The sequence below is a fragment of the Oreochromis niloticus genome, linkage group LG3 (assembly GCF_001858045.2).
Source record: "Oreochromis niloticus isolate F11D_XX linkage group LG3, O_niloticus_UMD_NMBU, whole genome shotgun sequence".
In the NCBI taxonomy this organism is placed as follows: domain Eukaryota; kingdom Metazoa; phylum Chordata; class Actinopteri; order Cichliformes; family Cichlidae; genus Oreochromis; species Oreochromis niloticus.
Genome location: NC_031967.2, coordinates 6044542 through 6331897, shown reverse-complemented (window position 1 = coordinate 6331897; position 287356 = coordinate 6044542). Strand labels below are relative to the sequence as shown.

Sequence of the window (287356 nt, the reverse complement as noted above, 5' to 3'; positions counted from 1 at the left end):
TTTATTTGTCTGATTTGTTGAAGCCCCATGTCCCCATTTGTTCGCTTTGGTCAGCTGAGTAACTGTTGCTTTCTGTCCCTAAGTCACAGCTGAAACTTAGAGGAGACCGAGCGTTCTCTGTTGCGGCTCCGATGCTTTGGAATAGCCTTCCTCTCCATATTAGACAAGCTACATCAGTGCCAGTTTTTAAGTCCAGATTAAAAACCTATTTTTATTCCCTGGCTTTTAACTCTGTGGGTAACTGACATTTTTATTAATGCTATTGCTATGTCTGGTTTTTGCTATTTTATTACTATATTTATATTTGTATTGTACAGCACTTTGGTCTACCAGGTGTGTTTTTAAAGTGCTATATAAATAAACGATGATGATGATGATGATGATGATTGGCACCCAGGTTAGTCTGTCCTCTGGTTATCATTCTTAGACTAATGGCCAGATGGAGTGGCTTAACTAAGAGCTGGAAACCACCCTGCCTGGCGTCCATGAAACAAAACACCTGGAGTACACACCTTTCCTGGGTCAAGTACGCTCAGAATAGTCACATTTGGTCAGCCACTGGGATGTCGCGATTCGAGGCTTGTCTGGGCCGCCAGCCCCCTCTGTTTCCGGCAACTGTCTTCCATCCAGTCTTCCGGATGGAAGAGGAGTAAACAGTTGGTTGGAGGGGTCATGCAGGTCAGCCATGATGCTAGTGGCTTTACGAATGCAGTGTGAGGTGTAAATATCCTGTAGACTGGGTAGAGAGCTGCCAATACTAGCAGCAGCCAGTAAGTTAAACTTTAACAGTATCCGTATTGATTGATTGATAATACTTTATTTATCCCAAGGGAAATTGTTTTAATTGTTTATTAATGAATTATGGGTTTTCAGCCAAAGAGTTTGCTCTTTAATTACAACTTACATAATTCCTATTCATATTAACAGCACCTTCTAGTGGCCATAGTTATTGTATAACACAGGAAGAAGTCAGTCATCATGATAGAAGTTCAAAGAGATAATAAGTTAGTTTGACACAGCAAACCATGTTTTGACAACCTATTCAGCCATGCTGGCCTCTACACACATTTCTTGTCTATTTTACACTATTTTTTTTCATTATCTGAGTTTATTTAGCAAGTCTTTTGAGCATGGAAATGAACTGGATCTTTTTTAACAAGATGTTTTTATGTGGCTGCTTTTTTAACCTTGAGAAACTGAAGAAAATTTCATTTCTATGTCATGTGGGTAAAAGTGTAGTATCGGTGGCTTTTCCTGGTAGCATTTTTGTTGTCGGTTGAGAAAAACACCCTCCTCTTTATATTGAAAGACCCCCCTTCCTGGGTCACTGTCAGGGTCCTGGGTCTGAGCGACCCAGGATCCGTGAGCAGTTATGGACTTATGTGGGCACAGAACAGCAGCACAGTATCGCATATAACATTTCTATATAGGCATGTGTGTGTGTGTGTGTGTGTGTGTATATATGTGTTTGGCTGTAGGATGGATGTCAAGCACCTGCAGGCCTGATGGGTGTGGTCCTGCTGGAGGACCGGCCACACCCGAAGCTCCTACCACACACCTGCTGCTGATCAGGGCTCGTCGGGGGAGCTACTTAGGAGAGTCTTGGAGCTCCCACCGACGCGGGATCATTGCATGAGACTCCACGTTAGTCTTCAGCTTAGTAAAGTTAGTGTGTGTATGCCCGCAGTTGTAAAGTGTCCTGACAGCTGCTTCTGTTGTTTCCCCAGGAGAAGTGTGGAGCGCCAGACAGCAGCCAGCACGAGGAGTGCTGAGACACGGGAGCGGAAAGCACAAAGACACGGACTTTTCAGGGAAAGACACGACACGGGAGTCAGGGGAGAGCACGGGGATTTAATGTGGTTTGTTTCCATACACTGTAAATAAATGCACTGTTTACACACAGAGCTCCGCGCCTGGGTCCTCCTTCCCTACATCCCCTATCAGTGCAGTGCTCCAGCATCCAGTTCCATAACATTCTGGTTCACTGGTGCAGCTGGATCAGAGTCATGTTTACACCTGGTAAAAGTGTTGAATGCTGCGAAGGATTTCAATAAGGGAATCACCTGAAATGACTTTCAGTATCTCAACCATCTTCTGCCTAATCAAACATGTGGATGTATTTGACTCTGGAATGTATTTCTATGGATTTTGTGCAGATGTCCAGGTTTTGTTTTGTTTTGAGTGATACACTTAAATATTAAAGGTACGGCATCAATGCGTTATTGAGCTAGCCGCGCTAACGCGTTAGCGCCATCCAGCCCCACAGACGGGGCAATCCGTGCTAACTCGCTAACGGAGATTTGCCGCGTTAATGCGGTTATGGCGTCAACTTCATTTTACCGAGATTAATGCTGACAGCACTAATGAAAAGGACTAATAAATAATGAAGCCACAACAATAATGTTTCTAATAAGGTTATGTGGTCTGGTTGTAATTTAAAACAAGTGTTTTCATCAGAATATATATCTCTTAATTTCACCAGATACTGTGAGATTTAATTTTTAAAACTGTCTCTATTGTATCCTGACACATTTGTTGTTTATATGAAAAATACAAAAGATGCAGCTTTCTTCTCTGTCCATGTTCTTATACATATTTCAGCCAGCACCTGGGGAGGGATTTTACTTCAATTTGATTCAATTCAATTTTAATTATACAGCACCAAATCACAAAAAATGTCGCCTCAAGGCACTTTATATTGTAAGATAGACCCTGTAATAATACATACAAAGAAAAAACCAACAATCATATGACCCCCAATGAGCAAGCACTTTGGCTGCAGTGGGAAGGAAAAACTCCCTTTTTACAGGAAGAAACCTCCAGCAGAACCAGACTCAGGGCGGAGCAGCAATCTGAACCATCTGGATGCAGGAATTACAGTCGAGGATGCGTTGACTAACAGGTGCCTCATCACAAGAAGTGTGGCTGATCGGTAGGCCAGATCTCTGCTAACACATTGTGTGAATACTGAAAGTGATTATCATAATCCTTGATCACTGTTAGCAGTCAGCGTAATAACTGCTTTGTAACACCCCCCTTCCGCTTTTTTGGTAAAAAATTGTGTTTCATTTTCTTTTAAATTGACTTACAGTTGTTTTAAACCTGACACAAATGATTGAACGCACACGCACCCTTAAAACAGAAAGTATCAGTATAGATTTTGCTCATTTGTTGTCAATCTGTTTCTTGCCTATAAGCTGTGATGTGGTCATGATGTTGTGGTAAAAGCTGCATATTTTTCTTAATGAGGCTTTTTTTCCCCCTTTTTCCCCTTTTCTTTATGAATCATTTGACAGTTTGTGTGTCGAGCAAAGCTAATGTAAAAACTGCGCATGACTAAAGTCAGAAATGTGCATAGCTAAAATGAAAGAGAATGTAGTTCATAAAATGTATCTGTGCAAATGATCTGGGGAAGAAAAAGAAGTGCACAAACTAAGAAAACAACAAATAGCAATGGAATAGTCTAAACCACAGGAAGACTGGTGTGTACCTGTAACCACACACATCAAGGGCCTGGCAGATGATGCTTAAAGAGTTACATTACTGTTAACACTCTCTGTAACAGCCAACCACTGTGTTTAACTTCATTTATACCACCTGACTGGTCTTCACATTGAAATCTGCTCTGCTGAAACAAGAGGTCTATTACCAAACACTTGCACACGTACTTAGTATGAGGCTCACATATCATAGGTGAGTGTGAAGAATAGCCATTAATCATTATTATGTCTGTCTGACAAATTACTGGTGTGCTTTGCAGTACTTGCTCGATGTCTATACAAATGATCCCATCCACACATTTAGGAAACACTAAAAACCCCAAGACCACACAAGAGAAAGACTTGAGGTCTGTTTCATGCATCAAATAGAATAATCCATTTCATATTTTGTGATATGTTTCAGAGTTTGAATGTACTGGTTTCCAGGTTGTATAATTATGCCACCTCAGTTGTATAATGTGTGGGCTTTTGTTGGCAAAAACTGGACTTCAAAGGTGGAGGCCTGTAGGTGGAACAAAAGTTAAGACTTTTTTTGAACACCAGCAGCTGATCCAACTCATCTGCTGTTGTGCTTTTTCTTAATGATGTTCTGTTCTTATTTTTACATTTTACATGATGTGCAAGGAAGTCGTAAAAGGAAGTTGTAAGTCAAAAGTAAGAGTTTGGTGTGAGTTTGCAGCAGTGGTGAAGTGAATGTCTAACAGGAAGAGGCAACCCTGTGTGGTTTGAACACAAATGGAGAGAAGAGAATGAGGCCTGTAAGAGCAAAATCCAAACCTACAAGAAACCATTAAAAACCAGCTGAAAAAAACATGTTCTCAAGAATAGCAACAAACAGCTTTATCTGACTTAATCCACTGCCACCCCTCAGAACTCCAATTTGGACTGTGCTGCTGTTTAAAAGAGGACTGATATGATTTCTCTGTGTCCTATAGCTAGTCATGGCTACCCAGTTAATGGAATAATCCAAAGTAAATCTGAGGCAGTGTTTGATAAAAGTGAGAGCATATAATTATTAATCAGACCCTCCCTCTCTAAAGCCTAAGATAAGTCAGATAGAATTCAAAACAGTCAACTCTGAATTGTATTTTTTTAATTACATTTTGCTGTTGATTCCTAAAACTAAGTGAAAATGCTCCATAATTGTGTTACTAAGAATGAATACTTGCAGCTCCATGTTGTAACATCAGTCACAATCAATGCCAATGTAATTTTTCACATGCTGCTGTTGCAGCAGTTGTAATATTTATCATTTTTGGAATTGGAGAACTTAAATTGAACAAAAAATACAGACTGCCATGAGGGCCCAACATCCTGTAGTGGACCCTCTGATCACTGCCTTTCACTGTGGAGTCCTATTGGCATTTGCCATAACATACCACTGGCCCCCTGTGCTTTTTACAGATGACAGCAGGTTCTCCCTGAGCACATGTGTCAGACATGAAAGATAATGAGAGATCATTATACTGCCTATGACATCATTCTTGCATGACTGGTTAGGTTGCGGGTCAGTGACAGTCTGGAGAGACACAGATGTCTACAGGCTGGGCAGCAGCACCATTAGGAATCAGGACTACTCTGGTGCAGTGGGTCCTGGGTTCCTCCTGGTGCACAACAATGCTCAGCCTCATGTGGTGAGAGTATGCAGGAGGATATCAAGTCATTTATCCTGGAGGATAAAAGACTTGATACAATTGACTGCCCCCTCCCTCTTCCCCTGACCCAAATCCATTAGAACACCTCTGGGACATTATGTTTCAGTCCATCCAACGGCATCAGGTCGAACGTCCGACTGTCCAGGAGCTCAGTGATGCCTCAGTGATGGATACAATTGTGTGGGGGTCATGCAAACTATCGAGTACCCTTTTGAGTTCCTGCAATGAAAATTCGGCAAAATGAAGTGGGAGAAAAAATGCCCCACCATTTTTTCTATTTGATTTTTTGGGGTGTCTTCCATCACACAATGTGGCAGCCTTTCACTCCTAACATATTACCCAGTCCATATCAGTATAGATATCCAACATCATTTTTTTCCTGCACTTTCTCTCTCAAACTATACTGTCTAAAAATAATTTACAAAATTTACACTTTCATGACATGAACTATGCCACAGTGACTTTTGGACTAAAACTCTGGAGACCCTGAGCCAAATGTTGTGTTCGCTGCCACCAGTTCAGGAAGCAGCTGAACCTCAGCTCAGAGTGGAACTGTGCCTTTACTCTGCTCTTTTTCAGAAAGCTGTTGTTGTAGTTATTACCCTGGCTTTTTTTTTATTTTGAGGCCTAATACTATTTGAAAAGTAAAACTTTTATTTGAAGAAAGAGGAATATGGGGCTGAAGTCTCCTTAGGGTGAAATGTGCAAAGACAATTGTCACAGCTGCATAATCTGCAGCTGTGAATATGCACAGAATTTTAAAAAGATCAAATGAATGACACAAGCTTGCTGTTGCATTTTGACAGTTGTAACACTCGGCACTGTCTGCATTAGTCAGATGTATACGTGTTAAAGTCTAACAGGTTTACAGTAACTTGATTCAACATGTATAAGCGTCCATAAAACTTGTGAACTTGTGAAGTGCTTAAAGCAGCGTGAAACATTTACAGCCTCATCTGAAACCACTCACTCTGGTCCACACTGTGAATGTTCCAGCAGTAACAGATCAAAGGAGAGCTACAGCGGGTGCAGCTGCAGTCCATCTCCCCTGTGACATGCACTCCCCTCACAGTACATTCAGTTATTCCAACAATATATATTAGATTATAGTTATATGAATTTCTTTGGTTTGGTCTAATTACATCCAGGAGGTTTTCCAACAGCTCTAAACTCACGCATGAAATCCATTTTTATGTGCTCATTCTTAGAAGATTAAATACCTTGTTTACACAACAACTTGCGCTTGAGATGTTTTGTTACTTCAGGTATTTTTCTAGTATTACTGACCACTGTTGTCAATTATTACTAACCTCATGACATCCACCAGGCATTCACTGTGAAATAAATAGGTGTAAGGTTGACCGTACCTCTTTTTATGTGTTTTTATGTATGGAATTTTCATGTGTTTGACACTCAGATATACAGTAAACACATCCAAAACATAACCAAACCTTAAATGCATGCCTGAAGATCTGGCTGATGTTAAGAAGTTGAAACTTTATTTATTTATTGACACCTGCATCCAGTTTAGAATGTGTAGTTAACTGTGCCTGTGTTAGGGCTGTGAGAGAGACTGGTCCTTATACAGTCTCTACTTTTCTATTCTCTGTGAACACTCAAAGAACTTTGCTCAACTTCATTCACCCACTAATACAAGCACTTTTTTCTATGCGTAAGTGCTTTCTGTTTAAAGATTCTCACACATTCATAATCTAATGGTTGCATTAGAGGTCAATCTGGGGTTAGTATCTTGCCCAAGGATATTTAGAGCAGCCAGGGATTGAACCACCAACCTTCCGGTTGGTAGATGACCTTCTATAGCTGCTGAGCTCCAGGAAGTAGAGATAGAAGAGGCTAAAGTACTTGGAGAAAACTCAGTAAGCACAGGAGGTAGAAAAGTCCCACAAAGCTTTGAATATAGAACCTTCCTGTCAGTCACAATGGGGTGGCTGTAGCTCATTTGGTAGAGCAGGTCAGCTAATATTTACAAGGCTGGCGTTTCAATCCCTGTCTGCTCCAGTCTGCATGACAAATATCCTTGGCAGTTGCTCTCCAATCCATCCATTGGAGTGTGAAAGCATGTTAATGCTAGAAAGCACTGAAAAGGGGCATAGAAATAACATAATAGCACGTTTAGTGGTCAGATATAGTAGAAAAACTAATATCTGAACCACCTTGCCGCTGAGATACATAACATTTAACTGGAGACATTAAATAAGGAGGCTGTAGTCACAACCAGAGTGTGCTTAAAAGAAAAATTGACTTTTACTATTCAATCTTGAACACATGTAATGAACTAAATTATAAAAAAAACTTAGATCTGTTACATGGAGTACCAGCAGTGTTAGAAAATGTATGAACGTGATGGCATGATGAACGTGTTCTGAATGCAAAACAAAACCAAAAGCACAAACAAATGCACAATTTGACATATGGGCAACGTCTTCCACCATGACGTCACTGGAAAAAACTCATTCAACAGAAATATGTAATAACCTGCAATATAACAATTCTGAATGATTTTGACATACTTCAATAAAAGGACAGGATTTTTAGAATGTGGACACAGATACAAGTAGTACTATTTGAAAAATCTGTTTTAATCTGAAAGGACCTGTTTAAACAAAAAAAACAAATAAAACTTTGTTACTTGCTCAACTGCCGTCCTTCTGATTGACTTTAGCTCACTGAAAAGAGAATTGTTATCTTTAAGTGTCAGATATTACGATAGTTGGTGCATTAAGGCATCAGTCACAAAGGTCACCTTGTGCCCATCTACAGGATGTCAGCAGATGACTGACAAAGCTGCGGCTTATTTTATGTTTTTTGTTGGTCACGACATCCTGAGTTAACTTTTGTGACAGCTTTGCGGAAGTTTACAATGATCACCAGTTTCATAACTGGAAAGTGGTTGTGTTAATGAAAAACAGGAAGGTCTACATTTGTTTCTAATAAGTATTGTGGGTGTGCTGTCAGTACAAGTTGACCAGACAGTGAAGCCTGTATTTTGTACGGAGCTCCACTGGTAAAAGCGTCTTTTTTGCGTCTTTTTTGCTTCTGTGTGCTAGACGGACATATCCAGTCATATTCTTGTTTTAAATCAAGCTTATGCTTTTGGTTACACTTTACTGTCTTACTATCACTAACTCACATCACTGCTCACCACAGCAGCAAGGTGACAAACAGCCAAAAGCACATATTTCTTAAAAGGCAGCACATTTCAAGCTAATACACCACCACACCAGCTGAAGTTTCCATGCTAACACGCATTTGAATCTACTAAGCCTTGTGGACATTATTCTCGTAGCTATCATTGACCAGGTTAGACTTCTGCTGGTTTTCGTGAACATGTCATCAAATTGAATGGCACGCGCATTCATAGCAGTGTTCATTCCATGAAGCTAATAACTTCTATAATTAACATAGGCATCACTGCACAAGTAGCTGTTCTAAATTATGAAGGAAAATGCAGACTCGCAGGCTGTCTGGTGCAAAAGACAAATTGCAACCCGATCAAGCATATATAATATAGTAAGATTATGAGATCAGTATTTTGATTCATGCCATGTTAATAGTTACAAAATCAAGACATATAGTGTTTATATCAGGTGAAGACAAAATGTATAACATGTATAAAAATATATAGAGTGACATATCATTTGTAGACATGTAAGCTTCAGCAAAAATATTATCTACATTATATAAAAACTGTCATACAGTAATGATAATGATATTCTGCTTTTTGTTTTCAGCTGTCAGTTTTCACCATTTGCTAAAAAAGCATTGCCACTGAGCAGCCGCCCATATGAAAGAGCAGCCCGCCTCTACATAGAGATAACTTTTACTGGAGCACAGTTCACTTACAATCATTGTAGTGGTGGTACACACAATGATGAACTTTACCTTGATGCTACTTTTGCTCTGCACCTTCAGTAAGTACACTTTTCACTTTTTTCTCAGTACAGTTTCAACCCTTCATTCTGTACATTCTGTACAGTAATCGAGCCAAAAAGAATCGTGCAGACACTTCATGGATGGTGTAATTCGATGTTTGGTTCCTGTTGAATTTCAAGTTTAGGATTCCTTGTTTGTTTTAGGTTGGATCTCGTCCTCAGTTGCACAGTTTTACACTGTGGAGGTTCAGCCTGGTGAAGAGGTCACAGTGAAGTGCTCCAATTTCAGCAGATTTCACTCCCGCATATTTTGGTTTAAAATGACCAGCAGTCCCAACATCAGTTGCATCTCGTCTATGTTAACCTCTGAAAATGTTTTTTCCTGTGATGGAAAAAAAATTTGCTTGTCATCCAACACCTCTGTGCTATTTCTCAAGATCAAACAAGTAAATTCATCTAACTCTGGGCTGTATTTCTGTGGAGAGAAACTCAATGACAAACTAGTAATTGTAACTGGAACATATTTAAAGGTTCAAGGTAAATAATACTGTTTCTGTCTTTTTATACATGCGTTTAGTTAAATTAGGTAATATACTATAATTTTCTATTTTCTGTTTTTTAGAATTATCTGATGGATTAACAGATCCGTTAAGTATTATCCTGAGTGGGCTAACTGTTTTCCTTCTGCTGGTCATCATTGTTCTGCTTGTCAAAATCAGGAAATCTCATACAGGTACACATATGATTTAATTTAAATAGCAGATACAAAGGTATTCACTTCATAACTTAAGGATGTACTGTTTCTCTCTTTTAGCTCAAGATGATGAAAAAAATCCACAACACAGTGAGGTAATTTATTTTCATATCAAATTATAACTTTGAATTAAGATTTGTAAACAGATAATACAGTTATCCAGGCTTAGGATAATATTACCTTTCAAAATAAGTCACATACTGTATATTTATTTAGAAATGACAGTTTTTCCATCACCATTTTGTTTTCCATTTGTGTGCCGACAAACAGGTGAAAACCCTTCAATTCAAATTGCAAGCAGTGGACATTTATCTAAATAAAAACCCTGCCTCTAACCTTAGATGGCTTTGTCCTGTCGTGGTAAATGTTAACACGTTAACATGTAATGATTTGTTATTAGTGACTTTAATCATTTTCTTTAACAGAATGAGAACTCTGATGCCATGAATTATGCAGCTCTGAGTTTCCATCGAAAAGCAAACTACAGAAGGCCTGTACGACCGAGAGAGCTGGAGATGAATGTGGTGTATGCTGCTACGCGATAGATTGACCAAGCAGGAGAAACAGTAGCTCTGAAATTGATGTGCTTATTGAGTTTGTGGGGTATCTGCATTTGGTGTGTTTGTTAGGTTTTGTGGTTTGTCGGGGGGGTTATAAATACTAGTGCAAAATGTGCGCTGTTATTATTTTTTATATATCAGCTATTGATATTATCAAATTGTCTCTTACACTTACAGTTTGTATTACAGTTTTATCTGAGTAGATGTACATAAATCGTAATTGAAAATAAGCTTTTTCTCTTTGTTGAATCTTGGAGCAGCCTGCTTAAAATGTTGGCCATGTTCAGTATAACATCCACCATTGCAACATAACTACATTATAAATTAAAAACAAATTATTAATCCATTCATTCTGGTTTATCCAAACAAGTTCAAAAAGTGGAATGACAGAGTAAAAACAAAAGAAAAACAGAAGCTCAAGTCTCAAGAATGAAAAACTTTTTCTGGTACTCAGTAATTGCAGAGGCACAGTTCCACAAACCATGATGATCTTCATTGACATTCACATAGCACTGATTGTATTAATTACTCTTTGTGAAGGTAAATATTTTGATGTGATGTGAGAGCTTGCAGAATAAAAAGTGAAAATGTGTAGAAATAATTTTAACTTGTATTTTGTATTTTTCACGTGTAAACTTTTTTATACACTTGTGTTTTATATTTACAGTTACAGAAAAAATATGCTGGGCCTTCTTTACCAGGGCGTTGGTGTTGTGGGTCCAGGTGAGATAAGCATAGATCTGGGTGAGAGGGGAGTGGACCTGTCTGTGTCTCCTCCAGTCCATGATAGGTTCTTTCGTTTTAAGGATGTTCAGATTCAGGTTGTTTTCTGAGCACCAGTGGGACAAATTCTCTACCTCGGCCCTGTACGCTGTCTCATCTCCATTGGACTTCAGCCCAACCATGGTGGTGTCATCAGCATTCTTAAAGATGATGTTGGTTGGATGGATTTGTGTACAGTCATGTTGTACAGTAGGGGGTCGAGAACGCAGCCCTGTGGAAATCCGTTGCTGAGTGACAATGGGAGGGGAAGGTTCAGGCTGAGTCTGACTGACTGCGGCCAGTTGGTTGAGAAATCTTTGATCCAGGTGCAGGTGGAATCTTAAGGTGGTCCAGTTTGGTGGTGAGGATGTCTGGGATTATGGTGTTGAACATTGAAATATAGTCCACGAAGTGCATCCTCACGTAGCTCTTCCTGTTCTCCAGATGGCTCAGTGCTCTGCGAAGCATGAAGGTGATAACACCCTCCATGGACCGATTTTCTTTGTAAGAAACCTGGTAGGTGTCGAGAGAGAACGGTAGGCAGTCTCTGATTTGCTAGGACACCATCAGCCCAAAAACATCATGACTACAAACGTGAGGGCTATAGCTCTTACGATTCACAGTTTGTATTACAGTTTTATCTGAGTAGATGTACTCTATTCCAGGCTTTTTAGCACTGTGATTAATGAGGGAATTAACACAGACACAGAAATCCCTCATTCCTCATTAGGACCAGCAGTAAAAACCAGAGAGAACAATCATTCTAGCTAATGGTAATGGTGCTAGCTAACTACCTATCCAACATAAATATACTGATCAGGGTGCTGCGCTGACATTAGCGTTAGCTCGGATATTTGACAGACATTCTGTCCACATCCCAGCAGTGTCTTCTCACTCAGTTTGTCCTATGGTTGGCGGTAAAATGGAACTGTTAGTTCACTCTGAACCACAGGACTGTCACTCAGGAACATCGGTACATCACACTGTAAATCTAAACCAGTCTTCCTTGGTACTTTCATGGTAATTTAACCATGTTTATTATGCTAAAAGGAAACTGTACTAAGTCCATATGAAAACATGCGTAATAAATCCCTGAAACCAACAAATAAAGGCTTTAAGAACATAACTAATAGACATTAACTTGTAATTAAAAAACTGAAGAGCATGTTGACTTCTAAAGCAAACTTTGATTACCACCAGTGGTTTACTGTTTTTGTTATATTGTTTATTGATTATCCAAAAACCAGAAGAGTGCTTCTGATAGGTCCACCTCCAGTGTCGGAGCCTGAGGACTTGAAATACACAGTTAAAGAATATGGTAACACATTTAACCCTTAAAAGCCGAGTGGAGCAGCTGCGATCCCATTTGCGTAACTATTTTTAAATCTCGGTAAAATTGGCATCCAAACAAGCTAGAGCACTAATTTTTTGCATATAAAAACAGAGAAGTTTTATTTGCATTACATGCATTTAACTTGTCCAAGGCAGCGGTTTCCTTCCACTAATGGGTTTGCAAAAATTGCATAAAATCATTGTAATCCTTACACATGCTTTGCCAATCTGATCAACTGTTCATAGCACTTCCTACATTGGAATAAATGTCAGCACATTGTCAGCACAAACTACGCCCACCATTACTTGAGAAAACCGGAGGAGACGTCATTTTCACAGGAAATGTAGTGGTTGTTGTTTCTCCAGGGCCTTTCAAAGTTCAAGGTTCAAGGTTCTTTATTCGTCACATGCATAGTTATACAAGTATAACACACAGTGAAATGTAACCTGACACGCTCCTCGACTTGTGCAAAAAGTGGGGGGGAGAGAAGAAGAACATTATATATAATATATACATTAGGTGAATGTGCAGTAGTAGCATGTATGCAGCAAGCAGGTGAATTCTGTACATTAAGTGAATTAAATAAGAATAGACAATCTGACTATTTTACAGAATAGACAAAATTAACATATTTAAAATTAAAGGAATTTGAAATGTACATTGTGCCGGTGGGTTTAGAGTGTCTGGAAGAGAGTCCTGTCTCAGTCACTTATGGATGATGTGAGAGGGCGGGTGTGTGTGTGTGTGTGTGTGTGTGTGTGTGTGTGTGTGTGTGGCGGGGGGGTGGGGTTGGTTTAGGGCCCGGATGGCTTGGGTATAGAAGCTCCTCTTGAGTCTCTCTGTCCTTGCCCGGATGATGCGGAACCTTCTACCGGATTGCAGAAGTTGTTAGCAGGATGGGACAGGTCCTTCAGTATCTGCGCTGCTCTAGTCCGGCATTTCCTGGTGTAGGTGTCCTGAAGCGGGGGGAGAGCAATCCTGCAGCAGCGTTCGGCTGTACGGATCACTCTCTGAAGAGCTTTTTGCTCCTTAACACAGCTGTTCCCAAACCAGGATGTGATGTTCTGTGTGAGGATGCTCTCCACAGCCCCTGTATAGAAAATCCTGAGGATCTCCCTGAACTTCCTCAGTTGTCATAGGTGGTACAGGCGCTGCCTAGCCTTTTTGGTCTGGACCTGAATGTGGGCAGACCATGTCAGGTCTGAGGAGATGTGGACACCGAGATACTTGAAGGACTGCACCCTCTCCACTGGAGCTCCATTGATGATAATGGGCCTGTAGTCTCTGTGCTGACTCCTTCTGAAGTCCACCACCAGCTCCTTGGTCTTGCCAACGTTCAGCTGGAGATGGTTGTCTTGGCACCATGATGCCAGATTCTTCACTTCATCCATGTAGGCCGCCTCATCATTGTTGGAGATGGCGCCCAACACCACTGTGTCATCAGCAAACTTCACAATGGTGTTGGAGCTGTGGGTGGCCACACAATCTGAAGTGTAGAGGGAGTAGAGCAGTGGCGAGAGGACATATCCCTGTGGTGCTCCTGTGTTGATGGTGATGCTGTTAGAGACGCATCTACCCACCCTCACCACCTGAGTTCTCCCAGTGAGGAAGTCCAACACCCATGCACACAGACGGCTGTTGAGTCCCAGATCCCTCAGCTTTGTGAACAGTCTGCTGGGCACTATTGTGTTAAACGCTGAACTGTAATCAACAAACAGCATTCTCACATAGTTACCCTGTTTCTTGTCCATGTGGCTGAGGGTGGTGTGCAGGACGTGGGCGATGGCGTCCTCTGTGGATCTGTTGGGTCGGTAGGCGAACTGGAGCGGATCTGTGGTGTCTGGGATGGAGGAGGAGATGATGTTCTTCAGCAGCTTCTCGAACACCTTCATTACTACCGAGGTCAGGGCAACTAGCCGGTAATCGTTCAGGGATGAGGGTTTGCTATTCTTGGGCACAGGGATGCTGGTGGATCTTTTGAAGCATGTGGGGACCACAGACGTCGCCAGGGACTTGTTGAAGATGGAAGCGAACACACCTGCTAGCTGGTCAGCACAGCAGCGCAGCAGACGATGCCGTCTGGCCCCGCCGCTTTCCTTGTGTTCACTCTCCTCAATGCCGCTCGGACGTCGTGCTCCGCGATGCTGATCACCGGTCTCTCGCTGATGACGTCACTGTCCTCGGTAGTCAGGCGGTAGTTAGCATTAGCCACCTGGCTAACCTCGAAACGGGCGTAGAACTGGTTCAGCTCATTGGTGAATGCAGAGTCGGTGTTGATCGGCGCAGTGTCCCTGGCTTTTTAGTCCGTAAAGGTGCGTAGTCCGTGCCACATACTCTGTGTGTCTGTGTGGCACGGTGGGGGTCAGCCATGTCTCCGTGAAGCACAGAATGTTGCAGTCCCTCATGTCACATTGGAAGGTGACTCTTGCTCTTAGGTCATCGAACTTGTTCTCCAGCGATTGTACGTTGGCCAGTAGGATGCTGGGCAGTGGTGCGTGATGCGCCTGCTGTCTCAGTCTGTTCCGAACGCCAGCGCGTTTCTCCCGGCGCTTCTTTGTTCTACGCCTCGGATGAGCGGCCCGTCCTTTGTTGTTCTCCGCGCCGCGTAGTAGCTCTGGCGGCCAGGATGGGTCGGGTTTAAAAGTGTCCACTGTTTTTTTCTGCAAATTGTGCACATGTATATCTATGTTTAATAACATCTTTTTTTCATTTACAATTTTGAGGGATATACCTTTGACATTTCTGTAAGTAGAAAAATGTGTTAAACAATTTTCAATTTCTTTGTAGTTTATTGCCCTTTGTAGCAATTTATGTAGTTACTATGGGCTTAATTATTAAATATTATTAAAATGTGGGATGTAACAGTTGTATTGATGCACAGCAACTTGAAATGCTCCAAAAAATGGCCCTACAGTATGTAAAAATGTAAAGATGAGCTCTGGTGGACTTTTTCGATGTTCTATGTTAAAGACAAACCCTCTGTACCAAGAGTGTTACTTTGTAAAAAAGAAAAATAGCCTTCGCTCAGATTTCAGATGTTAAATTTGAGATTGAAGGCGAGGAATCTCTAAATTGCTCATACGGCATATGTTGTTACACTATGGCAGCAAGTGGACCTAAATAAAGCAAAGGCACAGGTCTACATTTATATATATTTTTAAAGTAAGCTTGGAGTAAATTGAGAGCTTTGCTTCTACGCTCAACTCTCTCTTCACCGGTGCAGCGTCCGCATCAGCATAGCTGCAGCACCAATCTGTCTGTCCATCTCCGGCTCCCTTCTCCCATCACTCGTGAACAAGACCTTGAGATACTTGAACTCTTCCACTTGGGGCAGGAACTCGTCCCCGACCCGGAGTGGGCACTCCACCCTTTTCCGGCTGAGAACCATGGCCTCAGATTTGGAGGTGCTGATCCTCATTCTCGCTGCTTCACACTCGGCTGCGAACCGTTCCAGTGCGAGCTGGAGGCCATCACCCGATGAAGCCAACAGAACCACATCATCCGCGAAAAGCAGACCCACATAGCAGACAGGTCTGGCCCAGATCTGGTGTTAAGGCGGCACTGCTGGCTGACTTCTGGCATGGTAAGTGGTATGTCATTCAGATATGGGCCAGGCCTGGCAATGATGGCACTGTTTATATGATGGCATGCCACATCTGGCCCGATTGTGGTTTGGTTTATCTGGCCAAAGCTCATAGAAAACAGGTCTGGCCCGGATCCGGCAATAAGCTGGCACTTCTGACTGACTGGTGTCATGGCAGGGTGTATGTCAACCAGATGTGGGCCAGGTCTGGCAATGATGGTGCTATTTATTTTCCTATTTCAGTTAGAAGACCCAAATGCCATGTTACAATACTATACTGCTATGGTAGCCAACGTTTCAAATGCAGGTTTGCCAGTTTTGCGAGTGTACACTTTATCCAAAACCTAGTTAGGGTTTACACATGTTTGCCATCAAGTGGCTGTAGCTCAGGAGGTTAAGCGGGTCATCTAGTGATTGGAAGGTTAGTGGTTCGATCCCTGGCTCTTCCAGGCTGCATGTCGAGAGTGTAAATGTGTATGAATGTAGTTAGGAAGCACTCAGTTTAGAGAAAGTGTGTGAATGGATGAATGCGGCATGTTGTATAGAGCACTATGAGTAATCCGGGAGAGTAGAAAAACGCTATATTAGAATCAGTCCGTTCACTGTCTGAATAGAGTTTCGTCATGTTTCTTTTGCACTATCATGTTCCAGCACATGTTGTTATTACATGGCTTGATTAAGGTACACAGTAGGCTGACATCTGGGGGCAGAGCTGAAACTTTTCTGGGCCAGCACAGGGCCAGCAGTGTGTCTGCAACTGGCCTTGTGCTGGCCCATTTGTGGGCCACCTCTGGCAAACCAGATCCGGGCCACCAAAGGGCCGTCATTCTTTGCCGTATGTGGGCCATGTGTAAGCACATTGTGTGGGCCAGATCTGGGCCATACCAATTTTGCTATGTGGGGAGATGGGATTCTGAGGCCACCTAAGTGAAAGCCCTCCGCCACTTGGCTGCGCCTAGAAATCCTGTCCATGAAAGTTATGAACAGAATCGGTGACAAAGGGCAGCCCTAGTGGAGCCCATCACCCACCAGGAACGAGTCCGACTTATTGCCGGCTATGCGAACCAAGCTCTTGCAATGGTTGTATAGGGATCGAATGGCCCATAGCAATGGGCCAGACACCCCATACTTCCACAGCACCTCTCACAGGGCACCCCGAGGGACATGGTCGAATGCCTTCTCCAAGTCCACAAAACACATGTAGACTGGTTGGGCAAACTCCCATGTGCCCTCAAGTATCCTTGAGACGATAAAGAGCTGGTCCAGTGTTCCGCGACCAGGACAAAAACGGCATTTTTCCTCCTGTATCCAAGGTTCAACCAACGGACGGACTCTCCTTTCCAGCACCCTGGCATAGACTTTCCCAGGGAGGCTGAGGAGTGTGATCCCCCTGTAGTTGGAACACACCTTCCGGTCCCTCTTTCACTTTGTGAAACAGTAAAGGTAAAAATCCACAGTATTAATCCACATTATTATAAATAGTTTTACAGGTTACATCAGCCTTCTAAAAGTAACAGACCCTCGGGGCTTAGTTTTGTATAGATGGAAATATGGAGGTGAATAAATAAAGGAGCTTAATAAAGGTTAGAGCAGATGAAATAATTTTTCTTATTCATATTTATGAATATAATAAACTGAAAACAAGCTCAGGATGGAGATTGCATTGCTCTGTTGTTTATGATTTCATTTGTTTAGAGAGGGAGAGATTATGTTGTCAGTTCTGCTTGTTTGCTTGTTTGTTTGTTTGTCTATATGTTCAACATTAACTTAACTGTCTGTCTGTCTGCATCCACAATAACAGCTTGAGCTGATTTATTTTATTCAAACTCAGGTAATGGAAAAGTCCAAAATGTGAAAATCAGTGAAAAGTTCATATTACCCACAATATTTTATAGAAGTTCTCAACAAAATACTAAGCTTTGGGGGACAAGAGTACCTAGGTTGACCTTGATTTTCACTGTTAGGGCAGAAGGTCAAAGTTAACCTTGGAAAAAAATGTCATGAAACTTTATCAAGTAATATATCATGAAAGCCATGGAGAGTGCTGTACTACACGCTTTGGTTTTTTGTTAGGTCTCCTTCACTGCAGTCCTCATGATGATTTAAAATTCACCGACAGAGCATGTGTAAGTTCAGGTTTTTCTGTGAATTATTCAATTTTCAAGGTGCAGAAGAAGAATATGAATCTATTTTTATAGCAAAACTATCTGTGAGTGTGCATATTGTAATTAGTGTGTGTGTATCCAGATGTGTATGTGTGTACTGAGTTCTATTTGTGCATATCATGCATCACATGCGTGTTTGTAGATTTGTAAATGTATAAATACATCTCTAAACCTGTAAAAGATTTGTGAACATCTGCTACAATCTACAATATGTATTCAGAATGTGTATGTTATCAGAAGTGTGCAGTGTAAATATACCTGAAAACTTGTAATACTGGATAAAAAGTCTTATCCGATCGTGATAAGATTGGGGGCGATCGTGGCTCAAGAGCTGACAGTTCGTCTTGTAATGGAAAGGTTGCCAGTTCGAGCCCCGGCTCCAACAGTCTCGGTCGTTGTGTCCTTCGGCAAGACACTTCACCCATTGCCTACTGGTGGTGGTCAGAGGGCCTGGTGGTGCCAGTGTCCGGCAGCCTCGCCTCTGTCAGTGCGCCCCAGGGTGGCTGTGGCTACAATGTAGCTTGCCATCACCTGTGTGTGAATGGGTGGGTGGATGAATGAATGTGTAAAGCGCTTTGGGGTCCTTAGGGACTAGTAAAGCGCTATACAAATACAGGCCATTTACCATAGTCATCAGTTACATGTCATCCAGCGGATGACTGGCAGTAACGCCACCTTAAAAAATTAAAGTTATCTCATTGCTGTTCTGCTTATATGTGAGCAATAAAGAAAAACAGTCTTCCTAAAAGAATAATGAAATTATAGAATCTACACCAAAAAGGATGTTTTAGTAAAGTAAGTAAAGTTTTAGAATATACACACACAGATGATTTTACTTAGGATGGATGATTGGTGTGTACCGCCCTTTTCATTTTTTTATTGTAACCTGAAACAGTGAATATATATACGAAAGAAAATGGGGGCAGCTTTGTGGGCAAGCAACATTTTTTTTGCCCCCTCCTACTGTCATTTTCCATCGCCGTGACAACACTGTGTGTCACCCAACTTGAAACCCACAGAAAGACAAGCATTAACTTTGCAATAAAACCCCATGCAACAAATGCTGCAGTGCTTTCCGTGCAGCATTTGCTTCAAAAACAGCAGTTTTGAGCACTTGTGCAATGGCCTGAATAAAGCAAGAGGTGAAACCTCTTGCTTTATTCAGAAGCAGACCCCACAACTTTTGTTAATTATTAGCAATTAAAAAGGGTTTAAAATCCATTTTTACAAATGTCTATTTTCCTTTCACTTTGTATTTTTCACTCTGTCATCCACACTGCGCCCCTATCAGAAGTCTGAAAACCACTGCACCATGCAGCAATGCAACATGTCACAAAGCTTATATCATTTCAGAATGCTCTCGTCAGCATATCTTTTTGTAGTCAAATAGTTAGTAAGGTGACTATATCTCAACCTATCACATTTTTTGGGGACGTGATGGAACTGACGATTAGCTTTATGAAGGTCCTGTCATCAGTTCTACAGCATGACAGTCTCTGAGGAATGTTTTCAGCCCCCTGCTGTGTCTAAACTAAAGCATCTGGTCCAGCTCGATACCATCAAGGTATACCTAATCAAACGGCCTTGAATGAGTAGTAAACTCATTTTCTTCTCATACGATTTCCTCCTTTACCAAACTAATGTACAGTTTTTATCTTTTTTATTTTTTTGTTTTTTGCTCCGGAGAAAAAACAACAACAACAAAAAAGAAAGTTGTGAAGTGGTGAAAACACTGGTTACTCATAATACCAGACGGGAAAAGGGCACCTCACGACCCCTGGCTCATTTTGGTACTTGTGGCGCGTAACGTGGGAGTGATTTTAGAGCTGTTGTGTGGGCAACTTACCTTGTCTGAGCAGCAGGGTAAAAATAGGAACCTTCCTCTATGCTGAACCTTCCTTAGTGAAGCTCCCTGATTTCATATCAACAGTGATGAGCTTTACCATAAGAACTGCTTTGCTGCTCTGCAGCCTCGGTAAGTGACAGATCTCATTTTCTCTCAAAATGTTTGTGGTAAAGGTGTGTTTAACTTAATAACCAGCAGCAAACCTGAATTTAAAAGCTACCAAAACCTTTGAGGGTATTACTTTCTGTTTTGGTTTTACTGGATCAAAAATACATTTCTTTGCCATTTGTTTCAGGCTGGATCTCCCACTCAGAGTCCTCGACTGTGGAAGTCCAGCCTGGAGAAAATGCCACACTGCTGTGCTCCAAACTTTCAAGTTTTCCTACTCACACAGTCTGGTTCAGACTAGTCAACAGAACCCAGCCTTGTTGCATTAGCATTTACAATTCTATTGAGCCACCATCATTCTGCAACGGAGTTGATCTGGAAAAATTTGAAGTGACATCCAACATTTCGACGATCTTCCTCAAAATCAAACAAGTGGATTTGTCTGACGCTGGGTTTTATTTTTGTGGATATTACACGAACGGACTCCCAGTGATTGTTAATTCTACGGCTCTACAGGTTCAAGGTAAGAATGGTGAGATAAGAGCGAACAAAGAGAAAGAGATACATAACTTATTTCACCACAGTCAGATTGTAATGTGGTAATGTAAAGAGTTTGGATCACATTTGAAGAATTTTGTCAATCTTTGCAACAAAACATCATTCATGACATCAAGTCTAGGCACGTTTCTTGTAGAAGAAGCTGGTGAAACAACAAACCTGACAACCCTGATCCTGAGTGCTGTGACTGTCGTTCTCACTAAGGTCATCATTTTCCTTGTTGTTAAAATGAGGCTTCAGACAGGTACTGCTCAAGGAATTGTTAATATTTTTTCCATTTTCTTTCTTCTTTAAAAATTTCTGTATCAACAGCACATCAAAAGCCCGCATAAATTCAATTTAAAGACAAATAACTAATTTCTCTGTTTCTAAATAACTGATCAACCAGATAATCTGTTTGTAATATTCAATACTGAATGTAATATTCAGTGGAAGATAAAGTGAACTGTTTTAGGGGATTGTTATGAAAAAAATCTGGCTCTTCCTTGCAGAATCCGGATTGAGCCCCGAGTATTGATTGTCATCAAGCAAAACAGAAGAGGAAACTCGGCCTTAATCAAACTGAAATGATTAAGACCATTTTGAAGCTCCAGATGTTTTTTGCCTCACAATTTCCAACTTTAACTGTGTTCACAGATGTTAGATGTTACATAAACATTTTATTTATAGTGTACAATCTCTGGAATTCCTTGGATTCATCGCTCCATCAGAGCTCCGTCCTCATGGAATACATTACGGAAGTTGAAGTTCTCTGAACTGCTTTCACTTCCAGACTTTAAAAGATGTACAAATGACCTTGTGAAATAATTACTGGGAACTTCTTTCTGTTTCTGATATGACTGTGTAAACATTAGATAATTTTAGCTATTTCATTGTTTCTTTTTATTGTTGTAATTTTAATATGTTCGTCTGAAACAGTTCTCTCTTGTAAATGAGACACAAAGTCTCAACTGGACTACCTGTATAAATAAAGGTTAAATATATAAATAATTAAATAATGATTTCTCAAAGTGTTTCTGAGCCACTGCAGTGGTTTCCATGACAGAATCATGCCCCGAGGACCTGAGGATGATAGATGAGGGATGAAGTTTCCATATTCCCTTAATGTTATCATAATATTATTTACTGTAGATAATGAGATACTCAAAAATGATTCTTAAAGTATTCAACAATTTATAGAAATGGCTCTAGTTTTGGGGGGTAGATGGAGAGTGACTTGTGACTTGAAACTCTGCCTCTCTAAGATGCTCGTTTTGTATCCAGTCATGTTACTGATCTGTTGCCAGTTAACCTAATTAGTTGTGAAATATTTCTCCATCTGTTTTTTTTTTTTTTTTTTGGTGCTACTTACTTTTCCAACCTTCTTTTGTCTTCTCTCAACTTTTTTGACACGTGCTGCTGTCATCAGTTTAAAATGAGCTAACAGTTTTCACGGAACAATAAAATGTCTCAGTTTAAAAATTTAGATGTTTTATATGTTCTGTTGTTAATAAAATATGGGTTTATGAAATTGCAAATCAATGTAAGCAGTTTTATTTACATTTTATATAGAATCACAGCTTTTATGGAACTGAGATTTTGTATTTTATACACTTTCCAAAGATACATTAAAATCTTCTCTCTTATTTGCAGAAAATTGCTTAGATACTGAAAACTAGAGACAAGTAACTTTGTTACAGTACATTGCTTGTAGCTGTTAATATTTTCATCTACAGCTACAGTTAACTAGAGCTGTTGAAATGAGACATATATTTCCAAACATTTGCTTAATATGAGGCTGAGATGAAAAATATCATTGGTGAGCTATTTATTTATAAAGAAAGACATTTTTCATGTCTTTCTTTATAAATATGTGGACAGTCGCACCAACAGTACATTGATGAGTATCAGTATCAGTCAGCAATACAACATCATGATCAACTTGCCGGGTGTCAGTTTGCATCTTTATAAAAGTCGTGATGTTATTTTGCTGGTTTTCCCAACCACAGAATTTGCCTTCCACACAAGGGAAATACAACATCATGTTTCATGCATTGTAAAGATTAATCTATTGCATATGTTTTAACATAATATTCTATAGCCTAATTATGTCAGCTCAGTTATTTAGTGCATGTACTTTATTTATAAAGCCTAGGCTCCAATGACCTGAAAGCACTGAGCATGCCCAAATCCATAATAAGAAGCAGGAGATCTGAGAGCAGGAGGAGAAGTAGAGATGCTCTTTATACCAGCAGCAGCTGTTGATCTTACCTGTCTGCTTTTGTGTTTATTCTAATTAATTTTGTCTGTTTTTGTGTTTCAATGCGTGACATGCAAGTCATATGAGTAAGCAGTGAGTCGGAAGTCAGAATTAGAGGGGAGTTTGCAGTAGGGCTGAAATGAGTGTTTGACAGGAAGAGGCAACATGGTGTGGTCTGAACACAACTGAGGTGAAGAGAATGAGGACTGTAAGAGCAAAAGTCAAACCTGAAAAGGAAGCAGTAAACACCAGCTGTAAATATTCATGTTATTCACTGCACATTCAAGACTGAATATTTTAACTGTTATTATAAAATCTGAAATGTTTCTGCTAATAAAAGTAAATTTATAGAATTATATATCATCTATCAGCATATATGTACTTCTTTTGTGTTCTATCTGATTCAGTCTGTTTTAGATCATCTTTTCTAAGGTCCCTTGTAGACAAATGATTTGAGCTTTGTGGCCAATATTTAACATCCACCATTATACCAGAATCTATGAGAGAGACTATATATGTATATATGCCCCACTTTAATCTTAGAAATCTGACTTAATCTGACTTGATTAATGGATAAATAGAAAAAATAATAGTTGATTAAAAAATGTACATGGTGAGTGTGCTCTGAGCACCAGACGACGTGACAACAGAGCTCTTTATAATCAACAAGGAGCTTCACTGTTAAAAGCTGCTAATTTGTTGAGAGTGAGGACTGATTCAGTCAGTTGGAAGAAATCAAGAGCATTTGTGTTCCTGATTGCTAACAAAACCTAAATTAGGACACATCTTCACTGTAAGTCAACCTCACTCTGTTATTCATACAAACTCCCATCACTACCCTCTGCTTCAGCAGGGTGACACCTACACACCCTCAAATCAATGTGGTTACTCGTCCATGTGCTGCACACCAAAGCCACACTAGGTGAAGGGTCCACACTAGCATGCACTTGATCCTACTAAGCCTTGCTAACATGATATAATCAAACATGGTGAAAAAACATGTTTAATTTGTTTTTTAGTGTGGGGCCAATAGTCAGCTTCATGCAGTGTTAGCAGTAAGCAGAACCTCAACGAGTGCTTCATATCAGATTTAGTTATCATGTATTATTTCTGGCATAAAGTAGAGCTGAACCTCTGCAAAGACTTGTGTAACAACTAGTGTAAGTTTTTATTTTAAAAACTGTTTGGCATCTAATGGTGAAGACAACAAATGCTGTGTAAAATTATGCAAACTGACATCTTTTTCATGTATGTAAACTTCTAAAAAGATATGATCTAGATTATCTGAAATGCTATCAAAAAAATTATTATATTCTTTTGTTCCTAAAGATGTTTTCTAATGTTTGTACCATTCTCCTAAAACTGGTGGCACTGTGAGTATGAGGAACTGTACATATAAAAGAGCAGCCCGCCTCTTTACATAGAGATCACTTTTACTGGAGCACAGTTCAGTTAGCAACATTGCAGTGGTCATACACACGATGCTGGAATTTAAGTGGATTGCAGTTTTACTCTACACCTTAAGTAAGTAGACCTATCACCTTTTTCTTCATGAAAGAATTACTTTTTGTTGAGTAATCCAAGAGAACTGAATCGTTAGATACTTTTTGGACAACAATTCATAGGCATTGTTTGGTTCCTGTGGAATTTGAAGTGTATGAAAACTTGTTGTTTGGTTCAGGTTGGATCTCTGCCATAGTCACACAGTTTCATGCTGCTGAGGTTCAGGCTGGAGAAGAAGTCACACTGGAGTGCTCCAACTCTTGGTTGCATATTCTGGTTCAAAATGATCAACAGACCCAACACAAGCTGCATCTTGTTTATATACAGTGCTGATAGCAACGCTTCAAAAATGGCAAATATAACATGATGCCCACTGTGCTGTGCTGGACTTATTTGACGTGTTTTATTTCTTTGGAGAATTTAACACTAATACTCAGTGCAACATGTTTAACAATTCATGGTATGGCTTTTTTGAAGACATCCCAATAAAATACACATTCATATTTTACTCATTTTTAGAATAATTACTTGCCTCAAACCACAGCAGACCAAACGTTATGAGAATATTCTTATTTCAGTTATAAGTAAAATTATAGTGCTACATGTATGTCATTTGTCTCTTTCCTGAAAGAAACCACTGAATCATAACTGTAGTTCTGGAGTGCAGATGCAACTCAAGAAACTTCGCAAGTTTATTTACAGCACAGGAATAAATCACAAATTATTTTCTCTGTAAAACCTTCTTTCATCAATCTCTCTCTGTCTCAGCCAAAACTCTAGGATTTCTGTGCAGAAGAGGGGAAAAAAGGGTTAATAATTCACAGGGCAAATACTGAGCAAACATTCAAGCAACAAGAGCCAGCTTCACTAATGCAGTTAGTTCAACAATCCAGTACTGACTGAAGGAATTCCTCAATCTCAAGTAATAGCTGGAAATAAGATTATCAATAGGTGAACTTGTTACCTCAAAGTGTGTGGATGTAGAGGGTGGGAACCCAGGAAAGGTCCCGCCCCTGAAACACGAAGGTGAGGTTAACACGCACCACACTCACAGTATTCATACACACCAATGAGACAGAAGTAGCACAGGTAGAATAATTTAGAGCAGTTTCCTGTGGTGAGTGAGACTCACTTTTTTCCTCTTGCTCACCATCAGTCAAAAATTCCTGTTAACTCTGCAAAAGCATTAATGACTATTCAACACACTGCTAGCCCATGCTGGGCTCTCAGAAGACTGGTCATTATCAGCCTGCTTCCACAAACACTATTCCGCCCTCTGAGACTCTAATTACAGACATGTTACATGTTTCTGAAACTAATCATTTCTATCCTCCTGTGCTTATCTCAGAACCTGTCTCTCAGCCTCTCAGCGGTTTCAATGGGAAACACGTTTGAAGAGCTAACTCATCATCCCAGGACTCTGCAGTCTATTTACACCTGCAGGCCAGTGGACACTCTTTCAATGATGAGGATGTACACATCCTGGACAGGGAGGAACGCTGGTTTGAGCAGGGAGTCAAGGAGGCCATTTACGTGAAAAGGGAAAAACCATCTCTGAATCGAGGAGGAGGCCTAAGGGTACATTATTCCCCATCTTAAAATGCTGTGATTGCAGCCATTTCCCAACTCTCTGTGAATGGTGCTCATGGCTATTGATCAGTGGTCATGACAATGTGCATATTAATGATCAAGGAACTGACCTCACAGCCCATTGTTCATTCAGTGGTGCTAGTTTCAGTCATTGTGCAAATGTACTGTTTATAAGTTTGGGGAAACCTGCAGTCAGTTGAGACTGAAGAAGTCACTTGGATCAGTGATGAAACGTTTCTCCCACTGAAAACAATATGTCCAGATGAACAGAATCAACTTTTATGGATTTACTTACCTGGATGATTGAGCGTGCATCAAGACATGTCTCTCAGCCTGTTCCTGCTCGCAGTGTGACTTGGACCCTGCCTTCCCCTGCACTCATTCCGGGTGCACCCGGGTGAGTGTGGCTAGGGCCCAGCCGGTGCCTGCTCCTGTTCCTGTTTGCATTCCTGCTTGCAGAGCGGCTTGGACCATGTCTTGCCTTGTTTCCATTCCAGGTCTTCAGGTGATGGTGGCTAGGGCCGAGCCAGTATCTGTCCTGGTTCCTAGAGCAGCTAGGGCCCAGTGTGTCCCCGCATCCATACCAGTTCCTCAGGTGGGGGCAGCTACTGTCCTTCGTCACCTGCTCCTAGGGTGAGGCCAGCCGAGGCCACCTCTGGGCCTGTACCAGTTGTGAGGGTGAGGGTGGCCGGTGTCCAGCAGGCTCCTGTACCCACAGCGGTTCATAGGGCCAGGGCAGCTGAGACTCAGTCCACTCCTGCACTTGTACCTGTTCCTTGGCTGGGGGTGGCTGGTGTCCAGCTAGCTCCCGCACCTGCCCCTGCCCCTGCTCCTAGGGTGAGCGTGGCCAGGACCTGAACCTTTCCCTGCACCCGTACCTGTTTCTCGGGTGGTAATGGATGGGGTTTGGCCAGTTCCTCCACCTGTTCCGGTTCCCAGGAATAGATGGCCAAGCCCTCAACATGAGCTCCAGCCACAGCATCCAGAGCCTGCTGTGAGCTCTGCACAGCCCCGACCAGAGGTTTCTGCACCAAACTTCTGTTTTGGACTCTGGGGCGGGGAGGAAGGAACGCACATGGAAACAAGACAGACTGGGGAGACAAAGGGAGGAGACACAAACAGGGCGACACAGAAACAGTTAAGGGAAACGAGACACTATGGGAGAGGGACACATGAATGCACATGATGGAAGAGGAGAGATGGAATGAAACACAAGGAGGGAAATGTGAACAAGAAAGGGAGAAGAAACACAACGACCCGTCTAAGACATACAGAAGTGCGAGGAGCGATACAGACACATAAACACAGACAACAAGAGAGGTTCTCCAAGGAGACACAAAGACAAAGGCACAAAATGGACCTAACAAACAAGAGAAGATAAACCAGAAATTACATTACAACACAAATAAATCACAAAAACACGCTCTCAAAATGGTGGGTCAAATGACCCAGAACCATGACACATAGTTCTGAATAGCCATCAGCTGACATTCATGTTTTGTTTGCCATGGTTAAAAAAATAGTTCAAAAATGAAAGATGAACTGACTTTGCAGATGTTACCACAACTTTGGTTTGAGCTATGTCTCCAGGGTTGGAAGAATCAGAAGACAAAGTTGCATTATGAATGTGACCCACAAACTCTTGCTGACTGGCAGACTGGGAGGGGGATGATTGTAAGTCTGATGTGCTAAATTCAGTATGCCAAATGAAACTGAAACTGGTTGTTGTGACTGTTGTTCTCATCCCTGTTATCACAGCTATGGCTGTAAAACTCTGGAGATTTCAGATAGGTATTTCATGAAGACTACGGTTAGATCTATTTAAGTTGTACCAAAATGATGAACTAATCCAATAGCACATTTACAGATGGTGACCAGTTATTTCTTCTCTTTTGCAGTTCCTACTGCAAAAGAGATGTCATCCAGATATGGGCCAGGCCTGGTGTAGATGGCACTGTTTATGTGATGGCATGCCACATCTGGCCCGATTGTGGTTTGGTGTATGTGGCCCAGGCTCATAGAAAACAGGTCTGGCCCAGATCCGGCATCAAGTTGGCACTTCTGACTGACTGGTGTCATGGCAGGGTGTATGTCAACCAGATGTGGGCCAGGTCTGGCAATGATGGCAATATTTATGTTCTATTTTCCTATTTTAGTTAGAAGACCCAAATGCCATGTTGCAATACTATACTGCTATGGTAGCCAACATTTCAAATGCAAGTTTTACAGGTTTGTGAGTGTACACTTTATCCAAAACCTAGTGAGGGTTTACTCATGTTTACCACTGGGTGACTGTAGCTCAGGTGGTAGAGGAGGTCACCTACTGATCGGAAGGTTAGTGGTTTGGCTCCTCCAGTCTGCATGTCAAGAGTGTGCATGCATGTAGTTAGGAAGCACTCAGTTTAGAGAAAGTGTGTGATTGGGTTAATGTGGTATGTTGTATAGAGTGCTTTGAGTAATCCGGGAGAGTAGAAAAGCGCTGTATCAGTCCATATATCTAATTCAGATAACATTTATGTAACATTGTGTCATTTATGTTAAACAATGAGAATATTCCAATGTGTCTTATTCATAATGAAACAATGGGGTAATAGTGGTACCAACACTTCCAACTTATAAAGGCCGCTTATGTAGGGGAGGGTGGTCTGTCCTCACTGATGAGATGAATAATAATCAGTTTGCCAAATTCAATTCAATTCAATTCAATTCAATTTTATTTATATAGCGCCAAATCACAACCAAAAGTCGCCTCAAGGCGCTTTATATTGTACAGTAGATAGCACAATAATAAATACAGAGAAAAACCCAACAATCATATGACCCCCTATGAGCAAGCACTTTGGCGACAGTGGGAAGGAAAAACTCCCTTTTAACAGGAAGAAACCTCCGGCAGAACCAGGCTCAGGGAGGGGCGGCCATCTGCTGCGACCGGTTGGGGTGAAAGAAGGAAAACAGGATGAAAGACATGCTGTGGAAGAGAGACAGAGATTAATAACAGATATGATTCGATGCAGAGAGGTCTATTAGCACATAGTGAGTGAGAAAGGTGACGGAAGGGAAAAACTCAATGCATCATGGGAATCCCCGGCAGCCTACGTCTATTGCAGCATAACTAAGGGAGGATTCAGGGTCACCTGGTCCAGCCCTAACTATATGCTTTAGCAAAAAGGAAAGTTTTAAGCCTAATCTTGAAAGTAGAGATAGTGTCTGTCTCCCGAATCCAAACTGGAAGTTGGTTCCACAGAAGAGGGGCCTGAAAACTAAAGGCTCTGCCTCCCATTCTACTTTTAAATACTCTAGGAACAACAAGTAGGCCTGCAGTGCAAGAGCGAAGTGCTCTAATAGGGTGATATGGTACTACAAGGTCATTAAGATAAGATGGGGCCTGATTATTTAAGACCTTGTATGTGAGGAGCAGGATTTTGAATTCAATTCTGGATTTAACAGGAAGCCAATGAAGGGAAGCCAAAACAGGAGAAATATGCTCTCTCTTTCTAGTCCCTGTCAGTACTCTTGCTGCAGCATTTTGGATTAGCTGAAGGCTTTTCAGCGAGTTTTTAGGACATCCTGATAATAATGAATTACAGTAGTCCAGCCTGGAAGTAATAAATGCATGAACTAGTTTTTCAGCATCACTCTGAGACAGGATATTTCTAATTTTAGAGATGTTGCGCAAATGGAAGAAAGCAGTCTTACATATTTGTTTAATATGTGCGTTGAAGGACATGTCCTGGTCAAAAATGACTCCAAGGTTTCTCACAGTGTTACTGGAGGCCAAGGTAATGCCATCCAGAGTAAGAATCTGCTTAGATACCATATTTCTAAGATTTTCAGGGCCGAGTACAATAACCTCAGTTTTATCTGAATTAAGAAGCAGAAAGTTAGCGGCCATCCAGGTCTTTATGTCTTTAAGACATTCCTGCAGTTTAACTAATTGGTCTGTGATACCTGGCTTCATGGATAGATAGAGCTGCGTGTCATCTGCATAGCAGTGAAAATTTATGCTATGTCTTCTAATGATGCTGCCTAAGGGAAGCATGTATAATGTAAATAGAATTGGTCCTAGCACTGAACCCTGTGGAACACCATAATTGACCTTAGTGTCTGAAGAGGACTCTCCATTTACATGTACAAATTGGAGTCTATTAGATAGATATGATACAAACCACTGCAGTGCAGTACCTGTAATACCTACAGCATGTTCTAATCGCTCTAATAGGATATTATGGTCAACAGTATCGAACGCTGCACTGAGGTCTAGCAGGACAAGCACAGAGATGAGTCCACTGTCAGAGGCCATAAGAAGATCATTTGTAACCTTCACTAAAGCTGTTTCTGTGCTGTGCTGAGCTCTGAAACCTGACTGAAACGCTTCAAATAAGCCATTCCTCTGCAGATGATCTGTTAGCTGTTTGACAACTACTCTTTCAAGGATTTTTGATATGAAAGGAAGGTTGGAGATTGGCCTATAATTAGCTAAGACAGCTGGGTCTAGAGATGGCTTTTTAAGTAAAGGTTTAACTACAGCCACCTTGATGAAATCTGAACACATTTGAATGACAACTGAACCTCTGTGACTTTTACTTTCTAGAGTTAAGACAACAAAACACGCCTTTCAGTTTCATTGTGAAAATGCCTGTTTGGAGACCTGTGATGCAAATCTGTGTTTAAAGCACTTTGGGTCAGCTTCTGTTGTTATATGAAATAGACTTGACAGTCAGCACAAAAAGGTTAATAACATGTTATTTTATTATGTTGAGACATTTTTCATACTGCATGTTTGAAGTGTATTTTTTTTTCATTTCCAATAAAATTATTTATTTAACACAATGGAGTGGGCTGAATACATCATCTGAATGTCTGAACATAGTTTATAGGTAATCTGTGTGCTAAAGAAACTGCTATGATGTATCATAACACTTGAACATTAACTAATACTGAAGAACCGACATGTGTTTTAACTGAAACATCACTTCCATCACTAAATGAGCTGCCTGGTTGTTCTTTGCGTCTCTGAAAGGACTTTGAAAGTGACCTCTGCGTTTGATTGAAATAAGCAGCCAAAAAAAACATGAAGAGGAGGAAATAAATCCCTCAGACAGACCCAGACCCCAAATGTTTTATATTGGTCACATCACTCTGAGTGAATAATCACCGATATGCAAAAATTAACAATGATCAGCAGTTTTATAATTTTTAGATGAGTGGGTTTAGTACCAACAATCATTCCAAGTTAAAGCTGATTAAATACATTTTTACCCATATTTTGTCAGACTCGACAAACAGGACTTGTTGATTCGAAAAAGTAAATGAGTGCACCAGCTGACCTGACAATTGAGCTCTTTGTAATCAACAAGGAGAAGGAGGAGAAGTTGCTAATTTATTCAGGACTGATTCAGTCAGTTCACTTGAAGAGCATTTGTGTTGCTGCATGTTAAACAAATCTAGATCAGGACACATCTTCGTGGTAAATCAATCTCACGCTGTTTTTCGCACAAACTCACATCACTACCCTCTGCTGTAGCAGGGTGACACTTGCACAGCCTCATATCAAAGGGTTTACTCCTCCACAGGCTGCACGTTTCAAACCCACACTAGCTAAAGGCTCCACACTAAGGTGCACTTGAACCTACTAAGCCTTGCTAACATAATATAATCACACATGATGAAAAAAGATACTTGATTATAGTATTAATACTTTATTTAGTGTGGGGCCAATAGTCTGCTTCATGCAATGTTAGCAGTTACAGAATCAACAGAGAACCTCAGCGAGTGCTTGATATCAGAATTATTTGTCACATATTATTACTGACACATCTGATACTGAGCATAAAAATGTAGAGTTAAACCTTTTTCAAGAGCTGCGTAACCACTAGCGCTAAGTCTTATTTAAAACATCTCATGGTAAAGACAACAAATATCTAATATATCAAAATTATACAGACTGACAGCTTTTGTAGATGTATTTTAAACTTTTCAAAATACATTATCTATTAAATATAAATATATCCTATTGAACAGCATTATCTGAAATGCTGTCAAAAAATAAAATACTGATATTCTGTTCTTCCTAAAGCTGTCAGTTTGCACCATTTTCCTAAATCTGGTGGCACCGTCAGGCTGAGGAACGGTACATATAAAAGAGCAGCCCGCCTCTTTATGTAGAGATCACTTTTACTGGAGCACAGTTCAGTTAGCAACATTGCAGTGGTCATACACACAATGCTGAAATTTAAGTGGATTGCAGTTTTACTCTACACTTTCAGTAAGTAGACCTGTCACTTTTTTCCTCATACGAGAATTACTTTTTGTTGAGTAATCCAAGAGAACTGAATCTTGAGACACTGAATGGACAGTGTAGTTCATAGGCATTGTTTGGTTGTTTGGTTTTGGTGGAGTTTGAAGTTTATTTTGTTGTTTGGTTCAGGTTGGATCTCTTCCATAGTCACACAGTTTTATGCTGTGGAGGTTCAGCCTGGTGAAGAAGTCACACTGGAGTGCTCCAACTTTAGCAGACATCCTGGTCACATATTCTGGTTCAAAATGACCAACAGACCCAACGTGAGCAGAATCTCATCTATGGTCACTGCTGAAAGAAATGCTTCTCTCCAAGATGGTCTTCAAGCTGGCAAATTTAACATGACGTCCAACACCTCTGTGCTGTTTCTCAATATCAAACACCTGGATTCATCTGACTCTGGCTTGTATTTCTGTGGAGAGTACAAAGATGATAAGACGGTAATTTCAAGTGGAACATATTTAAAGGTGCAAGGTAAGAGTGTAATTATGTTTTCTGTCATTTAAATCTTGTCATTTTGCATGACTTTTTACAGTCATAGGCAGTATATTACACAAAGTTTTATTTAAATTGTCCATTTTGTAGATGTGTTTGATGGATTAACAAATGTGATGACTGTGATCCTGGGCAGTTTAATTGTTCTTCTTCTACTGGTCATCATTGGTCTGGCTGCCCAAATCAGGAAATTTCATCCAGGTATTTATATGATTTGATTTCATTTAAATTGCAAATGCAAAAGCAGAAGCGAATTACTGACAGTTGGATTGTTCCTGTCATTTAGCTCAAGATGATGGACAGAATCCACAACAGAGTGAGGTAATCTATTTTGATGTTAGATTTTGGCTTTAGATGAAGATTTATTCTCACCAAGCAAGATATTAAACTTCAAACCCATTTAGGGTAACCTTTGGAGGCCATGCCTGACCGTACCATGCCTGAATATGCCCATCCAAATTAAGTCTCACATATTCATTTTGGCATTGCAGTTTTTCTGTCAAAAGCTCTTTCATTTTGATGATGAAAGTTCAGTAGCTGGACCCCAACAGTAGATGGGGTTCCCTGTGACCTTCTGGATGTTAAGAGGTTAACAAGTAATGTGCAGGATTAGTGACTTTGAACATTTTCGTTTACAGAATGTGGATACTGATGACATGAACTATGCAGCACTGAATTTCCATCCCAAAGCTAAAATCAGAAGGCCTGTACCACAGAGTGAGCTGGACACAAATGTGGTGTATGCTTCTACAAAACACTTGAAAAACAACAGGAACATCAACACAGAGTGAAAGCTGTCACACTGATCTCTTGTGAGGGATTTGCACCTTTAGTGTATGGAAAGAAGAAGATGAGTGGGATATATTAGGAAGCAAATGAACATTTTGTCTTCAAAGTTAAAATGTGTTAGAAGAAGGAAAAATTGGCTAGATTTGTATGAGTTTGAGAAGGGGCATTCAGTCTCAAATTATACACACACACACACACACACACACACACACGCATATATTCAGGCCTGTTTTTTAAGTATTAAAATCTGATGAACTGAACGGATAAACATGAATATCTCAAGGATTATAATTATAACATATGATTATATTATACTATATTATCATTATAACTGTATAACACAATAATAATAATATTATTTACATTTTTCAAGCTTTATCTATAAAAAAGAAAGAACGAGCCAGAGAATTTCGGGCCATTGGGCCATTTTCACAACTTTCTAGTTGTAACTGTAACTGAGAAAATAGCTTTTGAGCACTATCTGAAAATTCAGTTTCTATTTGCATGTATATAATTATAATAATATAAATATTTTTATTCTAAAGTATTATTCTAAGGTAATAAGGTAAAAGGTAAAATTAAATATATATATATTTAAACTAAAATTATATTTCTGCTAATTAGGCAAATAGCAAACTGAATTTTTTATATCCTAATTTCACACACACGACTTCTCTGAGAAATCAAGCATAACAAGCAACCACTGTTCACACACTGTGGCGATTTTCAAACTTATGTAAGAGCTTTACTTCTCTGCAGCTTCCCTAAGTCCTGGAACTGAAATACCTTCAAATCACTGATTTTATTAATTATTCTTCACTTCTTTTGCTTATTTTTTTTCTTTATCATCCAAAGAATTTATGTCTGTTTGTTTCAGCCCAGGCAGTTCAGTATGGTGAAGAAATCAAACTGCTCTACTCCAAACTTCTTCTTCTCAGATATTCTGCCTTAAATACATAAACAGAAGCAGTCCTATTTGTCCTATGCTCAGATTTTTTGAGCCAAATTTATATATACATCCAAAGTATTAATGTGATAATGGCTGTAGTAAATAATAAATTGGGTGCATAATTTTTATCATTTAGGTGTAAATGAGGATGTTAACAAACAATGCAGAGATGTGAATAAACACTTGACACAGCATAACAAACACATACATCTGAAATAAATTAATGCATATCTTTAAAGAGGACCTTTCATAAATCTCCTTACCATTTGTCACACATATACTGGTACATTTGTGTATGTTCAGATGGCCAAAGTTTCAGATAATGAGGTTGTCTTATGTACGAATAACCCCCGTGAGTCATAATGACAGACGGCTGACTGTTCAGAGATAAATTTAGCCGTTAAACCCTTGCATCAGTTTGATGTAACAGATATAACTAATCTCACCTACACAGGTCTGGTTGCGAGGACAAAAGTCGTCAAAACCTACTGTTTATGAAGGGCAGCCAATCAATAGAAAGTTAGCGTAAAAGGACAGTGAGGGCACCAAGAGGATTAGTTTAAAAGGAAATCATGAAAAACTGCTTCATAACTTTATGATGATGAGCTTAAATTCTCTCTTTTGAGAGCTATTAAGCTCTATTGTTTAGTTGCATCTCATAAAGGGAAATCGTGTTTGACTCTTATGACTCAGCTCTTGACATGATCATCAGGACGCAACACTTCATCTGCATGGAACAACTAAAACCAGGAGGCATGCAACAGGGAAAAAATAAGAAACTCGTGTTATCCATGCTGTGACCAGACAGCCCGAACACAACTAACTTTTTCAAGCTAGCGTTGAAATATTGTGTCTGTCCCAAAAAATAAGATCGCTTCTGTATTGTGATTAAAAAGTTAAGCTTGTAATAAATATGATGAACATGATATTGTTGTCTTTAATAATTTTTATGTTGAAGGACATAAGTCAGGACATTAAAGACTGTCAAGTGTTTCTTACACTGAGAGTTAGATGGAGGTTTGCAGCAGTCGAGGAGAGACTGAGATATACATCATGAGCAACAGGAAACAATAACACGGTGTGGTCTGAGCAAAACTGACTTTGAGATCATGAGGTCTGTCACATCAAATATCTGTCTCGTTTTGCTCTGTTGTTGTCTTGTTTGGGTTTTTTTCTGAATAAAAAACATTTTCATGTGCACCATGGTTTACAGAATTCTTATTTAACCTATTTCTTTCTTTAAGTAAATGAAAATGTATGTAAGTAAAAAATTTAGTGAGACAACCAAAACATAGCAAACAGTTAAGAAACGTATATGAAATTCCAGTATGTTCTCAGCACAAAAATTGCACTTATCAGTTTAATATCATTATAGGCACTCGTTGATGACTCAAAGCAAAAGATAAAGTTGCAATGTAAACAAATACACTTTCTTTGTTTCTCAACAGAACCACCTGTCTTCAGTATGCCATGACAGAGCATGTGTAACACTGGTGTAATGAAAAAAACAAAAAAGGTTTTTTGGGTTTGGACAACTATTCTGATGCTGCAACACAGTGATTCTTAGGTCAAATATTAACAATAATAATAATAATATAATGATAATAATAATAAAAGTATAACAACAATCCAGGAAATGAAGTATGCAATGTTTATTGGAGATTCATACACTGTTCTAGATTGGACCCTTTGGTGGGTGGTTTGTATGTTTGATGCATGCCTTACATTGTTAGGAAAGTTATTACAGCTATAGATAAGTCTGTAAAAAAAAGTTGCCATCCCATTGGTTTCTGTATTTTAACGCCTGAGCGTTTGCATTCTGTGGGTCACCACGTTGGGGTTTTAGCATCTGAGGTGAGAAAGCACTATGTGCTATTTCTCACATAATGCTAGCTGGCTCTGTTAACTAGCTGCATTCATATACTGTGAGTGTGCATTGCACTGACACAAACTTCGTGGATATGCTGTACCTCATTCGCAGCTATATTATTTATTGGATAATTATATTGAAAATGTTCCAACAAATGAACATCATGGACAAGTCGGGTTTAGTACTGTTACATGAGGCCTAGCTGCCTACACTGACATACCTGTCAATCAAAGTGGCCAAGTCCATCATTTTAAGCCTTACGAATGTCTAAATGGATGAGGTAGTCTTGGGGAAATTACTCCTTTTAGAGCCATATTTAAGAGGACATTAGAACTGCAGTTTTTAGCCCTTTACTAGTTTGTTTCATTTTCCAGCCCCATAAACTGCTCTTTAATTACAACTTATATAGTTACTAGTTGTACAGATATCACCCTCTAGTGGTCACAGCAATTAAAACATAACTAAGATAGTGGTAAAAGACACACAAAGTCTGTTTGGGGACCAGAATAGATTAATTGTTTCTTTTTTTCCCTACAGTCATTATTGTTCAACCATGATGACGACTATCTGTATTTTAACCAAATGTTCTTCTTTCTATCATCTTAATTTCTGTAACATTTTTCATCTTCATAACTAGTATACACAAAGGTGCAGGGTCTTAGATGTTTTCATCTATCCATTTTTTTTTCTGTGCACAAGCCTGACAGTCTAAAGAGATTTTTTTGTCCATCGTATGGGTAAAAGTGTAGTATCTCCCTTTTAGCATTTATCTGCCCAGTTAACAAACAAAGCAAAGCTTCAGTCGTGCAGGGATGAATTTCTTTTGTTACCCTAGTTCTAATTGAAACTTAATTACTAATTAAATCCTTAAAGACCTACTGAACTTTTGTGTAACACTTCCACATATTTTTCAGAAACTTTTTGATCAGAGAGAGAAGCAGAGTCATCTTATTTATTCTTCACCATAAATGTAACTGCAGCTCAGGAATAAACCATTAATGTTTCAGATTAAACTCATTTTAAGATTTCTGTGTATAAATGAGCATTTATTGACCTTTTATCCAGTGTTTAATATTTGTGTTTTTGTAAGACATTATCTATTTTTTGCATATGACCTCACCTGTCCATTATTGCATTTACTCTGTGGTGACATTCACACCAGTGCGGTATTTCTATCTATATCTTGAATGAGGTCTTCAGCTGTCTGAATCACAGCCACATACAGCAAGCCGCTGTATCTTTTGGTGGACTTCCTGTTGTTATTTAACCTGTCTATAAGTGTGAGATGTGGCGTGGCAGTTGCACAGCCTCAGATTATATTCTCCGGTCTGCACCAGGGTGATAGCCACAGCAAAGGTGCGGGTGCACAAGTACACAGTCTGCCTATAAGCTGCTGCTTCAAATAAGCTATCTATATGTGGCTTCAGACTGCACAACCATTTACTGGCACACAATCTTTCAATGTATTTGATAAGTGGGTTGCTCCAGGCATGTTTTTTTGGTTTTTAGCAGTTTCAAATTCTATCACATTTTGTGTGGGTCAAATACAACAGGTCTAACAGATGTAGGTGAAGTTGCCCTGCCCCCACTTTTTTTCAAATCAAGCAAAATTGATGTTAAACATTACTAATTTAAAATTAAAGCAGTAAATAATGATAAGAGGTTTTGAGCATTCTTGTAGGAATGGAGTGTAACAGACATGTTAGTGGCATAGAGGAAGTAATTAATAAAGTTAACTTGAAAAGACTTGTTGGAGACAAACGGTCTAAGTGAATACAGGCAATTATTAAAATTGATGTATGTAATGGCATGCAGCTGGGACAGTTAATAATTATTTTTTCTCTAAGGGTTAAGTTTAATTTGTGAAGAAATTCATGAAGTCACATGTTTGCCATTTATGGGACGCAGGGCTCAAATGAGTTCTGACTTTGTGTCACCGTGGCTACAGTGCTATTATCAGTGATGAACAGTAAGATGTCATAGATTTATGGCAGGCTTAGAGTTATCTGCTTTAAAGCATTTGTTTGGGAATTATATACCTCTTTAGTTCTATGATAATATACAGGGTGGGCCATTTATATGGATACACTGTAATAAAATGGGAATGGTTGATGATATTAAAGTCCTGTTTGTGGCGCATTAGTATATGTGAGGGGGCAAACTCCTCAAGATGGGTGGTGACCATGGTGGCCATTTAGAAGTCAGCCATCTTGGATACAACTTTTGTTTTTTCAATAGGAAGAGGGCCATGTGACACATCAAACTTATTGGTAATGTCACAAGAAAAACAATGGTGTGCTTGGTTTCAACATAACTTTATTCTTTCATGAGTTATTTACAAGTTTCTGACCACTTATAAAATGTGTTCAATGTGCTGCCCATTGTGTTGGATTGTCAATGCAACCCTCTTCTCCCACTCTTCACACACTGATAGCAACACCGCAGGAGAAATGCCAGCACAGGCATCCAGTATCCGTAGTTTCAGGTGCTGCACATCTCGTATCTTCACACCATAGACAATTGCCTTCAGATGACCCCAAAGATAAAAGTCAAAGGGGGTCAGATCGGGAGACCTTGGGGGCCATTCAACTGGCCCACGACGACCAATCCACTTTCCAGGAAACTGTTCATCTAGGAATGCTCGGACCTGGCACCCATAATGTGGTGGTGCACCATCTTGCTGGAAAAACTCAGGGAACATGCCAGCTTCAGTGCATAACGAGGGAAACACATCATCATGTAGCAATTTCAAATATCCAGTGGCCTTGAGGTTTCCATTGATGAAGAATGGACTCAGTATCGTTGTAACCCATATACCACACCAAACCATCACTTTTGTTGTTCCGACAGTCTTGGAGGGATCCATCCAATGTGGGTTAGTGTCAGACCAATAGCGGTGGTTTTGTTTGTTAACTTCACCATTCACATAAAAGTTTGCCTCATCACTGAACAAAATCTTCTGCATGAACTGAGGGTCCTGTTCCAATTTTTGTTTTGCCCATTCTGCAAATTCTGTGCGCCGATCTGGCTCATCCTCATTGAGATGCTGCAGTAGTTGGAGTTTGTAAGGGTGCCATTTGTGAGTAGCTAATATCTGCCGAAGGGATGTTCGACTAATGCCACTCTCCAGTGACATGCGGCGAGTGCTACGCTGTGGGCTCTTGCTGAATGAAGCTAGGACAGCCACTGATGTTTCTTCATTAGTGACAGTTTTCTTACATCCACATTTTGGCAAATCCAACACTGAACCAGTTTCACGAAACTTAGCAAGCAGTTTGCTAACTGTAGCATGGGAGATGGGTGGTCTCGTAGGGTGTCTTGCATTGAAATCTGCTGCAATGACCCGGTTACTGCGTTCACCAGATATCAACACAATTTCGATCCGCACCTCACGTGTTAACCTCTTTGACATGTCAATGACTATGAACAAAGAGAAACTTGTAAATAACTCATGAAAGAATAAAGTTATGTTGAAACCAAGCACACCATTGTTTTTCTTGTGACATTACTAATAAGTTTGATGTGTCACATGGCCCTCTTCCTATTGAAAAAACAAAGGTTGTATCCAAGATGGCCGACTTCTAAATGGCCACCATGGTCACCACCCATCTTGAGGAGTTTGCCCCCTCACATATACTAATGTGCCACAAACAGGACTTTAATATCACCAACCATTCCCATTTTATTACCCTGTACATTACAGTGGTCTTTATGTTATTTTACCAAATGGGGATTGTGGTAGCCTAGATTCAGGAGATGGTGTGAGTTTGTAACATAAGTTTAAATAAATGTGTCTATTCACCCAACCTCTGACTGAGGTTGTTGTCCATGGTGCTGATCAAACCTGGAATAAGGCCATTGATTATGGACTGTTGCTGTATATTATTATTTTTGCACTTTCAGTGTTTGTCTCTCTCTCTTTCCCAATCTCTCTCTCTCTCTTTCTACATATAATGGGCAGGATGGATGTTGAAGATGGAGCTGCCCGGCAGGAGGAGAAGAGAAAGACCTCAGAGGATGTTCATGGATGTAATGAACAAGGACATGCAGAGGGTTGATGTGAAAGGGGAGGATGCTAGGAATAGGGTCAGATTCATGCAAATGATCTGCTGTGGTGGCACTTAAGCAGCAGACAGAAGAAGACAACTCCATAAGACCTACTGCCACTGATTTTCTGTCCAGTTCTTCTGTACTGGCTTCTTGACAGTCACCCTTTAAATTGGTTCTTGGCTGAATTATCTATGGCATGTATGTTATATGTTACATGACAAACACTGGTTCATCCCTCAAGTTAGGTGCCTTTTTGTATTTGAATAATTCATAGCTTAGTATTAAGTGGCTTGACAAACAAAGCACTCCTCTGAAAATTGTTAGCTACAATTATTGACTGAAAATAAGAGAAAAACAGCCAACGTCCAAAGAAAGTTTGAAAGACCTTCAGAAAGCTTGGCTCTTTGGAAGCAAAATATAAAGAAATAAAGAATGGATCAAAAGATTTGCCCAACATTACGAATATCAGAACATTTGCACAGGATTTTATACACAAGACATTCAGGAGCATTGTGTTTTATCAATGCATGTGAATTTGAAGCAGTGATTTGTGGAACAATACTGACATTTGGCCCTGTCATTTGGGGTTTCTTCATATTGGACAAGCAGATTTTTTTTCTGCAGTGTATAGACTGTCAGAATTAATAATTTAAGATTGTCATTTATGCTTAGAAATATATAATCATTTGTATGCTGATAAAATATCTTATCCTTATTAGGTCTGATAAGATTCTGTGTGCACTTGTGTACCATGAGATGAGAGGAAGCAGCCTCGACGTTATAATTTCCATTATAACTTTAGAAACCAGACTGTTCTATTAAAGTGCAAGACTTCACATCTTTAGATGTTCATTTGAGATATGACCTATTGCAAGTCCATGTTTTTATAGTTTAACAAGACGCTTATTTCTGTTTTTGAGCATACCTCATACACACAAGTTAAGTTCATTGAAAGGTTATATGTCTATGTATGGTATGGCTGAAAACACAGACACACATGCACCTACACACACCCACACAGAATACAGACACTGATGTTGCTCACACACACGCCTGCTTAAGACTGTCACTTGTATTGGTAATTGCATATTCATGTATGACTGCTTGTTGAGAATAAAAATGGCAGTTCAGGTGAAGAGATCTTTTCCTTGACCTTGGCTGACTTCAAAAACACAGAGAGCGCCACAGAGTTTGCCGTGCATTTGATGGTTTTGTGTTCCAGTGGGGTTTGTGCCTAAATAAACCCAACATAGACAGAAGCTACATGCTGAAAGCCCGCCTCTTCAAAACCACTTATAAGCACTGACTGTTGTAGAGCGCCATTTATAGGTGTCATTTGTGTGCAGAATGGGGAACGTCACTTTTGTTACAGGTTTACTTCTCTTCAGCCTTGGTAAGTGAAATTCATTAACACAGAACTGACTACATTTTTAAAAAGTTGTTGTTTAGGATTCTGTTTATTAATTTGCCCACCAAAAAACCCATCTTCTGTTTGTTTTTAGGCTGGTTCTCTGTTTCTGATTCTCAGACTTTAGAGGTAAAGTCTGGAGAAGAAGTCACACTGCTGTGCTCCAACTTTTCCAGTTCTCCCACACTGATATCCTGGTTCAGAGTGACCAAGAGAGCCAAACTCACCTGCATCGCCTCGATGTTCAAGCCTCATGAACCTGCTTCATTCTGCACTGGATTTCAAAGTGAAAAATTTCAAATGAGCACCAACATATCGACTGTGTTTCTCAAAATCAAACAAGTGGATTTATTGGACTCTGGACTCTATTTCTGTGGATTCCGAATGAGCTACCAACCAGTTATTGTTGAAGCAACAAATGTAGAGGTCCAAGGTAAGAATTTACTCTTTATGTCATTTTGATGAATGTCATGAAAACATGCAAAACATTCAGATCATCAGCAGAAAAATCTGTAAAACTTATTAAAATACATTTAAAAGTCCAAAACTTTCAGTTGTTTTTCATATTTTTTAAAGCCATCTTGTAGGCCAGACTGAAATCTTTGCCAGGTCAAATCTGGCCCCCGCCCTTATGTTTGACACCTCTGATCTAAGTTTAAAATTGCTGATTAATCAGATCATCTACCCTTAAAGTTCTGCCTACCACATAAATTACTGCTGCACAATTTGTCACTCTGACTTTAATTCAGTTATCTTCCTCATAGGTGTGTTGGATGGATTACCAAAGGTGATGAGTATGATCCTGGGTGCTCTGACTGTTATCCTCTTTGTAGCTATCATTTGTTTGGCTCTTCAAATCAAAAGGCTTAAGAAAGGTATTTTTGTTTTGTTATAATGAATTTCTCCTTTACTTTTCTCCTCTTTAAAAACCACATTTACCTGCTTCTCTTAAACAAGCTCTTTAAATGATAATATTACAGTATTAAACAGTTTCACTGCGCTAACCACACACACACACACACACACATTCTTTCTAAACCTGCCATCAAAGAACATAATCTGTAAAAGGAAGACCTATTTACACTTTATCTTACACTTAGTCTATAGTCTGTGAATCCTATTTTCCCTTTGCACACTCAGATATCTGATATGACTGACTGAGAGCTGCTTTATTAATAGAGGACAAGCTATTGTCACTGTTGGACATTTGTGACTGTGTGTTTTATGTTTACAGAATCTGGACACTGATGAGAGAAATAGAAGGACGGGCTCACAGAGAGAAGTGCAGAGTCGTACAGAGACAAGAACAGAAAGAACAGTGTGAGTGTAGCTGATGGTAAACTGAGAATGATATAAAGTACATTGAGACTACCTTGTTTCTCAATTAAATATTAAAGTGAAATAAGTATTAAAAGCTGATATGAGTATCTAATGTTGACTGAGGAAACTCAATTACAGCAATTCTCATAAAGAGTGATTAATATGAAGGTTTAAGGATGATGATAGTATTGTTACTGTAGAAATGTATTAACTGGCTTTTGTTTTCTGCAAAGTCTCAAAGTTTACCACTTCCTTTATCGTAGGACTCACACAGCTGCTTTATCTTTGCATCAGCATCTGTGTGCAGCAGTCTAACACCAACAACTCTTATGCAGCAACACTTCTATTCTAATTTTTTAATAATAAAAAGCTTCTTTGATGTTTCATTTATTAAAATCTTTCAAACTCCAGTTGTCTCTGTGTTGTTTCCCACTGGAAAAATTTAGAGTCATGCACAACTGCAGCACCATTGACTCTTTATTGAAGGTAGATAAATGCATTGTGATGTCACCAATTAGTTTTGAACTTTACATTTTATCTTCAAGGCTCAACATTGTCATGTTGTGGTTTTAGAGCCAGAAGTGATTTGCATGAGTGGATAAACTTAATGTCAGTGTTCCTTTATTTACAGTCTGTGGACCTATAATCTAAGAGTGTTTTTTGTACTACAGGGATGGGCAACTACACAAAATGTCTTCCATAACACTTTGTACATTTCTTATTTTACTCACTGTTTTTTCAGTCTGCTGGTGTCGCCTGGTCTGATACATGAACATATGTAAAACCATATTTACCATAGGTTAAACTTTTTTTTAACACTGCAAAACTCACTTCTTTGGTTTTCTCCTGCCAAATATATTCATTATGTGCCACACGTGTCAATGTCCACTAAGTGTCTGCGAAAAGACAAAACACTCACTGTACTCTACACAGGAAGTCCTGCATTTGGGTCTTGCATTCACTACTCTGACACCAGACCAACCCTGATCCACTGAGGACCCACGCCTCACCACCAACATCAGCTTCCAAAGGATCCACTCTCAACATCCTAGAGCCCAGGGCTCCAGTGTCCACACCCCAGCAGGACTTGTACACATTTTTGAGGTTTAAATGTTGGGGCTGATGTGAGCATTTCAGCCTCTTCACTTTCACGCTCATAGATCAACTCATTCATGTCAGGGAACACATCTCTCAGCTTGGACCGTGGTGTCCCAAGTGCAGGGTCTCTCGTCGTCGTCATCAACTACAACCAACACATACAAGAACACCACAGTGATAACGAATACGATGGTTACTAAGTAGAAGAAGAACAAGATCACGATAGGTCTGAATGACACCCTAGGACACAGAGTGCAACCGACAGGTGCAGATCTAGAGGAGTGGCATGTACCAACCTAAAACTATCTCTTGCCACCCTTAGTGCCAAGTCCTTAATGTACCATGTTGACCAATAAAAAAAATAGCAACATGTAGGATTTGGTTGTTTAGGTAGAGGGGAAAGTTTTGGGAGTGACAGCAGCGAGAGCCAGAGAGAGAAAGAGTTTTGAGATGTTAGAGATTTGTGGTTTTTAGCATGTTGGGAGTGTATAGTTAGTGTGTTGTGTTGTGTAGTCAGTGTGTACTGTATTTGTTCTTTTGTGTGTCAGTGAGGGTACTAATGAATGTCATAAAGGCAGATTGCAGTGTAAACACTAGCTGTGTCCCATTTCAGGGTCTGCATCTTTCAGATGTCTTCGCGGTCTACGTGGACCACATCCTCTGAAGACCGAGAAGGCTGGAAGTGCGAGGCTTGTGAAATTGGACAGTCTAGCCTTCAGATTTGCGTCACCAGCTTTTCCCGCCATTACCATTTCTCCCGATCGGTGAAATGGATTCGGACAACCTTCTCGTTTGTCTCATCTTTGTTGTAATAGAAGGGCTACAACAAATCACTCATCACAGACGAGTAATTTTGTTGCGACTAAGAGATAACCACTTTCAGGTACATTGAAAAATACATGTCGTCATTTTTTTTATTAATATATTTGACGTGTGTATTTGTTTACTAGCTTAAAACTCCGATATTACCACTGTAGACTTGATTTTACTATAGAACTATTTGCTCTTTTATACCTTACAGTGAACCAGCAAATTTTAGTACATTTTACTCAAGTGCAATAATGTTTTCACATGTAAAATCATTTCTGTAAAGAACAACAACAGCAACATTCATAATAATGACAAAAATAAAAGTATGTTTATTATTTTCCATATTTTCCTTCACCAGACCAGACTACACTACTGCAGGATTAACCTGAGTGTTCAAGTCCTGGACGAGTTTTTTAATATTGAAAACACTATGTCTGATTTTTGCCTGAGCAGGGTGTCTCTGAAAGTGCTGCTGAATCTACTTAACCAGGATCGGAGACATGATTGGGGTGCCACAATTGAGGTCCTTGTGTTTCCTTTCTGGCTGGCCAGCAGAACATCCTTCAGAGTTGTTTTTGCAATACCTCGTTCCACTGTTCACCGCATTGTCCACAGGGTCACAGAGGAGGTGGTGGCCATTCGCCATCAGGTCATCCACCTCCCTCGGACCCCTGAAGATCTAGATGCCATGTCTCATAGGTTGCACGGGTGGCAAGACACATAGCCTTTTTGAAAGTTGCTGGTGCAATTGACTGCTGCCATATCCGCATCAAGCCTCCCAGAGGCCCTGATTGGTCAGTGCTACAGGAACAGGAAATTGTTCCCGTCCATGCTCCAGCAGGCGATTTGTGACCATCAGGGCCGCTTCATCAATACATATGTCAATGCATGACTCCAGGGTGCTCCACAACAGCCCACTGTACTGGCAGGCCATTTACCCTCCTCCAGTGCATTTCATCCTCGCAGATGGAGGGTACCCATGTCTCCAACATCCACTCCCTCTCATCACTCCCTACAAGAGGCCAGTCCAAGGTGTGGGTGCCCAGCGCTTCAACTCTCATTATTCCAGGACACGGTCTATTATAGAGCATGCTTTTGGAATGATGAAGACGAGGTTCCATGCCATCTTCCTCCAAGGGAAGAAGAGTGGCCCCAGGGGATGAGCCCAAGGATGATGTGCAAGATGAGGGGGAGACTGGTTTGGAGGCAATCAGTGGTGCTCTCTGGCGGGACCAGCTATCTGCTGAGGTGTCTGCCCTGGAGGAGGTACCCCTGGACCACAATTGTTGTGAACAGGCAGGTATTTTTTATATATTCTTTGTAGTGCTTTTTTGAAGTGCTAGAATGTTACGTGTCATATCTTTATTAACAGGCTTGTTTGCACCACTTTGGTCTTGCATCGTTCTGAATACATTTTAGTGACATGGCAGCCATTAGTTACATCAGCCCTGCAAACCCAAGAGATACATGATGCAGTGGACAATGGAAATGAGCATCCCTGAACACCTTGTGGAGACCACCCTGTATGATGCTCCACTCAGTAGCTGGAAACGCAAGCCAAGTTGTGGCACCTCCTTCATCCTTTTGGTCCTGATTCAGCAGATTCAGCAGCACTTCATACTCAGCCAAATATCAGGCCTGATTAAAAGTGCCTGTGCATACTGGGACACTCAGGTCAATCCTGGACTTTAATGATAAGTTAATTACCAATAATCTAGTGCCTCTTATCAATTTAAAAAAAATGCATCAACCCTGTCCTTCTTTCTGCTCTTGGCTCCAGCTGGCCCTCATCTTCCTGCTCTTCGTGAGCTTGGACTTGGTTGCCCACTGCTGAACTAGGCCCTGAAGTGTCTTCCTGGATGTAGGTCATTAGGACTGGAGTCCTGGTAGAAGGCCTCTGTCCTAACACCTCAAGCATGAGGGCAAACCAAAACTCATGATGGACCAGAAAGACCTCTTAGGACAGAGCTTGCATGCAAAAAAGATAGTGAATCGAAAGATACAAAACCGACAGAAAAAAACCCCACACGCTTGAAGCTGGGACCCCTACAGCTATGTGAAACCAGCAGTGAGTAACCTTGGTGTCAACTTGGAGTGTAATTTTTTGTAATTATATTTGCTTATAATTTTAAAAAGTTACGCACAAGTTTTTCAAACAACAAAGTCATATGCAACAGAGAAAACGAGACCCAAACAGGACTGGATAGGTGAGAGTTAATTATTTATTTATTTTTTTTATAGTGAACAAACAAGCAAAGATGTGCAAAAACAGTTTGAATAACATGGTTTCCTCCGTGACAATCTCCCAACTTCCGAACAGTGAATTCTCCTCTTGGTCCGTGGTACAAGAAACAACTCCCTCAGCAATATTTATAAAAGTGTTCAGCTCCCTCCACCGTCTCCCTTCTGGTTTGTACGGAGCACCGCAGGGGACATGGGAGAAAAAAAAATTAAGACGGACTTTTGCGAGATCTCGCAAAAGATCCCGCTCCTTTTTGATAGCAGTTCAGTTGAAGGGTGCGGACATGGAGGAGGATTTAGAACATTTTTTGCGGTCAAGAGAGGTCCCACACGACGACATCATGCACATGCAACAAGACAAAGTACGTATAAACAACAAAGCATTAAACACCGTGGTTCAAAAGGCGAGTGACCTGTTGAAAAACCGAGGTCGTATATGCATGCCTTTAATGTTAACTCTTGTAAATATGTTCAGGTTCATTAAACATAACTCGTTAAGTCCACATATGTTTTGAAATTTCAAATCGTGTCCAAATTCATTGGCTGCATCCTCCTGAGGACCCGGGCTTCGTGGTCTACGTGGGCCGGGTCCTCAGAAGGTCGGGTAGGCCGGAAGTTGGACGGTCTAGCCTTTTAATTAGCGTCACCGCTGTCTCGGTGGAGTTTAAGAAACTCGGCCGTCTGCTCCTTGCTATCTAAAATATAACAGGACACTGGAGTAAATTCCCGACCATCTCACACTTCTGTTTAATCAGTTTTCTGTTTGACGTTTATTCAGCGGTGTAAAAACCAAGGAGGAACCCACCCGGGGGATTAATAAAGCTTTATTTGATCTAATTTAATCTAATAACTTTAATCTCAGCCAAACCGTTTACTCACGAACAAATAAAACGCTGAAAAATGCCAAACAATAAAATTTTTAGGTTGTCTAAATGTTTTATATATTACGTTTAACCTGAGTAGCAAAAGTCCGCGGTGATCTGAAAATGATGTGCCGGGAGGTTTTTTTTGTTTTGTTTTGTTTTTTTAAACTTTATTTATCACATTTTACACATACAGTCAAGTAAAACAGGAATTACATAAAGTATAACAATGTGGTATTATAATGATGTGCCGGGAGTTGTGCCGTTCTCGGCGGCTTCAGTGACCCTCGAGCTCTCGGCAAGCTATCGAGCTGGTGGGTAACAGACGTCAACAAAAACGTCGAAGCACTTGCAAATATGCGATACCTTGATAAACCAAGCAGATATTTCAAGTGTACACGCCCACGTTCTCGCCTGAAAATATGTTAAAAGTTTATTTTGTGACCCAGAAAGATTAATAACAGTAATTTCAAAACTTATTAGCGGCTGCCATTACCGGAAACTGGAGTTTGGCTGGGCCGCGCTATGAATTCTGGGATATGGTGGGCCACGAAGCACACACCCGACCCATCCTTCAAATTCGGTGAAAAGGAGGACGCATTTGTCCGCTGCATTCGGAGGAGTCTACGAATTTGGACTGCCTTCGGCGCATCGCTGTGACGTAATCGGTCTACAAAAGCGTCCTCAGGAGGATGCAGCCCATGAATTTGGACACAGCTTGTATGTCTAAAATGTGATAAATAAATTTTTTTTTAAAAAGAGGTTGCAGCCCATGAATTTGGATGTTGTTTGGATTAAGAACTCTATTTCTAATACAGTTAGCATTCCATGTGTGCTAGTGTGGCATTAATAGCATTTCTCTAATGTTTTATGTCTGCAGGTGGATAAGGCAGTGCTGTCCGTCATGACTGATGGACAAATGGCAAAATACATAAGGACATATGGTGACAGAGTAGCTGTCAAGTCCTTCTGTCAACAAACTAAGTACAGCACAGATAAAGAGACTCTTCTGCAGAACCTAAGAGATAAAATTGCGGCACGGAAAGTAAGATCAAAAACCAAAGGAGTGCTGTGTGGTTCATCAGGTGTGTTCCACAAGCAAGGTGAAGGGATGGCAAGACAGAGAAATACTGCAGGAGAGAAGACCTGCAGAAAAATAGAAATCGGATGGCTTCATTTTAGCAGTAATGAATACTGTCAAGTGAGAACCAGAAATGGTGGAGGAACAAGACATGCAACTGTGGAAAAAACTACAACTGTAGCTAAGATTTTGGAAATGGGAAAGGACCTGTTTTTTCCAGATGGGAACTCGCCAAAAGGGAGAGTTGAAGACTTTGACATTGATGTCTGTGATTTTAAAAGAAATTCGATTCCTTTAGATGACACTGTTGGCAAACTTTATGAACAAACCAAATTGAAGATCCTGAGATTTTACATTTGGACGAAAGATGAAACACCGTCAACAGTTCAGTCCTCATCTGTAGAGGATTTTTCTGTCAGCATAACTGAAGAAGATTCACCGGTGACATTACTTGGATCTGACAGTGAGACAGATGATTTTGTCCCAGATCTACTTGACCATGGGGATTCAACTGACAGTGACACTGGCAAACAGGTTTGTTAAAATAAGAAAGTTATTATTAAAAATAATGATCACTTTAAAGTTACTGTATTTTGTTGTGTTTAGTAGTGCTTGGTGGTAACGTGCGACATTTTCTAATTTCGTTGTACTATTGTACTAGGTATGACTGTGCAACGGCAATACAGAGTTGTCTAATTCAAGTGCTTTATGTACATCTACGACTACTTTCACTTCTGTAGGATGAAATTATTCCAGGAATTTTTTGTTGACTTGTGTGGTAAGGTACATTTAATACATCTGTGAAAGAATTACAGCTTTGTATTCATTAACATGTAGTAAATGATTGGCTGCTGAAAAAATAATTGAATTATGTTCGTTTGTTTCTTGTGTTTGTTTTCTGGTTCACAGATTCACAATTTCCAGAGGGAACCCAATCCAAAAAAACTGAAATCACTCTGTGAGGCAGTGACAACACTAAGTCCAGGAAAATCACATCATATGCATTCAACCCCAACAGACATTAAAAACACTGTCGTGGGACAGCGGCAGCAGAATGACTCAAATGATCATGATTTCCCTGACCACTGCTCTGAAATTATTGATCTGACCAGTATAGTTCCTAATAAATCCTTCAAACTAGAGTCCCGGGACAAACTTCCAGAAGATTTGGAATTTCGTTTTCCAGACATAGACGAAGCGGATACGGTTCTATGGAATCCTGAAGAGGATCTTGTCAGAGCAGATGGTGATGACACAGTTGTGATAACCCTGAATTATGTCAACAGTGAGGATCTCACACAGGTAAGACCATGGACAGTTGTGGTTGATGTGGTTTATGTAAGTGTTACAAAATATGGAAATTTATTTATACTCAAATTCAATGACTTGCATAGTTCTGATTTTAAAAAAGCTGATCATGCATTCCTGCTTGGACAAAATTTAAGCATGTATGTTACTTTCTGTAATATTATTCTTTTGGATCTTAAAAGAAATAACCTACAGTACTGTGAAACACTTGCTCGATTTCTATTAATCAGAATTCATCTCTTGTTTGTTTAAAACTTGATTTTGTTGCAGCAATAATACAACATTTTAAGTAGTAAGAAGTACATCAAGATCTGATAAAAACCTGTGGAATTCCACTGTAATATGTCTTTTTACTCTTGTAAGTGAGACATATAGGCTGAAAATAAAGAGGTGTATCTTTTTCTTAAGACCTATTGACATATTTTGCAGACTTTTTAAGAACATTCATGATTTAGAATAGGCCAAGGTAGAAGATTTAAGAAGAGTCTTATAATCTTGAAGGGTTAAGGTGTCTGTTGTCAGTTAATGCAATACTTCCTTCTCAGAATGCCGACACAAATGGATTACCTATGGATGGTTTCCTGCTCCCATTGTCTTCAGCTAATGGCTTGCCCACACCCCATATGCAGTCAATACAGAAGGAAGCAACCCAGATTGCACAGGTAAGATGGATCAATTCAGGCAACCATAAACACCTATCTTTACATACTGTAGAGATGGCAAAATTGCATGCTATTTTCTGAGGATATGGCAGTTTGTGGGTCCATTTGAATTAAAAGGATATTGTCAGTTGAGAGACAATTCCAGTGTTGTAAAAGTTTTACGAGATCCCGAGTTTGTTTTGCGAGATTCCAAGTTTGTTTTGCGAGATCTCGCAAAAGTTTTGCGAGATCCCGAGTTAGTTTTGCGAGATCTCGCAAAAGTAAAATTAAGTCCGTCTTAATTTTTTTTCTCCCATGTCCCCTGCGGGGCTCCGTAGGTTTGTTTGCAAAACAAGACACAATTTAGTTCACTTCTCACTGATAAAGCTGAAAGACAGGTTCACCTGAGCGAGCTGGAGTTTACTGACTGAGAAAATTGTGGGGGGGCTTTTCTGCGTTCCATCCAGAGTGAATTGGATACACTTACATGTGCTGTAATATTTGTATGTATTTGATGAAGGCTCATAAGCATTAAATTAATTTTCAGACCAACATTTTGTAAAGATAATTTGTGTTTTCACAGAAATATTGAAATGATTTCTGGTATGTAAATATCAAGCAGGAACCTCAGAAACACACTTAGGGTTGAGGAAGTTAATGATGTGTTTGTTTCATATCAAAATGTGAAGAGACGACATAAAAGCAACAGGTGTTACTATATTCTATCAGAACTGGGGCCCGTTCTTCGTACCTCGCTAAGTAAGTTAGCCGGATTTGAATGTTGACGATTTCGCGTGATCTTGGATCGTTCGGTTCTCCGAAGCTCATCTGGGACTTGCTGTCATAGCAACAGATCCGTAAGCGTAAACCTGCTCGGGAGCAGGTTTACTTTATGTAAACAGGATTAGATCGCGGCCACTCAGGTATGTCCACTGCAGTTATATGAAAGCAAGAGCGATATTTCGCCACTGTTTTACCATAAATAAATATTATCAATGTAACTAAAGATAATGCAGCATTTGATTCTTTTATTGATTTCATACAGATACATACAGGTCATTTCCGAAAAAAAGGGAAATGTACTATTAATCATTCTATTACATGTAGTAGATCATGTCAGATGTAATTCATATTTTAGAGTAGTAATAGTAAATTACTTCGTGTAATCAAGATGAGAGACCACGACTATAAAAGCGAAGGTGGATTTGGGAAGTCTGTCGCAGCCATGTCCTGTCCGTTTGTACGCGAGCAAGGAAGGTGCAAGATTGATAAGGAGAGTTTACAGAATTTAGCGTATATTGCGGGATCGATTCTCCCGTGAGGGTATTATTTACTTTCTTCCTCTCTCTCTCTCTCTCTCTCTATATATATATATACTTACTGTACTGTATATACTTACTCCCGACTTACTGTGCATGCTTCAGTCACCCCTTGCATGGGAACAGGTAAAAGTGATGGAGTGTTATGTCAAACTACACACAAAAAAACCCACAATGTCAATAAATGTCACAGTACAAAAAGGGGTGTGACGAGGGGGTGCAGGACCACCACCTGTCTTTATTTGCTCTGCCCTTTTCTTGGTTGCTGTTATAAACAAACAAACAGATTATTCCAGGGTCTCTTGTCATAGACTAAAAGCAATATAAGTGATAAATATTACCATTCTGTGGAATATTCTTATATTTCACTTTTACTTTTTCCCATGTTCTAGTGGGTCCTGTTGTGGCTCTAATGTGAAAGAGGATATGATGTAATATAATATAATGTGGTATAATATAATATCACATGATATAATGTAATATCATGGATCACTTACGAGTTTGATTTGTCAGCAACTTTCTGCCAGCCCTCTCTCCTTGCTTTTGCAGCCTTTGCAGTGTTCCCCTGCGTTTTAATTAAACTCTGAAACTCCTGATATCCCTCAATCAAGAGTTCTTGGTCTGCTGCCGTGAAATACTGTGCGCGCTCCTTCGACATCTTCGCCGACCAATCACAGGGTTGCCGATCAATGTTTCTACTATCGATGCGTAGCCCCTTTTAAGCCACCCAGTGATCTCAGATTACTTCATCCAGCTATACTAATCGTCAACAACAGGTGTGTTCGGAGAACCGGATTAGTGAGCTCAAAGTTAGCGCGATGATTTGATCTTGGATGTGTCATTTGATCTTGGATGTAGTAAGCGAGGTACGAAGAACGGGCCCCTGGATCCAGCAGAAATGTATGAACCTGTTAATGTGTTTGTTTTGCTTTTTTCTTTCTTTTCTTTTTTCCAGAATGGCCTTAATGAAGTTGACCGCTAACCGGCCTGAGACGCCGTACTTCCGGCCCCCACCCATTCACATCCGGGTGTTAAAATCTTGCGACCAGCTCAGGGTGATTCAATTCAATTCAATTCAATTTTATTTATATGGCATCAAATCACAACAACAGTCGCCTCAAGGCACTTTATATTGTACAGTAGATCGTACAATAATAAATACAGAGAAAAACCCAACAATCATATGATGTAGACTTTCACATGTATGAACGTGGCTATGGAGTAAGATCATAGAAATACATTTCTTTATTTATGTTTTTATCAGATAATCAGCTGGGATATCCAAGATGGAGTGGTCAAACCACAGTTAGCCAAAAAAAATATGGTGGCAGCAATCACCGATGGAGAGACAGTGGCAAAAATTACTTTGTTTGAGGAATTCTCGTCCAAAGTCAAAGAGGGCATGTCTTATATGATGAGGGGACATGAGCTGAGGGGCCAAGCTCCCCCTTATCTAATCAATATTACGGCAAGGACACAGTTTTTTAAAGCTCCTGCCCTTGTAGTAACAGAGGCCCTCATCACAAAGGCGGAGGAGCTTCTTGATCCACCTTCCCCAGCAACACCACTGAAGATGAGCCCAACGTTTGGAGGGCTTATGACAGTGGAAGGGGAGGTTGTGGAGGTAAATATTTGTGGTTCCATCAGAATTGATATTGCTTTAGGTTTTCAAAGAAACCATTACTTTTTTGTCTTTAAAAGTAAAAATAATCATTTGTTGTTGTTGTCAAACAAACACAAAATTGTTAGAACAAGATCAACCGCTATTATTTTGTAAATGGTTGTAGATTTATCATTAACAACAATAATAAAATAATAGATGTAGTAAGTCAAGAAAGAAGCACCTAGATGTACACACACAGATATATGCAATCACTATAACTGACATTGTATTTTAATTGAATTTTCAGTGTTCGGCGGTGAGGAAAGTTGTCGCAGGCAAACAACAAGTGCCTATACGAACGCTCCAGCTAAAGCAAGTAATGGTGCAACTAAAGTGTAGTATTGAAAATGGTGAAAATAGGCATATTTGAGATTTGTATTAGTTAATGAATAAATCTTTCATTCTGTCATGTTTGTGATTTCAGGATGGGCATACCATGACTGTCTCCTTGTGGAGGGAGGCATCAATTCACGATGTTCATGTGGGAGATCAGATAAAGGTCTCCCACATCAAAGTAAACCACTCTGCCTATGGTGTACAGCTCCAGACGACCTCCTATACAAAGATTGAGGTATGAAGAAGCCATATGTTTGTACCAACATGTAATAGCAATGTCATTTGCCAAAATGTTTAGAATTATAGGTGGTGCAAAAGATTGACTCTGTTCATCTGGACGTAGCATTTTCAGGTGAGAGAAACGTTTCGTCACTCATCCAAGTGACTTCTTCAGTCTCAGCGCACTGCAGGTTTCTGTGGTCTTTGATCAGTGCCCATGACAATTTGTATATTATTGATCAAGGAACTGACCTCCCAGCCTGTTGTTCCTTCAGTGGGCTAGTTTCACTCATTATGCAATGTACTATTTAAAAGATTGGGTAAATGAGACTGAAGAAGTCACCTGGATGAGTGACGAAACGTTTCTCCCACTTGAAAATGCTACGTCCAGATGAACAGAATCAACCTTTTGGGATTTACTTACATGGATCATTGAGCATGCATCAAGACGTCAATACAATATTTGTGTCGTTTTTATATGAAAAAATGTCAAGCTTACAAGGTTAAATATATGCTTATTGTGTATCGACAGACAAAGGAAGATGAAAGGACAGAAGTAACTATAGTTGGTGTGGCCACTGCAGAGCAGTGCAGTGCACTGCAGTCCACCCAACTACAGGTTCTCCTTCAAACTGGAGAAACCCTCTTCATCGAAGGGGAAATTGTGGAAGCCCTACGAGGAGGAGTTTGAGAAGGCCACGATCACCGTTAGTGTAAAAATCAAAGGAAAACTAATAGTAGAAATAAAAAAAAAAACAGAATAAATATGTATATATATGTATATATATATAGTTCCTTTGTTTTGTTTGTACTGTTTAAAATGTTCAAATTTGAAAAATGATATATTACAAAGAACGAATTAAATTGTTTTTATTCATATTTTATTTATATATATTTATAATTGTTATTACATGTTGCTATGTTCATTCATTTAAACAATATTTAAAAGTTATAGTTTCAATTGCATTCCTATGCTAAGTGTTTTTTTAATCTGATAAAATCTAATAAATAGCTGAAAATGCATATAACAGTCTCATGTTTATAAAAAGAAACAGAAGAAACAGAAAGCATGGTTTATAAAACACTCTTTAATGTACAGTTACATTGCATGCTCTGTACGAAGCTTAACAGACTTTTTAAAGCACTTAAAACATTCCATAAAGAACATTCCTCCAGTAGGCCAACAACTGCCTATCTGTATGGTCAACATCATATTTGTTTGTTTGTTTGTTGTTTTTATGTGGTTTTTTAGAAGGCTGAAAGATTATATATGTTTTTCTTAAAAAGTTTGAAAACATTAATAACACACCTAGTACGGAAGCGTAGAGCTGCCACCCAGGCAAAAGAAAAATAGAAGTATATCACGTTATAACGTGAAAACTTTATTGTTCTAACAAGATACTTTTCATGTTTGTACAATATACTATCATGTTTGTACAATATACTTTTCACGTTTGAACAACATAATATCACGTTATTACAATATACATAATTATCACGTTCGTACAATATAATATTTATATTGTACCAACGTGATGATTATATTGTACGACAATATAATATTTATATTGTACCAACGTGATGATTATATTGTACGACAATATATATCTGCACCACAGATTGTCCACGAGTTGGCGGATGCTTTAGTACAGGTCTGTGAGGAGATCCCTCAGGATCCCCCAGGTATTGTAGGGAGATCATAAAGGCACGTGGAGACCCCACACACTACTGAGTCTCATTTTGATGTGTTTTAAGGACACGACATCAAAGTTGGATCAACCTGTAGTGTGTTTTTCCACTTCAATTTTGAGTGTGACACCAAATCCAGACCTACATGGGTTGCTAAATTTGATTTCCATTGATAATTTTTGTGCGATTTTGTTGTCAGCACATTCAACTATGTAAAGAATAAAGTGTTTAATAAGAATAGTTCATCCATTCAGATATGGCATGTCTTATCTTTGTTCTTTTTATTTTTTTGAGCAGTGTATATTGCATAACTTCCTCCTAATGTGCTCTGCGCAGTGTATGTACTCTCCATCTATGAAGAGTGTTGTTATGTGTTTTAGGTCTGGTGAACTCGATCATCAGCTCATTGAAACTTCCAATTACTCCAGTCATTTTCAATTTCCCTAAGTGTTGTGCTGTATTAGCTTTTGTGCTAGCTGAAGCCTGTCAGGGCAAGTCCATTTAGCTCAGAATTCATATGATTACTACCAATGTTTATTAGAATAAAAGAAATAAATGTGAGAAGAAAATGTGAGTAGTTGCTGTTAAAAAGCCTCATGGCAGTGGGGATAAAGACCCTCCTGAACCTCTGAGTCCTGCAGTGCAGTGAGATGAGCCTCTCACTGCAGCTCCTGCTGTCCTGTGAGGATGCTTCATATATCCCATATGATCGTTAACTTACAACAAATATGTTTTCCTGTCAATGTGGAGCAGTACCTTACCTCATCATGACTGTAGCTGTCAGGTATCAGTGTAGACCTACGTCCCAAACCAGCTTGCAGATGGACAAATTCTTCACTGCCTTTTGGAGTAGACTGAACAAGCTTGGGTAACAGATAAAAATTAAGTTGTATCTCTTTAACTGGTGTAAACGACGCGAGCCGGCTCCTTATTGCGAGCTGTGGGGTTTTTTTTTTTCTTTCTTTCACCCTCTCTCTTGCACTTTTTTCCGCTTCACTCCGCATGCCAGCCTCGTGCTTTGCACTGGGATGAGGGGGGAGGGGTTACACGCAGTAGCACAGGAACAGAGCGGGAGGGAGAGAGAGAGAGAGAGAGAGCCAGGGACAACAACATCACATTAGAAAGGTATAGTAATCATCCACAACTATTTTCAGTTGCAGATGATAGAGGATTCAGAAAGTTTATTCATGCAGGCCCATATGACAGAGAATGTGCATCTTCTTTTTGTTTTCATATTTTATTTTATATTTAATTGTGTTGTGGTTTGCAGTGTTTTGTGTTGTTTCACTTTAAATTTGTTTAAAAGGAAAAAGCTGAAAATTTAAATAGTTAAAAGCTGAAATGTGAATAGTTGGTTTTTGTATTATATGATTTATTAATTACATTTTATCTGGAGTGAATACATAAAAGTATATTTACGGTGGCCCCTACAGACAAAGCACGTACAAACTGTAAAACACGTAGAAACTCCAAAACACGTAAAAACTCAGAAGCACATAAAAACTCAAAACACGTACAAAACACAACAGAAGTGCTCCAGGATGCTAGGCGCAGTGTTGAGCTTTTGGTTACCTAGTGGCTACACAAGCCAGCAAGTACCAACGACCGGATTTGGTGTGTGGTAATAACAGGTAAATTAACATTTTTTTAAAATTATTTGAATATATATGAGTGCTTGTGTATAAATACCCAAACAATACACATATGCTTTCAATTGTGTAATTTAAGTGATCTAGGTAGCTCTGTTTTGGAAGTACAGTTAATGCTAGAAATGTGTTTTGGAGTTTGTACGTGTTTTGTCTCTAGGGGCCACCGCATATATTTATATATAAATATATATTAAAAACCCCACTTTTTTTACATTAGTAATTCCTTTTGTACATGATTTTATATTATTGTTAATAATAAATTAACGAAAGCAACAAAACAACCTGAAGACCCGGTTCGGAGCCGAAAGAGTTGGCTCTTTTTAGTGAGTCGAACCGAAAGAGCCGGTTCTCTAAAAAGAGCCGGAAATCCCATCACTAGCTGTAAGTTGATATAAAATAATACAATTGTACATCTTAACAAGTTATGGGTATTGAGAACTTAAATAAGTAAGTATAAGGAACAAGTCTGACAAAGGAACAAATACAGCAAGGAACCTAGTCATTTCTGTGTGGATACTTGGTCGGCCATCTCTCCCTCTCTCCTGACTCGTTTCCTCTCTGCTAGAATGACACAATATTCAGAAGATGCATCACATCATTTTATGCTAACTAATTAATATAGTACAGTAAAACACGTGTCAAATGATTCAAAAGTTATTTGGTAATCTGTGCATGTGTTGTGTCTAGCTTCACAAAACCTGGGAGGCTCTTGGTGAGTTTGAACACTGGGCCGAACAGTGGTAGATGTAGAAGTTAGTAAATTTAGCAGGTGTCTTGCTGACCTGACAATTTCTGAACTGTCTGCCTGTCAAACACAACAATTGAGGAGTATATTAATAGTACTGTGTAATTAATCATACACTATGTAACAGAAGAGTTATATATCATATCACACCAAAGTGATCAGTAATGACCCAGACACTGATGAGTGTTAGACTAAATATTCACTGTAGCTAAGGTTTTTAAGTAAGCTAAAGAGTTGGGATGCTGTGTAAGACGTAAGTAAACCCAAACAGCAATGGTTTTGACATTCTTTTGCACGTTTTCCTACCTGTAGGGGCGTCTGCAAGTGTAGAGGACTCTGGAAAGTTACAAGATGACAACTTTGGAATTCTATTGAAAGGAGTCTTTCATATTTGTTTGTCAACGCTGAACCCAGGGCAATCTACGCTAAATTAGCGTTTTTAGCTAACAGCTACAACACGCATGAACGTTACTGTACGGGTATTATTTGTTAACATGACGCTTGTTCTTATACATGTAATACATTTATTCCCAACCTGAGAGTTTCTCAACTGGTCATTTGACATCACGAATGCCTTCATAAGAATTACTCCAGCTCCAGATGTCGTAGATTGCCACTTGCGGTCCGCTAGTAAAACGAAGTTCGATTACTCTGCGCTCGATTACGCTTGAACTTGATGTAAGTTCCAAAAAACTGAATTTTGGAACTGAAATTGAATGGTGAGAAGTGAAACTGAAATTATTCGAGAGCTGAATTTTTAAAAGATAAAATGCAGTTTCAAAGCAAATGAATTCACTTTCAATATAAAATTCAATTTCAATTTAGTGATGATCATTTTCAAACCATAAATTCAATTTCAAATTAGACTAATTCAAATTCAGTTTTCAAAAGCATTTATTCAAGATACAATTCAGATTCAATCTGAGCAATTCAAATTCAAATTTAGCTTATTCAAATTCAGTTTCTGATGGCACAGATTTCTGCCCATAGAAACCACTTCAGCTGAGGATGGATGTGAGGGACTCTGAGGAGGACAGAGAACCGGCACTTCTCTCATTCTATAAACAGCAACAAGAATGGGCATGTCCACTTCATTGTACCCTTGATGGTTAGTAATAGAAATCTATTGTGTTAAACAAATTTAATTAGTTAAATGTCTTTTAATGGAGTTGTCTTAGTGGCTTACTGATTTCATGTGGCTGAAATGCATCATACGATGAGCTCCGTTGGCCAATCATGCTAACTACAATGACAGTCATAGTGTTTACGCTATCACACAGAAGTAGCCCTGTTACAGTGAAAAACTGAATTGAACTTAAATAAATTTGATTTGTTACAGGTTAATAAGTTTGTTGTGAATGGGCCCAGTGGTCAAAATAATATACGTGATCACTACTAATAAAAATGTGTGTTGTACAATACTCCTCTTTTTTGTTTTCTGGCAGGGTCAGGATTCTAGGATTACAACCAAAATAATATTGCTTTCCCTTTTAACAAAAACAATGAGCTTTTTTTGTACAGTGTAATCATCTGTATTTTATTTCAGGTGATGCTGCTGTTGGACAAGGGGTGATGCGGTACTTTGTGACAACAATAATATCCAAACTCCAGTTTGGATTCAGAGTAGATCTTGGTAAGTGTACTACTATTTTCATATGTGGTATTTCACCATTTTAAGTGTATTTTACTCTTATGTGGTGTTTGGGTCTGGATCAATTTTTTAGAAATTAACAAAAGGATAATATTGGTATATATTAAATAAAAAAAATAAAGAAATAAAAAAAAAAAACACCCTGCTCTCTTGGTACTTCTAGGAGGAATTAGTCGAACACTGCTATTTGAAGGGTGAACCGGACCATCTGGTCCCAGCAACATCAGAGGTACTTATCGAGAGCAGCCTCTTCCGGGTTGCAGGAAGGATGTTGGCCCACACCTTTTTGCATGATGGTCCCCGTGTCACAGGATTAAGTCCTGCAATAATTCACGTGCTGTTTAATGGTGACCCGGAATTGGCAACTATTGTTATAGAAGACTGTCCTGATCTGCACATCAGGAGCATCATACAAATGGTATGTAACATGAAAAAATGAATTGAATTAAAATCACTGTGTGGACTACCATAATAACTTGTTTAATCTTAATTTTAGCTTGAACTCGAAGAACTTACTCAGGAACAGCAAGACACTGTCTCTGATCGTTCCCTGTCTTGGGATTTCCCAGCAGTAAATAAAACAAATCGGAGATGGCTGCATAACAAACTTCTAGTGCATGCGGTAGGTTCTTGCTGGTTAAGTATCAAAGACATTGTTGCAGGTGTTGAAATTAATATACAGACGGATTTGAATAGAGTAGCTTTTTCTTCAACACTGGCAGGCAATGGTCATGTTTCCTTTTTTTTTCTTTTTATTAGTGCTGAAATTAGTGTTGTAAATATTTGGTTTTTAAGCACTAACATTTACCATTCTCCCAGTCATGTTAAAATTATTATTCTTTTTTTTTTTCTTAAATCATGCACATAGTTTTTCATAACCAAAATCAGACCTTTTCCTTCATACCTGCAAGTGTTGGCACTCACACCCTAATTCCACAAATGCGCACACAAGAGGAAACTTCACAAACACAGAAATCCCTTTACAAAATATCTTCAGACTATAGTATACTGACAGCAGTTTAAAAAAATGTACTGTATGTTTGTGTTTTTAAAATTTCCTTCTTAAACTAAACACATTCCAAATCACTACTTGATTTAGAAAGGGAATCTGCCCACTCACCCATGAGTTATGCCTTCAGCAGAACAGTTATCTCAAGTCTGCATTACCACGTTTTGCACTTAAATAGGCATTAAAGACACATTGTAGTTAATGAAAAAGGCTAACCTTAGCAATTTTTTAATTTATTTTTTTACTGCAGAATGTGGTTTGATGTCAGGAAAATAACAAAGCCCCCATAAAAGATGTGTGTGTGAATTAAAGAATATATTACTGTAAAATGTGCAAATTTATTATAATTTGTCTTTGGTGTATACACAGTCTACTACAGTGTAAATAGATATGGCAAAGCACGTCAGTGTGTCTTCATGAAAATTTCCTCTACCGTGCCAACTTGTGTAGAATTCAGGAGGATATTTGTTCTTATACTATGGCTTGGGTCTGTCTGCCTGGAAGGTTATTGGGAGAACCATGCGCCAACTCAAACAGCTGAGAAAGGGAATCAAAGATGTCATGGTATGGCCCCTGCTGACAAGTAGGCCAGATGTTGTCCCGCTTCTTTTCCCACGAATGGCAGAAATGCAGTTCACACCACAGGTAAGCCAGTTCTTCCCTCTCATTGATAAGAGCGGTCCCCAACCTTTTTTGCACCATGGAATGGTTTATGTCCGACAGTATTTTCAGAGTCCAGCCTTAAAGCTGTAGTGGATTAATACAACAAAATAAAACCAGTACCAGTACCAAAAAAAGATTTATTCATAACACACGGGTAAAGACCCAGGGAAACAGAGTTATCGATAAAAACCCTGAAAACCATAAATTTCAGACCTGAGCATCAACTCTCACAGCCCTGTACCAAATGACTCACCGACCGGTCCGTGGCCCAGGGGTTGGGGACCACTGATTTATGAGACCTTATTTATAAATGTATTTGGAGAACTTTCCATGAAATAATAATATACTGAACTTCTTTTCCTATTAATAAAATTGGTAAACTATATATTCTTTTCACCAGTACTGAAGACTAAGTTGTCCTCTTCCATGTTCTATCAGATGGTAATAGACAAAATCACATGGCCAGCTCAGGATAGTGATGAAGATGAGGAATTTGATGTTGAGTCTATGTGCCGCATCACTGGATTTCTACGGATCTTCATTGAAACGGGTATAGGCACCTTTTTTTTCTTTTTTAAATAAAGCTATTGCTCATATTGCAAATGCTTGATAATAAGCTTTGAAAGTTATATAATGTATGAAATTCATAATTTAACTGTATATTCTCTGCAGCATTATGAACAATTAACTAAATGTTTCCTTAACTCCATTTCTGACTTTCTAGCTTCATCAAGTAGACTGGCCCAACTGATGAAATTCTGGGTTGGCTGGGAGATGCTTCCTCCTGAACTCAATGTGGAGATCTCTGGGGGCACCTTTCCAACAGCCTCTACGTGTTTTGAAATGCTAAAGCTGCCAGCTCGTTTCCAGACATACCAAGACTTCGAGGAAGCACTTATTTCTGCAATAAATAGTGCACATACAGGTTTTGGACTGGTTTAAGAATTTTCAGGCTGAAAATTCGCCATGGTTCAAACAGAAAGCAAGCAAAGAGGAATGAAACATGTTTAATATTTCACATGTTTATAAAAAGCAATTTTACATTTTGATATAAAATGGGAGAGACAGTTAGCAGTTCTGCATCCCAAGCTTTCATGTCTTACTTTTTTTTCCCAATTACAACAAAACAAAAATTATAATTTTATGTTAACTAAAAAGTTATGTGACAAATGTCATGATGGGAAAAACTTGAAAGAAAGGAACTTGAAAAATTATGTGAGGGAAGCAAATTGTTTTACATTGCATATCTGTTTGTTTTAGCATGCTAAATAAAAAGCTTGGGTTGTATATCAGTCTCCTATGGTTCTTGACAGAATTCGGACTGTCTCCAAGTATGATCCAATTGCATCTGTTAAAGAAACTCCTGAAACTGGCAAAGTAGCAAGCTCTTCATCTGATAGCTCACGGCCCAGCTGAATGTCAGGTACTGATGTAGTGCCTCCATGGTGAGTGTGAGGCCCGTTCCAGTCGATCCCGTAGTCTTCAGAAACCTGAACATGGAATAATCCTGATTAGTGTTGTAGTTACAGCTACTTTAATAATGCTTTAGGTCATTGCACAACCTATTTGGGACTTTTTTGTGGTGATGTGATGTAATTTTCATAAAGCATTAAACTGGTAGAGTCACAGCAACAAAACATGTTATTTACCGCTGATTGTGGATACTTGATGTGAGAGTTCCTGTTGGTACCTCAGCTCCTGATCATGAATTCACCTACATCTGCATTCTCCCCACCTTTATCAGACCGAACCCTTGATGGCAGTCTGTACTGCTCAACAGCAGCAACAAAGCTCTCCAAGACTGTTCTAGCTCTGTTGTTGCCAACCACTGTCAAGTAGACAATTAGTCGACTGAATCCATCCGTGCCACCATGGACAACAAATCTCCATCTGTGAGACAATATGTAAAACACAAAAAATCACAACCTTTTTGTAGAACAATTATTAAAATATCTATAATATGGTTAAGTATTCATATGCCAATACCACTGATACCTTATTAGCTTATGGTTGCCGTCAATGTGCCATAAGGAATTTGGACCTGGAACAGAATACTGCCGTCGTCTTAATACATGCAGCCGTAGACGTCTGATGTTCACTCCTTCTGTATCGACTCTGCGTAAAGACTCCCGCAGTCTTGAGACTGAGAGGTGGGCAAAAATAACCACAAACTAACTGGTCACTTCATTAGAAATACCTATATTAACCACCTGACCAATATTGTAAAATATCTACCAGTAGAATTTCAAATATTCATCAGTTAGTGATACTGTCATGGTCACTTTTGAGGAAATAGTGTCAGTCTAATAGCCTGCATAACAAATCATGGTGCTTAGGAAAGGATACATACACAAACATGAGCTTAACTTTGTGCTTGGCTCACTAACAGATCACTTTATAGTTATTCATAAATTTCAATAACAGGCTTATTATACTCACCAGGGACACGCACACCTCTTGCATTCAGAAATCCATGCATTAGCTTGTAGCCAGTATTTGGATGGCTTCTGTGGACTTCACTTACAATACGATCCAACTCCTCATCAGCAAAAGATGAATAGAGGTCTTTCTACACAGATGAAAAACACTGAGTACTGTTGGAGTTTACGAAAGATTATTTCAGACTGGTCGACAAGTGATGACGTGATGAATCCTGCTTCCACGCTCAAACTACTTTGTTTTTTAAGGCTGTTGTGCTTTTAACACGTTTTAATGCTTTGCATCTTGGTCTATCTAATCTCAACAAGCCCCTAAAAACAGTCAGTGATCACTGTCGGTCTCTCTAGGGTTTTATTACCACTGTTGATTTTAAAACTCAGTTTTTAAAACCTGACGGTGTAACTACAGCCCAGCCCATGCAGCAGTATATTAATGACTAACCCAGACCTTCCCAAAGTGTGGGGCCCGCCCCCTAGGGGGGCACAGAGCCATTGCAGGGGGGGGGGGGGGGCGCGGTATGAAAAGCGAAAAAAACAAAATAAACAACGCTTGGACACTGCTATCACGGGGTGCCCACACAAACGCAAAGCAGGAGATGAAGCATAGCTGAATGTGTTTCCAAACTAACTTCATTCTAAGCCAAAGACTAGAAAATATGGTGAAGCATATATGCTTCACCATATTTTCTAGTCTTTGGCTTCCCTTTGGTTTCACCTGCACAAGTGCCAAGGTAGATCTCCCCTGAAGAATTGCTTTCCTTGTGTCGGGAGCACTCGCTGGGCTCTCCAAATCACGGACAAACAGTATCCCACATTCTTGATTTTTAGTTCACAAACACTTCTTGTAATGAGTAATTACTCCTGACATTTTGGAGATGTTAGCTCTTTATACAGTAAAGTTACAGCGGGATGTGTATGTAAGCGTGTAAAACTGCAGATAGTCAGATTAACAGTATTTTGTCTCTATCTCCCATTCTGCAATTCATCTCATATAAACAATAACGTGGCACACAGCGTGACATGAAAAAAGACATACCCTTGACGTTGCGTGACAAACTCTGTATTCCTCGTCCACACATAAACGCAAAAAAGGAGTTTTAAAAAATCTCTGTTTTCAGTGATTTGAAACGCCGTTTACGTGTGGGCGAAACAGCTGCGTTTTCAAAAATACCCGTGTAGGTGCGGACGTAGCGTAAAAGAGTTAGTGTATTTTATTACTGCCTGTAATTTATTTCAGATTACTCGTATTTGCTTAATTGTTTACTAAATATTTGAGGTGTGAAATAAACCGCAATGGAGCAAAATATGGGTGTGTGTGGTTGGAGGATGTGTGCATGCGCGAGAAAGTGTGTGTTGAATATTTGCGAATATTTTTCTTGTAAAACAAAGGGGGCCCCAGCAAAAAACGTTTGGGAACCACTGGACTAATATTAATGAATGGATTATCTCGATTGTTCTCCTGACTGAAGTTTTGTCCATTTACAGCAGCCTGCCATGCGATTGCATTTGGCCCTAACCATCGGGAACTGTCACGTTAATTTTTAAGTGGCCATAAATGTATTTGGAATTATTGTAGAAATACGGCTGGAAATAAGCTGTGGGGAAAAAAAGAGTGTTTTGTGAAAGAAATGATGGAGGGATGACTATTATGGTAAATAAATGGTAAATGGCCTGTATTTGTATAGCGCTTTTCTAGTCCCTAAGGACCCCAAAGCGCTTTACACAACCTGTCATCCACCCATTCACACACACATTCACACTCTGGAGATGGCAAGCTACATTGTAGCCACAGCCACCCTGGGGCGCACTGACATAGGCGAGGCTGCTGGACACTGGCGCCACCGGACCCTCTGACCACCACCAGTAGGCAACGGGTGAAGTGTCTTGCCCAAGGACACAACGACCAAGACTGTCCAAGCCGGAGCTCGAACTGGCAACCTTCTGATCACAAGGCAAATTCCCAACTCTTGAGCCACGATCGCCCTGAATTATGCCTAGTGGAAGGGGGCAATGGGATATAAAGGGAGGCCATCGGGGCACACCGGGGGCAGTCTGTGAAATGTTACAGTGAGGGTAACATGTAGGCTGGCTCAGCCGATTGCGTTCTGTACATAGATTTTTTGTTTTGTTTTGAATTAAGTTAGTTGTTTTTTTTTCTTTGTAAATAATCTTTCGTGCACTTGGGAGGCTGGTAGATAAAAGTGACTCAACACTTCTTGACTATGCCTGCATTTGTTTGGGAGAGGTCTAGGACAGGACCCCGCGACATTGTTTTAATGACTTTAGTGGTCTCACCCCCACTACCTCTGTGAGGGTACTGCACCTGGACACGGTCTGCGTCGCGTAGATCAGCTGACCAGTTTTTGCTGGCTGTGCTAAAGAAGCATTGGATGTAGTGATGTGTTGGTCGCGAACGAAACGGCTCTTAGAGCCGGATCTTTGAAGTGAACGACGCGAGCCGGCTCCTTATCGCAAGCCATGGGGTTTTGGGGTTTTTTTTGTTGTTGTTCTCTCACCCTCTCTCGCACTTTTTTTCCGCTTCACTCTGCACGCCAGCCTTGTGCTTTGCGCTGGGAAGAGAGCTATTAAAGATATTTAATTGCGTTGTGGTTTGCAGTGTTTTGTGTTGTTTCTCTCATTTGTTTAAAAGCAAAAAGCTGAAAATTTAAATAGTTAAAAGTTGAAATGTGAATAGTTGTTTTTTGTATTGTATGATTTATTTATTACATTTTATGTGGAGTGAATAAATAGAAGTATATTTATGGTGGCCCCTTCTTCAAAACACGTACGAACTCTGAAGCACGTACAAACTCCGAAACTGTACAAACCCCGAAGCACGTAAAGACTCCAAAATACGTAAAATTTCCATAGCACGTAAAAACTCCAAAACACGTAAAAATTCCATAGCATGTACAAACTCCAAAACACGTAAAAACTCCAAAGCACGTACAAACCCTGAAGCACGTATAAACTCCAAAACACGTACAAACTCCGAAGCTGTATAAACCCCTGAAGCACGTAAAGACTCCAAAACATGTAAAAACTCCAAAGCACATACAAACTCCGAAGCACGTAAAAACTACAAAACGCGTAAAAACACAACAGAATTGCTCCAGGATGCTAGGGGCAGTGTTGAGCTTTTGTTACCTAGTGGCTACACAAGCCAGGAAGTACCAACAACCGCATTTGGTGTGTGGTAGTAACAGGTAAATTAATATAATAATACGATCGCCCCTTTGTCTCTAGGGGCCACCGTATATATTTATAAATAAACATATATAAACACACGGCCATCAACAACCAGAGGAGTCTGTTCAGCGACAGGTTGCTTCTCCCAAAGACAAGAACCAACAGACTTAGAAACTCCTTTGTCCCACACGCCATCAGACTGTTTAACTCCTCTCTGGAGGGGAGAGGGAGGGGAGACAGGAGGACAAAGGAGGGGGGAACAACTAAGCTGTAGTGCCTCTTCACTTCACTGTGCAATACCTTTTGTGCAATACTTTTGTTAATAGTCAACGGTGCAATAGACTTCAATACTGGAAATGTGCAATTCACTTGTATTTTTATTTTTTATTCCTATTTATTCTATTTATCCCCTTCGTATGTTTTATTTATATATGTCTCTGTATATGTATATATATGTATCTCATATATGTATATATGTTTATATATATAATATTCTGCTCATGCTCTGTAACTTCTGTCGGTGCTGTGCTTTTGGAAACCGAATTTCCCAGAGGAACCCACCCGAGGGATTAATAAAGTTTTATCTTATCTTATATATAAATAAAACCACGGGTTTTTTTACATTAGTAATTCCTTTTGTGCAGAATTTTATATTGTTGTTTATAATAAATCAATGAAAGTAATAAAACAACCTGAAAAGCCGGTTGGGAGCCGAAAGAGCCGGCTCTTTTTAGTGATCCGAGCCGGAAGAGCCGGATCTCTAAAAAGAGCCGGAAATCCCATCACTAGTTTCTGAGAGACAAATAACACCACGATCCTTTTCTACGTAGCTGACGGCTATGTGTGCGGGGGGGGTCTAGCAAAGTGTTGCCAGGGGCCAGGTAGGGCCTTAACAGGGAAAGGGGGGCACAAAGAAATACTTTTTTTTCTTATTCTCATTTAAAATGTCTAGCTTTAAGATAATCAAATCAAAGATTTTATCTAATGTCAAATGTATAGATATCATACACATACCAACAGACAGTGTACATCACTTTCACAACAGCGTTTGTTTTCATTCAAAGGCTTTATAGCGTTAATACCTGGTGGGCTGGTCTCTAGTCAAAATGCCAGGGCCGATTTTTTTTTTGTCCCAGTCCAGCCTTGAGCACGACACGCAGTGAATTAATCTGAGAAGGTGCATTAAAAAAATAAATGGCCGGGCCAGTGGTGCACATCGCAAATTAGCTCGCATAGACACATTAGTTGTGCCGCTTCTTAATGACGGTATCTTAGCTAACAACCTCAACTACCAGGTTCAACTTGTAATTGGCTAAAAATAAGAGGGACGTTGCTAGCTGGCAGTTTTTTCAAGCAATGTTGAAATTTCCACATTCTGACACTTCAAATGCTTCAGGAGCTTTTAGCTCAGCGCAGCATCAGCACCACGGAAATACACGGATACATCTGTAGACTCGAGACAATTCAAAATGTGTTTTCGGGACTTTCAGGTGTATGGACCAATGTTTTCTTCTCTAATGACATCAGAAAGCTTTAATGAGCAGCTGGATTTGTCTCGCATTAACTGGCTGGCATTAATGCGGCTGACTGAACTGAAGAGCTCGACTCTGTGGGGGTCAAAGTTTGCAGAACTACGAACGCAGCTGGAATCCATAGCTGTGTGTGTTCATGGAGTTTGCATTTTCACCTGCTGGACATCACTACCTGACAAGCTTAACTGTCTTTAGAATATTGCAGAGGCCTTATTGACAGTATTTGGCTCTACATATCTATGTGAGCAGATTTTCTCTCACATGAGTGTCCTTAGGCAGCCGTCTCAATGCTGGACACTCGGAGACCTGTGTCTCTGAGTGGGAGACCAGAGATCACATTAACATGTGTCATATTGGCCCAGTTTATTTTTCTTATCATTATTGTGAGGAGACCATATATAGCATTTGCATTTTCTGCTGTATAGTTCATTTGCTGTTATAGATTTCTTGTTATGGATAAAAAGTGTCTTTTTTTGTTTCAAAATAGCTGATAACTATTCGCTGATAGCTGCCAACATCTACGAACAAATATAATTCTATAAAGTTGTTTTATATAGTGTGTGAATGTTAATATAAAGCATTATTAAATTTATTGCTAATACATCATATGGCACATTGACTTCTGAGGAAATTTTAGATGGCACCCATCATCAGAAAGGTTGCCGACCCCTGATCTAGCCAAAACCAATCAATAAACAGCATCACTGTGCCTATCCTCAGCTATCGATATTATGACAAACCAATTCAAGGAACTCATCTAAGCTTTGCAATGCCATCTGTTAACACACACCCACTAGACATATAATACACCATTCATCCTTCTACTTGCCCATTCATCTAAGCATCCACCGATCTGCTCCAGCTCGGTAATCATATGAATAATAGCCCCTGTGCTGTTTCCATGGCAGTTATGAGATTGATGTTGTAATATTCAGAGAGTATGCTTTCATGTACGAGCACAATCTTCAATCATATTTAGGCATCCATGTTTGTGGTTTGGGACGTTCGTGGCTTACAGTAAATGTCTGAACAGAAACAGCTGTAAGGATATCTGGCACCTGTAACACACTAATTCCACTGGTGCATTTTTAATACCTTTGCACTTCTTGAGGCCATCCTTCAGCAGAAAATTAGATGTTACTAGAATAAACAGGGATGGTTTCACCTGAGGAATGCAAATCTTTTCTCCCAGGCTGAGGTGTGCCGAGAGATCTGCAACACCAAACTTCAGAGCTTGAAAAGCCAGTTATCAGGCTGTTAGTGTTGACTCGAGTCAGGTTTAATGAAAAAAAAAAAGGATTAGAGCATCATCATTTGGAGCAGAGCAGAGACAGTGTAGAGGGAAAATGTAAACAGTTGGTTCAGTTAGTTGTCTGGTAATTAATTTGTCAGCACCTCATCCAGAATTGCAGCAGAAAATCCTCTCATCAAACAAAATCCTCGCAATTCTGCCAAGTTGCAGAGTGTCAGGTTTTGTGTGTGGAGGCGTGGAAGAGATGACCCAAACGTAGGACTCACGGTGCAGAAATGATGAGGGTTTATTGGAGTGGGTGAATGAACAAAGCAGGAACGGTAGGACTGACTAGCTGACTGAAAGACTGAGTGGCTGGCTGAATAACTGAGCACTAACGGGAACGACAACATAACATCAATGACACGACAAAGACCAGGAGAGAGCTGAGGACTTAAGAATACTGGCTAAATAATGACTGATAGGTGACAGGTGAGTGAACAGCTGAACATAATGAACTAATGATAAATGGGAAGAGGACTGAACATAATGCACACAGACCAAGGCTAACACAATAAAACAGGAAGTGGAACAGGCAGTAGATAAACAGTGAACGTGAACTGAAAATACTGGGTCAACGACCCAGAAACCCTGACACAGAGAGTGAAGCTTTGATCAGTGCATCTGAAAACTCTATCAAAAGAAGCAATAACTAAGACACATGAGACATGCACTTAGAAAAGAAAGAAAATATCTCCCTGTCATTGGCTTTCATTTGAAAATTAAATTAGAATGACAACATTTTAATATGCTTGCAAATTATTTTAATGGGTTGATAAACATTTGTGGAAGTGCCGATGTAGGACAGGATGCCTCCTACACCTGTGGCATGCACTTGTGTTTCTGTAAATTAATTGCTTGGACGAAGCGTTTTCCACAGTTATTACAGGGGAAGGGTTTTTCTCCCGTGTGAATACGCTGGTGCATTTTCAAGTTCCCTGAGTGAGAGAACCTTTTTCCACACTCATCACAGGGGAATGGTTTTTCTCCTGTGTGGGTGTATTGGTGTCTTTTCAAAGGACTTCGGTGAGTGAAGGTCTTTCCACACTCTTCACAGAGGAATGGTTTTTTTCCACTGTGCCCAAACTGATGCACCTGAAGCTGAACTAACTGGACAAAGCTCTGGCCACACTGATCACAAGAATAAGGTTTTTGTCCAGTGTGCAGACGCTGATGGACCTTCAAACTTAATAGTGTTTTGAACATTTTCCCACACTGCTCACAGAGGTATCGTTTGGTGTGAACTTTTGTGCATAGATCCAGCTGTTCTTCAATTGAATCTACCCCCTTCTTATGGTGAGGTCTTCTTTGCATTTTCCTGGTCTGTATATAAAGAGAAAGAAGAGATGGACAGAATAACAACAATCTACAACCATTTGATCTGATAGACTTCCTCCTTACAAAGACTGAGGTGTTGGGAAGAAAGTGGAAATGGGAAATTACTGAAGAGTTGTTGTGTCCTTCTTTCATAAACTCCTCCTGCCAGGTGAGGGAGGAAAAACGTGTGTGTAGTCAGAAGATGTTTTGATGCAGTCAGCATGCTCATTAACCCAACAATATTTTGCATATTAATTATACATGTTTTTTTCCCATTTATATGTAACTAAAACAGACTATTTACAAGTAAGCAAAGTAATCCTGTTCACATGTCACCAAATGCATACACAAACCCACTATTCAACAACTGAAACTCTGTGCTTCCCCATCTGATTCCATAATTGGAGTCAGCAGGGAAACTGCAATTTTAGTGAAAGGTAAGTAAAAATATATCCTGGCTGTACCAGTCTGAATATATTCAATGTCATTCCTACAATGACATGCTGCCAAAAAAGGGTCTCTCTCTCCCTGTCACACACACACACACACACACACACAGCAGGAAGTGAACAGGGGCTGTTAATAGTGCTGCCTGTATGTTTCTAGGTTAGTCAAACAGCTGTGAGCTGCTAGATTTGAATCCACCAATCAGAGAGGCTGTGTACTTTTTCCCGCCAAAATAGGTGCACCCTTACACACGCAGGAACAGAGAGAGAGAGACCGGTTTTTGCAGTCTATTTCTCATATTGAGGATTCCCTTCAAACAAATGGTCATAATTTCCTAACCGCAGGGGCTAGAGCGGTCATTCTTATACCGTTTTGTTCAGAAGAGATGGGGGAATCGTCAAGTGTTGTCTATTTGAAATAAAAATATAAATTTTTAGAGATATATGACATGGATGATTGGTTGGCTTAGAAGCCATGAAGGCCCAGATATGCAAATTTGAATGTCTCAGCCCTCACAGAGGATTGGCTGCCTGGGGACCTGGCAGAAATATATAGAAATACTATGATTAAGCAGAAATACTACATTTAGTAGAAATACTATGTTTTAGCACAAATACTATAAAATAGCAGAAATACTATATTTAGCACAAACTTAAAAGTGGCAGAAATATTATAACTTAACAGAAAAACTATGATTTAGCAGAATAGTAATAACTTACATAGAAATATTGGAAAAACAAAATGAAAAGCTGAAAAAAACCTGAACATGGTTAGGTTACAAAACTACTTGTTGTTCAACTGTCAAAAATTGGCAGAAGTAAAAAAAACAACAAGATGGACACATATGTAAACACACACACACACACTCTTTCTAAACCTGCCATCAAAGAACATAATCTGTAAAAGGAAGACCTGTTTACATTTCATCTTACACTTAGTCTATAGTCTGTGAATCCTATTTTCCCTTTGCACACTCAGATATCTAATATGACTGCTTTATTAATAGAGGACAGGCTGTTGTCACTGTTGGACATTTGTGACTGTGTGTTTTATGTTTACAGAATCTGGAGAGAAATAGAAGGATGGGCTCACAGAGAAGTGCAGAGTTGTACAGAGACAAGAACAGAAAGAACAGTGTGAGTGTAGCTGATGGTAAACTGAGAATGATATAAAGTACCTTGAGACTACCTTGTTTCTCAATTAAATATTAAAGTGAAATAAGTATTTAAAGCTAATATGAGTATCTAATGTTGATTGAGGAAACTCAATTACAGCAATTCTCATAAAGAGTGATTATTCATTAAGGTTTAAGGATGATGATAGTATTGTTACTGTAGAAATGTATTACCTGGCTTTTGTTTTCTGCAAAGTCTCAAAGTTTACCACTTCCTTTATCGTAAGACTCACACAGCTGCTTTATCTTTACATCAACATCTGTGTGCAGCAGTCTAACACCAACAACTCTTATGCAGCAACACTTCTATTCTATTTTTTAAATAATATAAAGCTTCTTTGATGGTTCATTTATTAAAATCTTTCAAACTCCAGTTGTCTCTGTGTTGTTTCCCTCTGGAAAAATTTAGAGTCATGCACAACTGCAGCACCATTGACTCTTTATTGAAGGTAGATGAATGCATTGTGATGTCACCAATTAGTTTTGAACTTTACATTTTATCTTCAAGGCTCAACATTGTCATGTTGTGGTTTTAGAGCCAGAAGTGATTTGCATGAGTGGATAAACTTAATGTCAGTGTTCCTTTATTTACAGTCTGTGGACCTATAATCTAAGAGTGTTTTTTGTACTACAGGGATGGGCAACTACACAAAATGTCTTCCATAACACTTTGTACATTTCTTACTTTACTCACTGGTTTTTCAGTCTGCTGGTGTCGCCTGGTCTGATACATGAACATATGTAAAACCATATTTACCATAGGTTAAACTTTTTTTTATTACTGCAAAACTCACTTGCTTCTTTGGTTTTCTCCTGCCAAACATATTCATCACACAGGAAGTCCTGCATTTGGGTCTTGCATTCACTACTCTGACACCAGACCAACCCTGATCCACTGAGGACCCACGCCTCACCACCAACATCAGCTTCCAAAGGATCCACTCTCAACATCCTAGAGCCCAGGGCTCCAGTGTCCACACCCCAGCAGGACTTGTACACATCGTTGGGGTTTAAATATTGTGGCTGGTGTGAGCATTTCAGCCTCTTGACTTTCACATAAGGCCATTAGGTTGTATACCTGGCTGCTGTGGAAATGCAGATGTACTGAATGCTGTTGTTAAGAATAGGTGAGATGGGTGCTTTTTATATCCTGCTACTGTGCCACAGGAGACATTTGAAGTGTTTTGCTATCGTCAAAGCCAACACCACCACCTCTATCACCACCGACACCATCATTACTATCACAACTATCCTCACCACCAGGTCGCTTTCCTTTTCCTTAGTAAATGTCCAGCAAACAGGCCAGAGCAAGACGCTCGTAGATCAACTCATTCATGTCAGGGAACACATCTCTCAGCTTGGACCGTGGTGTCCCAAGTGCAGGGTCTCTCGTCGTCGTTGTCATCAACTACGACCAATACATACATGAACACAACAGCGATAATGAATATGATGGTTACTAAGTAGAAGAAGAACAAGAAGCTCACAATAGGTGTGAATGACACCCTATGACACAGAGTGCAACCAACAGGGCAGATCTAGAGGGGTGGCATGTACCACCCTAAAACGATCTCTTGCCACCCTTAGTGCCAAGTCCTTAATGTACCATGTTGACCAATAAAAAAAATAGCAACATGTAGGATCTGGTTGTTTAGGTAGAGGGGAAAGTTTTGGACAGCAATGAGAGCCAGAGAGAGAAAGAGTTTTTAGATGTTAGAGATTTGTGGTTTTTAGCATGTTGGGAGTGTATAGACAGTGTGTTGTGTTGTCCTGTGTAGTCAGTGTGTACTGTATTCATTCTTTTGTTTTGTGTGTCAGTGAGGGTACTAATGAATGTCACAAAGGCAGATTGCAGTGTAAACACTAGCTGTGTCCCAATTCAGGGTCTGCATCTTTCAGAGGACCCAGCCTTCGCGGTCTACGTGGACCACATCCTCCGAAGACTGAGAAGGCCGGAAGTGCAAGGCTTGTGAAATTGGACAGTCTAGCCTTCAGATTTGCGTCACCAGCTGTTCCCGCCATTACCACTTCTCCCGATCAGTGAAATGGATTCGGACAACCTTCTCGCTTGTCTTATCTTTGTCGTAATTGAAGGGCTACAACAAATCACTCATCACAGACAAGTAATTTTGTTGCGACTAAGAGATAACCACTTTCAGGTACGTTGAAAAATACATGTCATTTTTTTTTTCATTCATATATTTGACATGTGTATTTGTTTACTAGCTTAAAACTCCAATATTTACCACTGTAGACTTGATTTTACTATAGGAGTATTTGCTCTTTTATACCTTACAGTGAACCAGCACATTTTAGTACATTCTACTCAAGTGCAATAATGTTTTCACATGTAAAATCATTTCTCTAAAGAACAACAACAGCAAGATTCATAATAGTGACAAAAATATTTTCCTTCACCAGACCAGACTACACTACTGCAGGATTAACCTGAGTGTTCAAGTCCTGGACAAGCTTTTTAATATTGAAAACACTATGCCTGATTTTTGCCTGAGCAGGGTGTCTCTGAAAGTGCTGCTGAATCTACTTAACCAGGATCGGAGACATGATTGGGGTGCCACAATTGAGGTCCTTGTGTTTCCTTTCTGGCTGGCCAGCAGAGCATCCTTCAGAGTTGTTTTTGCAATACCTCATTGCACTGTTCAACACATTGTCCACAGGGTCACAGAGGAGGTGGTGGCCATTCGCCATCAGGTCATCCACCTCCCTCGGACCCGTGAAGATCTAGATGCCATGGCTCATAGGTTGCAGGGGTGGCAAGACACATAGCCTTTTTGAAAGCTGCTGGTGCAATTGACTGCTGCTATGTCCGGATCAAGCCTCCCAGCGGCCCTGATTGGTCAGTGCTACAGGAATAGGAAATTGTTCCCGTCCATACTCCAGCAGGCGATTTGTGACCATCAGGGCCGCTTCATCAATACATATGTCAATGCATGACTCCAGGGTGCTCCACAACAGCCCACAGTACCGGCAGGCCATTTACCCACCTCCAGTGCATTTCATCCTCACAGATGGAGGGTACCCATGTCTCCAACATCCACTCCCTCTCATCACTCCCTACAAGAGGCCAGTCCAAGATGTGGGTGCCCAGCGCTTCAACTCTCATCATTCCAGGGCACGGTCTATTATAGAGCATGCTTTTGGAATGATGAAGACGAGGTTCCATGCCATCTTCCTCCAAGCGCTGGAGGTGCACCACACCTTTGTACCATATGTAAGTCATTAGAATAAATTGTCATTGTTTTTAGTGTATGTGCATGTATAAACACTTTATTTACAGAACGAAATATCTGTTTCAGGTCATAGCAGCATGTGCTGTTCTGCATAACATCTGCCTCGGTGTTGGTGACATTGTGGCCCCGGGGATGAGCCCAAGATTGATGTGCAAGATGAGGGGGAGACTGGTTTGGAGGCAGTCAGTGGTGCTCTCTGGCAGGACCAGCTATCTGCTGAGGTGTCTGCCCTGGAGGAGGTACCCCTCGACCGCAATTGTTGTGAACATGCAGGTATTCTTTAATAGTGCTTTTCTGAAGTGCTAGAATGTTACGTGTCATATCTTTATTAACAGGCTTGTTTGCACCACTTTGGTCTTGCATCGTTCTGAATACATTTTAGTGACATGGCAGCCATTAGTTACATCAGCCCTGCAAACCCAAGAGATACATGATGCAGTGGACAATGGAAAAGAGCATCCCTGAACACCTTGTGGAGACCACCCTGTATGATGCTCCACTCAGTAGCTGGAAACGCAAACCAAGGGTCTCAGTTGTGGCACCTCCTTCATCTTTTTGGTCCTGGTCCAGCAGATTCAGCAGCACTGCTCGAGACTTCATACTGAGCCAAGTATCAGGCCTGATTAAAAGTGCCTGTGCATACTGGACCTTAATTACCAATAATCTAGTGCCTCTCTTATCAATTAAAAAAAAATGCATCAACCCTGTCCTTCTTTCTGCTCTTGGCTCCAGCTGGCCCTCATCTTCCTGCTCTTCGTGAGCTTGGACTTGGTTGCCCACTGCTGAACTAGGCCCTGAAGTGTCTTCTTGGATGTAGGTCATTAGGACTGGAGTCCTGGTAGAAAGCCTCTGTCCTAACACCTTATCCATGAGGGCAAACCAAAACTCATGATGGACCAGAAAGACCTCTTAGGACAGAGCTTGCATGCAAAAAAGAAAAATAGTGAATTGAAAGATACAAAACCGACTGAAAAAAACCCCACACGCTTGAAGCTGGGACCCCTACAGCTATGTGAAACCAACAGTGAGTAACCTTGGTGTCAATTTGGAGTGTAATTTTTTGTAATTATATTTGCTTATAATTTTAAAAAGTTATGCACAAGTTTTGCAAACAACAAAGTCATATGCAATAGAGAAAACGAGACCCAAACAGGACTGGATAGGTGAGAGTTAATAATTTATTTATTTATTTATTGTTATAGTGAACAAACAAGCAAAGATATGCAAAAACAGTTCGAATAACATGGTTTCCTCCGTGACAATCTCCCAACTTCCGAACAGTGAATTCTCCTCTTGGTCCGTGGTACAAGAAACAACTCCCTCAGCAATATTTATAAAAGTGCTCGGCTCCCTCCACACTCTCCCTTCTGGTTTGTTTGCAAAACAAGACACAATTTAGTTCACTTCTCACTGACAAAGCTGAAAGACAGGTTCACCTGAGTGAGCCGGAGTTTACTGTGTGACTCAGTGATCCCAAACCTAAGCCACTCTGTTTAATGGTGAGCCTATGACGAGGATCATCAGCAGCAGGTGAGTATGATTGTTGACAGGTGTGACTGACTTCAGGGCAGGAAACTCTCCAGCCCTGGTGTTGCACATAAACAGGAACCTAGAGACACACATACACACAAACAATGCAAAATCTTTCAAAATGACTGGTGTTCAAGTTCCTCCTCTCGTGGTTTCATGCTACGACTTGTCAGCCACGAAGGAGCTTTTGTTCAGATCCCCTGATGGTTTGTGTTACTGTGGCATCTGACACAGTAATAAACAGCAGTTTCTTCAGGCAGCATATTCTGTCCATTTAGGGTCACTCTCTTGCTTGATGTGTCTAATTCAATGCCAAACTTGTTCTTTGGGGAATCTTTCTAGTAGGTGCTCCATACATCTTTCATCCCAATTCACCCAAGTCCTTCCCTGCAGGCTGTCTGATCCAAACATAATGATCATCACTCCTGAATAATGGCTCAGTACTGAACCATCACTGAACTTCTTTTGAAAGTACTTACATAGATAGTATTAAGGTTAAATATTGGTTGATACAGTGGATCACTGAAATTATACACTTAACTCTTTCAACTCCACAATTATTGTTTCTACATAAATATTTCCGTGAATCCTGTAGTTGTTTTACTGTCCTTCAAATTGAACAAAAAGTGTAGAAAGTTCTGTTTGAATTATTGAAATGTTGTGTGACCGAGCAGTGAAAAATTAATTGACATCATACGAAAACACAAGAATTTCATTAACATTTAAAGAAAAAATTATTTAAAATGTATCTGCAGTATTTGTATATATCTGTAAACATCAACTTCCTTCACACAGTAAACTGTTGGGAGAGATTAATCAAAATTGTAGATGTTTAATTCTCCAAAAATGAATATTGTATTAGTTTATCACAAGAAAGGCTTTAAAATTCGAATTTGCAGAGTAACCTTTTACTTTTAAATGTATATTATAAATATAAATGTATACATGTATATTTTGCAGCATGATTTAGCTTAATCAGTTAAGTCACCACCACTCTGCACAAGGTTTAAGTGCTGACAAGAACAGCACTTAAACTTTCTGCTGTCATTAAAATGGACAACAGAGAAAATTTAGACGATATTGTGGAAACATGGAGTCAGAAGGTACTCCTTTTTCTGGGGCCATCACCCAGCCCTCCCCGTCCTCCACCTTTCCCCACTGGACCCTAACTCTAAAATCAGTCTGCGGTCACCTTCCTTGTATTTTACCTTTGTGTAACTGTGCTTTGAAGCTTTGCTAATCAGTAAATCACTGCCAGCGAATCATAATTTAAAAAGAATAACTCGGCAGCGCAAAGTGAAGCTATGTATGAATGTAGTTTTATGCACAGCCCACTGATCTCACTTCTAGTGGATAAATCATAGTGTTGCATTTCTCTCATCGTCTGTTGTACGTTTTGTGCGTTTCACATGTGATGTCCTCGTGATTTCTAATGACATGGTCCAGTACCTGCATCCTGAACTGTATGTAAAACACACAAACACACAAGCGGACACAGCTGATGAACATCTGTAAATTTGTATTAACTGTCTGTTATCTCATATCTGTCTCTCTGTATATCTGTAGGCACGGTGTGAAGGTTTGTGATTTTGTATCTCCTCCACTCGACAGCTCCACTCCAAAGTAAGCTGCTCTGCTGTTTTTTCTGGAAACTGACTACGATGATTCACACAGATTGTAGTCAGGTTTCATTATTGTTGCGTCCTTTGATCCAGTTTTACAGCTTTACTCCTGTTTTTAAACTACTTTTCTCACAGTTGTGCACAGTGACAACACATGCTCTTACTCTGTGTCCCAACAACATGAAGACAGGCCATACATCAAGAAGCCACCAAACACCTTCATGCTTTACCCTAAGGAGCAAAGGTCAAAGCTGAACTAAACATCACTGAGAGAGCAGGTCTAAATGCAGTCGTGGGAGAGAGAGTAAGTTTGTAACTCTCCATATATTTATGCATCTCCTAATGTTTCATGCTTGTGTTTGAGTATGCATGCTGTAGATATGTAAATTAGCAGTGTACCTGTGTATTTCTATGTGCTGAGTGTTTTTTTGTGTTCTTCTGTCCACAGTGGAAGTCACTTTCAAAGGATGAGCAGAGGAAATAGAAAGATGTCGTCATGCCAAAGAAAATCCAGCGTGGTCTACCAAAGACAACTACATACGTTCAAAGGGCCAATATGCAGTTCATACATGGGCCCATCACTGCTCTAAATGATGAAACAGTCACAGCAAAGCGTTTGAATCACTTTTTGAAAATTCGAATGTGTTTGTATTTAGGGCAAAAAGAGGAAAAGACATCTCACACATCTAGCATAAGTGAAAAAAACGATTTCAGTTATTTTTATTGCAAAATGCGATGAAAACAAGACAAGAATTTGGTGTTTTTGTTTGTTTTGCAGCATCAGGTCCCCACTTCCTGTCACTGGCTGCCTCTGCTGCACCCATTCAGCTCCGCCACCTTTAACGGAGACAATCTTTGAATTAAAATTTGAATTTGTCAGTGCTGGACCAACTTGATCCTTTCACCTTCTCAAAATCTCAGCAGCCCTCCTGTCCATGTGCAGACCCCGGCACTGATCTTCAATTAAAAAAGACCAGCCCTGCTTCTCCTGTTGGTTCTACTTCATTTACATAATTTTCCTCTGCAGTTACATTCTTTGAACACAGAAAAGAGCCCATCTGTTTTGCCGATGTTCAAGAAGACATGTGGTCACTGTTTGACTCCCTCCCCATCACGCCAAAGCCTGATCTACTCTCCTCTCAACATTCAGACATCTACACCAGCGGTCCCCAACCCCCGGGCCTCGGACCAGTACCGGTTCGTGAGTCGTTTGGTACCGGGCCGCGAGAGTTGAGGCTCGGGTGTGAAATTTATTGTTTTCAGGGTTTTTATCGGTTTTCAGCGTTATTTTGTTATCGTTTTTATCGTTAACTCGGTTTTCCTGGGTCTTTTCACGTGTGTTATGAATAAATCTTTTTTTCGGTACCGGTTTTATTTTGTTGTATTTATCCGTGACACCTTAAAGGCCGGTCCGTGAAAATATTGTCGGGCATAAACCGGTCCGTGGCGCAAAAAAGGTTGGGGACCGCTGATCTACACCACACCTAAACTAAATCTGATCAGCCCTGCTTCTCCGAAGGATTCCCCTTCATCCAACTTGCTGTCCTCTCCTATTTCACCCACTGAATCCCAGCCAACGCCCCCCTTCAACAGTGAAATTTGAAAAAAACGTGCTGTCACTGCTTGATAACCTTGAACCCCTTTGCTTCACAGCCCTCCTCTCCTCAGGCAGACACTGTTACTGTATTATATCTGAACTGGATCCAGCAGAAAGGTATTAAACTGTTAATGTATTTGTGTTGCTTTTCTTTTTTGAGAATGGCTTTGATGAAGCTACAGGGAGTGCAGAATTATTAGGCAAATGAGTATTTTGTCCACATCATCCTCTTCATGCATGTTATCTTACTCCAAGCTGTATAGGCTCGAAAGCCTACTACCAATTAAGCATATTAGGTGATGTGCATCTCTGTAATGAGAAGGGGTGTGGTCTAATGACATCAACACCCTATATCAGGTGTGCATAATTATTAGGCAACTTCCTTTCCTTTGGCAAAATGGGTCAAAAGAAGGACTTGACAGGCTCAAAAAAGTCAAAAATAGTGAGATATCTTGCAGAGGGATGCAGCAGTCTTAAAATTGCAAAGCTTCTGAAGCGTGATCATCGAACAATCAAGCGTTTCATTCAAAATAGTCAACAGGGTCGCAAGAAGCGTGTGGAAAAACCAAGGCGCAAAATAACTGCCCATGAACTGAGAAAAGTCAAGCGTGCAGCTGCCAAGATGCCACTTGCCACCAGTTTGGCCATATTTCAGAGCTGCAACATCACTGGAGTGCCCAAAAGCACAAGGTGTGCAATACTCAGAGACATGGCCAAGGTAAGAAAGGCTGAAAGACGACCACCACTGAACAAGACACACAAGCTGAAATGTCAAGACTGGGCCAAGAAATATCTCAAGACTGATTTTTCTAAGGTTTTATGGACTGATGAAATGAGAGTGAGTCTTGATGGGCCAGATGGATGGGCCCGTGGCTGGATTGGTAAAGGGCAGAGAGCTCCAGTCCCACTCAGACGCCAGCAAGGTGGAGGTGGAGTACTGGTTTGGGCTGGTATCATCAAAGATGAGCTTGTGGGGCCTTTTCGGGTTGAGGATGGAGTCAAGCTCAACTCCCAGTCCTACTGCCAGTTTCTGGAAGACACCTTCTTCAAGCAGTGGTACAGGAAGAAGTCTGCATCCTTCAAGAAAAACATGATTTTCATGCAGGACAATGCTCCATCACACGCGTCCAAGTACTCCACAGCGTGGCTGGCAAGAAAGGGTATAAAAGAAGAAAAACTAATGACATGGCCTCCTTGTTCACCTGATCTGAACCCCATTGAGAACCTGTGGTCCATCATCAAATGTGAGATTTACAAGGAGGGAAAACAGTACACCTCTCTGAACAGTGTCTGGGAGGCTGTGGTTGCTGCTGCACGCAATGTTGATGGTGAACAGATCAAAACACTGACAGAATCCATGGATGGCAGGCTTTTGAGTGTCCTTGCAAAGAAAGGTGGCTATATTGGTCGCTGATTTGTTTTTGTTTTGTTTTTGAATGTCAGAAATGTATATTTGTGAATGTGGAGATGTTATATTGGTTTCACTGGTAAAAATAAATAATTGAAATGGGTATATATTTGTTTTTTTGTTAAGTTGCCTAATAATTATGCACAGTAATAGTCACCTGCACACACAGATATCCCCCTAAAATAGCTAAAACTAAAAACAAACTAAAAACTACTTCCAAAAACATTCAGCTTTGATATTAATGAGTTTTTTGGGTTCATTGATAACATGGTTGTTGTTCAATAATAAAATTATTCCTCAAAAATACAACTTGCCTAATAATTCTGCACTCCCTGTAATTTCCAACCTCCTGGAGACACCCTACTTCTAGCCCCCACCCATCCACATCTGGGTTTTAAAAATACGGGACAGGGTCATCACCTGGGACCCACAGGATGGAGTGGCTAAACCACTCATCACCAAAAAAAAAAAAAAACAAGGTGGCAGCCATCACCAATGGGGAGATGGTCATAAAAATACCATTGTTTGAGGAGTTCTCCTCAAAAGTCCTGGAGGGGGTCTCATATATGATGAGGGGACATGAGCTCAGAGGCACAAATCCCCCTTACCTGATAAATATAACTGCCAGGACTCAGTTTTTCAGGGCAGCTGTGTTTCCAGTCCCTGAAGAGCTTATGGCAAAAGCGGAGGACCTTTTGCATCCCCCTGCCCCTGTAATGCCACTGAGAATGAGCTCAACTGTGGGGGGGCTTATGTCAGTGGACGGGGAGGTCATGGAGGTAAGTCTTTGAGATTAGTCAAGAAAGAAACAACCATCACAGATCTATTCAATCACTATCAATGACATTGTATTTTAATTGAATTTTCAGTGTTCGGCAGTGAGGAAGGTTGTCTCACGGAAACAACCAGCAGGTAATGGTGCAGCTGAAGTGTAATACTGAAAGTGGTGAAAATCATTTGGCATATTTGAGATTGGTGGTAGATAAGCAGATTGTATTAGCTTGTAGGCTTGGTTTTGGTGTTAGTGGCTTTTCGTATTAATTAATGAATACATCTTTTATTCTGTCATGTTTGTGATTTCAGGATTGTTATGCCATGACAGTGTCCCTGTGGAGAGAGGCAGCAATGAAGCACTTTCACATGGGAGATCACATAAAGGTCTCCCATGTCAAACTAAACCAGTCTGCTTATGGTCCGCAGCTGCACACTACCTCATTTACAAACACTGAGGTATGAAGAAGACATATGTTTGTACCAACATGTAAAAGCAATGTAACAAAATGTTTAGAATTATAGGTTTTGAAATGTAAATAGATCCTCTGTTAGTGTTGGTCAAAATATGATATGTATATCTTAGGGGTGTCAAATTATCGCGTTAATTGCGATTAATTAATTACAATGCTATTTAGCGCGTTATGTTTTTTAATCTCGTTAATCTAATTTTTAATCTCTTGACGTCATTGATTTTGTATGAGAGTTGCTATGTTATAAAATCCGTTTTTATGTGCTGGGCTCCTTGTGCTTGACTTGTTGGGGGTGGAGTCACGTCGTGAGGTCAAGGTGAGAAGTGGTGATTAGCTTACAGTGTGGATATGGAGGCGCATCTGAGAGTTGTTGGCCCAATGAACGGGAAATTTGTATTTCATAAACGCCCCGACGGCACCATTGACAAAGGTAAAGTGGTCTGCCTAGAGTGTAAGAAGGAGTTTGCTTACCACCGAAGCAGCTCAAGTTTGGCCTATCACCTCAACGCAAAGCACCCAGCCGCGAGTGCAGCAACAGCTAGCAGTGAAGACGTTAGCAATATAGCAAGCCAGAGCAAAGCTTTTCGCCAAACAAAACTAGAGAATACCCCTCGTATGAGCAAGTCTGCAACCGACAGGCTGACTAATGTTATTGCCAAGTGGATAGCGATGAACTGTAGGCCGATAAATATAGTAGAGGACGAAGGATTGACAGAGGTGTTGCAAATTGCGTCCAATGACCCGTCATACAAGCCGCCGTGCAGGACTACAGTAACGACCAAAATCAGCAAAATGTACGACGGCGAAAAGAAAAACAAACTTGAGATTTTGGCGGAGGATTCTCCCAACTGTGTTGCTATAACCGGAGATCACTGGACCTCAGCTGGCAACCACAGCTATTTTGGGGTGACTGGACACTTTATTGATAGTGAGTGGAACCTCAACTCATTTGCACTGACCGTCATGAGAACAGAAACCAGGCACTTTGCTGATAAATGCGCCGAACAGTTCCTCAAGGTAGCAAATGACTGGGGTATTGAAAACAAGATATCCACCATTGGCACAGACAGCGCAGCAAACATGCTGGCTGCTATGAGAGCACTTCCATATGAGCACATCGCCTGCAATGCTCACATTCTCCAGAGGACCATCACGGTATGTCTCGATAGCAGTGGTTTTGTCGGTGTACTGGCAAAGTGCCGCAAGATTGTTGGTCATTTTAAACAAAGCCCTGCGAGTACCACAGAACTTAACCAACAACAAGTAGCACTCGGAAAGAAGAGCGATCAACTTATACAGGATGTACCCACCAGGTGGAACTCGACTCTCGCAATGGTCTCACGCCTCCTATGTAACCGAGAGGCTGTCCAGGCTACGTTGGACCAACAGAACCACAGGTTGGTCTTGCCAACCGAAGCTGAGTGGGCGAAACTGCAGAGGCTGGAGCTCCTGCTTGAACCATGCAAGTAAGTTCAAATAAACACCTTCCCATTTTAATTATATAAACTACTGTTACATGTGTAAAATCAAAATTAATGAACATAACAAGGAACTTTTAAGGACAATTAAATTGGGAATCAGTTACACTTTGATTTAAATGAATCCAGCTAGGTTTATTTAGCAAACCTCTCCACCTCTGCAGGTATGTGACAGAGCTGCTGGGTGGTGAGGCCTACGTCTCTTGCTCTGTAGTGCTGCCTGCTTTTCGCCATCTGTACCGTGTCATGGACATTACTGATGATGATCCTGCCTATGTGGTGAAGTTCAAGAATGCCTTCCAGAAGGATCTGGCAGCACGACGAGCTAATGGCAACGAGATATGGTTCGAGGTGGCCACAGCATTGGATCCACGGTTTAAGGATTTGAAATGTCTTCCAAGAGAAAAGAGGGAACAGGTAGGACAATAAGGTTAAGCTGGACTAATGAGTCCAATTCATTATCAAATCAAACTTTTATTTATTATATGGAACACAAAGTTCTTTACAAGATTAAATAAAATTAAAAAAAAAGCACTTAGTTTTAATCACAATCATTCATTCATTCATTCATTCATTCATTCATTCATTCAGGTGTGGACCATTCTGGAGAATATGCTCCAGGCAGCAGAGCCCAGAAGAGCAGATAGTCTCCAGCCCTCCACAGAGGATGATGGACCAGCTCAGAAGAAGAGGAGGAGCGAACTCCTTCTGGGGTCTGACTCTGACTCAGAAGATGGAATTGAGTCTGGAGAGCTGCAGCGCTACAGAGCAGAACCCAGCATCAGTATTGATGACTGTCCCCTGCAGTGGTGGTATGCTCACTCAGGAGTCTATGAAAAGCTGTCAGTCCTAGCACAAAAGTACCTGGCCTCCCCAGCTACCTCTGTACCCTGTGAGAGACTCTTTAGCCTTGCAGGCTACATAGTGCAAAAGAAAAGGGCAGCCTTGCTTCCAGAAAATGTTACCAGGCTGGTGTGTCTTAGCGACTGGCTGAGGAAGAAGAAATGAGACACATGTGGTCAGCATAGCTGCTGTGTCATTTGTAGCCTACTAGAATAGATTGCTTGATGTTCAGCACTTTTTTTTGTGATGGAAGAATACTTTGATGTGCTAACTTGCAGCACTGCAATGTCAGTTTTATTTTTCATTATCTGAAGCAGAGGAATTTCAGTGCTGTATTGCTCAGAAAAGAGCAACTCTGATGTGCTAACTTGCAGCACTTAATTTATTTGATTTTATTTGTATTTATTTTTCCACTTATTTTACAAAAGAATACAACAGTATGTAAATGGTTGCATCTGTTTAACGTTTGTTAAACAATAAATGACTTTATAAAGTCACTTTCTTTGTTATATATCAGTCTTTTGGTCTGCCACAATAAGTTGAGGGCTTTCCTCAGCTATTTTTAGGTGAGATTAAAAAAGAGATTAATTAGATCAATTAATTAAAAATCATGATTAATTAATCTCTATTTTTTTTTAATCTCTTGACAGCACTAGTATATCTATGTATATATGTCTAATTATCTCTCTCTCTATCCCTATCTATCTATCTATCTATAGATAGATAGATTGATAGATAATGCAAATGTAACCAACCCAAAAGATTGATTCTGTTTATCTGGACGTAGCATTTTTAGTAGGAGAAACATTTCCTCACTCATCCAAGTGACTTCTTCAGTCTCAGCTGACCTTAGATATCAGTGGTTGTTGATCAATGGTCATGAGAATTTGCATATTGATCACGGAACTGACTTCACAGCCCATTGTTCATTCAGTGGTGCTAGTTTCAGTCATTGTGCAAATGTACTGTTTATAAGATTGGGGGAACCTGCAGTCAGCTGAGACTGAAGAACTTACTTGGATGAGTGATGAAACGTTTCTCCCACTGAAAACACTTCATCCAGATGAACAGAATCAACCTTTTGGTATCTACTTACCTGGATTATTGAGCATGCATCAAGACATGCGATTACCATATTTTTGTTGTTTTTATATGAAAAAAGGTCAAGTTGCAAGGTTACATATTTGCTTATTGTGTATCCACAGACAGAGGACAGAGCAGAGGTTCATATAATTGGTGTGGCCACTGCAGAGAAGTCCAACCAGCTTGAGGTGCTCATAGAAACTGGCGAAACCCTGTACATTGACAGCGAAATGTGGAAGCCCTATGATGAAGACCTAGAGAAGGCAACTGCCATCGTCAGTGTGAAAATCAAAGGGAAACACACTACTGACATCAAAAAAAGAGAATATTTAATATATAGTTACTTTGTTTTGTTCAAAATGTTTCTAATGTTCAAATATCCAAAATGATATTTTATAAAGGATAAATTAAATTGTTTTTCTGGGTATTTATAATAGTTTGTTAGATGTTATGTCGTTCATTTAAACTATATTTAAATGTTATACTTTCAAGTGTATTCCTATGCCAAGTTTTTATATTTAAAAAAAAAATCTAATAAATAGCTGGAAATGCATAAAACAGTCTCATGTTTATTAATGAAACAAAGCATGGTTAATAAAACACTCCTTAATGTACAGTTATATTGCAACCTTCAAAGTTTCAGAAGTAGTTAGTCATTATTAGAAGTGTTTGTGAACTGAAAATCAAGAATGTGGGATACTGTTTGTCTGTGATTTGGAGAGCCCAGCATGTGCTCCCGACGCAAAAGCTCAACCCTAGCATCCTGGAGCACTTCTGTTGTGTTTTGTACGTGTTTTGGAGTTTTTACGTGTTTTGGAGTTTGTACGTGCTTCGGGGTTTGTATGTGCTTCGGAGTTTGTACGTGCTATGGAGTTTTTACGTGTTTTGGAGTTTGTACATGCTTCTGGGTTTGTACGTGCTTCAGGGTTTGTAGGTGCTTCGGAGTTTGTACGTGTTTTGGAGTTTGTATGTGCTTTGTCTCTGGGGACCACCATAAAAATACTTTTATTTATTCACTCCACATAAAATGCAATAAATAAATCATATAATACAAAAAAACCAACTATTTACATTTCAACTTTTAACTATTTAAATTTTCAGCTTTTTCCTTTTAAACAAATTTAAAGTGAAACAACAAAAAACGCTGCAAACCACAACACAATTAAATATAAATATGAAAAAATATGAAAACAAAAAGAAGATGCACATTCTCAGTCATATGGGCCTGCATGAGTAAACTTTCTGAATCCTTTATCATCCGCAACTGAAAATAGTTGTGGATGATTACTATACCTTTCTAATGTGATGCTGTTGTCCCTGCCTCTCTTTCTCTCTCTCTCCCTCCACAAAGTAAACTGATCGCTGGGTCACTGTGCATAAAACTACTTTTATAGATAGCTTCACTTTGCTCTCCTCAGTTATTTTTGGAATTATGATTACAGGCAGTGATTAAGTTTACTGATCAGCAAAGCTTCACACCACACTTATACAAAGGTGACAAACCAGGAAGGTGACAGCAGAAAAATAGTTTTTCTTTCATCTGACCTGAAGTATCTGACAGTTTTAAGCACCTTTATCAGTAAACACCTGTCACCACCTCTGGCTGTCTCACCTGGCTATCAGTTCCTGGCTGAGTGAGGAGGTGAGCTTCACCGGGATAATGGGAGTGACCATCAATGGAGCTTGCTCCTGAAATAAAGATGGAGCTGATCCCAGGAAAAATCTTCCAGTCTGATTCATTGCTGCTGGCTGAGGGGGACGGATGGTCCAGCAGGAACGGGAGGAGGAGGTGGAAGGTTGGGCATTTGCCCCAAAATTTCCTGAAATGCATCCTCCAGATTGTACGGCAACCCTTCCGACTCAATGCTTCCCACAAAATATTGTATTTCTTCCTCAAAGTCCATTTTCGTGACAACGGGCGTAGGCAGCATTTTTATCTGAACTCGGCCAAAAGAATGACACACTGATTCTGTCTGGCATCCTGTGGCACACGTACATAGGAGGTTTTGATTCTCTTAGACAAAGACTGACACCTTATATAATACACAACTAAACCCAGGACAACTATTATGTGGGAGCAAGGTGTGACTTACCAGTTAAAATCAGTATTAAATGTAAATATTATTTTTGATTTTATTAAAAATTCAAATATCTTTAAAGGTGTTGTATTGGTAAACTAATTTAAACCAAGTGAAAAATGCAAAACTACACATACAAAAAATCACCAATAGTTCTTAATTTGTTATATTACACAATCAGATTTTAAAGTGTACTTTTTCTGATAGTACTACTGCACTTTTTGTTCAGACTTGAATTAAATTCTTGTGTTTTTACCTGCTGTGAATTAGTTAGTTCACTGCTCCCAACTTCCACACAATTTGTGTGGTTGAAAGAGTCAAGTGTATTTTTTAGATGTTCCACTATATCAACCAAAATGACCTTAGAATTTTCTATGTAAGTACTCACCAACGATGTTCAGTGATGGTTCATTTGTAAAATGATGTCAAATTTTGTTTAGAAGTAAAGTTTCAAGGTTTGCTTTGGAGGCTGTGAAGAGTAGGTCTTTACACAGTGAAGTTCAAAGGTAAAGTGACTGGTGCACAAAGACTGTCGATAGCTGTGTCCAAATTCATGGGCTGCATCCTCCTGAGGACCCGGCCTTCGCGGTCTACGTGGGCCGGGTCCTCAGAAGGTCGGGTTGGCCGGAAGTAAACGGCTGGGGAAATTGGACGTTTTAGCCTTCTGATTAGCGTCACCGCTGTCTCGCTGGAGTTTAATAAACTCGGCCGTCTGCTCCTTGCTATCTAAAATATAACAGGACCATCTCACACTTCTGTTTAATCAGTTTTCTGTTTGACGTTTATTCAGCTGTGTAAAAACCAAGGAGGAACCCACCCGGGGGATTAATAAAGTTTTACTTTAATCTCAGCCAAACCGATTTACTCACGAACAAATAAAAGACTGAAAAAAAAGACAAACAATAACATTTTTAGGTTATCTAAGTGACTTATATATTACGTTTAACCTGAGTAGCAAAAGTCTGCGGTGATCTGAAAATGATGTGCCGGGAGTTGTGCCGTTCTCGGCGGCTTCAGTGACCCTCGAGCTCCCGGCTAGCTATCGAGCTGGTGGGTAACAGCCGTCTCCGAAAATGTCGAAGAACTTTTGCAAATATGCGATATCTTGATAAACCGAGCAGATATTTGAAGTTTACACAGCTACATTCTCGCCTGAAAATATGTTAAAAGTTTATTTTGTGACTCAGAAAGATTAGTAAGAGTAATTTAAAACTTAGTAGCGGCCGCCATTGCCGGAAACTGGAGTTTGGCTGGGAATGGGATATGGTGGGCCACGAAGGACACACCCGACCCATCCTTCAAATTCGGGGAAAAGGAGGATGCATTTGGAGGAGTCTATGAATTTGGACACGAATTTGAATCGGTCTACAAGTGCGTCCTCAGGAGGATGCAGCCCATGAATTTGGACACAGCTATTATGAGTCAGGTTCTATAGGCTGTTATATACATCATGTTGCCAGTATATTTTTTTTCCGCTTTATAGCCTTATTTCCGAAACCCCGTAAAAACCCCACGATTTTTCGTAGTCCCGTGAATCCAGCATATGCACTCGCTGCTGCAGTAAGCTAGACAAGGCAGAGCACACACAGAGAGCAACTAACAAGCTACACAGCCAGTTTTTCAATATAAAATAAGTGTTAAAATGTACTTTCAACAATCTCTAACTTAAAATTACTTTTCAGGGCCTTTTATGTGTTTTGCTCTCAACCAAACGCGGTGGAGTGTCTGTTTATTTCTTGGAAACAAACGGCGAGTTACTAACAATGATAAGTTAGCAGGATGCTATGCTAATTTTACACGTGGTAAGTACCGCAATAGTGTGAACTCTGTATTGTCTAAAAAAAAAGCTAAAACCAGTCAGAGTCCGTGAACTGTGGTGAAATGGAGTGTTATTTCTTAATTTTATTGTCTATTTGATTAAGCAGATGCGCCGAAATAATGCAAGATGCACTTTTCTTTTAGTTGTACATGTTACTCAGTGCCTTTTATGTACTTTGTCATTTCATATAAATAAGTTGTTTAAAATTAAGTTACAAACATTTCATAATTTGATTACACGTGGCTTAAGGGGTATATAAATATATTTGATTGTAATGTTGTAAAGCAATACAAATTAAATTCATAGAAACAGAAACGATATTAAAACAACAGTGTAATTGATTTTGAACAATTTATGAGATCTCATTTTATTTAGAAACAACTGTTAAGACCTATTTTGTTCATTGCTCTGTACTGTATGTGCAGACTGTTTTTTTGTGATCCCGGATCTGATCTCGAAGTTGGCTCCAGATAATGATGGTGAGCCAGACCCTGTGAAAACTCTAAAAGCAGTGTGGCCAGCTGTTCTGGATGCCAGACTAGAACTTCGAATCAAGCCAGAACAAAACCACTTACTTCCATACGGATTGTTCTTTAGAAAAGGTTTTGAACTCACCATATCCTGTTCATCACGAGTCACGTCTAAAGAGACTTACACATTTTATTTTATTTTATTTTGCTTGTAATTTCAAAGCAGAGCTCTTCTCTGTTAATCTTCTCTGTTATTTACATTGGTTTATCACACCATTGTATAATTATAATAAATCTCCCGGCTGTTCAACATTCAGTGCTCTCAAATTTATTGAAAGGTCCTCAAAAACACATCCACTAGGGGCCCTCAGGCCACAAAACGGCCACGCCCCAAAAAGTGATATAAAATTGTTACATATTCATATTTTTTTCCAAATGAGTCAGTCTTTTAAAACTACTTCTGCCTATAATATTCATATCGAGTATTAATTATATTTTCGTTGTTGTAACCCTTCAAATCGCATTTTCTTTACATGAGCGCAATGTTTTTTAGGCGAAAAAAGGAAAAAACGTAAATATTTTCCATAAAATACATTTGAAGTAATATTTGTTTGTTATTATAATTAGGCCTTTGGATGGGTAAAAGATTGGCACCAACATTCATTTTGATCCACTATTATTTTAGTATTATACCGCTATACAGTAAACTTAATATAATGGTATATCATGTTTTTCACTTTTTGCTTATGCTAAATGCTTATTACCTTGTTGTGTTCTAAAATAAAATAAAAAATTATGAAAATAGTGAGAGGGGGCGGGGTGTGACAGTCCTGCTCAGGTGGAGAAGATGCTGCAGATGGACAGACTGTGGTCTCCGCACGCGAACTTTCCACATTTGCAGCAGGTGGTGACAACCCTTCTTCTGCTTTCTGCGCAAAACTGGCACTGCCTCCTGACCTTCCTGGCTGCAGAGGGGTCTGCAGCAGCACCTTGCGCACTTTTGACAAAGTCTGCTGCGAGTGATGAGCGGGGAAGGTAGCCTCTCTTCGCTATCTGTGGGTTGACTAGCATTTCTCCCACCTCCTCAATATACAGCCTCCTCCTGTGTGGTTTGGCCTGCTGCCATGAAGGGTCAATTGCGGCACACAACACGTAGCCATTGTAGAGCGAGACGTCAAGGAGATGGTGGAATAGGGCCAATGGCCACCGATTCGTTCGCCTCCTGCAAGAGTAGGTGCCAACAACCTGACAAAAAACAAACTTACACCCCCCCCGAAAACATATTTTACACAAGAATATATGAGCAAGAATGAATAAATGTGTGCATAACTGCGTAATGACACCTACCCTATCAGGGTTGTCGACACCTCCTTTACATTTGTTGTGGTCTTTTATTATTGCTGATGAAGGAGAACACCTCTCTCCCGCTTGTCTGCAGCAAACGTGGCAGAAGTTCGGGCTTATTTTTCCGAATTGTGCCAACCAGGGCCAGTTTCCTCCTCAGTAGCTCTTCTGACAGAGGAAAGGAGGTGAAAAAATTGTCACGTAACATGTTATGATGTGACCCTGGAGCCCCTCTGTCATCTCTAGGACCACCCTCATCCCCTGGTTGACCTCCGGGCGTTCGCCAGCTGCTTTGCCTGTGTAGACCTGCAGTTTGCAGGCGTAGGACATCTTGATGCCCAAATCTTCAGGCCATACTTGGCAGGCTTTTTTGGCATGTACTGCCTGAAGCTGCATCTGCCTTTGAATGGCACGAGTTGTTCGTCCACACAAACGTCTCTGTCCGGGCAGAACAGCATCTGGAGGCGGTGCGTCCACATATCCCAGACATTGCGGATTGGAGCCAGTTTGTCACTACGGTGTCAGGGTCAGGAAAGTTTATCATCGAAGCACAGCGCCCTGGTGATGTAACGAAATCTTTTTTCCGACATGGTCGCCCGAAAAATCCGCCGTCCGAATTTCTTACTCCAAATGTTGGCTGTTGATTCACTTTTTGAACGGTACACACTGGCCAAGATCAGCAGTCCCACAGAAGCCCTTAGTTCATCGGTGTCCACATCCCTCCAGTATGCGATTGTACGTCTCCCTTGCAGATTTGTCATTGATGCATATGCAGCACGATTTCATCTGTGAGAAATAGTGCAAAGCTGGACTGTGGGTCACTAATTCGGGCAGTGGCATAATGTGTGGGTCCCGGGATAAGTCCTGTGGCTGCAGGCACATAGCGGAGCGTCTCGGCATTTGTGGGAGACCACACTATTCTTCTGTTCTTAGATGTCGACTCTGCTGGCTCTTCATCTATCTCTCCGCTCTCATTTTCTGATGACACTCCTCCACATGAGTCGGAACTGGACACCAGGTCCTCCGTTTCCACCTCTGATAAATTTTCCTCAGAGGATGACGCAGAGCCATCCTCGTAATCAGGGTCCAGGACCATTTCCAAAACTTCATCAGTGCTATAGTACCTTGCCATCGTGAAAATGACTATTCCCACGCTACGGCTCATTCTTATAACCACGGCTTTAGTGCAGCTGCATAAACAACCTGAGCTTGGAGACAAAACAAAGTGTAATTCAGTTTTGATTCTTGGTTTTATATTTGATTTGTTTGTGTGGCCTTTAAAGGAGGAAAAATTTTGAAGTTAGACGCACACTCTTTTTTTCTGAGGTTAGACACACATACCTTTATTTTTTTAAGACACACATGCCATTATCCAACACTGATAGTGACCCACACTTATTATTTGAGCAGAAAGACACTGCTGTAAATGTGGGATTTTCCTGCAGGCGTTAAATGTGAAAAAATAGCATCACCTGGTGGACAAATGAAAAAATTTAAGACTTAAACTTTAAGCCCCGAACTCCAAATTGACACCCCCACTTAGAGAAATGCATTAACTTATGTTAAAATAAATGTGGAATGAAAAATAGCGTTTATAATGGTTTTCAATGGGGCAGAAAATGACCACGAGGCCCTCTAGAGGATGGTTTCTGTAAAGGTTCCTCCAGCAAAAGTTGAAGTAGTGATTCAACTTCTTCACTCAAGTAAAAGTGAAAAAGTACAGGCTGGAATGTACTCAAAGTAAGAAGGTTAAAAGTAGCTCATTAAAGAACAGTTCTACCACCTTTTTTAGTCAAACCTAACTGAAGCTTATGTTATATTAACATAAACAGTTTAAAAATTAGTAGATAAAAGACTGATACTATTTCAGTCTAAATTTTAATTCTAATTAAGGTACTCAGCTTAAATCAGGTAAGTACAATAAGAGCAGAGAAAAAGAAGGAAAATAAAAATAACATAGCTCTATTTTCTGTTGCCTACATTGTAGAGGGTGACTTTGCCTCTAAATAGGGAAATCAGTTGAACCCTAATGGTTCAGCGTGGGGAAAAGAATCACAACTCACCCTTATTTCTAATTAAATTAATTACCCTAATTAAATAGTTTGATTGTTGAGCAGTGGAGTAATGTGGGTTTCTTAACTTGACAAATTAGATTAGATGTATGTTATGTATGCAACTTCAGACCATTTTGAATATTCTTTTTCCAGTCCCACCATTAATTACATACTCTACTATGGGACTTAGAGTCTATGAAAAGTAAAGGTAAGAGTACTTGGAACCACTATTCACAATTACAAGTGGTATCCCTACTAAAGTCAACATTTACTCACCTTAACTTCCACCCCAGGGACAAACACTGATTGGCAGATGTTTGGGTACTGGCTCAGTAGATCAGTACGACCATGAAGTTTTAGACCATCACGAAGCTGGGAGGGAAGAGGCACCAACTGAAGGATGGCATGAAGAACAACAGCATTGAAATGAAGAAAGAAAAAAAAATAGCATACTGTTAAATTAAAAAGAAAAAAGAAAAGGTTTGGGAGAAAAACAGAGTAAAACTATTTTACTGAACAATTTCTTCTTTCTTTTAAATATTAACAGTTCCATGATAGCCACAGCTCAAAATTTCATAAGTGATTTCTGTCTTTTTATCTTCTGCGGCCGACTCAACCTTAAAGGACAGAACAGAAACACACACAATAACATGACCAATTCCAGAGTCTTATAATTTGCAAATAACATAAGAGATGGTACAATCTGTGCTACAAACATGTAATTCCAAACATTTTAGAGCAGTGAAACCTATGAAACTTAATACCTGAGGGACAGAAGTATAATGAACATCACAGACATCCTCTTTCATAATGTTTTCAATCTACAGCTCTCCATTGCACAAGTACTGGTAACACCAATCTTTGAGGCAGCAGGGTGGTGACCCCCCTTGCGGTAGACTTACTGCCCAAATTTCACCAGTACTACTGTGAGAGAAGAGATAAAAATGATCAGTCAGGTAATTTCCAAAATGTGTGTTTGTGTGTACACACCGATAAGGACCCCACTGCATGTAAGAAAGGCCTACTGGAAGTTTCCTTGATCAAGATCCAGCAAGGAATATTTGGGAGCCTTCGCAGTCTGGTCACCCTCAATGACCTTTGCTCCAAGCCTGCAACCATTTCTTTTAACACAAATAGTTAGTCAGGTTAAGTAGCTATTTTCATTCCTAGCAATTTAGAGCATATTTTAAATATGTGTACAATCTCTCCCTCACTCCTGACTCATTTCTGTCTGCTAGAATGACACAATATTCAGAAGATGCATCTCATCGTTTTATGCTAACTAATTAATATAGTACAAAAGTAACACACATGTCAAATGATTCAAAAGTTTTTTGTTAATCTGTGCATGTGTTGCTTGTGTCTAGTTTCACAAAACCTGGGAGGCTCTTGGGGAGTTTGAACACTGGGCTGAACAGTGGTAGATGTAGAAGTGAGTAAATTTAGCAGGCGTCTTGCTGACCTGACAAGTTCTGAACTGTCTGTCAAACACAACAATTGAGCAGTATGTTAAGAGTACTGTGTAATTAAAAGATCCTTAAAAATAACTTAAGGCCAAAAAACAACCACTTCCTAAAAAGTGCTGTAAAAATGTTATATATTAATATTTTAATATTAATTTAACATTCATGTCTGATGTCAGTGTGTTCAGTTTCACTTGCCTCCTGTCTCGTTAGCCCTAATCTCTCCCAGCTGTGTCTCCCTCCTGTTTCCCATTCCCTGATTACTCCCCTGTGTATATAAGCCCTGTGTTTCCTTTGCTCTCTGTCGCGTTGTTAACGTCTGTTTACCCTCATACCATTCTGTGTGTTCTGTTTGCCTGCCTGCGAGTTTATTTGCGTTCCAGTTTAGTTAGTTCTTTGTTCAGTCTGTAAACCCACAATAAAGCCGAGGGTTTTTGAATTCACCTGTGCCTCCGTGAGTTCTGCTCTTGGGTCCACCTTTCCTGCCTGCCTTCACACAATCATGACTGTTTTTTAACAGAAAAAAACAAAAAGCTTAAATATTTTCCATAAAATGCATTTCAAGAAATATTTGATTGTTATTATAATTAGGCCTTTAGGTGGGTGAAAGATTGGCACCAACAGTGATTTTGATCCATCATTATTATTATTTTTTTGCATGGGCACAGTACATTTAATAATTGTAGCCTATAATGGTATATCATGTTTTTCACTTTTTCCCCACTAAATGCTTATTATCTTGTTGCGTTCTAAAATAAAATAAAAAACATTGTGTAAATAAAAATACAAGATCAGTTTGAACCAGAAGAACATTTATTTTTGAAAGATAAACAAGAACATGTATGTTGTTGGGAATGGGGGGAGAGAGACAGAGCGTGTGGTGCTGGGTGTGAAAGTCCTGCTCAGGTGGAGCAGAGGCTTCAAATGAACTGGCTGTGGTCTCTGCAGGTAAACCTCCCACATTTGCAGCAGGTGTTCCCAATTCGTCTTTTTTTGTCAGTGCAAAACTCGCACTGCTTCCTGCCCTTGGATTTTATGAATGGAGAGGGGCCTACAGCAGCACCCTGCACAGTTGTAGCGATGCCTGCAACGGCTGATGAGCAGGGAAGGTGCCCTCTCTTCATTATGTGCTGGTTGACTATTGACCATTTCTCCCACCTTTTTGATGTACAGTTCCTCCTGTCCGGATTCTGCTGCTGCCAGGATGGAACGATTGACGTCCACAGCAGGGCCAGTGGCCACCAATTTGTTCACCTCCTGCATGATTAGGTGCCAACAACCTTAAAAAAAAAAAACAAAAACGAAAATATAAAACCTATGTTTATTATACACAAGAATATATGAGCAAGAATGAATAAATGTGTGCGCAACTGATGCGTAATGACACCTACACATCAAGGTTGTCGACACCTCCTTTGCATCGGTTGTAGTCCTGTATTATGATGGGCTTTCGCTCCCCTTCACCGCTGACATCTGGACTGCCGTGTTTGGTGCATAGTAGGACCACATTCTTGCTCCGTCAGGGGATGTAGGAGACGAGTGTGTGTGCATCATTGTAAACACGAAGGTGGAGGAGAAGACTGCTCTCCCTCTTGCTTGGAGCAAAAGAGGTGGAAGTTCAGGTTTGTTTTGCCGAATTGTGCCAACTAGAGCCAATTTTCTCTTGCGCAGCTTATCTGCCAGTGCAAACAAGGTGAAAAAATTATTGCAGGTGATGACATCTCCATGGAGCCCTATGTCATTTCCAGGACCACCCTAATCCCCTGGTTAACTTCAGCACGATCGCCAGCTGCTTTGCCCGTGTACACCTGCAGCCTCCAGGCATAGGATGTTTTCACATTACAGACTACCCAAATCTTTATGCCATATTTGGCCGCTTTTCGGCATGTCCTGCCTGAAGCTGCACCTGCCTCTGAATGGGATGAGCTGCTCATTTACACAGAGGTCTTTTTCTGGGCTGAACAGCATCACCAGGCGGTGCGTCCACATATCCCATACCTGGCGGAAGACAGCCAACTTGTCTTCACGGTGTCGGGGTCAGGAGAGCTTGTCGTCAAAACACAGCGCCCTGGTGATGTGATTAAATCTCTTGTGGGACATCGTAGCTCAGAAAATGCTCCGTCCCGATTTTTCATACCAGAGGCTGAGGGTGGATTTGACCGGTAAACACTGGCCACAATTAGCAGCCCCACATAAGCCCGGATTTCCTCATTGTCCAAATCTCACCACGCTTGGATTGTGCGTCTCCCATCAGATTGGTCATGGGAACAATATGTTGCATGATTTCATCCATCAGGAACAACGCGAAGCTGGAGATCGGGTCAGTTATTCGGGCAGCGGCATAGTGAGTAGGTCCCGGGATAAACCCTGTGGCTGCTAAGACATAGTGGAGCGTCTTCGTGTTTGTGGGAGACCAAACTATTCTCCCGTTTTTTGAGGTCCATGCCGCTGCTTCTTCATTCATCTCCTCTTCACTCTGATTTTCAGATGAGAAATCAGATGATTTGGAAGTGGACTCCAGCAGCTCTGTGTGCATGCTTCCTCCGTGTCATCCCCAGAATCCTTGGCGGGTGACGAGGAGCCATCCTTGCTGTCAGAGTGCATGGGCATGTCAGCAACTTCCTCTGTGCTGTAATATTTTGCCATCATGGAAATGACTACGGTACTCCCGCACTACAGCTCATTCTTATAACTTCGGCTGCAGTGCACCTGCATAAACAAGCAGAGCTTGAAGACAAAATGAAATCTAATTTGGTTTTGGTTCTTGCTTTTATATTTAATTTGTTTGTATTGCAGTATGGAATTTAGAAAAAGTGTGTTTGTGTCTAAATCCAAAAGTCTCTTCTCTTTGAAGTTAGAAACGGACACGGACACACTTTTTTTTTTTTTTTTTTTTTTTTTTTTTTGTTAAAGGCAAAAACACCTTTTTTTCTTTTTTTTTTAATTAAACACACATGCCAGTATACAGCATTGATTGTGACACATAAACCATTGCAGAAATTTAAGGCCAATAGTCCAAAATGAAATCCTAACATAAAGGAGTGCATTATTTTATGTTATAATAAATGTGGAATGAAAAATTGTGTTTTTAATGGTTTTCAGTGGGGCAGTTTTTGTCCCTAGGATCAATAGTGTAAGTTTTTGTATAGCTTAACCAATTCTAAAATTAAAATTATATATATATCCTCTAGCAAATCTGGCTATATTCCACCCAACACAAACACAGTGAAAATGGTTTAAAATTTAAAATCAAATGGCAGAAAATGTCCCCAGGATCTTTTAAGGGAAATAACCTCTGAAGGATCCTCCATGGGGCCTTGGTCTCTGTATCTTACCCAGAGTTGCTGTGGTGATTGATTGACTGTTCCATGCATCTCTGAAAGAGTCGAGGTTGTTCTGCACCTGTGGAAGGAAGACTAGGTGCAAGGCATAAACATGGATTTCATTGTCTGGATGAGGTGTTCCCTGATCTTCGTGTGAAGTGAAGATCTGACTGAAGAGCTTTAGTAATACACTGGATAAAACTCATGACTTTTAGCTGTAAATACCTTAAGCTGCTTTGTTCCATACGCCTCCTGATTGTCCTTTCAAACATTGAACCAAGATGTGGGGGAACCACTCATGGAAACGTGGTCACTAAAACCAGGGTGGTGTGTGGGTGGATGAACAGAGCAGACACATTAATTGTTCATTGTGCCAAAGACTTCACGGCCCAAGGACCTCAACAGCTACAGGCCGGTGGCTCTGACATCCCACCTGATGAAGACCCTGGAGCGGTTGGTCCTGGCTCAGCTTCGGCACCTGGTGAGCTCATCACTGGACCCACTTCAGTTTGCCTACCAACTAGAGCTGGGCGATAAAACGATAACGATATGTATTGCGAAATAACTTTTTCTCGATAGAAAAATTAAACTATTGCGATAGACCTCATCTCTCTTGTCCTCTTAAAAAAAAAAAAACAAAAACAAAAAAAAAAACAGCCAATCCAAATTAAGTAGCGCAGAGCCGAACCAATCACAGCCGCAGCGTCACGTCACATGACTGTTACGTACAGCACAAGCGCCAAGGCGCACATGTGTATTTGTTTTTGCAGCCGGGCCGCCCAGGTAATGAAGGAAATGAGTTTGCCGACTAGAGAAAAATCAACCGAGAGCGTGAGCGAAGGTTACCGAAGAAAAAACAGATGATGGTTCCAATGCTGGAGAGATTGTCAAACGGAAGGGCCACAGAAGTTCCGTAGAGTGAAGGTATTTCGGCTATTTCAAGTCTGACAAAAAACAGAGTAGCGCGCACTGTAAATTGTGCCGAAAGCAAGTCTGGATATACAATAAAGCGGTGCATGCTCAATCTCTGACTGAAAGCGCTAATTCGTCATTCGGCTTTTGTCAGACTAAAGTCACTGTTAAAACTGTTTGAAAAGCTAAGCTATACAACAAGGAGAGATTGATGCTACGTCCACACGTACCCGGGTATTTTTGAAAACGCAGATTTTTCTATGCGTTTGCACCTTTCGTCCACACGTAAACGGCGTTTTCAGTCACTGAAAACGGAGATTTCTAAAAACGCCTGCCAGGGTGGATATTTTCGAAAACTCCGTTTTTGCATTTACGTGTGGACAAGAAAAACGGAGAAAACGTAGCGTCAAAGGTGTGCGCCTTTTTTGACGTCACACTGTGCGCCACGTTATTGTTTCGGTGAAATGAATTTCTACAATACTGTTAATTGTACTCTCTGCAGTGTTTAAATGCTTACATATACACACATAGTTACTGTCCCTCCACACATACGACTCGGTTCTGTTTCTATGCCCCATCTTTGTTTACTATTTCCTACCGAGGCTTCTAGACTTCTGATTGGCCAACATTTCTACACGGTTAGGAATATATCGCCACCTGTTGCTTTGGCATGTTCCTAGCAGCGTTTTCCTTCATTTCTGCGTTTACGTGTGGACGGGATTATTTTTTAAAACGAAAACGGAATATCTCCGTTTTCAAAAATACCCGTGTACGTGTGGACGTAGCCTGAGAATTTCCTTTTAGTTCTCAGTTTATTTGATATTGACAAAAGTTAGTCAATTTTGTCTGTTCTTCTGTAAAACGACCTAAGATTTATTTTTAGAATTAAAATTTTGTTTCTAAGTGGAATTGACAATTTAGTAGTCTGTTTTGTTTGTTCTATTTTGAAACTTAAACGCTTTAGCGGCTGCCTTTTGTGTAGTTTACAATATTTGCCTTTATCTGAAACTGAAGTCTCATGTTCCTTAAGTACATCTACCCTGTTGAACTTATTATGGGAAATAAATATTTTAATTAAAACAAGCTGCTAATTATTTCACATTTTACTTGTGAGCAACGGCACATTTAAATCTTACAAATATAGTTATTTGGCTTATATCGTGATATATATCGTTATCGCCTGAAATGAAAAAAACATATCGTGATATGAAAAAATCTTATATCGCCCAGCTCTACTACCAACCTGGCATTGGAGCGGATGATGCCGTCATTCACCTCCTACATCATTCCCTCGCGCACCTGGAGACCGCTGGGAGCACTGTGAGAATCATGTTCTTTGATTTCTCCAGTGCCTTCAACACTATTCTTCCGTCGGTTCTGAAGGACAAGCTGGAGAACTCTGGAGTGGACCATCACCTCACTACCTGGATTTTGGACTACCTCACCGACCGACCACAGTATGTGAGGACTCAGGGCTGTGTGTCGGACAGGGTCGTCTGCAGTACGGGGGCCCCACAGGGAACGGTTCTGGCTCCGTTCCTCTTCACCATCTACACTGCAGACTTCTCCCACAACTCCACCCAGTGCTTCCTGCAGAAGTTCTCTGATGACTCTGCAATAGTCGGCCTCATCACTGATGGGGACGACAAGGAGTACAGAGGACTGACTCAAGACTTTGTGGACTGGTGCCAGCTGAACTACCTCCAGATCAATGCCAGTAAAACCAAGGAGCTGGTGGTAGACTTCCGCAGGCACAAACATCCTCCACTGCAACCACTGAACATCCAAGGTATGGACATCGAGGCTGTGGACAGCTACAGGTACCTTGGTGTTCATCTGAACAACAAACTGGACTGGACTCATAATTCAGACGCCCTCTACAGGAAAGGGCAGAGCAGGCTGTACCTGCTGCGGAGACTCAGGTCGTTTGGAGTGGAGGGCCCACTCCTGAAGACCTTCTATGACTCTGTGGTGGCCTCAGCCATCTTTTATGGTGTGGTCTGCTGGGGCGGCAACATCTCCGCCGGGGACAGGAAGAGACTGAACAGGCTGATCCGAAGGGCCAGCTCTGTTCTAGGATGCCCTCTGGACCCAGTGGAGGTGGTGAGTGACAGGAGAATGGTGGCTAAGCTGTCATCCCTGTTGGACAACATCTCCCACCCCATGCATGAGACTGTGACAGCACTGAGCAGCTCCTTCAGTGGGAGACTGCGGCACCCACGGTGTGGGACGGAGAGATTTCGCAGGTCTTTCCTCCCCACTGCTGTCAGACTCCACAATAAAGACTTTAACTGATCAAACACACACATCCACAAATGTGCAATAACACTAATGTGCAATAATCTTTTCTGGCATCGTTGTATTTTTACTCAATTGTATATAGCATTTGTACTCTATTTTTATCTCATTGTATATTTTATTCTACTGTATATAGTATTTTATTTTATTCTATTCTGTACAGTTGTGTACTGTATTTATTCTTATTTTATTTTATTCTAATTTTTGCTTCATAACTTTTGCACTGTCCACTTCCTGCTGTGACAAAACAAATTTCCCACGTGTGGGACTAATAAAGGTTATCTTATCTTATCTTATTTGGCTGCAAAAGTGGCTGCAGTAGCCTGGGTGCATCTCCTCCAAGTAAAATGCCCTTAGTTCTCCTCTTTTAGTTCTCCTCTGTGCCAACATGTCCTGTAATAAAATAAAAAAAATCAAACAGAGAGAAGAATGGGCTCAAAGCGGTATGGTTTTCATCATGTCATGCATCATCGCATCAAGATTTTCATTGTCTGTTATGACTACAATTATACAGTGTTGCATACCTCCAGGGCAGTGTGTGTATTGATCTCCACATTGACAGCAGATCTCAATAGTTTACATGTTAAAGTACTGTTCTCTGTACTTTTCTGAGAACTTGCCCCATGTGCAAACACCTGTGGAAAGCAGAAGTAAAAAAACAACAGCAACAAAAACATTTACATGCTACCAGTGAAAAACATGTGACAACAGCAACAATAACTGTACATATAATTTCATAATTTACTGAAGCCCTTAATGTGAAGCCACTTGAAGTGTGCTCGTCTTCTGAAATATTCAGTAGACACAAGGTCTCTGAACACGGAGCACACCAGAGACAATTTGAAGATGGCTGTATCCCCTTCTTGAAGGACAACTTCTTCCAATACGTCGATGAGGACACATGCTGGTAACTGTAAAATATAGGTCAGGTGACAATAATGAAAATAAAATTATAATAAAAATTTGTCCACAAAGTTTCAGAAACATGAGGACTGAAAATACATTACATTGAGTAGTGTTTTCATAACTATTACTTCATTCCACTACTGAATAATGCCTCTTTCCTCCCTGATGGAGCTGCCTGTGATTATAATTACTAATCCAGTTACATCAGAAATTTAAAGAAAAAGGAAAATAAAGAGATTACCTTCAGTATAAGGCACCTGTCAGCCTCAGCCTTTAATGGAAAACATGATTATCACATTACATGGAAATGAAGATTGCCACCATGTATGTAAACCTGCATTGTGATGAATAATCTCAACATTAACATTCTGTGGTTATTTTCTACAAATGGTTATCTCTTTGTTGTCCCCTCTCACCTGTCTGATTAGACTTGGTGAAGGCTTGGAGGAGGTTGCCTTTGGTACACTGAAGACAGGCTGGAGAGTTCCCTGGAGGAGAAGGAATGCTTCTTCTGTGCAGAAGGCGAATCTCTGTCCATGCCTTTCACAAACATTTGCTTGACCTGATGTCTTGCCTGGGCCAAAACTGCAAATAATACCAACTTTGAAAAATGCAATTATGATGGTGCCAGTTTGTCTATAGTACCAGCCATACCCCTCAGTGCAGAATCTCTCCATCAGCTAAATACACCACCACAAGCAAATTGCTGGCATTTCCCCCTTGAGACAAATATAATATAATGTTTATCAAGACTGTAGACTGGCACAGGTATTTTGGTGGTACTTTCTGAAAAATCTTACCACTGTGAAAGATAGTGGAGATTCGGTGCAGATGCAGAGAGCATACTGTAAACGAAACCTTTAACATTTCATTATAACATTTTAATATGTTAATGTCCTCTTCTGGGTTTGCAACCGCAAAGTCATCGTCCATGGGACAGGTGTTTGTCACAGCAGGAAGACGTGGACGTCGGTGGAAGAGCAGGAAATAGGGACTGTGGTGGGTGTAGTGCTGATCACACAAAATCTCTCCATTAATGAATTTTCTCTTGCACTTGTCAATAACTTTTTTTATTAACTAAAGTTTAAAAACTCATTCCTAAGACCTACACTGTAAAGCATCTTAAAAGTAATACAAAATGTCAAAAGAGGAATAGCTCCTTTGCAGTGTTGATGCCATACAGCACAGCAGCAAGATGAGCATCCCAGTCATCGTGGTTCTGGTTGATGTACTTTCTGAGAGCACGCTTAATGTTCTGGTTGGTCCTCTCATCATTTGATTTGTATTGTAGAATAGATAAATAAGCATGACTGATTTCACTTGAGTTACTGAAGGTTAGATATCCAAATGCTAAACTGCCCGTTGGTCTAGGGGTGGTACGCAATGGAGACAGCATGTTTAATATTCAGCTTGCTGAAAATGCTGTTGAGCTGCAGTGACATGAGCAGACTTGGCCTAAATACATCATATCATATGTCAAGGTACGAATAACACTTTCACAAATTTTACCTGGTTCACAAACTTTCAAACATTCAAAAACTTTCCTTGGTCAGTGATGATTTTCCTGACCATGCCAAATGTGTAGCGGTCGTGATTGCAGAGACCTCAGCTGCAGTCTGTCCTGCAGTCATCCACTTAGTATACAGATCGGCCATGGTCAGGACATATCGGTTCCCTAGACATGTTTCCGGGAGTGGTCCAATTAAATCCATGCCCAGCACTTAAAGAAAAAGTTCTCTTACCTGCAGGTCACAGAACTTATCAACTTAAAATTTAAAGCTACCCTGTAGCACACAAGCTTATTAGCATGAAAATTAAATGGGTGAACAGGCTTTAAGATGTATCTTGATGGGATGTAATGCTGGTGCAACGGTCTTGATTGGATCATTCATTTGGCAGACATGATGACATCTGACCTGAAAGATGTATTCCAAACAATATTTTTAAGATACTGAAAAACCAGTTGGTGTAAATTGATAACAATAAAAAAAAGACAAAAACTAATGTTGAAATGTCAGTGTGCAAGTAAACCCATTATGAAGAACTATATAGCTTACAAATGTTTTAGAAAGAATTATGAAGAGGTTCTGATTTCTCTTGTTAACTCAAATACAGCCATGCCCATTCACTGATGTCTGGTTCAATGTTGGCCAGTAATAGCCAGCAACAACCCTGTTTCTGGTACCTCTGACAACATTCTGGTTCCCGGTACCAGTGTTGCATTCCATCAAAACGGACTTCTTCCCCTCCTCTGACATGACTACCAGGTACATGCACTGCATATTGGGGCCAGTGTAGAAGAGTCTGTTGTCTGTTACAAGATGAAAATGAAAAAAGCTGAGACAGTTGCTGACTAAAGTAAATTCAAATGTCTGACAGATAATAATAAAGTTTGGGGGAATAGAACTGCACCAATATGGGACATTTACCTTCAATTGCAATTAAAAATATATATATAGGCTATATATGATAGTTTTATTTACAATTTTTTTTTCTAAACTAAAAAGAAGCCCACACACCAAGAACCATAAATTTCAGAGTTTTGATATTAAAAATAAAAGATCAAGATTAATTTTCATAGTTACCTTTAAATCTGTAATTAGGCGCCATTCTTCTTATGTTACGGCTCTGTTGTTCAATTGGGGGAAGCTCTCCATTGAGGAGAAGAGCATGCGTTTACCCCGCCCCTTGACTTTGATCAGTGAGACTGACAGATAAAATTAATTCATGACGACAGCCGCAGGGCCAGGAGTGCCAAAATGAATTAAATAAATACAGCATTAAATAATTATTTTAATGTTTAAATAATTAATTAAAATTTGAAATAACTAAATTATTTAAATGTGTCGATAATTGATCAATTAAATATATAAAAAATAAATTAAATGTGTCATTAATAATTAAAAATATAAATAAATTAATTAATAATTTATTAAATGTTTACATGAAATAGAAGGGCATTTAAGTAATTATTAATGGGATATTTAATTATTCATTTTGTCACTCCTAGCCGTCCATACATCTTGGTACACAAGTGGTTATAAAATGAAGCTGATATTGAATATGAATATTAAATGGAAATCCACTTATAATACAAATTCCTATGTATTTGTAAGACTTATACTGGTAATATGGATAACATTTAAACACTGAATGTTAACCTTAACTCTGGCTCAACAGAAGACAATTCCTGAACTGTCAGCATTAGTAAATTTTGTGAAGGTGAGCAGCTGTGATCATGGTTTCAAAGCTTGACCTCTGAGTTTTAACTTTGAGGTTGAGGTTATTGTGTTCATTTATGTTTTTTGAGCTGTCTAAAAAAAAAACCATACATAAATAAACACACCAAATTTGAAGCTGCCCTTTGTTTTAAACAGCATTCTATTTGTAAAGCTTCTCTCATACCTGTTTGCATCCGTCCTTTACATCACTGACATCTTGTGGCCCCAGTTGGCCACTGTCACTGGAATAGTTTCTGCTTGTCTTCCTGTAAAAGTCACCACACACCACCGCAGTCACCAATCAAATCTAATCACTGAAATCTCTCCAGGGTAGTTGAATTAAACTACAAAAAAATAAGAACTCAGGAAGGGGGCCAAAGACACATTAACACTTTTTACAACAGTATACCTTGAACTGGAAGCTAATGTTAAAGCTGAACTCATATGAAGGTCTTCAGAAATCTTCCTAATGAAGAAGAATGAAAAAGTAAGTACAATAAGTGTGTTTCTGCCACCAAAAACTAAACATTGCTATCAATAACTCGAAATTTGTGATTTCTTTATTGCAGTAAGAGAAATAAGCTTCAATAGCAGGTTGATGCCATGAAGCAAAATAGAAAAAAAATTCAGGATTATGAACATTTGAATAACTAAAAACCAAGACACATGTAACTGAAGGCAGAAAAAGATTCCTCTAAATAAACCCCTCTGCGTTAGTGCATTTGGTGAGGTCTGTAGTTACAGCCAACAGCTGGCTTTGTCAACAGAACTCACAGTTAAAGCAGGCATAGTCCTTCATCTTGACATAATTTGTTTTAAATAGAAAGAATAAGAAAAACAAAAACCTTCATCCACATCCACTGTTAGCTTTGTCGTAATTCAGGGGCTGCACCTTCTGAAGGGTGCTTTTGAAGGCTGATTGCGTCACAGCGAGGTGATGAGCCTTGGGAGAGCCTCCTTTTCCCCAGATTTGAAGGACAGTTAGGTGTATGCTTCATGGCCCAAACTATCCCAAGTTTCATAGCGCAATGGTGGGTAATTTAAAATGGTGGACAGCTCAAGGCCCTTTCACATTGGACGCAGCAGTCACCACAAATTTTAGGTCAGCGCAGCGCATGCTGTGTCCTATGTGAAAAGGCCTCAAGGAATAATCGTGAAGAAATGCGATGAGCAGAATGTTTGTTGATTTTACGCTGCTTGTGTCTGGTGACTCAGCATTTTAACTTCATTTTGTATATTTTGATTTCTTACATAATATTGAATATATGCTTAGTTCTTGTGTTGACATTATTAGTTAGGGGTTGGTTGAGTTTCATTCTAGTTCATTGTGAAACTAAGAAAACAAGAGAAATTTGAAGCTACATCTCAACTAAAAATTATCTGCCTTAAAAAAATTGATTTATGTGACTCTGGGATATATTTTTACTGTAAACTTAGCATATGTAAAGGTTCAATAATGGTGTAACATGAAACACTAACAAAGAGGATCGGATATGTATTGTATTATCATAGACAGGTTATAATGCCGTAATGGGTCTCATTTGATGAATTTTGACATTTTTTGCATAATATATAATTCATCAAATCTCAAGAAGCTGGTAAAACAACAAACCTGAAAACTCCTGAGTGGTGTTCTAAGGTCATCATTTCCCTTGATGTCAAAATGAGGCTCCAGACAGTGACTGCTCAAGGACTCTTTCCTCTATCTTTGTTTCTTTTCCTCTTTAAAGAAAATAAACAATACTATACAAAATGAAAAACCCTTCATTTGGTTACACCCCATGATGCACTCATTGACCTCATGACCCTATATAAACAGGAAGTACTGGGCGGCCCTTCCCATGTACCTGTCTTAAATATAGGACCTGAATAAACAACATGGACAAACATGGTAAGTATAACCAAAGCAACATAAAGAAACATAATTTACCAGACATTTGCCTGTGAACAGAAGAAAATTCAAATGGCCTGATGGTTAGTAGTGTTTGCTTTAAAAAAAACACACACACACATGCATGGATCTAATGGATGTAACTACTGCTACCACAAACAAAACCCGGGATAGTGTGTGTTAAGCAAAGTTACACCAGCAATGTCTAAATTAAAGCATTATGGCTGACTGTAAAATAACAAGGAAATAAATTATCAATATGGTTAAGGGACAAGTGGTAAATGAGTTCATGCCTAACCACTTTGTCACAGAGAGGTGAGCATTTTAGAGCAAAACCCTCCAGGCCTGCAGGGTTTTGCTCTAAAGTGATCAAATGACAGTGGGTGGAGGATTTGTTTCAATTATTATTTATATGGATTTGTTGTGATAAAAAAAAAAAGACTGGATTGGAGACTGTTGGTGTGCTGGACCTGCATATTATGGGAGTTCACGGAGGAAAAGCCTACTCCGAAATTAGAGGTAACCGATAATATTGACATGTGCTTGGCTGTGTTTTCTCAGTTACCACCTTTTCCTGTTTTTAACCAGGCTAACAATTTTGACCATGGTGGCTTTGGGCCTTGGATTGCAGGTCAGATCTGTGTCTGCAGCCACTAGTCTGCTTCAGAGGAAAATCTTGTATGCCCTAGTTTCACTTTGAATGTGGTGGTTTTCTACAGGTCACTATTAGAACTTATTCATTTCCTGTGCTGAGGCCATTTTTGTGGCCCGTTTAGCATTGTCAACAGGATTGTGGCCAGTATATGAAACCACCTGCCTTAAAGTGATCAATATGGCAGATGAATTATCCAAAACTGTTAACATGGTCTCAAAAGTGGTCTGTAGTACAGCAGTGTGATTTTCTGCTGAGTGCAAAACTGTATGGGGATAAAACGGCTGTGGGTAGCTTGCATGCCATGTTTTACAATTGCAGACAAAGGCCAGAAGAGCCTATTAGATGGTTTACTTTACGTTTAAGAGAAGTCACCGCCTGCAGATAAAAGAGCCACAAGAACCTTGGCGTGCTGACCTGCACATGCGTGATCAGTTTGCCTTAGGCCTCAGAGAAGGTGCGATATAAAATCTACAGCATCTGTTAAAGCATTACCCTAATCTCCCATTCAAACAGGTGAGTAAAGAGGCTTTACAGTGGGAAGCAGTTGCTTTGCACGGCTTGCATGAAAACTTTGCCTGTGAAATAGTAAAAGGAGATTTAAAGTGGCATGACACCTTAAATTGGAAAGATTAATTTAAAGTGGAGATTCTCGCAGGAATGAACAAGCAAATTGTGGATCTTAAGAATACTCTTCAGGAGGCGCTGAGGAAATTTGCTCGACCAGCAGCAATTCCACAGACATGCCAAGTTCCCAAAGGGGAGAGAGAAAGGCAGGACTCCCGTTCCTATCAGTACAGGACACATGGTGAGGGTTCAGAGCCATTACCAGCGACAGAGCAAATTTCTCAGCCAGTGGAACGGCCACGGCACCAGTGGGATCAACAAGAGTGACCCATCTGTAGTAAGTGTGGAATCAGTAGACACATGGCAAAGCAGTTTCGGGGAGCTCAATCCAAGATGGCTTTAAACTATTAATTCCAGGTGACTGGAAAGGATGATGGTGGTTAAGTCCAGATAAACCTCTTTTAATTTTTAGGGACATGTCGTCAAGTAGAGGTATTGTTGATGGTAAGGATGTGATATTTTCATTAGATACTGATTCTAATGTAACACTAATGCCAAAAGCCTGTTTTGAGAGGTTGTTTGTAGATCAGGAACCAGGAAGTCAATGTGATTTCAACTGGAAAAAGTTGAAGGCAGCAAATGGATTAGCAATTTCTTATGTGGGCTATGTTAATCCAAAATGCTCCAGCAAGAGTACTGCAGCAGATTGCCACCCCTCCCTGAGCCTAACCCATTATCACTTTGATATCAAGTACCAGCCTGGCCAGGAAAATGTTAATGCTAGGATGCCATTAAAAGTGGTAATCTGGTATCTTCAGAGTACAGGTGAAGGAACACTTGTGGGGAGTCATGAACGTTGACTGGGATCCAGGCCACTGGAAAAGCCTACAGGAGCAGGATCCCATCTTGTATAAGGTGAGACAGTATATGGCCTGAGGAATGAAGCCATCTGAAGAGGAGAGCCGTTGGGAGTCTACTACAGACTTGCACACATAAGACAATGGTCACGGCTGCAGCTTTTGGATGGTGTATTGATCTGTAGACAAGTGCATTCCAATACATATGAGGTTTACCATCAAATTCTTGTTCCTTTGTAGGAACAAGTTCTGTGTTAATCACAAAATAATTGGCACATAGCCAGTTCAAGGTCAGCCACTAATAGGTTCTACAAAGATCCTCCAGATGTTTCAATCAGGCCTTAGAGAGATGGGTTTCAGAGAGAGAGAAAGTGAGAGATAAAACCTCAAACCTGTCAGGATCACTGAATACATTTTAATTTGGTTGCTGTATCCTTCAAGCTCATCTGTAACCCCAGTTCCAAGAGTGTTAATGTGAAGTTGTCCTGGGACTCTCTGAGAGGTTTGTTTTTAATGAGCAGATTAGAGAAACTATTTCAACAGTGGTTTGAGAGTCTACATGCGAACAATCACGATCTTTGTCTTTTGGTTCACTGTTAGGGTTAAACTTTCTGGGGGCGTGATTATTCTTTCACAGATGTATTGTACAGCACATACAGATACCAAAAACCACACCTCTTCAGATCACCTTATAAGAACTTGTAGAGCGCCATTTCAGGGACATTGTGTGCACAATGAGGAACTTTGACTCTCTAACTGTTTTACTTGTCTGCAGCCTCAGTAAGTACAGCAACTCATTTACTCCACAGAACCAGCTGATTCTGTTGATTACGATTATGTTGCTTCATGTTTGGGTTTATTTATTTTCTTTTGTTTGTTTTGTTTTTTAAGGTTGGATCCCTGTATCACAACCTTTGGAGGTTCAGTCTGAAAACGAAGTCACACTTCTGTGCTCCAACTTTTCCAGTTCTCACTCACAAATATTCTGGTTCAGAGTGACCAAGAGAGCCAAACTCACCCGTATCGCCTCCATGTTCAAACCTGATGAACCTGCTTCATTCTACGATGGATTTCAAAATGGAAAATTTGAAATGAGCACCAACATATCAACTGTGTTTCTCAAAATTAAACAGCTGGATTTATTGGACTCTGGACTTTATTTCTGTGGATATAAAATGCAGAAGAGTACGGTTATTGTCGAAGCAACAGATTTAGTGGTCCAAGGTAAGAATGACGTCTTCATTTTGTTTTATTGAATTTCATGAAAATAAGAGTCAAAGTTTAAGATGTTAGATTCTGAACCACACATTTAATAAACTGCAGCTGCTGTCATTTCATTTATTATAATTTCTCTTTGTCACAGACACTTTTATCAGATTACCAAATGTGATGAGTGTGATCCTCGGTGTTCTGACTGTTTTCCTGATCACAGCCATCGTTTGTCTGACTGTTAAAATCAAAAAGCTTCAGAAAGGTATTTTTATTGTAACAGATTTTTACATGTCTTTTATGATTACACTTAAAAAGGAACAACAACTATTTTCTATTTTAAAGGTCCTTCAACAGGAATATTTTTAATATTATAATTCAACCAACCTCATAAATAGTTTGTACTTTTGCCGCAGTTCAAACTGAAGGAAAGAATCTACAACAAGAAGAGGTGAAGTGTTTCATTTTGTGTCCTTCACACTCTTTATCAGTTAATGTTAGTAGTTTTTTTACTCAGCTGTGAGACTGACAGTTCTCTTATTCACAGAGGCAGAGCTCAGAGCACCTGCACTATGCAGCTGTGACATTTCGTCCAAAAACAGAAAGTCCTCACAGGCCTGCATCAGTCACAGAAGTGGACCCAGATGTTATTTATTCATCTACTCGATAGACTCGGAAAGTGACCGAGCACTTCATGGAACCGAGGTTTCATTATTGATCTGCTGATGTTTGTTTGGTGGATGCGTCATCTATTTATATTGTCATACTGACTATAGAGCTGTGAAATCACAATCACATCTTTATTGTGTTTTTGTCCTAGGGTCTTCCCCTCTCCTCAACTGGTTACAGCAGATGGCTCTTCCTGTTGGAGGCTTCTTCTTGTTAAAAGGGAGTTTGCTCATCTTGTCATTGTTGGGGTTTTTCTCTGTATTATTGTAGGGTCTTTACCTTACAGCAGAAAGCGCACTGAGGCAACTGCTGTTGAGATGTACAGCTGTATGAAACTGAATTGATATTAGTATTAGCCACTATTAAAAAAAAGTTATCAGTGCAAGAGGAAATATTTTGAACAAAGGTAACAGGAATGAATGTATTTCTGTCTGCGTTAATCCAACATTGCTTCATATTATACAATATGATATCAAGAGGTTATGAAGGTATTTTGTCATGACATATGTTTTTTTGTAAGCATTTTTTTTTTTTAGTGTGTTAGTTTGGCATGTTAAAATGGAAATCTGTGGGAATTGACAAATCTTTGTTGCCAGCCTCAGGTGGCCATTGGAGGTACTGCACTTCTAAACAGGATTCATTTTTTTTAGTCCTGGATGTTGCCATTTGGCTTTAATTCAGTATTAACAATTCTATATAGATATCATGGCACAGAAAGATGGGACAGTGTTATGATACAGTGAGAATTTGTACAGTTATTTTGGTCTTGTTCTCAGAATTCTTTTATCTGTAATCAATCTTAAACATCTGTACAAATATAAAGGCCTTTCATCATCTTAAATCTTCTGGTGTTTCATATAGTTTCACAACAGCTTACTATGTTAGTAAAGGCAGAGGAACTCATGTGCCTGTTTCCTAATAAATAATAGGGGATTGTGTGAATTTTAAAAAAAAAAATAATCCAATCATACTGCATAGAAATATATTTGACATGCCTAGAAAAGGCCTCCGCTAAATTATAAAAGAGTAATAAGTTGATAATGACAAGTTCACAACTTGTTTTTCATGCCCATCTTCTCAAAGCTGTGCAACTGCTGACCGTTAACCACAACAGAGTCAGTGGTTGCTCGACGTCTATACATAGTCATGACAAATATGAGCGCCCTTAGAACTTGTGAAAACACTCTGCACAGTCTGACAGGAAGTATTCACTACTTGGTACAGACTGAACAGATCAGGTACATTAGCGTTATGCACTGATGGTTCCCATTAACAGTAACAGTTCAAATGTATGGCCTAGTTTAGTTTTTTCTTTAGATTTGCAAGGCTTGCAATATGTATCATTTTAATAAATCTTAAGCTTTTGTGCAGTGATTCAACATGCAATTTTAAACCTCAGGGATATCATTCTGTCGATATAGGAAGCATAAATAATTGTGAATCAATTTGATCTCCTTTGATGAAAATGAATAAGACAGCACAACCACTAAAAAGGAAATGGATTTGCATGCAGTGACCACAGGCTGTCCCCTTCTCCTTGTCCTTCTTGACTAATTTTTGTCTAGTTTTGCGTTTTGCTAGTGTCCTTTCTTTACTGGTAGCAGTATATGTGTTGCTACAGCATCTCCAGACCATTTTATGGGGGTAATCCTGTTTATTTTACTTTTCGATTAAAAAAAAAAAAACTACATGGAAATGCATTCAGTTCAGCCATAAAACCATCATGGAGGAAAGTCCATGCTGTATCTATGTTTGCTTGCATGGCCCAGTTATTATGACCCAAACTGGCCAAGCACCATTGATACATTCTAGTTTATGTAGTAATAACCATAGCATCTAATTATTTAATAATAACAAAGGGGTAATCAGTAACACCTTTCGAAGATCGTTACGTTTATGAGTGCACTTTGTGGATTTAAAATGTGAAAGATGAAATGAACTGCCCAAACGTGGACATTTGCATCTAGCTGTCAGATATTCATGTTGTGATTATCTTAACCACTACTGTTAGGTGGAAGATAAATTTCAAATAAGACTGTGCAGATTTTTTTACGGTCAATCTAACCTGCAGTGTTTCAAGAACCAATTTTACATTTTATCTTTTGATAATTTATTTGAATCTGTGAAAAATGCCCAAGATAACACACAATTGTATTTTTGCACAAACAATTTGATTCCTGAAGAGCTTGAGCAAAAAACCTATTATAACACAATATGGTGTGCAGGAAATTGGAGAAGTGAAAGACAAAAGAAAACATGCCAAATCTAAAATGCTGTTTAAAGCAGCAGAATGGTGTCTGAAAGACATGTACTTAAGAAAAAGTAAAAATCCAGCAAAGACATGACACATGAGATATGCATCTGACGCTTCAGCTGAGTCAGCTATTGTTCACCTGAAGAGTCTTGGGAAATTATCTCAAAAGAGCAACTGTCCAAAAGCTATTCATAAGGAAGAAGGTACTGCAAATGGACTGGCACTCAAAGCACTTTTCTACATAACTAAGCACTCAAATTTGAGTTACTTACTTTCCACTACAAGCTTCGTTTACCCAATCATACACACATGCAGATTTTGATGACGAGATGGCCTTTATTAGTCCCAGAGATGGGAAATTCACATTGTTGCAGCAACAAAGTAGACAATGCAGGAATAAATAAATATAAGCAGTATACTTAAGAACCATACTGTAAAAGGATGGATACACTATACAAGGTAGAAGAAATATAAGGATAAATATAATTTAGATAAATGTACAATATAGATATAAATATATGTAAGTTACAATACTACAGTATACTTGTAACATTAGAACAGAATCTTTCATAGTGCAGCGGTTGGATGTTAATAGCATATTGAATATTGCAAAAATATGTACAGACCTTAGTGTCTGCACAAGTGTGTTTCGACATGTGTGCATTCACTGCTGTTGTACATTTTAGAGAAGCTGTAAGGAAAGACCTCCGAAATCTCTCCGTCGCATTCTGTGGGTGCAGCAATGTGTTACTGAAGGAGCTGCCCAGCGCTGTCTGTGTGTGTCTGCACGTGTGTGGTCGTCTGCAAGGTCTTTGTTGTAGAGTCTGCCAGCAGATGGAAGGAAAGACCTGTGGAATCGTTCCGTCCCACATCGTGGGTGCCGCAGCCTGCCACTGAAAGAGCTGCTCCGTGCTGTCAGAGTCTCCTGCATTGGGTGGGAGATGTTGTCCAATCAGGATGACAGCTTAGCCACCATCATCCTGTCACTCACCAGCTCCACTGGCTCCAGGGGGCTCCTAAAGTTGGCCCTCTGGATCAGCCTGTTCAGTCTCTTTCTGTCCCCAGCAGAGATGCTGCCGCCCCAGCAGACCACACCGTGAAATATGGCTGAGGCCACCACAGAGTCATAGAAGGCCCAGGTGTGGGCCTTTCACTCCAAAAGACCTGAGCCACCTGTAGCTATCCACACTCTCAATGTCCATGCCTTGGATGTTTAGTGGTTGCCAGTGGAGGATGTCTGTGCCTGTGGAAGTCTACCACCAGCTCCTTTGTTTTTCCAGTGTTGATCTGGAGGTAGCTCTGCTGGCACCAGTTCAAAAAGTGATCTGTCACACAACACAATCTGAAAAGTGTTTGATTCGCACATTTATTTGTCCTGAAAAATAAAGCAGATGCCAAACATATGATAATGGTCCCAAACACACTGCTGATGCAGTAAAAGCATGCCTGGATTTAAAAAAAAAACAAACACATAAACTGGAACCCTACCTATCATCATTTGGCCTCCCCAAAGTTTAACATTGTTGAAGAAGTGTGGGTACAAAAAATGGTAAACATCCAAAGAAGAGTTCTGAATATCGTTCAGGAAGCCTGGAAAATTATTCCTCATGATTACAAGAAAGCTGCCCAACAGACTGCAGGCTGTGTTGAAGAATAGAAGTAATCATACCAAATATTGGCTTTCAAGCTTGTTAAAACTGGACAAACTCTTTCTTTAGTATCTCTTATGTTTGCCTTATATACATTTCCCCCCATTTTATGTTTCCATTTGTTTCATTAAAACAAATGTAAACAAGACTTTCGCACAGTATTGTAAAGGAAATCGTTTGTAAGCTGAGCAGGTTACTAATGGCATACAGAAGATATTCAGCTTACTCACAGTATGATGTCTGCTGTATTCTAAACAGGAAAGAGTATTCAGCCACATTTCCTGTGTCTAACTTTCACAATTTACTCTGCAGCCGCTACATCATCAGATAAAGCCATAACCAGTTGTACATGTGTTGCTTTCTCAGTCATAGTCATCTGTTTGTCGTGCAGAATGTGTACAGACTTGAGGATGAGTAAGGCATGCATCTGTTAACCTATCCAACAGCATACAAAAAGAAAATGTTTAATGTCATTTGATGCTAAAATCAGCATCTTTGCCCCTCTAGTTTATACCTCAATCTGTAGGTTTCCTTTAACCTGGTTGCATAAGAGAACCTCTTTCCTGTTGAGGCCATCTAGTCAAAACGTAGAACAACAGCTAAGGGTCAAGAAAAGCTCACAATAATCATTTATCTCCATCTGATAAATAAACATTTCTAACTAAATGAGACCCAAATTAACAAAAATATGTGATAAAATATGTTTCATCGCAGCGCTTTGGTGACATTTTGTGGAGGTAATGCCAAAATATCTATGTAGGAAAATTAACTTTCACCTTTAAATTACATGCTGTAAAATCTAAGTTGCACTGCTCTCAGATGCTACTCGTTGCTTATTTTTGGTTCATTAGACAAACTAGTGCTTTCACTTAACTTCTGTGAGGCCCAGCTTCTCCATTAGGCAGGCTGAGTTATTAAATTCACTGGATAAGATGTCTTAACTTCCAAGTAAAAGTTTCTGCTCAAACCTCAAAAAAGTTGATTCTGTTCATCTGGACGTAGCGTTTTGTGGGAGAAACGTTTCGTCACTCATCCAAGTGACTTCTTCAGCTTCTAATAACCAACTCGCAAATTATGATGGCTGTTTGGTAGCCATTTGCATACAGTGCATACTCTCTCTCTCTTCATATGTGTGTGTGTGTGTGTGTTTCTCTGGTGAAATTCGGTATGGTTCCGACAACAGTTTTATGTTAATGTACAATCCTTAATATGTTTTATGTGTATGTGTGCGCATGTGTGTGTGTGTGGGGGGGGGGGGGGGCAGAGGGAGTGTTCGCCCGGGGCTAGGACCGCCACTGCCCAGAGTTTTTTTATTTCTTGCATTTTTGAGGATCTTGTGATCAGTAGGAGTATCTGACATGTGTTTTCTAGAAACACGGTGCCTCTGTGGCTTTCAAACCGTAAAACACATTACTCCAAAACTTGGTCCACTCCAAGGACCAGTCTAAGGAGCTTGGAAAGAAAAGCGTCTGGACTTCTTTAGGTTTCTTGAAAATGTCACCTCTCACCCAAGAAGCTTCTTCAGTTCTAAGAGCAACTGGTGGAGAGTGCAGAACCTTCACAGACATATTGCCTTCCAAGGACCAGGTTCCCCAGCACAAACAGTAATACAGTATACAAGGTGCAAAGACCATTCCCAATGATCAGGTTGTGCACATCGTTGATAGGGAGGAACACTCCATCCTGTGAGCATTGCAGAGGAACATTAAGTGCTCACTGATGGACAGGAAGGTGTTGCATGCACCAGGATCAGTTGGACAACAAGCCTTGGGGAAAAAAAATATACCAAATGACAGAAATTAATGGAGCTACAACTCTTGATACAGAGCACGTTGTTCCATTTCTGAAAAGTTCTGTATGTTAGGATCCATTCTTTAGACAGACAGAGATCCCATAACAACCAATTCATCATTTGCTGAAAGTCTACAAGGAAGTTTGCCGTTTAAATTATGTTTCTGTCTCTCTAACCAAGTCTAACTTACCTTTAAGAGATTAAGATTTATTTTCCAATTAAGGTGAATAATAATGGACTTGATCTTTCACCTCACGTATTTGTTTAGTGATTTTTCCTCATTACACTGATCAAATGCTTTTCCACGTTGTTGTGATTTGGCTCTATATAAATAAAATTGAATCAAATCGTCCCTCCACTGGGCTCAACACATCCCAGCCCAGCTCACACTCTGCACTGGAGTCTGTCGCTCGATGCCACTGCAGCTCCCCTTGTGGCATCACCCTGTAAGTAAACAAATATTGGCCAGAACCATCATCCCAGAAGCTGGCATGGCTAATAGCCGTGGCGACCCTCTCCCAACATAGCTGCACCTGGTGAACAACAGTGGAGACACAACTTACAAATGTGCTGTCAATCACACGCATTGTCTCCTACTGTCGAGGCTGGGTTGCCACGTTACACTGACTGGTCAGTCTCCAAATGAGCCGCCACACTTCACAATCAGGCAGGAGGTCCCTCTTTTTCACACTGACATTAGTACTCAGCCAGCTCCCAGCTAATAGGTCACCTCAGGACACACCAATGCCTCAGCAGGCGATCGCTATCAGCCAATTTGTCCCTATGCGCTTTGTCAAGACCAGAGGAGTTTCCCGCCTTCAGGCTCACACACCTGGTGGCAATAACACTTGCTCTGATGATTTCATTTGGGCAGCTTAATAAGGACTGTTGCCCTGAAAGCAGTTCAATAAGAACAGATCATTCGAATGAAAGCAACATGATTTATTGATGTCCAGAATTTTGGCGGTTAGAATCCAACAGCCTGTCTCGGCACAACAGAACCCCAGCGGTGATAAGCATTAGAGTAGGACCTCCCAGAGTCTAGACGCTGGTGGTGGTAGAGATGAAGATGGAGGCTGAGCGATGAGGTGGGTTGCACAAAGGCGTCTCCAAAGGAGAATGACAGATACACAAAGAGTGGCTTGACAGTCTATTCCTGTAATGCATTTTATAAAGTTAATTTTTGAGAACGCAGCTTCACAGGTGTATGTTGAGCCAAACATGGCGAGCACATACATGGCCAACGTGTGTCATACTCTTGGGGACAAGCCACCCAAACGGTGCTCAAGCTTTCAGATAGCCGATAGCCGATAGTGGAGTCCAGGTCTCTTGGTCATTCTGAACCAGAACATCTCTGGAGAGCAGCCTTCATGTCACTAGTGGCCTGGATGTCAATCAGTTCACTTCAAACAGCTGCCTCGTTAAGGGGCATCACCTTCCTCAGTTTGCCAGTATATGGCCTGTTGTGCTTGGAGAAAACCCAGGCAGCCTGCTGAGACGTGGTTATTTTCCCTCTCTTGTTCAGTTGAAGTTCAGTTAAGTTTCAAAGCATCATTTTTTTTCTCCGATGGGTCTCTGACTGTTCAGGATATGACTCTTTGAGGTTTGAATACTTTGTGGTGTTGTGGTAGCTCAATTTATATTCTTCAGCAACAGCGACAGTTTCACTGCAAATGAGGTTTACAGGTACAGCGTTTCTAAGAGTTGCCCTATGAATACATATCGGTTCAGTCTTCATTATAGCAGCGGTTTTCTGCATCAACTTTCCGCTTGAGGTTGTGTTGTTGAGGTAAAGGTTAAGGTTGAGTTTTCTTCACAAACCATGACATTGCATGTGACAGTGATGGACAGCACGATGGCCTCACAAGTATGAAGCTTAACATATCACAGTCGCCCTCTTGTGGCTTGTTGCAGTACAGATAATGAGTCCGTCAACACTGACCAGGTGAAGAAATAACATGAACTTGGAAGGAAAAATATAATGAAATAATCACATATTACCTATGATACTGTATTATTTTATTGTACAACAGCATCTGCCCCTCAGTGTCTGCCAAGAAAAATTCAGGCCCTTGGACAAATGTAGTTGCCGACCTCTGCCATAAGCTCATTCAAAAGTTAACAGATTCAAGATTCTTTATTTGTCACATGCATAGTTATACAGGTACGACATGCAGTGAAATGTGAAGTCATTAAGCTGTTTTCCTGTAGACTTCTACAGCACCAAAGTCTTTCTTTGCAACAACATCTATTGCCATCTGGTGGCTTTCTGGGAGAATACAGGCAATGAACTTACACATTGGCTTAATTTTTCCAACTCAGAAGCTGACATCCATATGGCCCAAACCAATTCAGTTGGCACTCACAATCCATAGGCAAAATTAAGTGCAATTAACTGTTTTTTGCTTTTAATGGAAAGCTTGATGAATTATTAAACATGGTGTGTACAACATACTTTCATGGTTGAAGATTTATTTTTAACTTGGTTAATTTGTTTATATGTAGACAATCATGTAATCTGTCTCTTATATTGAATTTTCTCAAAGCAAACGGTAACATTTATACAAACAACTTGAAGAAAGCAGCACTGGAGACTAATTAGCAAATCACTGGTGTTAAACTGTGTGTAGGCGTGTTTATTTGTGTGTGCTTATAGTAAAAACCACACCTTTTCAGACCTTTGTGTAGAGCTCCATTTCAGGGGCATCGTAGGCACAATGTGGAAATGTCACTCTCTCACAGTTTTATTTCTCCTCAGCCTCGGTAAGTGGAATTCATTTACACAGAATTGATTGTATTTTCTATACGATTCCGTTAATTCATTTGGCAAAACATTATCTTGCATGTCCAGTTTTTTGGAGGGTTTTTTTTTTTTTTTCCAGTTTTCTTTCGTTCTTATTTTCAGGTTGGATCTCCGTCTCTGTTTCTGATTCTCAGACTTTGGAGGTTCAGTCTGGAGAAGAAGTCACGCTGCTGTGCTCCAACTTTTCCAGTTCTCCCACAGAGATATTCTGGTTCAGAGTGACCAAGAGATCTGAACTCCACTGTATCTGCTCTATGTTCCAGCCTCATGAGCCTGTTTCATTCTGCACAGGACTTCAAAGTGGAAAATTTGAAATGAGCACCAACATATCCACTGTGTTTCTCAAAATCAAACAAGTGGATTTATTGGACTCGGGACTGTATTTCTGTGGAAAATACTTAAGCAAATATGCAGTTATTGTTGATACAACAAATGTAGAGGTCCAAGGTAGGAATTTTATATTTATTTCATTTTGATGAATGCCATGAAAACATGGATCTAAGTTTTAGATTAATCGAATGTTGAAATTGGAAAATCTTCCTAGTATTAAAACTTAACAATACTAAACTTAGCACTTAATTTATAACTGTAGCACACTGTGTCACTGTTATTTAATTCAGTTATGTTTCTCATAGACGTGTTTGATGGATTACCAAAGATGATGAGTGTGGTCCTGGGTGCTCTGACAGTTTTTCTCATTATGGCTGTCATCTATCTGGCTGCTAAAATCAAACATCTCCAGAAAGGTATTTTTGTTTCCACAGATTTTCACATATACTGTTGCCATATAACAGAACCATTTTTCTTCTTGTTTAAAAAAATCCCTCAATAGCATTAGTTAGAAACATTGCAACTAAAATGACTATACAATTTAATTCTGTACTTTGCAGTACCTCACACTGGAGAACAGAATCTACAGGAAGAGGTGATGTGTTTGATTTTGTGTCCTTCCTAGATTACGATGTTTCTTTTTCTTTACCCGCTTAGTTATGAGACTGACAGTTCTTTTATTCACAGAGCCGGCGCTCAGACCTGGATTATGCTGCTGTGACATTTCATCCAAAAACAGAAAGTCACCACAGGCTGGCATCAGTCAGAGAAGTGAACACAAATGTTATTTATTCCTCAACTAGATAGAATCAGAAAACATCTGGAACTCTGTGGAACTGAGGTTTTATTATGGATTTTCTGATGTTTGTTTGGTGGATTTCCATAGATGAAAAAAAAAAAGATTTTATGAATAAAAGTTGGACAAAAATGAACAAAAAGAAAAAAAAATTCTTAATTTCTTAGTATGTGCTATTATTTTAATTGCATGTTTTTTTCTTTATAATTCTAGTAATGGCAGAACATGTCTTTGTTTCATATAGTCCTGTAAACCTGATTGATTGTTGTCTAGTTTTACTTTTTGTCACTATTCTTCACTGCCGTTAGCATGACACAACGTCTGGGTATTGTCCTGATAAGATAGCACACGATGTCACAGGAGATCTCCTCCCAGATTCAGATAGAGGTGATCTGTGATCTCCTGAACAGTGTGTGTACTGGCAGCATTGGATATGTGATATGTAACATCCCAGAGGCTTTAAATTTTAGGTCTGGAGAAATTAAGACCCAGTTAATGTCTTTGCACTGCCTAGCCAGCTGGTCACATAAAACCAGGCACTGTCCTTGGTCAAAAGGAATTCAGTCAGCTGCCCCACATGAGGTCTGAAATAAGCTCTACAGTCTGAGGAACCACTCAGTACCACCCAGTCAGGGTACCACTGGGTAGCAGGTCGGGGTCTGTATGTCCCTTCATGGATGTGCCTCCCCCAAATCATCACCGCCACGCTGCCAAACTGGTGCAGGTGATATCTCTTACAATTCTCTTTTTAAACTGCACAGATTACTGAGAGCCAAATATTCAGTTACACATACAAAATTTGCAGCAGATATTAAGCTTACCCACAGTGTGTGGTTTGGTCTATGCTGTATTCTAAACAACAGGAAGAAGAGCGTTCACCAGCATGCTAGCATTTCCTGCATCTTTCACAATTTAGCCACAAAGGACAGTAAATAAAGTGATAACTGACTGTGCTCATGCTGTTTTCTCAAGCATGGTGGTCCATTAGTTCTGGAGAATGTGTTAAAGATCAGACATGCAACACTTTCACATCCCGCAGGTTTTTAATATTGTTTACTGAATGGATTTTACTCCAATATAACCAACAATACACAAAAAGAAAAGGTTCTAAAGTCCTCATAGTCATCTTACTGTTCTGTGACCATGGCAGATAACTTGTCTCTACAAATATTCTAGACTTACAATCCCTCTTTGTCAAAAAGCATGCAGACAGCAGTCATGTTATCTGTACTGTTGTTTGAAGTCTTTACAGAATTAAATGACACTCACAAAGACAACCTGGTTGTGTGTGACTCAATTTATTTCAAATTTCAGCGAATGGCTGCATGACATTGTCTCCATATAGGAAAATAGACCTTACCCTATAAAATACATTCAGAAATCAAGTTGTATTACAATTAAACACTGTTACCTTTTTGCATTCTTTTTTAAACCAGTGTTATCAGTTGACTTAACCATCATACTGTGGGGACCAGGTTCTATGTCCACCTAGAACACCAGGGCAGATAAAGCTTGTTAATTCACCGGTTAAGACTGAACTAAAGTTTCCAGTTTGAATAAACAAATTAACATGTACAGCACTCTGCTTTATTCTAACCACAGCCCATGTACAGGATCCCAAAGATAGTCCCAGCCTTACTTCTCAGTAAGTACTGAAACTGAATTACTATACTGCAACTGTTGGATTATTTACTGGAATGATACCTGCTCTTTTTTTAAGTTAAATCATAAAAACAGTAATTAAACTGTTTGTTTCAGACTATTTTGACCTCTGAGTCTCAGGCTGGGAGGTCCAGCCTGATGAAGAGGTCACCCTGAGGCGCTCCAACATCTTCAGAGTTATAACTTACACATTGTGGTCCAGAATAGATGTTACCAGAAACAAGATCAGAGCATCGCCTCTATGCACTGGTCTAGTGGTGATGCAGCATTCTGTCATGGATTTCAAAACGGAAAATTTGACATGAGCGCCAACATCTCCACCTTTCTTAAGTTTTGTCCACTTTATTGATCGTGCAGAGCAATGTTCTAGTTTAATAATTAAGCTGGCATGTTTAATCATAACTGCTTTGACTGCTGTTCTTGTAATGATGATCGTGGGTCTCCTGGTGAAAATCTTCGTCCTTCAAACAGGTAGGTAGGTCAACCAGACGAGTGACTGAATAATCGCATACGTCTTTTTTGCCAGAAAGTAAATGAACCACTGCCCTGACCCTACTGTGGCCCCTCAAGAAACTGAATTATGTTTTACTCGTCATCGGATCCCTTCTCTGCATTCATGACACGCAGTTTCACCAAGCCTCGGTTTTTCCCATGACTGAGTCTTGATGGCTTTGTTGGCAGTTTTGGATGATGGTGCATTCTGTGATTGTGCCATACTCGCTAAAGAGTGTCCTGAATTTTTCCTCATCTGCCTTTTGGGGCACATTTCCCACAAAAATATCTTCACCATTGTTAAATATCTGAATAAAAAACGTTTATAGACAAAAAGGAGAGAAAAAATAGGACACTTGGAAACAGGATTAACTAAAGTATTAATGAAAATAAATGAAAGCAACAGTCCTCCTGATGTCTTAGAACAGCAGCAGGATCACATATTACTTTTTTTGTCTTGTAAATTACTTTCTTGTGGCCACAAACAGGTACTGCATCTGAAAGCTTTTTTGGGAGGTAGTTGTGATCAGATGACAAAGATGGAGCTTGTCAAACAGAAGGGAGAGCAGCATTTTTGGACAGCTCTGGCTTTGATGGGTGACTAGTTATAGCTGTGCACGCAAATCTACAGCGTGGTAAATAGACTTTGAAAACGTACAAGCTTCTAAAAACAGTCCGCTAGCAAGCAAAGCTAAGCTAACACTCAACAGCGCTACAGAGGAGAAAAGCGGCGGAAAAACACTCTGAGGTTATGAACGATCCCGCCTTTAAAATGCGACCAATTCTAAATATCGTGACAATACGATATACATGCGCTGCTACTTTTAGCCGCCACAGCGATTTAAAACCCGTGGAGACGTTTCCTTTTACCGACTTCCGGTACGTTTTTGCCTGCCTGCCACGATACAAGCCAAATTAGAAAACAAACACAGCGCCATCTTGTGTTTAGGAGGACTCATTGATCTACTGAAGGACTGGTTAATTTAAAGAAAAATGAACCAGTATTTTAGAACTTAAAAATTATAATACTGCACTATTTTCTGTCAGAACAGCCCTAAACAAACTTCCTGTGTCATACCAGAGCCCTTAAGTAAGTGATTTCCTAAGCTGTGGTATGAAACGGTTTGTACATGTTTGGTCATATTCACCTCTCCTTCGACATTCATTAACATTAGCTTTTCTCTGCTTGACTCATATCGTGGCAGAGGATTAGTTAATGTGTAACAGTTGAATATTGCAGAGCTCCTTCTTTATGGGCTCAAATTGTGGTCATAAATATTTTGTTCTTGTAAATCAGGATTTGTATGTGTAAAAAGAATTTGTGTGTGTGTAAAACAGATTTGTATGTGTAAAAAGAATTTGTGTGTGTGTAAAAAAGATTTGTATGTGTAAAAAGAATTTGTGTGTGTGTAAAACAGATTTGTATGTGTAAAAAGAATTTGTGTGTGTGTAAAAAAGATTTGCGTGTGGACTTAGCCAAAAAATACCTCTGAAACTCTGCACTCAAGTTTCAAGTTACAAGTACGAATTTTGACCCCATTTTTCTTCCTTTCATCTGATTGGCCAAATAGGGTCAAAATTCGTACTTGTAACTTGAAACTTGAGTGCAGAGTTTCAGAGGTATTTTTTGGCTAAGTCCACACGCAAATCTTTTTTACACACACACAAATTCTTTTTACACATACAAATCCTGATTTACAAGTACAAAACTGATTTACAAGTACAAAATATTTATGACCACAATTTGAGCCCATACTTCTTCCCGCTCACTCAACAGCGCTACAGAGGTGATACTGTGATTAGAGATGGACCGAGCCGATATTACGTATCGGTATCGGTCCGATACTGACCTAAATTACTGGATCGGATATCGGCGAGAAATAAAAAATGTAATCCGATCCATTAAATATAAAAAAAAAACACCTCACAAAACTTGCGACGGCGTAACTCGGCTCATAACCGTAGTACGTCGGAGCAGTATGCGTCAAGTGATAGAGCGGCTGTGTGTATTTGTAGCCTCGCTACCAAACCAGCATTTCATCTCCGAGGAACTTATCCCAGAGAGAAGTAAAGCAAGTGTGTAAGTTCATCTCTGAATGTTTGTAAAGCATTCCCACGTTAAGCTTAACAACCGATATATGGAGCGACTGCCTCTCTCTCTCCCTCCCCTTCCTGCTGCCACTTCAATCGTGAAACTGCTTAATGATCAGCTGATCGGCTTTTCTGTCGCAAGTTCGTCTCTCTTCTTTGTATTTGGCCCACTTTGTACCAGAAAGAGGAATCCAGCGGCTGAACAACAGCAGCACATTTAAACTTGATAAGCGGTTACTGCAGAGCCAATTAGGAAACTTCCTTGAAAACAAAGACAGCTGCTTGTAAAGAGCCGTAGTCATAAAGACTCATTCATATTTTTCTCTGGTAGCAACAGCATAGTTAGTTGAATCTTTTTACTGGGACACTTTGCATTTCTTTTTTTCCATTTTACCAGGTAAAAGCAGCAATCTTCTACAATTTGAAAAGTAAGTCACACTCTTACCTAAGATTATGTTTTTTTGTTTCATTGTTTTTTGCATGCTGTTTGACAGGTAAGGTTTTTCACGATGAATGTGTCTCAGACGATGGAGACAGAGGAGGACCTCCTGACTTGCCTCCAAATCAAGCTTTACCATCCTCAGCAGACCTGTAAGGGCTTTTATGGTCGGCTTCCTCTGGGGACTAGAAGAAGACACACTGCCGACGACCCTCTCAGGCTGGGCCGTGACACCGAAGCATGTGCCTACGTCCTGCTTGATCCCCGGGTGTCCCGTAAGCAGCTGGCATTCTACGCCTACCACATTCCCCAGAGCTCAGAGATGCTGTTTACCATCCAGAATCTGAGCCAGAGGGGGAAACTGTCAGTGAACACCTCAGCGCTGGGATACCTGGAGAGGATGGATCTGCCAGACAAAGCTCTGATCCGCTTTGGAGAGTATGAGATCCTGATCATCCGCGAGTCTGGTGAGGCCAAGGCCAACTTTGAGGTAGAGTTTGAGGTGCTGGCAGCACCTCCTTCCAGAGAGACACCCATGAGCACAGACTCAAATATGATGAACAACTTCTCAGCTGAGCTCAGCGTACGCAACCCTCTAGAGAGTGATGAGATGAACTATCCTTACTGACATGTATTCTGTTTATGTTAATGACTTAGTGAACTTAGGGGCAAATTGCTGTGATGTTGTTACATTAGAGTTCGAGCTGGCTGAGACAAATTGTACCCTGTAGATATTAAAAAACTCTGATCATAATATGATTACAGCTACATTTAAAGTGTTTTAAAATGCAAATGTTTTAGAACCTTAAAGCTACTTGTTTCTATATTTTCAGTGTAAGAAATTAAACTGTTTTTGTGCACATGGTTTTAGATAATGTTTGATGTGACTGCCAATTATAGACACTTTGAGTTTATGGAAATGGTTTATAGAGGCCTTTACCTTGAACACAAACCAATTTGACTTATTGAGACAGGTTTATCAAGAGATCAGATAAAACAGCTCCCACTGACTTTCAAGTTACAGTTATATACATACACAACAAAGCCAGTGCAAACCCGAATATTAGTTTCAGACACCGGTTGAAATCAGACACAGAATTCTGAAATTTTCTTAAAGTATTGTCAAATGAATATAATTCTAATTTCCTTTGTGTGTCTTCAGTGTAAAGTTTACAACATGGTTTTCCAGCTCAGGACCATGCAAGGAAATAAAAGTCACATCTGTAGCTGCAGGTACTGCAAAAGTCTTAGATAAGTTCACATAAACTCCTCAAAGTGTCAACAAGACGTGTTTAGCCATCAGACTGTTTAGTGAAGCAACATACTGCATTCCAGTTTCAGTCTGACAAACAGCAATCGGTTACACAAGTGTGAATAGGAAAAATACCCACAGTATACGGCTTGAAATGAAGCAAAATGCATCCTAATGTTACTGCAGAACATTTCACTTCACCTTTAATTTTGCTCTTGCACATATTTCTGTAAGCTTCACAAAGCCTGTTTCAGCTTTAACTTAGCTAAAATGCTCTCTTTAGACTGTCTGCCTTCAGCATCAACTTTGTGTGTCAGCTGGCTTGCTAGTTTCCAGTTTCAGTGTGTGTGCCTATATGTTTGGTGTTTGGTGAAACATGTCAAATATATGGAAGGTCAAAACAGAAAAAATACATTTGGGAATGTAGGCTACTGTTATTGCATCATTATTAGCCAGTATGGCAGGTTCAGACAAAAACAACAAATTTGTGTTGTAGAAGTGAGAAGATATAATTTGATTTAGGTAAGCCAGCCATAGAGACACACAGGTCATCTGTTACCGCTGGGTCAGGTCCAAAAACTAGTTCTTATTGTCGTAGAGCAAATTCCAACCTAGAGGTTCATGTTCCTACATTACTGAATTTACAAAGGGGGAAGTCCGCTGAAGCTGTATCAGATTGTTATCTTATCTCATGCTACATGAGATGAACTGGAGATGCCCCAGCATGCCTATGACTAAATGACATTTCGCAGAAAAAGAAGCAGATAAAATTATGCTTCCCATTCTTTGGCTAAACTTGATATTTTACTTTCAGTTTTACTATGAATGACTCTCCTTTGTGTTCTGCTGGGACACACACACACACACACTATATATACACATATAGAAACTAAAAGTTAAAGTTAAAGTCACTTTTTAAGATATATGTATTATGCTGCTCTATACAGCATTATATGTTTTCAAAAATACCTTAACTTCATTAAGATAAGAAGTTGAATTAGTAAGAATCAAACCTAAATACACAATAGGATTATGACAAAGTTGGGGAGCTCTTTCTCCCCTTCACTGCGTGTCACTTGTGTCAGGTTTACAACAGGGAAACATCCTCTGATCAGTTTGAAGTTTCAAGTTACTCAGTGACTATTGAATGCAGCTTCCACACTCGAGTGATAGAAGAGCATCTATTGTCTCATTGCAACTTTCTGCAGATATTGTTTTACCGCTGTTTGGAATTTATTAGTCAAGATGGGGAAGTATCAGGACGCTGTTATTGCTCTGAACACTTACTATACATAACATCGCACAACATACGTTTGCCTTCAAGAACTTTGCCAGAAATGCTCACTAAAATATCAATATTGTTGCTGAAAGGGTTAATGGTAACCTAAAGCCTGACCTTGTCCTGACAGCAAACATCACCCACTAGGGCAGGGGTCAGCAACCTTTAACACCCAAAGAGCCACTTAGACCCGGTTTCCACGCAAAAGAAAACACTGGGAGCCGCAAATACTTTTTGAAATCTAAAATGAAGATAACACTGTATATATTGTTTTTTGTGCTTTGTGCTTTGTGTGCACAACTAAAGCAGGTAAGTAAAGTTTATTTATTAAGCGCTTTTCACAGACAGGCAGCCACAAAGCTCTGTACACAAATATTAAAATAAACAATACAATCAATAGACATTATACACAATGTAAAAGATCAAATGTAAATAATGTAAAGAATATAAAATGCGTAGATCAACAAAAGGCTTGTTTGAACAGAAAAGTTTTTAACTGCTTTTTAAAAGAATCCACAGAGCAACTAAGGTGTGTTGCTTATGTAATCCATGAAGTGCTACAGAGAAAATTACATTTTATTTATGTAATTAACACATTTTGAACTCTTAAAGAAATATAACAAAAGTAAAGACACCCAGCTGAACTAAAATGATCCATGTAGCAAACAAAAACTGTTGTGAGCCGCCACCCTTTTTACCTAAAAAGTAATTGGAAAAAAAGCACTATGCCGCTAAAAAAAAATAAAAAAAAAAAAAAAAAAAAAATAGATATTTGCAAAATTCTGCCTAAATATCTATTTTACCTTGTTAATGTGTGTGGCGGGGCGTGGTTTGCAGTGCCGCTGCATAGGAGTCGGACGCACCTGAGCGGCACCCGCAATCGCGCCTCGCCGCCTTAAAGCCTGTGCTCTCTCTGCTGTTGTGTTGTCGGGCTGTGAGCTGAAAAGCTACAGCCGGCTGTATGCGTACAGCAACCGTGTGTGAAAAGTGGTCAATAAAGAGATGCTGAAAAGCATGTCCATGTAAAACATCGTCGGGTCTGCAGTGATATGTTTACAATGAGACTTCTGGTCCCGAACTTCCGCGCACAGCGTCTGCAAATCGGGGCTTTCATCTTTATGCAGGACTGTAAGCTGTCATCTGTGAGGCGGGAACGGTGTTTGTTTTTAACATAGTTCACGGTGGAGAACAGCTGCCGACATAATGTGGATCCGAAGATCCATAATTGGCCTACCTGGGGTTGAAAGTCTCGATAAATGCACGGTGTTTCAGCGGGAATACCGGCTTCTGCCAGTGTGACGCTTATTTTGAGCGATGAAAAAATAAGATAATTTTATTTTTATATTTCAAAATCACAATAATCTTCCAATTTAGAACTACAAGTTAAAAAAAAAAGAACTAAACACAAATAAAATGCACTTCAGCTAAATACTTCTAATTTATTTTCCCAAACCACCCGGAGCCGCAAAATAAGGACTAGAGCCGCAGGTTGCCGACCCCTGCACTAGTGTTTGGTGGCATAGTGAAACTACAACTTTTTAAACTGATCAACTTAAGCCCGATCCTGCCACATGAAGTTAGTTATGCACTTATGTATTTATATCAAAAGTAGGAATTAATGTATACAAACTGTCCTATAATATAAATTTTTATAGCAGAATCGAAATCCTCATTTTTAACTGGTTTTGATTATGGGACAGGGAATAAAGTGTTTCCCCATTCCATGACAGTAAGCCTGAATTTAGTTTTGTAGTATAAAATCTATTCATATTAGATTTACTGTCCCATATAAAATTGAGCAAAAAAAGCTCTTTCCATGATATAAAAAAACACCTCAGGTATCATAGCGCTGCTTCTGTCCAATTAAAAACCAGAATGTTAAGAAATTGCTTCTTGTGCACATGTTTGAAGACAAATCCTTTAACTTCAGATATTTCAATGCAATGTAGCTTTTTAAGAACAATAAATTTGAACACGGCCAATGTGCAGTAGCAAACACAAATAAAACAATGCAGTGAAAACAGTGACACAAATGGCAACCAGCCAAGTAACTAGACACACAGCTTAAATAACAGCATGTTAGCAGAGTCCATGTTTTTAAATATTTTATTGATATTTGTAAAAATCCAAAAACTGACAATACATTAAAGAAATTATTACTGTGAAATTCCCACACACTGTTAACCAATTTCATGTTTACAAGGGTTTAAAATCTATATGTATAATATATAGAAATATCACATCTTCAAGTCCAAATGTAGTGTTCTGTGGTAAATCCTTCACGTTCATTCAGTCAAAAAACTGTAAAAATAAATAATTCAAATTTCCAATTTTAAAAGACCTCGACTTTCCCTAAAAAAAAAAAAAAAAAAAAAAAAAAAAATATGATGGCAGCTTTTAAGTCAGATGAGTTTGAAACCCTGCTGCTGGCATCCGATCTGTCAGCAGCAAAGCGTACCCTTCACAATCTGTACAGTGTACATAAAGAACAGCTGGACAGTTTTGCAGACCAGCTAACATCTTTGAACCTAACTCTTAATATGATTAAAATCAATTTCCAAACATACACTTGCATCATCAAATTTCCCTAAAAATAGATAGAGAGAACCCAAATAAATAAGTGATCCAGTATTAGCCATCAGTGAGCGATGGAATGACACAAACCAAAGCACCACTGTTCTCATTTAACCCCACTAAACCCTGCCCCAGCAGCCTTCTCACTTTTCCCTATAATCATTAGCAAACTGCAGACAGGCAGATGACAGTCGAGTTCTTCTCTATGCAGTGCTGTCACAAACATTTGTTCAACATTAGAGAATGTGACAGATGTCTGATTACTTAAAAATGACCTGTTCTTTCAACCGCTGACCCATGGCCCAAATCCACACTAGCACTGTTTATTCATTGGAGTGAAGGGTGAGATATACCGAGTGCTGATCCAACCCACCTAAGTGGAAGTGGGTTACGAATCCCTAAACGGTCTACACTGAACCAGGTGTACTAACCAACAATTACACTCACAAGCTAAGTTTTTCACAAAGTGGTGAAACTTTTACATCCACTGGATAGTCAAAGAAATCACCAGATGCCACTGGACGTTCTTTTCACCTTCAGAGAAGCACAAGGGCCTTAACAGACTCCACAACACCAAACTGAGTTAACATTTGCTCTTAACTTTCGTTCACCTGTTCAGTCTGACTAGCTTAAGACATTTCTGTAAGATTTTCCAGCATGATGTTGATACTTTTCCCAACAGATGCGTGAGAGTGGCTCATTCCATCTCTAAATAACTGACCACACCTGATGGTTTTCTCTTATTCACGTTCTCTTTATCTACCTTTGGTACTTTCAGGACTTTTTGGGCATAAAGACAGCCTAAAGAAATCCCCACTTTTTCTGACTACTACACAAAACTACTTTGAATGAAAGTAATAATTTACCTAAAAGAATCATACAAATGTGGAATGTTTCAGCACTACATCAGCATTTTTTCCAGTTCAGTAACCTGTCACTTACCTTTTCACTGTGAAGGTGTCCAGAAGTCGTTGAGGTAATAACCCCTCCCCCTTATGACTCAAAGTAAACCAGTCTCACCTATCAAAACCAGTGTCGGTTCAGTAGGTAGGTTTAGAGAGCACTAGCTTTTCTTTACTTGCCTTCAAATACGAGAAGCTTCAACTTTGGCACTGAGGGGAGACGTCAGACGCCCTGCTGAGGAATAAAAGCTGCACCATTTCAGACAAGACCAGTGAGCAAAGTTTTGGCGTGTTTTTTTTAATCAGCGTGACGATTTTAACAAGCTTGTCTCACGGTATTTCAACGCTAACAAACGGATAACTTTTAAAATGATATTTCCGGTGACCCTACAACAATATTTGAATCAGGTTAATTAGAAGTGTTTGACAATGCACATATAAACGCTCTGAGGAGACTTCCGGCTGACATTTATTTCCTGTAAGTTAACAGTTACTTCCTACATGCATCGAACTCCTATATTTGAGCAGTTTAAGTTTTTCACAGCGGTTTGTTGTGCGGTGTAAAAGTTTTACATGATGGAGTCAACGTGCAGGTTAGATTTTATACCAAACAAAGTTAAGTTCAGTTAAATCTACAGTCACAAGTATCGCCTAGAAACTGTTGCTGAACTCATTCAGCTTCTCTAAGGTCACAAACAACATCAGTATTACTCAAACGAAAAAGTACAAAAAAATAAAATAAAAAATAAACACCTACTCCAGACGGCAAGCAGTAAAAGTACTACAGCACAATTACATATTAAAACAACCAGGAGGAAAAATACGAGTGTAAAAACTGCCTCAAAGTAATAAAAACAGAAAGAGACGTGGACGTCGGCTATTCGGTTCCTCCTGTCAGCATCGCAGGGGAACGTTACGCGCTCAGCCACTGACAGGGAGAGGATAGAGTCACGTGCATCAGGAGGCGCCGAGCGGCGACGCAGTCGGACGACAATCCTGAAAAAAAGAGCAAATGACAGAAATGAACGATCTGCAACTCTTGAATACAGGACGTTGTTCCAGGTTAATTTCTAATTCGACTTGTTTTTCCCGAAATTCAGAGATTCCATCCTCAACAATGCATCTTTGTCGTATTATAACACACTTAATACTATTTTACTATCTGAAAAGCCATGTTAAATGGATCGACGTGCATTACCAACGAATTTACTTGTGGAACAGCACCTTGTACGCATGCTTTTCAAACCCCCGGCTGCCTCTGCCGTTACAGGAACGCTGTTTTAGGAAAGAGCAACACCAGTCTACCTCAGACCTATCCTCACCTTCAAAATGCGCCGCCCTTGCTTAATAAGCATAGCGTGCAGGCGGTGGCGGAGGCAGCCGATCTGCGTAGGGGTCCCTTGCACGTGGAACTCCATATGCAGAGCGATCATAGGAGTAGCCGTTACTGGCAGGGGGCACTGGTGTGGTAGGCGGTCTCCTAAGCGGACTTCGATCTCGGGCGTAGTATGAGGACGGAGGAGGTGGAGGAAGGGGCCGACGCTCATATGGGTCGAGCGACGAGTTCGGAAGACGGTCTCGGACGACGGCTGACGGGGGAGGGGGAGGAGGAGGCACGCCGGGACGCTGGTCGTCGTAGGTGGCCATGCCATACGGACGGGCTCGGTACTTCTCATAGTAATCTACCACGCCATATCTGTCCCTCTCAGCATCGTAAGGGCGATCTGGATAAACTGCTCGTCTAGGGGGAGGGGGAGGCAGAGGAGGGGCAGGGTAACCTGGGGTATGTGGCTAAGACGACCCCTCATGTAGCCAGGTGGAGGAGGCTCGGGCCACTCTCCTGGATAGCGCGGGGGCCAATAGCCACCCCTGTCTGGGGGAGGAGGGGGGTAATCATCCCGTTCTTCATGTCTGGGACGACTCTTGGAAATCTGGACATGGATGCGTTTGCCTACATTAAAAAATGAAAAGTAAAAACACAGGTTATGTGGGCTGGTTTATAATAAGGCAACAGTTTAAGGTTTTTTCTTGACCTCCTTATAATGTTGGTAATCTCTCTTACCTTGAAATTCTGTGTTGTCCAGTCCCTTGATGGCATCCATGGCCTCGTCAGAGTTGGACATGTGTACAAAAGCAAAATTCTTAACAACAGCACACTCTGTGACCGTGCCGTACTCCTCAAATAGAGCACGCAGCTCATCATCAGATCCTTTCTCTACATTTGCTACATGCAGTTTGACTGAGCCCTGGTTCTTCCCGTGACTGGCCTCCACGTTGATTGGCGTGCCGTGCAGCTTGTAGAGGTGCAGATTCTTGATGGCTTTGGTGGCAGCCTTGCGGTCGTCCATGTGGACGAAGGCAAAGTTTTTGATGATGGCACATTCTGTGACAGTGCCATACTCGGTAAAGAGTGCCTTGATTTCATCCTCGTTTGTCGCTCTGGGCAGATTTCCCACGAAAATCTTCACCATGATTACAAATTCTGAAAAAAAAAATATACAGTTACATTTTTTTAGTACATACTATTGAAGAGTACGTTTGACCCTTTCTCTGAGTCTATAAAAACAGCAGTTGTTAACAGGCCCGCTCACAGTAAAAACCTAGACGTCGTTCACGGCGGCACAAGTACCAACAATTTAATCATTTTAAACCATTATTATCAATAAATCGTTTCTTTTATATCTGTATACGTCTACAAAAAGAACAAATGAGCCGAGTTTAAACGCCGCTCGTGTAGCCTGTTAGCCCCGGTTAGCCACGCTAACAGACAAAGCAGCGCAGTCGATATTCTCGCGCAACGAGGCTAGCGGGCGAACAAAGGTACCGAGGTTAACAGGGTACTCCACACATACCTATGCGCCAAACAAGTACATTTATATAAAGACGTAAATTTTCTACTTTCCTTACCTTTTAATCGGCGCTCACAAAAAGGAATTGAAGTCCCCTTCGAGAGGTTTCCTTTTGCTAATTTCCGGTTGTGTCGTGCCTGTGGCATACAAAAAGCCAGCTGCACCGCCCCCCTCCGCCCGGGCGTGCGCAGTAATATAAAGTCTTCGGGTAAAACAACAATTTTACAACTTTACAACTTTTATCCGCATTAAATGTTACACATTACACACCATATATCTATTTTTCTACTTTACATGTCTAATAAAAATAATAACAATATAAAAAAAAACCTAGCTATAGCACTGTGCTTTGTCATAAATGCCCTACTACTTTTGTCCATGTTTTGTAAGTCACCCCGTCTCTTATTTATTAACCCAAGGGCGTCGATTTGGCATGGACGGAGGGGACACGTCCCCACCAATATCCAGCGATTATTGAATTGTCCCCACCAATAATTTGATCGCTTCTTGTAAAAAAAAAAAAAAAAAAAAAAAAAACGATAGAAAGAGCTTTTCAGGGAGCTCTGTTTAGTTTCAGCAGCGGCAAACCTGCGCTGCGAGGAGGAGAGGAGGATGGCAGCAACGAGGAAGAACGTGCATATAAGAAAGTATTTTTCAAAGAAACCTGTAAGTCACTTAAAGCCAAGTTCACTCATGAAATGTGTCCGTCATAATAACGTTACAGGCTATGCTAGGCTTTGGCCCACATCAGTCTAAAATTGTATGCAACCATGAATTACGTGTTTTGGACACTAACTGCACAACAAGCAGCTCTATTAGTTCTCCCAGTCTCAGAGCAACATGTCTAATTTTGATTGAAACTGTAAGAAAAAACGGCAGCCTCGAGCAAGCCAGGATATTAGTTTAAAGAGGCTGTTAGAATTATATGTCTCTACGTTAAAATGTTGGTGACACAATAATTTCATCCTAGTGGCACTGACATATTCATAGGGTTAATTTTTGAGACAAAATATCATGAGGTAGTCATGATTTTGCAAATATTCCATACCACTTATTGTAGTGCAGTTTGCACTACAATTGTTTGGCTGCTGATGTAAATTGATTGATTAGTGTAGATTTGACAAAGAATCTGAATTGTCTCACTTTTTATATGGCACGAATCAATGTGTTATTTTATCAATATGTCCTAGTGCAGTCAGAGGGGAAAAGCCAGGGCCAAAGGTGAGGCACATCAAGCACAGAATAATAATTTTGTGGTCATCTTAGATGAGTTTTATGGACAAAAACCACCAGTTCATTTAGTGTTCTCTTAGTGCTAATGTATAAGAGAAGTTGGTGTACTATAACTGAGGCTACGTCCACACGTACACGGGTATTTTTGAAAACGGAGATTTTCCGTTTTCGTTTTTAAAAATAATCCCGTCCACACGTAAACGCAGAAATGAAGGAAAACGCTGCTAGGAACATGCCAAAGCAGCAGGTGGCGATATATTCCTAACCGTGTAGAAATGTTGGCCAATCAGAAGTCTAGGAGCCTCGGTGGGAAATAGTAAACAAAGATGGGGCATAGAAGCAGAACCGAGTCGTATGTGTGGAGGGACAGTAACTGTGTGTGTATATGTAAGCATTTAAACACCGCAGAGAGTACAATTAACGGTAACAGTATTGTAGAAATTAATTTCACCGAAACAATAACGTGGCGCACAGTGTGACGTCAAAAAGGCGCACACCTATGACGCTGCGTTTTCTCCGTTTTCCTCGTCCACACGTAAATGCAAAAACGGAGTTTTCGAAAATATCCACCCTGGCAGGCGTTTTTAGAAATCTCCGTTTTCAGTGACCGAAAACGCCGTTTACGTGTGGACGAAAGGTGGAAACGCATAGAAAAATCTGCGTTTTCAAAAATACCCGGGTACGTGTGGACGTAGCCTGAAGTAATCGTGTTAAGATAAGATTACCTTTCATTTTGTCACAGCAGAAAGTGGACAGTGCAAAGTTATATAGCAAAAATTAGAATACAATAAGAATAATATACTGTACACAACTGTAAAGAATAGAATAAAATAGAATAAAATATACATTAGGATAAAAATAGAATACAAATGTTATATACACCTGAGTAAAAATACAACTTACAACGTCTTATGTGTGTTTGATCAGCTGCAAAAGTCTTTGTTGTGGAGTCTGACAGCAGTGGGGAGGAAAGACCTGCGAAATCGCTCCATCCCACATTTAAGTCCTTAAAGTCATATTCTTTTATTGTCTTGACTGTATTTGAAGCTATTTTTATTTTTGTATGATACCTGATTTATGTGGAATATGGCTGAAGTAAACTAAAGTCTAAAATACTTAGTCAGTCATTTGTTTAATAGTAATTTAACATTATATAATTCACATATAAAACTATGAATTGTAATTTTACATGTTTTAATAGCATGTAGAATAGCATATGTAGGCAAGTATATTTGTCCTTTTTTTATCAAGAAGCAAAGACGAAAAGGAAAAAAAAGAAAGAAAAAGGGCGGGGTTCGGTGGTTGAAACACCCGTCCCCACCAATGCCAAAACCAAATCTACGCCCTTGTATTAACCAGTAACATTTCACAACTACATTTATATGGTGAAGAAAAGAGAGGTATGTAAGTTTTAAACGTACTTGGTTAATGTGTAACGGTCTATTTTACGAGGTTGCTTCTTCCCGTTATAGTTGTAAATACCGCAGGGTGGGAAGATGGGAAGCAGTGTCTTTAGTTGAGTCTGTTTACAGTAACTGGTTGTGACACATCATTATTATTTTTCACTAACCCCAGCCACCCCAGTAATGAAGAGCGACTTTTCATTCTGAAATAAGAAGCTAAATTTTAACATACATAAAATTACATTTCTTAACAGATTACCCTGTTAAACTGCGTTTAAAGAAACAGATCTCATTTTGTATTTTAAAACATTGTTGCTTCTGAAAAACCACTATAAGTAATTTGTTAAGACTGCCGAGATATGCAAAACATAAAAATTATCACTACTTAATCAACCCTCTTGTAAAAATTCTTTTTTCTTTTTTTTTTTTTGGTTCATTTACATTTACTTTTTTTTCTTTTCTTTTCTTTTTTTTTCTTTTTTTTTTTTTTACAAAACATCATTAATATCCTCTGTTTCACATCTAATTGTTTCTTCTGTATGTTTGCATGTCTGTATTTTATTTCTCTGCTTTGTTTACATAAAAAGTACTGTAAATAATCATAATACACGGTTCCAAATGAAGTTTTAAAAGCGCTTCTGTCTACTCCGAGTTGCATCATCGTGGAATTTTCAGTGTTGTAATGCTACATTCAGGTGCTCGCGTTAAAAAATCGCACAGTACAGAAACCAGCGGAAAAGAATTTAAATTGTAACAAAGACTCCAGTGAATTACGTTGAATTAGTTTTATTCTTATTAGCATTTTGTTTCATTTTCTTTAATTTCACGTGGCAAACTGTTTGCATTGACTTCGCAATCAAACATACATAAATATTTCAGATCTGGGTAACGCCATTACTGTCCAGTCTCCTGATTTAACAGTAGACATACTTTTACTTTAATAACTGTACTGTGTATTGTAGTGCCTAATTCTTGGATGCTATGTTTTTCAGCTTTTGAATGAAAATTTTTATTTATTTTTTTCTTTTTCTTTTATGTTGCATTCACAGGCGCTTTAATTCAACCTGAGAGTGAAATTTCCGGATTTGCACTTGAAAGCAGCACTGTTGGACCAACAGGAAAACTCGCTGAATAAAAGGCAACAGCTTGCGAAGTGCAGCAATCAGTAATAGTCTTCCTGTTTTCGCAGCAGCAGCACCGTTAGATTCTTCTAACTCTACAGTTTCTTTCTTTCCCGTGAATGGAATAAAAACCTCGTTATTTAATTAAGAAAGTTTCACATTCAGGTAAGGCATCTAAAAAATAATGTTTGTAGATTATATGCAGTACGATTTAACCCTGCTTTACAGATAAGATGGTCTATTTTCACTATATGACTAATTTTTTTGTTTGGTTTTTATTTTTTGTCCTTTTTTTGACTATCAGCTGTCTTCTTCTTTTCATCTGGAGTTATTCTTTTCCAAATGAATGTGTCTCTGACAATGGAGACGGAGGAGGACCTCCTGACTTGCCTCCAAATCAAGTTTTACCATCCTCAGCAGAACTGTAAGGGCTTTTATGGTCGGCTTCCTCTGGGGACCAGAAGAAGACATGCTGCCGATGACCCTCTCAGGCTGGGCCGTGACGACCAGACCTGTGCCTACATTCTGCTTGATCCCCGGGTGTCCCGTAAGCAGCTGGCGCTCTACGCCTACCACATTCCCCAGAGCTCAGAGATGCTGTTTACCATCCAGAATCTGAGCCAGAGGGGGAAACTGTCAGTGAACTCCTCAGCGCTGGGATACCTGGAGAAGATGGATCTGCCAGACAAAGCTCTGATCCGGTTCGGAGAGTATGAGATCCTGATCATCCGCGAGTCTGGTGAGGCCAAGGCCAACTTTGAGGTAGAGTTTGAGGTGCTGGCAGTACCTCCTTCCAGAGAGACGTCTCTCTGCAAGGAGCAGACATCCATGTCTCTCTGCAAGGAGCAGACATCCATGTCTCTTCCACCGGTCATGGAGACATGTTCAGATAGTAGGATTATTTTGTCACCCAAAGATAGCTCCTTTGGCCCCCAGGAGAGTGATGAGACTCTTCCTTGTGATTCATAACCAACCATTACTGCTTATTCAAGTGTGACTTTTTTTGTTGTTGTTATTTACTCGACTTAATGCCAATTCAGTGCATTTATTACATTAGACAAGAAATCCCTCTTTGTATATGTGAAATCAATATTTTGCACCCTTTTCGTATCCTGTCTACATAAGCTGCATTGTTAATTTTGCAAATACTGTTAAAGTGCAAAGTTATGACTGAGAAATAAACAGTTTATCTGGAATACAGTTGTCTGCATGTTGTTGATTATTATTTTGTTTTTGTTTTTGTTTTTTTTGGTGGAACCTTTTACTCTAAGGCAATCATTAATCAAAGAATGAAAGAAGTGTGGCTTTGCATTGAAGACAGAAACAGGTTTTTCTAGAAATCATTGAGATGAAGCGGTAACCTTTCAAGCCTGTAGAAATATGAGATATCCATGCAACCATGACAGCTTAGGGGACAACACACTTTTGTAGTGTTGAGAAAAGCCATTCCTAGTCTGGAATGTGGCCACTGTCGCTGCCATGCAGGCAGTAGTTGTACGAGTTTCACATACTCTAAATGATATCTAGCAATGTATTTTTGTGCTCTGTGGAGGACGTAATTGTGTGAGAACACTACTTAAAACATCATTTATACAATCTATACAAGTCCTACTATACTGTATGGAGAAATCAGTTGAGCAGAGTGAATAGATTTCTTCAACTACCAAGACAGCTGGTCCTCTAATTATGTCAAACAAAAGATGCATCCAGGTTTTTGGAAACGTAAAGGTCAGAGCACACAAACCAGAGGGAGGTCTTCAACTATGAAGATAGCATTAGACATGAAAACATTGTACGTCTGATCTGTGTATGTGGATAACCTCAGATCTGAATTTACAGGTTTCTGGTTGTAGCTATGAGTCGAGGCTGATTCTTCAAGATTAGGCAGCCCATCAAAGTAACGATCTTGATATCTCTGAAAGAACGTCCTCTGGGAGGTGAGAACTCTCTCAAACAGAGTGCAACAATGATGTCATGGAAAGACGATTCCCTTCATTGGCTGGTGTGCTGTATGGCGACTAAGAAACCAAATCCCACAACTTCAAAGCCTTAGCTTCAATTATGGACTTTAGCTGTTGTTATTCTGCCCCTTTCAAGTTCCTCAAACCCTGGCCTGAACTTTCACCTTCCAGCTCCAGCTCCCCCTTCAACAGTTTGAGGAAAATGCTTCACTCAGCACTCTGTCATACCAGCTATGATCATTGAATTGCCATGAAAACAGGAAATATATAGTCATCTGACAATTTATTCGATACACTGGTGACATGACCTAACCAGCTTTCAGTATTCCAATATATTTCGTTGATCTGTTTTAATTCTCATGAAATAAACTAAAAATCAATCTTTGCCATGAGTCCACATAAAAATGAGACAAAATATAATTTTGTGATCAAATAAGACTTGATGTCCACTACAAAAGACTGAAGATAAAGAATAACAAATAAAGAAATAACAATTTAGAATCTAAATATTAAAATATTTTTTCTTCTTGGATGAGCCGCAGCCAGCGCTCACAATTTCCAAGGATTTATGTTTGATTTAGGGGAAAGTGACTTAGGGACTAGAGGAAATGATACTTCGCTCTTTAGCAGATCCAATGAACACATTTCCAGTTTCACTGGTTGTTGATTAGGCAACTATAGTATCCATCTATGCATTCTGCCCCTCACCCAATGTGGGAAGCATCTGTTTAAAACCTGGCTTCAACACTCCTCTGTTTTAACTGTATGGTTTCTCACAAATGAATAACATCATGTTAGTGAGTGCTGAATAAGCACAGCTGTGAAATCGTGCAAATAAAATCACACTGACTCATAGGTTTTTGGGGAGGGAGTATGTGATGACTGTATGTTGTAATGCTGCAGGCAGTTCCACACCCCTCCGGTGAAGAGAACACTTTGTAGCTCAAAAACTACACTTTTACACTCGGCCTGAAACCAAAGCAGCATCAGTCTAAGTCAGTTTATATGCTGAAGTCTCACTTTCATAGATGCTTTTTGCTCAAATCAATCTTTGAACAATCACAATTAACCACATGTAATTAATAATATGTGACATTTAAAGATCTCATAATATCACCCCAAAAGAGCACTTTGCTCTATCATACATAGCTGCGAAGGAAGTGCCTTATGGTTTCAGATCCCTCTTATGTGAAACAAACTCTCAGTTTAGATTCAGCAGAAGACACCCTCTCTACTTTTAAGATTAGGCTTAAAACTTTCCGTTTTTATAAAGTTTACAGTTAGGGTTGGATCAGGTGATCCTGATTCCTCCCTTAGTTACACTGCAACAGGCCCAGGATGCTAGGGGCTTACCATCAGTGTTTCTTGTTGACTCATCCTTTTTCGCTCATTGTGTTCTTACACAGTGAGTAGACAGAACAAAAGTGTCTTTTGTCCTGTCTTCCTCTCCTCATCCCCAGCCAGTCATCTCAGATGGCCACCCATCCCTGAGCCTGGTTCTGCGGGAGATTTCTTCCTGTTAAAAGGAAAGTTTTTCCTTCCCACCATCACTAAGTGGTTATCTACAGGGGGTTGTTTGATTGTTGGGGTTTTCTCCATATTATTGTAGACCTTAGAATATAAAGCTCCTTGAGGCAACCGCTGTTGTGATTTGGCACAAATATATAGTCATCTGACAATTTATTCGATACACCTTACTAGTGTGAGTTTGCCCTTCAGAACCATAATTCTTTATGGCATAGATTCAGACATTTGGTCCATGTTGACGTACTGTTAGCATCACACAGTTGCTGCAAATGTATGCTGTAAAACTCCGGTTCCACCACATTCCAGAGGTGTCCTTATAGACTGAGACTTGATGACTGACGACCACTGGAGCACAGCGAACTCACTGTCACGTTCAAGAAACCAGTTTGAGATAATCTGAGTTTTGAGACATGAAATGCTATCCTGCTACAAGCAGCCATCAGAAGATGGCTACTACCATAAATGGATGGTCAGCAACAATACTTGGGCAGCTGTGGCATATAAGCAATACTCACTTGCTACTCAAGGGCCCAAAGTGTGCCAAGAAAATATTCTCCACATGCTCACAGCATCAGAAGCAGCATGAACCTTTGACATGAGGCAGGGTGGATCCACACTTTCATGTTGTTTACACCGATATTTGGTTACAGCAGAAATTAAGAATTATCAGACTAGGCAACATTTTTCCAGTCTTTTATTGTCATACTTTGGTGAGCCTGTGCAAACTGCAGCCCGAGCTACCTGTTATGGTCTTCTGCTGCTGTGGCCCAACTGCTTTATGGTTCAACATGTTGAGAATTCAGAGATGCTCTTCTGCAAAGTTTAATTCTCTTCTGACACTGGACACCAACAAAAATATTTATTTATAATACAAAGAGAACTGGGTATTTTCTTTTTTTTTTTTTTTTTTTTTTTTTAAAAATGTCTTATACCCTAGAGATAGTTGCCTGGAAAAAGGTTTTGTTTTTTTCAATCCCAGTAGATCAGAACAACCCCTGCTAGCAGGCTGTCTTAACCAGTTCTACATGCGTAAATGCATTGAGTCGCTGCCATGTGATTGGCTGCTTAGAAGCAGTTGAATTTATGCACCTTAAAAAAAGATAATTAAAAACTTCACTATCATATAACCCTAACATACTGTATGATGTATGATGCTAACTTTTAAAAATAGAAATAAAGAAACCACAACATTTTCAAATGTAAATTGTTTATTTCATAATAGCTCAAATTCAAAAGGTAGAAAATGGGAGTTAAAAAAAAAAAAAAAAAAGACAAAAAAAGTAGGTCCTTGTAGTCAATTGCAACCTACAATACCTTTCAATTACATTTAAAATAGGGAAATAGGAAAACTAAGGTTTACCACTCATATGAAAAGTTCATACACAGTGTAAACATTCCAGTAACTGTCTAATGTTATTACAGTAAACAGTTTTAGGTACACCTCAACTTGCAACACTGAGACAGACATTTTTTTTTTTTTTACCCTCCAATCAAAGCAGAGATGTAGCGCATCTCAGCCCATCGCCCATGGTGTTCACTCCAACTCATCAACCAATCGTTCAAACTTTTCAGTGAGGGACAAAAATCCATACCCTGTAAGAGCAGACACTTTAAACAAGGTTCACAAATTGAACTCACCAAATAGGAGTTCCTTTACCTTAAACTGCTCGGCATTCTAACCAGGTCCTTCCCAACTTGTAATCCCCTTTGAATTCACTTCTAGACCCGGAGCAAGTGCCAGAGGAAAGACACGTCTGTGAACAAAGACACAGATTCAAAGACTCCATAACATGCCTTAAATCGACATGAACCAATTCTAACAAAGAGAAACAGTGTTGCTAAAGTGTTATAATTAAGTAAAATTTTATTTATATGGCACCTTTTAAGATTATTAAAGTGCTTTGCACCAAAATACCACAGCATTTTTCTTTTAAAAGTTAACAGTGTTAACATTATTTCAAGTGCCTGATTGTTTTTTTTTTTACTTTCAAAACTGCAATAGCAGAAAAATTATGAATCCAAGAAGACAAAGTGTTATCATTTATTGCAATACCACAGTTTAAGCAGCATGTACCTGTTTTAATCTGGGCGCTGGACATCTTCTAAGGACGACTTACCATGAGCTGGCATCTCCTGCACTGAATCTAACAACCTATAAAGAGCACACAGGCTAAGAATATCACACGCATTTCATGTGTTACATATATTAATTTAGAAATAGTAGAAAAATATGACTAAAATGTATGAAATGAAGGATGATACAAATAAATAAACTTTGGACAGAAGCATGGGGCCATCGAGGGAAAACCCAAGGTAGGCAATGGAAGATGACTGACGAAATGTGACTTCAAAACACGGAGAAGCCGGTGTACACAGCTTTAAAAATCTTTGTGTAGCCACAGAGTGGAGCGGAAGTTTAAGTTGCTTATTTTTTTGCGACTTTTGGGAGTGGACATTTGCGTACTTCATTAACTGCGCTGGATTTGAGCTTTAACGTTAAATCAACTTTTGGTTTCTTTTTGCAGTCTAACCTGGCAAGAGTTCAAGAAGGCAGTGGTAAGTCTCGGGTGTGTCGCAAAAAGGGGGGAGGGGGCGGGGGGTTAATAAGCATTATAGTTTTTCACACTCTACATGGAAAACCAGTCTGGCAGGTTTTCTAGCAGTGAGCTGAGGATTTAAAAAAAAAAAAAAAAAAGTAACACCTACCATGTGTCATGCTGATAATATCAGAACTGAAGAGTGAAACTGAAAGTGTTTCAAGAGTAAAGAAAGCCAAATCTTATCTGATGAATTGGTTTTCGTCCTAAGAGGCCAACGCAACGAGGAATAATTTCACAGTTAAAATGTTTTTTTTTTTGTTTTATTCATTTATTAAAAAGCCTTCAAAAAAAGCAATCTGTAAAGTAAATAAAATCATACATAATGGTGGCTAAGGAGTCTACTGTCGCATGAAAAGAACACAAAGTGTAAAAAGAACAAAACCACACTGAAACTTCATGCTAACATGTGTCGCAAATCTTAAAGATTGCTGTACAACCTCCCACAGCAGGTGTTGTATTAAAGCACTGGTATGCTGAAATTTCTTTAAAACTTGGATCAATAAGCATTTCGTAATCAACCAACAATCTTAAAATAAACAATTTTTGTTTACAAAGCCTACATGTATTTGTATCTAAATGAATCCCTTGTTCTAAAAAGAAGAAATAGGTCACAGTTTCCCAGATTACATTTTCCACTTAGAAAAATTGAAAAGCAGAGTGTCCAGTTTTGGTCACACTGGAATAGTCCAAGCACCTATTCTGCAAAACATTTTGAAAGCTTTTAACAGTAAAACAAAGAGAGGAGGAGAAAAAGGCATGACCAGCTCAGAAGAACTGCAGACAAAGAAATCGTATATTTTTAAATACGGGGCTGTCCGCAATACAGTATCTTCCAGTAAGTCTCAGCAAACGCAACGCAATCCGCCATAGACATGGGAGGGGGGAGGGGTGCGTATAGCGCCACGTGCATCAGCAGACGACGACGATCTTGTCATATTCTAAACCTGGAAAAAGAGCACACCACACATGTCAAGGAGCGCGTTTTACTTAGGATTCGCGCAACACTGATCTGAGAAGTTCAAGCAATAATATTTTAGGATTCTAGCAGCACCGTTTAAATTCCTTTATTATTAATCTGAAGGAAATTTTGAGTTTTGGCTGATGGTTTAAAGTGTGATTCTACCTCAATTAACGGATTCAGCTCTCATGTTTATTATAACTTTTGTTTCCGTGTCATTTCTGCTTGTTATCAATGTGATTAATGAGTTCATGAAGCATCCACTCTTTGTTCTCACCTTGTATTACACTCGAGGTGTCTAATAGCCTGCATAGCGAGGCGGCGGCGGTGGTGGTGGCGGCGGCAGTCTCTCCGAGTAGGCTTCCCGGGGACGGGGAGCTGTGTACATCGGCGTCCTTGACATTGGAGACAATGGAGACAATCGAGAACGCTCGTAGGAGTAACCATTACCAGCTGCAGGAGCAGGCGGAGGGGGGCTCTTCTGATAGGGCTTCGATCCCTCGCCATGTAACCTGCAGGAGCGGGCAGTGGACGCCGCTCATACGGATCAAGAGAGCCCATTCCGAGACGCTCCCTAACCAATGCAGAGGGAGGAGGGGGTGGAGGGGGGATGGCACTGGGACGCCTGTCATCGAAGTTCGGGGCGTAAGGACGGGCTCTGTATTTCTCATAGAAATCGACCACCCCATAAGATTCTCGATCGCCATAGCCACGATCAGGATACGCTGCTCGTCTCGGAGGAGGGGGAGGTGGCGGGGGCGGAGGAGGAGGAGGAGGGTAAGCGGACATGCGGCCTCTGTAGGGAGGCTCGGGTCTCTCCCCTGGAAAGCGAGGAGGAAAATAGCCTCCTCTCACAGGCGGAGGTGGATACTCCTCCTCCTCTGGTCCCCCTCTCGGTCTGCTTTTTGATATTTGAACGTGTATGCGTTTCCCTGCGAGAGAGAAAAACATTGTCCCTCAAATCTAAAAAGTAAGGAACCCCTGAAAAACCCCTTATAGACCCAAACATTTATGCTTACCTTGAAACTCTGTATTATCCAGGCCCTGCAAGGCATCCATGGCCTCGTCAGAATTAGACATATGCACAAAGGCAAAGTTTTTGACGATGGAGCACTCCGTGACTGTGCCATACTCCAAAAACAGGTCACGGAGCTCTTTGTCAAAGCCCTTCTCCACATTGGCCACGTGAAGCTTCACGGGGCCCTGGTCCGTGCTTCTGCTTGGCTCTACGTTGATGGGTCTGCCATTCAGCTTATGGAGATGGAGTTCACGGATTGCTTTGGTGGCAGATTTGCGGTCTTCCATGTGAACAAAAGCATAGTTTTTGTACTTGGCACATTCTGTTACTGTGCCGTACTGAGTAAACAGAGCTTCAATCTCATCCTTCTCAGTGTTCTGAGAGAGGTTACCGATAAAGATCTTTACCATTGTTGTTCCAGTGTAGCACCTACAAAAGGTAAACACAGGATGTGTCATCAGAATCCACAATAGAATAAAAGAAGCCTCTGTCCTGATCTCCAACAGAGTACCGTTTACTGAAGAGTTTGGGTGGGTGTTTTTGCTTTTTAGGAATCAGAAGTAACAAAACAAATGGATTGATGATTAATGTGACAGAACACCTTAAAGGATGTAAATACTAGTCTTGAGAAGCACGTCACTGTACGTCACTTTTCCAATGCAAATAAAGATGATGTGGCTCGTCTACAACAGGTAGCAAACTAACACGACACACCCATGTTCTGTAAGTGCTGCCACTCACAACAGCAGAGGGCAGAGACAAAAAGCAGCAGTAAGCTAGACAGCTTCCAACAGCCTTCTGTGTGTAAAGAAAATTCTGCTTCATCCAGTAAGTCATCAGACAGTGACCCTCAGTGACAATAAACCCTGTTTGTTTGCTTTGTTTTAAATCAACTTTCTTTCACTTCACCCTGATTCACTGCATACGCAACAAAACAAGGAACCACAACAAGTTATTCTGGTTTGACAAGATGAACAAGCAGAGCGCCTGCTCCAAAAAAAAAAAAAGACTAATATTTGGTGTTCCAGTATGAGGGATTAACTCATATGTATGTTTATGAAGACTTTCATAAATACACAAATAGAGAGAAAGAAATAGAATAACTCAAACACTGCCTTGTTGACTGCATTTTTTTACCCAGACTATGATTTTTTTCCCCCCCAATTTACACGAAGCAACTGTGTTTGCAAGGCAAACTATTATAGAAGAAAAGGGTGTCTGTCAGAAAATAGCCCCATGTCCGCGTGACGTCACATCAAGTGAAGATGAGTCGTGCAGGGACCCTGTTATCGACTCTTGCTGACTGCAGTCAAGTGAGCCCTCACATGGAAAGAGACAGTCAAGCAAGCTGCACCACCAGCCGTACCTATAATGTTGTTGCACTTTTCTTACAGATATTACGAACGGGTGCCGACTGGCTTAAATACACAAGTCAAATCAAGATTTTTGAATTATTTGCAATTTTCTCATTATAATGTACATTTCTATTCAACTTGATCTTATCACCAATTAAATAAAATTGCAAAACTGTATTTTTGATATTGTGTATTTTTTAGCATTTATTACAGGAAAACTATTACAGGTAATGCAAATATTTCACTGGATTCTTACTCTGGATCACCCTCACTCTTCCTCTTCCGCCTCACAGCTCTCTGAATTGTATGGTTTCAGAGAAATTTCTGTGCTGTACTTTGAATAATTTCATTTTTTAGCTGATATTACAGGGAAACCGTAAGAGGTGACACAAATATTTCACTGGATTCTAACCCTAGGTCACTCTGACTCTTCCTCCTCTGGCTCACAGCCTAATGAACTGTACGGTTTCACAGAAAACTAAACAAACAGATACCGTATTGATCCTGCTACATTTTGAAGAGTTAGTGTACACTTTTACAGAGAGAACAATAGGACTGATTTCCTGAAGTGTTCTTCATGGCTGAAATGTTGGATCAGTTAGAAGGAGCTCTGCTGCTTCACAAGGGTGAAATGGAGCAAGTGTGATGGATTGTCCATGATGGAGAGCAGTTTGTTTAGTGACCTATGTCATCCAGTCTAGTCTGTCATTCAGGTGAACCCCATAATACCTGTATCTGTCCAATGTTTTGACCTCCACAACCATGATGTTGATCGGCATAGTCCCAATTTTTTTCCTTCAGAAGTCAGCCAGCATCTCTTTTGTCTTACTGACATTCAGATGGAAGAGGTGATTTCATGCAGACCACTCAAAAAAGTTCCTCACCAGATTCCTGTGCTCCAATTTCTGCCCACCCTCAATACACCCAACCAATGCAGTGTTGTCAGTGTCAACCCTCTTCAGTTTGCTTACCAGTCTTGTGGGAGTGGAGCAACAGGTGCAACCGGTAGATAACTCTGACAACACTGCACTGTTACAGTTGTATTTTTTTGTTGTTGTTGTTATTTTCAATATGTAGTGTAAGAATTATACTTCAGCTAATATTTCAAAGCTAGAAGTGGAGTGAGTTGTAAAATAGTGAAAAATGAATTAGAAGACTCTTGTGTTTCTAAGCCTGTCGGCACCTGTACCGTAATATCCGTATGAAAAGTGCAACAACATCGTAGGTGCGGCTGACTGTCACTTCGCATGTGAGGCTCACTTGACCGCGGTCTCCCGCTGTCCTAAACAAGCGCACGAGTTCATACTGACTTTCGGTTCCTTGCCGGTCCCACCCTCCACATAGTTCGTTGCTGTACGTGTTTAAAAGCGAGGTGAGGCAGAATAAAGGCGTGGTTCATAGAGGTTTTACAAAAACGGAGCTTAGAGAAAGCTTTCCGAGTCCAAATAGTGAATGTACAACGTCATTATGAGGAAATAGAAAGCTTGTAATGGAGTCGAGTGAGGAGGGCCACCACAGCAAAGTGATGACTCAATTTATCGTCATCGCCCATATTTAGCTTTGATTGCATTCGTATTTAAAATTAGCCACCAGCGTTAGCCTAAAGCGGTCAAATTCGGGGGATTTCAGCAAAACCCAAGTTCAGTAAGTTTCGTGTTTGCACTTCCTGGCTGTAAAGCTGCTAGCCAGGTTGCTGTTAGCAAGCTAATATTCGTTACCGACACTCACGCGAACTGGCTAGCAAAGTAAAAAATAACTTTAACAACTTAAAATGCCTGACGTTGCAACTATGAGCCTGTAAAAGTAAAATGATGACACCTTAGGAAAAGCACAGGAGAACAACACCAAAAACCGCCATACTCACTGATTGGGAACGGTGCAACAGCGAGGTCGAAACTCCAAAGATCAGTAGTAGATATCTGCTGGCGGTAGAAGCGCACGTAAGAATCTGATTGGTGGGAAGGTGTGTCTCTCAATAGATCCGGACTGCCATTGGATGACGGGTTTAGTTTTATTCTGAAAGCGCTTCCGTTGCACTAGCGTGACGGGGTGAAGTGCGAACGAGTGTTTTGTAACTAGCGCCTCTAGCTTGTCAAAAACCGAAACCAAGTTTCTGTTTTCTATATCTAAATCGGACACTGAAAATATCCTAAAAATAAATACTTAAAACAAGACAGACTTAACCTCTCTTTGTATTGCTTACAGTAAAAGCAGTGAGTGAATAGTGACAACTTATAGAACTTATTTCTAAGTTAAAAGTTTAAGATGTGAAAGTAAAAATGTAAACTGCGCAGAAACGATGTCTCACAACACGACATAAGTGAGCAACAAAGGAGAACAACAAGTAAAATAAGGCGCTGTCCTTGTTTTTCATGTCTTCTCTAACACCGAAACTGTGTTTGTTTTACCTTCACAGTTCATGTGACTGCTGCTGGTCAAATTATGGAAATTGGAAATTCTTGCTGTCACTAACCTGCTTAGATAATAAGCACTGGGTCAGTCTGAAACCTGTGTTATAGTACTCAGTGGAACTTCCTTCAAATTTAAAGCTGAATATTTTTTTCTCCTTAGCTAAGTATCATTAACTGACATCAATATCTCTCATCAGCAGCATGTATTTGAAGGGCATGTTTATAACATCTTAAAAAATAATAACAACATTAAGATCATATCATCTTGTGAAATTGCGTGATTTAGCTTTTTTTTAATACAGTATATAAAATTATAGAATTATTCAAATTGTCAACTGTATACAGAAACCCATTACTAATGTTGCTAGTTCTTTTTATTTGAGGTTGCAGTGCATTATTAAATATAACTTCTGTAGCATCAACATTAGATTATTAGAATGACATATTCTTATGAATGAAACTAAGACTGTTTTTCATCATTGAACCACTGCTTTACTTTTGCTAAAATGCCCTTTAAAAACTTCAGACTTAAGACATTTCTTTAGCAAGCTATAAAGTCTGCAAATGTGACATAAAAGTAAACTTCCAGTAGAGGGAGACACAGACAGAAGAACACAAAGGAGTTGACTCATCATTACTTTGGGTAACTTATCAGGTGACACCCCAGTTTTGATAAAATCACTTCTTTATCTAACAAGGAAGAAACCTGCTGAGGGCAAGCTGTTGTTTTTAGCAGGCACTGTGATAAACTCCTGTGAATGTGTGTGTGTCCACATGCCATTTAAAAGTGTCTCGAGCCATAAAATCTTTTTATGTAAGATGTCATGCACAGTAGCACCAGTTGCCTTGAAGAAATAGGCTGATGGTAAATAAAAGGATGTTATACTGGCCATATATGTCAATATATTTTTCCCAGTGTGGGACAACTGCATGAATTTCTTTTTGTTTTAACTTTACTTATGTAGCCTACATTTTATCAACTACTCATACTAATGTTTGCAACTGTGTGTGGTGCATTTATATTTATTATTCTTTAACATCTACACACTATAATGTCCCCCAACAGCATGTTACAAAAGAGCCAATGTTCAGTCCCAAATCCTGGATTATACTAGACACTAACTTGGCGACACTCTGGGTATAATATACTAATATCCTTACCTGCTGAATAAAGTCTTGCATTTTCCACCCAAAAAATCCTCTTTGTGTGCATCATCAGATTTATATATGTATGTAAAGTCAAACTCTGCAAACACAACCATGTTTCTCCACCACCACGATTGGACCAAAGAACAGTCACCCTGCCTCTAAAAGCTTGTGACTTATATCAGTTTTAATGCAGAAAGCAGCCATATTCTTATATTATAGTACATTTCTGTCTTCTTGGTTTATTTCAAGCACTTTTAATCACACGTTTCTTTTTGCTTTGAAATTTGATCAGCTGTTATCATTTATAGCGGTCTGCACTCATCCTTAAGATGGGCTGACCCAGTCACTAGAGGTGATGACTCACCATTTGTACAGGCTCAACGAGCAAATAGCAACCACGTTGCTGTAAATACCCCGCTGAGTCACTCTACTGTGTAAAAGTACAAGTAAGTTTTAAAGAAACATTTGATCAGATAAAAGAGGGTGGGGTCTCATATCTGTATTAGACATTATTCAGTTGATTCAATTTTATTTTACTTTAATTATTTCATATCACAATAAGTCACCTTAACATGCTTTATATTGTAATGTAAAAACTTAAATACAGCAGACCACCCACTATGAGCAAGCACTTGGTGACAGTGGGGAGAAAAAAACAAAACAAACAAACTTCTTTTCAACAGGAAGAAGCCTCCAGGAGAAGACCAGGGTCAGGGAGGGTTAGCCATCTGCCATGAACGGTTGGTAAACTTGAACCAAGGTCTTAAATCCCTTTAAAAATTTGTTCCTCCAGAAGCAAAAATGGTTCCTTGAAAGGTTTTCCTCACATCTAATCAAACCTCACTATGCTTATTTACTCAAAGATTTTTAAATAAATTAAAAAGAGGGGAGGGGGGTGTGAGGTAATGGCCAACCAAATACTGGAAATAACAGCCGATGCTTCTTTAAATTCAAAATAGGCTTGCTTAAAATAGCATGGGACAAATTTAACACTGCAGTAGGAACAGTTATATCATCTATAATTTTTCTTTTCAGAACTTAGACCCCATTGTGATCATCCCCTAATTATTAGACTAAATTACACTCGCATCAACATAACATCCAGAAGTCTAATGTGGTTTGTTTTGTATATGTTAAAAAGAAAAAAAAAAATGTATACCAAACAATGAAAAGTCCTTTATTGCCATCAGAACATGAGTGAGAAAACCAGAGACAAAATCTGACAGAGTGAGGAGTCGACTGTACAACCAGCATCCACGCAGACGCACGTGCGCGCACGCACACACACGCAGCAGTCTTTCAACAGGACGTGAGGGATACAGATACATTAGGGAATACAGTACTCACACAATGAGGTATAAAGGTAAACACAAACATACCACGCAAGGCTTCATCCTCCACTCGCACACATGCAACTGAACCAAGGTACAAATACTCAAATGTTCGATCATCCTCTAAAAACACAACATACAGGTGAGCAGAAATGTAAAACAGCAGCATCTGGGTCATCTCGAGTCAACCACACTCCCATTCGTCTGTCTCTCAAAACCTTTGGTCATGTGGATGCTTGCTTGTCATGCACAATGTTGCCCTTTGTAATTTCACAATTTAACACTTTTGAAACTCTGAAAACTTGTAAGCAAAAGGAACCGGTCCCTTCCTGACTCGTACCCACCGACAGAGTGTGGGAGGGTGGGGGGTCTGGGCAGATAAGTATTGGAGGGGGAGAGAAAAAAAAAAATAAAAAATAAAAAAATCAGTCAAATAGTTTTTTCCTCTCTTCATGGTAGAGTTTCTACGTTAGTTGGACATTCAGTGTGTACATTAGCAGCAATTCTAGTGAATGAAACAATGGCTTTGTAAGTCAGATTAACAACACCCCTTTTTTCCTCATGCACAGGACAGGCACCACCTACTACTCGAATGGCCATGCAAGTTAGAAAAATAGACTGCAAACTCACAAGACAAGAGAAATCAAAGTTCATCTCCACAGAAGAGGTTGATTTCACTTCAGTTTTTTATTTCATATTTTCTACGATGTGGAAAGAGCAACAAAAAGAACTTGAGAGCGACAACCAAGACAACAGTAACAACATGAGCAGAGAGCCGCTGAGGTTTTCGAGTCCGTCTCTTACTCCGTATGCCGAGAAGAAAGAAAAAAAAAACATTACCCCAAACCGCCAGGTACAAAAGACGGACAACCTCGCTCGCTCAGAGTTTTTCGGTCCTCTACTTTTGCACTACGCGGGCGACCATGCCGACCTGGTGTGTGTGTACCTGTAAATGTGGGCCTGTGTGTCGTGTGGCTCTCATGTCATTTTAAGCTGTCCCGTTCCCACAGTCTGCAGTCTCCAGGCTCTCCCCACCCCTTCCCACGTCACTAGCAGCACCCGTCCCAGAAAAGGTGGTCGCGCTCCCTCCCCCCCTCCCCCTTCGTGTGCGTCTGGACCACTGCAGTGGTTTTAATCAAGACACTAAGTGTGGCTGGAAGCTAGCGCCGCCACCCCTCTGACACAGAAAGAGGCACGGTGTAGTTCTCTCCAAGTTGAAATCTTAACAGTTCAAGTGTGCGGTCGCTCTGGTCTCAGCCTGTCCTGTTTGCGGGGCTGCACCGGGGTGCCGGCCCTGGAACACTTCCAAGGACCTGAAACAGGCGAGAGGAGGAAGAGACACATGCCGTGACAACGCCCCTCGGGGCTACGTTAGGTTTTCCCCACGTCATCCGCTCTCAGTTAAAAAATTTTGTTGTTGCCAAATGTCTCAACTGTTCACACACAGACAGACACACGCGCTGACCCCGCTCCTCTTCCATTCCCCCACACTTACCTCCCCTAATGCCGTCCGTTCTACGCGGAATGAGAACAAGCGCCTTGAATTTCGCGTTTGGCACCAGATTGAATTTTCCTCACATCGGCCACCCACTCCATCTGTTTCTGCATCCTGTTTTTTTGTTTTTGTTTTTCCTCATCACTCCCTCACAGATCTGTTCTCTCCTTCAAACCAAAAACAGAAAGAAAAAAAAAAAAAAACCTGGAAGAAGAACTCTCATTTTCTTCCCCTCAAAAACAAACTTAATGGAAAAAAAAAACTCAAGTTTTTTTTTTTTTTTATGTGTTTATATATATATTTGTTTTTCAAATTCAAGGCACAATGTCTATCTGTATTCCAATCCGTCTTCACTCCCAGGTTCAGTGTGCGAACATGGTGTCACATGAGCCGGACTGTCTGCTCATACAGCTTTACATCTCTCCTGTGTGCACTTTAAACACCGTTATAAAGAGATGTGTCTGTTTTGGTTGAGAGAGCGACCGCCGAGTCGAAACCAGTGATAAACAATGAACAAAATTAACATTAACAGAAATAAAGACAAACAGTTCAAAACAAAAAACAAACAACAACAACAACAACAAAAAAAAAAAAACGTCTCGTCCTGTTTCTCGTGTTTCAGTATTTTTAAAAATCAAGTCATATCCACCAGCTCTTTTTTGGCAAGCTAGTTGTTTTTTTCCTCTTTTTTTTTTCTTTTAAATAAGCACTAAGTACTGATAGATAGGATAGCATACACCGTTAACGTGTGGTTTTAAGTAGATGCGTTTGTCGTTTTTTTGTACTTTTTCACTCTCGTAGTATGAACTCAGGTATTTTGTCAGGTACTTTTTCACTCATCTGTTTAAGGTTTAAGTTAATGCAAGCAGGGACAGAGTTTGCCATGGAGTCTTGCTCTAGACTTGGGTTCGCAAGGGTTTGCTCGTCTCTTTATGAGACCCCGTTGACCAAGGTCAGGGTCTCGCTGGCCGAGGTCAATCCTTTGCTGGGGGAACGCGTCGAGGGCGTTCGCTCTTCCTTCTTGGCGGTGGTGCCGTTCTCCTGCGGGTGCAAAACGTAAATCAAAGTGAGAATTGTCACTAAACAGTAATCTGAGCTAAAGCTGAGATCAATTCCTCATCGCCCACAGAATTAGATCATTTTTCTGGAAGCAGGAGGGGCACAAGGTGTAACTATGCTTCCTTGAGCACATATCAGCTGCCCTCACCCCGAGTGCTTCATCTCATGAACAAGCTAAAACTCCAGTAGCCCTTGTTCTGCTCTGCTGCCTTGGTGAACTTAGCGTTAAGAAAGAAAGGTGATAACCAATGGTGTGAGACAGATTATCTCTGAGGGGAGTTTTAGTTTCTATCATGGCAGCAAAAGCAAAGATAGCCTGGCTAAGTTCAGCCTGCTCTGTGAGGGGAACTGTCCCCTGGTGAATCAATCACCTCATTCACTTAGAATGAACACAAATGACAAAATGAACTCCAAAATGTAGCCGACATATAACCGAAAAATCAGGGGGAAATACCGTCTGTGCATATGTCAGCTTGTACCTTGGGCTCAGGGCCAGCGTGGTTTTCCTTCTGTGGCAGGTTCTGTCTGCTCTGGGACTCGGCGCGGGATATGTAGTCAGCAACAGTCACTGGAAACATTGAAGTCTGTTAGCTAGAACAGCAGCTGGGAGTGTGTGTTCATTCTGAAAGTAAGAAGTAAAATAGCTAAACTAGTAAAAGGACAGCAACTCACCACTTTCTGGCTGTCTGTCACGGCTGGTTGAACCTCCCTCTGGGCGGTTGCCACGGTTACGGCGGCGGCGGCTTCGGTTGCGGCGCTGAGGCCGGGCTTCTTCATCTAACAGTCAAATTAGAAAATGTAGATCATCTCCCGCCAAAAGTTTCGGATTTCTGCTCGACTAACCACAAACGCACGGCAACAAGTTTCGACAAGGAGAACAACACCGCAGCTCTCACCTAGTCCGTTCTCACTCGGGCCAGCCTGGCTGTCCGACTCTGCAGCTGCGTCCATGACACTGGGCTCCTGGTCGTTCCGGCGGCGGCGGGATCGTCTGCGGCGATCTCCCATGCCTTCACTGATGTCTGCGTCAGCCAGCTCTCCTTCACCCTCCAGCAGGGAGTATGGATTACTGTCTGGGTCCTTCAGTACTGTTCAGGTGACAAAACAATAGTTTAACACTTGTGTATTGTTTCTTCCATTTAATGACTGCAGTTTTAACATAAAGACCTTACAAAAACTTTACACTGCAGTAAACATTTCTGACTGACTGAAGGATATAGCTTAGAGGTTTTTCAGGTTTTTCTCTTCACCTCATTAAGAGGACCACACCTTTCAGGCTCAATTACAAGAAGGTGCTTGCCAGCTGCTTCTGGGAAAATCTTTAGTAGCCACTTGCACCGAAAATAAGTTTGGTTTCTTAATCTTAAAGTTCTTATTTAGACTGTTACTAAGGTGGATGTTCATGTTAAACTTAGTAGTCATAAATAAAGGGGTCAGCATATGCTCAAGTAAGCTGCAAGCTCAGGCTTCAGACAGCTGTAAAGAGAAGAAAATTGGGGACTTTTTGGAGAAAAGCGATGCCATGTGTGTCATTAGGGAACAAAGAGGGCTACCTGAGCTGATTGAGTTCGAGGGCTTGGATCCTGGCCCTCCGCGACCTCGTCCTGAGTTGGATCCTCGGCCCCTACCACCCCGTCGGGATCCCCTCTCATCGTTGCCTATTCCACGAGGCCTCTGGTCTCGCTCGGTGAGATCCTCTGGCTCAGAGGCATTGGACAGTTCAGAGTTTGTGCCTGGATTAAGTAGACAATCAAATCGGATTTATTTTTCATTTTATGACTAAATCTTATGTTGTACATAGTATATTTCTCAACAAATGCACATTAAAGTCGAATTTGAATTCTTTAACACTCACCATATCCGGAGTACTGGCTGTTGGAGGCCCTTCGCCCTCTACCGCGGCCCCCGTAGGTTCGAGTGTGGAGTGAATTGGTGCTTTCATCTGTCAGGTAGCCTTTCTCCCGATCAACACCAGGGCCCCCAGTTCGGCCGGTAGGCGCACGGTACCCAACCCCGATCTGACGGAGCTGCTCGTCAATCTGCAGGCGCTCGAGGCGCAGCTGCTCCACCTCCTACAGGTCGGGGACAGATTGCATTTTAGAGCCTGTTCCTCTGTACGTGGTTTACATAACGATAAAGAAAAAAGGTGAGGGGGCGAACAGAAAGGACTCAACAGTCCACTAACACAAGATCATTCTGCCGGGCTTAGAGCTCCCATCAGCTGTGGGCCTTGCCTTGCTTTGGTTCTCTTAATAAGCCTACCACTCACCACTAGGTGGCAGCAATTGGTGAAGTTCAACCTGAGCATTCTCACAGAACACCCACTTGTGTTGAAACACCTAGTGATTTTTAACAGATGGACCGGCTGACTGCGATAAACATTAATTTATAGTCGAGGGTTGAATAAGCAGCTGTATCTGTCACACAGATACAGGCATGCCTGCCATCGATTACAGTCCCTTTTTTTTTTTTTAAGCAAACTGCTGCCTTTACACTTTTAGAAATGCCCCCCCACTCCACTTACTAAATCTCTAAAGGATAACAAAGAGCTCCACAGTCTGCTTGCTCAGATGTTCTCAGTCAGTTTGAGTCACAGATGCCGAGTGGTTTTGCAGAGATTGTCCAGTTGGTTGGATCTCCGTATCATCTTGCTGGAGAGGATACCACATAAGCGACAGCCAATAAACTGATAACCTTTCTCACAGCCCTCTAATAAACCAACTTGAGAGCAGGGATAAACTTAAAGGTATCAGTTTATCAAATTTGATGACACCTTCAATAAATTAAAAGCTTTTCTTTTCTTTTTTTTTTTTTTTTTAATAGTAGATGAGAGGAGTGGGCAGTGGTGACTAATGGCAGTTTAGAAGTGGGTGATCTAGAGTAGGATTTGGTGGGGAGAGGGGTCTCAATTCACGGTGTGACAGCTGTCTCCACCAATGACAGCTGAACCTCAAGGGAGGTGTGAAGGAAGTGAGGGGGGACAGGAGGGGGTCTGATGTTATTTTTGAACACTGAGGGTCCAGATAGCTGGTAATCTATACTCAGGCATACTCTCCACTCCATCCCGCAGAGAGGGGCTATTTATAAAAGCACATGAGGTAAGGGCAAAATAACGAGCTCTCAGCAGCTTTCCTCATGTGGAGCTGGACAGTCGAGAGACAGGTGACCGATACACGCCGCCTCCACGTTCCCAAAGGAGAAGAAATAATTGTTGTAAGAATAACACATGTATTCAAATAAAGGTCGAGGTGGCAGAGACAGAAAATACACTGCTTTTATCTTTTTCTGTCACAAAAAAAGACAAAAAACAAAAAGCAGTGGTGCCATCTACTGGTAAAAATGGAAGACTGACAAACCTGGAGATAGGACACGTGGTACTCCAACAGAGCCTGAGCATTGCTGATGTTCTCCTTCGTTCCCACAAATACAAAGGGAACCATGCCCTGAAACAACAGCAGAGAGGAGGAGGAATTAAAAGCTGAAGGTTTTTTTTTTTTGTTGTTGTTGTTTTTTTTAAAGAAAGGAAACAGATAATCATCACTTTAAACAATGAGCAACTGAGGAGCAACTACATACTTAAATTGCACACTCAAAAGGAGCATACTAACCCATCAGACAACAGATGGCTAATAAGCCCAGTATAACTTATATGCTGTGCAGTGGGCTGTGTGTGGAAAGCAAAGCAAACTCTGTGACAAAACAAGAGACAAAGCAGCAGCAACACGAACAGAGTCAAAGCAGACGGCACATGGGACGTTTGCACGCTGCTGCAGTTAAGTAGCTTTTCTGATTGGAGAGACGAGGGAAGGGGGATGGTGGAGGGTTGGGGAGGTTATAGGCGGGTCTGGGAGAGCAGCCGATCGGTCCATTCACCTCTTTGCTGCTGGCAGTGTCGTCCCTGCCAGCCCCCTGCCTGCCTACCTCCTCGCGGGGAAGCTTTTTGTCGTTGTCTCCCTCGATCCTGACACGGACCACGCCCGACTTGTCCACAATCTCCTGGATGACTTTGCCATTTTTGCCGATGACTTTGCCTGCGCAACGGTAAAAGCGGGGAAAGCAGAAAGGGTGAAAGAACGTTTCAATGAGGAATATGGTGTGGTGATGAAGCAGAATGTCAGCAGCAAAATGAACTCTCAGGAATGTTACATTGCTCACTCACCTACAAGGTTCCTGGGTACCTGAAAGTAGTCTTCCTTGAACTCGAGATACTCTCTGGCCTGTTTCACTGCCTCTGGGGTCTGTAACAACACAAACAATGCAGTATACGGCACATAAGAACCAAAATGAAAGTTTGCACAGCAAAAAATTAAATTCAGTTTCAGTGCATTATTCTGCACTAAAAAAAAGAATTTAAAAAAAATCTGATATTTTTTAAGTAACCGTTCTTATCCAGTTTCAATTTTATTTATACAGCACTAAATCACATCAACAGGTCTCTCTACCCTACAGTAATACAGAGAAAATCCCACGAATCAAATGACTCCTTATCAACAAGGAAGGACTCCCTTTTAAGAGGAAGAAACCTCCTACAGAACCATGCTCAGGGAGGGCCAGCAATCTGCTGTGACCGGTTGAATGTCGGAGGAGGAAGACAGACACACTGTGGAAGCAGGGCTGCTCTAGCCAGGACTCCGACAGCTTTGCTCAGACTCAGATGTTTGCAGTGCTTCTGCATTTGTCCGTTCGTTATAAGCTAACGAGTTCTCATTAACTACTGCCTGCTGTGCTACCCTCTCTCATTCAATAATAGCCAAATACACAAGTCTAGTGACCAAATATACAATCTAAAATTTAAAAAGTTAGTGCTTAATGCAACTCTCACATTAATTAGATAGATAAAGTAACTAAAATATGTTTCATTATTATATGTTTGTTTAAAAAAATTATTATCTCCAGTGGCTTCTGGGGCAGGCGGGGGTGATTGGCAACGGTAGGGTAAACACTAATTGAGTTTAAGACCACAGTCCAAATCTGAACACAGACTTCGACATGCAGGCAATTTACTTTCTCTGCATTTCTACGCACCGGTATTAACTGTGAAGAGTCAATATTCTCAATCCATCACTCATAAGCTTATGTTTTAAGACATCCCTACAACCAATTAGCCTATTATTGCCATCTCACACTGGCAACAGCCTGAATGGATCAATGGAATTGTTATTCCATTGATCCATTCAGGATTAAAGTTTTAAAATAGTAAAAGAGAACCAAACAAATGTTATGGTTTCAGTGCTTCAGATGATATTTGCCCACCTACATTCACTAACAGTGAACTGTCAGTGCTGTATGCAAATAAGGACATCCATCATTTGTTTTCTCCTGCTTGCTTCTCCAAAAACAGCAGCAGAAAGCCTCCTTAACCAGCGTACCTCTCCATAGATCCTGAACGTGCAGCTTTCCTCCTCCAGCTCGATCGCTGTAACACCAGGCACCTTCCTCGCTTGCTGGATGTTGGCACCGTGGGAGCCGATGGCGAGGCCCATCAGGTCCTCCCTGACCCTCACCTCCTCTTGGTACGCCGATGCTAACTGCTTACTTGTCTAGGAGAGGGGAAACGCAAGGTTGCTTGCCAAGATGCATCGCTAGGATTTAAATGATCAGGGAGACACATGTAGTTGACAGAATGTGTTACCTCCAAATGTTTGGTGGCTTCTTCGTTGCGGGACATTAGCATAAGCTTGGTACGGATGCTCCGGAAATGCATGTCGCTCAGAAGAGCTGCACGCTTTACTGTGGTTTCATTTGTAGACTGAAGACACAACATAAGACACACAAGGCAACAAAGGTTCAGAATCAGGTAAACCAATACAACAAAAGCCGTAACCGACTCGTACAAACGATCCAGACAGAACAGACATTCAATGCCCTGAGCAAGAAATGCTTTGAAAAACAAGTTCCTAAACCACAACAAACAATCATCTGGGGCGTGTAGTGCATGAACCCATTATTAGAGAGCCCTGAACTGAAATTTGGGTTGATTCTATGGCGGTGAAAATGGTGGTAGAAGTCAAACTTCAAAGAGGGGGGGGGGGGAAGAAAAAAAAAGGTTTTTAAAAGCTTATTTTGGGCTGAAGCCTTCACATTTTTAAGTGGCTTTTATCAGGGTTCTCTAGCGGGTCCATACATGGGGTTTTTTTTTATTGAGATAATGCTTTAAAATAACTGCCTAAATAAGGCATAAGAATGGCTGCTGTGTGGCCAGACTTTTTTCTGGTAAAGCTATTCAACTCTAGCAAATTTATGGTTAAGATTTAAGGTCTTTGAAATTTAGGATTCACACTTCTCTTTATTGACCACAATCCAAAGTACTGCTAAAATGCTCTTTCTAGAGCTGAAAGGTAAACTCTTTGCCATCACTATGACACAGTTGTAGCTGAATTATTCCCTGATTCAAATATCCCTACGCTGGGCCCAAGCGTCCAGGAGTTTGGATTTAAGATGTTTTTAAAAATTAGTCATGCTTAGCTCAACTTAAAACTGTTTACTTTCAGGTGATCTCTTATACTTCTTAAATACAGAAGGCTAAATCATTCATCTCTACAGCGCTTAGCATTAGCAGAAGTATACAGTCGTATAGCCTTTACAAACATTTGTGAATGAATATCTACACACTCAGTCACAAAGTAGCAGTGTGTGTATATGGTACAGTACTTTTGTCCATATAATGTTAGCAGCATTATCTGGATTCACATCCATTCGTCTGTCTGACTTCCCTGATGTTCACATTTTTGAGTGAGATTTTTTTGCAGCTGCTTTGCATCATTTTTTCACATGATGATATAAAACAAGGCCATTAACTTGATCATGAGGCGTCTGCTGAAGTGTGTGTTCAGAGTACTAACCAGCACGATGAGCTCATGTGTTTGGGCACTGTAGAAGATGCAGTTGGCTCCGATTGCTTTCCTGAAGTCTTTGTGAATGTTGTCGTTTGCACAGCTGTCGATAAAACAATCCAGAGCAGAGTCGATCTCGTTATTCGTTTGGCAGCACTGAATCATCATTACACGCATGATTGCTGACAACATATGAGAACTTTAAGGAAGCAAAGTGGTTGGATGTGTAGAGGCATGAGTGAGGGATTATTTATATGCAGGACTCACATGTCCCTCAGGTCTTCTGGGACGGGGATGGGGATCTTGTGGAAGGTGTTTCGAGAGGCAGGGCTGTTGGGGTTTAGAGGCCTGATGCGCTCTGACGTGACTATCTCGTTGTACGTGGCGTCGCACGCTGCATATTCGATCACATAGAACTGAAAACAACACGGGAGATACAGATTTTTAATAAAGTAGACAAAAACACAGATATATAAAGCTCCGATGGAGTCAAAGATGTCTCAAGATGCATCTCTGTTTCATGCTGCTAATAAAACTACACTCTGTTGCTACTTTCTTCTGTTTCATAGGATACATAAAATGAAGTGGGAGAAGATGCATGAGAGTAAAGATACAGAAAAACACGACAAAGTATTAGACAAAGGATGGGAAGTAGTGCAGAAAGAGTGCAGCAGCAAGACCAACACTGCACACTCCACGCTCAAAGGACTGAATTAAAGCCATCAGTCAATGCTAGACATTCCTGCAGGCTCTTATCAGACTGCTCCAAATAACAGCACTACAGCAGCAGCAGCAGCAGCAGCTCCCTTGGCACATTAGCCCTGCATAGCTGTCCTTTCCATATCCCACTGACCCACTATTCAACCTGCAGCTGGTGCCTGAGAGTCAGTGCTCCTTGTAATTATCTGAAAATTTTTTAAAAGACCGGTCCCGTGCAAATCTACTTTGACACAATAGGTCAGGGTGCAGAAGACACACACAGTGAATGGGACAGGTAACTTGAATGTACAATGTCAGAGTCAATTAGGACAAACTCTTTGAGCCCATTACCCAGCAGCACTTCTTACTACTGGCCTATATTTATTTTACATACAGCATACTGCAGTACTCAGAGCTCCATAAAGACTTACTGGCAGTACAGCCAGAGGCAAAGTGAAAGACAACTGCATAGCCTCTATTACCAATTAATAAACAGAGAGGAAGCTGACCTAGGTGGATTCTATCACTGCTGCGTGATATCGTCTTCTCAATTATGATAGTTCCTTTCAGCTAAACAGCTCAGTGAAAGCCTCAGGAACTTAGAAACAGGAAGTAACTATTGAGTTTTTAACGTATCCACAAAACAAAGATTAGGCTGGATTAAAAGAACAACTGTGTATTAAAATGTGCTGAAGTGTTGTCTAATGATGGGCAGACGTTCAAACAGGGCTCGAAACTCAAAGGTAGAGGATACATCATACATTCTAGTCATTCTTGCTTTATTATATAAGAGCAGGAAATATAATTTCAGTTTTTGTGTTTACCCACTTATCTGACTTGTTCAAAGATTTACTCTCAGCAAACACTTACTTCTCCCTTCATCATTCTGACCCGCGCCAGCCACCAGCCGCATGGCTCCTGTTCGTTGGCCCTGGAGTAAACCTGGAGAGAGACAGCGAATAAAAGCTGAACCACAGACAAAAGACAGAAACACGCTCATCCACTTTAAAATAAAAAAAATTCTATTAAAAATTAAATAAATAAATAAAAGGCATCACCTTGAAAAGAGAGAATGGAGCTGTCTGACTTTGAATGGGACTAATTTAACCCAAGACACCTCAGGTATTAGTTAAGTGGTTAGTAAAAAACTTAACACTTGTATGAACAGCTCCCACTAATATTATGTGGATTCCACAGCTTTAATTCCCATGGTCCCACTTTATAAGACTTTTTGGCACACCTTAAAAAACCTCCCCAAAACTGTCGTAACGAGACATTTCCAGTACTTTTTATCTAGAGCCTCGTGTCCCTTAACTTGAATTTCCATGAGAACACAAAAACAAAACTCTCATGCTAAATAGATGCAGATGAGATGTCTCCACGACTGGGACGTGTTTCAGTTATGGAGACATCTCAAAACAAAATCATATGCAACACTTTTAAATGATCTGCAGACACCTCAGATCTCAGTCAGGATTGTTAAGCTCACATTTGTGACAAAAACTCAATTTTAACTATGTCACTCTGTAATAAACGTGAGGGCTGGATCTATACTATCGTTTTAGAAATGCTTTTTAAGTCCTTTGTAAAAGACTTCAGACCAAACCATGTTTATAAAAGCCTGAACACAACACATCATTTAAACAGTTACTTGATGGATAAGCACATATTCAACAGTCCAATAAACTCTACCACACAGTATTTGATGCTTTTCATACGACTTCCTGTTTGTTACTGTTAAATGATTCCAGCTAGCGGTTTAACTTTGGAAGGAACTGCTTCTTTCATTGGTTGTTAGAGAAATGGTCAAAAACACTTTTACTGGGTGTGAATACAACATCACCCACAGCAATAGAAACATGTATACACACATTTTAATATACAATGTGTTTTATACGTGACCTATAAAGTATTTAATCATCCTATCAAGACTTCAGGCTTTTTAAATGAGCCTCAGGAACTCTGGCCATGTCTGAAATCACTGGGTGTATAGCAGACTATGTGATAATATATATCAGCACATAACATAAACTGTAAGTACTTCCAATTAATAATGTGGAAAAAAAAAAATATATGTGATCTAAAATGTGTACCTATCAAAGATTTCTGAATTTTCCAGGATTTTTGAAACGACAGGTGAAACATATCGGCGAATAATAATCTGACTGTCGGAGTGAAAAACAAGGCCTTGAGACATAAGGTCGGAAAAAAAATTCATGTGTATGAGCTGAGTCAGACAGATGCAAAGAGGCAGGCCTCACCTCCACCTCCTCTCCTTCACCAATTTCCTTGTGGTAGTCGGCTGGAGGAGGCAACCGCACGTCACTGAAGGGCAACTGTCTCTCTGGCTGCCAGCTGTGGTGGAGACAAAACACTTGTCAACCTACCGACAATCACAGGTAGCAAAATGAAACGCTGTTGGCTGAAGCTCTTCTAAGTCACGTCACACTCGAACTGTAATGGTATGGGTACATATTACCCACTCCCTGCTGTGTAGCACATTTACAGACATAATAACAATAAAAGTTTTAAAGGTTCATTAGGTTTAATGAGGAAGCTCAGGGACCGTGGCTGGTCAGTAAGTGGAAAAGTTGTCATTTTACACTCAACAAGAATTTGAAAATGACTCAGAAGCAGAAAAGTGAAAGACTTGCAAAAGCTTTTGATTAATATACAGTATATAGCAGCTCATTCAGTTTGATCTTTCAACTAAGTTTTTATAGGACTTTTCTCTTGAGAGCTTCCATCCTCCTTTGTTTTTTGTTTTGGTTTTGGTTTTTGTGGGTGGAGCTTTATTGGTGGAAGAAAGTAACAACAATGCTTTAACATCTATGACAAAAAAAAACTAAAGGCATACAAATATCTTGATGTTTACATGTTTATACTCTACAGTCACCCCCAGGACAAAGAGTATCACTTGTTGTTCGTGTTTGTGTAATAGAACATCATAAGGACAAAATCCAGCTGTACTATCCTTTAGCTACAACAAACCAACTAAACCACACTCACCAGCCACTCTCTTTGATACATCTTGCTAATATTGGGTTAGACTCCCTGACACAAAGCAGGATGGGATCCATCCTTTTGTTTATGCCCTACCATCAGAATGTCAAACCAGAAATCCAAGACTCCCCAGTCTCCTCCGCAGTGATTTTCCAATTTTCTCTTATCTGCCAATAGTGAGCCTGTGCTAACTGTAGCCTCAGTTTCCTGTTCTTAGGTGACAGGAGTTGCACCTGGTGTGGTCTTCTGCTGCTGTAGCCTGTGCGCTTCAAGGTTCATCAGGTTATGCTATTCTGCATACCTTGCTTGAACAAGAAGTTATTACTAGTTACTGTTGCCATTCTATTGTTGTGTAACAGTCTGGTCATTGTCTTCTGATTTCAACAAAGCATTTTCACCCAAAGGCCTCTTGCACCGTGACGAGCAGGGCGAACGCCCGGATTCGAGTCTGACCTGCGGCCCTTTTGTCACATGTCTTCCCCTTTCTCCTCTCCCTCCCTCTGCTTTCCTGTCACTCTTCACTGCTCTGTCCAGTAAGGCCGAAAAAGCCCCCCCCCCAAAAAAAAAAAAAACCAAAACCAAAACAAAACACCTCTTGCATTGGGTGACTGAATATTTTCTTTTTCTGACCAGTCTCTGTAAAGCCTAGAGATGGCTGTGAGGAATATACCAGTAGATCAGCAGTTTGTGAAATGCCCAGAACAGCCCATCCAGCACAAACCATGTTAAAAATCACTTAAATCACCTTTCATCTCCCATTCTAATTCTCGAACTTCACCAGGTCACTTGACAAAGTCTAAATGCCTATATAAATTTACTTGCTGCCATGTAATTCGCTAATTAGATATCTGTTAATGAGGAGCTGAAGAGATGCATCTAACAGAGTGGTTGGCTACTGTATATAATGGTGATGCTTCCATACACTGATAGAATAACTGTGCATGTGTCTTGCTTACGCAGGTTCTCACGGGAGATCCCTTTTTTCATACCATTGGAAATAAAAACAGAGTTAATGTTGCACGTGTCAGATCAGGAACTCTGGCAAGAGACTAATCAAGCACTTCACTTCCTGGTTAAATAAAGTTTTAAAAAAAAATAACAGTCTATCTCATCTTTATCAACTGCACAATTGATTTTGCCTTTATGTGTGATAAACAGAAACGAATATTGAAGGACTTCCTTCAGTCCAGTCCATTTAAAGGCTTGCAGCTGTGAACGCCAATCTATTAAAGCAGAATCCTTTCAGATTAAGAAAGGTTAGAGTCAAGATTTTTGTAAGGCTTTCAGTTATTCTAAATTCAATTAAAAATAACCTCACTTTCTTTGGATTAGAGGCATAAAGTATTTGGCTTGTGTGCTTCACTCATTAGCTTGGAACATCTCGAACTTGTAATCTTCACAGAATTTCACTACCTTGGTTCCCAAGATGCCAAAACAAAGAAGTTATTTGAAAGCTGCTGGTTTACAAAGCCCTGACGGGTTGACGGCTAAAGCTTGACTTAAGACGTCTGTAAAAAAAAAAAAAATAAAATAAAATATCTACGTTCTAACTTGTATAGTAACTGGAAACTCCTTTTATGCCTACATCGCAACCTCCCATGCCATTCGAATTGTTGTGGTATGCACTGACCTGATGTGTAGGTAATTTCTCATGAGGTGCATGTCAGGTTAGGTAAAAAGCTGTGGTGGAGGGTTAATGGTACAGGTTACGACGTAGACCTGACGCAGAAGTATAATTCACATGTAAGGAACATTTCTGTTGCTACATTATGAACGATACAGACTCCACAGGTCATCGAGGGCCGGTGTCATTTATGCTCACAGAGTTAAAATTAAACAAAGAGATGCAGTGTTTAGTTTTTACGCCGAACAATTCAGCGATGAACTCCCAGAAACTGCAGGTCTACTGCAACTCAGACCTTTCAAATCAAGCCTGAGGCACTTTGTTTACCACTATTAAATAAATTAATAACTAACTAACTTCTTAAACTGTGCTCTAACCTTTAGTCCTTTTCTAATTGTTTTATTGGTTAAATTTAAACCATAAATTTAATTATAAGTGCTCTTACACTATCTCATGCTTCTCAACTTCGCTCATAGACTGTTACATTTTATATGAAGAACTTCTGATTGCCTTGTGGTTCAAATACGTTGTAAACTTAAACTTGAAACACTTGGTTGAATTGTTTGATATTTTCATCAATTTTGCCTCATTCATTCTGTTGGTAGATAGCAGACAGCAAAGTGCATCTGCTTTAAGCAACCATGTCACGATTTTCAGTGCTAATTTAAATCAGTCAATATCAGAACAAAAAATATTTTCCACTAACCAAGTCTTAATTCTTTTTAAGACCTTTGATGGATTTACGTAAGACCTTTCGCTTCTATTAAAGATTTATTTTTAGATTGAGTAGGGACCCTTCAAAAACAGTCATCTTTTTTTTAACATTTATATTCTAATGACAAACAACAGAAAATGACAGTTTTTAAAAAACTTATTCTGGGTTTCTCATTGATTTTCTTTCACAACCAAATTGTGGTGACCCCAAATGGGTCTCATCTCACACCAAAAACGTGTACAGTTCATTCACCATCTTATACAACCAGCTGCTCCAACACCTACATGTGCTCAGGGAAAGTAAAAGGAGAAGGAAGGCAGGATCCCAAAAATGACACAGGCCACCCCGTTGCCACCCCTCCCAAAGCACATACCATGGGTCACTATTTTTAGGAGCTCCCTAATCTACATGCTGAGCCAAGTAGATAAAGAGGGACGAGGTGGATGGTGGATGGGTGGTAGAAGGGGACAGTAGGTGGTGCTTGGAATATAGGAAAGCATGCCACCAGGGTGGTGGTGTGAGAGGTGGGGGTTAGAGCAGGAGGTGAAAAAACTGTTAGAGACATGTATGGACAGCTGCATGCCAAACACAGGTGCTGAATAGGACAATTTTTAATGCCTTGCAACATCCTAAACCAGGCATACTGCGGTTAAGGCTAAACCGGAGAGGTGCACAGGAAGAGCATACTTACTTGTTTTCAAACACAATTGTGAGCGAGTCTTCGTGGACATCTTTGATATAACCCTAAAAGACAAAAGAGAGAGAGAATTTTTATTCCCAATGCACAACAGAAAGACAGAGATGGGTGGGGCTGTGAGCATTTATATTTTTTTTTGCATGTAAACAATACAGGCGGCTGCGAGCAATGTTAGACTGATACTGTGACTGGAAATACAAGAGGAAAAAAAAAAAAAAAAAAAAAAAAAGCACATCTAGGGCTTTTTTAGAAGCCAAGACATCACATCGCTGACACAATTCTCTGGCTGTGAATTCTGTGTTGGATAAAGTGACGAGGAACACTGACTCCTCCTGACAGCAGAGACAGCCGGGAAATCTCTCACACACACACTCACTCCCTCCCTCTCACACACACATAGACACAGACGGGCAAACAACAACAGAATTAAAATGCAGAAGTGAGCCCTCTTCACTGTGTGTTTGTGTGTGTGAGATTTAAAGACAACAATTTTACACAGCACTGTTCACAGGAGTGCGTGTACAGGCACCCGGGCCAGCCTATAAGGGACAATCATTTGCCTGTCCATTACGAGAGATCACTTGAACCTACTACTCGTCCATCATGGCCGTCCACAGATCTGTCTCAGCATGCCATAAATTTTAAGCAACCTACTCCCCATTTGTAGTGTGGGTGTGGCACATCTCTCAGTGTGACACGACCATATATGGGACAGAGGGGTTGTACAAGTATTCTTGATGGTTTGTACTGTGGGGTGGGGTGGGGATTCACCTGCTGGAAAGATGCTAATGTTGAACTGAACCTGGATAAAATCTATGTTTAGACCTGATGGAGGTCCTGATGCTCCAAAACTGTAGTTAAAATTATACCTCAGTATTTTGTTTTTCATTGATTGTGAATTAAAAACAAAAATACCTATCAAAAAACCCAATCTAAGTATAAAATTCAAGATTCATTTTTATTTCAAAGTTCGTCCTTTGATCCTTTCTGTCTCAAGTTCTCCTACGGCTGAATGGTCAGGTCACTGTTGCAGCAGTTCGATGTCATCCGGCTATAGGACAAAGTCCAACTCTGCCGACTTAGACTGCAACAAGCAGTGATATAGTTCTGGTTCTGGTGTTGGAAGGGCATCTTTCACCAGTACCTGCGGCATGGGAAAAAAAAAAAACTGGTCGTATTACACTGTAGCTCATCAAGGCTGCAGAGCAGAAATTAAGAAAACCGTCTCTACCTTCAATCCAAGACGACGCAGCCGTGGTCTAGCCGCAAGATAAGACACCTACTGGTGAATCAACTGATTTGTGTTCCATTATTTACTGTCACAAAGTATGTATAGTATTAATTATTAAATAATTTAACAAAGTGTGGGTGTGCGCCCCTGGGTACGGAAATGCTGAGAACACATAAGCTCCACACGGGAATCATGATACAGGAAGACAGAAACATGATACCACATTAAACTTTTCTAAAGCCACTTTGGTTTTGATTGCATAGATGTCACACCATTAAAAAAAATTTTTTTTTGCAGTCTACTCTCAGATATTAATGCTAACCACCACTACCTCAGTTTTGAGAAGTCCTGGTTAGCATTCACACCATCAATCCCTCTATATCTATACATCATCACAGGGTTCCAGCTTCAGAGCCGATTGGCCTTTATCAAAGAAGTCAGCAATGCCAACCGGTCTGAGTTAAAAAGCAATCACCCTTCAGTTTCCACAGGTCACATGTGGTGAGAGACAGCTGCGTGCATGCTCTGTCAGGTTAACTGACCCTTACACAAGGCACTGCTCGGTTTGTACTAGTTGCTCGTGTGCACACTTCAGCCTTAGGCCAGCACACACATGTGGTCACTAAGACCATTTGGAGAAAAGATGCCAGGTCTGCAACATTCCTCTCACAGATTTTTCAATATAACCAGCCACTGATCAGACTGGGCTTATAATAAAATATAAATGGATTAAAAGAAGGTAGTTTAATGCACAAGCTTCAGTGATGTAGGAAAAAAAGGGAATGTCACAATTTTTTAAAAATTAGTCCTCTCAGTTTTCCCATTGTGTTTTCTGCTGCAAAAGAAACCATACAGAGTGCCACTGTCCTGACAGTTTAATAAACATGATGCCCATTCATAGCTCAACAGAAAACAATAAAGTGGTAACGGGGCGAATGGTGTTGGAATTGAATAAAATCCTTTTATACCATGTGCCAATCACGACAGGAAAGGAGGAAAGTAGCAAAGCTTTCACCCCGGTCGCCTCCATCAAGGGCAAAAATATACACTAAAGAGAATCGCAGCTATGTGTCAATGACATCCGCAGAAAGAGCTGTGAAATAATGGACACAGCAGAGTTTCGTGGAAAGTGTATGACGCCAGAGCCAAACTGTCACCCCGTAAAACAGAACAACAGGTGAGGCAGCATGAGGAGGGTAAATATAGGGTCATCACTAACCCGCCATGTGCTCGACCAGTCAGCTGAAAGGTTGAGAACAAAAAAGACTGAAGACACAGGCAAAGAAATGGGTTATCTAAAAAGCTGAATCACAGATGTTCACTAAAACTAGACAGAGGTGGACAGGGTGAGTAGGGTTTATTTCCCTATCCCCCAAAACGGTTTAATGTCTCCTCAGTCTGAAGCTGCCCCTTAAACCTTACAATCTCACCCAAACCTGTAAACCTGACCACTTAAGACATTTGAGAAAAAAAAACAAGACATACTTGATAGTACAGTTTGGCTGCCATCTTAATGTTACGTCGTAAACAAGCTGTGACACAGCAACAACAAAGACCTGAAGTCATGTGTCTGCATGTGAAAGTGTCCTTTCTGTTTTAAATCGCGCAGAATTGAAACCAAAAGCGTCAGCCAGGGCAATAAACATGAGACACGCCGTACAGCGCTGTAGCTGAAACCTGGGCTGGGCTACAAAGCAATTATGAAGAATGTGAGCTTTGATGTAGCATCACATCACAGTTGCACGTAGGAGCTGCACAACAGCTGTCTGATCAGCAGCTCGCTGCTCTTTTTAAATGTTTCCATCCCAGGTTTCATTAGCGGACCTGCCGTGTGTTGCTTCAAAACTGTTTACAGCGTGTTTTCACTCTGACATGTGATAAAAAAAATGAACACACATAGGCCATACATGGTGATGTCAAGTGTACCTAGCTTAACTGCTAGCTACGGCTAGCTGCCTACCCCACAATGGCCAGCCCTAATTGAACGCAAAACCATCCCTGTTCGTCAGGAGTGGACCCACGCTAGCATTAGCAGAGTACCAGTTAGCGAGAGCTGAGCTCAGAAGAGCGAAACCTAACGTTTTGGGAAGAAAACAAAACTTTAACTGGGACAGCTAGAAACTACGTCTGTAACCTGGTTACCTTGTAGAAGGCCCCGTTCGAGCCGCGAACTTCCACGGCCAGCCCGTCCATACTTGTCGGTAGATCCCCACGGCTGTGCTTGTCTGTAGCCGCTGTGACTCCCTGCGAGTCCGGTAGCGTTACCACCCCCAGCTTCGCCGGCCCCTCGCCGCTATCCGGCCGCTTGTGGATTTCCAGTGTTTCGGGTGGAGGAAGAGGGGCAGAGGTGATGGGGTTGGGGAGGTTGGGTGTGATGGTGTCAACTAATGCAACGCAGACGCCGTCTCCAGCACCAGTGAGGAGGAACCGCTCTCTGTTTTTGTCTCAGTGTCGGATTTGATTGCCGCGACCTAAAAGGGACCGCCACGAGCGATGGCGAGGTCTCGACGCGCGCGAGGAGAAACGAGCTAATGATGCTACCGCTGAGGATGCTAGCTGATGGGCAATTAGCTGGGAGGCTAGCTATCAACACCTTGATCCCGTCTGTTTTCAGGGATGCTAGTAGGCTAACATTTGATAGCCCGGCTGCGTTTGCCTGACTGTGCGTGTGGCGCAGTCGCTGCGTTGAAAAAAATCTCTTCACAGAAGTCGTCACCGGGGGTCGCTTCTTCGGTCTGTGGTGCAATTTTTCAGCGGCGTTTCTTTCCCAAAAAACGCATTCGTGATGCACTAGCGCCCGGCGACTCCTTACTCCAACTACCCGTCCCCTCAACACACACACACGCCGATAGAGTGAATCAGAGAGGGACTGAATGACCTCGAACACCCCACCCCTCCACACGGAGACCCACCTACCGGGAAATCCAAGGTTATAATTGGCCGAAGTAGCTGTCAGTTACCTTTAGCTTTCATTAATTGGTTAAGCGAATAAGGGCTGGTCTATAAGCGCAACCAATCACACCCATAGAGTCGCATCCCAGCACAATCCATTGGTTTCATCCCTTGTCAGTTACAATTTTACTCGAATTGACTGGCTCCCATGTCTAAATTTGCCCACTCATTGATGAGTGAGGACCACTAGTTATTGTGTAAACAGCACTAGACTGAAGTTACTATTTGTGGACCATTCAAAGTTACATTACTCTGTAGAAACAGCCACATCGAGACTGGAAACGCAAACCTTTCCATCCAGTGGAGATCCACAAAGTTTAAAGCTGGCTAACGCTTACTGGGAGAGAAGTACACGCAGTGTTGGCAAATCTTAGGTAGGAAATCCTTCACCGAGAAGACCAGATATGGACAGGGAGTGTTGCGAGGAAACAGCTGCGAGAAGCACACATGAGAAGTCATGTGGAAAAGACACACGCTACAAGAATACGAGTATTGTGCAACCCCATATGTACATATAATATGTATGGAAGAGAAACTGATAAATACAGGGGCTGATGTAGGCTGTAAAGACTTGACAGGACCAATAAAAGAATAAATAAATAGATAAATAACCTACTTTAACAATTGTGAACATACTGGGTTTTACTGCCTTTAAATAAACAGGGCAGTGTGCGCCATAGTCCTGCCAATCACCCCCTGCTAGTAAAGTTCTGCTAGAAGGATATTTCCACGTCTTTGAATCCATTTTCTTTGCTGTATAATCAAAACCAGAAAAAAGCAAGCAGGAGAAATCCCACAGCCAACAATCCCCCACATTTAGTGGAATGTAAAAACTTGATTGTCATTTATTAAAGCACAATGAGACATCTGCTTCCAATATCATCTCTCCTTGGAGGTTCAAAGCGATGTCAGTTCTGCTGCCAGCAACCGCCGTGGTGTGAGGTGATCATACAAGCCCAGGGCATGAAAACAAAATCATCTTAAGGAGGAGGAGACTGATAGCCAGCATGAAAACATGAGAATCCCATCTCTGTCCAATGAACACCCTCTCCACCTAACATGCAGCACATAGTTGACCATATATAATTTGATCATATACACATACTTTGAGTCATTTATTGATTTTACTCCCCAAAATCGAACTGTAAGAGTCAAACCACATTTTGATTATTCATGAATTTTATTAACTGCTTGTTCAAGGAAAGCCCAGAGACACAGCAGTGCATGCCTTATCCTCTGTCATGTGGTTGTGAAATACCTGTTTGTAGATGGATAAGCTGCTAATTATGAGGAACACAGGGAAAGGGGACCCAGAGGTCAGACACAGGAGACAAAAGCAAAAGTCCAACATCTTTAATCGGAGGTTATGCACAGTCAGATACAGGCAGATAGTGAAGCAAACAAACCAAGTGAGCAGTAAGCAAAAAGTGAAGATTAAAAATAAATTTAAAAAAACAAATAAACAAGAAATGAACTAAAAACGTGATACAATTTAAAGTACAACAGGAAAATTTGAAATAAAAAGAATATCGTGGAGCAAAGGACACAAATAGAAGAGGAAAAAGAAAGAGAATATTCTGATAGTGTCATAATGGCCAAATACGCTCTTTAGCTTCCAGTTGTTGTTACTGTAATTGTTGTTTAACAATAATACACGGAGGTTTATTGAGTTTATTTTGAAAACATTCAGTTTTATCTTAAGCCATATCACTTTATTAATATTAATGCCAAAGGACATTTTGTTGTTAATGGGAAAAGATGAAAATCTCAATATTTTCCGCTTCTACACCTCATGCTCTCGTGAATAGCACACTGCCGTCTCCCAGGGAATGCTGTATGACCACGTGGTCTAGTTAGCCAATAGGAAGGCTTCCGGCAGACGCGCGCAATTTGATCCAGGAAGTACGTGTTTAATTTTTCAGCTCGTCTTCGTGTTTGAAAGAAATAGTTCAAAAATCCACAAACCTCCTATTTGTTTGGATACCAAGGACCATAATTAATTGGAAAATGTCCGGTAGTACCGAGACAGCAAAGATATCGTCGCTTGGGAAGGGCGACAGTTTGCATCAACAGGGTAAGAAAACAAGTGGACTGCGTATCTGCTAGTATCTGTTGTAGTAATAACAGAAAGTAGATGTAATAAATTAACGTAGTTTAAAGTATTATCTATTAATGTATAAATAACGATTTTATTGTTAAATACGAAAAGTAGGCTCTTTTTGCTTTATTTTCTTGCCAAATTTACTTAGTTTGGTTTACTTCTCTGCATTTTGTGCCTTTACCCTCAGTCCTCGCCTCCTTCCCACTGTGTCACATGACTGAAGAAGATCTGATCCAGAACCCGCAGTTTTGTAAACTCCTGGCCACTCTGGCACAGCATGTGGATCAAACCGGACTCACCGCTCCGCTGAAAACAGAGCTGGACAAGGTGTCTGTCGTTAAGTTCCTATTTGTTTTTATCAACACAGAAGTTAATCAGTTTAGAGTAAAAATAATAATAATTCAAACTGGGTCATGGAACAGTTTTTCTTGTATTTTTTTTTTTTTGTCTTGTACTTTTCAGAAATGAGGAGTCATAATTTGTCACACCTCTATAGCTATGAGATTTTAGTCCAGTCATTATGATTCAGTAAATAGTCTGTGACTTACCGACCTCTACTGGAGAGCGCTAAGAATTGCAACAACATGGATCGACCCTTTCTCTGTTCAAGAGAACAGTCTTTTTAAAAAACTGAAAAATACTGGAATAAAAGAAGCTGTTTGTTTATTTATAGTTTTAAGAGAGCTAACTTAACCTCTGTGTCGTTTACCAGAGGAACAGATTTTGTTCGACTAACCTGCTCACTGGCAAATTTTCTCCTGCAAAACCTGAAAGAGCTGTGTGGATAGCCAGATGTTAAGCTCTTAACATGTGAGCATTACAGTCCACCTTTTTAGTTACATGGACTAAAAAGCTGGACTAATTGTATCTTACAATAGGTTTTGTGAATACACTCTGAATATGTTGTGACAATATTTCATTTCAAAATCTTTTTTGCATTGGATTGGTCATCAGAGGCCACAGAGTCAGGTTTTTACATGTAAACTGGAAGTTTCAGGTCGGACTACAATGTTAAAATCACAGAACTCTTTTATGTTTGGTCCAATATTTGTATTACATTTTATATTCATCTCCTATAACCTCGTCAGGTAACAGGTGAACGATTGCATTTAAAAATGAAACTGAATTCAGATAGAGACCCTGATCTTTATTTACGGGGTTACCATTAATGCTTTGGTTTATTTTTCCAGCACCCATAAAGGTGCTTAATTCAAGATGGAGCGACTCATCGTTACCTAAGCCTGATCAGCTGTTCTGGACTCTAAATCTCAGAGGTTCCTGTCTCAGTGTTTACTGTCTGGCTCCAAGTTTGTTAAACCTTCTTAATAGAGCAGGAACAGGATCTGACTGATTTTGTGAGGTACTGTGTGAGTCCTTACATGTGTGAGTGTTTTGGGGTTTTTTTCCCAGGCTGAAAAGAAGCTGCAGATTCAAAAACTTCAATGGCTGCGCTCTGAGAGCCTGCACAGAGGACTGCAGGAGATGATCCAGAACCACTGTGTCAGGAAGCACCATGCCACTGTACCCCCTGACCAGAACATGGTACATTTCACTTCTTTACACAGTTTAAAAGTGCATAAACAGCTATCAGTGAGCTATGGACAGGTTAACAAGCATTCGTTGTATGTTCTTTGTCAAGTTTTGAGCACACTTTCACTTCACTGTATGGCTGAAACTACTTTATTGAATGGTTTTTATAGATAAATGGTCAGTTTATATTTATAGATAAGAGTTATCACATGGAGTTTTCAATTGATTAGGAGACTCTTACTAATGATGGTCTTAAAAAAATACATATAACAAAGAAACAATGTGTGTTTGTTCCTGTGTAGTTCTATGAGACGATGGAGAGGTGTCTACTGGTGGCTCAGTGTGTCAGGCAGTTGGATCCCAGTAACACAACAAACCAGGACCAGCCGTCGGTCCTGGGCCTGACCCCCCAGCTCGTGATGGAGCTCATGCCTTCCGAGAAGGTGAATCATAAAATCCAGTACATGCAAGTTAAAATCTGTTTAAGATGTGCTGTATTTGTTTAGCTTAAACTGATAAAAGCATGCACACCACCAGACCTGTTTGGGAAAAATCTTCTTTTTCTTTTTTTATAACAAATTAAAACTACAAATGCTTTCCTCATGCCCACGCTGTATTTTCTTTACTAGAATGTACAAAGAATGAAACAGGGTCTACCAAGACAGCTGGAGAAACATCTCAAAGAAAAGTGTCTGAGTCTTCTCTCTTACTATCAGCCTGAATGGGGTACAGCAGCTAAAAACACTTTCACCACATCACTTCATACCATGTCATTCTGTTTGCTCGACACGATGACTAACCTGCTATTTTGTGATCTCTTCTAGAGAATGAGAGCGAGGGTCTAAAGATGACCAAGCTGTCTCATCTGTCAGCACAGATGGACAAAGAGAAGAAAAGAGCAGAAAGTCTGAAGGAGACGTGCAGAGAAAACACAGTTCTTCTGCAGAGACAGACTGAGCTCTACCTCACTGTAAGGGAATGCTTTTAGTGGAGATATCGATCAGGACTCACAAAAGTACAACAGGCCAGTCTATTCCATGCAGTTCTATGTTCTGTGTTTACTGTAACGCTATAATTTTACTAATGAATACCAGTATATTGAATTTCTATTCTTAGATTTAATTTTGTTACATTTTATTTTATTTCTCTCATTAAATTTTTACTACAAAGTTAAGAAAAAAAGTAAGTTTTATGCATACATCAATCATCCCAGGCTCTTTCTTTGAGTGAGGGATTCAGCTCATTACATTAACACTGACAGTGGATTAGCAGACACCTGAAGCCAAAGTATTGGTGTCTTATTAGAAGTGGAAAAAGCTGGATCCATGAATCCTGCACCTGAGATTTTCTGCACACTGCATCATTCATCAAAATGCTCATCCTGACTTGACTAAGTGGTTGTTATCCTGAGACCAACATTTATAAGGCATCCTTGAGGAAATACTGCCACAGTCAATCATTGTTGTCTGGTTCTGCTTTTTTATTTTGATGGAATTAAAATGTATTACAAAGTCCTGATATGAGCAAGTCACGACACAGCAGCTACCTTGGTAATACCTTGGATAGTTATTTTAAACTACTATATAAACCAACTTGAACCACAGTCAGATTTGATAAAGCATGGTTTTAAAATGCTCGGGTTAGAAAGCCAAAAACACGGGGCTCTAGTAGTAATAAGAAAGCTTGCAAGCCACAAAATCACAGTGCTAACTAGCTTCTTTTTAAAGTGATAGCACTGCAAACATGAATTGGTCGAGGCATTTGGGGAGGGGGGCAAAATAAGGATATGCTTCGAGGAAATGTACTCGCCACATTAAGCTGCATGAAATGCGTAAATGTGTTCTGTTTGCTTAGTCACTGTTTGCTCTTTTCATACACAGGAGCTGACAAAGTGCATTCAGCTTCTCCAGTCTTTCATCTTGAACCACAGACTAAAGATCCAGACAGATCTGGACAGGAAGAAATTGGATTACTTTGAAGGCAAATGTGAATTAATCTTGCAGAAGATAAAGTAAGCCGTTTTCAGTGCTTCAGTACATCAGACTTAGTTTCTATATAAGCCCATTTGCATTACTCTAACGCTTTCGTAAATCAGATAGCTGGACTGCATTTCATGCTAAGAATGTTTTAATCTAGTGCTGATAGTCAGAATGTTCTTCCAGTAGTGACTCATAGTCAAAAATGAGATGCTTTAACTATACACACATTCCTGTTTCTCATGTTCATTTTTAAAGGGCGGAGATGGTGGAAATCCAGCTGGATACATACACACCTGATTCGATATCTGCTCACAGAAAAATAAGGCAAGACTAAAATTCTTCTGTTGAAGCTACATTCTGACTGATCCCTTTGTCCAAACCTAACCAGCTCGTCGGATCTCATTTTCAGGGAGAAGCTGGAGTCTGAGCTGAAGGCGTGTAAAGCGGAAAAGCAGTCTGTCGAGTTAAAGCTGGCCTCCTTCGAGATCTTGGGAAAAGACTTTGAGGCGCTGGCCGAGGAGTACTGCAGATTACGGCAGGAGATAGAGATGAAGAACTGGGCACTGAAGGAATTCACCCAGTATAATGACTAAGTGAAGGCCGTATCTGATGCTGACACACGCCAGCCTTGCCCTCATCCTGCTCTGGAATTCCACAGAACGACATGCTGGCTTTTAATTGTTGGACACAAACTGTGGGCCTTTAGCCTGCAGTAACTTTGTAGCATGTCCATATTATTTCAGATAACTGAGGGCTCCTGAAAGTGCCACTGAAGTGGTTCAGGCTTTTTAGTTTAAACCTGCTTTGTTCATTTCCAGCCCCACGCTTTTATCCTCAGACTAGGGCAGCATTGCATGATTCACAGTTCAAGACAGAAACAGTCTGATTCTTCTTCCCTCTACCAGAGCTGCAACGTCCTTTGACATCATTGAGCTGAGTCCATTGATTCAGAAGGACGCCTGTATCTGGATTAATTATTGATACTTTGCTGAGATCATCATGATGAGGGCATGAATATGAATTTGTGACAATAAGATGCAAAATTGCATTTTTTAAATCGCCCTGCAGTCATAAAGAATCCTTCCAAAAATTCTGGATCTGCATTAAGTTGACTCCGAAACCTTTGCTGGACAAAATGTTTGCATGACCTCCACATGTTTATGAGTAATGCAGAGATTAATAAAGCTTCATTTCTATTCATTTGAATAAGATGCACTGCTACAATAAACTTATAATATCTTTCATGTGGCTATTTTAACATTTTGAATTGCTTTCTAATATTGACATTATTGTTATTATTATTATTAGTGGAAATTCATACATCTATATGGACACTGAAAAGTATGTCTGCGTGTCAGTTGTAGATGGCAGAGGCATGAGTGAAGCATCTATTCAGTGCCTCGGTCCAACGTTGTCTGAAGATAAAAGTCTTCCTTTAACAGTTTATGTAACTATGTAATATAAATTTTCAATTCAGTTATTAAACTTACTAACAGCCTGTGTTCATATCATTGTGTTTCTTTGCGCTGACGGCTTCTCTCACTGCAGGTCCTGACAGGCACACAGCATCCTTTTGTATAGGCTGGCCCTCATGTGTCAACACTTGATCCCAAATGAAATATAAACTTTGTCAGCACAAGAAAACTGAAGTGCATGCAGTGGGACATTAACATGAGTGTGAGTCAGCTGCTTTCATAAATAGCTTTGTACCTCTTAAACGATGCCCCTGACAACGTAACCTTATATTATAATAAAAAGTTTAAAAAAGACTAACTGAAACAAGCGCCCTCCCTCACTGCTAAACTGAACATTCAAACAAAACTGAACCGCTGCAGACTACAGGTGGCACTTCGTTTGCTGCAGTTCGTGGAATAGTCCATTAGGTGGCAGTGTAGTATTAGCTTTACATGGAGCCAGTGATTGCTCCTGAAGGATGAGATTCGGTAACTGATAAACAACCTGTTTTACATCTTAGGAACAATGTTTTATAATCCAAGACGTCAAATGAGCCAAATTCCTGTGTACTAATACTTCAGATGTCACAAGATTCGCTCTAATAAGCATATATAAAGGGGACACATACTTCATTTATTCCCGGCATTCTTTAACTCTTATGGAGCAGTTTTGCACAGTTCAAAATAGTCCTTGTTTGTTTTATTCCCGACCTCTGCACAACCCCTTCTTAGCTCCCTTCCTCCTCCGTTTAAACCAAACTTCTACCCATTGGCTGCCCCTCTGAAACAAAAGGTTTGATCAACATTGGGTGGGCATTGTGCACACATCCATAGCTGTCTCAGTGATTAGGTGAAGAGCATCTGCTCTTAATAACAAAGATAGATAGATAGATAGATAGATAGATAGATAGATAGATAGATAGATATCCAGGGGGAAATCCACAAATTCCAGCAGTACTGACAAACATGTTGGATATACAATAAAAAGATTAAACATCACAAAGTTAAAATTTTCAAAAGTCCAATAGAGACAAACAGACAATTTGCTGTGGAGCTGTACCCTTGTTAAGTGGGTGGATGTTACCGGAAACATAATGTATACAGACATCAAACCATGGGCGTAACAACTCTGTGATGGGCCAGGGGGGATATTTTTCTGTGCCCTTACCCCCACGTTATACCAAAACCAATGCAGAATCCCACATTCTGTGTGTGTGTGTGTTTATATTTGGATGAAGGGGAAACAGTAATGTTTCAGTCTTCTATAAAAACACAAAGACAAACTACTCATCTCTCAGAACTTCATCTGTTCAGCTTTGCACTCAGTACAGTCCTTGATAACACCACTAAAGTCTAAAGTCATCCTGCTCTCTTCTCTCCTTCCTTCCTTTTCTGAGCACCACTTTTTTTTGTTCTTTTGTGTGTCTTGATAAACATCATTGACAACAACAAACTCCTCTAAAAGATTCAAAATAAAATTGTTGCACAGTGGATAGCTGGTAGAGCTGACTTATGAGACGAATCATTATCAATTTGAAAATTCTGAATACATTTTAATGACCAATAAATCACTGTGATTTTTAATTTCCACAATAAATAGTTAACACAACAAAACACAGTTTTGAGCTTCTCGTGTATTTTGAAACTGATATTGTTTTGGTTTTTTTTGTTTGTTTTTGGAGACCTGGAATTTAAATGTGCCTTTCTGTAAAGCACAATCTCGTTTTTGTGGTATTTTATTTATGGACTTCTACTGTCGTTCTTTTTGTCTCTTATCCTAGTTAATGTAAATTTCAGGCTTTTTTTTTTCAAGAATAAGTAATACCTAAAAAGCCCACGTGGGACGCTAAAAGAATTTAATCAACTCTCCAAATGCGACCTGTGTTTGCAGTCCTTGTATGTGGACCGTGTTATCATCTCACACTGACGATCTTTGAATCTGCTCTCCGCCGGGGCGGGAGAAACGGAAGTGGGTCCGAGTGAAGCATCTCACGCTGTCAGCCCCTCTTTGGTCTCCTTCCAACATCATCAGCAACAGCGGTGGCAGCAGCACCAGCAGCTACGGCCCCGCCTCGCGACGTGAACCGCTGGCTGGTTCACCTCCAGCGCCGTCTCACATCTGGCTGTCAGGAAACAGCGCTGCTGCCGCTCCGTCCGGTACCGCGGCATGCTCATATCCGAAGAAGAAGAGGAAGAGGATTTTTATTTATCTAAAAGGGGAGCGAAATGTCTGAGGTGCGAAAATTCACAAAGAGGCTGAGCAAACCCGGGACGGCCGCGGAAGTCAGACAGAGCGTGTCGGAGGCTGTGAGGACCACCGTGGACCTTGTGGTGAGCGGAGCTTTTTAAAGGCTGGCTGTGAACCGGTCATTTTAGCTACTAGGGATAATGTAACTCATAGCCGACCCCCTCCACCCCCCTCCACTCTGCCCTCCTCGGGGAGGATAAGCCTATACGGGCTAGTCCTCCTTTCTAGGTGGCTGCTCTTCTTCCTGGACTTTTATGTCTGTTTTGTGAGTTTTCGCGCTCCGTCCGTGTCCTCATTATTACATCTTTCTGTAAAGCCCTGGTATGTCTGCATTACTGCCACTGCTACAACCTGTGCAAAGGCTTAAACCAGGGTCACTGTGGGAGCAGGTATATGCTTTAAATCCACCCCACATGTTGGCTTGGTTTTTCTAAACGGCCTTCATTTAAAATAAATAAATAAAATCACAGTGTCCTCCAGCACACAGGCTTTCTCAGCCCTGTGCGGCTCCTTTTGTGTGCTGGCGGATGAAGAGCAGTGCCAGTTGGACAGCTGCAGCAGCATGGCTTCCCTGTCCTTGCCTTGGAGCAGTGCGTCTGTGTCTGGCTTTGAGTGCTCGCCTCTGTTTCTGCTGGAAATTGCTCACATTGTGCATAGAGAAGCCTGTCTCCGTTATTGCCTTTATAACATTTGTCTCGATGGTTGTGCAAAGCAGAAGGTGTTCTTTGAATGAATGTCTGTGCTGGTGGCTGTCATTGGCTCGGACTGTAATAATGAGGGATTAGGCGCAGTGGCTTGAAATGAACAGCGTTTAGTATCCTGCTGATGCAGCATTTGTGTGTCAGGGGATGATTTTCATATCAGTATATCGAAGGCGTGACATTTCTATTGAAGTTAAACCACAGTGATGTCAGCGCAGCATTAAGGCTTGCCTAATGATGTCTTGTTTTCTTTTTCTTTTTTCTTTTAACAAAATGCATCTGCTAACTCATCCGCTTTGTGTTTGTGTGACTGCGGCTTCAGACGCTCTCTTGCATCTTTGGCCTTTTAGTTCTAGATTAGTTTGGATAAGAGATAAACTCTTGTTCCACTTGAGATCAGTCTTATGATGCTCATCTTGAGTTGCGTGATGTAAGGCGTTTCCAAGTGTAAAAACCCTGTGATAAGGCACTGATTGTTTTTCTTTTTACAGAGGTGAGAGTGTTGTGTGGCTGTGTGTATGTCTACTGTTTCCTGTTTTAAGGTTGGGCTGCAGCTGAGAACAAATGCTGTTTTGTGGAGGGTGCATGGCCTGTGCTAATTTCACATGGGGATTCCCTTGGGCATGCTGTGACCAATGCATCCTCTGTGACTGTGTCTGCGGATTCATTCTTAGCTTAGTCTCAGCAGAGTTGGTCTTATTGGAAGAGGACTCTACTTCTGGGCCTGAACAGGAAAAAAAGAACTATCTTATCAGTTTCTAAGGAGAATGTTGAATAAAACTTAAAGTTGGGCTATGATACCCATTACAGGCTCCATATTTTTATTCTTGCTAGAGTAGCTTTCTGTAATTCATTTCAAATAATCAGTATTTATGCTGGGCCTTGAGGAAGCCCCTCACTATCTGAAAAAAGTTGTTTTGACCTTTTCTCTACATATATAAGGCAAAAACAGTTTGTTCTTTAAGTAGTAGTAAATTCTTTAAGTAGGAATGGTTCTCCAACCGTCTTGAAGAACATTCAGAGCTCTTCTGTGGTTATTGGTTGCTTAAGGTTGGTTCCTTAACTGTCGAAACACTGCTTCAGTCATGTTGAGGTTTGGGAACTGGAGTTCCATCCATGACTTATAGAGTTATTTTGTGTGATGGTATTGCATGGTGGATTAAAATCTAATGGGTTTTTTTCTGCCTTCATAAATTCATCAATTTGACAGGATCCCAAATGCCAGCTACTGACATGCAGTCTCAAACTCTTAATAGAGCCTCTGCTGTGTTTTGCACATGGCTGTAAAAACTCACTATTGGACTTCTCTCCTGAAATCATCTGGCTTTTTCTCATCTCTTGAGAAGACCTGTTTTTACAGCTTGCTTGATTTTGAGCATTGTGTAATTTGACATACTCCAGCCTTTTCTCCCCATTTCCCTTCTCTAAGAGTGGCTTCATGACAGTCACTCTTCTATGAGATCATTGCTGATGACGTTTCAACAAACAGTCGATTAATCAGCTGAAGGCCCAGATGTGTCTCTCAGGTCCTATGTCAGGTCTTTGTTGGACTTACTGTTTCTTAAGGACATGACTGGTGTAAACAGCTTTTTAGTCCTGATACTTTCTCGCTTATCCTCCATTTGTCCACTTTCCTTCAATTTTTTTAAGGACATACTGCAAACTATGTTGAAATATACCAAGTTTTTAGCTAATAGGCTTTTGGGAATACCCTTGTTGGAATTGACATAAAAAACTACAGTTTTATGTTTGTGTTATCTTTGATATTTTTCATAGATTCAACAAAAGAAATGGGAACAAATTCTATGTTTTTGCGACAGGCTGTAATTACCAACATTAAAATTGGTTCTTTGCTAAGCTGTCTGTGCAGACATCCCCTGGATTAGGTACCTGTTTTATGCTTGAATGATTTATATGCCAGCGTTATGTGGGTTAACAAAGCAAACAAACAAAGCAATCCTCTGAAAATGCTCAAGTGCTAAAATACAAGAAAAAGCACCCAGTGTCCAAATCAAGACTTTAAGGACCTTCAGAAAGCTTGGAGAACTATCGGTCGAGACCAGTTTAAAAAAATGCAACAGAATCTGGATCCTTGGAAGCCAAAGATTTTTGCACAGTATTATATATGACAGAAAACATAGAAAAACTAAAAGGAAACTACACAGTGGAGAACATGTGGGGTTTTTTTCTGGCCTTGGGCCAACTGTGTTCCATGGAAATTCCCATTAGAGATGTGTTAGTGGTTATTGGGCTTCCTGCTGTTCCTAGAAAGTCCTGCTATCAAATCCACATCTGTGTGTGTGTTTTGTTTTCTATTATATTAAATTGCTTTGAACCAATTGGGCAGTGATGTCGTACTGATCCTAAAATTTAAACCGTGTGATTACCGCTCTGTGTTGTGCCGGTGTCTCTGGTGTTTTTTAATCTGACTTGATAAACGTGAGTCCTGCTGTGTGTTCTCAGGTAATCTGATTACAAGTACACAGTGATTTATAATTTTAGAAAACAGCCACTGGGAGTTGCTGGTATCTGTGGTGTGTCTGTGGTTCACACATTTGCCTTTCATGCAAAAGTCCCCTGGTTTGAGACCAGGAGGAGTCACAAACCCAGCCTCAGGGGGTCAGAAGGTAGTGTGTCCCACGTGTTGGTGGCAAGCCTGAGTAAATGGGAGGGTTGCAATGGATGAAAAAATAAGTCCAATATAAGGATCCATCTGCTGTAGGGACCCATTGGGGAAATAAGGGAGCAATGGGAAGTAGCTATAAAAATGTGTGGAATCCAGCTTTTTAAATGTGAAAATGAAATATCTTTGGATTTTGGACTAGTGGCTCAGGAAGCCAGCGATATATTGGCCGAATGTCGGCTTTGGCAGATATGGGGGTTGATGACTCATATCAACGTTTCTACAAATAAGGTAGCAGTTTTCCAAAGTCAGTGGCCAATATTTATCTGTTGAAGAGTAAAGAGATTTTTTAAAATCTATTTTATAAATGGAATATTTTTTTCCTTCTTTAAAGAGATATTTGATTGGTCAAGTAATTGAAAATTAATAACTGAGTACATCCTTCAGATGGATCCCATTCTAAGGGTCTTGGACTGCATCTGATGGTAGTCCCAATAGGAGCATTGCTGCATATCCGCTAGCTCCCCAAGGATTGCAGGTTAGAGCAGCCCGCCAGCTCCCAGCAGAGCTCTGGAGCAAAAGAAAGAATTCCATTGCCAGCTGGCAGTTAGCCTCCATTTGACTGCAGGGTGATAGACTCTGTGGGAAAGTGGCTAAAGATATCGAGCACCGCCACAAAAGCCGTCAGACTGGAGAACCAGTCATAAGGGAAAACTTAAACTTTCAAAATAAAGCGAGTGACTGTCTTATAGTAAATCGATTGTGGATGGTGATTTTTCAGGTGGCTAAAAAAAGAGGAAAAAATCCCTAAAAGTTGTTGCTAATTATGCTTGTCCAAGTTTAGTCTTTGGCGAGTTTTTATGTGTGGGAAATACTGTACAAAAAAACAAAAGAATTGGTACTGGCATGGGATATGAACCATATTGGTATTTTAAATATAGCTTTGTCATAATCTGGGTATCTAAATAAAACAAGATGCCTGAGTGCATCTTGTTTCCATGGATTGTTGTCAGATATTCTGTAGACAATCGATACAGAAATCTATAAATAAATAGATACATTTATTGATAAATTCTATAGATATCCTGTAACCCATGAAATTATGGAGAAAACAGAGAACAGAAACAGGTGTAACTAAGAACAGATATGTTTTTTTTCTAGATTAAGTAAAGATTAAAGATTAGGAATTGTTGTTTGTTTGTTTTTTAAACGGACAGGAAGTAAGATTAAGGAGATGTGCTATCGGCTCCATATGTCTGTGCGTCTCATTTACACACAGATTGGAGCACTTAGTGGGGTCAGCTGTGGGACAGTGGAGCTGCTTTATGCTGTATGTGACTCTAATGTCAGTGTGTGTATATACTGTGTAAGCTCCCCTCTTAAAAGTAATGAAATCCACTTGGTCACGTTGGAGTTGCAAGTGCCTTACATCTGCAGAACCGTAATGGGACACAGACATCTGGAAATGCTGGCCAACATCATCACCATCATCATCGTCATCATCGTAGTCCTATGGAGGCGGGCTGGGAGTTTTGCTTTGTACACAGTGAATGTAGTTCACTGATTGCTGAGAGAAGTGAGTGTGCGTCCTAATTGGAGGTGGCAACAGTTTAGATGGGAAAGAGCCTCGACTGCTTTCAAGCTACACCCAAGTGTTGCGCTACATCCCTTTGATTGTTTTCAGCTCTCTTTGTGCCCCTCTGTTTCTCAATCAGTGACACCGCCTGTGGCTGCAAAGCTTCTTCAGTAAAAGCAGAACTTGCTCCTTCACAACTTGCTTCCTCTTACTCCCTCCTTCTGTCTGTAACGTGATCACTGTTGCAGTGGAGGCAGTGCGTGCTGCCGAGCCTGTCACCTCTGACTTGTAGCGTTGCGGTTCAGGCTTGTTGCACATGACAGGAAGCAGAGCTGCTGTGTTGGGTGCAGGGGCGGTGCACAGCCATATGTAATGGTTATACCAGACTTGTAGGTGTTGTTTCGCTGCCGCTGGGTCTGCATGTAAAACGATAGCACGGATGCTACGTAGCAGCATAAATAGGAAAATACTTAAATCCACATAGCACAAGTACCATTAGGGTCAGGAAGTTTTTATTTAAATTAGTGGTTTAAAAAATGCGAGACACAGGGTTTGTGTGGACTGCCAAGAAAGTCAGGCTCTGGTGGAAAATTGTGAAGGAACATGTACATGTACCACACTTCTTTCACAGGCTAAATTACTGGTTACTTTGAAAAGGGAGAACTTTTTCTTCATTTATGGCTTATGCACAGATGCCACCATATTCAAGAAGCTGACTTGTACTCCTGAAACATGCACTCCGACTTGAAGATTTGGGGTTACGGAGAAAACCAAAAGCATTTGTTTTGATTTAAAATGAAATAAAATGGATCAAAATGGCAATAATTACCACGTTAAAACTCAAACTGACTGTGTTAGCACATCTGAAATGATTTCTGTATAACTTTATTTGTACAGCAAATTCGAAAACACAGATTTACAAAGTGCTTCACGGTATCAATAAAAGCCAAATGGTAAAGATCAGAATACATGTTCCAGCATACAGACACACAATCAGCTGTAGGGTAACACATTCATTCCAACATACATGCTTCCATACACACAAATAGATGTAAACTGTGGCCCAAAATAAGGGGAAAAGAATAAGGTAAAGCAAACCTGTAAAAATGTGTTTTCAGCAGCAGTTTGAAACAAACACATTCAGCCTGATAGGCCGAGGATGCTTGTTCCAAAGTTCAAGATCAGATCTTTTTTTAAAGTAAGAGCGTGGAAGTGTTAGGAGAGCTGGATCAGATGATTTGTGACACTGGCTGCAGTGATAGAGTCTCAGTAGCGCTCATGTATAAGCAGGAGCCTGTCCAAAGTGGATTCTGATTTAGCTAGTTGTTTGTCTGGAGCATCATCTTTAGTTTCTTTGAAAATAAAGTTAATAAAGTTATCATTTGAGGGACACTTTTCCCTCTGTTCTAGTTAGAGCTAGTCTGCAAATCTGTGAACACATTTGGATGGATTTTCTGAGCTCAGCTCTTTGAACAAGCTTACAAGCAAAGTTCTTATTTCTTGCCTTTTCACTTTTCTTTAAAAACAAAACACAAGGGCATTGCAAAGTGATCCCACACTTTTTAGCGGTACTTAACTAAACTGAAGAAATCTGCGCTTGTCTAAATCCAGCGCACTTTCGAAAATTGTAATATGCCCAAAAATATCCAATATGTCAGGAAGAAATTTGAGGAAATGATACAAAAAACAGCTGGCATTTTGGTTTGAGCTTCAACTTTAAATATTTCAAACACTGTAAAAGTACTGTGTAAATAGGGAGTGTATAGCAATATATGAGATGTTGCTGAAGACATATATATTTTTTCAAATTGAGCAAAATATGTTTTAAGGCTCTTTTCATGCAATCAAATGGATGAATGCTATATTTTATCATAAAGCTGGATATTTCCAAAAGGCCTATGTGAGAGCTTGGATCCAGCCAGAATAATTGCACAGGTAAACAAGCCTAATGATAGGCTTAACTTAAAGTGAAGAGAGAAGGGGGCAAGCAGGAGCCAAACTACTGCCTTTCTGTTGCAATAGAAGCACAACGCTCTAATCTCAGCTACATGAATGGAAATATGACAGAGTACAAGGTGGAAAATCGCTCAGTCATTCTCTCCCAGCTGTAAAGCTCAGTCAGCTCTTTACAGCCTCGGCTCCTTAGATTCCCCACTGCGTCTGCCCACTAAGCGTGTATCAGACTATGTAGCAGTGGCTCACTAATGGGGCACAGACGCTGATCAAATCCATATAGTCTGATTTCCTCCAAGCAGCATGGTGTCGTTGAGCCAGAGGCTTGTCGGGCTAAGCTTTTCATCACTTTTCTCTCTGCTTAACTCAAGCTTAAAATGGAACTTTGTTGGAATTAATTTTCAATCCTTCCAAGTGGGCTAGATTTATATGTGAGATCACATTTTGACCCAGTTGTGGAAAGCTACAGTGAACAGAGGCTGCATGCCTCTTTAAGACACCATGGAAAGGCCCATTTGTTGTCATCTACTTCTCTATGAAACTTAAAACAGGAAGTCATGATAGTTTGTTGTGGTATTTGGTTGAACTTGCTTTTTTTTAGTTTCATTATGTCTTCGTCAAGCTTTATCAGACTTCATGAATCAATGAAGTTGTTGCCTTTGCTACCCTTTCAGTCCTTACCTGAGAATTTATCTTTAGTTTCTTCCTTTTTGGTCATCTTTTGCTTTATTTTTACCCCCATCAGCCCACATTTCTCCCAGCAGCTGTTTTGCTGCACTGTGACAACCCTCTGAACTTTGTGGTTGTCTCTTTAATCTCTTGTGGCTCTGCTGAAGCATGGGTGGTGAGGAGTTCCAAAGGTGAACACTCGTTAGCTGCTTTCAAACAGCAGGGGTGTGCAGGGCCCACCAGAACCACAGAAAAGACAAACATAATTGGTGCATGAGGTCAAAATGAAAAGAAAAAGAAAAGAAAGATTTATTTGAAATGACATGTGTTGGTGTCCTTTCCATCCTCCCCCCCCAGGAGCAGCCAAAGATCATTGAACCGCTCGACTATGAGGCTGTGGTGTTTCAGAGAAAGGCTCAGATCCACAGTGACCCCTACAGAGACCTGCTGCTCTGCCCTGTGGATGATGTCTCGGTGAGTCCACGCCATCCTTTCTGCAGTTTCTCACAGAATAACCATGTGTCAGCTGTTTTTATAACAGGTTTAAACTGTTATTTTGTATAGATTTCTTCTGTAATCTGAAACAGTTCTTTTTATTGTGCTACATGGAATATAAGCTTTAGATCTACAGTATTGTCAGGTGCTTAGTTGTTATTATGCTCTAAGTTTAGTATCCTTATCAGTTTATTTCGTATTATCACAGGTGGCCCATTGCTAGCTAAACTTTAACTCTGTTTTGGGTCTCAAAACCATGTTACACCTTAAAAATAGCAAAAATCCAAGGACAATATGACTTTAATTACCGTTGTTGCACTTTAAAAGCTAACGATTTGAACATTGAAAGAATCTCAAGTCATTCCTGTTATTTCAAGAGTTACAGTAGTATTCTCCCAGAAGGTTAAAGTTAAAGGAAGTGCTCATTTGCAATATAAACTAGTGCAGGGCTGAACCCGTCGCATATGCTGCCTCTGTCTTTGGCTCCTACGGCCTGTGATTTATGGATCTTTTACAAATGTGTTACGCTCAAAGCACCTGCGCTGAAATTTCCACAGTAAACAGCCAATATCAGCTGCTTTTTCAGTCTGTCCAAGTCAAAGAGCTGTGAACTATCACTTTCCAAAGGACGTTTTCCCATCATTAATCACTGAACATCCTCAAAACACTGGGCTCAGTTATTCACGGCTGAGTCCAGCTCTCACATACGGTCCAGTCAGGTATTTATTGCTGTTGCTTCAGACACATGTGGTTTTGTTCTAGTGGTGCATCTGTTTGTGTCTACTCTTCTCCTTCGTCCTGAGAGAATTTGTTTCTTTGTATCTTTGTGTTCTGTTTTCTCTCATTCTCTTTTCCCGTGTTTGATGCTATGACAACTATTCCATCATGCACCATGCATGTGAATTCACATGTGGCTCATTTTGTGTTTGCATGCGTACAGGAGTCTCAGATCTCCCGGCAGAGGAGGACCGTTGTTCCCTCTGTGCCCCAGAATGCCGAGCGGGAGGCTAGGAGTCTGTTTGCCAAAGAGGTACTACAGTTATTTTGCATTATATATTCATATATATCATTAATTACAATCTGCTCAGTAAAGAATACGAGTAAAAATGATCAACGTAACAGGCTGTTTCTTGATGATTTCACACCAGCCTGCATGATACTGACCCTGACGTGTTCACTGGGAGCTCATAAAGAAACGGGAGTACTCACCGTCCAGTCGTAAACACGTGCTACGCTGATGAAATACTGTATTAGCAATGAAAAACAGACTTCTCTGGCATGATGCAGTCATACGCTGCTGCTCTGCCAGGCTTTAAATCTGTGTTCATCTGCCAGCCGTCATGACTGCGATGTAGCACGGAAACAACTGTCATAGGGGTAGTTAAAACAGACCCTGGGCTTGGTCAGCATTTATTGAACAAAGATCCATTCAGATGACTTGCAGGAGACTTTTGCGTGCAGTTCTGTGCTGAATTAAAAACACAAAAAGTCCACTTAAAACTATCTGATGCTTTGCAGGCTTGTATTTTGAGTTCATGAATAAATGATTGAGGTGGATTTGTCACCCCAAAATCCTCCTCCGTGATTTACAGTCATTAAAAAAAGGTCTGCTTGCTGGTATGGCTTCCTTGTTCCATTTGAACGTATCCACTGCTAATCCAGCTCTGTGTGTTCTGCAGTGCATTAGGATGTACAACACCGACTGGCACGTAATCAACTACAAATACGAGGCTTATTCTGGAGACTTCCGCATGTTGCCAAGGTAAGGAACATGAGACAGAAATGAGTGGAATAAACTGAATAAAATGTAGTTTGGATATATGGGAAAATATACAGGTTAAAATAAGGTAAAACAGCCAGATGTGTAACAAGCAGAGGATTTCCTCAGCTGGATCCATGTGTTAGTGTAGCTCTGATGTTCAGCCAGATGTTCCTCCACACAGCAGGTGCAGTCCAGATGTAAAGAATTTATTTCCATGGTGATAAAGCTTACTGAGGAAATGGCTTTATCACTGCAACCATGAATTTTGAGAAGTATTTTTGAACATAAAGACATGATGGAATCTGTAATCTGATCTAGTGTTACAAACAAGAAAGACATAAAGAACCCAGATATGTGACGTAGCTGTCCTGAGCAGAGGGGGAAAAGGCCAGCTTCATCCATTCACCCTCTGTTTTGTGTTTTTAAAGCAAAGGCCTGAAGACAGACAAACTGCCAGCTCATGTGTTCGAAATCGATGAAGATGCCAAAGACGAGGTGAGTAGAGCGGCCTGAGTGTGGTTAGATCACAGACGTTGTTCCCTGCAGGGAGGAGGAATGATAGGCTATTGACTCACTAGGCCTTTATGGACACACTGTGTCGTGTGCACATGCACAGCTTTTAGCGCTCTTCTATAAATCTCGCTCAGAATTTCAAAGCCTTCTGCTCAGCGAAGCAGGTATTACCCGTGTCTTGCACGTTCCGGCTTGTCGTTCGACCCCCTCTTAGACTGACTGCAGGCCAGTGAAACCAGAACCCTTATAATTTCTATAAATAGCTCTCATCGATCCTCCTCCCCCTGCTACCCTCAGGCCAGATGCAGATAAACTTAGACAGAGGAAATTTAACTGAAGGCAAATAAATGCTGCTGCTCTGCTGGCTGCACAGGGAGAGCAGGGAGGGCAGCTCAGGCTTCTGTTATTTTATCTCTGCATTTTTGTGCGTCCATGTGTTGATAAGATGATAAGAATAGTAGCACCTTAATACAGACCTCCCAGTAAATTGTTTGCTCTTTATGGGGTAATAGCACTCAGTCAGTAGATGAGAATAGCAGGTATAGACTTGAGAGCTGCAGCTGTCAGGAGGACAGAGAGGTGTGTGTCAGAGAAGGTACAAGAACCCTTCTTGGTCTGTGTTATGATTTCTTTCTCTAGTTCCAGGCTTACATTAAGTTAATTAGACCTCTGCATGTTGTATTCCTTCGAGTGGCCCGATGCATTACCATTACGTGTGTGTGCATTTGTGTGTATGAGCGTGATCACTAACAGGTCGCTCCCTTGTCGTGAGTGTGTTTGTTTTCTGTGGTGGTGATGAACTGTCCCATGATATTTACTGTATGACATGGAGATGTTACACTGACAGGACAAAGCCTGAATTATGATGAACTACTTTATGGGATCCCAAAGAAATTCTCCCCATACACTGATTTATGTTCATGCTTTTTCACTGACAAAGTTAATACAGCTCTGCTCTAATCAACAAACAGTTCTCACAACCACAGGAAAAAATAATTGTTTCTTCATGTCAGAAAATACTACAAACAGTGTACAAGTACAGTGAATGTTTAATGTGCAAGGAGCATTAACGTGAATCGACCGCAGTAATGAAATCCGTCTTTGCTGATTGCCAAGTGTTTGTGTTTGTGTGTCAGGACTCGGCATCGCTGTGCTCCCAGAGGGGAGGCATCTTGAAGCAGGGCTGGCTTCAGAAAGCCAACATCAACAGCAGCCTGTCTGTCTCCATGAGGGTGAGTCAGCACCAGAGCTCCTGTCTGTTATCACAGCATAACAGCAACAAGTGAAACAGCACAAACATGTAGAGATCAGGATGGAAGCGTAGGTGCATCTGACATTTGTCATGCTTGAAAAATGATACACCGCTGTATGTGACTTTATCCTGTAACACCGTCCCACCCAGCATAAACCCTTAATTTCATAGTCCTGAATAATCAGTCCACATCATTTCTTAAAGACCCCGTACTTTCCCAGTGAAGCACTTAGCTCTCAGTCTCTTCCTTTTAAAAGGGAGTTCTTCCTCCCCACTGTCGCCACGTGTGCCTCACAGGGTTGATCAATCTGACTGATTAGATTTAAACTCATATATTTCTGATTCTTGAGCTTACCACATAATTTACCTCGAAATTGCTGTTACTGTGAACCGGTGGTATATGAATAAAGTTAAACTGAATTGAACTGAGAATGTTTTGAATGTCTGTAGGATCGTGCAAACAAGTTCAGCATGCAACATATGAGACGTAGCGCCATGAGAAACATACAAACCCAGTTCTGAAAAAGTTGGGGTGGTATGTAAAATGTAAATAAAAACAGAATGTAATGATTTGCACATCTCATGAATCTGTAATTTATGAACAAAAGAACACAGAGTTGGAGATAATTTATATGAATTTACGCTTCGATGCATGCCCACTCCAGTTCTCTGTCTATATACACCCACCCCCGGCACTACAGGCTGTTTTTTCTCTTTTTCGTGCCCCTCCCTCTTTTTTTCAATTCATTCACTTCTCATTAATACATGAGAAATACTCTGAGGCTTTCCCCAAACCACATCCTTAATTTGTGTACAAGCTGTCTGCCATTATCTACTAGAAATGCTGTCTAACCTAAATGATGACATAGTCTCAGATAGTGAAAGTATATGAAATGTTGGAACTGACAAACGGTACCATTTTAAGAATAATATTAGCTAATTTGGAATTTGATAACAGGAACACATCTCCAAAGTTGGGACAGGGGCAACAAAAGGCTGGTACTAAAAGAAACAGCTGTATAACTTGCAGTATCCACTGTATCCGCCCTTCATTCTGGAATTTTAACTACATTAGCAAGGCAGCACATGAGCTTGAAGTCCCATGTCATAGTGTCATATTTTTGCTGTCATGAGTTGTCAGTCTCCCTGACTTGCTCTGGATTGCTGTGCATTGCAGGTGTTCAAGAGGAGGTACTTCTACCTGTCTCAGCTCCCCGATGGCTCCTACATCCTCAACTCTTATAAGGATGAGAAAAACTGCAAGGAAACCAAAGGATCCATCTACCTGGACTCCTGTATAGATGTCATCCAGGTATACTCAGTACAATTCGGAACCCAGCAGCAGTGGATAAAGATTTTTTCTCTCTTGTGACCATGTTGGTGTGCCTAATTAAACTCACTGTGTTTATTTCCCTCATGCGCTCACTGCGAGTTTTCAGAACTTGGCACGAGCTCCCATCCTCGTGAAATTCAGCGTGTTTCCGTGTCTTACTTTGCCTTGGGGGCTTTTGGCTGCTTTAATTGGGCAGATCTGCTGCATTCCAGTGACTTGGGCAGAAACGTCAGCTTCTAGCAGATTATGAAGAGCTGTTGCTGGCTCATGGCACAGCCTAGTACCTTGATTGCTCCTCAGACAGGGCTGACCTGCCTGAGCAAGCAGCCAGGAAGCTTTCAGTTTAATGAGCACGCTCAGAAAATGAATGGAGGGAGTGAGGGAGTTCATTCTGGCTCATGGATTTAACGAGGAAGCTTGAGTTTAGCATGGAAATCAGGTTTTGTTTGGATATGGCTGAATAGCATTGACTCTCAGTTTGTTTCTGAATTAAAGTTGAGATTCTTCTGATTACATTTGATTCCCTACGCTGCGCTTTTAACAGCTTATTTAGTTGTACCAAAGATCTTCTAATTCTCATCAGATTCCACCTGCCACTCTAAAATCAATGAAAAATGATGTTTCTTCCTTAGAGTCCCAAGATGCGGCGGAATGGCTTTGAGCTTAAGATGCAAGACCGCTATAGCCACTTCCTGGCTGCAGACAGTGAGGCAGAGATGGAGGAATGGGTGGCCACACTGAAACAGGCTCTGCAGAGCAGCACAGAGGCTGGCCAGGACAGGAGGAATGGTGCTGAGTCGCTGGACTGTGTCCTTGGTGAGCTCTTCTACCACACATTGAGCAGTTACATGTCCACATTATCTTTATCTTTCAGTCAACATGGTATTTATAGTCTTATTGAAACGTTTCTATTGTTTTATAGTCAGTGTACACTGATTCTGACCCACAGGCCTGTGATGTTTTTTTCCATTGGTTTCCACGTTACAGTCACACATATGCAATTAGCAGGCGGGCTCCTTCACCTGTAGCCCCTGAGACAATAACATGCTAGTATATCAGCTAACTGAGGAACAATGGACTTTGTGTATACGGGACTGTGCAACAACCGTGAGCCACCGCTCACTTCTATTCAAGTGAACTTGAATAATGGTTCTCAAGACTTTCTGAAGGTCCTTCAAAGTCTTTCTTGGGCACTCAATACTGAACATTGTCAGAGGAGTATTTTTTTGTTAGGTCCTTTACACGGACGTGTGAATCGATCAACCATAAAAAAGACACTTGGGATAAATAAATGTGTCTACATAGAGCAGACAGAGGCAAATAAACATTTTAAAATTGTATCTTTAGGCACTTTGTTGCAGACTGTTGCAAAAACAACAAATTTATTCCCATTTCTTTTGTTAAATCTACTAGAAGTGCCAAAGATAACACGCTGGCAGGCATAAAATAGTATTTTTGAACCAAGATGATATCAAAAGAGCTATTAGCCAAAAACTTGGCATAATATAATTTCCTTAGGGATTATTAAAGTATTCTAATTCTGATATTACTGAATGGTGTGGAAAGAAAGAAAACTGAGGAAACTGGATAAGTGGAGAAGAAAAGAAGTAGTAGCATTAAGGGAGGGAAGCTCCATGCACACCACAAGTCCCTTGTGGTGTGCATGGTGTTATTGGTGAACAGGCATTCATGTGGATTACATGTATTGATGTGTGGTTATTGTCCTTTTCAATCAGATGATGACACGGCCAGCCAAGGTAAAGGCGAGAGCATGCTGGAGAACTCGGGGAGGAGCTTGCACACCGAACTCATCAAGGTATGAAGGAATGATAGATGATTAATTAAGCTGTGTTAGTTGGGCCAGACTTACTAAGTGGGTCAAATTAGTGTGCTGAAGGGAGTGGAAAGTTCTGTGGCTATTAACACCGCGCTAATTTATGAGCACAGACACAGCCGGGTCTTTTCAGTAACGTTCAGCAAATTCTACACAGAGCTGCTCTCTGCAAACAGCCATGTAGCTGATGGGAATGGATGTGTTAAACTATAAAGGTGAGGTCCTCCATCAGAAACTAAAGGGGGATTGTCACCTTATGAACCTTTAGCATAACATAAAACAACAGAAAAAAGAAGCGAGCAAACTTAAAGGCATTAAATTCAACAAAATGCACACATCATGTTTTTGCATGTGTACTTTGTGATGCTGCAGATATCTGCAAAAATCAAAGGAAAACAGTCTGACTCACAGCCACCTGTGGGCAACAGCTACAAAATGCATAATCCTGAATACAGATCAGTGGTTTGTTAAATCACAGTGTGGCGCTTCAGTAAATGACATAATAAGAAAGCATATGAGATGATTTTAATGAGACATTATCTAAAAAATGAATCGGAAGCAGAACAAGTTCAGCATCTCTTTTATTTGTGGTGCTCTGTGCGAGTCCTGTTTGTCAGAGACAGAGCCGCTCTGATGTGTCTATAAACCCAAAACTACACAGCAACAACAAAACCCTCTGTTGCTGCTGTTCCACTCTGTTTGCTCTGGGCCACTGCAGCACAGCTTTCCTCTGTGCACGTAAAAGAAGGTCGAGTTTGTCTGCAGGCTGAGCAGACAGTGAGAACAGAGACGCGAGCGGGAGGGAGAGAGGGGAGAGAAATGGACTCTGAGGGCTCTTACCTAAACCTGAGGCTTTGATTTGTCTCCATTGGACGCCCTTTGTTTTCTCCCTTGACTACATATCAACCTTCCTCTGTCTTTTTCTGTTCGTGTAAGTTTACAAGCACCTCAGTGAGTGCGCTGTACTGGACCATTACAGTAGGCGCTGCTGTTCTACCTGGCTGGAACCAGTTACAGCCTCATTCATAAATGAAGACCATGCAAATAAGCAGTAAAAATGTGTTGAAATAACGTGTGCAACTAAAAAAATAGGGAACCCAGCGGCTGAAGTGTTACTGTTTAATGTGTTAGAATAGTTCACAAAAGGTATCAGAGATACTTACAGATTTTTTGAGAGTTATATACATATTTTGGATATTTGTGTAGAAAAAAAATAAAATAAAGTCAGGCTTTGTTTGTCTTTTATCTCTAAAACATATCATCAGTTGATAACTTCCTGTTTATGTCTGCTTCAAGTGTTAAACAGTTCGTTATGATAACTCTTTGACTCGGGGAGTCCTAAAGAGGCCAGGGCCCATGAAGGCATTGAATATTTTAATTTAGAGTTTTGGCGGGGATGTGGATCGAACAGAAACAGATGGAAATGCTGTTTGTTGTGGAAACAGTTCTTCGTGTTGTTTTGTTGTGTGGTTTATCCCTCAGCCTGAAAGGGTGATTGGGGTATTGTTGTCATCACTCCAGCGCAACTTTGTGAACGCGATACCTCGAGAATGAGCCGATGTAGGGTTTTTAAATTTACACCATTTGTTTGGTCAGTGTTTTTTTTTGTATAGATAAATATATTCATGGGGAAAAAATCTGTAGAAAACTTAGACTGAATAAAATTAATTCTGGTTAAAAAAGAAAAGAAAGAAACACCTGATAGATTTTTACCTCGCTTACATTGCTGCTGTCTGTCTGCAGTACACCAGGGAGACAGACCAGCTCAGTAAGATGAACAGGAACGAAGGCAGGCTGAAGCTCTCCTCTCTGGATCCTGAGACACAGGTACAAAAGGTTATTCCTTTAAAATGCTTGGCTTTCTTATGATTTATTTATTTCACTATTGATTCACCCTGTTTGATCTCTCCTCCCCTTTCCAACTCCTGACGCTCATCCTCCCTCCTCTCCACGGGATCGCTCTCTCCCCTCTCCTGCTTTCTCACTCTCCTCCTCCCTGATATCCAGAGGCTGGACTTCTCTGGGATCGAGCCAGACGTGAAGCCCTTCGAGGAGCGTTTTGGTCGACGTATAGTGGTCAGCTGCCACGACCTCACCTTCAGTCTGCAGGGCTGCGTGAATGAGAAGGGTGACGGTGTCCTTACCAATGTATGTCATCACCTTTGTTCCACAACACAGCTGTTCTGTGGTTTGTTACTTGTGCTACTGTTAGATTAAACAGGTAAAAAAAGATGAATCATGGCCGCAGTTTTAAATAGGATGGCTTTGAGCACAGTCGCTCCATCTACCTGCTCTTTAAAGCGTCAAGAGCTGAAGAGAGTTGAAACCAGATATTATCTCTTCATGCTGAGACTGTGAGGTAGCATAATGGCTCATTATAGATTAAGACATATGTTCAACAGAGTACATCACTACTCCTTCTAAAGGTATATCGCCAGGTTGAAATCTATGGCTTTGAAAGTGAATTACAGCCTGAACCTGAGGAGTATACGTTTCTTAACTGCAATACGCAGCTTTCCTCTTCACGCTGCAGATTTTCCGCCAGCCTCTCCCTCTGTAGTGCTGCCCCACATAATACACCTTCATAATTCATGTCGGTCTGGCTGGAAGCAACGGAAGTAGCCAAACTAGGATAACGCAACTCGATATTGTTGCATTAGCACTAAAACAAATCTTTCTTTATTTAAGCCTGAGGCATGGAGGGTCATGCAAAAAGGTTTAATGTGTGCCGGATGAGGAGCTCTCAGTAGCATGAGCCAGCATTTTTGAGCATATGTGAGCTCTGCCTTTGACAGGGCAGATCGCTTTAAATATAAAACATAGACCAACTTCTCCCCCTCCTCCTTCTCCTGCTTGCTGATGCATTAGAAAGGCTGGCAGGAGAAATCATCTGACTCATTTGTGGTTTGGAAGCAGCACACGCTCTCGTTCCCTCCTCTTCTTCCATCCCTTCTTTCCCTCGGCAGTCTCAGACAGCTTTAAAGTTCCCTGGATGGAGCGATTTTGTCCATCATGCAGGAATTGCAGGTTTCCAAAATAGAAAACTTTTTGCTTGTGCTTGAGGATGACACACTGAGAGAATATACATATTTTTAGACATTTATCCATAAATGTTTTGTCTGAATCTAGAATTTTGATTATTACAGATTGAACTGATTAAACCTATCCATTGAATCCCATTATAATAATTATATATTTATTCATTAGCTCACACATATGACTCTCATGTTTAGTAAGACTTTGCATGTTGGTTGGACCCAGAAGTGACCATATTTGGGCAAAAGGTTGCTAGCTGATGTTAGCAGGCTGCATTACTGGTGTGAAGTGTGTGCACTTAATTCATGCTAAAACTAAAGACTCATAAGAGCTGGTTTCTGAGATTTTGTCTTAAAGTGAAATGTTGTAAAGTAATAAAGGTACGTGCTGGACTGCAGCCTGTAACCGTCCTTCTGCTGACTCGCAGGTGGAACCGTTCTTCATCAGCCTTGCTCTCTTCGATGTCTCCAAGAGCTGCAAAATCTCGGCCGACTTCCACGTTGAGCTCAACCCGCCATCTGTGAGGGAGATGCTCACCGACACCTCCACCCAGGCGTCTCCTTCATCTGACTCGGACGGCGGTGGAGGCGTGAAGGACGGGGGACAGGAGGAGTCCTCGTGAACGGAGACTCAGGGAAAGGAAACGGCCTGCCGCTGCTTCAGAGGGTGGCAGAGGCTCTGCTGCGCTTCCCCACTCAGGTAGGAACTATAATAGCATATAGACAGGTGTCTGATAGAGAAAGTGACTGCAGCTGAGTCACACAGTCAGAACTGGGTGTGAAAGCTGAGTCACACTGGGTCATTGATACAGATCATGCTGCGTGGAAAACAAAATGTTCTGTGCTCTTCGCAACACTGTTGTGAAATTAAATACTACAGAAAGTACAAATATAAACACGATCTCAGTCTTTCTATGTAAACCTTTAGAGCTGGTAGTTTAAAGGCAATTTTTCTGTAGTCTGGGTAACACTTTTTGTTTTTCTGTTGATTTGTTGTTGTTGGGAAGATTTATTATGTCAGACAAAAGCAGGTTGGTGCTGCAGCTGGGTTATTAAAAAGAGATCCGGCATGTTTGTCATCCTGCTGCGTTAGAGGTTTAGTTGATGTGAAACTGAGACTGAACTCTGCATCTGGTTTTTACGTGATCTATGGTCAGTTAGCTTATATATAGAATACACTGAAAATGAGTGTTATTTTATTTGGGTGGGGCTCCATAACAGGAAATATTTGACAGAAAATTAGGACTACTATAATTGTTTTCATGTTTTTATACCTTTAGCAAACCTGAAAAACCCCCAATAAACTTTCACGTTGAAACATGAAGAGTAGATCGCTCTTACAAGAAGAGGGAAAACGTGTCTTTGAGTAACTCTCTTCTTAGACAGAGCAAGTAGAAGCATGCAACAAATAAAGAGTAATGAGTGACTGAATAAAACACAAGCAAATGATGGTTTTATGAGCTAGAATTTACAGAAATCATTTGTCTTGCATTGTTTTTATCACTTTCTGCACTTTTCCAAGCCAAGTTGATGGTTGGAGGCGGCCCTCTGTCATGCTTAATCTTTAAAATGTCTACACACTGTTGAACTCTCATCTAGTTCTGTCACATAGGTTGAGCTTTGCCATATTGGTTGCAGCTGGCCCAGCACAGTCCTGGCCTCAGTCAGGACTGCTGACAATGTGTGTACAGTGAGTTAGCTGTTTTGGCCAGTGCATGATCTTTTTTTGTTTTCATTCTTTTCTCCACTGTCATGCTAGACAACGCTGAATGTGTCACACGCCAGCCTTTGGTCCCCAACCAGACCTAAAGACCTGTGAAAGGATCCCGTTCGGCTCATTCGGTGAACATTTGCAAGTGATTTCAGAATCACTGTGCTTCCTGATGTGAGCTCAGGCCTCGGGATGTAAGCTTTATGTCCTGTCACTTCGTTTTGCGGTATTTTAAGTCTAGAGTTTATTTGGGGAGAAATAATGTGCATGTGTGAGTGTTACTCTTGGCTCAGGCCCTTCTGCAAACATTTGCAGGTGCTGTGAGCTCGGCGCACACACGGCCTGTTCTTTACCTCTGGCCGCTTGGCCCGTTACAGTGGTGAAGTCACTCAACAGGACTGGTGCCTGGTACAAACCAGCAGCGGTTATAAAACAAGCTCGCTTTCCATTTCCATGACGGGAGACACGAGTTGATGAACAGTGGAGCAAAAAGCAGGAACAGCTCAGAGACGAGGGGATGAATCAGGGCAGAGAGTGACACACGCACGATTTCTGCAGCCAGCAAACCAGCAGCAGGCCGCCTTAAAGCTACAGGCATGAAAACGTTTTCTATGTGTTTCATTTTTGGACTTCTCTGCCAGAAACATCTGTGGAGCACCAGCAGAACACACATGTACACACAAATATATGTATACAAACAGAGCGGCTCCTGCCTCTGTGATTAGTGTGCTATTATAGGTCTGCAGACCACAGTTTAATTTAGGTGCATTGGGTGTGTTCCAAGGACACAGGCTTCACCTCTCATCTCTGCAGTAGCTCTCAGGAGGACGCCACAGCCTCTGGACCCTCTTTATTACGCAAATCCCAAATCTTACCCATTTGAGTATTACTAAGCGTTTCAGGATTTTCAGCAGTGGGATGGTTTATCTTTGCACAAAAAGGATGTGACACTGTTTATGAACTATGAGGAAAGTTTAATGCCCAAATGGAGCATTTACAAGCTTTTTTTTAACCACACTGTAAGAACTGGTCGACAGTGAGCAGTGAGCAGCAAATAACGTCAAAAACTGAAAGCAAAAGCAGCTGTGTGTGGTTTTAAGGGCTGTGAATGAGGACAGAGGATGGACAGGCTTATGGCCTGGAGTGTAACCCTGCTCTGTGTTTGTGTGTCTGTGACTGGCAGCATGCTAGCCTCCTTAAAGATATGTGTTAGTAATGTCCAGATTGTTATGTCTGCATCTGAATCAGCTGCTTCCTTGGTACTGTCAATCACTTTTTTGTCACTTATGGTTAGACTTTTTTTTTCTATTTCCAGAAATTTCTATTGAAGTTTTTATTAGTCATATCAGTGTGAGCAGCATAGCTTAGTCTGATTGTAGTTACTGTCGCCTTTCGATTGCTTGCTTTACTTGAACTTGGAAGCTTAAATGCAGACGCATCTCATCGGCCCTTAAATAGACGTGTGAGCACCATGTGGTTTTCCTGTACAGCTTTAGCATCAGCCACTTCCCTTGAATCGATCTCACAGAGAAGCAAGGGATGAATTTAAGAGTGAAAACAGTTGAACTTGACCCTTTTATGCTTATATTTGTGGAGCTGTTGTCACAGCGCTTTTACACTATCACACATTCATACAGCGCTTTATTCCACACCTTTAAATTCCTTTTACCTCTCACACACACACACACTTGATTGGATGACCCTTCCAAACAGGAGGTCAGCAACCGTTCAAGCTTCTGTGCCCACAACTGTGTTCCTGGCATGACCATGTTAGGGATATCTGTTTTCACTGTCATCATACAGAGCTGTGAACAGAACACCCCCCAACCAGGAACAGCATTTAGCAGTCCAGACCGTTCTCACTCCCAAGGCGTAATATACCGACGATTTGTCACTTCCCGAGGTGTTCCATGGGAACTCGAACCTTCCGCGTTCCTATCCTATCCTTCATTTTTCCGATTTTGTAATATAGGGATGTGTTCTGTGCCTGGAAGCATAATATACCAACGATTTGTCACCTAGCGTGAAATGTTACGCTTTGGGAGTGAGAACGTGTCGAGCAGTCTGATAGGTTGGCGTCATCATTTGAAACTTTGGCCACATTTGTATTCAGAGTTTCTCTTCAGAGAACTCGGCATCTCTCCTCTCCATTCTCACAGTAGCAGATTTCTAGGAAGAGCGTTCTAAGAAAAGACCCTCGAAAGCTGCCGAATCAAATCCCAACCACATGTCTTGTTTGCTAGGCCTCCTCAGTCATTTCTCCCTCTCTTTTGCAGGGTATCTTTTCAGTGACTAACCCACATGCAGACATCTTCCTGGTGGCCCGTGTGGAGAAGGTGTTACAGAATGGCATCACCCACTGCGCTGAGCCATACATGAAAACCTCTGACATCACTAAGGTACACTGCAGTGAATTTTGACCTCGTAGAGGAGACAGTGGAAACCGCTCCGGTGTTGACTTGATGATGTCTTTCCCGTGTCTCCTCAGACTGCTCAGAAGGTGCTCAAAGGTGCCAAGCAGACATGCCAACGCTTGGGCCAGTACAGGATGCCGTTTGCTTGGGCTGCCAAGTAAGACAGAAATAATTCATGAGTCAAACCTCGCAGTCTTCTAAATAATCTGTTTTGATTCAACTCTGGAGTGATCTCATGTGAACATGTGCAAAGGCATGAGCATAATAACATCATACAATGTCAAAGAGGGAGAAAATAAGATAATATTTACTTTTTGGATCCCAAAAGTTTAGGAATTTCTCAACTTTGAGGTTAAATAAAGTTTGTGTAAAAGAACATTTACTTGTTTGCTGATCCAGTTTGATCTGGATTATATTGATAAACTTTATATTACGATATTCCAGTTATGGAATTCAACATCCATAATGAAGAGCAGTCTTTTCTGCTTTTTATTAGCTGCTGTTGGAAGTGCAGCTAATGAAAGGCAGCACAGAAAACTTCCAGGAACTGTCCGGTCTTGATGTGAAATTAGAATCTGTGACAGATTTTACGAGCCTGACAGTTCACCCCGCCCCCATCCCCACCCCCATCTCCACCCTCATCCCCACCCCAAGCCTGCAGGCCTAGTGGAGGCTTTCACATGTAACTGGTAATGTTGTGAGCTATAAAAATACTCCAGGCCAGCACAGAAGTCACACCTTTTTCTAAATAGTGTGAAAAATGATTAAGAGTCTTCAGGCTTCATTCGAAAATGTTAGAACCCACTGACATATATCCAGATATCCAGCAGAGATCACACAAAGACAAAAAGCCCCTTTCTAAACTATAATCTGGAAGAAGAACAAAAGTAACAAAAACATAGAAACACAGGGCAGCAGGGAAGTCTGTGTGTACAGGAGCAAGTAACTCTTTAATAGAACATACACGAAGAAAATAAGTTTTTTCAAACAGTGAAAGCAAAACATTCCTTCATACTTCACTTCATTCTTCTGCTGAATTGCTGGATGTTAAAAGCATCCTGTTTACATTAGATTTGTACCGTAACACTAACACAGACCTGCTGGATTTAACCCTGAATAAAAATGTTGGTATTTGGTTGCACGTGTGAGGCGAGAACTGTAATGAACCATGTGTGTTGTGGTTGCAGGCAGGTGTTCAAAGATGCTCAGGGCAGCCTGGATATGGATGGGAAGTTTTCTCCTCTCTATCGCCAAGACAGCAGCAAAATCTCGACTGATGACCTCATCAAGCTGCTGGCCGACATCAGGAAGTGAGTCAACACCACTCCTCTGCTATTTAAGCTAGCGCTTAGTTACTGTGGCACAAAACCGTCATCCAGGGGTACACTTATGCCTTTAGGTCTATATTTCACTTGCCATTGCCTAAGAGGAAGTGCTACTCACCCAGGATTGTCATTAGGGAGGTCATCACATATAAAGCACACTAAACCCTTAAAAGGACACTGATCTTGTACTGAATCTCCTTTTCCCTGTCAGACCAGAGAAAAGCAAACTTCAGATCATCCCTGGACAGCTGAACGTCACCATCGAGTGTGTCCCGCCTGATTTCTCAAGTAAGCAGCTTTGTGGTGTGTCACTGCATAAAACCCAACAATTCCATTAAATGGTTTTACATTGGCCGTCTCTGCATGGGATGCAAGCAGCTACCTGTCTGTCGAGTGTCTGGGTCTGATGTTGAGGAAATGATCTCCATTCCTGAATGAGTGTAGCCTGCAGATATGCAGGGGTCACTGCCTCTGATCAGCCTAGTATATCCCAGTGATGTTCAATAGGAGACATAAATGATCATTTAGCCACTTTCTGATCCATGAAGCCTGCACTATTAAGCCAGTGTGGGTCTCCGTAGTTCTGCTGAAACAGCTGCAGGGTGGGACGCTAAAGTGAAAATGGCACAAGCACAGGTTGGAGCAGACACTCTGTTCCTTCAGATTTCCACTAAGAGTGATCAGCTATTAGCATGCTGGATGCTGCCTTGTAAAAGCCTTGTTAGCATGTTCTTTGAAGAACAGCAGAATAAAATATTCCTGAATTAAAATTTTGTTAAATCTGAGAACTTTTGAAAAGTTAAATTTGTAGATCATCCGTATTATCAGATGCAATGATCAATGATTCCCACAGACAACATGTGACACGGCGTGTAAGCAGCGTCAGGGTTCATGTCTGAGTTTGCACAATGAAGGGTTTGTTTTGTAGCTCAGAAGTGATCTGATGTTTACTGACATGACACGAGAGGCAGGGACACAGCAGTGGAGGTTTGGTCCTCTGACTCGACGTGTGTTCTGTGCCCCAGACACGGTGACATCCTCTTACATTCCCGTCAAGCCCTTCGAGGACGGCTGTGAGCGGGTGTCGGTGGAGATCGAGGAATTCCTCCCCGAGGAAGCCAAGTACAACTACCCCTTCACCACTTACAAGAACCAGCTGTACGTCTACCCCCTGCAGCTCAAATATGACAACCAGAAGACCTTCACTAAGGTGCGTGAGTTAGGATGAAAAAGATGTGATGGGTGATGGTGGTGGTACATTTTAAATATTGTCCGTTTGTGTGTTACTGCTGCATACTGAGAACGAAGCGTGCGTGACTGACTGAGCTCAGAGACACAGTCGTTCTTATTGATAGTCTGCTTGGCTGACTAATGTCACCTTTCCTCCTTTTCAGGCTAGAAACATTGCCATCTGCATCCAGTTCCGAGATTCTGATGAAGAAGCTGCTGCTCCTTTAAAGGTCAGTGTGTACTGCAACATGTGACCTTTTTTAGATGCTGTTATGATAAAGGTCAAACATTTTTCAGGTTTACCAATAAGGAAGACTGTGATTGTTTTCAGACCATCATTGACATGATATATTGATATATTGATATATGAATTTAAACCAGATGTCTAGCAGTGGCTGGGGATTGGAGCGGACTCATCACTGTACTTCATGTTCATGCAATCTGTCCAGTGTGTTTGAGAAGTACTGCACCTATATGACCTTGCTGTTCCCACTGTTTCTGTTATATATAGCAGATGGTCAGAAATGCATTAACCAAGTGCAACATTAAATCACTGCTGGCAGCCATATATAGGACAGAGAAGCAGCCACTGTGACATCAGCGATTGTTAGCATAGAACTGCTGTGAAGCCTCAGAGTATTTTTACTGTTACCACCTGGCTGTTGTAAAACTGGATGTGACGAGTAATTTGCATATCTTATGGATGAATGAAAGGACGCTGCACACTAATAAGGTATAAGCCTAATAGGGTCAGCTGGGGCCCCAACGGGTCACGGCAGATAGCCGCCCCTCCCTGATTCTGCTGGAAGTTTATTCCTGTTAAAAGGGAGTTTTTCCTTCCCACTTTTGCCAAACGCTTACTCATGTGGGGGGGTGTCGTTTGATTGTTGGGGGTTTCACTCTTTCATTCTTTATAATACAGAGTGCTTTGAGGCAACTTTTTTGTGATTTGGTGCTGTATATAAACAAAACTGAAGTGAATTACTTACAAGGTAGGCCCACTCTAATTCAAACCCTGTTTTACCATCTTTTTTACCTTTGTGGAGATTATTGTTTACAAAATGAAGATTGTGCTGTATGAAATAAGAATATCAAGCTAGCGGCTGAGACCATAAACTCAGCAGGAAAGTTGTTTGTGAGCTCAAAGATCAGCGGAGCTGAGGTCCGTTTTTTCAGAGACGTTTATATGCACTAGGGCTGGGTATCGTCACTTATTTCTCGGATCGATTCGATTCAGACTCACAAGGTCCCGATTCAGTTTGATACGTGATTCGATTTGATTCGATCAGATTGGATTTGATTTGAATCGAGGAAATTTTGCCTCAGACTGTCAGAAATATTATAATTCTAATCATTTATCAGTACATATCCATATTTTTATATCTATGAAAAGAAAGATGACACTTGTGAGACTTTATCAAAGGTGTGAGCATCACAGCAGATGCCTTTGTGTCAAAGTAACTGAGGACAAAACACAGAAAAACATGAAGGAGATTTTCCTGGCCTGACTTTTTTAAGCAGATAACCACCTTAAAAATATTCTGCAGTAGAACAAAAACAGAAGAAAACCATGAATCAACATATAAACATTACCTGATGCTGCTGAAGTGAAGCAGAGCAAAGTTACAGAGGTTTAATTAGAGACACAGCTAAGTGTTTTGCAATTTGGCATGATTTTAAGAAGTTTAATTTTCTTCAGTGAACAGCAGAAATGAGGCTTTCTTGTCAGAAGTCAGTTAAATTAAAAAAAAAAAAAAAAAAGCCGACAGCGCTGTACATAACGGTAGACTGGTGCGTAATAAGCAAGCGAATAATGCAGAAAACAGATTTTTAGATGGGAAACTGTTCTTAAAGTACACAGAGAGAGAGAGCTGTGCAGGAAGTTTTATTTTATCGTGGTGGAAGCAAAACAGCAAAAGTAAGAGGGAATTCACGACGATGTTTATGAGAAGCGAAATGTGAAGCGTAGTTTGGATCTTCTTTTGCTGCTGGTTCAGTCAGTTTTGGTTGGAGAGAGACAAAACTGCAGCTTCAGAATCTAGTGCAAAAAAAGACATAAACACAAAGCGCAGATCCGCCGACGCATCAGAATCTGTGAGCTTTTGGCTTTCAGCCCCGACGGCGTCTCTGCGTACGTGCCGTCGGGTGAGAAACCTGACATCTCACCGATTCTGATGTGTTGTGCAGAATCTGTGTACCTGCTCTTATTTAATGTTTTAGCTGTTTGGTGGTTGTCGAAATTTTGTGAGGTTTAACCTGAGATTCTGGCGTTTCGGGCAAAATATATTTATATTTAAAAATCGATTCAGGATTTTAATGAATCGATATCGTGTAATTCAAGCTAGAATCGATTTTAATCAGAAAATCGATAATCAAAACCCACCCCTAATATACACTTCTTTGCAGCCAGGAATCACCCCCCTGCTGGCTGCCAGAAAGAATGCATCGGCCTCAGTTTTACAGACCCTGAAGCTTAGCTCGTCGCCACTTCGTCACAGATTTCTTTTTGACATTATTCTGTACATCAGTTTTCTTGTCTTATATGGAATCTCTGTTTTTGCCTCATTACTTCTAGAGCTTGAAAAAGAGAGTTTATAGACAAGGAACAATGTATGGAAAAAAGAGTGACTCACATCTGTGTCTCATAGTTTTGTCAAAAGACACGCTTAGGGTGATATCCATCCACAAATTACCTGTAGACGTGATCCTGGCTCTCTACGTAGCTGAGCAAAGCTAATGGAGAGAAGAACATAGAAAGGGTTTTGAAATACTACAGTCAACATAACGATAAAAAGGAAACAAGGAAATAAACAGAGGAAGACCATTACAAAAAAGTGAAGACAGATTGTTGAAGAGGCGCACCGGAAGCCCGGACTATTGTTTGAGAAACAATAACACTGCAGTGGAATGTCCTGGGAGAGATTCGATCAGTGACAGGGGCCTCAGACATGATAAACTTTTCCTTTTATTGCTTTTTACAAAGTGGACTTGAGATTGCAGCTGAGGGGCCCAGGAGGAGAAGGGAAGCGCTCGCAGCAACCAGTTATTATAGCTGGCAACAGAAGATAATGAATGGTCACTCTTTTTCTCTCTGGCCACACATTTCAAATATTTGTGGTCGGAAATAGTCATCAAAGCGCTGCAGATTGTTTTTCTTTTCACGTTTCTAGAGGGAGAGAAACAGAAATTCTGAGTTTAACCACAAAAACATTGAGAATTTTTGATCAGCGGGCAGTCAGGCATATTACACCGCAGCTAGAAAACACACAGATTGACCCAGACGTGGGTCAGATTGCGTTCCAGACAATGCTCAAAGTACTGTGAGGCAGAAAGCTGTTTACAAACAGTAGCAGGAGCAGGAGCAGGCGGCACACCTCTTGGGAGATTTAATCAGAGTTGGCGGAAGCTCAGTAAGGTCCTGGGGTTTACATAAGATACAGCCGGACTGAGAGGAAATTCATTTAAAGCCTTATGGAGGCTGAAGAGGATGGAATTCTCAGGGGACGGGAATTTAAAGTGCATTCATTTCTACTGCTTTCCAGCTCATCGTTGAGAGACCAGTTGCTCCCCAATCCTTGAGTTCATGGTTGGAGTGCTCTCATTTTTGCACTGGTGGCCGACACTTTAATTCATGTGTGGTACAGTTCATGTGCTAACATGCCAGCCTTTGTGATAGATAAGATCCGAAGCAGCTCTTCCAGACCTCCTTCGGCCCCCATCCTGACTCAGACAATCGTAACTCCCATCAGCCTCTTTGGCTCTGCAGTGAGGGCTCTAGAGGTACACAAACCATGCACCACCTGCACTCCTGGATCCTCAGATCTTTCCCCTCGCCTCTTTCCTGCTCCGCCTACAGCTTGTTTCCAGATTGTTCTGGGATTTGTGAACCCGGTCCTCTCTCACGAAGCCTCTCCCATCCATTTGGCATTTGGCATTCAGGCATTTGGCTCCTGGAGCTCTGTCCTTCCTGTTGACTAGCACTGCACATTCGTGTTGATTAGAGATGACAACAATAGTTAGCATCCTAATTACAGTATGAAACCATCACAAGAGGTTGGAATTTTTTTCCTCCCCTTTGCCATCCCTCATTAGAAATATCCTGACCTGGTCAAGCTTGAGCTTGTTGTGAAGGTTAATTTTTCCCACAGAATTCCTGCAGTGACTCCTCAGAAGTGATCATCAGAGGTCAAAAGTCACCTCAAAGCGGTCGGGGCAGACAGCTGCCACACCCTGAGCCTGGTTCTGCCAGAGGGTTCTTCCTGTTAAAAGGGAGTTTTTCCTTCCCACTGTTACCAAATGCTTGCTCATGGAGGGGGGGGTGCGGTCTCTATTATTAGAAAAAAAAACCCTGTGGCATCTGTCTAGTCAGAGCCCAAACATTTTGTGATCTTAGGTCGTTCTTTGTAGTTTCTCTCAGGCTATGTTTAAATCTGCTTCAAAGTGTAATGCATGATCCATACAGGCTTGCTCACTCGCCTTTTGTACAAATGATGGCAGTAACCACAGCTTCCTGAGCGCTTACTCATCACTGTGCCCGTAAAATCAAAGGAGTCCAATAACCAATGTGCCTCTTTGCCTTTCAGTGCATCTACGGCAAGCCGGGAGATTCACTCTTTACAAGCAGCACCTACGCAGCCGTCCTGCACCACAATCAGAGCCCGGACTTCTACAATGAGGTGAGCTCACGTCGCAGGCTCGACCTTGTTTCTTCCACACATGCCATCGCCTTTCAATTCATATTAAACTAGATCAAGTTAGCAGATTTAGAGGAAGGTGAGTGCTTCCAAAAACTGAGAAATGAGTTTGATTTTAAGAAGAAATTTAGTTGATGCCCTTAAATCTTTTTTTTTTTTCTAATTGGCTGTCTTTAGTAGTGACATTCCTCAGCAGCACTGAGATAATCCCATAAACCTGTCTCAGGAACGGGCTGTGATCTCACACTAAACTGACCCGACAGTCAGTGCACGCATGCACATGCACACACACACACACACACACACACACGCAAATACAGCTCAGCGAAAGAGGTACAGTTAGAGCGGTGGAGCAGAGGGGGTCCATATGGCCTTGATATCAACTGGATTAGGATCTTAAGCTCCCCCTGTGTGCACCCACATGCATGCAGGAACACACAGAAGTACACTCTGTGGGATTTACCTCCACATTGTTCAGCTTCCAGTCACATCAACCAAAATTTCTGCTTCAACAAGGCAACGATGATCTTTGTGCTTAGAAATCTGTCAACCTTGTTAGTTAATAATGAAGTGCATTTAAAAGCAACATGTAGGACACATTTATAGTTACTGATATTATATAAAGGGTTCTGATTTTGTTTTTCATAGTCACACCTAAAATTTGTTAACTTTTATATCTTAAGGATATATTTTGTCTGGTCTTTAGACTTTTGTCTAATTTACCGACAAGAGGAAAATTAGAACGGCTGCAGAATGATGCATGAATCACGTGTTCGGGTGTTATAAATGTAAGAGCCGTGATATTCAGTCATGGCATTGAGAGGCTGTTTATGACGATTTGGGTCTGTGTATGTCATCAAAACTTTTGTGTCATTTCCTGTCAAAAAAACCCAGCATGTGTGGTCACAGGGAAAATCCATCTCCCTGCTGTTGCTGCCCTCTGGTGCCTCAGTGTCACAGCAGCAACACCCAGATGAAACAATGATTTTGCTGCTGTTTGTTTTTTCATTTTAAACATTAATTAAAGGATAAACACATAAATAAAAAAGCACAAGCAAATTCCTTTTATCTTCTTCATGGAGAGAAAATGCACAAAGTGTTCAAATTCATGCCAGAAACACTCAAAAAGAGAGCTGTTACACTACAAAAGCATCCCAAACGTCTCCAAACAGCTCCAGTTTCTGTTTCAGTACATGTGTCGTTCTCTGTAGAAGATGATTTGACATCTTTAGTGTGTGACATTTACCCCAAAACAATGCTGTTAGCCTCTCGGCATCTAAAAAAATCATTTTCATTGATGTTCATGTTTCATTAAGATTATGTTCTTCTGGATACACACTATGTCAAGAAAGCTTTCTAACTAGTGGAATTTCTTTTTGAGATAATCTCCTCACATGTCACTCTGACCTTTCCTTAAAATGTTTTATTCTATCTGTCAGCAGAGGTGGAAACAGTACAGACTTTCTTTACTTCAGTAGAAGTACAGATACCTGGGTTAAAAAAATACTCGAGTAAAAGTTGAAGTACCTGTGCAACTTTTTTACTCAAGTAAAAGTGTAAAAGTACAGGCTCTGAAATGTACTCACAGTGAGAAAATAGCTCTTTGAAGGACAGTTCTACTAACAACTTTTATACAAAGGTAACTGAACCTATATTAATATAATAATATCATAATATGAGTAAATATTATTCAAATTTAAATTCTAATTTTAGTAAATGTAAATAGATTGAATCTATTATGTGGGACACATGCAGTGAAACAACAACTGAATTCAACAAGATGTCAGCAGCTTCCCCTACACTGACCCTAAACTGTTTATACTGTCGTTATACTAGACAGAACACAGTTGGTATAAAGTTGGAATTCAGTGAATGAATCTAATCTTCATCAGCTTAAATGCAAATTCATCTCTGCTACACTTGATGTAACCTAACTCTGACTTTCTTTCTTTCTTATCTTTCTCCATCTCTGAGTGAAGTTGGCTCTCTTTCTTTTCTCTCCCTGTGAAATCCAGCAGCTGGACCTTTAGCTTGCAACACACTGTGTTTGCTGATGTTCGCTGAACTGATAGAAGCATTGCATTTTAAATGACTTCTTCTGCAGCGCAAGCTAGATTCTGAAGTACTGCTACTACAACTTACACCTGCACTCACCTGCGGCCACTTTAACTCCCAACTCTATAGATGATACTGCTGAAGTACTGAAGTAACAAGTCTGTTATGATAATGTAAGGAATAGAGAGTACAGATATTTGTTTAAAAATGTAGGGAGTAAAAGTAAAAAGTAGTCCAAAAAAGCTACTCAAGTAAAGTACAGATACCTGAAAATACAAAAGATGATTAGTTTTAGATGCCTTTTGTTGATTTTATGTTAATTTTACCTCTTAATAATTTAGAGGCTGAAGGAAACCCTCACTGTCAGTACATTTTTGCAGGTTTCTTGAGCAAGCAAACCGACAGTGTACAATGATAATCACTGAGACATTGAAAAACACTAACACCATTATGGTTAATGTAACCCCCCTAAATTTGAGCAATAAAACATCAAAAAAGACAACAAGGAAATCACAGCATGTGGCACATCCTTTAAAATGTTGCCTTGGCAGTACTATGTAATACCTATATGGCATCCATTGTTGGATCAGTGCCTCTAATCTTGTTTATGTATGAAGATTGAACTGATGGTGACATATGAAGATTAAAACAGCGACCTGTTCCTCTGTGTGTGCAGGTGAAGATTGAGCTGCCGGTTCATGTGCATGAGAAACACCATATCCTCTTCACCTTTTACCACATCAGCTGTGAATCCAGCAGCAAAGCCAGCAGCAAGAAGAGGGACGGAGTGGAGTCACTCGGTGAGCCGTTTGGCTTGATGAAGCTTTTTTAAAATGTTGGTGAGCACATTATTTAGCTTGTTAAAACGCCTTCTTCTAAATCTTGGCTGCTTTCACGTGTTTCAGTGGGCTACTCCTGGATGCCTTTGCTTAAAGATGGGAGGATGCAGTCGTTAGAGTTCCAGTTGCCCGTGGCTGCCACTTTGCCTGCTGGATATCTTTGTCAGGACACCAGGAAGGTTAGATTGTAGCCATGGAAACGTTCTGCTCAGCTCTGTCACTGTCATGCTCACGATGTTAAAGCGAACGTTGATCCCTCAGTTTTTAGCCCTGAAGGTTTTTGGAGTTTTGAGGGAATGTGAAAAGTTTGCAGATACTTTATTGACTCTGTTTTCTCTATTATCTGTTCTTCGAACGGTCTCAGGCTGATATCAAGTGGGTGGAAAACGCCAAGACACTGTTTAAAGTGAGGACCCACGTAGCATCAACGATATATCCTCAGGTACAATTTGATTCTTTCGCTTTTTCTATGCACAAATGAAGGCCGCGGCTTTCAGGAACACTGATGTCCTGTTTTGTTTCGCCACAGGACCTCCACCTGCACAAATTCTTCCAGCACTGCCAGCTGATGAGAACAGCATCAGAAGGCAACCCAGCAGAACTGATCAAGTACCTGAAGGTAAGATGCTGTGAGGCAGTGCGCAGTCAGTTTTTTAGCTTTGATCCATGTGCAGTTATTGATCATTTACAGTACTTCGGCTATATGTGTCATTCAGCAATGCACTAACAGATCGATCATTTTTTGTAGGGCATGCATCATTATGACTATTTATGAGCTTTTACAGAGCCTCAGTCATTCAACAATCAAAATACCTTTCAGTGCTATTATGCAACAGCCTCCATTAAAGCATTAAAAGGCTTATAACACAGTTAATTAAGTTAATAAGGGATATGGATGGATGGATGGATGGATGGATGGATGGATGGATGATGGCAACCCCAAATGCAACAATGACAAAAGATATTACAAAAAAATAAATCTTTTTAGACATTAACCTCTTTTGTACTGAATCTTGTATGAAAAATCATAACTATTTAAATGCTAGAGGAAATCAGTTGAAGTATTTGTCTTATTTTTAGAGTTTTTCCTTTGGGAAAACATTTTTATGGGAGGACTAACATTTTAGGGAGCAAGTGACACGTGCATGTGGGGAATGAAGGCTGGCCCGTGTGGTCCGACCCAGCAGGCAAACTACTGCAGGTCAAAGTTTTGCTGTTTTGGCAGCGTAAGGGGTACCAACAGAATGTCACTGCGGCCAAGCCCATCTTTTATATACAGTCTATGCTGTGAATATGAAGGAAATGTATCAGCAATGTCTGAAGGGAATTTCATTACATCAAGCATAAAGATTCAGCTACAGATCAAGACAGATTTTCACATACATTTCTAATCAGATAAAATAATGCAGGGCTGGGATTTTATATCTAATAGGCTACAGTTTGTCAAGTTTACAGGCAGATATATATATTGTGTGGAGGCGTGTAATCGCGACGCAGTAATTCTTGTAAATATCTGGGAGTCAGAAGTAAAAATGACCTTGTCTGGCCTCTTTCCCTCAGTGCCTACATGCCATGGAGACTCATGTCATCATCACCTTCCTGCCAACAGTGCTGATGCAGCTGTTTGAGGTGCTCACAGCAGCCACCAAAGAAGCCCACGAGATTGCTGTTAACTCTTTGCGGTCAGTTAAAAAATAAATTCTTTGTACTTTTACTGCTTTTACTCCTGATAAAAGGAAATACATTGAATTTCCATGCTCTGTGCCCTCAGTGTGATCATACATATAGTTTCCAAATGCCACGAGGAGGGACTGGAACACTACCTGCGCTCTTTTGTTAAGGTAAGCTGCCACAAACACTGCCAGCCCGCGTCAGTTTCTGCTTGTGTCTATAAACTAAAGTGCTCTCTCTTCTCTCTTTTCTTTGTAGTACGTTTTTGTAACCAACAATCCTCCATCGGGAAACTCAGTGACCAGTCACGAGTTGCTGGCCACAGCTGTAACAGCCACCCTCAAACAAACTGCTGATTTCAACACCAGCAATAAACTGCTCAAGGTGCGCACTCAGTCATGCAGACACCATGTGCTCATTTAATTCATGCATCAGTCCACCTGTAGAACCAACTTCAAGCAGCAGGTGGTGCAACTCCCTAAAAATGGAAGTGAACCGTTCTGACAGGAGTTGTCACCAGTTTCGGAAGAGAAACCTCTTCAACATGTAGCTGCTTGTAGGAAGCTACATTTCTCAAGTCTCTTTTATCTCTGTTCCAGTTTCCCCTGACTCACTCTGCTTGTAATGTACTTCTATTATATTCCTAGGAAGATTGCATAATGGGTAACCTTTCGCTCTTTTCTGCAGTACTCTTGGTTCTTCTTTGAAACCATGGCGAAATCCATGGCTCAGTACCTGCAGGAGGAGAACCGCATGAAGGTTAGTAAAAAGCGTTTCGCTCATTAACGCTGAACAGTTTAAGCATTTGTAGTCTTTAACTGAAAGTCTTATGTGGACTGGATGCTGTTATAAGACCCAGTCCACATATTGTTATGTCCGCATAACCACATTCAGTGATACAAAACACAGACACCCAAAGAAAACTCATTGTGTACTCGGCATTCTGATACCACGAGCCTGTGTTACATCTGGGTCTTTGCCAAAAATGCTAAACCTTCAGCAGCAGGCCGAGCTGCGCTGCTGTTTGCTGCTATACAGAAGCAGTTACCCAAGTTATTTAGAGACAGTATAAACCTTTTAGTCCTATCTATATGCTGGGAATGATCTGTCTTCATAATATGGGTGGCTGTTTGACTTTAAAGTGATGTATCATTACATGCTATTCCTCCCCATCTCTTTAGATGCCACGGGCCCAGCGCTTTCCGGAGAGTTTCCACCAGGCTTTGCAGTCCTTGGTGTTGTCCATTATGCCGCACATCACCATCCGCCACTCAGAAATCCCAGAGGAGGCTCGCTGCATCAACCTGAGCCTGGCGAATTTCATCAAGGTGTGAACCCCACAGGCTAAATATGAAACCAGCTCAAAGAAGACCTGTTGCTCGTTTCCAGCTGCTTAGTTTTATTCATGGACTTTGCTAGAGTAGGGCCTTTTACTGGGTCCCTTGATTTAAACAGGCTGATTTAGCTCCTCTTCTTTTAAGGCAACTGCCTCCTTCTGATTGGCAGCCCTTCATAAGCAGACTGTTTACAACGGCAAGCTGGGTAGCCTTTGTTCTTTAAGCAGCTCTGTGTGCCTAAGATAACTATTTTAGGTACTCTCTTTGAGGCCCTTTTCTCAATAGGGATCACTTTCAAAATTGTCATGGTTTATTATGAGCGTCCAATGATGCAGCACTGTTATTTATAGATGACAGAAAATTAAAAAAACAACACAGGTTTACTGTAATTTTAGTTCAGGGTGTATTACGAGCCTGAACTTGTATTAGTGGTGTTGTTGTGATCCATAAGATTATGTGTTACTGCTGTGCCTCAGGACATGACAGCGCCATCTTTAAATGCTGATCTCAGACAAAATAGTGCATTGTTTTGTCTGAGATCTCCATCATTTTGCATGAATTTCAGCAGCTTGTTTTCCCGTGTCTGCTTTCTCTCCTCAGAGGTGCCTGACTGTCATGAACAGAGGTTTCGGTTTCGGCCTGGTCAACCACTACATGTGTCATTTCAGCCCCAAAGATCCCAAGGTACATGTTCCACAGAGCTGGGCAAACTCACAACGTCAGAGTGGAGGTGTAAAGTATAGGACATGTGTGACAACCTAAGGCTTCTGAACAGAGAGCAAGGTTTATAATAACATTCAATAATAAATGGCACATTGATATAGTAATCATTAGTTCATAATTATATCACTGATAACAAACAATAAAACAATAATATTTCTAATAATATTCAATAATATTTAATTTATTTGTTTAATAAAATGTTATTAAAAGTAATTTTATGAATCTTACACACTATTATTGATTATAGCTGATGTAGTATATTTTCTAATAAAGGTTCTATTATTTCTCAGTGAGTCAGTTCTAATAAAGCCGCTTCCTGCTCAGAGGTTTCCGGTTTGGTCCTGTGACGTACAAGATTTCATAAATGTATTAAACGATCTGTCGTAAACACAAGAACGCAAATATTTTACAAACCCGTTGAAAAATTGTTTACAAATCTTAAAATCATATTGTTGCTGTTTGTTAGTGAAATAAACTAAATGGATGTTTCTGAACTCAGTTTTGTGCAGGCATACTCTTCCTCTCTGAGATCAGAAATAAATTAAATGCAATATTAAACTCTTTTTAGCAGCTTTCTTGTAAAACAGTGAGTTTGAAAAATTAATGGATGATTGCAATAATTATATTCGCATTAAAAATATTATTACTGATGGATTAACCATTACAGAAACATGAAAAATGTTTTTGGTAATTGCCAGTGCTAGGACCAGAGTTATTATAGTTATATACATATATATATATATATTTATATATAATTAATTTTTAATTTCATTTTAAATTTTTGTTTTTAGTTAGTTTTGAGGGCAGCTCTTCTTATTTCAGTTTAATTTTAATCGTTTGAAAATGTTTAATTTTAGTTTAGTTTTTATTAGTTTCAGTGTCAGTTTGAGTATTTATAATTATTACTGTATGGAGGGCATATGTCAGGGGCAAATTTAGGAAAATCAGTAGAGCTATTACAGTAAAAACTGAGTCGAGTCAGTCTTATAAATATACCTCCAAAGTCTCCATAATCATCTCCATCAGTGTGTCGTGAGGGAAGTTTTTTTTAAGGATTAAAAAAAAATAAAACTATTGAAACTACTCAAACTAACCTAAAAAATTTTATCCAGAAAGGGGACATTTTTTTCCCCCTGGAGCAATTTATTATTGAATTTTCTTAAACATGTGCATCAGCACTGCTGCATTCTAACCATCAGTTGGACCTTTATGTTTGCAGATACACAGCATTCATTATTTATTACTAACCACCCTAAAGGACAAAGATCTAAAGTGAACTGAAGTGTGCACTGGGGCGTTTTTGTAAGCGCCTCCACGATGTGCGTGTAGTTGCACCCTGTCCGCTCATGCTCACCTGCCACTGTCGGTGTGTCTGATGTTGAACAGTTTCTCCCGGCCTTCTCTGTTTATGTTGTTTGCATTTGTTAGTCAAATGCGTTGCTCTCGCAGACACCTCGCTGCGGGCAGCCTTTAATGTAACATTGAGAATTCTGTTTGCGCCCTGAGGTGGCCGGCCGAAATTTGCATATTTGTGTGCGAACCGCACTCTCGCCTGTTCGCCACAGGTGCTGACCGAGATGAAGTTTGACTTCTTGATGACGGTGTGTAACCACGAGCACTTCATTCCTCTCAACCTGCCCATGGCTTTTGGGCGCACTAAGCTGCAGAGGGTACAAGGTAAGAGCGCGCTGTGTAGTCCTACTTTTTACCGCACATGTATCCACTGACCTGCTGTCACACGACCCCAGCCCCTGACCTTTTCTGACCTGCATCCACCACACTGATCCTATTAACCCGCCTGATTGTTTGGCCCACAAACACACACACACCCACACACACACATTACATCACACCTATCCGCATTAGTCGGATCTCTGGTGAACAAGGTTTGCCAAGACTTTATCGCACAACCCGTTTTACATTACACACCACTAAAACAAACACTGGAGTGCGCGCTGTGGAAATGCTGCATGGATTGTTTAGTTTTACCCCGAATGTCTTTATTTTTACTCCACCCCTCTCTGTTTTTTGTTGTTTGTTTGTGTGTTTTTGCTTGTGGTCAGATTTTATTCCGTATGCGACGGAGCTTTTTGGGCCCGTAGGTAGGTGAAGCCCACCGCACCCATTGACACCACCACGTTTGCTGACACCTTACACATGACTGCTCCTCCTTGTCCTCACCTGCGCTAACCACACCGCCGCCGGTCTCTTATTTTTTTTCCTCCCACCCCCCCTCATAGGGCACTCATTCCCCTCACACTCTGAATAATGCTAATTCCGGGCTCTTGCCTTCATTTTCCTACCAGGGCCCGAGCCTGCGTGCTGTAGAGGAGAGCAGTTGGGCTGTTATGGGAATCAACAAATCCTCTTTTCTTAATGCTTAATTCACTTGATTGTTGTAAACACCAGTCAGAAGCATCTCTTATGAAGCTGCGGTTCTCCCTCTCGCTTTCCTCCGCCCGTCTGTCTCTCTGTCTGCCTGCCCGTGTCTGTCATTAGAGGAGATAATTGGAGATGGTTTCTGTTTTCCAGGCTGCACTGCCTGTGTTAATATTAACCCAGGGCTGCTGTTGAACTCCATGTCATTGTTTCTGTTGAACTTCTCATTTTTTAGTGGTCTGTTTGTTTATTTCTCTTGTCTGAATAACACCGAAAGATCATTTCCAGGAGATTTCCTGATGAATTATTCAACTCCGCTCCGCTTTGTGTGTTGTGGAAACGTTAATGTCCTGATGAATGTGTTCCGTGAGTTTGTTGCATAGTGGTTTGGAGTGATGCACTTTGAATGATTGAATTTGCCACACTTGCTTCTATAAAACATTATAACTACTGAACAAGACACATCACATCGTATAAATCTGCTGTGTTTGTGTTGATGCTTGTTTGGTGCTTTTAATGCAAAGTGCTCTGTAACATTTGTCTTGCAAGCTAGAAAAACTAGGAAGTAAAACTCTTGAGGTAATGAAGGGCCAAGTTGTGCACTATTAAGCCAGGATGTTTTTTATTTATAGTTATTTAGTAAAAATATGCAGTCTGAGGAGAAATTAAAAGAAAAAACGAACAAAAACAGTTCATTAGCTGGATCACTGTTTCCCTTATGAAACAGGTTAGCATTGATTTCAGCTTTCATGACGCTGCCTAGCATGTTGGTCTAAAATCTCCTATATCCAATGATAATGGATTGTTTCAAGCATGTGTTTGTAATAAAATAAAGCTTATTTACTCACATGCTTACTTTCAGTATGTTTTACAACCTAATTTTATATGTCATTCTATCGTGTTTTAAGGGTGTAAGAAAATATGGAAATATCACCTCCTGGCTGAGATAGTGAGAGATGTTTCGATTTATGAGATGACAGAAAAGAATATCCTCACCAGTAATTCTAGGAACCCAGTTTAACTCCCAGAATATCCAAGGAAATCTTTCTATTGGGAAGCTGTAATAAATGGTCAGGTTCAGATTCCCGTTTTTTTGTCATTCACTCTTGCAGCTTGTCCACAGAGTTTATGCAAATCTGTCCTTTCCAGCCTTCAGCTTCCTTTACTGGGTTTTGCTGGGCAGGATGATGCTGGGCTGATTCTATCATGCTAACCTTTGTTTCACTAAAATTTTGTTCCCATTTTTCCTGTTAATAACTGACAATAGTTAAATGTGTAGTGCAGACTTTTTGTGGTTTGTGAAGCGAAGCATACCAAATGAAGTTCAGAGCACTGCCCAAAGGGGCCTAAAGTGTGCTAGCAGAGTGTGTTACACAGCTGCTGAGGTCGAGGATTTAGGCTTTCCCTTTAATATCTGCAGCTTACGTTGTTACATTGTAGACTGATTGCTCACTAGGAAAAAAAATGTTGTAAGAAGTCGATTAAATTAGATTGGAAACGCGTTTTTACCAGACCAGAATTTACTGTTAGGAAATTTCACTTCAGCTCATCCTGATGCTCTCTCACTTCCTGTTTGGCCCAATCACAGAGCAGAGTCTGGAGTTCAGTTTGACGGAGGAATACTGCCGTAACCACTTCCTGGTGGGCCTGCTGCTGAGAGAGGTGGCCGACGCCTTGCAGCAAGCGCCCGAAGTGAGGCAGCAGGCTGTGGGCATCCTCAAGAACCTTCTTATTAAACACGCCATGGATGATCGCTACACCACTTTCAAGGTTAGGAGCATGTAAACAGAAAGGAACAAGCAGAGGCAGGAGGAGCAGGAATGTGGACAGAGAAAAGGGCAGAGCAGTGATTTATTGTTCTCAGCGATTCTGTTTCGGATCACTGCAAAATAACAATGAGTTCAAATGATTAAAGTATTTGATTTGACCTTTATCCTATACACACCTGCTTAAACAACAAAGCTTCTCTTAGAAACACAAGTCTGAAGAGTCTGAATAAGAAATAAAGGAGCCATTGTTTAATGTGCAATACATTCCTCATCAACAGAGGCCAAATTTCCTACCAAATGAGCTCAGCATTTTTACCCATAAAAGTGAATGAAGTATCTGCACCTGTGAATACCTTTCTATTTTAGTTTAGATAAGATTGTCTCTTATGCAAACCACCTAAGTTAGAGTGCAGTCACATTGACAGAAAGATAAGGGCTAGGTGTGGCTAACATTAACCTACAATAATCATCTCCTTTTACTTGTTTTCAAATGTTTATGGTTTCAGAACCAGCAGGCCAGGATCTGTTTGCTGTACCTCCCACTTTATGAGCTGCTCTACCAGAACTTGAAGCAGCTGTCCGCTCAGCCTCTCATCTCCAGTCCTGGGCTGGGCCTAAACGTGAGTCACCTCGCTACACTCCTTTTCTAGGGGATTTCTGTGACGTAACTAAAAGTCAGCTTCAAGCATGAATTGGTAATCGTGCTGAAAGGTCTTCAGTTAGGCGTAGACTTATTCAGAAGGAGTGATAGTTGAAATTCAATGGAATCATGAAGCATACTGTACAGTATGTACCAGTCTATTTTTATGACCGTGTCTATCAAATTAAAGTCTGTTAAATTCAAAAGGCTGCTTGATCTATAATTAGGGCCTCATAAGTTTCTCAGTTCAGTTAAAAAAATTCTCATTTACAGTCTTTCACGTCCAAATAATTTGTTTCAAAATCGTGAATATGACACCTACTTGTCATAAGTATTAAACAAAGCCAGATACACGATGTAAAATCAAGGTAAGGAATGTTGAATTTTTCTCTAGCACATGTGTCTAACCTAGCCTGTCTGACAGGACTGAAAATGACAAATGAATGGTTGGGCGGGAGGTTTAAATAAAAAGGTTAGTTTACCTGTGCTATACAATAGGGCCCAGTCTACTGTGCTGTTGACCTGTTTTCAGTTCAGCAACATTGTGAGGCCTCTTTGTGGATGTGGAGTGAAAATTCAAAATGTTAATGCGAATTATTGTGCAAGGTAAAGTCTAACACCTGGCTTGAAACCGTCTGCCAAGGGCCAGCATGGCCTGCAAAGCTTGGTTTTGGAGTGAAATTAGCCTCAAAAGGTTTACAAATGTGTGTGGTCTAATCCACAAACACAAACTAAGATTTACAAATGTTTACAATGATTTGAGTGCACATTTTTGAGTGCTAAAAAATGTGTCCTCCAATCTGCACACAAATACAGAGCAATTTAAACACAATACTATTCTGAAAATAATTAATGAGATGGGAAACACCAGGATAACAAGTCACAGCTGAAACTGATCGACGGCAATGAGACAGGGGAAGCAAAACTACATGTCAACAAAAATGCCACAACACCAAACAGTGAGTGAGAGTTAACAGCGGGGAAACACGGGGGCGGGGTTATAAACTGAAGGTCCAGGGATCAAAGAAACAGACGTATTCATCTTTCTGATGTCCTGAAACTCAAAGTGGTTGTTACAAAGATAGCTGGGGAAAGATCCCCAACTTGATCCCAGGACAAAATCTCTCTGCCAAATCAAACATGCAGAGGTGACCCCCCTGTGGATTAGAGAGTAGACAAAAGTAGCTTATTTGTTTTCCTTGTCAGATGGCTTTAATCTCATGTAGTTTGAAGGAGCACGTTTCAAGAACACTGCAAACCTCAATGTCTCTGACGCCACTCCAGTACTGGGATCACTTGCCGGAGCTTCAGAACTATTCCTTCCCAGGGAAGTGATCATAAGACAAAATCTTGCAGCATTAACTCTGACCCACAGTGGGCACACATGCATAGGAGACTACAGACTACAGTGTTTAAAAATTTTAATGTCAATCTCTCTATTTTAGATTCAATTCAGTTGATGCAAAGTAGTGTACCGTGGTGCCAAGTGTGCCATGGAATTTTGTGAAAACCATATACAGACAGACAGTTATGTTAAAACCCAGTCCATTTACAGAAACATACAACAATTATTTTGGTAATTACTGTTAATTTAGGGCAGCTGTAGAAAAATAAATTGGTGGTCCAATAAATTTATTAAGCACCGTACGTGCTGGGAATCCCTCCTGTGTAATACAGGAATTCTCAGACTGAGTGAGTAAACAGTAAAAGATTGCTCCGAGGAAGCTAAAGTGGCACAATACATTCTGAGCAAAGGAGCCAGAACTGTTACATTTTGTTTTCACTGTTAAAATATTTCCTCAAATTGCAGGAAATAGAAATGTCGAACATCTGCTCTCGTCCACTTGGTCTGATTATAATATTCAGAATGTACCAGCTCACCTCTTTGCAACACAGTTTACACTCGTTCCGTCTTGTGGTTGGCCAGGGCTCCAGAGATGACCTAATATCCACAGACATGAGGAGGATCAGCACAGCGATCGAGAAAGAGCATGGTGAGTAGAGAACAATGGAAACCGTACGGTACATATGGCGTCTTCCTGTTTACATGTTATTCATACAAACATATGGCTTCAGCATCCACTGATCCATTAGAAGCACTCTGTCTGAAAGCAGCAGCTGTTGGCCAGACACGACTGCGCTTGACCGCAGACATCAAACTTCTTAGCCAATCCTGCAACATTTCTTGTATTTTATTCACTACCAACATGATGTTGAAATCAGATGAATAAGATCAGTATCAAATAGTAGTTGGAAGAATCCTCGAAAACCCAGTGAACGTGGGTGTTTTAGTGAGTTATAGCAGCTGCTCATTAGGTCAAATATACAGTGGCTTGCAAAAGTATTCAGCCCCCTTGAACTTTTCCACATTTTGTCACATTACAGCCACAAACATGAATCAATTTTATTGGAATTCCACATGAAAGACCAACACAAAGTGGTGTACACGTGAGAAGTGGAACGAAAATCATACATGATTCCAAACATTTTTTACAAATAAATAACTGCAAAGTGTGGTGTGCGTAATTATTCAGCCCCCTGAGTCAATACTTTGTAGAACCACCTTTTGCTGCACTTACAGCTGCCAGTCTTTTAGGGTATGTCTCTACCAGCTTTGCACATCTACAGACTGAAATTCTTGCCCATTCTTCTTTGCAAAACAGCTCCAGCTCAGTCAGATTAGATGGACAGTGTTTGTGAACAGCAGTTTTCAGATCTTGCCACAGATTCTCGATTGGATTTAGATCTGGACTTTGACTGGGCCATTCTAACACATGGATATGTTTTGTTATAAACCATTCCATTGTTGCCCTGGCGTTATGTTTACAGTCTTTGTCCTTCTGGAAGGTGAACCTCCGCCCCAGTCTCAAATCTTTTGCAGACTCCAAGAGGTTTTCTTCCAAGATCGCCCTGTATTTGGCTCCATCCATCTTCCCATCAACTCTGACCAGCTTCCCTGTCCCTGCTGAAGAGAAGCACCCCCAGAGCATGATGCTGCCACCACCATATTTGACAGTGGGGATGGTGTGTTCAGAGTGGTAGTGTTAGTGTTAGTTTTCCGCCACACATAGCGTTTTGCATTTTGGCCAAAAAGTTCCATTTTGGTCTCATCTGACCAGAGCACCTTCTTCCACATGTTTGCTGTGTCCCCCACATGGCTTGTGGCAAACTGCAAATGGGACTTCTTATGGTTTTCTGTTAACAATGGCTTTCTTCTTGCCACTCTTCCATAAAGGCCAACTTTGTGCAGTGCACGACTAATAGTTGTCCTATGGACAGATTCCCCCACCTGAGCTGTAGATCTCTGCAGCTCGTCCAGAGTCACCATGGGCCTCTTGGCTGCATTTCTGATCAGCACTCTCCTTGTTCGGCCTGTGAGTTTAGGTGGACGGCCTTGTCTTGGTAGGTTTATAGTTGTGCCATACTCCTTCCATTTCTGAATGATCGCTTGAACAGTGCTCCGTGGGATGTTCAAGGCTTGGGAAATCTTTTTGTAGCCTAAGCCTGCTTTAAATTTCTCAATAACTTTATCCCTGACCTGTCTGGTGTGTTCTTTGGGCTTCATGGTGTTGTTGCTCCCAATATTCTCTTAGACAACCTCTGAGGCCGTCACAGAGCAGCTGTATTTGTGCTGACATTAGATTACACACAGGTGCACTCTATTTAGTCATTAGCACTCATCAGGCAATGTCTATGGGCAACTGACTGCACTCAGACCAAAGGGGGCTGAATAATTACGCACACCCCACTTTGCAGTTATTTATTTGTAAAAAATGTTTGGAATCATGTATGATTTTCGTTCCACTTCTCACGTGTGCACCACTTTGTATTGGTCTTTCACGTGGAATTCCAATAACGTTGATTCATGTTTGTGGCTGTAATGTGACAAAATGTGGAAAAGTTCAAGGGGGCCGAATACTTTTGCAAGCTACTGTATGTTGACCTGAGAAGATTGGGAGGCTAAGACTGTTTTTATTCTTCAAGACTAAAAGGGTTAAATGTTTAAAACAGGGACCACGTAGTCTTGCATTTCGGTAGCGTAAACAGGCCAAAAGGGGCAGATTGAAAATAAACAAATATGAAAATCAAAGCAGCAGAACCAACAATGTCGTCATCTGTAGTCTCAAGTAGAAAGCCTTTATTTATTCCAGAAAAGGAGTTCATTAGCTTTGTACTCCCTGGTGACACAACAGGGGTTGTGTTCTCAGACATCACGGTGCTAGACTACTGCGTACAGTGATGTTCACAGGCTCAATAGAATGAGTAATGGTGTGGTGTTCCTGTATAGCATGTTAGCCCAAACATTTCCTGAGAGTCCTGACGTAAGAATGGTTTCATAGGTTTTTATTTAGAATTATGAATTTGTTTAATTTTAGTGGGAAATATAAAGAATTTTTCACTAGGAGCTACTGTTAGGAAGCTTTGTGAATACGAGACATGGCGTGTAGCAAAATCTGCAGTCTTTAGACTTTTATATGCATGTGTTGGTTAATTCAGTTCAATTCATATTGAAATTAAAGAGCCCTAAGTCACAACAACAGTTGCGTCAAGGTGCTTTAAATTGTACAAAGAAAACCCCAACAAACCTTTTTTATTGCAGGTCAGCCAACTCAGAATGGCCACGTTGTGAGGAGGGAGGACTCCAGAGGCTCTCTATTTATGGACCCAGGAACACCGGACAGCACTGAGGTGAGGTAACATTTCATTTTAGCCCAACAGGTAAAACAGATTTAGGGCAGATTGTCAGTCAGTTCATTTTTAGATAAATAAACTTTATGGTTTCTCTAAGTTCCAGAAAACCGACAAGCTGGACACTGGTTTGTTTTTCTTTGGTTTTTCCCCTACCTGGAATGTCATTTAGAAATGTCAGTTATGCTGAACTGTTGACATCAAGACAAGTCAGACAGTGTCTGATTATCACTGTTTTGCATTGCAGCCCTAAACTTTTTTATATAACCACTTTTAAATACTCTAAGAATGCAGTCTGACCCCTTTGGAGTCACCTCACGGAAGCACTTCTGAAACACTGTTCGGGAAACCTAAACGTACTGTATGCAAAGCAGCCTGAAACATGTGATATGCAAATTTCTGTTTAAATGTTTTGTTCACTGGAAGGTTTGTTGTCACTTCCCAAATCAGCAAAATCTAATTAGTTCTGAAGTGCTCAAACTTTTGCGCTGCTTTGTTCCACTTTAAGATTTTACTCACTGGACGTGGGCTTCGTGTAGGCCACGTACACACACTGCCTCAGCGTTACATCCGAAGCCTTCGCGGCTCACTTTCCGGCAATGATGTTAAAAAGCAGCTAGATTTTACTTTTGGACAATGGCGGTGTCTTCTCAGCAGGAAGCATCTGTGAACTCAAAGCCAACATAACAAACACTTCTCCTGCTCTTCAACAATGACTCATTTGGGAAACGTGTCAATTGGCTTATACTGGAAAACACCAGCTTCATGTGAACGAGCGATCATTCATGTTTCGTGATGAGATGCCAGATAAGCAGATGCTTGTGTTTACAATTAGTCGCAACGTGAGAAAGTCTGAAAAGGCACCTTGAAACTATATTCTCCCCCTAAGGTCACTGGTTTTTTTTGTCACACCAACTCTCAACAAAGACAGGTGAAAAATTAATAGGTTCTTCCTTTTCTCAGTCTCCTCCTCACCTCCAGGGCTGATGAAATTCTGCTCAGTGGTTTCTGGTTATCTGTAAATCTATATATGTTTACATCCACGATTCACCTCATCAGCATAATGCTAAGGATTGTTTCTTGTCACTGCTTTGTGTAATCAAAGGTAATAACATGTTTGTTTTGTGTGTTTGCTGATAAGAGACATTAACATTTAGATTCTGATGACATTGCGAAAGCAACCTCTCACACGCTGTTTGCATTTGTGCTCAGGATTTTTTTCATAACAAAGGTTTCATCAGTGAGCCTGTCCTCAAGTCTGGGTTTAAATAAATGATTCTCCTTCTGTAAAATACGACCGTTTAGATCCTCTGACACTCAAAGATTTTCCTCTAGTGCTGGTCCTAACCAAACAGGAAGTACATAAAACTAGACGGTTAGGACCACAGTGTCCGGGTTCACACACTCTTTAGTTACCCACCCCACAGGAATTATTATATCATATTATATTACAGGAAGTATTATAACAATGTATTGTTTACAAAACAATTATTAACCAGTTAACTAACTGTAAATTATGGGTTTTAATCAAATTTATTTTAACGATTGACGATGCTAATTTTTTTTTACATTTGGCTTCAGTGTCTGTTTACCTAAATATCTCTCTCTATATATTCATAAGGCACATTGTCTTGGGTGTTATCAGTTCTTTTTTGTGAGTGATTTAAAATTAGTTAACGAGTGTTTTCTGTGTGTTGTTCCAGCTGCAGAGACGCGCCTCCACCATGAGCAGCAGCACCATGCCTCCTATCGGCAGACTGGGACAATATGAGATCAAAGGCCTCCTGTTCTCTTTCCTGCACATCGCCAAGACCTTGTCAGAAGGTCAGTGAGGCTCTATAGCCACATTGCACATGCAGATCTTCACTTACTCGACTACCTGTTCTGCTATTTCTGACAGTGATTGCTCTGGCAGACTAAAATCATGTCACCAAGTGTGTCCACTTTATCTGTCTTTTTGTCCACAGACACTCTGATGGCCTACTGGAACAAAATCAGCCCTCAAGACATCATGAACTTCCTCAGTTTGCTCGAGTGAGTAGCTAACGAAACACCCATATGTAAATATTAAGCAAAACTATACATGTGTTTTAACTGCTCTATCACTCTTGTGTCAACATTCTAAGTGGATGCAAAAGGTGCCTCGTGTTTCATGTTTTCCTTTCTCCGCAGGGTCTGTCTAGCTCAGTTCCGTTACATTGGAAAGAGGAACATCGGCAGGTAAGGCTGGAAAACAAAGCTGCGCCTTTGTATTATGTGTCATATTTACCTTATCTGTCAGCACCTGAAATTTGAAACCCAACTAAATTTAGCTGAGTTTTAAGGAAGCTACGTGCCAGGTCATGTGGGTATGTCTCAATGAAATACACCTTTACTCCTCTTTTTTGAAATGAATTAAAGTGTTCTGTTTGGTATTAATCAGCTTGTGTCGATCTTTTATTAATTATCAGGTGTTAACATATTTGTTATATATCGTAATACATCCAGCTCAGTGAGAGTTACAGGAACAGGGTCTTATGTTATTCCTCTTCCTCCTTCCTTCTTGCTCTTGTTATTATCAATATAGGAGCCAGGAGGCATGTGTGTCGAAGCTGTTCTCGTCAGGTGGAAAGTCTCAGACAATGCCAGCCATGCGCTGCAACCGTGCCAGCCTCATGCAGAGCAAGATACACCAGTTCAACACCATGGAAGCCTCCCTCACCCTCAACATAGGTAAGGCACTCCCACTAGTTCACATGCAAAACGTCAGGTTGCAAAACACTTCACATGTAAGTTTCCTTGAAATTTGCAGGAATTGAAGTTGTAATGGAACTGTCAGTTCTGCCAGCACTGCACTAATCGTCAAGAAATCATGCGGGTAAAGTGATATAGAGATCAGCTTTAGATTACATTTGTGTACTCTGAAGGAGTTCTCAAAGTTTTAGCGATTGAGTCCAGCCGAGGGAGTCTGCGTACAGTTGAGGTTTGCACAGGAATATTTCATATGAAAGAAAATAATTCCACAACCAGTGATTTGTTTGTTAAAGATTAGGCTTGCAGAAAGATTCACAGCAGCACAGGAGGATCTGGAGAGAGGCGGTTACATTCCTAATGTGACACACCTAGTCTGTAGTGACAGTCCTTATTATCACTGTACTGGAAAATGTCAGCTTGGAGCCTGCTCACCTTTTCTGTTGAAATGAAAGTGTTTCTTTTGAAAGTGTTTAATTTAACAAATGTATGAATGTGAAATTATTAGTTTTGTTATTGTTTTATTTGGTATTATTTGAGTACACGAAAATCTATAAGTAGTAGAATCAGATGCAAGCAACTGGAGGCAACTGGAGCTACAATACAGCATGCGCACTAACACTCCCATCACATCATAAACCAAGTGCACGTTCCAATTTTGGCATTAAAAAGTTAAAAAATGTTCTGTCTCAACCTCTGTCATGTGAGTGCTGCTGCATCACTGCCTGTTGCTTCAATCCTTCCACCACACCAGCTCCACGTGTAGGTTCTGGTAGGATGTTTGCTGGTCACGCTCCAATTTGTGTCATATTTGCTGCTGTAATGAGTAGTTGAAAAAAGTGTGTTAACGACTCAACTATTCAGCTCTTCTCTGCGCATGTGGACGAGAAAAAAAAGAAAACTTCTTAGTACGACAATAATTTTCCTGTAATCAAAAGGAATTTCAATGTATTTTATTTACTAGGTAATTAAGATTTTCCTGCAAATACTTAATACTACCAGTCAGGTTTTTACTGGAAACAAATAGTTAAACTGTAAGTAAATCTTAATAGTCTGTAAGTAATACTTCTTTATTGTTTGGTAATTTGTGGAAGAAACAACAGCATTTTCCCATCTTACCCTGTAAGTACACTGTGCTTTTTGGGGTGCAGGCTGTATTTTGAAGGGGGTTATTGTAGGTCACATAGGCCTGCAAAATTTTGATCATTTCTTGTAAATTGGTAAAGAAGAACATTCCTTATCACTTTTATATTGGTAAAAATAAAGGACAGTTGAATGATAAATAATAAATACACATCAGCATAATAAATATTAAATAAAGCTATAAAAAGGCAAGATTACAATTTATGATTATTTACATTTTTCTGCAAAATTAGTATGAAATTGTACACTACTTAAAATTACTTACAGTATAGTCATTTCTTTGTTTCCTGTAAAATCCTGACTTGTTTCCTCCTTATTCTATTGTCTCTACCTTTAGGTATTTATAGGTAAATGTAATTACATTGTAATTTCAAGTAACATAGGTTGAAATGACATCTGATTACAGGGGAATTACGCTGTTAGTCGCAGACCATATTATAAAGTGCTACTTAAAGAACTATTAGAAACGATCAGTTCTGTAGCAGAGCAGCAGTTTCTCAACTGCGTGACCGCTGATTTCACAAGTGCTAAAGTGTGAAAATTACCAAAGAAAATTGTATCTTTGAATCATCAGAAGACGGTATTTTTAGAACATGAATGCACGTGTGCGTTCTCAGTGTTTAGATGTCTTTTGATGCATTAAGCGAGGACGTATCCACGGGAGTTATTAATGCAAAGTTGATCTCCCAAAGTTACACTTATGCCTCATTGAGATGTTGTGATAGTCAAACACAGATGTTAGCCGTATAATGACCTGCTGTAATACATAGCTCAAGTAAAACGAACAGTTATACCTATAACTTCTATTCCCTGAAGGAGAAGAACTAGGTACAATACATAAGTGTGGGATAAGTGTGTTGGCTTTTAGGGAACAGAAGTTATAGATATAACTGTTTGTTCCCTTTCAGTCCATTCACTCGGTACAACACTTAAGTATGGGAAATATATACAAGCCCCATAGCGCAGCTGCCGAACTGGGGTTGGGGCACCAGCACCTCAGTGTGTGGTCGACCCAGCAGAAAGGACAGTATGATCCACCGAAGGGGCTGTAACATCCAAACGATAAAACCGCACAAAAGTGTGAAGTGTGTGGTGAGGCCCAACTAGCTGCAGCACAAATATCACCTACAGGTACCCCTTGAAGCAGAGCCCATGAGGTTACCATTTCCCTGGTTTCCCGGCGTTTTCACCCTCTGGCACAAAGTTAGACCATAAAGACGCCAATGAGATGGCTTCTATAATCCAGTGGGACAGCCTCTATTTAGACAGAGCTCTACCTCTGGTTGGATTAGCGAAGCAGACAGAATGACCAGCATTCAGACGCAATACGACCTTGTGTCCATCAAGACAGAACTGTGTGCAGGATGTATGCACAGACAGAGCATGAAGGTCACCCACTCGCTTTGCTGAAGCCAAAGTCTTATACGAGAGAAATTTTATATTCACAGACAGGGTTCAAAAGGGGGCCACAAATGGCCTCAAGCACCAAAGACAAGTCCCATGCAGGGACACGTGTCTCAGCCGGTGAACCCCTTTCAAAAACATATGGCATGGGGATGTGCACCTGTTGTCACCCCGTCAAAGCCAGCGCCAGAGCTGGTGAGAAAATGCACAGGCTTCGGGCTCCATCAACGCTCTCCTGCCGTGGACAGTCCCCAGGCAGACAGGGCAGGCATCGTGCTGGTCACTGTCGTGCAAAGAGAAACCGCACCCTTGAGGACAGAGCAAACAGAAGATTTCTGCTTTGCTTGCTCGCTGCACAGGAAAACTGTTAGTTAGCACTCCGTGGGCAGCCTACGCACCAACTGAGGGATGGAGACTAACACCAACAGGGGCTGTTAATCTAAGTTCACATTAGCAGACAATGGAGCTAACTAGCAGCAGCTCGCTAGCCCAACTCGGCAGAGGTGTTTGTAGCGAGGTGAAGAGCGTGATGACTGTGATGACAGCGGCTATATGCGCAGGCGTGGCTGTGCTCATGTCATCACAGATCATCCGCCTGAAAGGCATGAATAAAGGTTTCTTCAGCCAGGACACCGAGGGTGTGATATCCCATACTTACGTGTTGTACCGAGTGAATCGACTGAAAGGAAACAGTTCATCATGGTTTTGAAATGCCACTCCTCTAAGACAGAGCTAGCCAACTGACTCTCAGGCTGTGCTTTCTAAACAGACATTATCTTGAGCCACTGACCGCAGTATGTCGGGCTCTAAGGCCTCTCTGGTCTTCACGTAATGGATTTGCAGCCATGCTAGATTAATGCAACAGTGTGTAGAATCACCACAGAAAACGTTGTTGCAGAAAATAAATGGGCGCATTCACCCGCATACACACAGGGATTTGCTTTGCTGCATCATAATCTTAAACATAAACGAAGGCTATGACAAAGACCTGCTTGTGAACTTAGCATTAAAGTCCTCTTTAAAAGAATCCTCTGTGGCTTTAATGCAGTGTTTGCTGTTTATGGGATTCTCAAAAGGTTTACATGTAATAACCTGTGTATGAAATGATTGTGCATGTACACTATAGACTGATGTGTCACGTGTGTTTTCCTTGTTATTTTGCACTTTACCGAGAAACAAGTTGTTCTTATCTCTGGCTGTATGCTAATAATGAAAAACGTGACTTGAGCTGGATGTTATTTTCTTTAATAACATTTGGTACCTACTAGGAGTATCTTAAACAAGATTTAATTACTTGTTGATTTGTGCAATTAAATCAGTCAATGAAGCATTTGCCTAATGAGCTGTATGTAAATGACCATTTCAAAGCAAGCAGGAAATCAGCAAACACAACAATACTTAAGAATAACTTTGCAGTCATCAGCCTTTTCTGGATAAAAGGGTTAGAATTAGAATTTCTTCTACACCGCAATGTGAACCATTAGCATGCACAGCACCTCAGGATTTCTTTATGTCTCTGTGTTTCTGTGTTTCAGGGGCAGGGCCGTCAGAAGCAGAAATCCACCATCAGGCTCTGCTAGAAGGCAACATCTCCACCGAGGTCTGCCTCAGCGTCCTGGACATCCTGAGTCTGTTCACTCAGTGTTTCAAGGTAAGCACTACACACACAGTCAAACCACACAGATGGTAGATAAGCTTTTAAAGTGATTCAAATGTCACTGAGTCCTTAAACAAGTGACGTGCTTGTTATGAAATTTTGAGTCAGCCTCCGTGATGTTTAAGAGGTTTTCAGCTCTTAATAACACTCTGTATAAGCTCAATACTACTAATAATTCTTAAAATCTCAATATGTATGCTCATCTTTTCTTTACACATTTCTGCAAGTGACCCGAGTAAGTGAAGTGCTGAGTCTGATGTTGTCTAAATGAACGATTTAAAAAATAAATACATTTTTAAACAGTTTTCTGTTATCTTTGTTTATCTGCTCCACTCTGGCACACATACACACACCTGCCTTTTATATCTTAGTGAGGACATCTAATTGACATAATGCTTTCCCTAGCTGCTTACCCTAACCCTAACCAACAAAAATGAATGCCTAACCCTAACCCCTAGCATAAATTGAATCATAACCTAACTATAAGCCTGACACTAAAACCACATTTTGAGCCTCAAAAATGCATTCAAACTTGTGGGGCCTGGAATTTGGGCCCATTTTTTGTTGTTGTTGTATTTATGAGAGGCTATTCAAGCATTTAAAGCCCCTAGAGTTTAACCATCACTCCTGAGTGCCAAGCTAAACCCAAGTCCTAGTCTTGACCCGATGCTTCACAGTGGATGGATGTCTTTGCTGGATTTGTGAAGTTAAGTTTTCAATCCTTCATGCAGGTTCATATCATTCTGGGAGAGTTTGATTCTCCGTTTTATCTGCTCTGCCTGTGTTTGACTTCACAGCTTCGTCAGCTGCTCGGTGTTGTTTAATGCAGCTTACCTAAAGAAAAAAACAAACCCAAAAACCAGACTTGGTCCTTTTGCTTATTATCCTTAAGTGGAGATATGCTTTCGAGACAGTTCTGGACCCCAGCCAGCCTACTGAACATCTGGGGTTGTTCTCAAGTAGTCCTTTGGGGAGGATGGAGTGAAGTTGGACATATTTAGATGTCATCGTTTTTATTTGTTTTCTTGGGTTTCCAATGGCAGCTGTTTGTCTGGGTTTCTGTCTGGCTGTTTCTCAAGAAAGTTGCAACCGACAACCTACGCAATTCGCATTGCCACATTACAAGCAGGCTCACATATAGAAGCTTTTATTGGGTGTATCCTCATACTGTAGCTGTGTTCTTTTCAAAACAGTGACTTTATCAATGGCTTCATCTGATGCGAGCACGAGTACTGATACTGACACTGGATCCCAAATTGTAGGATCCCAAAAACTCAGCCGCTGCCATCAGTCATTGTCATCTCATTTGCTTTTAAATCAGCCTGAGTCGATAAGAACAGAATGAGATGCGGCTAAAACGTCCTTATGCAAGCAGACAGCATCGTTCAGCTGATAAGTCTGCTCACACGTCAACAGTAACGTAGGAAATTGATGAATATAGTTTGCACTAATATTTTGTGCATGTATGAAGGTTTTGGTAAAGTGCTAGTGTATTTATTCTTGTCTGTGTGATTCAGAACCAGCTGCTGGACAGCGACGGTCACAACGCGCTGATGAAGAAGGTGTTTGACGTCTACCTGACTTTCCTCAAAGTCGGCCAGTCAGAAGCTGCCCTCAAACATGTGTTCGCCGCACTGCGGGCTTTCATTAACAAGGTATTTGTTCACATTCATATGAAGTATTGCTCAGTAGTAAAATCAGTCTGACTCAGATGATGCCTGGAACAGGTAAACATGCCATGTTTTTGATGACCGGAGCTGATATACATTTTTGTTTTTCTTTTTGCCACTGCCTAAAAAAACTTTCCACTGTGAACAATGAGATGAGTGAGATGTCTGGTTCCAGCCTTCACACAGCCATTCTCTCTCATTCCGTCTAATAGCTAAAAAAACCCCATAGATCACACTGCTCCGATAAAGTAACCTGGCTCTTCCTTGTTACTTGTGTTTGCTGCCTCGTTCCCAGCCACCGGCTAGAAAAATGCTCTGAAATGTATTTAATTGAGTATTTCTCACTCTTATATTGCATAGAAATGAGCTTCAGCACAACTCAGTCAAAAGCTGCTGAGGTAATAAAGGTAGTTCCCATGGGAAAGAACCACCCTCTTCCTAGAGTTATCATATCGGCAGTATCAGTATCGTGTGGGTTAATTAAGCGATGAATCAGAGAAGAGCAGCGGTGAAGGTTTTGTTCTGGCGTGCTTCCTCCTGTTACAGTACGAGCATGAAAGGTTAGCTTCTGCAAATAGTAAATATCCAAGGAAAAGAACATGAACACATTAAACACTCGTGCTTGGATCAGGAGAATTGTTGTCTGCAAATTGATTACAGTGTGTACAGGTTCATTAAAATGTCAAACAATGTGGTTTGTGAGATTCTAAAACCAATAAACTGCTCTCTGGTTTCTTTGTAGTCCAGGTTTCCTGTGTCAACAGATTTTGTGCACAAACTGTTAAAGGCACACGAGTGAGCCACAGTGCAGATATTGTCCTTCATTAACACAAATGGTGGAGTGTGTGAATGTGCGGCTGAAAGTAGATCCAAAAAATAGTCTTTGCAATTTGCACTTTAATCCATTCTGTCTTTATTTCTACACAGTGGTCTGTTTACAGTAGTTTCTTTTGCAGATATTTAGTGTTTACGCAGGATAAAAGTAGTAAAAACAAAGTTTTAGACACCATGAGTCACATTTACTGAGGAGTGCAAAACCATCACTAGGTGTTTAAATGCTACTGTAGACATTTACTAAAGAGACATGATGTCCATTTAGTAACTGAGCAGTGCGGACACAGTTGTTTTCGCAGCCAGATTTATTAGGTTGTGTTTAGTAGTGTGTGTTTGTGTGTGTGTGTCAGTCTGTCTGCAAACACTCAAAAAGCTTAATTTAACGGAAGTATAATAAAACTTTGTAGGAGTGTGGAGTGGGGTCAGCTTAACAAGCCTTTAAAAGGTCTTCAAGGTCAAAAATTATGTCAACATATGGAAAGTACTTTGTAAACATTTAAAATATCACATTACATTTGATGGGTGGCCTCTCCTTTCAAGGTCAACAGATTGAAGTGAAGGTCACAGTGATAATAATGCTATATACACTGTTAAACACCCCAGCAGCTGGGGCGCCAAAATAATACCATAAAATAACAGAAAATAACTTTCTCATGAAAATACGGTTATTTTCAGTAATGACAATACAGTTTGTTGCCCTAATTGTACATGGGATTTTGCCTTTTTCAAGTGCTTTTAAACATTAAATTAGGAACATTTTAAAGTGATTAAACAATGAAATTACCTATAAACAAGGTCAATGAATGTGGCAATATGAATAATAATACTTAAATGCACAGAACTATACAGTTAACAGTTGGTTTAAATAATAATGGATTGCATGCCCTGGGACAGACTGACAGAGGCGAGGCTGCCATATCGCACCATCGGCCCCTCTGGCCTTCAGCAGTAGGTGAAGTGTCTTGACCAAGGACACAACGACCAAGAGTGTCCGAGCCGGGGCTCGAACCGGCAACCTTCTGATCACAAGGCGAACTGCTAACTCTTGAGCCATGATCGCCCTAATTAGCAATAATAATAATAATTATTTGATGTAAAAAAAGTTTATGAGAATCATTTTATATATTTTTCCATAGCATTACATTTGAATTTCACAGTTCAATCTGTCAAATAACGGACACATATTTGTGAAATCATGATACATTTGTTAATGTATTTTAACAATCTAAATATGCATATGTACAGACAAATACATTTAAAAAACAAGAAAATTATGTTTTATTACATTACAGTGATTTTACGTTAATTTACATTTGAAATGTGAGATCAGTCTATTTATGTAAATTTAATGATATTCTAGAAGAACAGAACAAAACTGTAAAATACACAGTAAAATACTTTTATATTAGGATTTTTTTTACAGTGTAGAATTATTTAAAACTGTTTCTTTCTGCTGTTTACTGTTTAAAAGGAACAAAGAAAACAAAATGTCTTGGCAGAGGTTTGAGTGCTTGTAGTTCTGTGTTTATTTCTACAACATTTTTGATTTTTCAGTTTAGTGCATGCTGAATTTAACAACACAAACAGCAAAAGCTTGCCCTTATTTGCATTTGCTTCGGCAGTCGTCATTCATTTATTTTAAATGCTGAATGAGGATGTTATCACTATGAACGATGACCCCAAAGCTGTGAGCAAAAAATGTCTGCCTTGTTCTGTGTCCTCAGCCTGCAAGCTTAAAGCAGAGCCCCTTCATTTCTGTTATAACAGTAACTTACTTGGTTAACTGATGTGAACTTAGCATAGACTGCAAGAGGCAAATATGCAAACATGGTTTTCACATAGGCAGAGCGGTGTCTCTGGGTCTTAGCCGCAGTTTTGTGTGGCTAAAAATCCACCACACAGGCAAGCTGAGAACAGCCTGTTTGTCTGTTCTCAGCAGTCGACACACAGTTGCGTCTTTTTGTTTTTTCTTCTTTCTTCTTTCAGTATTGGATTCTTCACACTCCAAACGGAAATGTCTTCACAAATGCTATTATTGGGCGTCCAAAACCATTCAAAGTAAATAAATACCTAAAACCTGACGATGCACAGACAGCGACTGCACTCACATGAGGACGGGTCGGGAGCTGACACTCAGTGATCTTTTGCGTTCTTCTGCATGTCACGTTTGTAAATGTTGGAGAAGTTTGTAATAATGAAGCCTTCTCTGGCTCAATCCTGTGCTCCAACTGAGCGGTCAGATTCATCCAGTTATCACACACACGCACAGCGCCTAATAATAGAAGAGCTCATCCTCGTATCAGAAACATATTGATTCTCCTTCAGTTGGCTTTCTTTGATCTGTTTCAATGTGAAACACATGCGTAAAACTTGTGCCGACTGTTATTTTAATGAGCGGATTAGTCGCGCTCTCATCCGGTCTGCTTGTTTTTAATACACTCAGCCTGTGTTAGCAGACAAGCAGAACTTTCCACTTCCAGAAGTGCATTTTTGCTATTGTGACTATTGTGACTGCCCGAAAACTTGAGAACTGATGAATGATAAAACGGTGATACAGGCAGAGAGGACATTAAGAGCAGAATTCTTTTGCAGTAAATTAAAAAAATGCAGATGAACAGTTCAGATTTCCCCCTCATTAGTTAGTGACAAATGTTTTTGTCACATTTTATTATTTATTTCGTCACAGCTTTATATTTATAAGTGCACTAGATTAAAACTCTTACCGGCAGTCAACAATCTTGGCAGCAGCGTGCCGTGTTTTCCTGTTAACAGGCAAACCTTTGCTGTTCTTGGCCACACAAACACTGGTAACGACATCACGCATCCAGACTAATTCAAGTCTAAACATGACTCATGATTTAGCTGGTACACAAGACTCATGAGGCTTTGTGCCAGGCATTGCAGGAGGGTCCTTTAGTTTTTCTTATCATGAAATTCTGAATTGTGAAATGTAATAATTACACAAACAAATACAGTATATTGGCAAAACATTAAAATAACTTAAAACAATTCAGTTTATATCGGGAGGAGGCCCCGGGAGAGATTATATCTCTTGGCTGGCCTGGGAACGCCTTGGTGTTCCCTGGGACAAGCTGGAGGAGGTGGATGGATGGATGGATGGACAGTTCAATTTAGATGTACTAGTTTAAACTAATCAGGGTCATTGCTTGTATTTACAATGTGAAAGAATAACTAAAATGTTAACAGGTCAGTTTTTTTGTTACTTCTTGACAATAAAATTACAAAAAAAAATGTGCATTAACCTTGTAACACCAAGTGTGTCATATTTGATACATAGGTTGATGATGCAGAGGTTTTCTAGACCTTTGATTTCCCCAAAAACCTGAATAAATTTGAAATTTTACGATATTTTGATTGAAACATGCTGATGTCATCCTGCTTATTTTTTAACAGCATCCTAATGTCTCACCTTTGACCTATGACCTCGAAGGTTTACTTACCAGAGAAGTGTATTTTATTATCTCCTTTACCCATTTGTTGTACAACTCTCTCCATGCACTTTCATGTGATATATTATTACTCAATATGGTTTCTTGAAATTCATTTCGAGGTGAACTTTGACCTTGGATGCTAACAATGAAGGTCAAATGCTTAGCCAACCTAGGTACTTAGCCCAGGAGGTCTACTATGTTTTTGTGATCCATTTGGAGTGGTTTTAACTTGATTTTCAGCCAAATCTATATTGGCCTATTATTAGTATCTACCATAACACAAAGTTTTAATATGATATCTTCACTGTGTATCAAGCCCTATAATCCTGAGAAAAACAGGAACATAGAGGTGACATAGAGTTAATCAGTGATTTATCGTTTTCCTGCTCTTTCCTACACACTCACTCTATTTTCTAACCCAGCCCTGTCCTGAATCTGCCTTTAATACACTAACCCATTGTCCCGCCAGTTCCCTTCGGTGCTGTTCAAGGGTCGCGTGACGCTATGCGAGGCTCTGTGCTGCGAGGTGCTCAAGTGCTGCGTCTCCAAGCTGGCCTCTCTGCGGGCCGAGGCGTCAGCCCTGCTCTACCTGCTCATGAGGAATAACTACGAGTACACCAAGAGGAAGACCTTCCTACGCACACACCTGCAGGTAAAGTGTTGTTGTTGACAACACTTGATGTTCAGCACTCGGTTTTCTTTTCTCCAAGCACGCTCCTCTGAGCAATTCACGTGCAGTAAGGGAGGAGAAGAATGTAAAGTATGTTTACAGACTGTCTGCTGAGTTTCTCTTTCTATTATCTCGCAGTGATTAGTACAGACACTATTTACTGGATCGTGTGGGCATTTCCTCCTTTCATTTTCATCTTTCTCCGTGCCCACTGCCCCACCCCTCCACCTTCCCCTGCTTTTCTTTCCTGAGTAGATCATCATTGCAGTTAGCCAGCTGATTTCTGACGTGGCGCTGACCGGGAGTTCACGCTTCCAGGAGTCTCTCTCCATCATCAACAACTTTGCAAACAGCGACAAGGCCATGAAGGTATTGTGGAAGTCTAGACAAGCAGAAGGAAAACCAATCACAGCTGGCACCAACAAACATTATTCATTAATGTTTTCACTATTATTCACTGAGGAGTGTCTATTTGGATATAATGTACAATTGGATATAGCTCTCTATAGATTTATCTAAAAACACACTTTCTTCTTTCATTTTTGTGTAAATGAAGTGTCACAACAAGTCGTTACTCATTGCTTCATGATTCTTTCACTATTATTCACCATTTTTCTGTAGTACACACAAAGCACGGTGCTTCACTTCACTTAAGAAGACAGAATGTAATGATTAGGAAATCCTGAGGTATTAGTGTTAAACTTCAAAAACAGTAATTATAGTATTAAAGTATTAAAGATGTTATTAATGACTTGTTTTTTTTTAACTTGTTAATCAGGATTTAGCTAGTCTAGTTAGTACTGGATGATTAACCACCAAAGTATCTCTGTTTTTGTCATGAGTTATTTGGAAGAGACTGTCAATCCGTAGTTAGCCTTGAGCTTGAGACACACACACCCTTTGACAATCTTCGATAACCTGAAGGTTAATTAAGCCTGAGTTAACCTTCAGGTTGTTCCTGCTTCATTTCTCTTGTTCTTTCATGAGCGAGTGAAGGGAGGAAGTTTCGCTCCCCTTGTTGTTTCTTTGTGTTCTTGCGTTCTCTCTTAAGAGCAGCCACACAATCACATTTGTGAAACATTACTCCTCATGTGAATTTGAATCGTTGCTTGACTGAAGTAATTTGGTTAAACAGTAAATACCGCTCAGGAGGTGTAGATGACAGATTCAAGTTACTACTAGTAGTACTACTAGTTACTACCAGTGTGAATTATGGCACAGTGTAACAAGGCGTATAGTATTTACTGATTAACTAAGCAGAACAAAGTGACAATGAGAATAAAAAGTTTACGTTTCAAAAATGCATTACAGGCATTACTGGCCAATGCAATCTAGCACAAATAAGAGGTCACAAACAACCAGCTTGTTGAGAAACTGACTGGACTTTGCAGCATCATGGAGGTTGCTGGAGACTGGATTCATCTGGATACATTTCACAGCTCACACAGACCGTAACAATCATCCAGAGAAAATGCTGCTTTACTACAGACAAGTCCATAATAGATGAGCTGGTGTTGCTGTGCCACTTGCGTAACTCGGTGATGTTCTTCCTCCACGCTGTGTGATACAGCAGTTGGTTAATAATGACTAAATAATGACTCTGATTTGCTCTGACTAGCTGGTGATCTGGTGTTGTTTCCCCTGCCGACATTTCAAACAAATTGACCTTCATGGCAACTATCAAAGGTGCAAATTACAACAAGTTTTGGCTCTTAATTGCTTGGCACGAAACTCTTCTGTAAATAGCTTCCTCCCCGATACGATGCTCTAAAAAGGGAAACAAATACACAGGAAGCACAGGCAGCAGCAAAAGCTAATGTGTTCACACCTTTAGTCACTAAATTGTCTCTGTGCATTGCTGTTGAGTAAACTCCAATATTAGTATTTTAATGCAGAGTAAATCTGGTCCTACGTCTCTTGCACCTTCTCGTGAGTAGGACCTTACATAACCAGCACTCAGCATCGCTTGCAGTCCAACCATAGCCATAGGTAAGATTGTAATGTAACTGTAATATAATGAAAATATTAACAAGGCAGTAACACACATAAAATGAAGGCTGGAGCGCAATATGAATGACCTGCATGTTGTCTTCTGTTGCTCCTATCAGAATAAGAGCCTTTTCAAAGATTAGAAAGTCACCCCCCAAGCTGCACTTAAAAAGTTTAAAGGAGTTAATTTTAGTCTAGCAACAGGATGCAGGCCACATCTGAAGAACAAAGCCCCGCTCATGTTAACTCCTCGATTTGTTCCCTTTTTAACCAGTGTCTGTATGTTTGATGCAGTCCACAGCTTTCCCCTCAGAAGTGAAGGGTCTGACCAAGCGGATCCGCACAGTTCTGATGGCTACAGCCCAGATGCGAGAGCATGAAAAAGATCCTGAAATGCTGCTGGACCTCCAGTACAGCCTGGCCCGGTCCTACGCCAGCACCCCTGAGCTGAGGCGGACCTGGTTGGACAGCATGGCCAGAGCGCACCTCAAGAATGGAGATTTGTCAGAGGTATGAACAGGAAGACTGTGAGGGATTCTGACGTCTCTGTGTCTGTCCCTTTTTAGTCAGGCAGGTTGTGTTGTTTGACCAGACATCTTTGATCACACATCAATCACATTCACACTCTCTGGTACACAGACAATGAGTGGCTCAAAGACAACTGTTTTTTCAGTGTTGTAGCAACACCAAAAGCAAATATTTGACACCTGGCCTGCAGAATTAGTCCTGCAGGCCATGTTTTCTTTTCTCAGCTGCAGTGGTGTTAAAGTTAATCCGAGATGTTGTCATTTCAAACTGGACACTGTAATATCTATAGGCCCAACTCAACATGTATTTGAGTATTTTCAACATTTAGTATCTTTATTGTTATTAAATGAAACTTTAAACGTAGAAGTCCACTTACTTTTTGCCCCCTTTTCTTTTGTTTTTGTGTTTTTTGGCGATGCTGCAGCAAAAGGTTATTCAGGGTGACTAAGAAACAAAACTGAATCCTGCATCCTCTGAGACTCTGCCATAAATTTTCATATTAATAGCGTGAATACGTCCAGTCCCAATATTATACAAGGAAACATTTGGTCAGGATTAGATCGTGGGAAAGCGAGTTCAAAGGTGCAGACTGATATAGAACTTGACCCTGGGTGGTCCAGCTGATGCGCTGTTAAGTGCAGGTCAGGTGTATTCATTTAGTTATTTAAAAGTTTATATTTATGTAAGGACTTTTATCAAAGGATTTCTCAAACTTTTCACTATAAAGTGAGCAACTTAATTTAAACACTCCAGAGGGATTGTAACATTTGATCTGCCAGCGAGGTTGGGTTTTTGGTAGCGTTGTGTGCGTGTGTTCTGGACTTTGTAGGTGTGTGGACAGCGGTCAAATTAGTGATGCAGTTTAGCAGACATCTAGGTGTTCAAGGTCAGCTCAGTGATTTATTGATTTATTATTGATGTGAGGGTCAACATGATAATAGTTCTATGTAGAGCTGCTATTCTTTATATTCTTCACATATAGGCGTAGAAATATCATGTTAACTTTTTGTGACCTTGTTACATAGATTACAGTAACAGGTTATAACAGTTTAAATACACAACAAATTACATTCATGTGCAATGTTCCTGAATGCGTTTTTTGTACTTGATGTTTATTACTAAACATTTAAATAATGGATTGAATGCTACACAAATATAGCCACACAAAAACTAATTACACTTTAAATGATGTCAAGTTTATTAACATGGGTTTCAACAGGGGGAATATTATTATATACAATCAAATGAGTAAAGTGAAAAGAACTGCTGAGCTTTTCAGCTACTGTCTGTTACAAGTCCACATTACATTTCTTTCTGTGGCGAAACATATTGCTTCAGTAAAGGATAAGAGAAAGTCAAAAACGGCTTTCGTGCCTTAGAGCTATTTCGCACAGTCTGAGAAGACAGTTTCGTTTCAGTGGTAGGTGTGGCTGTAGTACCGCTGTAGATATCTGCCTGAATGACTGAACACAAAACGTCTTTAAATCCAGCCTCGAAAATCGTGTGTAATAATGTCATGTTGCTTGAAATATTATTGAGCAATTGCCAGCTGCATTTAAACAGTGTGCCCTGGTGTTAAAAAAGTTTTTTTTAGTGTGTTTGTTCTGTTCATGATGGCCTCTTCTTGTCTCCACAGGCTGCGATGTGTTATGTTCATGTAGCTGCGCTGGTTGCGGAATACCTGAACAGGAAAAGTAAGGTCCCCCACCCTTCTACACACAAGCAATGCTTTGATCCTTCTTGGCATTGTGTGCCTAGTGTAACTGATCTGCTCTCAACTCGTGAAGCAGCCGGCCTTTGCTGTGGACCTCCTGGTGATATACATGGCAGTTTGTTTGTGCATCGCTGTTGTTGCCATGTGCAAACACTCCACAGCACGGTGACAAGTCGCAAAAGCAAATTCTCACAATGCCGTACGTTATTTTGAAAGGTATCTTTATCTCATGCAAAACTGGCTGTAAGTCTCTGTAATCCGCTAAACAAATGTGTGGTGGATATGCTGACAACAGTTGGTAGACGACAAAGCTTATCTCTGAAAATTTGTTTGAGTTCTAGTCCAGAGGTAGCAACATGTATAAACTGTATCTACCTTTCACCGGGTAGATTAACTATCACCAGGCAGTTACAGCATGTGGGGAATCGAAGAATATCCACCTTTCATGTGTTTCATTTGGTTGTGGTTCACACCTATCTGGATTTTTGAGAATTCTCAGCGTCACAAAAACACCCGCCACACCTGTCGAGGGAAATAAATAAATAAATAAATAGAAATGTGTTTTGTAGCAATGTCCTAGTGGAGGTTTATGCGAAACATTTTTTGTTGTTCTCACTCATCTTTGCTGTTTGCTTACCAGAGTTGTTTCCCAGCGGCTTGGCAGCTTTCAAGAAAATCACCTTTAACATCGACGAGGAAGCTGCCATGAAGGAAGACGCCGGCATGCAGGATGTCTATTACACTGAGGTGTGGCACCTGTTCAGGAAAAATGCTTATTTAACATGCGCTGAAGAAATAGAAATCGGTCAGACAACGCGGTTAAACAATCATTTTACCTCAAATAAAACAGAAACAAAAATAAACGGCTTATTTGTCATTGAATTTTGTACTTGGATTTACGTTTTAACGGGGGAGGGGGGAGTGGTGGGGTTTGTATGCCCCCCACACCCCCATTGCCGAGCTTAAAAACTGGCACCTTTCGCACGTACGAGGACGCGCACATGCACACTCGTGCGCGCGCTCACTCATCCGAAAAAGTGGCACTTCCGGGTCATGCGGTCCCACCATCCACGCTCTGTCTTCTCCTAGCGGGGGTGCGTTTTACTTAGGTTCATCATCCGCTGTGTGCATTTTGGCTTTTCATGGTAAATTTATACAAACAGGAATTACTTTGTCTTTTTATCCTTACTTTGTCTTTTTATCCTAACACTATAGAAAGACTTGTTGTTAGACAGTAGAGCTGAAACGGCAAATTGTGTGTGTGCTACTGTGTGTGTGTGTGTGTGTGTGTGTGTGTGTGTGTGTGCTCACAGAAGGAAGGTCATGGCAGGAGCTTTTTTTGAATGCATTTCCAATCAGCTTTTTACAAGAAGTGTAGTTCATACATTGGAATAAATGTATTCTTTTCGATACTTTATAAGTATGAAACTAAAGATTTTGAGTTCATGCACATTGTGGAACAAGAATCTAAATCTTTGTGTCACAATGATTTCTATAAAACAGGTTGTTTATGGGGATAATGTGACAAATCTTTTGTGGGCCCTAATAATGATCAATGGTAATTGAAGAGGAAGCTTGAACCCAGGCTCTGGACATTTTCATGACAAGTGACAGCGCAGACATCTGCTAATGAGAGAACATGTTTTACCATCATAAAGACTGTGATATGAAGCATTGTTAAAGTGGCACTTCAGTAATGCTGATGGGAGAAAGAAGTGTTGACTCGTGTTTTTTAATAGATGACTTAAAACACTAAACTCTAATTTCAGGGGTTTATTTTAAGTTTACAGAATATAACATGTGGTAAGACGATGAGTTTTACTTCTCACTGTCCGTGTTATGTGTGTCCATTTATCATGTATGCTGCTTTGCTCTGTGGACTGTAAAATGTTTCATTATATTCATGAAACAAACCAGAATTTCACTGTTTGCATCTTTTACTGTTTTTCTGCTTTTGTTCACTCCAAGTTTGACAAAACCCACAGCTCAGTAACAACGTGGAGCAAGTGTATCTCAGTGTATTTAGCAGCTTTTTCCCTAAACAGTCAGCTGACTGAGAGAAATGCCTGTAGTCATCCACTTTTGTCACTGTGAACGTTGAAGGAGCTTTGTTCCACAGACACCTTATACTAGTGTTCCCTACACTTAATCCATCACTACTATGTTCTATTTAAATCCAGATTCCTTTTATAGCTTCCAATGAAATTTGTTAAACTGCTGCTTAATGGGACAGAAGTACACGTCACTCTTTACTAACACATTGTAGATAAGGATATTGCCGGACAACACAGCTAACAGCCTCACACAGTCTTTAGATTTTTGAAGTTTTGTGTGTGTGTAATGGTTTAGTCTCTCACATCTTACCCTTTTCTCCCCAGTATCACAACTGTATGATTCCCAAAGCATGGCTCAGTAAACAAACAAGGACTCTAAAGTCAGAACAGAAAGATACATTTGGAAGATTAATGACTGCGTTTTGTATAATGCGTAGTAAACTACCCCCTCTTCTTCTTCTCTGTGTTGTTCTTCGCGTGTGTGTGTGCCGTAGAAGTCAAATTATACATTAGCCACACTAACAGAAACATTTTTTAATTTCATTTAGAACTGAGATTTTAAGTTGTAAGCAGAAATCTGATGCCCAGCCAGAAGCATGCTTCCCCCACTTTCACAATGCTGAGGTGTCAAATCCACGACCCCCAACAGATGTTTTGTTACATGTGGGCGAGAAGGGCAAGCCACCCTTTACTTACACAGCCTCACACACTATATTTTTTTTAAAGTTGTGGTGTATAGTGGTTTAGCCACAGATGTAGCTTCCACTTTTGATAAAGATCATTCCATCTGCATATTTCTTAAGAAATGAAGCGTCTTTATTAAGCTCTTATTTATAAATGTTTACACAATACTTCTGTTTCCATCGGTTTGCATTTTAAACTCCCAAACTTTCAGGTTGTTATGGACGGCTTATATTTCTAACATTTTGTGATGTAAAAGTGAACCACGCGGCTTTTTTTTAAATTTTCTGTTTGATGGAATGACTTAAGACACGAGTTATTTAAACAATTATAAATGACAGTGTGATGACCATAGTATTTTACGTGGGTGAAATATGTGAAGGATAATGTTTCTCAATGTAAAATTGCAAAGAACTTTTGGATAGGATACAACATCTTGTAAACAGTTACCTCAGAACCTCCTCAGATCCTGTACTGTCAGATCTATGTGTGTAAGGTTAAACTTTCCACAGTAGTACACTTAAGTAAGTAACCAAACACATAAAGTCACCCTTACCAATAACCGGCTGTTCCTTGAAAAAAGTAGCACAAACTTGATAAAGATCCTTACTCTGGACGGCATTGCCTTGAGTCGTCTGTTGTAGTGATTTGGCACATTATAAGTAAAATTGAAGCACGCAATCCCGTCGCACAACATCAACATTTATTTATATACAAAAAAATATGCTTTTTACATAAAAGAATTGTAACTTTACAATTCATCACCGATGGGTACATAGGGTAAGTCCTCATCCTTATCCCATAGTGATTCGGGTAATTCCTCAGGGTCTTGGAAGGGTGGCCATATTTTTTTTAATGCGCTAAATGTAAGATACATGTTTGAAAAAGGATACATGTTTTTAAAAGATGTGGTAAAATGCAGATTATGCTTCATTTCTTAAGAAATATGCAATATACTTATCTACAATGTGTTAGTAAAGAGTGACGTGTACTTCTGTCCCATTAAGCAGCAGTTTAACAAATTTCATTGGAAGCTATAAAAGGAATCTGGATTTAAATAGAACATAGTAGTGATGGATTAAGTGTAGGGAACACTAGTATAAGGTGTCTGTGGAACAAAGCTCCTTCAACGTTCACAGTGACAAAAGTGGATGACTACAGGCATTTCTCTCAGTCAGCTGACTGTTTAGGGAAAAAGCTGCTAAATACACTGAGATACACTTGCTCCACGTTGTTACTGAGCTGTGGGTTTTGTCAAACTTGGAGTGAACAAAAGCAGAAAAACAGTAAAAGATGCAAACAGTGAAATTCTGGTTTGTTTCATGAATACAATGAAACATTTTACAGTCCACAGAGCAAAGCAGCATACATGATAAATGGACACACATAACACGGACAGTGAGAAGTAAAACTCATCGTCTTACCACATGTTATATTCTGTAAACTTAAAATAAACCCCTGAAATTAGAGTTTAGTGTTTTAAGTCATCTATTAAAAAACACGAGTCAACACTTCTTTCTCCCATCAGCATTACTGAAGTGCCACTTTAACAATGCTTCATATCACAGTCTTTATGATGGTAAAACATGTTCTCTCATTAGCAGATGTCTGCGCTGTCACTTGTCATGAAAATGTCCAGAGCCTGGGTTCAAGCTTCCTCTTCAATTACCATTGATCATTATTAGGGCCCACAAAAGATTTGTCACATTATCCCCATAAACAACCTGTTTTTATAGAAATCATTGTGACACAAAGATTTAGATTCTTGTTCCACAATGTGCATGAACTCAAAATCTTTAGTTTCATACTTATAAAGTATCGAAAAGAATAGAAAAAGTCAATGCGTACTTTGTCCAAAAAATTAGAAATTTAGACGGTCAAATACACAAACTAACGTGCAGGTGTCAGGCTCAAGGAAGGAGTTTGCTGGCTCTTATCAACCTTTATCCCTCCTCCCCCACCCTCAGAAACAGACAAAAAAGCAGTTCATCTCCCCATTTCTTGAGATACACGGCGTCTTAAAGTCTGAAACAGTCAACAAAGCGCAGTTGTTAAAAACAATGTGACAATGCAACACGGTTGGGCAGTCGCTTAACTAACTGTAGAAAATCTGCTTGTAAAACACACACACACACACACACACACACACACACACACACACACACACAATTTGCCGTTTCAGCTCTACTGTCTAACAACAAGTCTTTCTATAGTGTTAGGATAAAAAGACAAAGTAATTCCTGTTTGTATAAATTTACCATGAGAAGCCAAAATGCACACAGCGGATGATGAACCTAATTAAAATGCACCCCCGCTAGGAGAAGACAGAGCGCGCATGGTGGGACCGCATGGCCCGGAAGTGCCACTTTTTCGGATAAGTGAACGCTCGTACGTGCGAAAGGTGCCAGTTTTTAAGCTCCGCAATGGGGGTGAGGGGGGCACAACACTGGCTTTGAGAGTGAACCATCTAGGAAACATTTGGTGCGACGGGGGAGGAGCCTAATTGGCTTGTTTTAGACAGAGAATGAAGTGAGGGGCTGCCCCAAGGCTCAGTACAAACTGTAAATCATGCAAAGCTACTCTACCAGAGTCCACAAATAAAACAGGAAATGAGCGTAATGGGTCCCTTTTTATGAATCAGTGTTAACATTTTAAGGACATTTCTTTTTTTGTTTAGGAAGTGTTGGTGGAACACCTCGAGGTCTGCGTGGACGCGCTGTGGAAAGCTGAGCGCTACGAACTCATCACACACATTGCCAAACTCGTTATCCCCATTTATGAGAAGCGCCACGAATATGAGGTAGCGTGACATCGTCCTTACACACATCCATCGTGCATAAAACCATGTTTCTGTGAGTGTCAGGAAATGGCCTGTATTTACTAGAGATGGCACGATACCACTTTTTAAGGTCCGATACCGATACGTAATATCGGATCGGTCCATCTCTAGCATTTACAGAAGTGTCCTCTTTCACATGAAGTTCTCATTAACTTTACCTCCTTAGCGGGATGTCATTTCATCCCTTCACAGTGCATATTTTCACTTTGCGCACCTTCTCACCCTGTAAGAATTCGGGGATGGTGACTATCCCAGTTTGACAAAAGCAGCTTCAGTGGATTCGGAGGGTTATTCTGTGAGTCAGAGTTTGCTGAGTCATGAAAGTGGCTCTCTCTGAAGACATGACCTGATACGGAGAGTTTCAGTTTAAAATCAGCTAGACGTGACACCTTTTCAACAGTGTGTTTTAAGTGTGATATCAGCTATCCGCTGGGGGAATGCATTTATAGCAATGCAAAGTGTGCATCGCAGGGTTACTGGAACTTGCGTGTAATCATTTAATGATGCAGAAAATGCCTAAATGTTGTTATAGGTTATTCTAATCTGCTGTTAAGGAATTGCAGCTGCTAGAACTTAGAAGACATACCAAGGATACGTGTTTAATCCAAAAGTCATTTCACTTTGATCTGATGAAAGTAATCGCCACGCCTCCTTTTTTATTGGTGACCTTTAATCTCTGATCAGAAACAAATATCAGGGCACTGATAATAAACTCGAGCTTCGGCTCCGCAGTGATTTACACGTTTGCCACAGTTTTAGGTGACACAGATCTCTTCGGGGTCGTGGCAGGAAGAGAATCTGGCATAAAAATCTAAAAAACTCCTGCCAGATCAAACAAGTGGCAGCTACCTGCTGTGATGGCCCCTTGTGACTAAGAAAGCTGCCATAAATAACTATAACAAAAAGAAACTTTGAAATTTATTTTAAATCTCATGTTTAACAATTTCTTGCTGCGTTAACCTCTTGTCTTGTTTGCAACAGTGTTGCATTTCACTGTTATATTTATCTTCTATATCGATTTTTACCACCAGTTCGTCATCATCATCTGATAACGTCTCTGACTGGAGCAGGCAGCACTAATAGGGCTCATTTTGTGCAGAAGAAGAGTCATATGATGCATGAAACATCTCCTTTTATTTCAGTGCGCACCAGCCTGAAGCAGTGAAGGGTAGAGGCCTTTAAAAGCGCCGACTGTGAACACTCGCCAAAACGTTCCTGTGTGCTTACAGACTTAAAGAAAAACAATAAAAAAATGCAGGAAGCATCTTGAGTTTGAAATCAGAGATGTCAGCATTGCAATCCTGAGGAGCCACTGGCACTGCTGTTTGTGTTAGATTATAAGTTTGGGCATTTCATCCCACTCTTTTCTTTTTTTTAAATACCCGCTTAACCTGTTCTGTCATATCAGCCTTTACTGTGCCTCCACTGTAACATGTTGTAACAGCATTGAAAAACAGCATGAACCAAATGTCAAAATGACAATGTGTGCAGTGCGTTGGCTCCTGCACTGGATGTGTGTGTGGCTCAGAAATAGCAATGCCTTCTTGGCGCCGTCAGGCTACTGGGGGCTGTGCTGGAACAAGTCTGATCCACAGACGTTCCAGCACTTAAACTACATCAGGGATGACTGGCTAACCAAATACAACAGGACACCTTGACTGGTGTCCAGAGTCCACGCCCAAGGAGGTCACGGGTGGCACCACACGATGTAGCAGTGACATGTTTGGCAGGGCTGGTCATAATATTTTGGTTTGTCTTGATATACAGAATTGCTTCTTTGAGCCGTGGGTTTGCAGTTTTGGTTTTTTTTGTGTATACAAAAACAAATAGACTTTAATTCGTGTGTGTTTTGCCGAGTTGCATAACTCAAATTCCTGTGCCGGCTTTGTGTGTACGGCCCACTTGCTGCGATAAACAAACAATCGCTAACAACAGGCAAACTCTGATGGCATCTGTTCTACTTTTTCCAGAAACTAAGCCGACTGTACGAAACTCTGCACAGAGCGTACAATAAGATCATGGAGGTGATCCAGTCGGGCCGCAGGCTGCTCGGGACCTACTTCAGAGTGGCCTTTTATGGACAGGTGAGGTCAACAAGCAGCTTCTGAAAGCACCCACACACTCACGAAGACTGTGTGAAATGTAAATGTTGAGTGTATACGGGGCCTGGTGATGATTCAAACAATATAAATAACAGTATTAATAGTCTTGTCACATTATAGTAAAACATGCTTTGCTCGCTTACAAAGAGATGAAGAGTCGTCTCTAGTTTCTGTGGTAGTTTCATGTTAATGGAGAGAGACAGAATATCAACCAAAATAACAGAAAAAACACATTACATAAAAGTTACAAATTGATTTGCATGTCACTGAAGGAAATAAACATGTGATCTCCTGCAACACATAATTCTGGCTCCCACTGCAGATTGGCTGTGTGCCCGCAGGTTGCAATCAGTCACTCATTCAATCAGTCAGTCAGTTACAGATGCTCCGGATCGCACATAGTAATGTGTCTCTTCCAGTCTAACCTCTCCACCACCTTGGGCAAGACCAAAGGTGTCTCAAAGGACATCAGGGACACGACTGTAGAATAAAATACTGACATCTAAATTAATTTCTAACTTCTTTAGTTGATATTCTGTCTCTCTCCTTTAAAATAAAACTACCATAAAAATTAGCGACTGTTCATTTCTTTGTAAATGAGCAAACTTGCAATTTAGGCAGGGATCAAATAATTATTTCCCCCACTGGGAGTCCTCAGACTTACGTGTTAAAGACCCGGAATATTAAAACTTTGCTATTTTTGGTCTTTCTCGCCTGTTAGGTTTATTAGTGGCTACTTCTGGCTTCTTTACATGTTTAAGCTCACAGCTATGTTATCTTTGGCTGGGAAGCCAATGATGGATCAGATATTTTTTTCTTTCTGTTGTCTTCTGTTCTGACACCATCCCAGTTGGGTTAGATAGATAAAGCTTCCTTATATTACCAAAAGTGTCCATGTTATGCTTTTCTCTATTAGGCAAAAGAAGAGTTCTTTCATGTGTCAGAGGTTTCAAATATCTATTTACTCAAACTACAAAAGCAGGCAGTTAGCAGGAAAAGGGAGCACGCCTGCTAATTTGTCCATGCTCATGTTCAGGAGAGCAAACAGGAAGAAATTACAAGCTGTACAAATCTCTTTGATGGACATTTCAGCATTGCAGTTATATAAATATAAAGCAGGATGTTCCTTGTTTTTTATTTGAATGAAGGTGTCATGTTCCAGCCAGTCCATGTAAGGAAAAAGACGTCGTGCTTTTGAACGTAAAGGGAAATAAATTGTTCGATGTGGGATAATTAGGCCTTGAAACGCTTCTCCTTATTTCTACGGGAAGTCAGACATTATTATGTGTTAACTTTTCTGGGAAAATGTCTCAAATTCAGAGTTTAACCCCGGTCTGCGTACTACTAAGCTAAGTGTTCTGCATCAGACAGTTTGTTCCCTCTTGGCTTTATATGATGTCTTTAATATGGCGATCTATTGGACACAGCGCTAACTGTGAGCAAAGAAGCCCCACCCTCCTGCTGCCTAGTCTTTCTGTTTATGTGGGGACAGCCAATCAGCCAATCAGAAATTTGGCTTGAAGGAAGAAGAACCAAAAAGTACTTTGTCAGAAGAATAAATGAGGCCAAGTCGAAGGTAACTGAGGATTATTTAGAACCGTGAATCAGTTTCTCAGCTTTGCTTTGTGTGATTCAAAGCTGTGAGTAAAACCATTCACCTATACAATCTTGAATTATAACGGTTAGAGAGTGACTAAAGGCAAGATTTGAGGAAGTTTGAGGAAATTGCAAAATAAAGCAAACACCTACAATGTGATGCCCTTCAGTGTGCGATGTGGTCTCTGACTGCATCTTTTATGATGATATAATAATCAATAAGAACCTTTGTATTGAAGAAAAAGTTGAAAATTTAGCACCAAGCAGTTTTGCAATGTTTTTTTAAGCTTTTTTCCAATGAAAATGTGTATTTTGAACAGGGCTTCTTTGAGGAGGAGGACGGGAAGGAGTACATTTACAAAGAACCCAAACTGACAGGCCTGTCCGAAATCTCCCAGCGGCTGCTGACGCTCTACGGGGAAAAGTTTGGGCCAGAAAATGTCAAGATGATTCAAGACTCAAATAAGGTGCAGTAGATAAATGGAGGAAGGAAAGGGTGGGAAACGGCTGGAATAAATACTCGTGATATGTGGTTTTTTACTTTAATTGGCAGGCTGCTGTATATGTGGAAAGCAGATGCCACACTCTGGTGTTTACTCAGAAAATATAATTTGTCCAACACAATGTTGGGAAGAGATCAGTTTCCACTCCGTGGTTTTTCAATGAAGTCCCAGTTGGTGGTTTTAAAGGCTGTTTCTTTGACTGCTTTTGATTTCAGAAGATTTTAGTGAGTTATCTATCTAGCTTCTGGATGACTTTCTCATTTCACTTGCTGACTGCTTGCCTGCAGGTCAACCCCAAAGACCTTGACCCCAAGTTTGCCTACATCCAAGTGACCTTTGTCAAGCCGTACTTCGAGGAGAAGGAAGCGCCAGAGAAGAAGACGGACTTTGAGAAGTGCCACAACATCAGCCGCTTTGTGTTCGAGACACCGTACACGCTGTCGGGGAAGAAGCACGGCGGGGTGGAGGAGCAGTGCAAGAGGAGGACCGTCCTCATAAGTACATAGAACACGTTTAGAAAGCAAACATGAGAAGAACGTTTCGCATGTGGATACGCCACATTAGTAACACATTCTTCCTCGTTACCACCGTTGCACATTTCAAAGGCAAAAAAAATCCTAATCCTATAAAAGTCCTAGTAGCAGTGTGCAAAAACATGGTTCCTTTGTCTTTTTGTAGATGCACGTCTACCTACTAAATTATCAATAAATACTGAACTGTATTAACAGCTGGTTACTGTAGCAACTGACAGCTGGACATTAGTCTCCTCTGAGCAGTGAAGAACACCTTTTATTTATCTATTTATCTATTTCTCTTTATGTATGCTGAATGCATGTGTCTCTCATTGTTTGCGCACACAAAAGTTCATATGTCCATGGTTGCTCAGGCATGTCAGACAACAAGAATTCACCTGAAGATCACCCCTATAACATGTCACTTACTGTCTCTTTTTTGTTGATTTTTCTTTCATTGTTTGTTGTATCTGCCACGTAACATGACCTAACAAGTTCTGCCTGCACTCTTATCTTTAGCTGCCAACACTTTCCCATATGTGAAGAAGCGGGTGGAGGTGGTGGCTGAGAAGCAGGTGGAGCTTAAGCCGGTAGATGTGGCCATAGATGAGATGAAGGCACGGACAGCAGAGCTGACTAAACTCTGCTCCAGCCAGGAAGTGGACATGATCCAGCTGCAGCTCAAATTGCAGGGTTGCGTCTCTGTGCAGGTAAAGGCGAAAAAACCCCAAAAACCGAAATGTCAACTTTCTCAGATGTGCTGCACAGCCGATCACTCACTTTTATTATTAGTTTTACACTTAGTTTTTCTGTGAAGAGTGAAACGATAAGAGCTAGCTTCTGAGCTCAATCAAATTAACACAGAGAAATCTCGTGAATTCCATTTGGGGAGTTTAATAAGTGAACGCCGGCAATGTCCACAAAGATGAGAATGATGTGGCATAGATACATTTATGTGAAACTCTGCTTGTGTCCAAGGTATATGTTTACCATCTACACCCATCTTAACTAATAAAAAGTTCCAGTACAAGACAGTGCTACTCATCACATTGTATCTCGAGCTACTGAAAGTACACACCACATAAGGAGGGGAGAGGAATTGTTTTGAATTTCACAGACTTTCTTTAATTTTGGAGAAAGGTAATTCTAAAATCCATGTTTTAGTTTGCAGATTACCAGTGTTGGTCAAGTTACTTAAAAAAAGGTAATTAGCTACCAATTGCTGATTACTTCTCCAAGAAAGTAATCTTGTTACTTTACTGATGACTTATTTTCAAAAGTAATTAGTTACCTTATTACTGAGTTGCTTTTTAAAAACATGATACACAACCTGAAAACATAAAAAAGCCATACACCTTTCAGCCCAACTCTATTTTTTCTGCATAATCCATCATATAAAATTGAATGAAATGAAAAAGTGTCTTTTTAAAACTTGTTTTATTAGTTTTAATCATTTAATTTTATGCACATTGCATCAAGCAGAAATTAAATTATATGCAACAGCCGCTGACTGGAAGAAATGTCTTTAACATTTAAACCTATTTTCTGTATATTCCAGCATATAAAATAAAATAATGTTTAGTGTTTACACTCACTCTTTCAAATAGATGCAAGTAAAACAGAGCAGAGAATAAATGAAATCAAAGATTCAACGGCACTAAGTCCTGTCGCTCTTAAATCTATTTTCACCTGTTCAGCAGGAGTGGAGCAGGTGGAGGTTTGCCCAGTGTCGCAGCGGTCATGTCAGTGGGTGGATCCGGGGGTTTCACATTCCCGTGGCAGCATGCTCGGTGTTTGCTCAGATTTGAAGTTAACAGGGTTCGTACGGGTGCTTGAAATCCTTGAAAATGCTTGAATTTTAATATTGTCTTTTCAAGGTTTGAAAAGTGCTTGAATTTGACCTTGAAAAAGGCGTATGAACCCTGAGTTAATCTTTTTGCTGTAGAAAGAAGTTTTCTTTCCACGCAGATGTTTTTGTCACTTTTTAACAAATCAAACTCAAAGTAATGTGAGTACTTCCACGCTTTAAACACTGCATGGCCGCACTCTCTCCCGCACGCCATATAATCCATTGTTGATCTGCAAACGTCTGTTGCTGCCACGGACGTTGCACGCTTGTTCATCATTGTCATGAGACACTCTCGCAAACAAAATCACAGTTTAGTAACACGGCGTGCTTACGAGATCATAACAGTAGTCGAATTACTTTTTTGCAATAGCAATCCCTTACTTTACTCGTTACTTGAAAAAAGTAATCGGATTACAGTAACACCTGTCTCTGCAGATTACTCACTACCTCATCATCTGCTCATTCCGATTTGCTAATTTGTGCTGCTTTTTTTCTATTGTGTGGGTTATTATCTGAATGAAATACTTTGTATTCGTATTTATAAATTAGTGCCGGTCTATGGCATTTCTTGCACACACCCACTAAAATAGTATTTATAACTTATTAAGCATATCTTCTTTCGGGGGTGAATCCTCAGTTGACTGGCCATAGGTACCTCCAGATCAGTTGAGATAACAGGACTTACGCATGAATATGAGTATAGATACTTCAGTTTTCTGTCTTTAGTTCACTCGTATTAGCATTTCTTTCTTTCACACGATGATGAGTTATAAGTGTCATTCTCGTGTAAAAATGCCGATGGAGGAAACCCGACCCTGCTCTGTTTGTTTTAGTCATACGAAGCACAGGATGAAAACATGCAGTTATCTGGGAAATCCTCACTGACTCAGTAGTTACAAAGTAACAGCACTGCTCCATGGCTGAATTCCCTCAGATGTACTGTGGCAGTCATTGGACACTTGTCTCTGTCAGTAATAAGGCTGTAAATCTAAGGATGACTCAGAGCTCTTGCTTGGAATAGATTAACTGACAGCCACGCAAAAGACGTGCTAAATTGAAAGTCTGATCATTTTCCTGGCTTTGTTTTTGGTTTTTTTGTCTTATTTTTTACAGTCATCCAGTGGGCATTACCCTTGAACCAGGCTGTGCTGGCAATGTGTCTGAAACCCCTGTTTTACTGTCTTTAGGTATTTCTCTCATTGCTGCAGTCGTTGAAGTTTTCAGTCTTGTAGATCACCAAAGGAAATTCAAAGGACTGATTCCAGAAACTCCCTCCAGCTTGCTCCTTTTATGTTTTGCAGTTTAACTATTACTTATTAAATTAAATATTACAGTTTTTACCAGACATTAAACACACATTTCCTGAAGCCATTCGCACTAAACAAACATTTCCCGAAGCTTATTGTCTGTACATTCAGCTAACATTTTTAAAGAAGTCAGACTTTGCCCTCAGCGAAGGCGCACAGGTCTTTTGAAACCTTCTTAGAAATCACGTTTACAGAAATGAAAAACCTACAAAAAAGTATTATTAGACATATATGGTTCCATATTGCAAATGTAATTACTGTGCAAATACAGTGTGTCATTGTGTCTTGTGCGATCTCTGGACGCGGCCACAATTTTTATTAACACCACATAGAATGTGTGGCCTGGTCAGGCAGTCTGCCAGCTCTAACCTTGGATGTCCCTCCAGCCTTGGTTTGCATCTATGGATACTTCCCACAACCTCCCTAATGGAATTAAAGCGGTTTCCTTTTGTGTGGGAGTTTCTGTCATAACACTCCCAGTATTATGCTGAGAATAGATCCCCTGTTTACAAATGTGCAGTTTTTGATGACGAGAACAGGCTGGCGCTGCTCCAGTTCCTCTTCCTGTTAAAGTCACCTGAAGTAAGACTTCAAACAGATGTGCTTGTGCAGTATGGACCCAAAGATGGATGGCAAACGATAGACGCAATAGTCCAGCTCGAATGTTTACAACAGTTGTCGTTGTTGTGGTTTTCTTTAAAGCTCTTTTGCAGGGCTGAACAGTTTTGGCCAAAACTTTTAGAAGAAATAAGGTGTTCATCTGCCCGACCGGAGTGCACCTCCTAAAAACAAGTACAACATTCATCGTACCTGCGTGATGGATGGGACTTAAATTCATAGCTCTGAGGTGCCTCTCCATTTGCCCTGTGACATTTCGCATTTTGGTTGTTTCTGCCCGTGGGGGGGGTAACGTGTCTTTTTTCCAGTAAGCTGACAATTCCTGAAACTTCTGTTACTCGCTGTGATTGGTGGAAAGTTATCTCTGGCCACATGGAATGAGATTGCGCACAGGCTCACTTTCATGAACATCTGACTCGATGTTGGACAGTTCACGTTAGCGACCTCCACGCTGCTTTTCTTTTCTTCGTGCATTCTTAGTCTGCCGTGTACTTCCAGGCGGTTGAATGAGCTGAAGTGCTTTGTAGTGCAGACACAGTCCTGTAGCACTCTTTGCTTATGATTTGTTCTTGTGGAACATCAAAGAACTTCTAAGCATTTGAACTTTGTTGCGTTGCTCATCCAGATGATTCAAGATAACTTTAACGCTACACAGTGGAGGGAACACAGACTGTTGCATGCGAGCACGTTTTCAGGTGGCGATTGAGGGAGCGCTTGATTTGCTTTTGCTTTGCATTCTGTTGGTGCCTCACGCATTTTCAATATCGCTCGATCGCGTTCGCTTAATTGTGGGAAGATTAATTGTGCAGCCCTGCTCTTATGGATTATTTGTCCTCATAAACACGCAGCAATAATTCTGAGTAAAACGCGGCTGAAACACATAAAATCAAAGATTTATTTATTAAAATAACAAATCATTAAGACAATTGTGCCTGAGATAAACTGGAGGTATACAGAAGTAAATTTCATTTGACCAGATTCCATTGCTAATTTTATGTAACAAATTTACATGTAATCGGATTACTTTAAGTCAACATTTTGGGTATAAATAGTTTTTTTGAGCGCAACCTTTCTGGTGTCTTGTAATAATCTGCTTCACCAGATTTGATGAGTAACTTTCTCGTTTGCACTTCACGAGAAAGTGTGTTCAGATGATAATCAGTGAAATGTGTTTGTTGTTGTGTGTTTATTTTATGACTCACTTGGGCAGAGTGCCGAGTGTTAACTGTGTGTTTTTTTTATTATTAAATAAGTCCCCGTAAAAAACGAGTACAGAGCTGTTTCAATGCTGTTTATAGTTAGAAAATACAGACGTTCTTTACACATGTCACATGCAGACAGTCATAAAGTCTCTTGTATTCCCAGCAATCCACCCACCACGTTTGACGCAGATTGGATGAAAGATTGTTAAAGTAGATGAACAGACTGACAGATAGTTGTTGAGTTATTAGTAAGAAGCTTTAAATTTGTTTAGAAGCTATAGTGGTGAAACACGCTGGGGGCTGCTGAGAAAGTGAGTGGTGTGTACCAACTGTTATCTGCGTGCACTGATCAGTGAAGAAGAAGAATGCGTTACATTTTGAGGCTTGTTTTTCTGCAGGTGAATGCAGGCCCCATGGCGTATGCCAGAGCATTCCTGGATGACAGTAAATCCAACCAGTCCGGCAACAAGAAAGTAAAGGAGCTCAAGGATGTTTTCAGGTATATGTCTGCTTTATGAGTAGAAAAAAATCACAAGGGGCTTATTGGCTTACCCCAACTTTAACTTGTTCACATAATGTCTTTCGCTTCTGATTCCAGACGTTTTGTCGAGGCTTGCAGCATGGCGCTGGACATAAACGAGCGCTTGATCAAAGAGGACCAGTTTGAGTATCATGAGGGCCTGAAAACCAATTTCAAAGAAATGGTAAAAGAGCTGTCGGACATCATCCACGAGCAGGTAATTTTATTTCCCCGAGTGCAATTCATACAGCATTTGTCCATGTCGGGAGTGGGAAAATCCCACAGTGCATTAATTTAACCTTTATATTTTGTTCCGCTTTAAAGAGGTGTGTGGCAGAGAGGTTCCTGCATGGCAAATCAACATGTAGTCCACTAAAAATGTATTTTTCCGCTTGCGGTGCACACAGGTGCAATCAAAATGACCACACTCATAAAAAGGTTTGAAGAGAAAAGTACCTCATTTAAATTTCGCTACAATCCCCTTTTAAGGCCATTGAATGGTTCAGAAATGCACCACTTCCAGCTCTATTGCCACATCTAGATCCTGCCCTGATAGTCCTGTTCTGACCGCCTACAGAAGCACTTTGTTGACACGCTCTGGTCTACCGTTTTAAAACCGACTTAAAACCACTATCTTGAAACTTGAATATCGCTTTTGGGAAGCAGAACAAATTCACATTTGGTAAGTGAGATCTGGTGGTGAGCCACAACTCACTATCATATCCAGATACAACAATGTGTTCACAATGGCCTTTGTGCTAAATGTTCTCCCTGTGATGCATCAGGGCACTGCACTACCATTTGATGTTGACTTTCTTACAAATTCATGGCAAACAGCCCCATAATATCATAGGAAGCAAAGGCACTCATGAGCCTTTTGAACCTTCCCAGCAAACATTGTACGTCGGATAGACGTGCAGATCATGTCTGTATCTGGTCCGTCGGTCCATGACCAATTCTAGAAGTCTATACGACGTCCAAACAAGGTCCACAAATTGGACATCCTACCATGACCCAACTTGGACTGGGTAATTTTTTTGGACATCATGTGGATGTCTATGACAGGGGCAGGAAATTCACATGATTAATAAATGTAATTTCTTTTTATTTACAAACATCAACATTGTTGTTATCAACAGGATACCATGAACACAGATTATTTATAAACAAACATGATTATTATGTGTTAGCCTATTGATTTATTCAGTACATGTGGGTTGGTTTTATCGTTGTTGTTGTTTTTAATTTTAATTTTCCTTGTTTGTAACCAGTTTAAAAGTTTCATCAGTTATTTTTTAAATATTAAAAATATTGAAATCTATGTTAAAATATAAATGAATAATAATTAAAGTATTTAGAACAATGTTGGAATTCATTTCAATAGGAGTACAGTGTGTTTAACAAGTTCAAAAGTGCATTTGCATCATATATAGTTCGTTTTTATTTTAGTGAGGTTGGTATCCTGTCTTATTGTAAAGAGCCTTGTCAGAGGAAGTGAGTGCGTGTGTGATCGGTAGTAGGACTGGGAGGAGTTTCGATGGAAAGTCCGAGAAGTTCGTGCGAGTGTGTGTATATGAACTGGACTATCTGCTCGACAGTCTTTGTCGATGTGCACATTTTGCAAACTGTCTGTGAGAAGCTTGGGACATTTCTGCTCCAAATCCACCGAGCAGCTGCTCACTGTTGTTTAGTTAAAGAGCACGGGCCATCATGGATAAACATGCCCACCACCATCTGGAAACATGGGAATGCAGAGCCTATACATGTAGAAGCATTATGAAAACGATATCTAAAATGAGTCAAAGTTTGAGATTGAAAAGACGTCCACTACAATCACGTTTGGACTATAAATAGCCCGTACATGGAGGTTGTACGGACGTCAACACTAGAAGTATAATAGAAAGCCTGCCGTTACAAAACAACCCCTTCAGTAGACCAAAATTGTACATCCAAAAATGACTTATAAAAGTCGTCACTCTGACGTCACTTTGTGCAGTGGGTTGTGTCTGGGTCGTAGCTTGACAGCTGTCAGGTGCAGGATGAAACCACGCAGCTGTAAAAGGTCAGAACAGGACTTCCAGGGGCTGATCCCAATTCACTTTAGAAGGAGCTCACATTCAAGGGAACAGCAGCACAATCCACTGTCAGGTGAGGTGTTTACTTTGAAGTGGAATGCACTCTTTTTATCACATTTCCAACATTTTGGGGAGAATGGTGTCTGTCTTAGAGTCTAAACCTTTATACACTGTATACACTGAAAGATTCATGTGTAAAAGTCACTTCCTGTTGCAATGCTTGTGTGCTGGATTTTGCACCAGTGTGGAGAGTGGATATCTGAAAAGCTGGGCAAATAAAAGCAAACTGTATCCACATGGACAAACCAGCTGCCTGTTAGGCTGATATTCAGAGTTACTCTAGTCAGGGTCAACAACGAAAAATTCCAGCTCTTCATGCTCCATATAAACAGGAATGCTGGTGCGCTTATCATTCAGCGTGAGCCATGCTAGTTAGCTTTCATGAATACAGGCCTGATTTCGTGAAAGCTCCGCCCAGATGTTAGGATTATTTGACCCTTTCGGTTACATAACTTATAGAGCGGTTTTCAGAAGCAGACTTTTGATTCCTCATTTTCACCACTGGGCACAACCAAACTGGAAGTGAGATGTGATGAGTGACGGTAGGAAGAAACTGTTCCTAGAGAAAATTCATCCCAGTGCTACAGAACACTGCTCGTGTTCTTTGCCTTGTAGTTGCACGTTCTTCAAAATCCTTGACAGTAGAATTTAGGCTAAACCAAAAAATGTTCGGCTGAGCCGGATGAGTCGGCTCTTGTGAAACATGTATGTGTTGCAACTGTAACAGCGAGAAATGAGTTTTTATACATGAAAAAACTGGTGTTGCTCATCGCATTTGTGCATTAGTTTGACGTCTCTTCCCATAAATGATAAGTCATGATGTATTGCTGCACAGCTGCCACACATCCCGTTGGTATTGTTAGGCCACATTTCCATTTGTCTTTGTGCCTGCCGACTTTTGATGTAACCAAACTAACTGGTCTGACTTTTTCTCTCCATTATGCTGTCCTTAAGCTTTAAGGAAAAAACCCAAGGTAAAGTGCAACTGTGTGTGACTTTGTGTTTTTTTAAGTATGTGTTTTGATTAACACTAATGATGACTGTGCACTTTAGGGTTAATTTCTTCCAGACACCTTATGGTTAAATCTAAAAGCAATCTAAATACATTTATCTGGATCCCCAAAAACATTCCAACAGCAATCGATACTTGGGTGGTTAATAGTCAGGTCCTAATTAGAAGTAAAACAGGATTAAAAGGAATGGATCCGACAAATGCAGCAGTTTAATGTCAAATAAAATGCATTCAGCTGGAAAGATCTTTATAATACATTCAGAGGTTAAAAGTGGTTTGGCAGTCGAGACACATTTTGCACGCAGTTACTTCCTCCTTGACAAACATGTCAGATCACACTGGGACGTGAAATGGTTTGTCAACACTAGTGCTACTGATGGTGCTGAAAACAATGCAAATGAGAGACGCCTTTAATCAAATCCCGTTTACAATCACACTGGTGTCCTGGTTAAGGTTTGACTATTTGCGTGTCCGCATATGTAAAAACAGCATCCTGATAAAAAAAAAGAATCTACTGCCACCATAATTATTCCCAAGCAAACTACACTATAGGCAAACATGCCATCTGCATCGCTGCCATCTGTCGCCTCTGTGTCTTATGTCCCATGGGTGTGTTTTTAGTGGGAAGGCTCCTCGTTAGAATAAAACAAATATAGTTTTGCAGTGAATGGTCAAAGTTTTGATCCTGGTGATTTGAAGCGAGGTGCTGTTGTTGCGAGGTCATCGACAGCTGGCTGTGATATAGAAGGGAGACACCCGAACCTAGGCAAACACCCGAAGGATGCTGTGCAGCCTCACTGACTGCTGAATCATCTGTGGAATCAAGAAATATTCTAGTTTTGTTTGCTTTACTGTCGCACCTTTTTTGTAAATATTCCTTGATATAGTTTGTTGAGGTCTGCTAACTGTGAAGGCTCAAGTAGATCATAATAATGCCAAGCTGTGGATGACCTTCCTCTGATTCATGAAAGCTCTGACACTCCCTGGAAGAATATCTGCTAGCTAAAGTAATTTTCATGTTGTTGCATTTTATCTTTCATAAAATAAATACAGTGACATGCATTTTAAGTTGATAAGACATTATTCTTCATAACCTTTTTCACTAAGAGTGAAGATTTTAGTCACATCACCCTTTCCACTGTTTAGTTTTCACTGGGATGACGGATGACCGGATGTTTTTGACTTATTACAGGACTGGCAATGTCCATTTTTGGGCCTCTTAATAAATATTATTCTATTATTTTTATATTAATATTATTTATATTATAAATATATATGTCACCGTATATCTTTCAAAGGGAACCTAATGTGCTCATTTACATTCTTGGATTCTACTAAAGCAACTTTGCCTGAAATCACAATTCAATTAAATTTAATTCCATTGTATGTAACACCAAAGCACAACAAAAATTGCCTGTAGGCAAGGTAAGATAAAGCATTTGGTGACAGTGGGAAGGAAAAACCTCCTTTTAACAGGAACAAACCTCCAGCAGAACCAGGCTCAGGGAGGGGCAGCCATCTGCTGGTTTTGGACAGGATTAAGACACAAGACAAAATAATCCTTAAGCCATAATGATCCACTTGGGAAAAAAACCGTTGGGCATCTTTGTTGGCCTTCAGATAATAATTCTGATTGTTAAAGTACCGAACGGGACAGGCAAAAAAAAAAATCCTTATTTTTCTCATGAACCTTGGTGAAGCACTCTCACTTTAAACCTACTTTCTTCTTATTGCATGCCTCTCTCAAACATAGTTTCAACAGCAGGTGGGTGGGGCTTCTGTGAACACAACCGCAGTTGTGTCCTTGAGAAGATTAGTTCACACTGACATCATACGGAGCCAAGATTTAAAAACAAAACAAAAAACAGTCTGAAATGGAGCATTTTAAAAGGTCTTGCACAGACACTGACTTCATTAATTGCAATTTAGGATTAATATGAACATGCATCACTGTACCAGTGTAAACACTGTTGCTGCTCTGACAATGGCTAGTAGCTTTTCCTACTCTGCTGCAGAAGAACTTTTTGGTTTTATGGTTTTGTTGCAGCACTAACCGTACACAATGAACAACAAAGTTGGAAATTGTGACCGTCGTTGTCGTCTTTTCATGCTATTTGTTTAGAATTAATTATATATATTTTACATACTTCATCTTAAAAGAAAACAATGTCTTTGCTGCGGTTTTAAGTTAAGCTTGATTTACAGTACCACAGCAGCATAGACGAGCTCTTGAACACTGTGAATGGTTCCATCCACCCTGTTATTTTCCTTGTATCATTAAATACTGCAGGTGTCAAACCCCAGCTGAAAAAAGAGATTATTATTATTATTATTATTATTATGCTACAAATATTCAGAAAGTATTTTTTAATCAAATTAGTAATTTCTTGATGATTATTAATTGTTGTCCTGATGTCTTTCAATCAGGCTTTCATCAGTATCACAGAAACTGCTTTTATATGGATTCAGGCAGACTGACTACCCTGGTACTGTTAGATCGTAGCGCAGCATTCGATACTGTACATCATACTCTTAGATTATAACATTCAGTTGGTCCCACAGGAACAATTCTTAGATGATTTACTTCATACCTTGAAGGTATAATTAATATTTATTTATATAGATTATTTTGTCTTTATTGATACTTCTGAGTTGCAGAAAATACTAACGCTGCGTGGAGTCCCACAAGGGTCCATTCTTGAGCCACTTTTGTTTAATGTTTAATCTTCATATGCTTCCTCTATGTGACATCATTCAGGAATACAAGTCAGCCTATCGTTGCTATGCAGACGATACTCAGATTTATTTGGCTGTCTATGTTTGTGCCTTAAAAAAGTGAAAACAAAACAGAGATTATCCTATTTGGACACAAGGATGCACAATTGCAACTTGTGGAAAAAAATCATGGAAGAGAACCTTAGATTCACTGAGCGTATTGGGGCTGTAACTAAAACAGCTTTTTGGCATCTCACAAAAGTAGCTAAACTGAGAGATTATGTCCTCAGCAAGATCTAGAGAAGCTCATTCATGCCTTTATTTCTTATAGAGTTGACTTTATTGGCCTGGCTAAAAAGACTGCTAGACATTTACAGTTAGCCCAGAATGGTGCTGCTAGAATTTTAACAAAATCCAGGAAGAGAGTGGATATCACTCCAATTCTCAGCTCCCTGCATTTCTTCCAGTAAAATACAGAATTCAATTTAAAGGTTTTTATTTTAAATAAAAAATAAAAATAAATTTTTACTGGTTGTTGATACATTATTAAACGGTTTGTGTCATAAATGTATGTCTAAGATGTCTAAGATACAGATGTGGTAGGCCTCTAAGATCTCCAAGATCTGGTCACCTAGTGGTCACAGAGCTGAAACTAAATGGGGTTATTTAGTCAATGTGATGCCCAAAGCTGGAACCAACTGCCCACTGAGGTCAGGTCTTCTCCAACCGTATCCACTGAAAAAAAAGAAAGAAGCTAAACCGGCTTTATTCACTATTGCTTTCAACCAACCGAGTAGCTGTTCCATCATTGTTACCATTTGTGTTATTTCTGTCTTTTTTAAAAAAATTCTGTTATTTTTGTTTTTCATTTTTCTTGTAAAGCACCTTGAATGACTGTAGTGTTTGGTTCCATATAACTGAAATGCCTTGCCTTGCTTTGCAGTAAATCTGCTTTACAGCATGACCTTCTCAGAAAACTATCTGCACTTTGTGGCAACACAGTACACAAAAACTGTGTTTTTGCTGCTTGGAATTAATATGCTTCATAAACACAGTTTATTGATCAACCATAGAATAATGCATCCGTTAAACACAATGTTTTATCCTGTAAATGTATCTAGCTTGCTCACAGTGCCATTAAGCCATTATTCTGCCAGTGCAGACTTACGCCATTTTCACATCTCTCATATTCTGCGCATTGACTCAGTACATTCTGAAATGTTCTGCATTTGACGAAAAGTACCCCACTGTTGAAGATCAGGCCAAAATTCTGACATTAGTCTGTGGTGAGGGCAGGGCGATGCAGGTGCACCATCACCCACTGTGGTGTAGGCCACTGTGCAGTACTATAAAGTCCAGCTTTAGTATGCACTCAGCTTGAATGTGAAGAACACTAACTCACAGTACTCAAAGTGTGTGTCTGACACTGATTGTGCTTTTGTTTTGCTTTGACCCCAGATATACCCGGAGGATATGATGCGATCACTGTTACAGAACTCCCTCCATGTGTTCCGTGCCATCAGCGGGACGTCCACTGACCTCGGTTGACCTCCTGCACACCACCCTCCGTCTCTTGCGGCCACCCACACTTCTGTATATCCTTGCACTTCTCCCTTGAGGACCTGGATTGGTTTATAACAGGGAATTTGTCAGTGCAAATCTGCCCAGCTATGCATGCCAAAACATTCCCCCTGGTGAAGATGCCATTTGGCTATCAACAGCATCTTTGCTGGATGTGCAGTGGATGGTGGGGGTAACAGCTTGCGGCACAGCACTCAGATTTAGTCCTCAAACCACAGCAGCAGTAATTCTGAGAATGTATTACAGCAACACCATTTACGCGTCTGCATGTCAGGTTTAGGTGTTACGCTCGGCTGCATTGCACTTTTTTTTTTCTCCCCACCTTTACAGCAAACTGCCGGACTGACTGCTGGTTAAACGGTTTTTCCATTTTCTATTTGCAATGCCGCCCTTTAGATCTATGCAGGACACCACGCTCCGTCCCAACTTTTACAACTTGAGTCACCTTTTTAAAGACAGTAGCACCTTTAGATTGCATCTCAGTGTTTGTGGCGAGAGGTTTCGTGCTAGCATACCGGCTCAACTGGTTCAACTGTTTTATAAAAGGCACCCTAACCAAAAGCATTGTGAGACTGTCTGGCAAAGGGTTGATGTTTATGTGCTAGCAGTGCATTCCTGACGACTGAGGAGAAGGTGATAAACAGATAAGTCACGACTAAAGAGCAGCAGCTTATAGAGCGTCAGGGCAAAGTTACTACCATGTTTATTCAATGGCAGGCCTCTTGTGACTGCTCCAAAGTTACAGCGAAGACAAGACAGAGCTCAGGGTTGTAATAAATCTGCTGGCAAGAGTGGCTTGTGTAGTTTAAAAGTTGCCAAGTGCTTTGTTAAGACAAAACAAAATCCATTTGGAGTAACAGTGTTCTGGACTGTGTGCCCGTGAATGCATAATATAGATTGCTAATTCTATTACAGCTTGAAAACAATCATTGAAATAGTATTATTTTTGGACATTTGAAAATGGAAATTGACAAAGCGATGACAGCGTTGTGATGAGATTTATTTCAGTGCATTGAGTTAGTAAAGACCTGATTTTGGATCCAGTGCCTTTGTGCTCTGTCTTCTGAAAAGACTCCTTTATCTTGAGTAATAAGAAGCCTCATGTGCTGGTTATTCACAGTATTTCACAAGTGCTACACTGAAATTAGCAGACAGATAAATAATATTTAAGCAGATGTACATAATTTGTCAACATGCTGTAAAATGAACTCTGTATCCATGTATGTTTATATGTACTGTATGTATGTGTGTATTATATAGCCACTTTTTTGGACTCTTGTCGGTCCAGAATCCGTCCTAGCAGAGATTTCTGTTTGTCATTTTTATTGCATTGTTTACTGAGGTGAAGCTGCTTGTCAAACTTCCTTTGTAAAATCCCTTTTTCAATAAAACCTGTGGGGGAAAAAAACCTCATTGCGTTTGCCTAAAATGATGTTTGAACGTAAAGACAGTAGTTGGCAAAATCTCTGAAGGGCTTTTTAGTAGAAAATCTCATACATTCTTTCTCCGCAGATGTGGCTGAGGACGCCACACTGACCTTTTAAAGCGAACATAAACAATCTCCCAAAACATTTTCATTTCCATCACAGCTGGGAAACCACAGGAGGAGTGTATACACTCAGTGTCCAGTGTAGATACAAACAAAACCCAATAATCTGCATATTATTTAAAAGGCTTTTAAAAAATAATTGGCAGTAACTGAATCAAATGATGAAATTAGAAATTTGCTTTTTGCTCATTTGATATCAGCAACATTTTTTTTAAGAGAAAACACATTTCACCAAGACGGTACCAAAGCACATTCCTCATATATACCACCAGCCTGGCTTCATAAGTTTAAAAAAAAAGTTTTTTGTGTGTGATTATACTATCACATGCATTACATCACACATGAAGTGTCGCAGCAGCAGCTCCCTCAGAGGTTTTGGTTTTTCAGGTTTCATGCGCTCTTTGGAAACCCTCGCTGGGGGTTGCTTGTTCCCCTTTCAAACACCGGCTGCTTTCTGCATGTTGAAACAGGCGAAATCGACCACAAAGTTTTCGGCAAAATGTTTTCTTTAAAACAGTAATGCATACTGTAGCATTGATTTGGTCTAATATCTTCCACGGAGGCTTTGAGCTTGACCCACAACCGAATAAATCTGAAGCCTAACACAACTATCTACTCCCTATGTTTTTCTTGGCCTTTCCTGCACTCGTGTTATCAGTTTGCCCCACTCTATATTGTTTGTTGCAGCACAAAGCCATTACCACATAGATAATAAGCTTAATGATTCACAGACTCATTTAGGGCCTGACGACTTCCTGGAGGAATGGATGGACACTTGCGGTTTGATATATCGCACTTAAGATCACACGCATGCGTAATCTTGCCCCCATTAAGAGAGCGACGGGAGCAGCTTCCTTTTTTCCAAAACGATTTGTTGTATGGACGCTGGATTCCCGCTTCCGACAGCGTTTGGTAAAAGAGGCTGCTTACGCATTCTCACTCCGTGACATGTCGTAGCTTCGTTGTCATTACAGTTTCCTCCCACTCGAAACAACTCCGCCCCGACCTTCCCGGTAAGGTTCAGTAGGCACGGAGACAGTTAAGGTGTAGCTGGAGTCTTGGCTTCGTTTTCTCGTTTCCCCGTGTTTCCATTCACTTAAAAGTAGACGGTCTGTCGCCTGTATTTTTTTTCCTTTTACATAGATATATATACATTTATTTTCTACTTGGTTTCCAAGAGGGAATCAAACGAGCTCCTGAAACGCTTCCAGGAATAAAGTCCGGGACGCTTGAAGGCAACATGACTGTCGCTCAGCAGTTTTTCATCTTTTTCTGCGCCACCACCATGACTTTCAACTGTAAAGCAGGTAAAACACTCATTAGTTGCTATCCCAGTTTTATTAATAGTCTACATTTAAAAATTGTTCGGTTAAAGTGAACCTGTCAGTGAGCGTACCCAGCCTGTCAAACCAGACTTTAATTAGCATGTTTTAGACGCACGCGCATTATTCGTTAACCGAGCGTCTCGGGCTCTCTTAACAGCTTGCTGTATATTAGTCAATTAAATTAACATCCTAAGCCCCGAACTCTTTAATGGCATGCATTTTTAATTTCTCTTTGCTATTTGGGCTAATTGGGAACTGATGAATGAAAAAACAAAGAATTACCTACAAAGAATTACCTGAATTTTTTTTACGTGTGATGTCCACATATGTGGACGCCAGGTCCTTGGAGGTTAAAGCACTTCTGTGGTTATAATTTGGGTGTTTTTACCGTTAAAAAAAATAAATAAATTAACGCATAAGTCAGATAATATTTTAATTTTAAATGTAAGTGTTTTATTTTTATTTATTTATAGTTTTAACTGTCTCCGCTTTCCTCTCACCTTATCTGGAAATCCCACCCTGAGGTTTCTTCCTCTTCAAGGAGCTTTTCCTTTCCGCTGCACTAATAGCACTTGGTGAAGTGTTACTTTAAGGGTCTTGACCCTATTACATTAAGTGCCGTTATCGTTATTATTATTATTATTATTATTGTTAGCATGTAATGAATTATTGTTATGAATAAACGAATTGGAAAGGACATTAAACTTGACCTCGGTGGTTTCGCGTTGTTAATTCTAATTGCCAGTAACAAACCCAGAGGTTAATGTGTAATGTGCTTGGGTTGCTATCTCCAAGGATCTGGCTATTCAGAGAGCTCTTTGGAACACATTCGCTGATGTCTTTCTGTTTCAATATAAATTTAGAGTATATTTCTTATTCTTATGACTTCACTCACTCCCTTGATCTTACCAAGAGCACCTTTCCGGTTAGTTTGCGCTCAAAGAGTCTTTTACTGTACAGGTGCGCAGCGCAATCAGCGACCAAGTTGGGAACCTGCGCAAGTGAAAATGTCGCAATGACAGAGCTGAGGCAAAATTTAAAAGGATGTCTCATAGAATTTAAATTAAATCATCTCCTCCATTATTTTTGATTCCAGGACATCTGTCTAAGATATAATATCCCCATTATGTTGTGTCACTTTGCAAAAAAAGCCTGTGCACATATACTGTAATCTGAAGAAAACGTCAGCGTCACATTTTCAACGCTGAGCAGCTGCACTTTATTGTATGATTGCAAGATAAATCTAAAGATGCATTGATTTTTATGACAAATGAATTAAACACGACACAGTCATATTTATAATCATGTTTAAAAAATACTAGGAATCTCTGCTGTCCTTTTCCATGCCCAGTCCGCATATCAGCGCATTTTACTACACCCTAACACTCCATGTGTGGGTGGTGCCGAGGACATTTTGCATATGATTCAAGAGCATTTCCAACCAATCTAATAGTAAAAACAGAGGTAGAGGGGGAATGTGAGGAATGTTCACCAGCTCATGTACAGTTGGGTGATTTTCATGTTGGATATTTCCCTGATTTGGCGCAATTAAATGATTTCATTTTTCCTAGGTGCTCACGGAAAATGTCATTCTTGCAGGATTATATTGGGAGTTTGCTGGTGATAAATCTGATCATCTGTTTTTGAGATGACTTTGCCAAATTACTGCCAATCAACTACCCTTATTGCATAACAGAAGCACAAAAAATGATGTATATAATGATGTATAATGATGACAACAGTTACAGCTTTACAATCTTCAGCTTCAGTCCGAGGTATTACAAAACAGTTTGGTGTCACAATGAGTGGCACAAGGAACTGATTGCAGACAGCAGCGAGTGTTGTGAAAGAGTTCGTGGGAAATGTCACTTTTGGCTTCGGTGGTAGCCCACCGCGATCGTTTCTGAACGGCATCATTCATTTATGCAAAGCTGGGAGTAATAGCTCTTTTTATACCTGCAGATTATCAACTTCCTGAACCAACAGACGTGACATATAGGTGGGATGACCAATTTCAAGTGAACGTGTCCTGGTCCTGGAAGAAGCCGGACAATCTCCCGGAAAACTGTACAGTCAAATATGAAGTATTCAGATATGGACTACCGCAGTCAGTTGAGGTAATGTGGAACTGAAAGCCAGCAGTGAAACAGGCTGACATTAGATTGGTGAAACAAAGTTTTAACCTACAGAGAAACATAATTAATTTTAAAAATAAAGTTAATTTTACTCAGTTATAATAGTGGGCTTTGAAATAAAGTGTGTTTCTCAACAGTGTCACACCTCCTGTAACAGGTTTGAGCGCCACTTTAATGGTAGCGTTTTGTGAAAAGGCCGTGTGCATTTTTTTATTCCCTCATTCATTTACACTCGGCTGTTAAAAGTGGTCATTACCAAAATCCTGGACAAAGGATGCTGAACATGGTGCTCCCAGACAGGAGGAAAAGAGGAGGACCTCAGAGCAGGTCCGTTGAGGAGATGCAGAGGGTTGGTGGGAAAGAGGAGGGTGCTAGAAATAGGGTGAGATCCAGGTACATGATCTGGTGTGGTAGACTCTAATGGAAGCAGCCAAAGAAAAGAAGATCTACAAATGTATTTGATATTAATTCTTATTAATAACGGTTTTATCCATATGTAATGACAGTTTTCAAATCTATAAAGAATATCCAGTTGACCTATCTGGCATTTTTTTCATGTACCATAGACCTACTATCATCAAACGTATGCCAAATTAGTCCAAACATGTTTATTGACAGTATGAAAACAAACAAAATATTAATCAAATTATAGTTTTTCACAATCGTGAATTTATTGACCTGATAAGTAAAAAAAATAAATAAATAAAAAATCATTTATATTGAACAATACAGCACTGTAAATAACCCTAAAGTTAAGTTAAAAAACAAAAAAACGGCATTTATCTAAAAATATGTTTTCCATTTATGAAAATGAAGTGCCCTTAAAGTGGATATCAGACAGAGTGCTGAAGAACTAAGATTTATTTAAATTTCACTAAATATGTTTTTTTTTTCCAGCCAAGGTTCCGAAGCCTAATTAATAATTTCACAGTGAAGTACTTCACAGAAGATAAGCGCTCTGATCACTGGAATATCAGCATTCAAGCTGTTCTAGATCCTGTGTGTGGTCACTGGAAGGAAAGCAGACCTGTGATCAAAACCATTAAAACTTCAAAGCCCCGCAGTAAGTACCAGAAAGCTAAAATGCTGATATATAATGAGTTTTTTTTATATATATCTATGTATGTGACTTAATTCTTTTTTTGTACTTACAGCTGATTTGTTGACAGACTTCAGATGTTCATTTGAGTCTAACAGAACAAAGTGTTTCTGGAAACCAGTCAGTGAGTCAGTCAAGCTGAATATCTCCTACAGGTGAGCATAAAGGCTGCAAACAACACAAGAAATGAAATGCAGTCTCTGTTTGGAGTGAAATTCTATCTAAAGAACAATTATAGGATTAGTGCCGTGAACCAGCACATCATCAGTCCGGGGTTCTGTGGAAATGAACTACTGCAATACATTTCTGCAGCAGTACTCTATGTATGGATGTTACAGAGTGACAAATATTGGACAGCAGTATTTTGTTAAAACCTGGTTGTGGCTTTATCAGAATCTTGTGCCGATTTGAATTATTTAACATTCCATCTGAAAATTAATCTGGGAACTTTGAAGGAATTACATGAGCCATAATCTGAGTCACTGGCTGAAGTGAAAAAGCTTTTTATGTTTTTCACTTCTCTTGTTAACTCCTCGTTCTGTCATTACAGGACTTCAGAGAAAAATGATAAAATCAGAGCATGTGATGGGTCCACCAGCCATGAAAAGGATGTTTGTTATCTAAACGTGTATAATGCTCTATTGGAGATCTATGTGCTCGTGGAGACTAAAACTGGACGCAACACTTTCAAACCTAAAATTGGTTGGTGTTATTTTTAATCGTTTATTGTTATTTATTGTCATTCCAAACTGTGAAAATGAATATGAAATGTTAAGAAGTATTTTTTATAACAAGTGTTTTGTTATCTCCTCAGTGACACCTTTACCAAAGATGAACATCACAGAAGATAAAGGCGAACTCTCCCTGACATGGGAACATCCAGGTTCGGCTGTTGGAAAATGTGGACTAAGCTATAGTTTGTATGTCACAGAGTGCAATAACGTCAAAGTAAGTTCTCACATTGTGATGTTCTGCTCAAGTGTTTTATGAGATGAGGTTTTGAGACACTGGAATAATCTCATAGCTGAACATTTATATCAAATATCAGAAAAAAAAAATAATTTTCACATTTGTCTGTCTTAAATCCAGATACTATGTCAATGCTACAGTTGTTCCATACTGATAAAGTGCAACATGGGTTTTGTGTGCTTCTTATTTTTCAGACTCTCCACACTAAAGAGCTACATCTGAATATTCCCTATAACAAAAACTGCCAATACAAATTCCGATACCGTGTGCAGACTGATGAATACTGCATCTTTTTGTCCAGTGACCTCAGTGAAGTCATAACTCACGGTAACTGTCTAAACAGTATTACTATTTATTACTACGAGTATATTTAAATAATTATATCTACATTATCATGAGAATCCCACGATGTGCACACAGAGTTGTATGTTGGTGTTTTCGTCATGTACTAATCACATCACTGACAGCATATTGATTCAATCATTAAAGTTTCGCTTCATCTTAAAATTTTGTGTCAAACTACATGTTGGTGCAGATATTGTAATGTAGGCCAAATCAGTGTGAGGCTGCCATTGGAAATGCACCAATCAGTGTATAAAGTTCTGTGGGTGGGTAAAGTCGGGTCATTTTAATAATGACTCATCATCATCAAGAACTTTTTTTTTTTTTTAATTTACAAGAAAACGACTCACAGCCACCTGGACAACAAGGAATCAAAGCAACAAATTCTGCAAAACTCTGAATAAGAGACAGTCACACACACACTGTCGTGTCATAAACAGTATATTTTAAGGATTACACATTAATCTAACACACTCCATATAACAAATAAATAAATAAAATGCGGGACTCAGATGTTGCAGTGCACCGTGCTAAAAAAGAGTTTTGCAGTGGCTGGCTAACATGTGTCACATATTTGAGCTATGTTGTAAAACAGGAACACGGCTAAAAGCAGAAAATCCCAGCATTCATGTGATGGGGGGTTGAGCTATCTGTTAGTCAGTGAAAGCTGACTACTTTATATTGTACATACTGTACAATATAAAGCGCCTTGAGGCGACTTTTGTTGTGATTTGGCGCTATATAAATAAAATTGAATTGAAATTGAATTGAAAAGCTCTATACAGCCTTGCTTTTTAGCTGTTCTCCATTGTGTCTAATGGCATATTTTAAAATGAATTTACAAAACTTATTGTTTGGAAACTTTAGAGCACTGAATTGGTATCATCAATGAGAAATTAGACACCAGCACACCACTGTGATACACAATATTATGTGCAATACAATGTGCAAAAAGGTTGAAAATCTCCTAAATGTTTTACCAGGAAGTCTCTCTCTTTCACTCCAGGGGAGAATAGGTCTCCAGATGAGATGCTGACTGTGATCGCCATCGTCATCCCAATTATTCTTTCTGCCTGCGTCATTCTGTCCTGCTACTGCTTCCAGAGGTATGTGCCAGAACGATTTCCAGAGTGTCAAAAGTGAATGTTTGTGTGCAAGTGCAGATTTTGCAAAATCCACGTTTTAAACAATGATTTTGCACAGCATACAGTATTGTTGAGTTGATTTTGTCAATGTCGGGAATGATTTGTGCAGGAATGCCTCATTGCACTCAGAGAGACATTAAAAGATTAATGTCAAAAGAAGCTTCTCCTACTGCGTCTGTCAAGCAATAGTTAACCAAATAAACACTACTATGGAAGCTACCTGAGGAGGTTTCTTCTTGTAAAAGTTTTTTTTCCCTCCTCACTGTCAGCAAATGTTTGCCCCCGGGGAGAGGGCTGAGTTTCTCTTTGCTTTTCATGTAGTCTTAAAAAAATATCTCCTGATGTGACTTTGGTGTAATTTGATTTTATAAGAAAAGAAGATAATAGAATTGATAGACCATGGCGAGTGGCTACTCTTGAGGACTCTTGAGGACTAGTGTTTAATCAGTAAACAGATTGTGGAAAAATTGACAAAACTGCCCCACCTGTAGCCGCAGGCAGGTAGGTGTGGGCTGCAGCAAACGCGTAGCAAATAGCAGAAGGCTTAGTCATAGGCCCAAATGATTAAAAACCTCTCACCCTCTCCTGCCAGATTGTGCCTTTATACACACAGACACAGCAGAAGTGAAAGCACTATAACCTCCCATAGTGCTATGACTTATATATATATATATGACTTAGCAGCTTAGTTTATTTACTCTAAGAAAGGCTTTCACACATTTTTATATCATAACTTTATTGAGTCTGTGGTGTAATCTTTTGGCAGGATATAATAATGTAGTTAAAATAATAAAGGTTCAGACTAGAGCCTGGCCTATACAGGATCTTTAAAACTGATATTCATATTTGTATTTTAAAAATCAGATATTCTGTTTGTTGTCAAAACATAAATAGATTTCTTTTACATTTTTGTAGTCACTTGTTTACTCTTTTGTGTTCTGCCTGACTCTGGATAAGCTGGTTGTTGTGTTTGTGGAGTGTTGCCAAGAGGGAAGTTTCAGAGTGCCCTCTGGTGAAGAAACTCTGTAATATCATGGCATGGTTATGGGTGTTTTTCCCATGTGTCATTTATTGGCCGTTATTAATGCCGATGCTAAAAGATAGGCAAGTAGCTAATATCAGCTGGTTATACTGGCCTGCTGATAAAACAGCCAGGCTGTAGCTGAGACCTAAAGTGATTCCCCCAGCACCACAGACTGGTGTGTCAGGTAGAGCTACATTGATAAAATAGGTAAAAATATGACCTACTCTGCCATTTTCCAGCTGTGGATTTGTATTAATGAACCTACTCGACTAGCTGTGCATGATCCATAGTTGGAAATAATATTTATCTAATACTGGAGCTTCATATCGTAGCTGTGGGAACATCTCAAGTTACAAAACATACTGCTGTGACGGCCTCTTTCTGCGCTCATCCTGGCTATAGAATTTTGGCATTTTATTACTACTACAGTTTTCTAACTATTCAGTATTAGCTGGTAATGAGGAGTGAAGGACTTTTTAAAACTGTTGCTTTAGCAAAAGTAGCAAAAGAATACTTCACATGAAACTGTATTACTGTAAAATTGCACATAAAGTATCACAAATCAAAGGATTTACTTTGCAGAAAGATGTTTCCCATCAGTGCTACATGAATTACATTATTGCTGCAGATATTTAAGGTTGGGCTTATTCTAAACACTTTCTTTCATATACATATTCTGTTTAATCTACACTTATGCCTCATATCCTATCAAATCATAGGTTTTCATCATGATTTTAAAATGTATTTTAATATTTATCTATTCAAAAAGAATCAGAGCTGAATTGAAAGACCTGAGCATGGTCTAACTTGATTTAAGAAAATATCTACGGTGGGATTAAATAATGAATGAAAAATTAAGGTTGTGTATTAGTAAAATAGCTGGTTTAATTGTACATTAGGTCAACCAGGGGGTTTCTCAGAGATCTGAAAGTGAAAGTGCTGGTAGAACCATCACCTGATCAGCTTGCTTAACTTAATTCAATTTAAAAGTTTCTTACATCACACAATGTTGGCCAAAGTGGTCACTAAGAAAAAAACCTCTTCTCTTACATTGATAAATGAGAGCACTAACTCTTATTTCCACAACTCTTATTTCTGGTAACTGATCTCAGAGCAGTGAAAGCAGAGCCAGCAGCAGCTTAGCTAGCACGCTAATATCTTGTCAGTCTTCCATCAAACACCAAAGATTTACCCACAATGCACATGTACAAAAAAACAACCAACTGCTAGTTGCTGAACACCTACCCATCCAGATTTCAGTGGCTTCAGTGTTAATTCTGCTTTCAGAGACCATATCCACTGTGGCCACAAGATGGCAGTGGTGTAAAGGATAGGTCCAAACATGCATGACAGAGGAGAGAGAGATCATTTTAATTGATGTCTGCTTTTTACAGTTCACCTGACATGCTCTGCTTGTGTTGTTTGTCCTGACTGAATGCCAGTGAAACATGTAAAAGGTGCAACATGTTTTCATATAAGATTTAAAATCTTTAACAATTAATTAAATACTTAAATAAAAATATAATATTTTTCTTGATAAGAAATAATGACAAAAATAAAGACTATATACTCCTATAGACACGGTCTTGTAAGAAATCCAGATTTATAATAAATGTTGATAAAACAGCAAACATGCAGACATACAGAGATAACACTAGACCTTCAAAGAGTCCCTTTCTTTTACACAAACTCCACCATCTTCCTTTTCTGCTGCTGTTTTCTTGGAGAAGGTGAATTGGTTCACTTCAAGACATAAAAACGACTCTGCTTTGAATCTCAGTTGGTGTTATCTTACCTGGGTCAAATACTGGAATAAAAACCAAAGAAACCTAGTTCTCACTTTTGGTTCTTGAAATCAATGAAAGAACTTGCAGGTATCTGTACTACTTCCCTGAAAAGTTTGTTCAAAGTATTTGAATGATGGTTTAAATTTTCCATATGACGTTGTGTAACATGATTTCTCACCACAAGGTACTTCCAAGGTATTTCCAGTGTCAGAGTCACGCCTAAACATGATGTGTTGGGCTTTTTTTTGTGTGTGTGTGTTGCAGGAACAGGGAAATCTTTTGTCCCAGGATACCTGATCCTTCAACAATATTCAAGGAAATGATGATGACTGGAAACAAAGATTCTAAGGTATATACTTGGAAAAAAAAGTCTAGTCAAATGCTCTTTCTGTCCTCATAAATACTTATTTTTACACTGCTGTGTTTTTCAGCCCATTTCTGGAAATCTGTACACACCGGTGCCAGAGCCCACTGAAAACATCACCCTTGTATCTGGAAACATGGTTCCTCAGGAAAACCCCTAATCGTACATGTTCAGAGGAATGCTCACAGTGCAGATGGACTTGAAGGAATGTGTACATAGTAACTTAACAGCAGGCTGAAAACATTTAGTTTCACTTACCTTTTTTTGGTTGAAAGTTTCATACCTGTTGCAGGTCTGACGTGTGCTGTGTGGCACCTCTGCTGCACTGGTGAACACCTGCGTCCGTGTTTGCATAAAAAGGAATTTCACCTGCTAATAAGTAACTCTGTGGGACAGTGCACATCCACGCTGATTGAGCGTGCTGTGGACAGGAAAAAGAAATTCAGTAAATCTTTGGAGTTTGCTTCAGTAAGCTGCCTGACCTCGGATCCAGAAATGTGAGCGTGATTGATATCCTCATGAAGAGGAAGATAAGGGGAGGCTTTGCATTCCTGTTGGAAAGAGAAGACCAGAGGAGGCTGATTAATCTGGAAGCAGTTTTAGTGGTAACAAGAGCTGACTTTTCCCTGGATATCTGCTGTAACGCATAAAATGGAAAGAAAAACAAACGTAATCTTGTCACAACATGAACCTTATTTGTACAAATGAAAATTTGACTGCCATCCTGAGTCAGCTGCGCAGGAAATTAATTGGGTGCAAGGTTTTTGGTAGCAAAAAAGCATACGCCTCAGCCCCAAACTGTAGAAAACACCTCGGGATGAGAGCACACTGCTGGGCTTTAGTGCTTGGTGACTGCGACAGCCTACATATACTTCTCTGTTTTACCACTGTTGGTGCATGTGAAACGAACGTTCACCTTGTCCGTCTAAATATTCTCTTGCATGAACTCTGCTGGCAGACACATGTTTTGGATGGCATTTTCTTACTAAAGTTAAGTTGTATAAAAGATCTTCAATGTGGCATTAAGAGTTTTCTGTCTTTGTACAAAACTTTCAAACTTTGTAAATAGAGAAGTGATGTAAGTACTCCAAGAACTGTAAACAACTGAACATATAATAAAATAATTACAAATGTCAACGTCACAGTGTTGACCCTGTGTAGCGCTATTTTGACTTGGCATTTAACACAACCAAATGGAAATGTCACCTTGAGAGGGAAATGCTTTTCCTTGCAAAGGAAGGAAGGAAGGTGAAGTCCAAAGTAGCTCTAGGGGAAATGGGGGGGCTTCCAACACAACTTTTGAGCTTTAGAGACTTTTTGAGAGAGATTAAAAACATGGATTTTTTTGGGGGGGGGAAACATATGTGTGTTGATCTGTGTTTTGGATGTGATAACGTAGAACCCGCTCAGCCTTTCTTGTAATAGTTGCTTAAACAGAAATGAGCAACTTGTCTCAGCATTTGGATGTGTGTATTTTCAGTGGGCAGGTATTAGCCTGAATCATTAACATGTTTTTGTTCCTGAAAGACAGTGACAAAAAAATCATACCCATTGTAGACTAACCTGGTGGTTGCAGGGGGAGATACTCCCTGAGGATAAGTACAGAAGCTCAGTTTTCCAGCTTGTTCTTAAAACAATAGTCAGGTTCCTGTATGAGCACTGAAACAGGATCTCTTGATGTAAGTGACGAAGGGCAGAACAATAACACTCTTTCTGAAGCTTATATGAGGCTTCAGACACTGAGTTTGGGTTCTTTATCATTTTTTTTTTATGTTCAAACTATTTTTCCCTTTTTGGCTGCTGTGAAGTAATAGCAAAAAAAAAAAAAAGCCTTTAAATAAACTGATGCATTTGCATGAAATGTTTAAAAAGTGAGGCCAGCGCAATGGTGTCGTAAACCTGCTCTTTGTTCTAATGGCCAGCAGGGGGAGTGGTTGCAAAATGAAGTCTCTATAAAGGCTTTATGCTGGGCGTGTGGGTACTGTATGAGCACACAGTGTCTGTTTATCAGTCAGATCCAGCCCTGCTCAGCTGATTTCAAAACACTGAGATGACAATGACAAAGAACTTTTTTACCCCACTAAACCATGTATTGTGCCACAGACAACATGTGTTTTTAGTCTTTGCATGAAGGTATAAGAGTGGCTGCCCATGCTCTTTCTCTGCCTGGGGAAGAGGGTCAGACATCAGTTACTTCATTACTTACACATAGCTAGTAGTGTGTTGAACCTCTTTTTGCCATCAGAACTGCATCAGTTCTTCATTGCATAGATACAAGATGCTGGAAACATTCGTCAGAGATTCTGGTCCATACTGACACAACAGCATCAAATCTGCAGCAAATTTGTTGGCCGCACATCCATGATGTGAATCTCCTGTTTAACCACATCCCAAAGATGCTCTATTAGATAGCGATCTGCTGACTGTGATGGCCATTTGACTCATCGTAATGTTCAAGTTTAAGTTTACGATGTTTTAGACCAGTTGGGCTTTGTGACATGGCGTGTTATCCTCCTGGAAGAAGATGGGAACACTGTGGTCTTAAAGGGACATGGCCGACAACAATACTCAAGAAGGCTGTGGCAGCTAAAGCCCAGAGTGTCCCCAAAATGATCCCCAAACCATAACACCACCACCAGAACCCTGAAATACCCATACAAACCAGGACGGATCCACGCTTTCATGGTATTTGTATCAAATCTTGAGCCTACCCTTCAGATTGTTGAAGAAGTCTTTTGACCTTCCTCATTTGCACATCCTCAATTCCTCTCCTCCCCTCCTCTCTCTCGGGAACTTATTTCATTGGTCAACATAAACCAACCACACGTAGCATGAAGATAATGGACATATAAGTACATACTTTTATGTGGGTGTCAAACATTTAACCTGTTTGCTATCACGGACGTGTGTGTTTGTGCTTTCCGTTTTTGAGAGGACTAAGGAAAAGCAGAAATCTCAAACATGTTTTATTCACAATAGAACAAAGAAAACATATCAGATGAGAGAACTGAGACGCTTTACTATTTCATGAAAAGAAAAATATGAACTCAGTTTCAATTTGTTGGCAGCAACGCATCCCAAAAAAGCAAAAATAAATAAACAGGAATAAAAGAGCAAGTGTAAAAGCAAGTGTTATACAATGCAGCGCATTTGTTCCACCAGCTGTTTCCAGCTGGATTTTTAAAGAGGCAGAGTTCCTCCGAAGAAAATATTCTCAAGGTTCCCTCTTACATCTGTACTTTTAAACAGTGTCTCAATGTTTTTTGGGAATTTGGCACCACAGCGGCATTTACTCAGAAACTGCAGATATCTACGAAAACTAGTGAGGCAGGCAGCGAGGAAACTATTGTAAATATGCTCATACATGACGTGGCCTGGCTTCCCACCTGCAGTCAAAATTAAATATAAAACAGCCATGTGACTCCTGTGACTCTCTCACTGTCCCGTTTCTTTGACTACACCAGCTAAGAATGACATGAGAGGTGTTATTTTTCTATCTATTTTTTTTAAACTAATATATCAACAATTAAATTAGGTCTACAGCCACGGCATGCACCGCTAACATGTAAAAAACATGAAATATGAAGGTACAAGTTTCACAAGACATCATTAAAATATTATTCGCATGCACCAAGGTGTGTATAATGGTCATAGATGTGTATAATAATAACAAGTGTATAATGGTCATAGATGTGTATAATAATAACAAGTGTATAATGGTCATAGATGGTGGCTTTGCAAAACAGAAAACTGTCTCTTAATGTTGCGACATGCTGAAACATCTCAAGGTTACAATAACAATAGCATGTGTTGAAAGCAACAACAGATTACAAAGACCGCAAAGAAATTCAGTAACTCATGCTGCAGCTGTTGTTCCCGTGTGCCTTTTGCTCATAAATACATGGTCACACTCAGGTCACCAGGTCCTACAAGGCATCACAAACTAAAAATGCAATGACACAACATTTCAGACATTGCAGCATTAAAAAGGTAAAATGTCACTGATAAACTTGGATAGAACAGCATAACAAGAAATCTGATCATGTTGTCTTCTTAAATAACTGAACACAAATTTACAGTAAAATATTGTTTTTAAAAAATAACTTTTTAATCCTGTTGGAGTGATGTTTGTGAATGACATATGCAAACCTAGTGCTGCTAGCTGTCTGTGCCTGCTTGGCTGCAAGAAGACCATGTTAGTCTACAACTGGTGCAGAGATGCAGAGCCTGATGTAAGCACATGGTTACGCTGTGTTGGTTTAGGATCTAAAAGTTTGTTTTTCTGCTTTCAAACCCTATCAGATACTGAAAGAAAGGGTTAGTGTGTATATTTAAAAACGCAGAGTTCCTGTGTATTGTGACCTTTTATATATAGCTCATTTACAGTAGTTTTGTAGTACGAGCAGTAGCAAAGAGTAAGAACTGTAAAAAGCATATTTTATGACGTTAAAATATCACTCACCTCCATTGCCATGAAGCGCTTTGAGCGTATAGACAAAGCTCACATCACATCTTCACTCCCTGCTTCACTTGATCCGCTCCAGTTTGCCTACAGGCTCAACAGATCTCCAGACGATGCAATAGCAGTTTCACTTCACACTGTCCTCTCTCACCTGGACCAGAAAAACACATATGTGCGGATGCTGTTCATAGACTACAGCCTCCTGCTGTGCACCCTGTTCACCCACAACTGTACAGCAACACACAGCTCCAACACCATCATCAAATTTGCAGATGACACCACCATCATCGGCTGCATTTCTGATGGAGATGAGATGGCATACAGGGCAGAGGTGAGAGTCCTGACATCATGGTGCTGCAACAACAACCTGCTGCTTAACGTCAGCAAAACCAAGGAGCTCATCGTGGATTACGGGAGACTGCAGAGAGGAGGCCACTCCCCCATCCACATCGAAGGAGCAGAGGTGGAGAGAGTCAGCTGCTTCAGATTCCTGGGCATCAGCGAGGATCTGAGCTGGTCTCACCATGTTGGTGTGATCACAAAAGCAGCAAGACAGCGGCTCTTATTCCTGTGGCGCCTGAGAAGATTCAGCATGAAACCCAGAATTCTTATAAACTTCTATTGATGCACCATTGAAAGTATTCTGACTGGCTGCATCACCACCTGGTACAGCAG

At 40.4% G+C, this 287356-nt stretch overlaps 15 protein-coding genes and 4 long non-coding RNA genes across 31 annotated transcripts; 14 read left to right on the top strand and 5 right to left on the bottom strand.

Moving 5' to 3' along the window:
* Positions 1-8950: 8950 nt before the first annotated feature.
* LOC109195419 (uncharacterized) lies at positions 8951-10963 on the top strand. 2 transcript variants are annotated; one of them, XM_019347437.2, is made up of 5 exons: positions 8951-9087; positions 9253-9585; positions 9671-9781; positions 9863-9897; positions 10228-10963. In XM_019347437.2, exons 1-5 carry the CDS (start codon positions 9045-9047, stop codon positions 10345-10347), a joined length of 642 nt encoding a protein of 213 aa, XP_019202982.1. In that variant the 5' UTR covers positions 8951-9044; the 3' UTR covers positions 10348-10963. The 2 variants fall into 2 exon arrangements, with proteins under 2 accessions (XP_019202982.1, XP_025756893.1); XM_025901108.1 differs by lacking the exon at positions 9253-9585.
* A 13194-nt stretch (positions 10964-24157) lies between these two features.
* LOC112846467 (uncharacterized) lies at positions 24158-26158 on the top strand. Its single transcript, XR_003219439.1, has 3 exons — positions 24158-24480; positions 24638-25485; positions 25808-26158. It is a non-coding gene; the product is annotated as an uncharacterized LOC112846467 (long non-coding RNA).
* A 6001-nt stretch (positions 26159-32159) lies between these two features.
* On the top strand, positions 32160-35780 carry LOC100702738 (uncharacterized). The gene is made up of 5 exons (XM_003450379.5): positions 32160-32314; positions 32477-32821; positions 32933-33043; positions 33129-33163; positions 33481-35780. The coding sequence occupies exons 1-5, from the start codon at positions 32272-32274 to the stop codon at positions 33631-33633; spliced, it is 687 nt and encodes a 228-aa protein (XP_003450427.1). The 5' UTR covers positions 32160-32271; the 3' UTR covers positions 33634-35780.
* An 11788-nt stretch (positions 35781-47568) lies between these two features.
* On the top strand, positions 47569-49970 carry LOC112846431 (uncharacterized). Its single transcript, XM_025905904.1, has 2 exons — positions 47569-47739; positions 49121-49970. The coding sequence occupies exons 1-2, from the start codon at positions 47662-47664 to the stop codon at positions 49862-49864; spliced, it is 822 nt and encodes a 273-aa protein (XP_025761689.1). The 5' UTR covers positions 47569-47661; the 3' UTR covers positions 49865-49970.
* A 339-nt stretch (positions 49971-50309) lies between these two features.
* Positions 50310-55553, top strand: LOC109195300 (uncharacterized). The gene is made up of 7 exons (XM_025906017.1): positions 50310-50623; positions 51175-51291; positions 53545-53644; positions 53854-54213; positions 54500-54568; positions 54677-54823; positions 55340-55553. The coding sequence occupies exons 1-7, from the start codon at positions 50598-50600 to the stop codon at positions 55496-55498; spliced, it is 978 nt and encodes a 325-aa protein (XP_025761802.1). The 5' UTR covers positions 50310-50597; the 3' UTR covers positions 55499-55553.
* Positions 55554-59582: 4029 nt separating this feature from the next.
* On the top strand, positions 59583-63188 carry LOC109196237 (uncharacterized). Its single transcript, XM_019349965.2, has 8 exons — positions 59583-59609; positions 59881-59998; positions 60437-60523; positions 60705-60959; positions 61038-61163; positions 62055-62195; positions 62652-62763; positions 62938-63188. Exons 4-8 carry the CDS (start codon positions 60810-60812, stop codon positions 63153-63155), a joined length of 747 nt encoding a protein of 248 aa, XP_019205510.1. The 5' UTR covers positions 59583-59609; positions 59881-59998; positions 60437-60523; positions 60705-60809; the 3' UTR covers positions 63156-63188.
* A 390-nt stretch (positions 63189-63578) lies between these two features.
* Positions 63579-65091, bottom strand: LOC102079658 (uncharacterized). The gene is made up of 4 exons (XR_001224894.3): positions 64653-65091; positions 64209-64356; positions 63863-64103; positions 63579-63703 (listed from the first exon to the last, which is right to left on the bottom strand). It is a non-coding gene; the product is annotated as an uncharacterized LOC102079658 (long non-coding RNA).
* Positions 65092-79032: 13941 nt separating this feature from the next.
* On the top strand, positions 79033-80665 carry LOC112846501 (uncharacterized). Its single transcript, XR_003219508.1, has 3 exons — positions 79033-80005; positions 80140-80308; positions 80453-80665. It is a non-coding gene; the product is annotated as an uncharacterized LOC112846501 (long non-coding RNA).
* Positions 80666-84601: 3936 nt separating this feature from the next.
* On the top strand, positions 84602-86739 carry LOC109195316 (zinc finger BED domain-containing protein 1). The gene is made up of 3 exons (XM_019347340.1): positions 84602-85719; positions 85896-86148; positions 86323-86739. Exons 1-3 carry the CDS (start codon positions 84602-84604, stop codon positions 86737-86739), a joined length of 1788 nt encoding a protein of 595 aa, XP_019202885.1.
* A 17226-nt stretch (positions 86740-103965) lies between these two features.
* Positions 103966-104998, bottom strand: LOC112844383 (uncharacterized). The gene is made up of 3 exons (XR_003217106.1): positions 104741-104998; positions 104566-104595; positions 103966-104329 (listed from the first exon to the last, which is right to left on the bottom strand). It is a non-coding gene; the product is annotated as an uncharacterized LOC112844383 (long non-coding RNA).
* Positions 104999-112246: 7248 nt separating this feature from the next.
* Positions 112247-113620, top strand: LOC106098613 (uncharacterized). Its single transcript, XM_013274535.2, has 6 exons — positions 112247-112292; positions 112404-112736; positions 112876-112986; positions 113138-113172; positions 113269-113426; positions 113542-113620. Exons 1-5 carry the CDS (start codon positions 112247-112249, stop codon positions 113389-113391), a joined length of 648 nt encoding a protein of 215 aa, XP_013129989.1. The 3' UTR covers positions 113392-113426; positions 113542-113620.
* A 6426-nt stretch (positions 113621-120046) lies between these two features.
* LOC106098612 (uncharacterized) lies at positions 120047-123145 on the top strand. Its single transcript, XM_013274534.2, has 6 exons — positions 120047-120173; positions 121762-121848; positions 121991-122335; positions 122524-122634; positions 122779-122813; positions 122906-123145. The coding sequence occupies exons 2-6, from the start codon at positions 121803-121805 to the stop codon at positions 123023-123025; spliced, it is 657 nt and encodes a 218-aa protein (XP_013129988.1). The 5' UTR covers positions 120047-120173; positions 121762-121802; the 3' UTR covers positions 123026-123145.
* Positions 123146-125088: 1943 nt separating this feature from the next.
* Positions 125089-141511, top strand: tifa (TRAF interacting protein with forkhead associated domain). Of its 7 annotated transcripts, none has more exons than XM_013274531.3 (3): positions 125089-125147; positions 127754-128200; positions 141086-141511. In XM_013274531.3, exons 2-3 carry the CDS (start codon positions 127769-127771, stop codon positions 141278-141280), a joined length of 627 nt encoding a protein of 208 aa, XP_013129985.1. In that variant the 5' UTR covers positions 125089-125147; positions 127754-127768; the 3' UTR covers positions 141281-141511. The 7 variants fall into 7 exon arrangements, with proteins under 7 accessions (XP_013129985.1, XP_025761315.1, XP_013129987.1 ...); XM_013274533.3 differs by lacking the exon at positions 125089-125147 and adding an exon at positions 125589-125803; XM_013274532.3 differs by lacking the exon at positions 125089-125147 and adding an exon at positions 125589-126047.
* Positions 132706-136751, bottom strand: LOC100694519 (RNA-binding protein 4B). The gene is given in 5 exon segments (XM_003450349.5): positions 132706-134701; positions 135028-135490; positions 135493-135656; positions 135768-136187; positions 136613-136751. Coding segments are annotated over 4 exon segments (1113 nt in total). The 5' UTR covers positions 136701-136751; the 3' UTR covers positions 132706-134701; positions 135028-135049.
* A 3754-nt stretch (positions 141512-145265) lies between the features above and the next one.
* Positions 145266-151750, bottom strand: LOC100701112 (RNA-binding protein 4B). 4 transcript variants are annotated; one of them, XR_002057742.2, is made up of 6 exons: positions 151595-151750; positions 148377-148804; positions 147635-148289; positions 145874-145951; positions 145457-145553; positions 145266-145392 (listed from the first exon to the last, which is right to left on the bottom strand). XR_002057742.2 is itself a non-coding variant. In XM_019349993.2 (5 exons), the coding sequence occupies exons 2-4, from the start codon at positions 148783-148785 to the stop codon at positions 145879-145881; spliced, it is 1137 nt and encodes a 378-aa protein (XP_019205538.1). In that variant the 5' UTR covers positions 148786-148804; positions 151595-151750; the 3' UTR covers positions 145266-145553; positions 145874-145878. The 4 variants fall into 4 exon arrangements, 3 of the variants coding, with proteins under 3 accessions (XP_019205538.1, XP_005455266.2, XP_003450421.2); XM_019349993.2 differs by having other exon boundaries at positions 145266-145553; XM_005455209.3 differs by having other exon boundaries at positions 145266-145951.
* Positions 151751-154446: 2696 nt separating this feature from the next.
* fxr2 (FMR1 autosomal homolog 2) lies at positions 154447-174852 on the bottom strand. Of its 2 annotated transcripts, none has more exons than XM_003450347.5 (17): positions 174120-174852; positions 170741-170793; positions 166969-167062; positions 165578-165649; positions 164276-164424; positions 164018-164111; positions 162808-162924; positions 162545-162715; positions 161335-161413; positions 161049-161206; positions 160532-160618; positions 159031-159247; positions 158729-158908; positions 158072-158263; positions 157848-157952; positions 157655-157743; positions 154447-157157 (listed from the first exon to the last, which is right to left on the bottom strand). In XM_003450347.5, exons 1-17 carry the CDS (start codon positions 174168-174170, stop codon positions 157047-157049), a joined length of 2019 nt encoding a protein of 672 aa, XP_003450395.1. In that variant the 5' UTR covers positions 174171-174852; the 3' UTR covers positions 154447-157046. The 2 variants fall into 2 exon arrangements, with proteins under 2 accessions (XP_003450395.1, XP_005455265.1); XM_005455208.4 differs by having other exon boundaries at positions 161097-161206.
* Positions 174853-176790: 1938 nt separating this feature from the next.
* haus4 (HAUS augmin-like complex, subunit 4) lies at positions 176791-182037 on the top strand. Its single transcript, XM_005455207.3, has 9 exons — positions 176791-177003; positions 177218-177357; positions 178441-178572; positions 178863-179003; positions 179190-179286; positions 179385-179530; positions 180441-180571; positions 180795-180863; positions 180949-182037. The coding sequence occupies exons 1-9, from the start codon at positions 176937-176939 to the stop codon at positions 181130-181132; spliced, it is 1107 nt and encodes a 368-aa protein (XP_005455264.1). The 5' UTR covers positions 176791-176936; the 3' UTR covers positions 181133-182037.
* A 1927-nt stretch (positions 182038-183964) lies between these two features.
* Positions 183965-271890, top strand: dock11 (dedicator of cytokinesis 11). The gene is made up of 54 exons (XM_019350017.2): positions 183965-184324; positions 192121-192237; positions 193199-193288; positions 193938-194020; positions 194449-194515; positions 195670-195765; positions 196963-197097; positions 197751-197934; positions 198855-198934; positions 200696-200779; positions 200960-201100; positions 202416-202593; positions 202632-202687; positions 205975-206097; positions 206187-206269; positions 207300-207422; positions 207649-207725; positions 208463-208647; positions 208832-208897; positions 213251-213343; positions 216093-216216; positions 216322-216434; positions 216620-216697; positions 216785-216874; positions 217816-217937; positions 218027-218096; positions 218185-218310; positions 218614-218685; positions 219108-219254; positions 219864-219947; positions 221552-221663; positions 223954-224135; positions 224641-224754; positions 226702-226768; positions 229375-229463; positions 231167-231287; positions 231431-231497; positions 231636-231683; positions 232030-232175; positions 236276-236391; positions 237915-238052; positions 242823-243005; positions 243279-243392; positions 245307-245522; positions 247177-247234; positions 247895-248001; positions 252667-252789; positions 254799-254912; positions 256847-256993; positions 257317-257527; positions 258061-258251; positions 262916-263016; positions 263116-263254; positions 270358-271890. Exons 1-54 carry the CDS (start codon positions 184220-184222, stop codon positions 270445-270447), a joined length of 6186 nt encoding a protein of 2061 aa, XP_019205562.1. The 5' UTR covers positions 183965-184219; the 3' UTR covers positions 270448-271890.
* A 965-nt stretch (positions 271891-272855) lies between these two features.
* On the top strand, positions 272856-283361 carry LOC102078344 (interleukin-13 receptor subunit alpha-1). Of its 2 annotated transcripts, XM_005455205.4 has the most exons (11): positions 272856-273042; positions 273208-273336; positions 275317-275471; positions 276387-276552; positions 276644-276743; positions 277139-277290; positions 277403-277536; positions 277752-277884; positions 278906-279005; positions 282120-282204; positions 282287-283361. In XM_005455205.4, exons 2-11 carry the CDS (start codon positions 273270-273272, stop codon positions 282377-282379), a joined length of 1185 nt encoding a protein of 394 aa, XP_005455262.1. In that variant the 5' UTR covers positions 272856-273042; positions 273208-273269; the 3' UTR covers positions 282380-283361. The 2 variants fall into 2 exon arrangements, 1 of the variants encoding a protein (XP_005455262.1); XR_002057747.1 differs by lacking the exons at positions 272856-273042; positions 282287-283361 and having other exon boundaries at positions 273049-273336; positions 278883-279005.
* Positions 283362-287356: the final 3995 nt, after the last annotated feature.

Bases quoted from the DNA above. Each gene is read 5' to 3' on its own strand.
- LOC109195419 (XM_019347437.2), top strand. From the start codon at position 9,045: ATGATGAACTTTACCTTGATGCTACTTTTGCTCTGCACCTTCA. The intron at 9,586-9,670 runs GTAAATAATACT...TCTGTTTTTTAG, and splicing joins AACATATTTAAAGGTTCAAG to AATTATCTGATGGATTAACA. The intron at 9,898-10,227 runs GTAATTTATTTT...TTTCTTTAACAG, and splicing joins AAAATCCACAACACAGTGAG to AATGAGAACTCTGATGCCAT.
- LOC100702738 (XM_003450379.5), top strand. From the start codon at position 32,272: ATGCTGAAATTTAAGTGGATTGCAGTTTTACTCTACACTTTCA. The intron at 32,315-32,476 runs GTAAGTAGACCT...TGTTTGGTTCAG, and splicing joins AGTTTTACTCTACACTTTCA to GTTGGATCTCTTCCATAGTC. The intron at 33,044-33,128 runs GTATTTATATGA...CCTGTCATTTAG, and splicing joins AATCAGGAAATTTCATCCAG to CTCAAGATGATGGACAGAAT.
- LOC112846431 (XM_025905904.1), top strand. From the start codon at position 47,662: ATGGAGGAGGATTTAGAACATTTTTTGCGGTCAAGAGAGGTCCCACAC. The intron at 47,740-49,120 runs GTACGTATAAAC...TTATGTCTGCAG, and splicing joins TGCACATGCAACAAGACAAA to GTGGATAAGGCAGTGCTGTC.
- LOC109195300 (XM_025906017.1), top strand. From the start codon at position 50,598: ATGTCAACAGTGAGGATCTCACACAG. The intron at 50,624-51,174 runs GTAAGACCATGG...CTTCCTTCTCAG, and splicing joins ACAGTGAGGATCTCACACAG to AATGCCGACACAAATGGATT. The intron at 53,645-53,853 runs GTGATTCAATTC...TGTTTTTATCAG, and splicing joins AATCTTGCGACCAGCTCAGG to ATAATCAGCTGGGATATCCA.
- LOC109196237 (XM_019349965.2), top strand. From the start codon at position 60,810: ATGTTGGCCCACACCTTTTTGCATGATGGTCCCCGTGTCACAGGATTA. The intron at 61,164-62,054 runs GTAGGTTCTTGC...TCTGCCTGGAAG, and splicing joins ACAAACTTCTAGTGCATGCG to GTTATTGGGAGAACCATGCG. The intron at 62,196-62,651 runs GTAAGCCAGTTC...ATGTTCTATCAG, and splicing joins AAATGCAGTTCACACCACAG to ATGGTAATAGACAAAATCAC.
- LOC109195316 (XM_019347340.1), top strand. From the start codon at position 84,602: ATGGAGGCGCATCTGAGAGTTGTTGGCCCAATGAACGGGAAATTTGTA. The intron at 85,720-85,895 runs GTAAGTTCAAAT...CCACCTCTGCAG, and splicing joins CTCCTGCTTGAACCATGCAA to GTATGTGACAGAGCTGCTGG. The intron at 86,149-86,322 runs GTAGGACAATAA...TCATTCATTCAG, and splicing joins CAAGAGAAAAGAGGGAACAG to GTGTGGACCATTCTGGAGAA.
- LOC106098613 (XM_013274535.2), top strand. From the start codon at position 112,247: ATGAGGAACTTTGACTCTCTAACTGTTTTACTTGTCTGCAGCCTCA. The intron at 112,737-112,875 runs GTAAGAATGACG...TCTTTGTCACAG, and splicing joins AACAGATTTAGTGGTCCAAG to ACACTTTTATCAGATTACCA. The intron at 113,173-113,268 runs GTGAAGTGTTTC...TCTTATTCACAG, and splicing joins AGAATCTACAACAAGAAGAG to AGGCAGAGCTCAGAGCACCT.
- LOC106098612 (XM_013274534.2), top strand. From the start codon at position 121,803: ATGTGGAAATGTCACTCTCTCACAGTTTTATTTCTCCTCAGCCTCG. The intron at 121,849-121,990 runs GTAAGTGGAATT...TCTTATTTTCAG, and splicing joins TTTATTTCTCCTCAGCCTCG to GTTGGATCTCCGTCTCTGTT. The intron at 122,635-122,778 runs GTATTTTTGTTT...TGTACTTTGCAG, and splicing joins AATCAAACATCTCCAGAAAG to TACCTCACACTGGAGAACAG.
- tifa (XM_025905530.1), top strand. From the start codon at position 125,552: ATGAAAATAAATGAAAGCAACAGTCCTCCTGATGTCTTAGAACAGCAG. The intron at 125,657-127,753 runs GTACTGCATCTG...GCTGTTTGACAG, and splicing joins TTTCTTGTGGCCACAAACAG to GTAAGGTTTTTCACGATGAA.
- LOC100701112 (XM_005455209.3), bottom strand. From the start codon at position 148,785: ATGGTAAAGATCTTTATCGGTAACCTCTCTCAGAACACTGAGAAGGAT. The intron at 148,290-148,376 runs GTAAGCATAAAT...TCTCTCTCGCAG, and splicing joins GGATAATACAGAGTTTCAAG to GGAAACGCATACACGTTCAA. The intron at 145,952-147,634 runs GTGAGAACAAAG...TGCTCTTTATAG, and splicing joins CACCTCGAGTGTAATACAAG to GTTGTTAGATTCAGTGCAGG.
- fxr2 (XM_003450347.5), bottom strand. From the start codon at position 174,170: ATGGACGGGCTGGCCGTGGAAGTTCGCGGCTCGAACGGGGCCTTCTAC. The intron at 164,425-165,577 runs GTAAGTGTTTGC...TGTTGTTTTCAG, and splicing joins TCAGAATGATGAAGGGAGAA to TTCTATGTGATCGAATATGC. The intron at 162,716-162,807 runs GTAACACATTCT...CCCCTCTCCTAG, and splicing joins AAGCCACCAAACATTTGGAG to ACAAGTAAGCAGTTAGCATC.
- haus4 (XM_005455207.3), top strand. From the start codon at position 176,937: ATGTCCGGTAGTACCGAGACAGCAAAGATATCGTCGCTTGGGAAGGGC. The intron at 177,358-178,440 runs GTGTCTGTCGTT...TTTTTTTCCCAG, and splicing joins TGAAAACAGAGCTGGACAAG to GCTGAAAAGAAGCTGCAGAT. The intron at 179,004-179,189 runs GTGAATCATAAA...TTTCTTTACTAG, and splicing joins AGCTCATGCCTTCCGAGAAG to AATGTACAAAGAATGAAACA.
- dock11 (XM_019350017.2), top strand. From the start codon at position 184,220: ATGTCTGAGGTGCGAAAATTCACAAAGAGGCTGAGCAAACCCGGGACG. The intron at 219,948-221,551 runs GTACATGTTCCA...TGTTCGCCACAG, and splicing joins TCAGCCCCAAAGATCCCAAG to GTGCTGACCGAGATGAAGTT. The intron at 224,136-224,640 runs GTTAGGAGCATG...TTATGGTTTCAG, and splicing joins ATCGCTACACCACTTTCAAG to AACCAGCAGGCCAGGATCTG.
- LOC102078344 (XM_005455205.4), top strand. From the start codon at position 273,270: ATGACTGTCGCTCAGCAGTTTTTCATCTTTTTCTGCGCCACCACCATG. The intron at 273,337-275,316 runs GTAAAACACTCA...TTATACCTGCAG, and splicing joins GACTTTCAACTGTAAAGCAG to ATTATCAACTTCCTGAACCA. The intron at 277,885-278,905 runs GTAACTGTCTAA...CTTTCACTCCAG, and splicing joins CAGTGAAGTCATAACTCACG to GGGAGAATAGGTCTCCAGAT.